The sequence below is a fragment of the Puma concolor genome, chromosome A1, assembly GCF_028749965.1.
Source record: "Puma concolor isolate L17-30 chromosome A1, mPumCon1.1.hap2, whole genome shotgun sequence".
Lineage (NCBI taxonomy): Eukaryota > Metazoa > Chordata > Mammalia > Carnivora > Felidae > Puma > Puma concolor.
In genome coordinates, this window is record NC_141667.1 from 3,762,609 (window position 1) to 4,013,090 (window position 250,482).

Genomic DNA, 250,482 nt, shown 5'->3' on the forward strand with positions numbered 1-250,482 from the left:
TTGGTGCACTCCTACTATTTCACTATTATCATTCACGCCAATATCCCTTTGGGTACTTTTTAATGAACGTAACGATCTGTTTGCATTTCTCTTTCAGCTTCCTTTCTCCTAGAACAGGGTCATCCGGTTTTATCATTTTGGTTTTTATAATTTATTTTCTTGGGCATCACTCTGTCTGAGGTTATTTGTGACTCTTGGATCTGAGCTCATCCTCCGGAAGACTTCTCTGATTCAAAAGAATTCAGCCTCGATGGGAATCTCTGAAGGTCTCCAATCGTCAGCACCTGGGGGTCCTTCCTCTCAGGTGAGGAGGAGGAGAAATGTCCCCGCATGTTGAAAGCCTCTCAAATCGAATTCAAAACTCGAGCACCACGGGCAGAGACGTGTTGTCACTCTGGTAAGCCAGCCTCCAGCACCAGGACAGATGCACAGCTGGCAGGTGGCAAGGATTTATCGGATGGACACCTAAGTGAGCACCCCAAATGCAATCTCCAGTTCCCCACGCTGGTAGACAAAGTGTTGTAACTTGCAACAATGGCAGCTTATCCAAATTAAAAATACAATATCAGTATGCGGCCCAGGGTCACCGCGTCTTTTCTATCAACTCTCCGCATCCACATCACGTCTGGACACTGTAACATGCCTGTGGCATCATGACCCACACGTCGTTTCCGCTCTGGGGGGACTTGAGAATGACAGTGAGGAAAGGCCATGTGGACTGAGCAACGGTCACCGTTCAACCTCCACGGGGCTGCTTCTGCCAGAGAAAGGTCACGTGAGCATCAGAGACCTGTTTGTCCTTGTTTCTAGGGGCGATGTTTTTCTTTAGCTCAAAATGAATGCATTGGGGTTTAACTATGTGTAACTTCGGTGGAATAAATACAGGAGCACTTGAACTTAAAAAGAAGAGCACGTATGGGCGCATGGGGGGCTCGGTCAGTAAAGCTCTGACTCTGGGTTCCAGCTCAGGTCATGATCTCACGGCTCATCGGGCCCCGTGCTCACAGGGCAGAGTTTGCTTGTGATTCTCTCTCTCCCTCTCTCTCAAAATAAATAAGTAAACTTCAAAAAAGGGAGAGAGAAGAAGAGCATGCATTGTACTCAGTCCTTTAAAAGACATTGTATAATGTCCTACCCCCTCGTCATCCCGTCTATACTGTGGCTCTGCTCACTGATACCAATTCTGGAGTGACCTTTGCCCCAAACCAGTAGTCTTCTCAGGTGGAGAGAAGAACCCACACCTTCTTAACCAAAGGTTTCTTTGGCTTTTGAGATGATTTAAGAATAAACAACGTGTTGACCAGGGGGAGCAAGTTATGGCTTAGACTCTCCGAAAATTCCAAAAGAATTTTATGAACTCTGTTTTGGGACCATCACCGGTGTTGGATTTTGCAGTTAGGGGAAAGAGAGCAATTGTCACTCAGGCTCCCAGGTGGGTAGAAAGGAGGGTTTTCTGGAGGTTCTGCCGCACCCTGGACTCCGCGAATCCCGTGAGACAACTAATGCTGTTGGGTCACACCCGCTTACATAAAAAAGCACAGACGTATTGACTTCGCAACATCTCCAGTGCGTGGTCTGAGCGACCGATGGGGGTTAACAGCAGAGGCTTTGAGAGACGTTGGCCACGTGTCTGACCTTCTGAATCCACTTAGGTCCTCCATGCTGCCCCTTCCCTAACTATGATCGACAGTGGGGCTCCCCTTCCACAAATACTTGGTGTCGCCCTCCAGGCTTCTCTCGAGGATTAATTTTTCCCTCAGATCAGATCCTGCGTTTGACTCAATAAAGCCCACAATGTGTCATCATTGGCCTGACACGTTGCATTTAGAAGACTCTTAGAGGCTTCTGCCTACCTATAAGTTTCTTTTTTTTTTTTTCTCTGTTTGCACGGATGTATTTATGTATTTGAGTGTGGTTGACACACAACAGTCCATTAGCTTCAGGTGTATAACTTAGTGATTTACAAGTTTATGGATTATGCGATGATCACCACAAGTATAGAGACGGTCTGTCCCATTACATCGCTATTACAGTGTCATCAACTGTATTCCTTATGCTCTGCTTTTTATTCCCCGAACTTACTCATTCCATAACTGGAGGACTGTACGTCCCCTTTCCCTTCACCCATTTTGCCCAACCCTCTCGTCCTCCTCTCTGGCAACCATCAGTTGGTCTCTGTATTTATAGTTCTGACTCTGATTTCTGTTTATGTATTCGTTTTTTTAGACTCCTTTTATGAGTGGACTCATGGCATTTTTCTTTCTCAGTCTGACTTATTTATATATATTTTTAAGCTTGTTTATTCATTTCGCGAGAGAGCGAGGGAAAGAAGGAATCCCAAACAGTTTCCGCGCTGTCAGCACAGAGACCGACACGGAGCTCAAACCCACAACCCAGAGCTCATGACCTGAGCCGAGATCAAGGGTTGGACGCTTAGCCGACAGAGCCACCCAGGCGCAACATCAGTCTGACTTCTTTCACTTAGCATAACACCCTCTAGGTCCGTCCATGTTGTCTTAAATGGCACAATGTCATCCTTTTTCATGGCTGAATAATACCGCCCAAAACAATCCACAGATTCAATACAATTCCCATCCAAAATACCAACAGCATTTGTCACAAAACTAGCACAAATAATACTAAAATGTGTATGGAACCACAGAAGGTCCCAAATAGTCAAAGCAATCCTGAGCAAGAAGAACAAAGCCAGAGGCATCACAATTCCAGATGCAGTACAAAGCTGTAGTCATTAAAACAGTATGGCACTGACACCAAAACAGATACATGGATAGTGACCCCAGAAATAAACCCGCGTTTATATGATCAATTAATTGATGACAAAGCAGGAAAGAAAGTCCAGTGGGAAAAAGACAGTCTCTTCAACAAATGGCGTTGGGAAAACTGGACAGTGACGTGCAGAAGATTGAAATTAGACACTTTCTGGGGCGCCTGGGTGGCGCAGTCGGTTAAGCGTCCGACTTCAGCCAGGTCACGATCTTGCAGTCCGTGAGTTCGAGCCCCGCGTCAGGCTCTGGGCTGATGGCTCAGAGCCTGGAGCCTGTTTCCGATTCCGTGTCTCCCTCTCTCTCTCTGCCCCTCCCCTGTTCATGCTCTGTCTCTTTCTGTCCCAAAAATAAATAAACGCTGAAAAAAAAAAAAAGAAATTAGACACTTTCTTATGCCACACACAAAAAATAAATCCAAAATGGATTAAAGACCAAAATGTGAGACCTGAAACCATAAGTCCTAGAAGAGAGCACAGACAGTAATTTCTCTGACATCAGCCAGAGCAGCATTTCTCTGGATACATCTAGTGAGGCAAGGGAAACAAAAGGCAAAATGAACTATCGGGACCTCATCAAGATAAAAAAACTTCTGCACAGCAAAGGAAACAATCAATACAATTAAAAGGTAACTGACAGAACAGGGGAAGATATTTGCAAATGACATATCAGATAAAGGGTTAGTCTCCAAAATCGATAAAGAACTCATACAACTCAACACCAGCAAACACAACAATCTGTTTAAAAAATTGGCGGAGGACCTGAATCGACATTTCTCCAAAGAAGGCATCCAGACGACCAACAGACACGTGAAAAGATGCTCAACATCACCCGCCATCAGGAAGATGTAAATCAAAACCACCATGAGATACTACCTCACACCCGTCAGAATGGCTGAAATCAAGAAGGCAAGAAACAACAGGTGTTGGCGAGGATGCGGAGAGAGAAAGAATCTTCGCGCACCGTGGGTGGGAATGTGAATTGGTGCGGCCGCTGTGGAAAACAGCGTGAGGTTTCCTCAAGACAATTAAAAATAGAACGACCGTATGATCCAATATTTCCACTAATGGGTTTTCACCCAAGGAAGACGAACACACTAATTCAGAAAGACACGCGCGCCCCTATGTTTGTTGTGGCGATATTTACGGCAGCCAAGTCATGGAAGCCGCCCAAGTCCATCGACAGATGACTGGATACGAAAAATGTGGTGCCTATACACAGGCACCTTAGCTTCATGATAATCCTAAAATTGCCCTCTAGGTATTCAGCCCAAGCCACGACAAAAGGAGACTGTTCGCCCCGTTACAGGAGTCACAGCTTTGGAAATTATTCCCGTGATCCCCTTACTTGTTACGAATACAGATGACGTTGTGAGGCCCCTCTACCTGGCGTGATCTCTGCCTAGGACTCACCCAGGGTGGACCCACTTTGGTTCCGTAGCAAAAGTTCTTCTCTCGCCTGCACCCCCAGCCCCCAGACTTCTGGAAACCGAGCTCAGCCCAGGTCGTGCAAAGTCCCTACTTGCCTGGGAGAGGAAAGTGGATTCAAAAGACACACAGAGGAGGGACATCACCAAGAAGAAGAGAGATCCAGAGCAGCCTAAAATTTCCTCAGTTCTGGAAGCAAAAAGCTCACACAGAAGAAGGAGCCGGGCTCTGAGGGCCACAGGCCAAGCCTCGGCTTTCATGGCTTAGTCCCCACATCACAGCTGCATTCAGGAAAGAGTCAATAACCTGAAACTCCTATTGAACAGTTAGAGCGCAGCCCGCCGATGCCAGCCGGGTTATTTCTGTGAGCCTAACAAACTGGGTTAAATAAACCCTCAGTCATTGCTACCCCCAGGTTTCTGGGTTGTTTGGGAAAACACGCACGTCGCAAGCCTGCTGTGAAGGCACACGCACGAGTTGGGTCCTTCCACAGCGCGAGCTTTACTTCGCCACAGAGCAAGGGTGACGTACTCGTGAAGCGGGTGCAATGACATCTCACCACGTGATTAACCTGGCTTCTGGCAGAGCACAAGGCAAGCCTCACAACCAACAGGCCTTGGCACACGGCCTCTGGCGCTGCTGGTCCTCAGGTCTGAGTGTGTCCTCAGCCGGTGCTGGGTTGGCGGTATCTGCTCTTAGCCTCACCGCCCTTAGCTGCTCGCGCGACTGCCTGACGTGAGTTACTGGCTAACGTGGGGGACTCCATCTTGCTCTCTACAGGGCCTCCTCCCTTCACGTCTGCTGCATCTTTTTAAATGTTTATTTATTTATTTTTGAGACAGAGAGAGAGAGAAAGTCGGGGAAGGGGAGAGAGAAAAGGGGACAGAGGATCTGAAGTGGTCTCCGTGCAGACAGCAGAGACCCCAATGTGGGACTCGAACCCATGAGCCATGAGATCGTGACCCAAGCTGAAGGCAGCCGCTTAACCAACCGAGTCACCCAAGCACCCCTGTTTTACTTTTTTACTTTTTATTTATTTTTTGAGAGAGAGAGAGAGTTAATTCAACTCTTTAAAATGGCGTCAAGGGGAGCCTGGGTGGCTCCATGGGCTAAGCGTCTGACTTTGGCTCAGGTCATGATCTCACGGTTTGTGAGATGGAGCCCCACGTTGGGATCCACACTGAGGGTGGGTCCTGCTTAGGATTCTTGCTCTCTCTCTCTCTTTCTCCCTCTGCTTCTCTCTCTCTCTCAAAAGAAGAAAATGGTGCCAAAAATTCTTTTTTTATTTTTATTGTTGGAAAAAAATTTTTAATGTCTCTTTATTTTTGAGAGAGAGAGTGACAGAGTGTGAGTGGGGGAGGGGCAGAGAGCGAGGGAGACACACAGAATCTGAAGCAGGCTCCGGGCTCCGAGCTGTCAACAGACCAGGAGATCGTGACCTGAGCCAAAGTTGGATGCTCAACCAACCGAGTCACCCAGGTGCCCCCAAACCTTTTTTTTTAATGGTCTCAGAGAAATCTGAAATTTATTGACCCATGGCACATAACTAAATTAAAGGCACTACATTAAAGCTTAAAGTCTACGGCAATTGTGTGATATTCCGATTTCGGAAACCAGTTTTCTACATATATTCACTGAGCAATGTGAAATCCATTGTGTTCCAGAACCACACACACGCACACAATTTTACGACAGATGGTGAGCTTATTAGAGAGAGAGAGGGAGAGAGAGAAAACAGTTGTTCAAAAGACAGAATAGGGACGACGTCTCCCCCATTAGACAGTTACCAACCCAGGGAAGCAGGTTACCCTGTGAACGTCGTGGGCACCACTGCGGAGGGCACAGGGATAGAGGACTGTCACGCTTTATACTTCACCCCTGTGGCAAGCTAGCCACGCTTTAGCGCAACGCTAGGAAAGGGGGGCTGAGAGGCCAAGTTCCTTCCCGCGGCTGGGCCCTCCGGCAGCTCAGGGAATGATAGAATTACATGCCGGCTGCCGGGGAGGCTGAGCTCCCTGGAGGGCCGGGCTCCTGAGCAGGAAGACATTTGCAGAGATCAGGCTTCGCGGCCTGTCTTTAACTGCACTGAAAATCACGTAATGCTCCGATGGGTGTTCTGGGGAACATTTCTTTTTCAGGTATGTGCTGTGGGAAATCAACAGGGATAAGAAATAGGACTAAGAATGAAAAGAAAAGAAAAGAAATGTCAGGGAGCAGCCAAACTGCACACAATACTCCACAGGTGCAGAAGAACATTCCAGAAAGGAAGTCCAGGGGGTCCACAGAGACAAGCTACCAAGTTTCCTTGTTGAGGCCCAACCCGCTTAAAGAAAAGGGCTCTCTCCCTCCTTGGCCCCCCTGCCCACTGCGTATCCCGGGCACTTCCAAGGGCATCCGGGAGCTGTGTCTCCCCCGCCCGCCTGCCGGCTGGACCTCTCCGGACCATGTTCCAAACCGACAGAAATAACCCAGATGCACAGAAGAAACGTGCGTTTCTCTTTTCTCGACGTCGCAGTTCACCTTGCGCTCGAGCCCTCGTTTTCTCTAGTTTATATCCGAGACAACAGAACACAAGCAAAACCAGAATGAACTCTAGACCCTGCGTGATGGGTTCGAGGGTTGTGTAAGTTTAAAATACACAGTCGGCCCCTCTGGGGTGACTGTCTCTTGGGGATTTCCCTCTCCTCCTCTGGAGGGCCTGTGCCCCAAGAGTAAGGCTGTCCTCACTCCCCCAGTCCCCAAGGGTCCGGCGGACAGCCGCCTCTGTTCCGGAAGCCTAGGGCCCCATTGGGCTCCCGTGTCTTCCTGTGACCCGTGCAGCTCTGACTGCAAGGTGCCACGTGGTACCAGCCCCTACCTGAGGTCAAGTTCCCTGCGGGCCGCCAGGCCCCTCCCACGTCCTTCGCCTCTGGGGCATCCCCCCAACCCAAGAAAAGTCTTTCTCTCCTTCCAGGGAATAGGAAGGGTTTTTTGCCTCAGACCCTGAATCCTCCCCGCCTGCGGCTTATGACGAAAGCCAGGCTGGACTCCGCCAGCACCTGTCAAATCCGCTGCTGGATGGTCCCGACCAATTAACTCAGAATTTGTGCATCTGCCCAGGGGTGCCTGGTGTGACCAGCAGGTGCTGACCAACCTCCCCCCCACCCCCCCGCCCCCGCCTCCACTCGCACACCAGTAGGGGTTTCAAGTCGCTGCAGGCAAACCCATGACCATTGCAGGGGCCGCCCCTTGCCACAAGTCACTGACACCACGGGGCTTCCTCGGGGGCAGAAGTCCAGACTTTGGGAGCACACCAGACCCTCCCCGGCTGGCTACTTCCTTTCCAGATCTCTCGCCTCCCAGACCCAACCTTCACTGCCCATTAATGAGGGCAACCCCGTTTTCCTGCAGCAGAAGGAACATCTGTCCCCAGGGTCCCCGCCTGCCCCCATACCTTCCCATCCCCAGGAAGCGGGGGTGACCTCATGGCTGACTGGCTACAGGGAACAACCTGGGGTTCTCTGTGCCCCTGTGGGGCCCCCTTTTCTCTAGCGGGCACATGTTCTCTGTTCCTTAGGGGGGTGGGCTCTGTCCCTGCCGGGAGGCCCGCGGTTTGCCGTTTTCCAGAACAACCTGTGAGCACGGGTGTGGGCGTACGTGTGTAAGTCAGTCCTTCCAGGTAGGTATGAATAAAGCCTGACTGCGGCCCCTCGTTTGCGCCCAGCCGGGCCAGGCGTGGCCTGTAACAGGACTAACTTTGGACCTCTGTCCGTCTAGCACCTTCTAAGACCTGAGTTTGGGAGGAGAAGGGAAGGCCCAGTGGATGTGTCCCCCTAACTCCAGGCTCTGTGCCTGGCCTGACAAACACAGATGGGAATACACTTTGGGAAGCAGCCGTGTTTGGGGTCACGGGTCTCGGCGAGCGCAGCCCAGCCGGCTGGTGACCTTGAGGGAGCCCTGCGGGGAGGTGTCCCTTGAGGCGCTGGCTTCACAGCCCGGCCCTTGGCCCGTAACCAGTGTGGGTCACATGCAGTCGTGTCAGATGGCCACACAGGCAGCTGACCTTGGCATGAACGAGGCAGGCACAGACCTACCGAAGCAGGTGCCGGGGTAAGAATTACATCGTGCGATAAATGTTTGTGCCCCAGTAAAAGCTCTCCTGGACACGGGAAACATTGGGATCACTCTCCGGGCTTTTAAGGACTGTGGGTGCACTTTTTTTCCAGCCAGGTCTACTAAAAGACAGGTAATACAAGGAATAGAAAACAATCAGTTAGCACTTTCTGTTTGCGGTAGGCTGGCCAGTGGCCCCAGAGACGTCAAGTCCTGGTTTCGCGGAACTTGTGCCTGTTACCTTTCATGACAAGGGGTCTTTGCGGGTGTAAGTGAAGGACTGTGAGATGGAAATTACTGGATTACTCAGAGGGGCCAGACCGCAGAATCAGGGAGCGTTGGTTCCGGGGCGGGGGGGGGTTGGGTAAAGGGGCAAGCAAGGGCTGCCAAGAGAGACGAGGGGGGCTGAGGCCAGCGCCCCCAGAGGCCAATGCTGATACTGCCTGAGGGTGCCTCCCCGGGTCAGAGCCAACTGGAGCATGATGAGGCCTGGTGAGTTAAAGCAAGGGACTAAGAAGCGAGCTGGGGGTGGGGGGGGGGGGGTCCTGCGAGGGTCAGAGGCTTGATCCTTTGGATGGTGCTGTGTGGGCGGGAAGGGGGGCGGGGGCGGGCAGCACAAGGCTCTGGTAAGACCAGAGCCTCCCTTAAGGCTCCAATCCTCTGTCTTCCTTCCTGAAAAGCTAGGAGCTGCCAGAATGTAGCCCGGTTGGTAGGTTTCTCTCTGGAACTGCAGACCTACCATACTGCAGGACTGTGAGCCCCAAGCATGCTGGCACTTGATCAAAGCCCAGGCGTGGTGCCCAGAACTGGGGGCTGACTACGGGACAGGTTGCTGACTGTGCAAGAGCAGCCCCGCACCGCTTCTTCCAAACTATGCGGCATCTCCAAGGGCAGAGACCGTCCCTTCCTGCTGTCACCTCTGCCGGGCCACCTGCCAGGGCTCTCATTCGTGGAACCCGCCCTTGGCTCTTATGGGCCTTCTCTCGAAGCATCTGTCTCTGTGCCTGAGTGCACCACCCCAGCCCTGCAGCCGTTTCTGTCCCTGGGTCGCCACCGCTCTGCGTTGACCTGATGTCTGCGTGGCCGGGCGTCCCCTTGCCTGGTGTCCACTGAGGTCCACCAGCCCCCCGGGCCTCCCTGGTTTAGACCCTTTCCTGGAGTCCCATCCACCTTTCCTCCTTTCTAGTCTGTCTGTGCCCTGGAAGCATGGCAGAGGAGAAGCCCAAATAATTTAAAACGTTCTTGAATCGAAAGACCGAAACCTGGCTTGTGTTCTAAAACACAAAGTTTCAAATTCTCTTCTCTGTGCTGAGTGTGGCGCAAGAGGCCAGGAAGAAGGACACGGGGCTGGGTGTCCGCTGTTAACAAGCTTTTCCCCTGGGAAGACACGTCTTCTCTGCTGGCCACTCCAGCTCTGGGCAGAGGAGGAATGTCATCCTTCCACCAATCTGCGGGCCAAATACAGGGTAAGGGTTCGTACTTTCCGCCTTGAAGTATGGAGTTTTCCAGGACAGGCTGGAAGGTGTCAGCTCCTCTGTAACTGCCCAGGAGACCGAGCATCACGGATTTCTCTTGAGAATCCTAAAAGGTGGACGAAACTTGAACGTGGGCCTGTTCCATCGTGCAGGCAGCTGATATATGGAAGCCTCCCGTGTGCGGGGCCCGTGAGCAGGAGAGACACAGAGTGAGCCGGAGGTGATGCTGTGAGGCGGGGTAGCAGGAAGAGAAGAAAGCTGGGTTAGTGGCTAGGACGCGATGACCTGTCCTCAAAAGGCGTTTGTGATGCCCTCACGATGTAAAAACACAGCAGGAAATGATGATGTCACCCCAAGACCATCTGGATGGCGCATTCTTCGGCAAAGTGACTTTTCGCTGTCCACATGAATGCTTCACGGCGTGTCTGTCCATGCCGGCAGGGGCCTCCAAGTGTTTGAGGCAGCTGGAATTCGCAAGATTTGATTTGTCTTGCTATATATTTAGTTGTTTGTTTTTTTCAAATTCCACATTGTGGTGACACTACCCAGGGCGCTACTCGGTAAAAATCGCGTATTCGGATTCCCCGAAAGAGATGATTGTTCAGTTATTAGGAATCAGTGGAAACATCTAGATTCTGATGACAAATAGTGGGCCTGGGAAACATTAAGAATGTGGTCATAAATACTCCGGTCTTACTCTGTAACACAGTTATCACGTGGTTACTGATTTGGAATTTCATAATATGGGAACTTGGGTTTTGTTCATCTCATGAAGACAGAGCGAGACAGCTGAACGAAAATTGCTCAGGAATGGAGTCGGGATGCTAATTAGCGGTACATGGCAGCGTTTTCCATCTGAATCTGTCCCAGGGCATCAAGCGCAGCACAAACTAGGGTGTTGGTGACAGTGTAGATGAGATTCTTTTTTTTTTCTGTTTTTAAATTTTATTTTTTTTAATATGAAATTTATCGTCAAATTGGTTTCCATACAACACCCAGTGCTTAGATGAGATTCTTTATCTCTGAAAATGATCCAGACTCTTCCCAGATTGTTTTGCAAAGAGAAAGACTGGTTCTCTTCTCCTACGAGTTTCGGGAGCCCGATGGGCGCTGTTTCCAGGTTATTGAAGTATTTACAAAGGAGACGTGACATGGGAGGAACAAACCAGATTGGTCACCACAGATTTGCTGTGCAGTTCTTGGTGTTCAGTCCGCAGACATGCTAAATTCTGTCCAAGAGATACCATTTTTATTCTGGAAGGATCACTAGAATTATTTCCCGTGTAAGTCAATGGGACTTGGAAGAAAATTTGGAGCAAGGGGAATGTTGATGCTCACGTTGGATATGGTCTTGGCTGATCGGATACTGCCACTATGTGTTTCCACTTTTTTCCAAAGGAATATGTATTATTTTTCATTTAAATGCATTAAATTTCATTTATATTGAATTTTTCCTGAACTTATACAGCTATTTCTATATTCCAGGCATTGTTCTAGATCTTTTATAAATGTTAACTTATCTTGTCTTCTTATCAACCTGAAGTAGGTGCTTCCTTTATTGTGTCCATTACAAAGACAGGAAAATGAAGGCTCCTGGAAGTTAGGCAACACGGCCACGGTCCCGTCCTGGCATTCTCCGTCTTACTATATTTACCTGACAAATATTTTAATTTTTTTAAAGTTTGTTTTTACTTGTTTTGAGATAGAGAGAGCATGAGTAGGAAAGAGGCAGAGAGAGAGAGAGAGAGAGAGAGAGAGAGAGAGAATCCCAAGGAGGCTCTGCACCATCAGTGTGAAGGCCGACATGGGGCTTGAGTTCATGAACTGTCAGATCATGACCTGAGCCAAAGTCAGATACTCAACCAACTGAGCCTCCCCGGCAACCCGCAAATATTTTAATTTGATATTAATTGAATAATTAATTTAATATTTCAGTTTTCCTTTGCAGTATAGGTGTTCTCTGAAAAGTGTGTGATGGAATTTTACTTCCATAACAAAATCTAAGACTTTGTTGTTTATTTGATTATAGTTGACACACCATGTTCCGTTAGTTTCAAGGGTTAATACTTTGTTTTCTAATAAGCAAATTTAACGTATTTTAGGTGTTCACGTACTTCTCTGTGTCTTCTCTTGTCACACCCATGCCTTCTGATTTTCATTTTTCTGTTGCTAACCCCCCTAGGTTTTTTTCTATATATTCAAAATCTTGTCACTTTTCTCTCCTCACCTATCCTTCTCATCTTTACTACGGTATTTACTTTCAACTTTTCAAAGGGATTTTGGCTTCAGTCTCTGATCTTCAAAGTTACAAATAAAATAGTACTAAATGTACATAAAGCAGAGTCCCTCATCCATAGGGTCAAATTTTAGGAGAATTTCACTTTGCTTTTCTGCTCCTTCTTCGCCTTCTGCTTCTTGAAAATATTACGAAAAATCGGAAACATGCTCGTTTTATTAACCTCATTTAGTTATACATACATATGTGTGCATGCTGCCTTCTTTAATAATCATAATCTTTGGTAACGTCAATAGTCGTCCAAACTCTGCGTACTTATTTTAGCGCTAAACACTGCTCGTGTAATACCGTATCTCCCAAATAATAAACCCATATGTATCTAGATCTTTCCAAAGCTGAAGAACAAGTCTATACTTAGGATATTCCAGGCAGAATTAGTGACAGAAGGCATAGCCAGACACATCCTGAAAAAACACCAAGACCTGTGCTTCTCCGAGGAGGGCGAAAAATAAAGAGAACTGGGGGGCAACGGAAGAAAGGACAAAGGAAGGAAAATGGAAAAGAAGAAAACGGATTTTTATAAAGGGAAACAAGAGGGAAAGCACTGGGGGTGGTGTATCAGCCACGGGCACCTCGCTCAGTGCCGCCACCCAGTGGACCCCAGGCCAGCCCACGGGTGGATCCGGGATCCCTTCCAGGATAGACTACACCTGCCATAGTGCTTTCCAGACCAGTCAGCAGGGGCGGGCTGATGCTTACCGCTCTTTGATGAGGAAAATGCAGGGACTCGCAGCTAGAAGCATTCTAAGCAGTTCGACAGAGGCACTTAATATCACCTGAATCGATGAATTTAAGAAATGAGAATTGTGTTGTATGTCTGCTTCATTTCATTGTTCTGGTAATTCATTCTTATTGCGCTAAAAAAAAAATGTGTCCGCTACAGTTTGGGAAGAAAAGAATGGCTCCTCACCACATGGCAGTGGAAAAGCAATGTTCTGGATATTTTCGCCTCTGTTGGTGCCTCCTCAAGGCTCACGTTGTTTTCGTCTTTCCTACGACCTTCTAGGAACAACTTCCCGGTCGCTGTGTCGAGAACAGCCTCACGTGACACGCACTCTCCCTGCACTGTTGGTACAAGGACACGTTCCAGGAATGAGGGCTACTTAACAAGAAACTCCACGAGAGAAGAGCAAGTTGGAACTCGCTTTTCCTTTCCACACTGTCCAAGGGCACGCCCCTTCCCCTCACTTCCTGTTTCCTCCCGCTCAACAAGTAGCACGCTCTGGGAAGCTCTAGGAAGTAGAACCCTTGGGCTCATCTCCACCCTGTCTGCCACTCGGTGTCCCCAAGAAGGGGGTCACTGACTCAGTTGGGGAGTTTGGAAGAAGACGCTGGGCCTGGTGACCCCTCCTATTCCTCCCCCCTCTTGGGAGCGTGTGCCCTTAATATTGTTGGTCCCTCTGGAAGTGCCTTCAAAACAGGGCGGGAATTGGCGGGAAGAGTAAATTCAATGTCTGAGAACCTTGCGGATGTAACATGGGGACAATAAGTACATGTGGAGGAGGCTCGGGTGGGCCTCGGGGTTTGTATTTTAGGGTTTGGGCGCCTTTCAGGCCGTGCAGGTGTTTGGTTAGGCCGCTCCATTTTCTTCGCCAACACAGCTGCCATTTTACTGCTAGAGCGAGAACCGGCTGCTTTGGGCTTCTAGACGCTCTGACGGTGGCAGGTGGCCCCAGCTCTGGGGACTCCGGGCCCTGGCGCACGGAGCCTGCAGAGGAAGGACAGAGTCCGGCGCAGAGGTAGGAGGCGCTCAGCCAAGGTGTGGCGTGTGGCCTCGTTCCTCTCACACATGGGGGCAGACATGCCATTTTCATCGTTTCCACTTCCAGAAGATTCCAGGATGTAGGCTGGGGAGGTTCCTTCAGAGGAAGCAGGATCCAGGGAAGCCATGGCAAGCACAGGGCACCTCCGGAACGCCTTCAGCAATGATGTCTCTTCCATGTGGGATTCCTTCCGCTCTCTTTTCTCACACACTTCCCAGATACTGCCTGAACGTTCTGGACTCTGTCAGATCACAGCACTGTGGAGAGTCATGCTGAGTACTGAGTACTGACTGAATACTTTCTGCCCATCATGAATTCGTTTTTCTAACTGTTTACAGACTGGGGATGGTTAATGGTGAATAAGAACACCCAGGTCAACATAATGAGCACCTCTTTGAGTTAAAGGCATTCAATTTAAAAAGCATTCTTAATTATGAGACAATGCACTGGCCATATGTATATATGTTACCTTCAAAAAATGGAAGCCTGGCAACTGGAAGTTGGTTTTCTTTTGGAGTTTTCATTTGGAAATTTTACTAGATCATAAAATCAGACCTCTGCTCTGCATTCGGTGTTCTCTGTCCTGGCAGTGAATTACTTATTTATAATGTCTTGAGATTACTCTTAAATTGCTTTCATTTGAGCCATTGCCTACCTACCGACTTCCGCCAATGCTATCTCTTAGATGAACTTAACATGGTCCATTTTTCCACAACCCCATTGTCACATGCTTGTGGGGGCCACCGTCATTTGACACGTGTTTCTTGATCAGTGAGCTCGTGTTCCTCTCTCCCTGTCTCGCCCGGCCATGTGCAGTCCCTCCCCAACTCTGATCCTATGACACCCTAAGTGACCTCTTGGAACCCTGTGCCATGGCCCTCCTCATCCGTTCGGAAAACTCAGATGAGCATCCCCCAGGAGGACGGGGCAAAGAAGGAGCTGGCCGGGAACAGGGCGTGTGAGGTGAGGTGAGCTCCCTGGAATCTGTTGGCAAAACCAGAGGCGGAAACGAGGAAAACATTAGCAGCGGTGGGCTTTGGGAAGGAACACTTGCATGTTCTAGAATGATTCGGAGCCCTGCAGGAGAGCAGACGGCTGCTTGGCGGAGGCCTCACGGAGAGCGGAGTGGACCCAGGAGAAGCAAGTGTCCCAGAAGGAGCCAGATCACATCCACCATGATGGCTGCTGAAGAGGACGCAGAGGATCCTATCAGCCGGCTGCCAGCAGCCGCCAGTGTGGACAGCTCCTGCCTGAGCTGAGACGGTGGTCTTGAATACGGCTGGGACCGAGCACAGGAAGTCCTGCACAACAGTGTAGGGGAAACAGCACCTAGGAGACTCGGGAGTAGTGTCTATGTGGACACTTGTCAAAAACCAACCTCTGTGCTTAGGAGCCAAAATATAACTGGAAGATCTCATTCGGGGTGAAGAGGAACAATAGCTTTATTGCCTTGCGGGGCAAAGGAGGCTGCTGCAGGCTGTGGCCTTCAAACACCTGCAGCTTGCCTGGAGGTAGGGGCTGGGCGTCTTTAAGGGGAGATGCTGATCTAACCCATTTGGATAGAACCCCTGTAGGTGCCTCCCTCAGGGTGCCGTCGGGTTCCAGAAACAAAGGGCCAGGGAGGGAGGGGAGGTGTGCAGAAGAGGAAAAAGGTTACTTAGTTTAAAATCCAACTCGCCGAAGCATTAGTGCCGCCATTTTGATTTTTGTTCAACTTTATGTTTTTAAGGGTTTTCAACATGACCTCCCTCAGGAGCCGGAAGAAAGGTTCTTGAAACTCTTGGCGCCTCTTCTCCAGGAAAGGACCTGCTTTCCCTGAAACATAAACATGGAATCTTGAAAAGAGAGGGGACAAATGGAAGTGAAAAATACAGAGAATAACCTACTCATTTGTCAAACACTCACTGGTCGTGACGACCGAATGCTCAGTAACAAACGATAAACTCACCCAGTGGAGCAGTTACGGGGAGAGTGGGCACTCTAAAACCATCAGAAAAGAAGCCCTCACCTGCCCCACGTGATACAGGCAACAAAACAGGAGACACTTCAGTGACGTCAGAAGTTGCTCAGAAAAGCATGTGGATAGCTGGTTTCCACATCAAACGGAGCAGAATCAGGACTGTCTGTGAGAAATGCCAGACACACTCTCCTCCAGGACACCGTCCGCGGGAGCCCAAGCACGACTGACCAGGGCTTTGTTCTAGTTCCTGGAGATGAAGGAGGACAGAGCAGAAGAACGGAGGAGGCCCGCCCTGGCCTGTGAAATATTCAGGGAGGCTGTAAGACACAAACCCGACTTAAGAAATGTTAACTTGGGAAAAATTCACTTCACAGTTGAGGAAATGCAGAGAGGAATGACAAGTTTACCCATCAAAACTAGGGGCGAGCGAGCTACAAACTTAAATAAGAAGGACCCACAGGTCCGCTGAGCGTCTGACTTCAGCTCAGGTCACCAGCTCCGGGTTCGAGTTTCCTGAGATCCAGCTCGGCCTCGATCAGGCTCTCTGCTGTCAGCACAGAGCCCTCTTCGGATCCTCTCACCACCCCCCACTCTCTCTCTCAAAAATAAATAAGACATTAAAAAAATTTTTTTTTAAATAAGAAAGACCCATATAATTACATTAAAAAGCGTTATCACGTATTGGCAAAATAATTCCAAAGCAGCCCGCATTAACTGACGTCTTCGCTCACACACAAGTGGGATGAGATGCAACCACTTGCTCCTTGTATTTCTTCATAAGACACAACTCTATTCTTTTTTTTTTTTTTTCAACGTTTTTTATTTATTTTTGGGACAGAGAGAGGCAGAGCATGAACGGGGGAGGGGCAGAGAGAGAGGGAGACACAGAATGGGAAGCAGGCTCCAGGCTCCGAGCCATCAGCCCAGAGCCTGACGCGGGGCTCGAACTCACGGACCGCGAGATCGTGACCTGGCTGAAGTCGGACGCTTAACCGACTGCGCCACCCAGGCGCCCCAAGACGCAACTCTATTCTTGAAAATACTTGTTCAATGTTTGTCTTTCCCACTGAGTTACAAGCTCAACGGAGAAAGGGCCGCCATGGTGGGTCCTTGGCGAGATGACAGACGGACACAACACACACGTGTGAGCACTCAAGCCGAACTCCTGTTGCACACCCGTCCACGTGCACGCACACTCTCTCACACACACGGATAAATCATTTCAAGGTGAGATCCCCTCACCAGCAGCAGGCCATCTCAGAGCCTGGGCCCCGCCTCGTTGTACAACTCTCCCCCTAACACTCAGGGAGGCCCCTGGCTGTCCCCTCCCGGCCCTCCATCCCGAGGGGCTGCCCGGTAGGTTCCACCTCAGCCTGGGCTGCTCATAGAGTCCTCTGAGGAGCTCTCCCAAATGCCGGTGCCCAGGTCCCACCCCACACCCTCGACGTCAGTCTCCAGCGACGGGGCCTGGGAATCTGGATGTTGGCAGCCTCTGGGAAATTGCTCAGGCAGAACAGGTGGAGGGCCGCCACCCCGGGAGCCTTCTCAAGGCCGTCACTGGGCCCCAACCTGGGGGTCCCTGCAGGAGGGGGCCACCTGCGGGTGTTGGGGGAGCAGCTGATTCCTTCCAGGCTGCATGACCTGGAAACGCTTCCTTGGGGAGGGCCTGCGCCTCTGAGGTCGTAGGCGGGATTCGGGGGTGGCCTGGTCAGTTAGGCCTCGGGATGAAGACGATCACGAAAGGATGTTCGTGTTATAATTCCTTCCTGGTCCACAGAAGCCTCACTGATGATGCTAGCTGGCTGGGGCTGCTGTTACCCAGCACCACAGACTGGTGGCTCAAACAGGCGTGTGTGGGCCCATGCTTCCGGAAGCCAGCAGTCCAAGCTCGGGCTGTGACCACGGCTGGTTCCCCCTGAGGCTGTGAAAGAGAATCCGCTCCGGCCGCTCCCCTCGCGTCTCAGGGATGTCTGGCCATCCTGGACGTTCCTCGGCATGTAGAGACACCGTCGAAACCTCCGCCTTCACGTCCCCGTGGCCTTCTCCCTGTTTGCAAAACCCATGACAGTGCGGACAAGGTCTGCGAGCCTGGTCCCCACCACTGGGTAACCAGCCAGGGTACAGGTCCGTGAGCAAACAGAAACCGGTCTCCTGTGACGTTGCGGGGTGTCGTCTTACGCATCTACAGCACCCCCCCCCCCAAAAACGTCCGTATTCGTTTTACCCTTGTATTCGTTAGAAGAAAACACGAGTAGCAGGAGCCAGGGTGAGTATGGGCCAGACGACCTGAGGGAACAGTGCTGAATCTTATTTCCTGAGGTTTCCAAGGACTCATCTTCCGACACCTGTTACCTTATGAGTAACTTTGGCAATGGTGATTGGGGACAGACTCATGGGGCCTGTATGTTAATTACTGATAATAATAACAACTAATCTATGTATAATAATGATTAAAATACCATATGACCTCACTCATATGAGGACTTTGAGACACAAAACAGATGAACATAAGGGAAGGGAAACAAAAATAATATAAAAGCAGGGAGGGGGACAAAACAGAAGAGACTCATAAACATGGAGAACAAACTGAGGGTCACGGGAGGGGGTGTGGGAGGGGGGATGGGCTAAATGGGGGAGGGGCACTAAGGAATCTACTCCTGAAATCATCGTTGCACTATATGCTAATATATAACTAATTTGGATGTAAATTTTAAAAAATACTGATTATCCGCCTGTCATCAAGAACAATTTAATACTAAGTAGTTATATTTTATATAACGATCTAATCTTTGAGCTAATTTCCGTGTGTTTACTAGTAAAGGGAAAGGAACTTATAAATGCCATGTTTTGAGTTTAGGAATCTCACCTTGTCTGTCTCATTGGCTCCCCATTTTCCTTCTGCTTTTTTCTAAGAGTAGAGTCTCAAAGCGAGAGAGGAGACCAGATTCTGGAGTGTAGCCAGTAACAGAATCCACTTTGGAATCAGATACTGAAGCGCTGAGACTTGTGAAGGACCCCTGGGCCCACCGACCAAGAGTGTGAAACCGTGTTGGCTCCAGCAGTCTGACTTGCTCGGGGCCAGCTAGGACTTGCTTGGGCCTCTGGAGGAAACACTGGGGCTACATTAGGCCTGGCCAACCGTTCTGCAAGAGTGGTTCCTCTGGTATCTCCTGATTTCCTAGATGGTGCAAAGTCAGACTCCAGGGTGAGCTCTAAACTTGAGACAATCCACAAGACACAGGCCCTGTCCTAATCTTTCACTTTGGGAATTTCAAGCATCTTACGTCAAAAATGTCCCTTTCCGGTTTCTGAATATGCTATTTTTTTTTTTTTTTTTTTTTTTTAGAGGTAATCTCTCTAGTCGTAGGCTGATAAACCATCTTTTAGAAAAGTGCTAGAGGGTCAGACCCAGCTGACCTAGCCAGTGATCTCCCTATTGGGAATCTGCTGGTCACCTGAGCTTCTGACCACGAGGCTATAGATTGGAGGGACCCGCTCCCTAGTTTCAATTAATTTGCTAGAGTGGCTCACCGAACTCAGAGACACATTTGACGTGCCAGGTCACTGGGTTATTCCAATAGGATGTAACTCAGAAACAGCCAGATGAAGAGATGCCCAGGTGAGGTCTGGGAAAAGGCACAGAGCTCCAGCCCTGTGTGGTACCACATTCCCCCGGCTCTCCACCAGTCCACCAGCCTGAGGCTCTCTGAACCCCGCCCCCTGAGGTTTCAACGGAGGTTTCATTACACAGGCTCGATGGATTAAATCATTGGCCATTGGTCCTTGTGCTCAACCTCCAGCTCCTTTCCCCTCCCTTGGGAGTGAGGGGATCTCCCAGAGGGACTGAAAGTTCCAACCTCCTAATGACAAGGGTGGCGCTCCTGGCAACCAGCCCCCTACAATGATGCAAAGTCACTTCATTAGCATCACAAAAGACACCTTTATGGCTCTATTTTCTTGGGAAATTCCAAGGGTTTTAGGAGCTCTGTGCCCAAAACAGAAAGACTAACAGGAATCTTGGCTCACCTCACTCCACCCTGGTCCTTTCTGATACCCAGTTCACCAGACTCCCTGCTCTGGGCTCCCAACTTGGCCCCAGGCTGGAGTTCACTTTCTGTATCATCTAGACACATTCCTGGTCTGGGATGAGCAGCTGAAAGAATTGGAAAACACTCATCATTGTAAAGGACATTGTTTCTTCACAATGGAAAGAGATTCATTTGGTATTACTCAAAAAGAAACAAAACAAAACAAAACAAAACAAAACAACTCCTAAAACTGAATCCTTTTATACCAGCCCCTCTTCTTTCAATCCATCTGTTTCAACAGAAAAAGAGCCCTTGGATGTCCCCACGTCTTAGCTAGACTTGGAAACTCTGATCCCCTTGCACACACATTCAACATAATTAGAAATAATCGGGGATCCATATTTATCAAGCGCACCATGGAGCCTCAGCCTCCTGCAGAGCCTTTCGCCAGACCCAGATGTGCTGCCCAACCAGCCTCAGCCCCCAGGTCTCCTCCGGCTGAGCTCCCTGCCCAGGGCACTGAGACAGACACTTGTCTAGAGCTGGAGGAAGGGGACCGGTGGTGGAAGATTGTTTTCATTATTTTACTTATTTATTTTTTTTAATGTGTATTTATTTTTGAGAGAGAGACAGAGTGGGAGAGGGAGAGACAGAATCGGAAGCAGGCTCCAGGCTCTGAGCTGTCAGCACAGAGCCCAGCGCAGCACTCAAACCCAGGAACCCTGAGATCATGACCTGGGCCGAAGTCGGTCGCATAACTGACTGAGCCACCCAGGCGCCCCTGGAAGATGTTTTTAAAATCACTGCCAGTACAGGCCATTCTGTAAAACTATTTTCATTTTGAAGAGTGTTTTCAAATAGATGAATATGGGGGGGGGGGGAGGGAGAGAGGGAGAGAGAGAGAGGAAACTAGAATCAGCCACTGCACAGCCAGGAGCTCTGCTCTCCCATTGTCAAGGCTGTGGGAGGTAACACACAGCTACGCCTCAAAGCTAGCCAGGCAAAGGAAGCCAGAGACCACAGTCACCGTTTGCTCCCCATCTTCCTCTCCAAAATATGCAAAATAGGCCAGTGTGGGATGCAATGAACGTGAGGGACACTGGAGCCACAGGCCTAGGGGCCCTGACCTCCAGCGTCTGCAAGAGGTTAAGTGGTCACGGAGGAGAGGAGCAACTAGCCGCGCAGAGCCGCCACCGGCGATCGGTGCGTGGGAGAACACGCGCTGGCACACGCATGCACTGACGCGCGAGCGCATCGACACGCACACGTGCGCGCACGCGAGAGAGTTCCGATGCCCGGAGGCGCCGCATTCAAACGCGCACACACGCGCTCGTAGAACACCGACCGGACTTGCTGCCGGGCCAGTGGTCGGCGGGGCACCTGCTGCCGCCTGGGCCTTCGGCAGCCCAGCCCCCCGCCCGGGCCCACACCAGTCGCAACCCCAGGGCCTCCCAATGGATTGGCCACACGCGGGCACCCGGCAGCCACGGCGACCCAGGCACGCGCGGCCAGACCGGTGGAGGGCGGGGGGGGGCCCCGGCGACGGGGGCGCCCCTACATCCTCCGGGACTTGGCGAGGAACTGGCGTTGCTTGCCCGACCCCGTCGTCCCTCATCGCGTCCGCAGCCGAGAGCGGCCGCGGTGCGCACTCAGATCCGCGCGGCTCTCAGAAGCTCAGGGCGCCGCGGTCCCGCCTTTGATCTCCCACCCGCGGCGCAGGGCGGACGCCGCGGGGCCCAGGCGCCGCCCAGCCTCCCTCGGCAGGTGTCGGCGCCCGCGGCGGCGCAGGTCGGGCCCGGGGGGTGGCGGGGCGCAACGGGCCTGCGGGTCCCGAGGGCGCCTGGAAAGTGACTCACGCCGCTCACCACTCGGAGCCCCCGAGCCACCTCTCCGCCCGCGCGCACACGGGGAGGCGGGCGAGGCGCCTAATCGGGCTGGGAGCGCGGGGATCCTCCCGGCCCTCCTCCCGTCCGCCCCGCCGCCCGCTTCCTCCGGCCTCTGCCCTCCCCCTCCTGTCTCCCCTCCGGCTCCCCACCCCGCCGCTCCGGCCAGCCCCTCCTGCTCCCCGCTCCCCTCCCCTCGCCGGTCCTCTCCGCCTCCCCTCCGCGGCCCGCCTCCTCCCGCCGCTCTCCCAGGGTGCGCGCTGGTGCCCCACCGCCCTCCCCGCCCCCCGCGCCGCGCGGAGCCGCCGTGATAACCCCGCGCGGGCGGCGGAGTCGCGGCGGGGAGGCTCCTGCGCGCCTCGGCTCCGCGGTGCCCACTTGCAGCCGCCCGGCTGGGGCCCCTCCGAGCGCCCCTGGATGGAGCCGCGCGCTCTCCCCGCGGGGGCGCAGCGCGGGCGGCGGGCGCGGGGCGCCGGGGACGGCGCGGCCATGCGGGGCCCCGGGCGCGCGGCGCTCTGTGCGCTGCTCCTGGCGCAGGTGGCTGTGCAGGTGAGTCCCCGGAGGTTGGGGGGCGGGTGCCCGCGGCTTCCCTCGCGCGGCCCGGGTCTCACCGAGGTGTCGCGGCTCTTTTCCAGCAGGCACCTGCTTGCTCCGTGGGACCCGCAGCGGCCTCGCCGGGGAGCCCGAGCGGCCGGCGACCTCCCGGGTCCGCGGAGTGGCCGGCCTGGATGGCACAGGGCGGTAAGTCTGCGGGGAAGGAGGGTCCCAGTCCTGACCAAGTAGCTGCCGGTGTTGCTGGTTTACCAGGCGCTGCGAATGCTCCTTAGTCTCCAAACTCACGCATAGTATGAGCCGCGCTTTCTCGCCTTGTGAGCGAGCACCTGGGAGTCGACTTTCACCAATATTTATATTGTATTCCCTTGTGGAACAGTAGCGCTTACCAGCGTAATTGCCATAAGCGATAGCAACAGAAGAAGGAATGCGCATTTAATAAGAAAATTTACAAAAGCAAGGAGTAATCTAAAGGTGTTTCTAATTGAGGCATCCAGGAAATTATAAAGCGCAGGGGACTCCTTTCTCCACGCCTCACCCCCTCCTGGTCCTCCTCTGGTTGTTTAGATTGAAGGCTCTCTGTGTGCCCTTGACTAAACGGCAGGAGACAAAAGAAAGCCATTTTTGCCCAGTACTCTTGTCAGGGTGAAAGTGGATGGTCTTCAAGGGTTGGGACATAATTGAAATACAGTGCCGGGAAGGGTAATTAGCGTTTGCGACCTCCTAAGCAATGCCGCGCCTTAAGCCATGAGTCTGGTTCATTTGCAGCCTGTGGTTTCACTGCTGCATTTGTAAATTTCTCGTGCTTTGCGTTAAGGTTAAAGGGGAAGGCAGGTGCGGGATGTCGGCCGCTAGGCGCTTTTTATCTGAACCCAATCCCTTGGCGTTTGTTTAATATCAGTGCTTTGCAACATTTCCAACAGTAAGTTGCCATATCAAATGTCAGTATTTTAGAGGAACCAGGTTTGATTATCCCAACATATTTTCAGAAAATCCAGAAGATTACAGTTAATAACTCAAAATATTTGAATATAGTTTTTAATCTTTGGTAAAGACAGGAGTTGGACACACGCATTACCTATTTGGATTCTCTCTTGCTGGGAGAGTTCATGAATAGTCCATAAATGAAGCGATAGGTTAGAGGAACAACGCTGGGAACAGAAGACTTTTCAGGACCACCAGAGGGCGCTAGATGTAAGTGATAGGAAATCCTTACAAATGACTTAGGGCTGTGTAATTGCTAGAGAAAGGTCATTATCTATTTAAAGGTCACCTTCTTGGTCTGGTCTGGCCCCTGCCTTCCTTCATGTTTCCCGTAGGATGTAATTGTCCATATTGTATTTGATTGTCCCTCCAGAGACACTTTTTAAAAGAAGACTTCTGTAAAAATTCTAGTTCTCCAAAATCATGAAAGTCTCAGGAGATTTTCAGATCACTGTACGGCATTTATAGAAAATAAGTGGTCTTTAGGTGAGAGCATCATAGGCAGAGAACCACGTCCAGAAGGAGAAGTCAAAGGCTCCCTTCCCGAGTGTGCGTCCGCTGCTCGTGGCCGAGGCCGGCTCCCGGGAGCTGGACGGCAGCCTGGCTGGCATGAGGCTCCAGTCACCTGGCATTATCAGCTGGTGTCACAGGCCTAGCATTTCCATGACAACCACATACCATGCTTGCTCAGAAACAGAAGGGGACGGTGTGAGCCGTCATCGGTGAAGTTCTAGCTTAGCGGATACACCCCCACCTCACACCCACCCTCTGCGTGTTTTAGGTCTTTAGTTGCAAACGGCTAAGTGGAGAGTTGTGCGTGTCACTGGAGGGCTCTCGTACCAGCAGGGAAAAGACGGTGCTGAGCAGGTCACCCGTGTCTGTTCAGAACAGGAGAGCCGGGGTGCACTTGGTGGGTGCTGCTCGGTCATCTAGGTATCGGTGACACACGTTGGCTTTGGACTCCCTCTTTCGGCCGTGAGGTTTGTTTAAAGCAACACGTCGTTCACACGGTGATTGCAAACTTTGCTCCGTGTCTGGAGCAGTTAAGCAGTAGGAAAGAGAAGCCCGTCTCTTCTGCGAGGCAGCCGTGCCCAACGAAACTATTTTCAGACGTTAAGTCCACCCGTTTCGTTTTGGCTGATTCAGAATGGTGTTTCCCTACTAGGACATTTTAATGCTTTGCCTACATATTGACCTTTGTGATAAAAATAGTGGCTCACGGTAAAGAGCTAAGACCATCACAGATTCGTTAGCTTTTTACTTCTCCAGTAAGTTACTCTCCCAGGGCAAGGTGTAGACGTTCTTTAGAAATTTGTTTCATTGTGCGTAATAGACCTGTTGTGTGCGTGTGTGCATTGGGAGATTATATCGATTTACATTCAAACATCCAGGTAACGTGAGACAGGGCAATGCCTTTCAGGTTCACCTGGGGTGTGCTTGTAAATCTTTTTTTTTTTTTTTTTTTAAATTTTTTTTTTTAACGTTTATTTATTTTTTTGGGACAGAGAGAGACAGAGCATGAACGGGGGAGGGGCAGAGAGAGAGGGAGACACAGAATCAGAAACAGGCTCCAGGCTCTGAGCCATCAGCCCAGAGCCCGACGCGGGGCTCGAACCCACGGACCGCGAGATCGTGACCTGGCTGAAGTCGGACGCTTAACCGACTGCGCCACCCAGGCGCCCCAACTTGTAAATCTTTAACAGCAGGCTCTGTGGCGCCCAGATCTGTAATATTTTCTGGTTCCCAAGGGGTAAATACTGGCTCCCTGGTGGCTTTCAAGCTACGGATGTGACGTCACTGAATCCTGGGGTAGGATTCAAGGTTCGGATCCGCTCTCGGCCGCTGGTACCAAGCAGCCCTGCATGCTCACAGGTGGTCCACACCTCCCGCACTGAGTTTGAAACCAGAGCGGTCTTAGACTTGATGCTGTGGTCAGAAAACCTCTTGAAACCAGGCAGTTCTGACCACTGACGGGAGCAGCCGTATGCGACGTTGTCCTCCTTTACCAAATGTGTAGGGGACACAGGTGTAATTTAAAGGATTCTCGGGATGTCAGGAATCACATTCATTTTTTCTTGAAATCGCGAGCCGACAGCCGAGGGGATTATCATCTTAAAACCTAAGTTCAGAAGTTAATTTTTTCAGATTACTGCAGTTATATATTGACTTTTTCCAGATAGTAATGCGTGTATGATGAGATACTGTGCTTGTTTTGTTCATTCACTGAATTCTTTAGCGATGACTTTTTCCGCGTTCATTTATATGTAACCGAGAGTACACATTTGATGGTAAGCAGGGCTTTCGGGCTCAATCAGGATTCCCCCACCTTGGCGGTATTGACATTTTGTAGCGGAGGTCCGGCCTGGGCATCGGAGAATACGAAGCTGCATCCCTGGATTCGGTGGTCAGATTCCAGGAGCGCCACTGCCCCCCTCCCCCTTCCTGACAAAGCAGAAACGTGTCCAGACGTTTGTCTCCTAGGGGAGGGGGAGGGGAATCACTCCGGCTGAGAATCAGCAGACTGAACGGGAAAACAAATCTTCTTCCATCGAACATTTTCTCCCTGCCTCTTGGGAACCGATCGTCATTAAATCCCAAAGAGTGGCTTTGCTGTTGGCACAGCTGGTGTCCTGAGGCCAACAGGTACCAGCCCTCTAGAGCGGATTGTTACTTTCTGTGAAATTTTGCCCAGCTGGTCATTGAAAATTAAAGTATATGGGGCACCCGGGGGGCTCAGTCAGTTAAGCGTCCGACTTCGGCTCAGGTCATGATCTCACAGTTCGTGGGTTCGAGCCCCGCATCGGGCTCTGGGCTGACCGCTCGGAACCTGGAACCTCCTTCGGATTCTGTGTCTCCCTCTCCCTCTGCCCCTCCCCCACTCACGCTCTGCCCCTCTCTGTCTCAAAAATAAAAATAAACACTAAATGTTTTCCAATAAAATTATAGTTACCACGAAATAAATCCTATTAAAGACAAAATGGAAAGACTCAACGTTCCTCCCTTATAATTGCTTTACTAGGTTTTACTGTTACCTGTGCTCTCGAGGTTATTTACATCAGTCGTATCTGTGTGGGGAGATGTGCGTAGGTACAGGTGCAGGTCCGGGGGCGCATCTTTCTACACTCCGTGTTGAGTGACGTCACGTGGAAATCAGCCACGGTGGGGGTATTACCCCAGGGGAACTGGCAGATGCCATCCACCAGGCCGTTCGTGTTTTCCCCTCAGATAGCTGGAGGTCCTGCATTTGTCAACAGGACCCTGGATGTGTTTATGTAAAAGAGGCTTATCAGTGATGCTATTTTGAGCGTAGATATCCAGTGTCCCCTCCAGATACAGGATGCATGTTACGTGACTTCCAAAACAAAGGTCAGAAGAACAGGGCTGATGGCATCTGGAAGCAGTTTGATTTTTTGAAAGTGGTAATCATCTTTTGTGCGCAGTAGTTGTGCTGATTAGCTAGTGTTCCCCAGCCTCTGTTGGGATGCACATAGGCTGGGGTGAGGTGGGGAGGGCTCCCTGAGAGCCCCGGGAGGCAGGGGGAAGAGTGCCAGGCCACACCGCTGCTTGGCACCGGCCTCTCCCCTCGGCCTGGAAAGCTGGGCAAGAGGCAGGTGGGTTGGGGCTTTGCGCTCTGCCCCTCGGAGCCACCCCGGATCGGCCGCCGTCGCATACACCGGCCAGTCCCTGACCTGTTTCCCCCTTTCTTCTGTCCTTGCCTGCAGTTCAACCAGATTTGTTTTATTGTCTCATTTCCCTGGTAAACTGTGAAACAATTCCAGGGTGTTTTGCCCGTTGGGACACAAACGCCCTGCCTTGACGTCGATGTTGACGGTTGGCTCAAGTCGTCCGCCAGACCCTGCTGCGTGCGGCCCAGCTCCCCACTTACCCTCAGGGCACCCGTTCTCACCTGCGTGGCAGGGCCAGGCCCGTGGGCCTAGCACTGGGCCCAGAAGAGTCGCCTGTCAAAGCTCTTGACCGGCGGGGCACCTGGGTGGCTCACTCGGTTAAGTGTCCCAGCTTTGGCCCAGGTCATGATCTCAAGGTCCGGGGGTTTGAGCCCTATGTTGGGCTGTCTCCTGTCAGCAGAGATCCTGATTCCGATCTTCTGTCGCCCTCTCTCTCTGCCCCTCCCCTGCTGTTGTCGCTCTCTCGAGATAAATAAATAAACTTGAAAAAAAAAAGGTCTTGACTGGAGGAGACCGCTTCCCTGGAGTCACAGAGGCCATTGTCCAGCCTTTGGTTAACCCGCCACTTGATGGGGCTGGCTGCCTAGCCCTGGACACTCACCTAGCCCCAGGCTTCAGCATGGGGGGCTCCAGGCAGGGCCTTCCCGTCCGTGGCCTCCCTTGCCCTCTCCAAACCCACAAACGGTCACTGGCTGCCTGCTCCTTCCAGAGTAACCTTTCTCTTACCTGCCGGACGGCACAGGGACACACGATCAGGCACCTGTGTAGAAAGAGATCGGTTGAGAACAAAACCTCACTTTTCTAGAAACAGTAATTACCCAATTACCCCTTACTTCTGACCAAGTGCCATTTCTGTGGGATTCTGTTTTATTGTATCTTATGACTCCAAGAAACATGTCCAACTCCTGCCAGGGCAGAAGAGGGCCCCACTTCTCGAACATCCATCACAGCAGTCTCCCGACGGCACATGCTGGTAACGAAAGGAGCTTGGAACCTTCCTTCTGTGCTTCCCACAGTGGGGAAACTGACTCAGATGTACAGAGAAGGCAAAACTGGGGGGTCGTCAGTGACTGAAACCCAGCAGACCTGTGAGGGGGCCCTGAGATCTGACAGCCCCTCAGGGGTTTCCGGACTTTTCCAAAAATTGTTTGTCCGAACGTGTTTTAGGCTCGAGTCTTGTGAATCAGAGTGGGCAGAGGATTGTGGTGAGTGTCTGGAAAGACCCTGGGCTGTGGACTCTGACGGTTGGCCAAGAACTCGGGCCAACGAGAGGGTCCACCACGCTTTTCCGTGGGAGCAACCACATAGGAGCATTTCCCAACGTTAGCATCTAGAAACCCGGAATATGTCTGCGTAGGGTTTACGGGATTCCTCGATTTAACAAGAAAATATTAAAATATTAAGCAGCAAGGAATGCCCATCAGATTTGCCTTTTTAATAACTGTTTTCTGAAGCTAAAATTTGTCAGCTCAATGGAGATGGTTGTAAAAAAACAAAAAGTGTGACTCAAAGAGTATTTAGAACCATAAATGATTACATATCATCATGAGCGTAAGGTGAAATTTATGAAATGGAACCCCACATGTCCCGTTTTTGAATTTCCTGGGTCTGTAATCTGTTTTTCCTTTGAAGTGTCATAGATTTTGCCGTACTGGGACTAGCCCGTGATGGGGCACCAGTGACTTCCCTACAGGCTGCTTTGAAGGTTTTCCCTTCTGACTCTGTTTGCGTCCCACGGCGGAGATCTGAGGTTGGCTCGACGCTGCAATTTTCCTTCATCGTATTTTACCGGGAGGGAGTGTCGTCTGGCAATAAATTACATTCTAAGACGGACTCCCAGGTTCTTTTTAGAACTCTGAAATTACTCAGCCAAGCCCCGTCTTTGTCTTTCAGAATACGAGCTGGTGTCCCCCTATGAGGTTGACCACAATGGAGACTACGTGTCGCATGACATCACGCACCCTCAGAGGAGGAAGAGGGCGCTGGCCCAGCACGGGGTTGAATCTCTTCACCTTCGGCTGAAGGGCTTCAGGCATGACTTCCACATGGAGCTGAAAGCGTCTAACCTGGTGGCTCCTGGGTTTATGGTGCAGACGCTGGGGAAGGGAGGCACCAAGTCCGTGCACGCCTTCCCGCCCGAGGATTTCTGTTTTTATCAAGGCTCCTTAAGATCCCACAAAAATTCCTCGGTGGCTCTTTCAACGTGCAAAGGTTTGGTGAGTACCCACCGCCGCTAGTGAGGTGACAGGGACAGTGGCGTGTGTGAAGGGGGAGGGCGATGAGATGTCCCTTGAGATCGTCTAGCTGACTCCTCCGTCATCGCAGGGCAGATTTCACTGATCTGTGAAAGCAGGAGAACGTTGTCAAGGAGCGCTGTCTACGAGGCGCAATGCCGTCGCCTTGGGCCCATTTGGCTGTGGCCCATTCTGGAGAAATGTCTTCATTCTGCAAAGAACAACACGAGTCCCCTGGTGGACCGGGTTGATTATTTGATCGGCTGCTTGAAAGCCCTTTACTCGTGTCGTTCTGTCCAGGATCGCATGCTTACAGGTTAGGGTGTAATTTCAAATGTGACAAAGCTGTGGCCGGGAAGCGCAGGTCTCACTGGACTGATGATTCTCTGGGCATGTTCCCCATCTTCTTAGCACGGTAGAGACTTGGATGGCGAGCAGCTCGTTCCGGGAGTATTCCGCAAGACGAGCAAGCGTTTCTAATAAATTCTAATTACTTTTTATTTTTATTTATTTATTTATTTTTTTTTCAACGTTTATTTATTTTTGGGACAGAGAGAGACAGAGCATGAACGGGGGAGGGGCAGAGAGAGAGGGAGACACAGAATCGGAAACAGGCTCCAGGCTCTGAGCCATCAGCCCAGAGCCCGACGCGGGGCTCGAACTCACGGACCGCGAGATCGTGACCTGGCTGAAGTCGGACGCTTAACCGACTGCGCCACCTAGGCGCCCCTCTAATTACTTTTTAAACACGTATTCATCTTTAAGAGACAGAGCACGAGCGGAGGAGGGGCAGAGGGAGAGGGAGACACAGACTCAGAAGCGGGCTCCGGGCTCTGAGTTGTCCGCACAGAGCCCGATGCGGGGCTCGAACTCACAGACCGTGAGATCATGACCTGAGCTGACGTCGACCCTTAACTGACTGAACCACCCAGGTGCCCCAAGAAATTTCCATTTGATAAATGAGCAACGTTTCACAGTATGAGTGGTATGGGATGCCAGATGTCACATGGTCACAACTGAGCCAATGGTTCTTCTCTGTCTGTCTGTGTCTGTCTCTGAGGGATTGTGGGTGATCATTTCCCATGCGCGGATGCTCAGTCTCTGGCCATGATGTGTGGCAGACGTTGGTGATTTTTCACAACGTTGGAAGGTGCCCCCAACTGGCAGTGGTGGATTTTTTGTCACTTCAGAGCACCTATGGACAGTCCTTTGCTTTTCCACACAACAGTGAGCTTAGGAATGCTTTGCTCCTTTCTAGGTCATTAGATAGGTTCCTTGTTAAAGTCACAGGAACAGAAAAAGATTCTATTGAGCCGATAGACAGCAGTGATTCCGTTAGTGATGGCGAATGTCGTCCGACACAATAACCCCTCCCACCCCCGTCTCTTGTCTCCCTCACACCGGCCACGAAGGTTTTCAAAGGTAAGTGCAGGTTAATTTGCTTATTTCTTTATATTTTGTATTTTATTTAATATTTTGTATTATGTTACAGGATTATAATCACTTTATATGAATGTTTTCTGGGTTGTGGAGTCATCTGAGCCTCCATTATTTCTTATGGGGAAATTCTCTTGGATGTATGAGAGCTTTGGATTACAAGCACGTTTCTGGAATGAATTCTGCTCACAAGCCAAGGTTTTACTCTATCGGACTTAGACATCGAACATCACTTAAATGCCTCTGGGGGTCCCCTTCGCTGGTCCCTTCATTAAGGAGCATCCAGCCAAGTTGAGAAGATACCGGCATCCCTCAGGCTGATCTAAGCCAAAATCTTAATGCCTCGTCATTTAATTTTCTTGAAATATTTCCATATTTTAAAGCAAGAAACGCTTAGTAGATACTTAGAGTCTTGAGTACATTAATCTGTCAGACACAGATGAGTGAGATGCGTCTTAGGTAGCTGAGTGAAGATGTGTGGTCACGTTTTAAGGTCTTGACCACATTTTGAACATTTATTACATTTCCAGAAAATGTTTTACATCTGTCTTAAGCTTCTTTCTCCCTTTGGAAAGAGGGAATTCAGACTCTGCATCTTAGAAGGATTTTGTGTATGGGAGTGCGAGTATCGGATGCCCAAGTATTTGAATCCCTTCAAATACTACACATGTGCAAATGCTAAATCCCGTTAAAAATTGCCAAACAATATTAACACTTGCTTTTCAGGGGAATGGGAAATGGGTTGATCCCGTGTCTACCCTAATTTGTGAAGGGCTTCTGGTTTGAGAGTGATCACAACCGGGATTTGCCAAGGATTTGGCGGTTATTTGGCATAATTTTTATGATTGAAGACGGTGTGGGTGATTTCTTCCATGTTCTCCCAAGAAAAACAGATCTCCCTTAATTAAAGGGCTAGAACTCTCATACAATGCATTAAAGGAAAAGATCTCCTCCTTGGCTTTTTTAATGAAAGCTCAGACCTGGAATGGAAGCCATCTGTGTGGAAGGGAGGCGCGCCGTGCCTTCAGAACTCATATCCTTGGATTTGTTTGTGGAGCTTGGGCGAGGTGCTTCCCATGACCCCGGCAGGGGTGCAGACTTAAAAAAGACTCCTCTGGATAACGAACACTGGAATTTAATATTTCAGTCACTGGAATAGGAATCTGTATGCCTTCACCATTCATCTTCCAAACCCATTAAATCCAGCTTCACTGATATTTTGTCTGTAGAGAATCATTACGAACATGACCTTCACTAGACTTATGAGTGTGAGGGGCAGGGGCATTTGCCATATGACAAATCAAAGGCATTTTAAAGAAGAAAAAGGGAGGATAAGAAGTCCTCTGTCGTTAGCCAGATAAGAAAAAATATTGAATGGGAACGTCCTTCAACTGGGTGCCAAGTCCGTTATTTCTTTCCTGATGGATGGCTACCCCATCTCTCATTCAGATCTCTTAAGGTATGAAGAAAAATGGTGTTACATTAGATGAGGGCTTCTTTAATTGGGGGGGGGGGGGGTGAGGATCTAATTAAAGTCCCAGGTAGATCTCAGTTAAGCTTTTTTTTTTTTTCCCCCAGTGTTTCTGGTCGACCCACCTATTGAGTGGCAGGCAGCTGCTTGTAGAATTCTCTTCTGTTTGCCCGTTGTCCCTCACACCCCTTTGCAGACTCTAGTGGAGAGCATGATGCAAACAAGATCCCTGGTGGTGGAGAAATCACCCATACGCCATTCTCCTGGTTCTCCCTACAGCGTGGGACTGTTACCTTGAAGTTAAACTATATCGCTTAACTAAGAGTTTAACGTCTTCAACTGGAGAACTTGGTTGACAATTGTGAGACGGTGCAATTTGCAAACCGATAAGCAGTTTTCTCCCAGGTTCTCAGAGTTTGAGGGTGGGGGCCCTTGGCTGTCGTTGTTCGGTAAACGGGTCTGAGGAACACTGTCAAAGTGAGTAGCTGATGGTGTGGTCCTATTTATATAAGCAACTGTTCTTGCAAGACTAAAATGAGTGTTTTCCCAAGGATCTTGGGAGACGCGGATGAGCTTCAGAACTGGGCGGCCCTGGAGCCTTCCAGGGCCGGGCAGGAGTTGCCGGTTGTCTGATGAGAGAGCCAGGACACAGGTGATGTCACCGCAGTGATGACGGGAGGGAAAATACAGGCGCCAGGAGATGCGGAGAGGGTGCATCTGGGAGGTGGCAGATTCAGCCTAGGTTCCTGGAGTAGTTTGTTCAAGCCGAATCTTCATAGGAGACTCGGGCGTGATGCCCGATGGAGGAGTCACAGGCTGCCCTGGGGAAGATTCCTAACATCGTTCACCATCACGGAGTTCTCCGCTGCCCCATCCGTAAACCCTAAAAAGACCTCTAAAATTGTCCCGGTACTTCCACCAAGAGTCTTGATTCAAAATATTTCTTATCTCACCGCACCAGGTTATTTTATTTTAAGTGCTTATTTATTTATTTTGAGACAGAGCGAGCGCACGTGTGGGGGAGGAGCAGAGAGATAAGGAGAAAGAATCCCAAGCAGGCTCCGCACTGTCAGCACAGAGCCAGGCGGAGGGCTCGATCTCATACACCGTGAGATCGTGACCTGAGCCGAAATCAGGAGTCGGACGCTCGGCTGACTGAGCCCTCCAGGCGGCCGAAGGTTATTTGTAAAAAAGGCAGTGTGTGTAATTGCCATGTCCCTACCTAACTGACATCACAGATCTGCTGTGGTGACCAGCATGGGTGTGTAAATGTGTGGGCACAGCAGGTGCCTTTCTTTTTTTTTTTTTTTTTTTTTTTTTTTTTTTTTAATTTTTTTTTTCAACGTTTTTATTTATTTATGGGACAGACAGAGACAGAGCATGAACGGGGGAGGGGCAGAGAGAGAGGGAGACACAGAATCGGAAACAGGCTCCAGGCTCCGAGCCATCAGCCCAGAGCCTGACGCGGGGCTCGAACTCACGGACCGCGAGATCGTGACCTGGCTGAAGTCGGACGCTTAACCGACTGCGCCACCCAGGCGCCCCAACAGCAGGTGCCTTTCAAGAATGACTGCACTAGTGAGCGCGGGAAACAGCCATGGCCAGGACAAGAGCGGAAGAACCCGGGCTAACTTACTGTGGATTTTGTGCCGGATGCTTGGCTAATAGCCTCACTGTTGTTATCTCACTTAGCCTAACGACCACACTAACATAGGTACTGTTTGTTTTGCTTTTTTTTAAGTTTATTTATTTTGCAAGAGACAGAGGCAGCAGAAGCAGGGCAGGGGCACAGAGAGAGAGGGAGAGAGCGAATCCCAAGCAGGCTCTGTGCTGTCAGCACAGAGCCCCACGTGGGGCTCGATCTCCAGAACTGTGAGATCGTGAGCTGAAATCAAGAGTGGGATGATTATCTGACTCAGCCACCCAGGCACCCCAGTACGATTTTTTTTTTAAAAAAACGGCTTTATCGACATGTAGTTTACACATCATTCCCCCCCTTGGAAACGTGTAATTCAGGGGTTTGTAGTAGGTTTCCAGATCACAACCACCTAATCTGAGACTCTGCATCCCCTCAGAAGGAAACCCCTGACAGTTCCCATTTCCCCAGGCCCCATCAGTCCTGGGCCCACGAATCTTACACTCAGTCTCTATAGATTTCTTTACCTCATCTGGCGATTTCCTGTAGAGGGAAGCATACATCATATGGTCTTTTGTGACCGGCTTCTTTTCCTTAGCATAATGTGTTCACGTTTCGTCCATGTTGTAACCTGCATCAGAACCTCATTATTTTTTTAAACGTTTACTTATTTTGAAAGAGAAAGCACAAGCAGGGAGGGGCCGAGAGAGGGGGAGAGAGAATCCCAAGCAGGCTCCACGCTGTCCGCAAGGAGCCGGACGCGGGGCTTCAGTTCACAAACCATGAGATCGTGACCTGAGCTGAACCAAGTGTCGGACACTTAACCACCCGAGCCACCCAGGCGCCCCCGTGCGTTATTTTTATGGCTAAATAATAATCCCGTGTACACGTATACCACATTTTTTATCCCCTCGGCAGTTGATGGATATTATTGTCTCTGCTCTTTCTGGCAATTGTGAATAACACTGCTATCCGTGTCCTGATTCTTGTGTGGCCGTACGTTTCTTTTCTCTTGGGTTTATACCTAGGAGCGTAACTGCTGCGTCCTATGGGAATCCTGTGTTTAACATTTTGAGGAAATTCCAAACTGTTTTCCACAGTAGCTCTCCCACCTTGCATCCCCCTAGCATCATATGAGGTTTCTGATTTCTCCACATTCTGGCCCCCACGTGTCCATCTTCTCGATTATAGCTCTCTTGACGACCATGGGGTATCCCACTGTGGCGTCGAGTGGCTGGATAGAGAGCATTGGTTGACAGTCTTGGTTGTTGTTATTCTTGTTACGGCTTAGTTACTGTGTTTTCCTTCCGGCGCTTTAAAGATGTCATCCTGCCTCTCGCCCCCTGTTGTTTCTCAAGAAGAAGTCTGCTGTTTATTTCATCGCAGTTTTATTGTTTTATTTTGTGGCTATTTCCCGATTTTCTTTCGGTCTTTGTCTTTCTACATTTTTACTGCGATGTGTGCGCGTGTGGCCATCTTTGTCCTCACCTTTTGGGGCTCCCATTATGCGTATGTTGCTGTGTTCCATGGTGTACTGCATTTCTCTGACGCCCCATTAATTTTCCTTCATTTGCTTTTTCCTCTGAGCCCTTCATCTTGCACAATCTTTATCGATCTGTCTTCAAATGCACTGATTCTCTGCTGGCAGTTCAAATCCACTACTCAGTTTCTATAGTAAAGTTTCCTTTGTGATACCGTAGTGTTTTTGGTTTTGGTTTTTTGAAAGAGAGAGAGAGAATGTGAGTGTGAGAGAGAAAGAGAGAGAGGGAGGGAGAGAGAGAGAATCCTAAGCAGGCTCCACGCTCAGGATATGCAGAGCCCGATGTGGGGCTCCATCCCACGACCCTGGGATCATGCCCTGAGCCTAAATCTTGAGTGAGACGCCTAACTGAATGAGCCACCCAGGCACCCCTGGGATATTGTACTTTTTAAACCAAAGAATTCCCATTTGGTTATTTTAATAATTTCTCTTAGTCCGTATCTTACACCTTTGTCGCCGGGCCTTGCTTTAATTCTTCAGACGTCGTTCCCTTTGGTTCCGTGAACGTGTTTACAACAGTTGCTTTGAAGCACGGGTCTCCTAAGCCCAGCATCTGGGACCCCTCACAGCAGTTTCTGTGCCTGTCTCTTTTCACGTTCGGGGCCACACTTTTCCGCTTCTTTGCATGTCTCATCGTTTTCTGCAAAAACCGAGCCTCGCGGAGAAGGGTGGCGACCCTGGACCCTACCCACGGTCTGCTGTCCAAGGCTTCCTGCTGCTGTTTCTTTTCCTCCTGTCGGTTTCGTGACTTGGCAGGACTGCTTCCGTACAGCCTCCGATGTCGCTTCTCACGAGTGCCACCTGGAGCTCGTGCGCCGCCTTCCAGAGAGCCCGGCGTGCTGCTCTGCGGCCGTTGGTGGCACCCCACCCGCTCACCTGCGCTAACTGCTAGCGGATTGTGTTGTTGTTGGGGTGTGTGTGTGTGTGTGTGTGTGTGTTCATGTTTTACGACGCCCTGGGGCATAAATCGCTCGGCGGTCTGACTCGACTAACGGTCTGACTCGACTAACGTAGAGCTCCTTTGGAGGGTTCCAGACAAGCTCTTGCAAAACTGCTCTTTAATCAAATCGGACTGTGAAGCAATTTGCGCTCCAGAGTGGTAGTGATAAAAAAAAAAAAAGAAAATGAGCCCCTTGAGGTGAGCCCCCCTTCTTAAAGCTGCCGCTCCTCCTGGGTAGGACACATGTGCCCCTGCGTGGAACGGGGGCCAGCATTGTCTGCTTCTCCCCGAGTGCCAGGCACCCCTACCCTATGAGTGGGGCTCCGGGTGAGGCTGTGGGTACCCAGTCCCCTCTGCTTCCCGGCCTGCAGCTGTACCTTGCAGATGAGCTGGTATGGGGACAGCCGGGGTTCCCTTATCCTCAGCCTGCTGAGTCCGGAGAGGAGCTTCTGTCCTGAGAGTTGTGGCCGCTTGTAGAAGGCAGATCGGTTCTCGTGGCTGCGCCTGCCCGGAGCACAAATGTTGCGATAGGGGGAGCAGAGGGGCAGGAGGCCTGGTAAGCAGGCCGCTTACCTGGAAGTGTAGCTCTAGAATGGGAGTCGGGGGAACGGGAGGCCCTTGTCTTCTTGGGAGCTCTGTCCCACCGACTGGGGGCAGCGTGAGGCTGTGACTGGCCCACGGCCCAGAAGCCACCAAATTTTCACCATTCTTTCCAAGATTTATGAAATTAGAGTCCGTAGATGTGTCTCCCCGTTTGAAGCCCTGAGGACAATTTACAGAGACTTTTAATGGTTCGGGTGTGTGTGTGTGTGTGTGTGTGTGTGTGTGTGTGTGTGTGTGTGTGTGTGTAATTTCTAGCAGTTAAATGATCGTTTCACTGGAGAGCAGATCTGCCCCACCCCGTACACTTCCGTTCTGGAAGTCAGTCTCCACTAGGTGCTGTCATCGACCCATTTTACAGATCATTGCCCAAGGCCACTCTACTGTCCCCTTGTTACAGACGACTCCCTTGGTCATTCTTAAAAGAGTGGGCTTGGCATCCCGGAAGCCTGACTTGAGAGCCAGCTCTTCAGACAATAGTGCACTCTTGCTTCCTGGGATCGCCAGGACAGAGAGAGACAGGGTATGGGTGGGGGAGGGGCAGAGAGAGAGGGAGACACAGAATCCGAAGCAGGCTCCGGGCTCCGAGCTGTCAGCACAGAGCCCGACGCGGGGCTCGAACCCACAAAGCGTGAGATCGTGACCTGAGCCGAAGTCGGACGCTCAACCGACTGAGCCACCCAGGTGCCCCTGAGTGATCGTATTTCACATTTACAGATAAAAATATTATATTTACCCAACTTCTGTTTTGAGGTATAAATAACTATACAATTAGTTTTAAAATTCATGTCATCTGATTTCTTTCCGTGACTGCTGAACACCCTAAATTTTCTGTCGGGGCATATAGTTTATTCAGAAAGGATTTATTCAGTAAGGTTTCTGACAAAACAATGTTTAAAAACTCCCATTAGTCAATACTGTTAATGAGGCTTCTGTAGATAAGGATTTTGTGGCATATGATGGGATTAGATTTTCTTAAAGTATTTCATGCAAGTTCTGTACTTAGATTGTCACCTTAGCTCCCTCCCCCCCAAAAAAAACAAGTCTGTCCACTGCCTTTGGCACAAAATCTGTGTGAAATTTAGCCCTTCTTATGTAAATCATTGTGTTTGTTAAAGCTTTTAATGCATAGGATACATATCCCTTCTCCTAAAATCCAACTATTCTCTTGTTTCCGGCAATGTTGGAAAACCGGTAAATCCCACAGTTTCCAGTGTGCTTAAGGATTCCTTCACATGGTGGGGGTGGGGGCGGGGGTGGTGGTACCTGGGTGGCCCAGTTGGTTAAGCATCCGACTTTGGCTCAGGTCATGATCTCAGGGTTCATGAGTTTGAGTCCCGCTTTGGGCTCTCTGCTGTCGGTGTAGAGCCTGCTTGGGGTCCTCCGTCTCCCTCTCTCTCTGCCACTCCCCAGCTCATGCTTGTTCTCCCCCCCCCCAATCAAAATAAATAAACATTAAAAGAAAGAAGAATTCCTTCACTTGGTTGGAGACTTACTCGGTGCGCTGGTCGGAGCGGTCCTAGGTTTTATTCCCAGCCTCAGACTCCGGGGATTCTCTGGAAATCCTAGTCATGGAGAGTTTTCCTGTAGCACCCAATAAATCCTCGGAAACTGTCTGAAATATTGCCAGACTTTTAACTGACTTTGAGGAATGTTCTGGAGCCAGTAAAATAAAGCGGGAGTGGAGGGAAGAAACAACAACAGAGCCGGTCAGAAGAGACAATCTGAGTTTTTAAGAGTTGTGCCGCAATCTGAGAAGGCCAGTGGTGGCACGACCAGGTTGAGAATATGTCAGGCTTGGGAGGCATGTAATAACGTTGTAGAGAACGTACTTTTTTTAGAGGAAGTAAGGCCAAAGTTGGTAGCTGTTAGGAAATGTAAACATGGGTGTGGGGAACCAAAGAGCATGCCGGATAATTCTGTTTCTGCCGATTCCTTAAGAATGAATGTAGTTAAGAATTTTGAAATTGACAGACATGAATGTGGTTCATCACCAAAAATAGATCCAGGTTCCCGGTTTGTAAGATGATCTTTTACGCTTGAGGTGGCCAGCGATTCTTCTGTTAGCTTCCCATTCGCTGTGAACAGACATGACCTGCCTAGAGAAATGTAATGACAAAACCTAGAGGTTTCTTCCACTTCCCTTATTTCTCAGATGACGAACCTGAGCTTCAGTGCGGTGCGGTGACGCGGCCGATATCGCAGAGCCAGCCGAGTTTAGACAGGTGTTGGATGTGCGCCTTCAGATTCTCTGTCCAGGGGTGTGTTCACCGAACACACTGGATGCTATTACTTTTTCATATACCGAGGAACCAACAGAAAGCGTTTAAGTGTTGGAATATGAGCCAGAGATTCTAAAAATAAAATAAATGTGTCTTCGGTCTGGGGATCTGGGCCAGGTAGCAGTGGGGGAGAGGAGAGACGGCCAGCTTCCCTTCCGGTTGGGGTGGGGTATTCCCAGTGTCCCTTATTAGAAGGCAGATGCTTCTCCCGCCACCACCAAGGACGGCGCTCAGAGGGACTCATCATGGTCGGTAGAATATTTGCTGGAAGGATCATCTTCAGGTGCTCATCTCTACAACAGTGTGACCAGCATGTTCTTCACGGGCAAGATTGGCCTGAGACAGCCAAATGGGTCTCTTTGGGGGAGCAGGAATGTGACCCCGCGGTCATTTCCTCTGGGGGATGATCCAAGTCTGGGATTCTCTGAAGGACAAGAATCCCTGAAGCCTGCTTATTAGGCAGTGGCTATTCAAGACAACGGCCAGCCCAGTCTAGAGATTAAAAGAAGGGACCGGAGGAAACCGTGCCTTTTAAAGCAGGCTCCTGATTGCCTGAGGTTCAAGCAGAGCAGGATGGCTGTTTTCTTCTTAAATGTCACTTTCCCTGACCCACACATCTAAAATCGCCCACTCTTCCCCCTCCAAACCTACTTCCCACCCTCTTCCCTGCTGTCTTTTTCTTGGTCTTTATTGTTACCTGTATCAGTCATAGTCCAGTTAGGACCTGGAAACCGCACAGCTTGGTAAGAGAGAATTAATGCCGAGCATGAAGGTATTCACTGAAACATTAAAAAGAGAATACTAAAGCTTTGCAAGATGGAAAATGCAATTAACAGGTACTGCCCCTGTGGCTGAGGGAACCCAGTGAAGGAGTTGTGGTTATCACAATCTAGATGCCTCAGGGAGGCTCAGACCCCCAAGCAGGAGGCGCTGGCCAGCTGGTGCTGGACTCTGAGGGGGCATGTTGCTGGTTCTTCAGGTAAACCCTAAACTAGAACAGACTGTCACTGCCAGGTGGAGCAACGCTGACAGGAACAGGAAGCAGACAGGAAGTCCGCAGGGGGCAGACAGGAAGTCTGCAGGGGGCAGACAGGAAGTCCACAGGGGACAGACAGGAAGGAACAAGTTCTTCCAGGTTCTTCAGTCTGTCCAACCCCTCACCGAATGGGCTGTGACGGTGATGAAGAGTGAGCAGCTGGCAGAGCAGAAGTGGGATTTGCAGAGTTCTGGCGTCAGCACCACACAGCACAGTTTAAAAGGGGAGCTGGGAGCTAAGGATGATGTCTTCACGGTAAGCAAGCTGGCCACTATGCTAAATGTTGAGAGGGTAGCAGGGATTCGTGTCTGACTTCTGCCTGGTTTATCCTCAGCGCTGTCAATAGTGTCTGACATACAGTAAAGCCCTCAAAACTGGATTCGATGAGTGAGTGATTTTTTTGGTGGCAAAATGGTCCTGGCGCTTTGCGGAAATCATCGCGCAGACACTGGTCCGGAGGCGGGAAGACACGGAGACCCCAAAGCCGAAACAGCAGGGACACCGCAGCCCTGTCTACGGAAAGACTGGACCGGCCGTAAGGACCAGAACTCAGCAGGCCTGAGAGCTGGAATATTCCCGGGTGGGGCTGGGGACGCTGGACCCAGTGCACGCACCCATTCCTTCCCTATCCGCTCATCGGGTTCAAATCAGATCTCTTACGGTGTTTGCCTGGTGGGAGAGGCAGCCGCGTCTTCAGTAGGCTTGAAAGTCGTATTTCGGGCCTTATTATATGGGAACAAGTTGGCGCTCGGGGCCTCGTGTGTTCTTGCAGCGTCCATGTCCGTGTAAATCCCTCCCGAAGGAGAGATTGGGGCGTCATCATCCACAGGCCCGAGGCCAGACTGTAACAAGGCGAGGCCCGTCCTTGCTCACTTCGGACAACAGGGGGCGTCTCAGGAGCCCCGACCGTGGTCTCAGGTTCCTGGAGTCTCAGAACTCCGCTGTTGCTGGCGTGACCACGCTCCGTGCCCCGCTTGTTCCAGGCATGTGTCACTTTTGCTGATTTTGATTCCTTTGTCTGAGGACGGCAGTCATCTTATTGCACATGTATCTCACCACTTGAAGAACTTGTTTTACTGATTCTTTAAAGGAAAAACAGCATGTGTTTTACAGACATTCAATCGAGTCAATTCAGTGTTTTAAAATAGTAGTGAAAGCAGTGTGCGTTTCATATTATCTTTTCTATAATTTCTGTGAAATTACAGGAGAACGAAATAAAAATATGTCATTTGCAAATTTACAGGCTAGAGAAATGTAGGCAATATTCCTATGTTTCCTTTTGGTCCATTGATAATAGAGGGACGTACCCAATAAGGTATATGCTGTCATTATATGTAAAAAGTTACCAGTTTCCGGGGCGCCTGGGTGGCTTAGCAGGCTAAGCGTCCAACTTTTTTTTTTTTTTTTTTTTTTTTGGAAGACAGAGAGACAGAGTGCAAGCAGGGGAGGGGCAGAGAGAGAGGGAGACACCGAATCCGAAGTAGGCTCCAGGCTCCGGGCTGTCAGCACAGAATCCGACGCGGGCTCCAACCCACGAAGCGTGGGATCGTGACCTGAGCTGAAGCCGGATGTTTAACCCACTGAGCCACCCAGGCGCCCCAAGCATCCAACTCTGGATCTTGACCTAGGTCATGATCTCATGATTTATGAGTTTGAGCCCTGCATCGGGCTCTGCACTGACAGTGTGGAGCCTGCTTGGAATTCTCTCCCTCCCGCTCTCTCTGTGCCTCCCCTGCTTGTGCATACACATTCTCTCTCTCTTTATTTAAAAAATGAAGTTACCAGTTTTAAAGCAAAAATTAAACTAGGATAAAAATAAATATATATATGTATGTATTATATTTATTTACGTGTGTGTGTGTGTGTGTATATATATATATATATATATATATATATATATATATATATATGTCTCCACATGCTGTTACCAGATTTACAGTGATGCTAAGATGTTTGGTTGCCTTTAGTTTAAAAATGTACTAAAATAATAGAAAACTTAAATAGGCAATGACATGATATATCCAGTCATCCCAGTTTTTTGTTATTGAATAATTGTATCTTCAACCGTTAGAAATTTGGAGCAAAACATGTAAAATGAAATGCAGTTGAAGCATTTGGTGACTTCATCCAGTATGCAACGTCTGTGAAAAAAAATATTTGCCTTGATGACGACCTTAAGGTCATTTCATTCTATCATAATTTATATTTCCATATGAGTACGTTGTATGAATGGTGAAAAAGCAGGTGCTGACCCTTAGCTGTGATAAGCCACGTTTAAGTTCATGGCTGTTGGGAATCCTTTCAGGACTGCCAGCACCCAGCAGTGTTCCTGGCCCATGTGAGCAATTGGATGGATGGATAGGGGGGTGGATGGGTGGGTGGATGGACAGACAGATAGTTAGATGGATGGATGGATGGATGGATGGATGGATGGATGGATGGATGAATGGATGAAAAGTCCTCGTGTTAGATACGAGTTCCATCTATGCTGGAGACAGTTCCTAAGAGAATCTCTAAACAAATTTTAAGTAAGAAACACTGCAATATACTTGGGTCATGGGATATGATATAACTTGTATAAAGTACCATTCAAAGAGCTAAATGGATTTGCCCACCTCTTAGCTTCTTATACCTTACTGCATGAGCATAGAGATGAAATTGTGTCTCTGCGTCTTGGACGGATGTCTTCTTTAGCTATTAAGCCTATGACGAGGGGGATTGCCTGTTGCGCACGAGGATTTCTGAAGAAGGGTATTCTTTTCTTTTTTTAATTTTTTTAATGTTTATTATTTTTGAGAGAGAGAGAGAGCAAGTGGGGGTGGGGTGGGCAGAGAGACAGAGGGAGACACAGAATCGGAAGCAGACTCCAGGCTCCAAGCTGCCAGCACAGAGCCCGACGCGGGGCTGGAACCCACAGACTGCGAGATCATGACCTGAGCTGAAGTCGGCTGCTCAACTGACTGAGCCACCCAGGCGCCCCTGAAGAAGGGTATTCTTAACCCACCTTGAATCCTTCACAAAGAGTGATGCAGTGCACTTTCAGGGACGAAAAGCTGGCACTCACCATAAAATAAGAAAAAAAAAATTTCCATTTCTACTCTGTTAAGTTAGCTGAGATAAATATTAAGCACTCTGTAAATCAAAATCCAGAACCAAGGTAGTCAACAAGCATTGGAGCCCCTACAATCGAAGGCCTGTGGTCGTTATCCTGGGAAGCAAATGAACAGAAAAACATGCACTGTCTACATTCTCCATGCAAGGAAAGATCTCTGTTTAGATGGACATATACACAAGAAACAGAGTCAAATGACTACTTGAGACAACAAAAAGGGAAACATAATGAGAAAACGTAGCCATTGGAGTCACACGGGGCTGTTCACAGGGAGTTTCTCTCATTTCCTAGCCCAATGGCTCTGTACTTGGCTCTTCCCGTTTCCTTAATTTGTAAATAACCCTGATGTCACCGGCTGGCGGGAGGATGGAGCGAGGCAGCGTATGCCGAGAGCCCGCAGCACAGAACTTAGCGCCCAGTAGGAGCTGAGCCCTCGCCCCCTCAGCCTCCCCCGTGTAACTGCGAAATGTGGGTACAAACCTAATGAGAAGCGAACTGCCCAAGTGCCAGCAGGCTCGCGTCAAGTGAGGGAACCAGGAGGTGACACTGACCTTCAGAGAAGCCCCACAGTTGAGATGGGAGTGGAATTAGGATCTATTGTATTCACACTGGAACCTTCTGGGTGGGTGATTTATTGAAAGCTCCCGCGATGAGAAAAAGACCGATCCTTTGAGCGAACGCTTGAAAACGCAAGAGTGTCATTTTTGCAGTTTGGGGAAGCCTTGCTTTGTGCCCACGCGGGTTAAGTTCTCCATTCTCGGCACCTGGGAGGTTGCTTTGTGCTTCATAAGGGATCGTAAGCGAGGAAAGTGCCCGAATCGCTCCCATTTTGACTCTGTGGTCCCCCTGCCGCAGCCACCGGGGCCATAAACCTTGTTTTACTTGTAGGGCTTCTCACTGAAGCTGGGGGAGTTTTGACTACGCCCTTTGCAGGCCATCATTAGGTAATCAAACTAGGAGTGATGGTTGCAGCACGATCAGCCAGAGGAGAAGCGAGGCTGTTTTATAGCACAAGCGCTGTGCCCAGCGGAAATGTGCAAGTACGTGTGTGCACGATCTGGGAAGGTAAATAGCGAATGCTTCAGCACAGAAGCGCTGGGCCGCGTGACCGTGTGCGCCACACGCAGAGACGGAACACGCGGTGCGTTCCTGGGGAGGAGTAGCCTTTCCTTCACCAGTCGGCATCGTCATTCTGAGTTTCTCATATCGCTTTGATACGTAACGGGATTATGTTCACCCCTTAAAACCTTTTTGGGGTCTACCGTCAATCGTAATTCCCAGCTCCGCCCCCAGGCATCCAGTATGTTGTGCACCGGGAGCAGCGTATGGGCTTACTCGTTCTAATAAAATTAAGCTGACTCTCCCCATCTGCGTTCAAGTTCCCTGTTGGGAACCCTCTGAAAAGAGGGCGAGCCATGCGTCACCAGAGCCAGTTGGTTTATGAGGTTTTTAGAAGATAGCTGATGCCCACGTATTTGAAATGGGCCCCCGTCTAAAGAAGAGTGGGAACCCCAGGCTGTAGTAGGCACGGGGACTTTACGGGACAACAGTTTTGTCTGAATTTGGGGTCTTTTTTCAAGTAGGCTCTATGCCCAGCGGGGAGCCCGTTGTAGGGCTTAAATTCGTGACCCTGAGCTCAAGACCTGAGCCGAGATCAAGAGTTGGACGTTTCCCAGCTGAGCCACTCAGGTGCCCCTGAATTTGAGTTGTAAATACAGGCTGGGTCGGGCCAAAGTTTACATTTACCTGGACTAATGAGAGCCCTTACATTTATTTCACTTTAAAAATGTAGGGGCGCCTGGGTGGCGCAGTCGGTTAAGCGTCCAACTTCAGCCAGGTCACGATCTCGCGGTCCGTGAGTTCGAGCCCCGCGTCAGGCTCTGGGCTGATGGCTCGGAGCCTGGAGCCTGTTTCCGATTCTGTGTCTCCCTCTCTCTCTGCCCCTCCCCCGTTCATGCTCTGTCTCTCTCTGTCCCAAAAATAAATAAAAACGTTGAAAAAAAAATTAAAAAAAAAAAAAATGGAAACAAACCCCCTGCTTCACCTCGGGATGGAGTCTCCAGATGTGCAGCCGGGGCTAAAAACTGGCAAGCCCAGCTTTCTGCCTCACTAGAAAGATGCAGCGTCCCAGGGACGTCTGTGCCTCTAGATGTACGACGGGACGCACAGGGTGTGGACTGATTTGGGCACTTATGTCTCACAATGTGAAGTGTGTTAGGAAGAATAATTTGACAGTCTCGCAGATTGCAATTTAAATGTAAAAATGTCTCAAGGCCCATAACCTAAAATTAAATTTTGGGGGTGGCAGGGGCGCCTGGGTGGCTCAGTCGGTTGAGCGTCCGACTTCGGCTCAGGTCATGATCTCGCGGTCCGTGAGTTCAAGCCCCGCGTCGGGCTCTGCTGACAGCTCGGAGCCTGGAGCCTGCTTCAGATTCTGCGTCCCCCTCTCTCTGCCCCTCCCCTACTCATGCTCTGTCTGTCTCTCAAAAATGAAGAAACGTTAAAAAAAATTGTTTTTAAATTAAAAAAATGGGGGGGTGGCAGTCTTCAGTTACATATAAACCAGTGAATCACATACATTGTTATATATGTATTCCAGTACAAAAAATGCGTCATGTGTGCAATGATACAAGAAGTATCTGTTCAATGCAATGTTCATATCAAACCAGGAGGGCCAAGCGTATTAGTTACGTTTGAGATGGTATCACGTTCTGTTGTATCCCTTGCAAATTAATCCTCTGATCTGGCAATTATTCACGGTTCAGATTTCGCTGTCTGCCCGTGCACTCTGAAATGGATTCGATTTAGAGACTTCCGAGAGGTCGTTTTCGTTTGATCTTGGTTTCAAAGTCAACCCCAACCAACTTTCCTTTCTCTGGCTGCAGCCCTTTTGTCTGCCCTTTGTCGAAGGTGTGGCCTAGGGGTTCTGCTGTGGGAGTGGAGGGGCCGTGACACGGCGGTTGGAGACCCAGGGCACGTGGGGGTCAACTTGTAGAGTCCACAGGCATGACCAACAGTTTACTCTTGTACTTGGGAGAACACGGAGACGTAGGGGCGTTCTGTGCCGTTGCCTTCATATTCAGTTGGATGTTGGTTGCAGAATTCCTTCTGTGATGTGCCAGATTACCAAACCCCCATGGTGCCATAATCCACCTTTCATCCACATGTTCCTTCCACTATGTTTTCATGTTAATAATCTCCGGACAGCCCAAATGTTCAGCTCTTGCCAGAGGGTAGACTCTCGTAGTATTTTTCCTCTCGTGGGAAAAGCAAACACCTCCTCGGGTTTGACCTGCTTTAGTTATGGTGGCTCTTTGCGCGTGGTGGGTCCTCTGTTCCTGGTAACCGGACAGGGCGGGGGGGCTGTGATGGTTTCATGGGAAAGTGGTGTCTCCCACATTTTGTTTTTTCTCCCACCCTACCCATCGCTCCTCTCCAACTCCTAAACCAGAGCTTGGGGGAAAATCTGAACCTGCAGTTCTGATTTGTGTGTGCCCTGGGACCGATGTGTCGTCATCCTGAAAAGGCCTGCTCATAGCCTACAGTCCGTGTTTGGTTGTTATGAGGCCAACGTATGGCGAAATCCGCTTTACCGTCGGAACACGTATGTTAAAGTATGTGTCCGGGATGCGGTTTCGTGGTTTTAAGTAAATATACGAAAACGGAGCCATTATAAACGGGGAACATATGCTGAGCGCCTACTGTGTGCCAGGGATTTTTGCACACAGATTCACCACGTGCATTACGCCTGCATTTCATTATATGAACATTTTGAAAAGAGTTTTTATTCCTATTTTGTGGAAGAGGAGTCTGAGGATCAGACAGATTATGTTTCCTGCCCAAAGCTGGTCTAACAAGGGTCCGAGCCTGGATTCTGAGCCATGCCCACTAGATCCCAGACGGGCTTTCCACCCAGCACCCCTGCCTCCACCCAGGCATGTCTATATCCTTGCAGTCCAACTGGTTGGGCAGCACGGGATCTTGGCAGTACAAGAACTTAGACGTGCAAAACCCGACTTTTAATCGCTCGGTGCCTGCGTGGGGACAGCCTGCAGTTCGGCACAACCTCACTCAGAGAGCTGTGATTTCTTCCAGAGAATTCTATAGGGCTTATGTGTCTGTTGCAGCTCCAGTGGTTATCAGCTCACGGGATCATATGATTCCTCAGTAAAAGACCAGAAAGAGACACAGAGAGACATGGAACATATATATGTTTGAAGCATTTTTTTCAATCCAAGATTAATCAAGGAAGGCTACAGAAACTTCGTGTCATGGCCCCCTTAATTCAGCCCAGTTCACAGCTGTTGAGCCCCAAGCATTTCTTGTGGCCATGACAGCAGGGTTTCTGACAGCATCATTTCCTTTTAACGACGTGCTTGACCCAAAGATGCGCGTGGAGAAGTGACAACTTCAGGAGCACTGTGATAAGAGCTCCTGCTGGTTGACCAAGAGAAATGAATGTCTCGCCTGGAAACAACCGAGAGAATCGGTCCTGGGACATTCTCTTTTTAAAATTTCTTTGGGGGCACCTGAGTGGCTCAGTCAGTTAAGAGTCTGACTCTTTATCTTCGGCTCAGGTCATGATCTCAGGGTTCATGTGTTCAAGCCCCACGTTGGGATCTGCACTGACAGCTCAGAGCCTGCTCAGGATTCTCTCTGTCCCCTCTCTCTGTGCCTCCCCTGCTTACGCACACGCTCTCTCTCTCTCTCTCAAAATAAACCGAAGAAACATTTTTAAAAAACCTTGTAAGATTTCCTTTGTGAAGAAAACATAACTTGTCAGAAACACGCACACGTACGTGCTCACATATAGTGATTTCAAAAAACCCTCTCCTCTTAGAAACTTTTCATTTTGCTGGATTTTGGGGGGGGGGGTGGGGAAGGGGGTGGCAACCTGAACTCCGATAACTCCGAGGGCCTAGGAGTTGCCCGTAATTATCAGGTCTGTGATCCGAGCCAGGGCATGGAGTTCTTGTTTACTGATCATCCACTGTGTTCAAGCTCTTACCTGTATTTTAATCACACGTAAGGAGTATCTAACCTTTACGCAGAGCTTGGCATGTGGAGTTTGAATGTTCACGTAGAGACCAGGCCTGAGAGGCTCGGCATGCAGGGGGTCGGTGGTCGGTATAAGAGCAGATGCGCCGAGGGTGGGGGGTGGGGGAGACACATGTCAGTCCTCAGCAATCATCGTTTTACACGTATGAGTTATGGTGAAAATGCCAGGGGTAAGCGAGTCGGCACGTATCACGGAGATCACCGGATTATGTAATGTTTGAGGTGGTCGGTTGGTCCCCATTCTCTATGATCTAAGGTTCAGTTTCCTTGCCCTTTTTTAGTAAGTTGTAAATCATCTATTCGAGAAACTCTTTGGGCATAAACCTGTTGTTAAAAGCATACAAACATCTTCCAAGTCTGTGAAGGCCACGTTGAACCCTGACTCCACTCTGCTGAGTCTTTTTTTTTTTTAAGTTTATTTGTTTATTTTGAGGGACGGAGAGAGCGAGAGAGTGAGCCAGCAGGTGGAGGGGCAGAGAGGGAGGGAGGGAGAGAGCAGAGCCCAGGGAGGGGCTCGATCCCACAAAGCGTGGGATCGCGACCTCAGCCGAAGTCAAGAGTCGGACGCTCGAATCCCCACTCTGCTGAGTTTTTACGGAAGGTACCGACTTCTGCAAAATTAGAATCAGAGTCCACAAGTACTTGTGAGCACAGGCAGTTATGGGAGAAATAACGTAGGTTAGCCTCCCCTGTCTTTTGGGATATTGGTGGTTGAGAGAATGGCAGTTGTTCAGAATGATACACAGGCTGAGTTAGAAGTAACAGCCACTCAGTTCAGCAAAACGTAGGGGCGTGATTCAGCGTAGCCGTTGGCCACTCTTAAGGCTACACACTTAGTCTGATTGTTCGGGCTGTTTCCGTGGCCACGGCAGGGGAGGGGAGAGTCGTTGCCCAGCTTTCGTGGACTTGCTGTCTCTGAGCCATTCTGGAGAGTGAGTCCTCTGCTCCCTGGCTGGCAAAGGTGACAGGGGACCGCCATGTGAGGTTTCGAGAAGCCCTCTGTGATCACACTACGGAACCCACCTAGGCCTGGTTTCTTTACATGATTGGTGGCTTTTTGTGCATTTTGGGTGTTTTGTTGTTGTTCCTCTGGAAGTGATGGACCTGCCCGAGCTGTCTAGTCGCGAGCGCCTTGTGACCGTGTGATCGCGGGTCGATGCGGTTTGAAGACCCATAGGGCAATGTCCTCGATTGTCATGACTGATTCTGCCATGATGTTACCACTGCTTTCTTTCTTAAAAGAAAAAAAAAATTGCCTCCTAGTAAGTTCCTGATAACAGCCCATAAAGAGGGCATCTACGGAAGACCGTCTGAACAGGCATGGCCACATTGTCTAACGATTCTACAGTTGGAGCTAATATTCTGGACATAGGGTCGCTCATGACTCTGTGGTCCCCTCACGGCTCTGACGTGTATCAGAGGACATCCAGTCACGGGATAACTGAGGCTAGAGTCCATGCACAGTCGGATTTGGTATCTGTTGTAATGGATGTTTAAAGAAACGGCCTGGAATGTTCTGTCTTAAAGGGGTCACGTCAGACATACAACGTTGGCACAGGTGACTGTCCCAGGCCTTATGTTACATTAGGCCGTGTTTTCGGTCTGGAGGTTGTTGTACGTGGTATTACTTTTGCTATTTATCAGTGTGTCACCAGAAGATAATGGTGTCCAATAGAACTTGCCTGAGAATAAGGAAACTTAGTTATACCAAATTCAACACAGGATCCGATGGTGTCCTAGCAGGTGGTTCATTTTACGAGCGACGTCCCGGCACCGTGTTATCTCACAGGCGTCCTGAGGGCAGGCCTGCAAGTCAGAGATGACAGATACGCACGGGGTGCGGGGCCCCCGGCCCTCATGTCACAAATGGTGTGCATGGATCTTACTGAACACGCACGTTGTCACAAAGCCCCCGTCCCCCAGTCCTGTGGCTCAGAGCCTGGGGAGGGGGCACGGGTTTCAGTGAGCTGCTCAGGGGGTTCTCAGGGACAGAAGGCTTTGAGGAGCAGACTGGATGCGCAGATAAGCCCTGCCGAGGGCCTTGTGAAACTGTTGCTCCTTCAGGGCCGGCCCCCACTGTGGCCCGGCCTCCTGTGCCCCCCCAGCCCGGCAGCCCAGCCCGGCCCTCACACAGGACAGGCTCATGGAGCTCGGTGGCCTGTTTTCTGAAAGCTCCACTGAGGTCCAGTTTACGTAACGGAACCGTAGCACGGTAAGCTCAGGGGCTGGTGAGTGTTGGGCGTGTGTACGGGGGTGTACACGTCCATGGCCCCACAGCGACCCTCCTGTCACTGCAGCCCGTCCCGTGCCCGCCCCAGCCCGCAGCCTGATCCTTTCCTACATCACAGCTCTGCTTTGTCTGCAAGCTTCTTAGAAACGGGGCTTTCTCTCTAGCTGCTTGAGCTCCGCATAAGGTGCTTGGACCCACCACGTTCAGCAGCCCCCTTGCCTGACATCATGAGCCTTACACAGAGAGACATTTGGGGTGTTCAAGCTCTGTTTCTTTACCCTCCCCCAAAATCCCTGCCTTACAAGTCTGGTCTGAGCGGTCTTGACAATGGCATCCAGTCCCTGGAGCCAAGGCGGGGCTGTGGCTGGAGATCACTAAATTAGTAAAACCAATTTAAAATATTTTTTTAGTGTTTATTTTTGAAGGAGAGAGAGTGTGAGTTGGGTGGGGGGGGGGGGGTGGCGAGCAGAGAGAGGGGGAGACACAGAATCCGAAGCAGGCTCCAGGCTCCGAGCCGTCAGCACGGAGCCCGACGCGGGGCTCGAACCCGCAAACCACGAGATCATGACCTGAGCCGAAGTCGGATGCTCAACCGACTGAGCCACCCAGGTGCCCCTTAATAAAAGTAATTTTAATGTGATTAACGGAAATAGAGTGTGACCGTCCTGGAACCCGGGGCTGACAGCGCACGTCGGGAGGCACTATACCCGCAGCAGAAACCAGCGGCGAAGAGAAACACCTCGTCGCAGCATCCAGTAGGGCAAAGAGCGGGTGGGGGTCCCGGTGGCAGCTTGCTGGGCTCACGGCAGGATTCACCCCAAGCCGGCAGCCCTGAGGGAAGGGCACCGTGGGGTCGCACCCTGGGAGGAACCGAGTGTGCGCGGAAAAGGCTTGTAGGTCCAGGCGGCAGCACCCTGGGGACCCGTGACCTCAAATGAGAAGCACATGTGGCCACCGCACCCCGTGCCTGTGGATTTCTCGGTCCGGAGGACCCAGGCAGTGGGTGCTCTGCCGTGATTTCCCCCCGCTGCCCTTGACCTTGGTCTTCCTCTCTCAGCAAGCTCAGAGGCTTGCAGGCCACCTCCTCTCTGCTGAGGCTTCCCACGTGCTGCCCCCCATTCCTTAGAAATCTGTCCTGCGGCTTTGACGTCAGTAAAATCTCTCTCCCCCTCCCTCTGTCTTTTTGCCACCTTGAAGTGTATGTACAATCCCTACTGTCGTCCTGGGAGATAGCTGTAGATCATCCACCCTTCGTTTGCAAAGATAGGAACTCGGTTTCAGGACCCACACGTAGTCACCCCCACACTCCGAGGAGAGGCCGACTCAGGACTTGAACCGGATCTTTGGCCTCCACAGCCACCACCAGTCATTGCCTTGTTGCTGCGGGTGCCACCAGGTTGGGGCTCATGTCCATCCCACCACGGAGAGCCATGAGATGGCAGGCAAGTCGCCACACCCCACCCTGTCGCCGCAGCCTTGAAGGGGAGCCAACCCCCGGCCAGGAGAGGGCTGGTGGAGTGGGTGGGGCTGCGGGGAACACCGTGCTCCTGGAACAGGAGCAGAGGCCGGCTCGGCGGCGGGGGTGTCCTGAGCGTCCGGCAAGGGGGCGGGAGCGCAGCCTGGGGGTGATGCTCCCCGGAGCCTGACCGTGGAGAGGACCGATCCTGTCTGCAAGTAAAGGATGTCACCGCAAGGCTGTGAGTAGGTAGGGACCGGCTTCATGCTTCCTGTCACCCCCCACTCCCCAAATAAAAGGTAGAGAAGGAAACCCGGAGGGGAGCAAGAGTGGAACTGGCAGATGGCGAGTGTAGCTCTCAGGTGTGGTGGTGGAGGGGGGTCCGGGGATGGCTCCAGAAGCCTCCAGTGTGCCACCTCTGGAGGGGAATTTGCAGGCAGGTCTGTCCAGTTGGAACAGGTCCTGCCGAGTGGTTGGTATTCCTGTTGCGATCGGCACCAGCAGCAGCAGCAGCCTTAGCTGGTGAATCTGTCACATGTGACTAGTTTGCAAAATCACACACATCAGCGACTGCCCTGTAGGGCCATTGGGCCATTGCAGTGGCTGTGGCTTCTGTGTGGCCCACAGCCTTCCCTCAGGGGACCTCCTTGTCTCATTTCACCAGAAATGCCACCTTCCCAGCGAGGCCGCCCTGACTGCCGTATTTGAAATTGAAACCTCCCTTGTCATGCTCCGCGTGTCCTCCTCATTCTGAGTTTCTTCTTCTTCTTTTCTTTTTTTTTTTTTTAATAGACATTTTTCAGAGCAGGCTTAGGCTCGCAGCAAAATGGATGAGTTTGCATTGACATGCCATTATCACACAAAGTCGATTCCCTTTGGGGTCACTCTTGACGTAGGTTCTGTAGGTGTGACAAGTGTTGGTGACGTGAAATCCACCATTAGACTGTCACCCGGAGTCATTTCACTGCACTAAAAGCCCTGCGCTCTGCCTTTTTATACCTCCCTTCACACTAACCCGTGGCAACCTCTGATCTGTTCTTTTCTTTTCTATTTATCTTATTTATTTATTTTTCTGACCATTCATTGTCACGTTAGCTAACATACAGTGCATCCAGTGTGCTCTTGGCTTCAGGAGTAGATTCCCATGAGTCATTGCTTCCATACAACACCCAGTGCTCATCCCAACAAGCGCCCTCCTCGATGCCCATCCCCCATTTTCCCCTCTCCCCACCCCCATCCACCCTCATTTTGTTCTCTGCATTTAAGAGTCTCCTATGGTTTGCCTCCTTCTCTGTTTGTAACTATTTTTCCCCCTTACTCTCCCCCATGGTTTTCTGTTAACTTTCTCAAATTCCATATATGAGTGAAAACATATGGTATCTGTCTTTCTCTGCCTGACTTATTTCACTCAGCATAATACCCTCCAGTTCCATCCACCTTGTTGCAAATGGCCAGATTTCATTCTTTTTCATCACCAAGTACTATTCTGTTGTATATATAAACCACATCTTCTGTATCCATTCATCAGTTGATGGACATTTGGGCTCTTTCCATAATTTGGCTATTGTTGAAAGTGCTGCTGTAAACATTGGGGTGCATGTGCCCCTAAGAATCAGCACTCCTGTATCCTTGGGATAAATTCCTAGGAGAGCTATTGCGGGGTCGACTGTAGTTTTGCCTTTTCCAGAATGTCATGGAATTGGAATCCTATGGGATGCAGCCTTTTCAGATTGGCCCCTTTCATTTAGCGATATGCTTTTAAGGTCCCTCCATGCTTTTTCATGGCTTGAGAGCTCATTTCTTGTTAGTGCTCACTAGTATTTCATGTCTGGATGGACCCCAGCTTACTTACCCATCCTCCTACTGACGGACATCTTGGCTGCTTATTAATAAAGCCATTATGAATATCTGTGGGCAGGTCTTTCGCGTGAACATAAAGTTTTCAACTCTTTGGGGTAAACACCAGAGAGAATGATTGCAGATCTTATAGCAAGGATGTGTTTGGTTTTGCAAGAAACTGCTACACTGTCTCCCAAAGCGGCCGCCCCATGTCACATTCCCACCAGCGATAAGGAGTGCCTCCACGGATCCACACCCTCATCTGCGCGTGGCGGTGTCAGGGTTCCGGATGGTGGTCGGTCTAACAGGTGTGCCGTCTTATGTCACTGTTGTTTTCCTTTGCAATTTCCCTTATGCCGTACGAAGTGGAGCATCTTTTCATACGCTTGTTTGCCATCTGCATGTTTGATTTAGTGAGGTCTTGGTTAAGGTCTTTGGCTTACTTGTTTAGCGTGTTGCTTGTTTTCTTACAGTTGAGTCCTTTGTCTAATAGGACTTTAGCGTTTATTTTCTCCCAGCCCGTGGCATGCCTTTTTGTTCTCTTTTCTTTTCATGTTTATTTGTTATTGAGAGAGAAAGACAGAGTGTGAACGGGGGAGGGGCAGAGAGAGAGGGAGACACAGAATCCGAAGCAGGCTCCAGGCTCCGAGCTGCCAGCACAGAGCCCGACGCAGGGCTCAAACTCAAACCGCGAGATCATGACTTGAGCCGAGGTCGGACGCTCAACTGACTGAGCCAGGCAGGTCCCCGTGTCTTTTTGTTCTCTTGACAAAGCGGAATTTTTAAATTTTAAAGAGCTCCGCTCATCTATTTCTTCCACGGATCCTGTCTTTGGTGTTGCATCTAAAAAAGTCACTGCATGCCCGGGGCCATCTCGATGTTCCCCTAGGTCATCTTCCAGCAGCTTTACAGTTTTGCATTTTACAAGGTCTTCAATCCATTTTGAGTGAATTTTCGTGAGAGGTTTATAGTCTGTGTCTGGATTCGTTTCTTTGCCTGTGGATGTCCAGTTATCCAATTAGCGTTTGTCGAAAGAACTGTCTTTTCTCCATCGTATTGCCTTTGCTTCTTTGTCAGAGATGAGTTAACCATACTTAGATGGGTCTGTCTCTGGGCTCTCTGTGCTGTTCCATTGATCTGTCCGTCTCTGCTTTCTCCAGTATCGCGCTGTCTCGATTACTGTAGCTTTACAGGAAGTTGTGAAGTTGGGTCAGTGTCAGACTTACGACTTTGTTCTTCTCCCTCAATATTTTCGAGGGTAGCCTGAGTCATTTACCATGCCATAGAAACTTTAGACTCAGTTTGTTGATATTAACAAAACAACATGCGAGAATTCTGATTGGAATTGGGTTGAATCGACAGATCAAGTTGGGAAGAACTGACGCGTTTTCTTTTAACCTCTTACCATTTGTTTTTACGTCTATCGTTATTCTCTTCCCTCACCCCCCGCCACCTCACACTGGAATATAAGTTCCAGGAAGGCAGCCGTATTTGTCTGTTTTGTTCATAGTTGCATCTGGATTTGCCTAGAAGAGCACCTGACTCACAATAGGCAGTTGCCAAATATTCACCGAATTCATCAAATGAGTGAATGAGTAAAGGAACACACTGCAGAGTCCTTGGATGAGAAGGACTGGGAACTTCTTCCACTGTGGAATTGAAGTCATGTCTAAATGTCATACAGCTCTGTAGGAATCTATTCTAATGTGCAACCCATGGTATTTTGGTTACATTAAGTAGAAGCAGTATGTTCCATGCCTTGACTCAATAACTTTGCTTAAACATTTCTTTGTGTCTTGGGAATGTACAGAAACAGGATCTGAGGATTTAAGTTTGAGCTGTTCTTGTTCAAATATTATTGTTGTCAGCCAAAAGTAATCTTACTGAGCAATCAATCTAAGATAATACGCTTTGAACATTTGGGCCAGGCCATTTTTATAAAGATGCTAATGGATGTGAATTGTAAGATTGTTTCTAACTGTATGATATATACGATGGTAGAGAAATGCTGTAGCAACCTCTCATATATCTAGCAAATCAGTCTTAAAAAGTAAGCTCCCAAAGATTTGCTTTTCACCATTTGCCTTAGAGTAGTACTTTCCAGTGAAACTTTATACCATGATAGAAATACCTGTGCTGTCCAGTATGGTAGCCATTAGGCACACGTGGCTACTGAGTCATTGCGACATTAAATTTATAACTACGACTTCACTTTATTTACATTTAAATTGGAATCAGGCTCTGGGCTGATGGCTCAGAGCCTGGAGCCTGCTTCCAATTCTGTGTCTCCCTCTCTCTCTGCCCCTCCCCGTTCATGCTCTGTCTCTGTCTCAAAAATAAATAAACGTTAAAAAAAAGAAAAATTTAAATTTAAATTGGAATAACCACATATGGCTCTTGAGCCATTGGAGAACTGGAATTTTAATTTTACTCTACATTAATTAAAATTTAGGGGCCACCATTGTGGACGGTGCATGTATAGACTTCCCCTCTAACAGAGACGTATACCCTTATAATAGATTGGTCTGAAAGGTCTCGTAAAATTGAACAGCACACACAAAAGCAGTAACAACAAATTCACTAATCTGGGAAGACATGCTACAATAACATTTCATCTCCAAAAGAAGTTTGATCCCCCATTATAAATACGTGCCACAGTCCATTTTATCATCTATATTCCTTACCTTTTGCATCTTCGTTGCATTTTCCTGAGGTGTGCTCATTTGGTTCTAAAAACCAGATCTTCGATTTACTAGACTTCTTTGGTTTGATCGTCACAATGTCGGTCTATTTACTAATTCATATACTCTGAATTTACTTACTTATTTTTAATTAGCCTTTCTGGTTTCCACATGGCCATTAATTGTGTTTTAAAACACTTTTTGAACGAATGCTTGGGTTGCTCAATCTTTATTTAGAAGAAGGAAAGCATTCAGAATGTGGAATTTCTCTAAGTGCCGCATGAGTGCATCTCACTATTTTTTACAGAACCAGGGTTTGGATTCTTTGATAATCTCTGTTGATTTCCAGTTTTCAATTTCATTGATTTCTGCTCTAATTCTTACTATTTATTTTCTTCTTCTTACTTTGGGTTTTATTTGGTTTTATTTTTCTTGTTTCCTAAGGTGAAAATTTAGGTCATTGATTTTAGATCTTTCGTCTTTTCTAATACATGCTTTCAAGACTAGAGATTTCCGTCTCAGCACTGCTTTCCTTGCATCTTATAAATTTGGATACATTGTGTTTTCATTTTAATTTAGTTCAGAAAGTTGTCTTGAATTTCCTCTTTGATCTGTGTGTTATTTACAAGTGTGTTGTTTCATCGTCACATAGTTTGAGATTTTCCACTTATCTTCTTGTTATTGATTTCTATGTTAATTCTCTTGTGGTCTGAGAGTGGACATTTTATGATTTTTAATCTTCTAAATATTTTAAAATATGTGTTATGGCTCAGAATGTGGTCGGTCTTGGCGAGTATTCCATGTGCGCTTGGAAACAGTGTATTTTCTGCTGTTGTTGGATGAAGTCGTCTAAGGAGGTCTTACATCCAGTTGATGGATGGTGTTGCAGAGTTCACTATGTCCTTACTGATTTTCTGCCCGCTGGGTCTCTCCATTTCTGGGAGAGGGTGCTGAAATCTCCAACCATGAGAGTGCATTCATCTGTTTCTCTCTGCAGTTCTATCAGTTTTTGTCCTATGTAGTTTGGTGCTCTGTTATCAGGTGCATACATGTTAAGAATTGTTAGGTCTTCTCAGAGAGCTGACCCCTTTATCATTATGTATGGTCCTATCCCTGATAAATTCACTTTGAAGTCTGTTCTGTCAGAAAGTAACATAGCTATTCCTGCTTCCTTTTGATTACTATTAGCATGGTATATTTTCCCATCTATTTAGTTTTAATCTATATGTGTGTTAGATGTAAAGTGGATTTCTTGTAGACAATGTACAGTTGACTCTTGTGTTTCGATGCATCCTGACAATCTCTGCCTTTTAATTAGTTTGTTTAGAGCATTGACACTCAAAGTGATTACTGATGTAGTTGGATTAATACCTACTCTATTTGTTACAGTTTTCTACTTGTTGCCCTTGTTCTTTGTTCCTATTTTTGTCTTCCACTCTTTTTCTGCCTCTTGTGGTTTTAAATGAGCATGCTATAGGATTCTGTTTTCTATCCTTTTTAGCATCGAACTTGTATTTCTAGGTTTTTTTTTTGCATGTTTTAGTTGTGGTTCTAGAGTTTGTAATATACATTTACAACGAATCCAAGTTCACTCTCAACTACCACCATCACTGGTGTTACTCTCCAGGGGCCATACTACGTACACCCCCCCCCCCCCTGAAGAATAGACCTAATGGTGGTGGTAGAGAGGAAGCCCTGATGTGCTGGTGAGGACATAGATATTGGAGTCATTTAGCCTGGATTTTAATCTTAGCTCGTCCATTTACTAGGTTTACAATGTTGAACAACTTTTTTTTAAATTTTAGTGTCCCTTTCCTTTAAATGGGAATATTAATTCTCATTTTATACATCAGCTACTGGAACAGGAATAATAAATAGAGCAAAACAGGGGCATCTGGATGGTTCAGTCACTTGAGCACCTGACTCTTGATTTTGGCTCAGATCATGATCCCAGGGTCATAGGATTGAGCCCCACGTCAGGCTCCATGCTGAGCATGGATCGTGCTTGGAATTCTCTCTCTGTCCCTCTGCTGCTCCCTCGCCCTTGCACTGTAAATACATACATACATATAGCACATTACTTACCACATAGGTGGAACCCAAGACAAAGTAATTATTATTTCATAGGTGTTTATGTGCATAATAGTATACCTAGTAAATGCTCTGCTAATTAATAAGCCACCTGTGAGCTAATAAAGTATATTGGGTTTTGAAGTGACCCAATACATGCCTCTCTGCTTCCTTACCTCTTCCTGTCACTTTTCCCTTTTCCCTATGTTCTGTATTCCGAATGCGTTGTAAGATACGAACAACAAGAATAACTCAAAAGAATAGACCTATGTATCCTTTTTAAAACCACTGATAACATCAGTTCTGGAGACAGGGGAAGATCTGTGCAGGTGAGTGGTTGTCCTAAAAGTGGACCCCAACTTGGACCCAGGCACTGCGTTGCAAGAGATGCTGGACCCCTGAGAGTCACCCACCAGGGGGGCCACCCACCTGGCAGCTAAGCACATGCTGTGACCAAGACCCACGAGGACAGGAGCTTCCAGGGGTGTTCGGCGTCCTGAGTGGGAGGGCTGTACCGTGCACGCCCGCTTCTGAGCCCAGACTCACAGACAAGTTATTCCCTCCCCGGAGGGGAGCAGGTGAGGGGCAGGATTCTGTGCTCCCGGGTCCCGCCCCACTGAAGAAACCATGACTGGGCGAGAAGCTTTTACCACCAACACTCCTGGTTCAGTCGTCAAGCAGGCGTCTCCTGGGAGAACAAATATCATTTCCATCTGGGCTCTGACCATACGTTATGTCACTACTAAGGTTCTGTTATGTAGCAGGGCAGGAAATATTGGTAACTTAATGTTTGAGTGAGTTAAAATCAGTATAAAAGATGAAAAATATGAGCATTCTTCAGATTTTAAGGACAAGGGCATTCACAGTGTTGACCCCTTAAAGCTTCAGTGAGGAAGTTTCAAAACAAAGACAGCTTCTGATGCTAGTAGTGGACAGGCAACAAGACTCGGGAAGGGCCTTAAATATATTCATTGTCCTTGATCATTTGGAACAGCCAGGATAATCACAGTGCATTCTTAAATCGCCCTCTGCAATCACAGCCCTGCTTCCTCCTGCTGTAAAATTCACCCAAAGCCTGATTGGCTAATGGCACAAGCTTGCGGTGGAGCGTGCCCTTTCCGTGTTGGTGTGTGGGGAGTGTAGATGGTTGGCACATTACCCAAGCTGCACTTGTTCTGCTCTGCTGGTTTTCACACTGCCCCAATTTGTCCGGGTCCCCAAATCCAAAGCGAATTCGACCAAGGATAAATGTGTTTGCATCATGCAAATGGGGGAAGGCATGGAAAAAGTCTCCTGCTTAGAAGACCACCCTTCTGTGCCTAATTCAGTCGTTCTCCAGTCAGCCTCCATCAGTCTCCAACCTTCAGTCCGCTTCCGGTCAACATCCAGTAAGCCTCCACCAGCCTTTCGACTGCCTTCACTTAGCCACCATCAGTCTCGTGTCAACCTTCAGTCAGCATCTGTCAGCCTCCTGTCAACCTCCAGTCAGCCCCCACTCAGCTTCCACTCAGCCTCCACAGCCTCCAGTCATTGTCCAGTCAGTGCCCAGTCCACCCCAGTCAGCCTGCAGCTGACGACTTCCACAGCCTCTCCCTTCTTCCCATGCACTGACAGCGAGTGCTCAGGGGACACGGATGTGATCTGATGGCACTGTGGTAGGAACTGGGGTTTAGGCTCAGGCCTCTTGGTGGATTATGATGACTGAATCACAGCAAAACTGACAAGATGCGGGCATCTAGCTTTAACCTTAGCGAACTGCCAGGGGTCAAAATGTTAGGCTTTTGAAACGACAGGTGAGCAATACGAAGGCCACCAGGGACCAGTTTTACAACCAAGCAAACAGCATGTTGAAGCCTGGACTTACGTGGGTTTAGGATGATGGGTGATTCCTATGACCAGCACGTCAACTCCATTGTCCTTGCAGGCAGGTGGGTTGAGGAGGCCCAGGGCCCGAGCCAGGTGTAGCGGCGATGGGGTAAAAAGAAGCAGATGGAAGATCTCCTGGAGAAAGAGCCTCTTGGTTTGTTTGGCCTTTTAGAAGATTCTGGGAGAATTTTGATTTTCACAGCATCACAAATAATCACGCAGCGAGACTTCCTGTGGGCTTGGGCATATGGCCAGGGGTGGACTGGGTTGGGGCAGGTTCTGCTTAGATCCTGAGGTTCCTAAGGGAATACAAAGCAGAATGCAACTTCTATGAAAGTTCTAGAAAAGTTGCAATTGTCGTGTGTTTCTGAAACATCACCGAGAAGACTAGAATGAGCAGAATATTCCTCGAGCAAATGACGCTTTTGGAAAAAAAAAAAAAAAACAGAGGAGGGTAAAATTAAATCAGTTGGGAAATGAAATGCCTGTTTCTCCTCATGAGCCAAATCACACATCTGCCTGTTGGTTGATAGCGAGCCCTCTTGCAAAGGGTCCTGGGTTCACCTGAGGCAAGTGTGGAACCAGTTCGGTGGGGATCCGTTACGCGGCAGGGGACACAGCCTCAGCGCTCGGACATTTGTACCTCTCTTCCTAATTTCCTTGTGATTTGTTTTTAATTTTTTAAGTTTCTTTATTTTATGTTGAGAGAGACAGAGACGGTGCAGGCAGGGGAGGGGCAGAGAGAGAGGGAGACAGAGAATCCCAAGCAGGCTCCCTGCTGCCAGTCCAGAGCCAGGTGCGGGGCTCGAACTCACGAACCGTGAGATCGTGACCTGAGCTGACACCAAGAGTTGGACGCTTAACCGACTGAGCCACCCGGGTGCCCTTCCGTTTGATTTTTTGATTCATGCAACTTTTCCGGGCAGCTTCTATTTCAAGTTTGATTTTCATCGAACTGAATTATTTACCGAAGTATGTCGACACACAATGTTATGTTAGTGTCAGCTGTACCGCGTAGTGATTTGACCTTACACCATGTTCACAAGTGACACCTGTCACCAGACACCGCTATTACATGACCATTGACCGTGTTCCCTATGCTGTGCCTTCCATCCCTGTGACTTATTCCTTCCATAACTGGAAGCCTCTGCCTCCCTCTCCCCTTCATCCACTCTGCCCATCCCCCAGTCCCTGCCCCTCGGGCAGCCATCCGCATGATGTGTGTATTTCTGGGTCTGTTTCTGCCTTTTCAATTGCTCGTTTTGTTTTTTAGATTCCACGTGAGTGAAGTCATATGGTGTTTGTTTTTCTACGTCTTACTCCTTTCATTCAGCATAATTTACTTCTGAATCCGTCCATGTTGCAAATGGCGAGATTTCATTCTTTTTTATAGCCAAGTAATATTCCATTTTGTGGACAGCTTTTATAACTATGTGCATTGATATACAAGTTTTTTATTCTTATTTAAAGCAAGTATATAGTAATATCACTACAGTTCTGCACTTTAGTTTTCTCACTAAGTAAATTTGGGTATAATTCTCTATCGGTAACTATCTAGTTCTTTCAAATGTTGACATTGTTCTCCAATACATACACGCTCATTTATATAACCTGTCATCGAGGGGCATTTCAAGTATCTCTCATTTCGGGGGCTGTCGTATTTATTTTTACTATGATCTACATCCTTTTACGCATCTTGCGATACGTGTGTTAGAATTTTCATAGGTAGCTGCAGATTTATTAGGTTGAAAGTACATGCATGTACATTTTTGAGACAATGTCAATTCTTTCCAAAAGTACTTTACCAATTTACTAATCTTCCTCACATCTTGACTATGACAGGGTATACGCTGACTTTCCACCTGCAGGTAGGACAGATAAGAAAGTGCACCTCGTTGTGATTTTCGTCTTCTTGCTAAAATTGGAAGGAAGTAGGATCAAACCCCTTTTTTTTTTAATAACTCTCTCCCTACCTGTGAATCTCCTTTTCTTCTTTTTTGTCTTATTTTGTTTCTTTTCCATTCCTTTTTTTAAGTTGTATTACTTCTTCATTGTTGGTGTTTATGGATTGTTTTTAAGGATCATAGTTTTTGTCATAGGCATTCAAGAATTCCCACTGAGTGGGGCGCCTGGGTGGCTCAGCTGGTTGAGCGTCCGGCTCTTGATTTCGGCTCAGGTCATGATCTCACGGTCTTGGAATCGGGCCCACGTCAGGCTCCCTGCTGAGCGTGGGGCCTGTTTGGGATCCTCTCTCTCTCTCTCTCTCTCTCTCTCTCTCTCTCTTTCTTTCTCTTTCTCTTTCTCTCTCCCTCTGCCCCTCTCCCCTGCTCGCATGCGCTCTCTCTCAAAATAAATGGAGAAACATAAAAAAAAAATTTCTGATAACTTGTCATTCGACTTGATGGTATTTTTCACCACACCCAAACATTGAATTTACCCAAATTTATCGATCCATTTCTCTGCGGCTTCCTGATTTTGTTTCCCAGTTACAAGTGTCTATACCAGAATTACAAATATATATATTTTATTTCATCTTTTTTACTTTTTATCATTCTTTGCTGCACCTGACCTGTATTTTGGTGAATAAGGGAGAAAGAAGAAATCTAGATTTATTTTTTCCAAAGAGCTGACCAGTTTTCTCAAGATTGTTTATTGAATGATTCCCTTTCTTCCTACTCTCTGAAAAACTTCCTCTAATGTCAGCTATGTTTTCATGTAATTATGGATGCGTATTCTGTTTAATTTATTTGTCTGCAGAGATCCAACAAGTTTCAGTTGTGGATACAACGGACTCACACAGGGGCGCCCGGGTGGCTCAGTCGGTTAAGCATCTGACTTCGGCTCAGGTCAGGATCTCCCGGTCCGTGAGTTCGAGCCCGGCGTCGGGCTCTGTGCTGACAGCCTGGAGCCTGCTCCGGATTCTGTCTCTTGTCGCTCTCTGCCCCTCCTCCACTTGCACTCTGTCTCTCTCTATCAAAAACAAATTATTAAAAAAGTTAAAAAAGCGACCCTCACACCATATCTGACTTTGGAACTTCAGCGTTTCCTTCACAGACAGTGCTGAGTGAGAAACAGCATTTTCTGAGTACCAACAGAGCACATGCTCTTTCTGTTTGTGCAAGTGCAGTGTGAGTGTTAGATGAACTTCCCAGCATAAAAGGATTTACGGAGCTGGCCAGGAGAGAGACGGGCCCCGGGAGAGCTCCTTGGCACAGCATGGAGCCCACTGGCCTCTTTCTGAAAGCTTGGTTCATAATCCACCCAGCTGACGTCCCGGTGGTTACTCTGGGCAGGTGTACCATAGACATCTGATGAGTTTCCAAATGAATATCCTTGGGTCAATAAAGAACAGCTTTCGCAAGAAAACATTCATCTTCCATGGCTTATCTAACCTCTTTGGTAAGCTTGCAAACTAATGCTGAAGCAAGACAAAGGGATTGGTTTTTCTGTGCGTTTCAGCGTCTGTGGATTATCAGGGACATCAAAACATCGGCCTTATCAGCCCTCATATTCTCTGTATTTAACGAAACTGGGGCTGACTACTTTGCTAATGAAAGTTAAGAAGACCCTCCGGCTGCAGGAGGTCACCGCTGCCCAAGGATCTGGTGCTCTCAGCCTCGGGCACCCAAGCAGCGTCTTGAACTGGGCGAGCAGGGGGAGCAGGAGTGGTTTTTGAGCCCGAACAGCTGTCAGAGAACACAGGGTTTAGATGCGGAAGCCAGAAGAATAAAAAGCAAGACAGCAGGCCAGAGCACAGATGTGTTTGGGGCCATGGTGGAGTTGGGGTGCAGGGGCATTTGGGTATCGGGGGGGGGTGTCTCATGCTGTACGGTGAAAATCCCCCCAGAGAACCCCCTGAGTCATCAGAAAAGAATTAGCATCAGAGGTGTAGCGTATTTTACATTCTTTGCTTCATTAACTCAGCACATCTTTTTTTTGCATCTTTTCTGTGCGTCATGTGTTTAAAAGAGATTAATTGGTGAGCTACGAAGTCCTGGCAGGCAGCTAGCCCGATCCCCACTTCCTAGACGACAATGCAGCACAGAGAGGCTGAGTAAACCATCGGAAGTCACACAGGTCGCATTATTGCCATGGATGGTGAATGCCAGGGTGTGGCACTCAGCTGGGGCTCCAGGGACACCTACTGCGCATTCTCCAGGAGCTGATGGTCTCTGAGGGGTGATTAGAAAGACAAGGAGGAGTTCACATATCAGAGAAGGTTTCTTTAAGATGAAAACTGCATTCTTTTTTTTTTTTTTTTTTTAAGTTTAATACATGAACTGGTTACCTTCTAAAGTGTGGAAGAACCGTTGGGTCGTGTTGAGCACATGCCGATTCCTCCTGCTGGTCAGGGTTTAATTTAAATGCAAACGCGATGTAAGCCCGCAGGCCTTGGCTGTTCTGCAGTTCCACATTTGTCTATTCCTTGATAGAACTGTGAACTTCAGCAGGTGGAGGTCTAGAGGACACACAGATTCCCAGGTCATTCCCAGAGAGCCCTGCGGGAGAGCTGCCTCCCCCTTGTGATGCAGGACAAAAATTCCAGGCATTTTACCTTTCCACTGCCAGGTGGTACCTGGACCCGGGGGTCTACCCCCTACGGTGCTGATGGCTTCCTTGATAATTCACCCAGTGTACCCTCTCCCCCACCAGCAGGGACTCTAGGGCCAGCGCTTAATCTCTGAATGTCCAATCAGCTGGTCTCCCCTTTCGTTTTTCTCTCCCACCCCCAACCCTACTGTTCCCTAGAGTCCCGTCTGTCCCTTTACCCAAGATCTAAGAAGTGCTCCTGCCCCCCACCCCCGCCTGTCATCCCACAGTCTGCAGACTTCCAGGCTCACACAGCAACCCCCCTAAAGGAGATTCAGCCTCGGGCTCCTAAATCAGAGGCACACTGAGAACAGGGACGCATGCATCAACCTCTTTGAGTACCTAATCAGCGTCCAGCTCGGTGTAGGAAATTATCAAAGTGACTTTGGGAAAAATCAGCCCGATTGTAAGGCTGGTGGTTTAGCATCAGAGAGTTCTAAGTGACAGTTGGACAGTTCTGCAGAGACAATTCATCGTCTTCTCAAATCAGGGCGAAATTGAATAACATTTATAAGGGGTGCAAAAAATTGTCTCTAACCCCATAATTCAGCAGTGCCACTGACATTACTTATGTAAGAAAACACACGGATTCTAAAAACTTGAGTGGTGCAGAAAGGTACGAAGATGCAAGCAGGGTCCCTCCTGCAGTCTTCTCCCCAAAGACAGCCGCCCACGGCCACCCGCGATGGCTCTCACTTCTTCCAGGGAGGTTCTCTACGTGCAGACCATGCTTTTTAAAATGGACATGCTTGGGATCGCAGCATCTATTATACACTGTATAAATTTAACCCTTTTTGGAAACCCTCGAAGTATAAACCGTCGAAGCGCAGGTTCTGAACTGACTGATTTTGCTCAAATCCCAACTCTATTTCCTAGCCGGGTTGCCTTGGAAACAGAAGTGAACCACTGTAGTTCTCTGTCCTCACCCTTGAGAAGAGAGTAATACGATACCCCTAAAACAGAATTGCAGTCAGTGATGTAAATAAGGCATCATAAGGGCGCCTGAGTGGCTCAGTCCTTTAAGTGTTCGACTCTTGATTTCGGCTCAGGTCATGATCTCACGGTTCATGGGATCGAGCCCCACATTGGGCTCTGTGCTGATAGCGTGGAGCCTGCTTCGGATTCTCTCCCTCCTTCTCCCTCTGTCCCTCCCCGGCTTTTGTGCACTCACTCTCTCTCTCTCAAAATAAATAAGTAAACTTAAAAAAATTTCAATAAGGTATTATACAGAAGATGTTATCCACGGTCTCAGGAACTTGAGAAAAAAATGTTTAATTACGTATAATAATTATGATTATCATCAGCACATAATTATCTGATCTTTTTTTAATCTTCTGTTCTCTTCAAATATACAAATATACTTTAAAACCATTACCCTGAGGGGCGCCTAGGTGGTTTGGTCGGTTAAGCGTCCGACTTCGGCTCAGGTCATGATCTGACGGGTCCGTGAGTTCGAGCCCCACGTCGGGCTCTGTGCTGACAGCTCAGAGCCTGGAGCCTGTTTCCGATTCTGTGTCTCCCTCTCTTTCTGCTCCTCCCCTGTTCATGCTCTGTCTCCCTCTGTCTCAAAAATAATAAATGTTAAAAAAATTTAAAAAAAATTTAAAAAAATTAAAAAAATTAAAAAAAAATAAAAGATAAAAACATTACCCTGAATTAATTGGTAAGCTTTTAAATGATTTATTTTTATTATTTTCTGTTTTGTGCTCTTACACACAATGCTGCACTTACACAATCATATATATTGGTCCGTGTTGGGGCGGTGCCTATACGAAGCATTGGGAAGAATTCCAAAAGGCTAACTCCTTAGACCTGATGGCACATTTTAAGTGCTGGTGGACGTGGCAGGAAACCATGGCAGCCGCCTCCCGGCTCTGCCCCAGTGACCACTTTTCCAGAACTACACTTTCCCATGGATTCTCCAGCACTTGTTACTATCAGGTTTTAAAAATATCTGTCACTCTAGGGGCACCTGGGTGGCTCAGTCGGTTAAGCGTCCGACTTCGGCTCAGGTCTGATCTCACTGTTTGTGATTTCAAGCCCCGCATCGGGCTCTGTGCTGACAGCTCGGACCCTGGAGCTTGCTTCAGATTCTGTGCTTCCCTCTCTCTCTCTCTGCCCCTCCCCTGCTTATGTTCTGTCTCTCTCCCTCCTTCAAAAATAAATAAAAACATTAAAAATTTTTTTAAAAATATTTGTCACTCTAAAAGGTAAAAAGCAGTCCCTCAATTTTGCCTCCTTTAGAATACTTTTAGTGTTTTTGAACACTACTTTTGCTCTACAGATGTCTCTTAGTGTTTTTTGAGTTAGATTTTTCCTATTTCCATAATACCTTGCTTAGAAAGGCCTTCCTGCTACCCTAAGTAAATTGTTTTGTGCTTTCCTCTGGATTAATTAAAAAAAAAATTCTTTATGTTTATTTGAGAGACAGAAAGAAGGCATGAGTGGGGGAGGGGGAGAGAGAGAGGGAGACCCAGAATCCGAAGCAGGATCCAGGCTCCGAGCCGTCAGCACAGAGCCCGATGCGGGGTTCGAACCCATGAACTGTGAGATCATGACCTGAGCTGATGTCCGATGCTTAACCGGCTGAGCCTCCCAGGTGCCCCTCTTCTGGATTAATTTTAAGTTGCACGCTTCCACACCCAGTGTTACACCACGGTCAAGTTTGAAAGGAGTTCTGCAAATGACTGTTAGGCTTGCAATTTGATCTTCTTGTGTGGGACCCTCCCCCTCCAGCACCCACACTCACATCTGAGTCTGTGTTGTGCACGTGAGCTCTCTCCTCCGTGATCTGGGTTAAAGGAACCCCCGTTCGTGCGCTGGGAGCCCCCTGTGTTCCTGGAGTCACGTCGTGGAGCTTGTAGAGGATGCAGATGGGAAGAGTTCAGGGTCTTTCCCGTCCTCGTCCTCAGCCACGGGGGAGGAACAGGTGCTTGGGAAGGAATGAGACAGAAGTGATGCTGGCATCCTGGACGTTGTCTGGTCAGGAGGTGTAACCGCCCTTTCTTTCTTCCTCTCTGTTTCCAGTCGGGCATGATAAGAACACAAGAAGCCGATTACTTCCTGAAGCCGCTTCCTTCCCAGCTGGCGGGGACACCCGGGGACGCCGCCGGGGCTGGGCCCCCCTCCCACATACTGTACAAGAGATCCGCAGACGAGCGGGCTCCGGGGGCTCCCCAGGCGGTCGTGACCCAGAGGGATCGGGAGCTGGGGACCCCGCACCTTCACGGCGGCTCGACCCTCCAGCACCCGCAAAAGCGGCATTTCTGTGGCAGACGCAAGAAATGTATGTAAGGGCGATTCTTTGTGTGCGTTTAACCTTTCGGGCATTTACGTGCGCCCACGAAATGTTCAAATGTTCTTGCAAGTCATCCGGCCGCGAGGTGGAATCAGTGGGCGGTCCTCGCCGGACTTACCTGTTGGTTCCATCGTCTGTGTGTTCCGTTTGCAAACGCCCCTTGTGGGGGACGGACAGATAGCGGTGGGTGTTTTTGTTCCCCAGACCTGTTCCCTGGGCAGGTGAGATGACGTACCGCCCAGAAATGCAGAATCCACTGGAAGTCTTCAAAGGGACCCCGGCATGTCTGCTCAGTAATTCTGTGGTTTGGAGGTCTAGATTTATGAGAGCCCACATAGTTTTCTGCGAGGTAATTTATCTCCGTACATGTTTATATATTTTACGCCACCGCATCAAAGGGACAGGCTCAACGTGCCGTAATTTAGCTGTCGTTTATCACCAGTGCTTTGTGGAATCCTTTGTTGTGTGGTGAACGCCTCAGAGGTGATGTGACATTTGCACTTCACGTGGGAGCCTCTCGCAATTCAGTGTTCTCTGGAATTGTCCTGGCTTCCCTCACCTTCCCCTCCAGCACCACTTTGTTAAACCTGCCCCCAGTGGGGCTCTGCGAAGCCCGCCTTCCCCTGCCGGTTTCTTTGGCTGCTGTGCCCGGCACCCTAAAACAGAGAAGGTCGCGCTGCAGGTGGAATAGAGTAGATGGCCCCAAATCACTTGGTTCTTACAGCGGCACAGAAAGTACCATTAAACTGTCAGCACCTGTGTATCATCTGGACCCCTATTATCCCGTGAAGAAAAGCCTGATGCTATGTTCAAGTGAGAAACTCAAGTCCAAATCGCCTAAGTCGGTGGGCTCGGTCCGCAGGAAGAGTGGGTCTGGGGACGGCGAGAGGTGAACAGAGTCTGAGGAAGTCGGGGAGACTGAGGTTGAGTGGTGTCAGAACAGGACGCACTTGTCAGCATCAGCTGCTCTGGCTGCGTAGACAGGGAGAAGCAGGGGGGGAAGGTGGCAGGGGATGGGACCGGGCAGGGTCGGGACCAAGAGGCGGGCCTCAGGCACGGACAAGGTCAGAGCCAGAATTCGTGCCGGCAGGGCTCGGTCCGGGACGGATCCCGTGTCAGGGACAAAAAGCCAAGCGCCTGGATCCTGGCAGGGCTGTCCTTTCCTCTTCGACGGGCCACACTAGGGTTCAGAACCGATGTTGTAGTGGGCCCTGAGAAAATCCAGCGGTGTGGACCCTGCTGAAATGAACGGGGGTCATCAGAGCCGTGCAGGCCAGTGATGCCTAGGGCACAGCTCGGCACACAGTGAAGTCATCCTGTTTGCCGTGGCTGTGCCTGTGTGCGTGTGTGTGTATGCGTGTGCACCTGTGTGCTGCCTGGACGGGCTCTTCAGAATCTCGGGGGCGGGGGGTGATTGGGACAGGGCAGTCAGTCGTTTGGAAACACTGCACAAGAAGTTTTTTATCTGAAAAATGGGAGGGGAAAGTGGCTCTTGGTTTTCGTAACAGAACTAGAGACGCAGAGTGCCACAAAATGCCTCTTAGAAGACACTAGTGACCCTTGTGGTGCAGTTCGGTTTGCCAGATATTTCCATCCCTTCCCTGCTGGGCGCATGGCAGTTCGGTGAGCGCTTGGTGGCCGAGTGGCGGGCGGGCACAGGTGACACGCACGGCTTCCGGGCTGAAGCATTTAATTCTCGGGACCTCCGCTGTCTGCGCCTGGATCTTTCCGTGTTGCTCGTGGGGCTCTGGATGTGCTTGGAGGAGTCCCAGCCTTCTGGCTCAGTGGGGTTCACGTTTAATGAAGATTTTTCCCATTAGAGTCTCCGGCTCAGAAAATGGGAATTTTTTTTGGTGCGCGTTTAGGCACCTGTGGGAAATGGCAGTCACAGGCAGGTTGATTTGCTTAAAATCAATGGTGAGGATTAACCTTGTGCTCTGGGACCATGCTGCCAGACGGGACACCCCGTTTCTGACACTTCGTAGGGAGGGGCTGCGAGCAGGTTGCTCCGTGCCTCCCCTGTGCCTCGGTGGCCCATCCCTACCCGGAGCCTATCTCTACGCCAGTAGAGAGAGCTCTGAGGGTGGAGTCAGGCCTCTCTAATTGCATCAGTGTCGGTGGCATGCGATTGGTGCTTTAAGAACTTTGCCAGAATCATTATTAGCTTCCACAGGGTTGATTTAGGTTTGAAAGTATCTTAGCACAGAGAAAATATGCGCCAGATGTGGGTACCAGCCAAAAAAAAATGGCGTCTTCTGGCGGTGCGGTCCATGAACAGAGTTGGCATGGCTTTGAATTAGTGCCACCCATACATGTGGGTGTTTTGAAGTCCACTTTCACATGAAACGACTCTAACCACATTTTCTGGGGCGTCCACAAAGCTGACTCATTTTTAACATAGTGTTAGCTCCCTGATTGTAAATGCCCAGACGATTTTTAAACGGTGCCAAAGGGACAGAGTGTATTTTGTCTTGTAATTAAGCGAGGTAAATATTTATAGTGCTTTCTAGGAAATTCGGCTCTGCAGTGGAGTAGATCTGTGTCACCAAGTTCGTAAACCCATTTGAAACACGACAGATAGACCAGTGACGCGTCCAGACTTGGGAATGTCCTTTAAAAAGAGGCCATTAACATTTTTCAAATATGACAACGATGCAAGGCACCGCGTGGTAGCCATCGTTCCGCTTTGTGGTCCGTAAGTCTCGTGCGGAGCCCGTCTGACACATCTTTACGCGAATGGTCTTTGAACATTGTGCTTCTAGAGATGAGCACGTGAAAGCCAAGGTGCCCTCTCTTTTTCTTTTAAGTTGGGGCAAAATTATAGAGAGGTAGACCTAGCAATGGTTTCGATCACACCTAGGTTGTATGAACTTCACTTTCATGCAAGTTTCGCGTTAATGCCGGTTTTGTGTCACAAAGTCGTAAGGGTGACGTGGCTCACGTCGTGAACTTTCGTTGTGAAAACCCAGGGTGGGCATACCCAGTTCCACCGCTGGTTTGGGGTGACGATTTTTGCTTTCGTTTCTTCCCGGAACATTCCCTCCGTAGACATGCCCCAGCCTCCCGAGGGAGACCTTTTCGTCTTGCCCGACGAGTATGCGTCTTGCTCCAGGCACAAGCGCTCTCTTCTCAAGTCCCATAGGAACGAGGAGCTGAATGTGGAGACGCTGGTGGTGGTCGACAGGAAGATGATGCAGACGCACGGCCACGAGAACATCACCACCTACGTGCTGACGATACTCAACATGGTAGGAAGCGCCTTCTTGTCGAAGTCGTGTGTGATCCCACCTAATGGGCGTGGGTCTGTGTCTCAGGCATAAGAGATGGGTTTTATCTGTGATGACCCCTTCACTCTTCACATGCTCCCGTCAAAGAGCCGTGTTCAGAACTCCAGAGAACAGACTGGCCCTCTCTGCGAGCGGGCAGCACGGTTTGAGGGGACCAAGGTCTTCATTTACCAGAAATCTGTACGAGGACCCCGAGACAGTTCAGCGCAGTAAACCTGCCTGTCAGCATTGCGTGTGATTTTAGATGCCGGTATAGAAATGCCCATCTCCTTAGGAGCATTAGTGTTTAAGTATTGAATATGCATTATGTCATCTAGAGGCAGAAAAGCATCCAACCCTGTAGACTGCCATCCCGGGTAAACAGTCCCGTGTCCCAGATCGGCAGCTTGTTGTAACGAGGAGCAGCGATGAGAGGCATAGGCATCTAAGCCCCACTTGGGTGGCGTAGACTCAGTGACACCTGGTTCACGGAAGACAAGATCTTGGGTCGCCTGAGTGTGTTTTGAAAATTAGTGGGGATGACAGTGTTTTGAAAACACGCCTTCTGTTCCAGCTCAGCACGTGGGTATTCCTGCTAGCATCCCTTCCGGCCACCCGCCCCACATGGTTTCTCATCCCCCAGGGGACGGAGGGGGCAGTGGCATCGAGACACCTGCCACTGTGTGTCCAGGGGCTGAGGACGTCAGGGCTCTGGTTTGTGCCAACGTTGCTTCTGTTCTGTTGAGCCGTTCCAGTATTCTGCACGTCGGTGCCGAGCCAGCTCGAGGGGCCCTCGCGCGTCACCCTGAACAGCCACCAACGTCTGCTGTTGTCATACCCCTTGTGGGCACCTTTCCTCGGCCATCTTCTTTCCATGCTTAGGCCTTCTCTTTCTTGGATCTTCTGGGTCTCTTCCCAATCATTTCTCTTGGGAGCTCCTCCGGAGGCCCTCCCTGGGAAAGCAAGGGGAACGCATGCCCCAGCCGTCATCGCTAGAACGCTCTGTTGTGTCCACCTGAGAGCTTTTATCACCTCGGAGGCTTGTAATACCCTCAGTGGTGTTCCATAAGAGGCAGAACCTGCCTCCCCAAACTTCAGCCCTTACTACCAGGCACTAATGATAAAGATTTAACGATTGGTCTGCCTGGCCATGAGAGATTTCTATACCTGTCTAGCAGTATAAGAAAGTCAGCTTTGACTTCGACTGTGACTGTGTCACAAGACCACAGGGACCGGCCTTCACCAGCAGGACTCTGGGGGCTGGGGGAACGTCACATGTGGGGACTGACGGGGAATGCCTGTCTTTTTCAGGTGTCTGCTTTGTTCAAAGATGGAACGATAGGAGGAAACATCAACATCGCAGTTGTAGGTCTGATTCTTCTAGAGGAAGACCAGGTATTCTGTCTTTGAAACCAGCTTCTTTTCTCCCAGAAAAATGAATGTAAAGCGATGCCCCGTTTTCCTTAATGGGATCATTCTGTGGATTCCTGACTTTCCTTTCCCTCGGGAACAAAAAGCGTTTAATGTTTTGTGTCTCACGCAGGGAGTTTCTTATCAGTTCCCTTCATGATGATTTGAATTTTGTGTGCGTGCGCACGTGTGTGTCTGTGCACGTGGGTGTGTGTGTGAGTGCAGAGGTGGTAAGGACTATTTTTAGGAGTCTTATTAGAAAAGTAGAACAGGAGAACTGCCTTAAATATATGGGTGGGAAACACTGGGGAGACAGTGGAAAGTGCGTCTTCAGCCACGTCCCCACCGTGAGCTTTTAGGGTCCCAGGTGGGACTGAGCCCTTTCTGCGTGTTGCTAGAACACCAAAACCGCCCTCCCACCTGGCAGTGAGATAGTACTGTCAGCATTGTTGTTTTACTCTGTCCCCTCCCAACTCCTGAGACTGACCGCGCTCACCCCCACTGCCTTGGGCCACAGGGTTGTATTTTCGTAGAGTCTGGATGTCAAGTGCATTTCTCTCATTGCATACAAACACCAAATTATGCCGGACCTTGGTCACAGTGGGTAAAAGCTTCTCCTTTGCCTGAGTTCCAGAGTCCCTGTGTAAATGCACGGGTGGGCCCTTCAGTTCTCAGGGACGTTGCATATGAACGTTTTGTGGCACAGCTAATGGGGGTGTCTCAGCCTTCCAAGGCTCTCCCTTCTCCTTTGCTTCATGCTGATGACGGACTCCGCCTAGGAGGAGAGAGCCCTGCACCTTGCTGCTATCTTAGCAGGGTCTCCTGGTAGCCCCAGTTTTCTTATTTATAAAACAAAGAATTTTTTTTAGATGAAACCTAAGACCATTCGTAAGACCTGAGATGCCTCCAGACTGTAAGCTTCTGGGGCATTTCTCCTGTTCTGGGCAGAGTGGGGGGCCTGCGTGGGCAAACCTGTTTCTAGCCGGAATGGTCAGAAAGATACAACTGCATTGTCTTTGTGTGAGTGAGCATCTGGGGAGGGGGTGCAGAACTGGCGGGGCTTCTCAGGTGACAGGTTAATTATTCCTTGTATTAAATCGTTTTCACCTTGGACTTCATCCAAGCTGCAAAGAATAAGCGAGGTTATCTTTTGATCGTACACCTGTGTTAACTTTGATGCATGCAGTGTTCCTGGAAATCAGCGGCTGAAGAATGTGAGGCATGTCCCAGTGCTGGGACACACACAGCATTTAGCTTAGCTGGTTTTGACTCTCCGGAAAGACAAAATAAGCAAGGAAGGAGAAAACCTATTCAGTGACTGAGAGACACAGAATTTAACCCAATATCTAGTCATGAATGCTTCTCCCGAGTTGTCCTGGAACCGAGCTGTTTAACCTGGCTTTCTGTGACCGAGCCACAGGAAAAAAAACAGCGTCACAGTAAATAGTTCAAATAACTCCATGCAGCCTTCTCTGGTGGTTCCTGCTCCACCCCTGCCCCCAACCCTGATTTCTGAATTTCCCAAGCGTTCGGGTGGCCTTCACTCTAATATTGCACTGTCGCTCTGTGAGAACGTGGTGTATATGCATAAGGTGGGATGTATCCTGCCCAGTTTCTTTCTAGTTCCAGTCTGTCTTCTAGAAATAGCGCTTTACCGATTGACCGGACCCTCCTCATAAGCATGTTGCTTTGGTAGGGAAGTGACTTGATTTAACGCTGTAATAATAAATGGCTAAGAGTGAGTTATCAGTTGGAAATCCCACTCGCCCAACTTGGTTGTGAAATCAGCTGTCTGGGTGTGTTTCCGTGCATGTTCAGAGTCGCAGAGAAATGATTCTCTTGCCTGAGATAATTTTACAAGGTGTTTTACAAAGACTTTGATGCAGACGTTCATGCACAAAAGTAGTCTTTCTTGGGGCATTGAAAATGCATTCAGGGTCAGCTCAGGTGCATCCCGGCCGGGTCTGTGCAGAACTACAGAAGGGAACGGAAGCGTCTGTCCAGAATCCGTGCAGGTTTTTTTTTTAATTTTTTTTTTTAACATTTATTTATTTTTGAGACAGAGAGAGAGACAGGGCACGAGCAGGGGAGGGTCAGAGAGAGAGGGAGACACAGAATCCGAAACAGGCTCCAGGCTCTGAGCCGTCAGCCCAGAGCCCGACGCGGGGCTCGAACTCACAGACCGCGAGATCATGACCTGAGCCGAGGTCGGATGCCCAACCGACGGAGCCCCCCAGGCGCCCCTCCGTGCAGGTTTTATACAAGCCACCGACCTTTGCATGTTAATCCATGAAACAGATGGATTAGCTTGGAGACCATCCCGATCCCTCTGTGTCTTTGAAATCTGAGTTAATGGTAGGCCGCTGTGATGGCGGAGGGGTAACAGGTGCATTGTAAGGCGTTTTCTCTCTCTCCTCATGGGGTCTTGGTCTGTCTCCCGCAGCCGGGGCTTGTGATAAGCCACCACGCGGACCACACCTTAAGCAGCTTCTGCCAGTGGCAGTCTGGCTTGATGGGCAAAGACGGGACGCGCCATGACCACGCCATCTTGCTGACCGGTCTGGACATATGTTCCTGGAAGAATGAGCCCTGCGACACCCTGGGTAAGACCCTCCTGTGGAGTCTGGAGGAACGCGCAGGTGCCATACTGAGCACGAGTGAAGAGAATAGATGTGCTGCCCTCTAGGCACTCTGGCCACACATCAAAGTGTACGTTTATTCGCCAAGTGATTACTTCCCAAGGAAAAGTCCCTTACAGATTCAAGAACTCCTGTCTTCTCTTTCTAATTCTTCATTTCTTCCCGGGATCTTATTGAGATAGAACTCAGCAGAAAGAGGTTCATCGTGACTTCTCGTTCCTGAAAAGGCCTGCTTACAAGGCTGGCCTCTGAGAACCAGGGTTCCCATCACCGTGCTTGATGAGCTGGCCTGCTGTGTCTACACTGCTTGTCCAGATAACGGGGCTTACACGGCATGTCTGCCTTCCTTCTGGGAGTCCGGAGTTTGGGTCCATGTGCCAGGCTGGGGTGCTATGTGATCAGCCCCGGATAAAACCCCTGGGCCCTGGTCTCTGATGAGACAGCCACAGGTTGCTGGGGGGAATTAGGTGTGTCCTCTGTGGATCCACCGGGAGAGGGCTCTGGCAGCTCGTGCCTGGTTTCTGCCACACCTCTCCCCATCCACCTGTTCTCTTGGATGATTTTGTTCTCATCCTTTGCTATCCGTATGAAACTATACCTGTGAGTTTGACAAAGCCTGAGTCCTGTGAATCCCCCTGGCGAGTCCTTGAACCTGGGCTGGTCTTGGGGACCTCCCGATGCACCTACACCATATGGCACTTTTTTATTTGGGCTTTCTAGAACACAGATGTTTATAGACAAATGTAGAAATTCTCCTTCACCTGCAGTGAATCCCCCTTTCTCCTTGGCCCCCATTATCATAACCTGTGATGTGAACACCACTTAGAGCCATGAATTGTTTTCCATGCCGAGAGAAGATCCCTCCCGCTCGCGTTGCAAAGAACCCTTAATGCACTTGTCCAGGAGTGTCCCAGATTTCACCACACGCAGGTGCAAACCACACTTCTGGAAAGGACAGAGGACTCATACACCTATACAATACACCCTCTTTATTTTACTGCAACAGTGCTGCTGTATATTCCTTTGATGTCTGTGTCCCGCAGGATTTGCGCCCATCAGTGGAATGTGCAGTAAATACCGCAGCTGTACTATTAATGAAGACACAGGGCTTGGACTGGCCTTCACCATTGCCCATGAGTCTGGACACAAGTAAGTGCACCCGTGTGGGAGACTGAAACCCAGGCTGTTTTCCCTAGTGGACAATTGCCACAGAAACACTGATCGTTGGGTCAGGTCTGTAGGGGCCTCACATATATCCGGTGAGAATGTCACCGACAGGTGAGACGTGCTGTCCCTTAGGTACTTGTTATGTTTCTGTTTTGGTGCCTGGCTGTGCACAGTCAAAAGCCGTGGAAATTCCCGCGTTCCGGCCGTCCTTTCTCTGCTCTTCTTTACGTCTCGTACGTGCGTGTACGATTGCACACACTTGTATCAGCCCCCTCTCCTCCGTCCCGTTCTGAACTTGAGTCCTGTGCGCGGCTCTCCTTCCCCGGTCGGTTCCTATTGGGGGCGATAGTGACAAGGCCTCGTATTATCAACTAGTTACCCTGGAGTTTTGCCTCCTTCCATCCCTTTTGTAACTTGCAGAGATGTTAGTTGATCAGTGCCCCAAGCAGAGTTTGGGGAGGGCAGCTCGGACCAGGCGTCGGACCTGGTAGGAGCTGGCCCTCTGCCCACATTCCCGTACGCCCAGCGTTGTCGGTTTTGAAATGGGACAGCGTCCGGAGTGAGTGGTGAGCCCGGGGCTTGGACAGACGGACGCCGCTGCTGGACGGCAGCACTTAGCAACAGCTGGCATCTTTCTGCACGAACATTTTACATTTGTTCCTGAACAACAGAACATTCCCATCAGTTAGTTACAGCAACTGTCATTCGTAACTAAGGTTTCTTGGGCTAGTGATTCTGTAAACTGCCTCAGGTCAAGGCATCCCTGTGAGGGTTTTGTTCCTTTACCGAGGCCCATGTGCTGCATCTGCTGACTTCCTGCCCTTGCCCCCATTAGCGTGAGCACCGGCAGTGGGAACACAGGTGTCTTTCTGCTGAACGACAGCTCTCCCGGAACTTTCTCCCAGAAAATGCACAACCAGGAATTGTCATTTTTCTATTTTTTTTTTTTACGTTCACCCTGATTTTACTTGCAAATCACAAGATCTGCAAAAGACAGTGTTTGTGATTCAGTTGTTGTAAAACTGACCCCTCTATCCCATTAGAGGCCATGCCCTCTCGACCTGTCCACAGCGTCTGTGTGTGTGTGTGTGTGTGTGCGCACGCGCGTGTGAATGCATGCACCTGTCTTTAGTGGACCCCCACAGAGCCCTGCACACTTGGCCATGTAAACTGATGACCTGAACATGAAGCTTATATCCTGCTTCTGATCCCTTCACCATTATAGGTAATGATTGACTTTTTCAGTACCTGGAAAATTGCCCCTATATTTTATGAACCTTTCAGTTAGGTCATAATTGTGTTTTTAATAGACTGCTAGAGTTAAAACTTCAAAACTCTCATTATTTTAACGAAATGAGGCTCTTGTTGTCCCCTGAACCATACCTGAATTTAATTAAACCATCCAGGTAAGAAATATTTAAGTCAGCGAGGGCTGAGCAGCTCAGTATTAGATGAGCAGCCGAAGCACGTGCACTGGCAATGCCCGTAGATGCCGGTGGTGGGTCTAACAAAAGGTAAACTGGGTCCGTCTGAGACTCATCTTCAGTGTCAGCAGGGATCAGCGTTTCCTTTTTTTTTTCCTTAGGAGTCAATTAATACCGCCTTTCATCACTAGCACCGGGTCAAGATGGAAAAAGTACTTTTTTTCCCAAAGAAGATAAAAGCTTTTTAATTGCAAGTGGGACTCTGGATGGGAGGAGGGAGATGGGCTGTAGGCTTGGATGAAAGGGAGTCCCGCTCCTAATAGAATTAACCTCCAGGAAACTGTCAGCCCCTTCTGGAGCACTGGACATTTAGAGGACGTCACGCAAGAGACAGGAAGCGGGCGCTCTGAACTTCTCGTGTGGCCGGTGAAGTGGCTTCTGATCACACTGAGGAAATAGGAAATACACCCAGGAGATGTGCAGAGGAGTTGTGTGTGCTGAGTGGCAAAACGAGGGACAGTGATAGGAACAGTGGTAACAATCACGTAGTGGTAATGGTAGCACCTGCTGTTTGTAACACTTTTTGTGAAATCTGCAGAGCGATTTCACATGCGGCTCCAACCGTGGAGACCACTGGGGACACTCCTGTCTCCGCTGCGCCAGCGTGGCAGATAGATGATGCTGCGTGTTCAGCAACTGTGAACGGATGAATGGGCAGAATGACTCAGGGAGGCGCAAATAGATGAACGAAGAGTATCTCAGATGAGTCATTTGCTGCGGTGACGACATCAAATGGGAAAGGGCACGGCAGGGCTCAGTGATCTGACTCCGTGGATTTTCGTTAAATTGAAAATGTACACATTTCTTCATTTCTTTATTAAGTATTACTCCATGGAGAAGAATTCCAGCTTTGGTACGTGGATCCAACATCATAACGTAAAAAGCACGCCGGGCAGCGAGCTCCGTGCAGAGTCAATTTTTTGAGTTCTGTAACCTTAAGAATTAAAAAGCAGTTTTATATCTGTTAGGACTTTTTAAAAATGTTTATTTATTTTTGAGAGAGAGGGAGAGAGAGAGAGAGTGCAAGCAGGGGACAGGCAGAGAGAGAGGGAGACACAGAACCTGAAGTAGGCTCCAGGCTCTGAGCTGTCATTACAGAGCCAGACGTGGGGCTCGAACCCATAGACCGTAAGATCATGACCTGAGCCGAATGAGCCTCCCGGGCCCTCCCCCACTTTTTTTAGGACTTTTTAAAACATCCTGTTTTTACTTCTTCAGGTTTGTTTATACGCAGAGGACATCGCTGAGGTTGGAGGAGTGCTGTTTTCCATGCCTTTCGGCCAGATGGTCTAACCTCTAACTCCAAGAAAGATCTCAGTCACTGTCCAGCCCATTTTTCCTACTAAGTTCAGTTATTTTCTTCTCAGGACATGTTCTGGATTATATCGAGGGATCTGTTCTATACACAGAAATGGCCAAGAACCTGTGTTTGGATTTGTGTTGGAAAGGGAGAGACAGACACAGCAACCAGAAGTGAGGGTGTGTGTTCTCCTTTAGGACGTGCGATTGAGTCGGGTTTGCTCCTAATCCATGGCGTAGAGTGAGTTTCCTGGTTAGATTCAATCACTTGGCATAGGACGTGTGGTTTGCTAGATGCAGGTGTCGAGAACTGGCACAGACACGTTGAGTGCTGAGCTACATGGTTTGGAGAATATGTCACCTGAATGGCATGAATCCATTTGGAAAATCCTCATGTACAAAGGAAGTCGTGCCATTTGAGGAGAAAGACCCTGGGCCTGGGATTCCGGATCCACTGGGCTTCTCCCACCTCCTGGCAGTGATCAGCGTACATCGCACGGTCTTCTCTTACCTAGGTTTCCATCTGCAAAACCGAGAGTCTGTGAGATCCTTGGCACGCGTGTGCAGGTGCAGCTGAAGGTGTATTACATGATCTGAGCATCCCTAGCCTACAACACAGGCTTAAATGCTTAACTTGTGTTATCATTTCAGACAATTGAGACGGTCCTCAAACATATTTGCTGTGCTTAGGAGTATTCGTGAGGGGCACCTGGGTGGCTCAGTCAGTTAAGCCTCTGACTCTTGGTTTTGGCTCAGGTCATGAGCTCCTGGTTTCGTGAGTTTGAGCCCTGCATCGGGCGCGGAGCCTGCTTGGGATTCTGTCTCTCTCTCTCTCTCTCTCTGTCTCTCTTCCCCTCTCCCACTCATGCTGTCTCTGTCTTTCTCAAAACTAAATGTTGAAAAATTAAAAAAAGAAGAAGTGTTCACGAGCTATCGTTCTGTCGCCCGTCTTCTCCCGCATGTACTGACTTTCACTGGTCACAACGTCCACTCTGCCAGCAGAGCCTTGTGTAGGATTCCACGAAAAGACTGGTAATCCACTGCCTCCAAGAGTCTTAACAGAAAGGCAAAATAGACAAGGCGTGCAAGGGTCTGGCCACATGGGCCGTAGGCGTGGCAAGAGACCAAGTCAGGGAAGACCGGGGGAGTCGAAAGAGGCAGAATCAGCTCGCTACCGCAATCCGCTCCAGCAGGCTTGGCTGGTGAGGTTAGATGCCCTTTCGAGCATTTGATGGTGAGGTTGAGACTGCCCCGAGTTGTGGCCGTGTGCTGTCATCAACCTGAGCCCCTACCGCTGGGTCAGGGAGGCCCCGAAGATTCTGAGGGTTTGTAGAACATCAAGGCAACAGCTCCTTTAAGACCTCATCTGACCCAGTGATTGTCAGACTGTCCCCCAGGGAGCCCAGGAAGGCCAGAGTCTCATTTCTTACCAATTTTATCTATTGTTCTTCCTGAGACTTTTTTTGTTTCTGTATCCAAAGGGTGTTTGAAACCTATTGACCTTTGGCTGAACATGCACACACGCGCGCGCACACACACACACACACACACATCATATGTATACAAGTAACATCTCGCTATTGAGCAATTTTACCAAGACCAACATTTGAATCCGGGAAGTGGGTCGAAGTTATGAGTTTTCCTTGTGGTATGTGTGGTACCAGATCTTCTGCGCAATTTAAGAGCCAGGTTTTATTACCCCCATTATATGGGTGAGGAAACTGAGGCTTGGTGACTTAAGTGATTTTTTGAAATCCCAACGCTTGTGAATGTCAGGGCACGACCCTGATGGAGGCCTCCACCTCCACAGCCCCACACTCTTCTGGTTGTTTGATGCACCCTGGCCCCTGAGACCCACCTGATGCCCCGTCCATGCCAACTCTTTCCATCTTGGGTTGTGCTTCTTGAAAAGTCCACATCAGAGCTCGAGACCCTGAGGTCCACCTGTGGCATATTGCACCAAGGGTGTGATCGAACCATCCAGATGACATTGGCCTGTGGCTACTTCGAGGGTTTCTTGTTGCCTTAGCTACTGCTGTCTGAACAGCCTGAAATAATGAGCACAACCTCTCACAATATTGGGCTTTTCATCATCCTGGGTGTAGCATCACTAATGAGGAACTGTGTGCTTGCTGATGTAATTGAATCACTCAGAACATACCGTAGGAGGCATTAAAAGCATCTCCCACCGGAATATAAGTCTCAAGTCCGTTTTAATCCAAAATTAGGTTTACATCTGGGTATTTGGGTTGGTGTTTGGGCTGGAAGGTTGGTCTTTGTTCATTCAACAGACATCAGTGGAGAACCTGTCATCAGCTAGTGAGTGCATTGGTCTGGGGCTAAGCATGGATAAGAAGAGTGGATGTCCTTTAGAAACTTAGAAGCTAGTCCGTAAGAAAGAAAAAATATGTTAATAGTTTTAACGTATGGGGTGAGAAAAACTTTGAATAAGATACTGTGGTTCACAGTAGCAAAAAAAATGTCTGGTATGTATAACTTAATAGTAATTATATTTCTTGGTTGCCAAATACCAATCTTATCTTCAAAATGCGTTCTGTGCATCCTTCCATGACTTCATTAATGTTCATATCAAATGCGATAACCGTGTGGTACTTTCATGCTAACGTGCTGGCATCCATCACAGTACAAGATATGGGCACTGCACTACTTGGAAAAATAACCCTCCAATAGTGGGGCTCGCAGTGGGGTTTGAGAATCCATTCTAGAAAGAGTCATTGAAAATACCTTAGATGAAAAAGTTGAAGACGCACGTGTCCCCAGACCTGGGATGTTGTGGCTTTTATTTCCTTAGAAATGTAGGCAGAGGGAAAGCAGATTTATCTGGGGTACCTACTGGACCACGACGCATGTGTCTGCTTCATATTCGGGTCAAGGGCCGGCCAGGGGAGGGCACTTCGATGGTTCGTTTTCATCACGTTCTCCCCAAGGCAGCCCCCCATATGTGATTACAGTCTGAATCTTTTTCGTAGCCATAACACATTTCCTCTGCTATATGGTTACCCTGGCCTTGATTGATTGCTTTTAATAGAACTTGAGAGGATGGGTGGAGGCTGAAATGACTCCCATCTGCATCACCCTTGGTACTGAGCAGGAATTTTGCAGAAATTCAACAATGTTTGCACGCCAGATTTCCTTGGCTACGCCCTTCAATCATGCTCGCGTTACACTCTTGCATGGGTCCCGCCTGGGCTCTGAGGTCAGGAATGTCAGAGAACGCATTTAATACCCTGTTTGAAAAATAGTGAGTGCTTACAAATATTAGTTGCTCTTTTTACTGTTAATATTAAATCTCTATCAGCAAACCAGTTAAGGGGGAAGATGGGTCTTCGGCCTCAGCAACAAGGGCAGATTCCCCGGCCCACTGTGGGAGCCCGCTTCCCCACGGTTCTGGGTCTTCTGTCCCTGCTGCCCTGCCTCCTCTCATCGTGGGATCCTTGGTGGCAGAATGTCCCCAGATTCAGCATCCATCTCACCCTCCTTTGCTTTGTCCCCTTCTTTTCCCCTTTGCCCTGTACCCCATTCATGCGGAACCCCATTATCTAAGAATCCGTACAATGATTTGGCAGGTCCCGGACATTAATAGCCAGCAGTGGCTTGATTCTCTAAGAATATGTTTGCCCTAATGGGAAGCCTTCGGGGTCATATGGAGCTCCAAGTCCCCCAGGCTTTCTTCCCAACACGATGAGTCGTGCTGTCCTGCAGTAGGTGAAGACGGCAATGTGAGACTCTTCCAAAGAGCCAAAGCTCTCGGAGGTTAAGAAGAAGAAGCTGACCTGGTGGAGAGAGGTTGCTTCGGTTAATGGCATGCTTAGAGGCACAGGGCTAGCGTTTGCACAAGTGACAGTCATGGGATGCCAGTTGGCATTGTGCAATTAGCGCATCCATAAAGGAGCCTATTAAGCGTTCCAAGAGCCAAGGTAGCTTGACAAGTCCCCCTGTATTAAGTTAGGACTGGAGCCCCAGAGTGATCTGGTTTTTAGTCAGGAGGAACAGGTACATTCAAACAATTCCCACAGGTAAAGGCAGCCAGAGCCACCCACTGGGGTTCCAAGGCCCTCCTTCCTCCAAAGGGATGTAGGGAGTGTGGTCGAACGCCGTCCAGCCGTGACAGCCCCCAGCAGTGGCCTGAGGCGGAGCAGCCCCGGATGGGAGCAAGGACGAAATGTCAGCACCACGGGCAGCTGCATCAGGCGGTCAGTTCTCTAACCGTGGGAAGCACCAAACTCACCCGGGCAGCCTGCGTTTGTATTTCCCGCAAACATCTGGGAGTTCTCAAAATCCCTGGTGAGCAGAAAAGAGTGCGGAGAGAAGAAAGCAGTCCAGGACGGTTATCAGCTTTATCAAGATCGAGTGACCTGCCCTCCATACCCTCCTTGAAATGCTTCCTCGTAATTAAGACCTCTGCCTTTAGCAGGCACATCCGTTTTGGTGCTTGGTGTGCACTTTCAGAACAACTCACCGAATGGCAGTCTTTCAGGAAAGGTCTGTGAATATGTGGGTAGTCTCCACAGCTTGGCTGCACAGACAGTTCATTTCGGCCCGACCGGCATGCAGAAGTGGAGGCGTCCACGGTGTTGACGTGTGTTTTTGTAGAATATAGTGGATCATCAGTACTATTCTGTGTTTTGAAGGAACCATTTCTCTCTCTCGTAGCTTTGGCATGGTCCACGACGGAGAAGGCAACATGTGCAAAAAGTCGGAGGGGAACATCATGTCCCCTACGCTGGCAGGACGCAACGGGGTCTTCTCCTGGTCACCCTGCAGCCGCCAGTATCTGCACAGATTTTTAAGGTAGGAACTCCGAGAGCTGGTCGTGTATCTCTGTGTGGCCTTTGGCGAGCCCTGCCCGGTCAGCCTCATTCTGTCCAAGCAGCCCAGGGGTGGCTGTGACTCCTGTAGACGGTTCCCATTTGAAGATGCCACTTGGGGGGCGCCTGGGTGGCGCAGTCGGTTGGCGTCCGACTTCAGCCAGGTCACGATCTCGCGGTCCGTGAGTTCGAGCCCCGCGTCGGGCTCTGGGCTGATGGCTCAGAGCCTGGAGCCTGTTTCCGATTCTGTGTCTCCCTCTCTCTCTGCCCCTTCCCCGTTCATGCTCTGTCTCTCTCTGTCCCAAAAATAAATAAACGTTGAAAAAAAAAAAAATTGAAGATGCCACTTGGCCAAGAAGTTTGCCAGACACTTCCTTAGAGCACCGAGTCTGGCAGGCTTAACCCAACGTCATTTGACCTTGAGGCTCAAAGGAAACCCAGGGTGCTTACCAAATCAAAGTATCTGTCACCAACGTTTGGTTTTTTTAACTTCTCACTTCTGTAACTAACCATTTTGTATTCGTGAACAGAAAGACCTGTGCGCACGATTATAAAGTACACGTAACTTGCGTGCGCACGTGTGTGTGTGTGTGTGTGTGTGTGTGTGTGTGTGTTTCTTTTTCCACAAACTACATTTCTTATTAGGAGGGGAAACTTGAGTATATATACCTTAGCTTGGCTCTAAATTCCTGTAATTTTAATAATTATTTTTGGAAAGTTTTACTATAGTGCTAATTCATCTAGGGTCTAGAATGTTGGGGAAGCAGGGTTTGACCCCCTGAAAGAGAGATAGTAGATCTTAAGCGTTTTAGAGAAAGAAGGGACTTTAAGAAGCAGCTTTAGTTGGCTAATAAGGCTGGATCTCCCCCCAGATCTCAAGACTTTGAGTTTGGAGTTTGGTTTTACCTGTTAACCCTGAGCGTGCTTCTGACTCAGAAGGTCGTGCGCAGATCAGCAAGTGTGCCGTGTGTGGTCATGCAGAGAATGGGTCCTCCCGCCCTGTGGTCTCCCCTTCTTGTGGGGCCTAGTTGTCACCGCAGCTGGTGGTGACCGGAGCAGGACAGGGCCGCATTCCTGGCAGCGAGAGTGCAGCTGATGGCCCCGATCGCACGGGGTGGGTAAGGAATGTCGTCTCCCCACGTGCTCTGAAGGAAGAGGGCATGACGGTGAAAGAGAGGGCCAGCTGAGCTCAGCAGCGGCCCCAGCTCCTGCCACAGGGGAAGTAATGTGGGGAAACAGAGTCGGGAATGGAGTCTAGGCATTGTGGCCCCTGGCCCTGGCCTCGCTCTACTGATCGCAAGAAGCCTGGAAGCAAATAGCCAAGGAGAAACAATTCTATTAAAATCATGGCTTCTCCTTTTGTTTTTATCTCAACAAAATTAGTTGGTTCAAATACTAAAAAGATGAGGGAGAGCCTTTGTTTGGAAAGTAGCTTCTGGGGCGCCTGGGTGTCTCCGTGGGTTAAGCGTCCAACTCTTGATCTCAGCTCGGGTCATGATCCCACGGTTCATGAGTTCAAGCCCTAGGTTGGGCTCTGCACTGACAACACGGAGCCTGCTTGGGACTCTCTCTCTCTCTCTCTCTCTCTCTCTCTCTCTCTCTCTCTCCCTCTTCCTCTCCCTCTCCCTCTCCCTCTCCCTCTCCCTCTCCCTCTCCCTCTCCCTCTCCCTCTCCCCCTTCCTTTGCACTCTCTTTCTCTCTCAAAAGTAAATAAACGTAAAAAAAAAGAAAGTAGCTCTTAACTCAGTGAAGACAACTCATCTCTGACCACCAGCACAGGCTGCTGGCACGCGGGCCGGAGAGTGGAGGTGCCGTGTCCATCTGAACCCCCAGCGTCCCTTGTCTTCCCTTGTGAACACACTCTCCTGGGACGCGGCAGTGGCCCCTGGAACAGACTGTAGTCAGATGTTTTTGTCCCTCCTAAAAGTTACCCCACTTTCCACCTTCATCATTTCTTTTTAAGTTGTTAATGTTTATTTATTTTTGAGAGGGAGAGAGAGCGTGGGAGCAGAGAAGGGGCAGCGAGAGAGGGGGACACAGGATCTGAAGCAGCCTCCAGACTCCGAGCTGTCAGCACAGAGCCTGATGTGGGGCTCGAACTCACGGGCTGTGAGATCATGACCTGAGCCGAAGTCGGACGCTCAACCAACTGAGCCGCCCAGGCGCCCCGACCTTTGTCATTTCAAGAACGTTATTTCCCTGGTTCTGGGAAAAATTGCTTTGGCTCAGCAGAGAGGGCACGCGTGTTCATTACACAGAAACATATTCTGTTTTTCCAGACACATGGAAGGCTCGCGCCCGCTCTCTGACAAACACACTGGCCCTCCACAACCCACTGATCCTCGTCAAGGAGATACGAAGCGTGTGCTTCTCGATTCCCAAAATGCATCTGTGCTGGCAGGAGGTGGGCTGCCGTGTTTAGTTCTCAATTAGATGCGTTCACATTTCTGAGATTCAGCATGGAAGGTATATTCTTGGCAGAAGGTAGCCGCCAAAACCACCTTCCCGTAAGACTTTGGAGCAGGTCATGACAAGAAAACAAACAAAAAAATAATTAGAATTGACAGTCGGCTGAAGAGGAAAAGCAGATGGAAATAAAAAATGAAGAGGCAACGCGAAAACACACAAATATGTCAGTCTTAAAATGCATGCTTAGGCTGCGCTATTGAAGCTTGAGATTGGGCAAATTTGGTCTTTCTAGAAACTAAAGCAAAAAAGGAGATCAAATCTATTTCCTATTAACAGAAAATAGGGCAAATGCTGATATTTCAAGGAAAGCAAAGCTTTTGCCAGTGCAGAATTCTTTAAAAAAGATGACACTGTGTGTATATATATGTACACACACACACACACACATATGTATATGTATATGCTATGTAAAATATATTACATACTCATGACTAATTATATGGCATACAGTGAGTGCTTATAAATGTTAATAGACACACATGATGAAGATGTGGATAGGAAGTGGTTACCTGTGCACGCGCTTCCCCACGTCACCTGATGACCTCCCCCTTTCTACCGTCCTCTGGAACCCCCGCTAGAGGGGGTCCATCCTGGGCCTGTCTCAGGCACCAAGACCACATGCTCTTACCTTTCCCGTTTCTGCCACACCATGATGCCAGCAGGTGAACAGGGGACACATAGCTGCAGGGTGCAGGACCCACATCGGCTCGACCAGAGTTTGTGGAAGAAAAACAGAATGGTGACACCCAAGAACCACCAAGTTAGCGGCCAGAGTTTGTAACTGATGCCCGTTCCTACAGTTGAAACTGAGAACTAGTTTTTCCGAGCCAGGGATTAAGGGCGAAAGTCCGGGGTTCCTGTTGTGCCCGATAGACCCCATTCAGGTTTCCCCCGGGCTGCTCTGGCTAGCTTCGATGAACTCCTTATCTTGGGCTCTAGGTTTTCTTTGTTGTTTTTTTTTTCCTCTTTCTCTCTTTTTCTTGTTATTTTTTTGGTCAAGCCCCTTTTCTTTCCTTTTTATTTTTCCGTTACATAAGTGACATCATCTAGTTTATATAAGCACACCATAGGGTGGGGTCACATGGGTATTTCTTTCTGTTGGTACCCCCAGTTTGCCCCTTATCTCAGACTGCCCCCCACACGCACGTGGAGCTGTGAGCCCACGGCTGGTTTCCCTTTCTTGCTGTCTGTTCGTTCAATTCTCCAGATGACCTTGCACGACTCTTCTGAGCCAGCATCCTGACTAACAGCCTTCAGCTTGGGGTCCTTCCCCCTATCAGTCAACGTACTTAATGCCTACCAGAATGATGGCCGCCTTCCGTATCTTATGGCCCCCACAAAGAGTGAGAATTTTGTGGAGAATATCCGTCTCCTGGTAATATAAATCTGCATTCTAGGAAGATACGCTTGATCATTTTTCTTTTATTTCTATTACCAAAAACAGTGTGGTCATTATTCTCCCATGGGGGTCGTTCTGACATTTGCTGTTCCCTGTGTGGGGTCCTCATGGGGTCGAGGTGGGGATTGTTAGCATGGTTTGTGGCTCTTTCTGACACCGGTTCAGATTTGCTTGAGGTGCGTGTGAGTGAGTGTGTGTGTGTGTGTGTGTGTGTGTGTGTGTGTGTGTGAAGAATTCTGCTTTCCGTCATAAAAAAAGGCATGAACTTAAGTTCACGATGCTCTTATTGGTATTAACAAGGGAAATTTGTAGTCTTCTGTATCACAAATCTTCCCTGTAATTTTCTAGATTATTTTTCAAAATGTTATAGCTTTTTCATTTTAACGGTGATGATGAAGATAAACATTTTTGATTTTTTTGAAACATTCTCGGACAAATATTGGAAAGCCAGGGATGCGAAGTTTGGGTGTGCAGTGAGAATCAGCATCGTAAAAGAGTCCAGATAAAGTTTTTAAGCTGCCAAGAAATATAGGAGATCTCGTGGAAGGGAAATTGTTATATGCTTAGGGAACAGTTGTTTTGATGACATTAGATATGGGCTGTGATCTTCGAATCAGACTGTGACCCTCGGAGGGGTTGCCAAGAGGCTGGTTCAAAGGCATGTTTGCTCTGGGATCCCAGGACGGTTCGATGTCTGCTCAAGTGTGCTCATTTGTTTTTGTGTCCATCAGTAAAACCCTTGTGGGGCAATTCCGTAATAAACCTTTATTTGCAAGAACTTTGCTAATTTCTCTGGGCCACGTGATTATAAACAGATATGCAAGATTACACATGTCACCCATTTGTTTTCTTGAAAAGTTACATTTTCCAAGAGAGCCTCCCATTGTCAGATTCACCCAAGCTTTCTTTTACTTGGGGTGACCAGTCGTAAATCAGACACGTCTACACTGTGTTAACAGTGGTGTCTTATTGGTTTAAGGAATCGGAGACTGACTTCTTTGACATGTTTGCTGACTTCCTGATTTCCACGTAATCACGATCCTGTTCTCTGCCAATTGGGCAGCTGTTTGGATCCGATCCCAGCAATGACTAAGGACAAGTGGCTAACTTATAAAGATGAATCCACTTGCCTTTATTAGCAGTCTAGCATTTGGTATGTGGAAAAAATATATAATAAAGGACCTCGGTTGGTCTGAAGTTGTCAGCACAGCATTTCTCCACAGTTGGTAGTCAAGAAGGACAGATATGTGTTTGGAGTAAATTCATCGACCTAGTCAGTGAAGTCATGCGTCATTTCCTGTGAACGGACACAGACCTCATCCCATGTACTCATGTCTGCGTCTGGGAGACCTAGGATTAGGGAAATTTTAGCTCATTAATTTAGTTTAATGACAACGGGGACTCATCTTCAATGTGCTTTTTAAAAATGTGAATCCTTTACTGCAGACCTGTGACTGTACCTCCCCTCTGACCCTATGAATCGAAGTTAGTCCATGGGAAAGGGGGCCGTCACTGGGAACCAGGAGTTTAAAGGATACATGGATCCCCTTCCATACCCCATACCCCCTCTGTCAATGAGAAGGTTTGATTTGACCTGAGAGCCCATTAAGCATACTTTTGGGTGTAATGGAAAGAATGCACTTCAGTTCACATCTTGCTCTGCTGTATAACGTTTGTCTTAAGAAAAACCAAGCCACAGCTGTCCTTAGTTTCTGCAGGAAGACGGGAGAGCAGGCACTGCCCTGTGACAGAAAGAGCAGCAGAGGGGATCAGAGCTCAAATGCTGATCGTGGCTTTACCAGTCGTGTCTGGGAAGGTCTCGACCTTGGCAAGTAATATAATCTGTTCCAAGGGCCCCTGTTCCCGACTTGGACAAGGAAGAGAGACGACTGTAAGATCTCTCAAGCTCGTTCACCTTTTATGGCTCATCAATTAGAGTGGGAAACGGACTTTGAAATACCACTGTGGTATCTGTGACCTTGCCTTGTTTTTTTACTAACATTATTTTTGTCGTGGTTAAACAGATATATAGAAAAGCACAAAATTATGAGGGTTCCGCTCAGTGAAATTTCACACAGTGAACGTGGCACTGTACCTTCTTCTCAGATCAATGTACAGAGCTCAATATAATAGCCAAGACAGGAAACAACCTGTCTGTCATCTGTCTACAGATGAATAGCTAAAGATGAGATATATGTATGATGGAATGTTATTCAGCCATGAGAAAGATGGAAATCCTGCCATTTTTGACAATGTGGTTGGACCTTGAGGGCATTATGCTAAGTGAGGGAAGTCAGAGAAAGACGAATACTGTATGATCTCATTCATCTGTGGAATCAAAAAAACCAAACTCATAGCAACAGAGAGTGGAGAGGTGACCGCCACGGTGGGGGTTTGGGGACATTGGTGAAGGTGATCACAGGTACAACTTTGCAGTAAGATGCATGGGCTCTGGGGGCTCTTGTGCGCGGCATGATGACTAGAGATTGATGTACTCTACGTTTCACAGCTGCTAGGAGAGTAGACCTTAAAAGTCCTCACGACACATGCTCACAACTCTAAATACGTGGGGTGATGGATGTGGTAACTAACCTTTATAAAAAGGCACAAGACACAGTGACTACCCCAGAGATAGCCCTTCCCCAGAGATGGTCATTCTCCCGATGCAGGACACCATAGACTGGTTTTGCCCATTTCTGAACTCCCTATGAATGGAATCATGAGCTATGTGCTACTCAGCGTCTGTTGCGATTGGCTAAATATCATGATTATGAGGCTCATCCTTGTTGCTACCATAAAAATATAGCATTGTTTACTTATTTTTAATTGCATGAGTATGCCACAGCTTACGAATCCATTCTGTTGGTGATAGACATTTGAGATTCGGATTTGGGGCTATTAGAAGAAATGCTACTCTGCATAGTCTGTGTGTTTGCCTATACATCCCTGATTTTACGTAGGACTGGAACTTCAGGGTCATAAATACACAGTCTGGAGTGTCCATAGACACTGCCAGACAGCTTCCCTAAGTGGTTGCACCAAGTCACACGTCTAGAGCCATTACGAGCGTTCACATGGCTCTAAATCCTGGCCGTCGCTTGGTCTGGTCGGTCTTTTCCATTTTAGCTCCGTCGATGGGGGTAGCGGCATTCCAACGTGCTAATTAAAGAGATCCTGGAGTGCCTTTTTCATGTTTAACGGACACTCGAGTAATCTTTAATGAAGTGCCTCTTCAAATCTCTTGTGAATTTGTAAAAATTAGGCTTTAGTGTTTCATCTTGTATCTCTTGATGGGAGTGCTTTATATATTCTGAGTAGGAACACTTTGTCCATTATGGAGAACATGTACTGCAAATATCATCTTTCACTCTGTGACTCAGTATTTACACTGTTAATGGTGTCTTTTGGTGAAAAGAAGTTTTTCTTTGTGTCACGGAGACCAGATTAATCCCTATTTTTCCTTTAGGGTTAACGCTTTTTTGTGTATTGTTGGGAAAAAAAAAAAAAAAAACTCTGCTTACCCCAAAGTCCTGAATATATTCTTCCATGTGATCTACAAGCCTTATCGTTTTGCTTATCACATGTAGGTCACCTGACTTTTGTCCAGCACATTCAAATGAGTCAAACACATTTTGTTCGTGTGGATGCTATGGGGGATTGTTCCTACAGTGACAGCGCTTTTCCTTCTTACGTCCACACCGTGGGGTTTTCTCACACCTGCCCCATTGGCCATGCGCTTAGCTGTGAGACCTGCTGGGGCCGAGGGTAGAAATCAGACGTGCTCCAGCGTGAGCCTAACCAGAAGGACCAGGGTACGATCAGCATGGGGAGTTGCAGCTCTTCAAAGGTGAAGCTAATTGGAACCGACTTTTACATCCCAGTAGTGGTATGTGTGTTCCCGAACCTTCTTCCAGGCTCCCAGTCCGTGAGCTTCATTTTTCTTGGCCAGGCGGGAACCTTGTCCTCAGGCCATGTGCTCATACATTTACACAAACTATAAAAATTCCTGAACCTGTGAACCTTTTTGAATTTTCAGCCTCTTGCTTGGGCCGGTCCGTTTGGCCGACATGTCCTAATTTCCTGTCCGTAGGGTAGGGATAAGATTGCCTCCCTGATGTAGCCTCTGGGAGATACTGGGGAACACTGAACTAGTGTATAGAAATCATTTGCGATCCATCAGAAAAAGGTTCTATGGAGTTCCAGAATTGCTAAGTCCCTCCTGTCTTGGAGTGTTAATTATGCTTTTATTCGTTTTTCTTCACTTCAAAATATCTTTTTGCACTATGATTGCCTTAATAGTGGTAGACAAGTCATTTATTGAACATGCACAATGAGCCGGCCACTACTCTGAACACTTTCCTATCATCTGATTTAATCTCTCTTTCTCGGTTTGCTCTCAGAAGGCTTCTGACCTCCTTGTATGTGGGATTAATGTCTTACCACGGTTAACTGGTACCACCCCTTGTGTTTTGTGTGTGGATATTAATTGAAGGTATGCATGCATGGACTCCAAGGCAGTGGGATCTGGGACTGGGCCATGGAGACTGAGGCCAAAATGATCTGGGTCAAGGTGGGTGACCACACAAAGGAAAGTGTAGGGATGCATGGGTGGGTCTGCTCTTGGTCAGTATGTTGAGAATATGCAGGGGTGGGGGATTTTTTTTCTTGTTGAAGTTTGTAAGTAAAGTTTAGTTGCTACGTGCAAACACTGTTTTCCCTTCCTCCAAACGCAAAAATTTTAACTATGCACGTAGGGAAGGGAATACCGTGTTTGTGTAGGAAAAAATCATTAGTTGGTCTTTAGCCATCTGCTAGTGAACTTAGGCAGAGTTAATTTCCTCCTTGACTTGGGAATCGAGTCAGAAATTAGCGTGAGTGTAGAGCATTACTGGTAGAAATTGCTGCTGTGTTCCATGGCAAACCTCCGGAGGCTGTGAGCTGTGGTGCAGGTGGTCCCTGGCCCCGGGGAAGGAAAGAAGGGAGGGAAGAGGGAGGGACTGACGAGAGGAAGGCGGGGAAGGAAAGGAAGGAAGAATGGAGGGAGGAAAAGAAAGAAAATTCTAGTCTTTGAGGTTGATTGTGTTTGCCTTGCCCAGTGCCCATTGCCCATTGCCATCTCTTGACCGTTCATGGCAAGAAGCATACATAAAAGGTGTCTGCCGTCGGAGCTTCTCACGTTGTCCATCTGGTTGTGCGATTCCGTTTCCCTCTGCCCCGTGATAAGCTGGAGAAATCTGATGAAGAACAAACTGCCCTCCTGGAAAAGATGAGATGCATTATGAGCAATTTGAGGACATGTGGCCCCCGCATCCAAAGATAATCGAGATTGATGTCAGACCCCCGGAGAAAAACGCCCCCTCCTCTCTGTTCGGGCTGTGTTGTCAGATTGCATGAGAATATCAAGGCGTAACTCAGTGCGTATCTCTGGTAAGTCTTCCGGAATCACGAGCAGCACCATCTCTCCTCTGCGTTTCAGCACTGCCCAAGCTCTGTGCCTTGCTGATCAGCCGAAGCCTGTGAAGGAGTACAAGTATCCTGAGAAGTTGCCGGGAGAGCTGTACGATGCAAACACTCAGTGCAAGTGGCAGTTTGGAGAGAAAGCCAAACTCTGCATGCTGGATTTCAAAAAGGCAAGTGATTATTGGCAAGTGCTCAGTGCAATGTGACTCATAAAACCGTTTTATTCAGTGTAACGGACATTGATGGATTCTGCATTTATTGGGTACCTACCAAATGTCAAATCCTGTATGTGAAAGCTGGTCTCCTATAACAGGAAACACATGTTTTACTGGCAAAGAAAGTGATGGTAGATACTGGTGTGGGTATCAGTTTTCACTGGAGAATGGACTTGGCCCATTAGTTCAGCTCTTTCTTTCTGATTTATCACGTGGGAGCTCGGCAGTAACCTTTGGTTGGTGTAAGTTGGCTAACTAATACTCTGCGTTTTTTTCAAACGCTGTTAAGCAAACAGCACCGCCCTGCTCTATCTTCCTTAGATGTAAGCGGAACTTACTATGGAGAAGCAGCCTATCTAGGGCTTCTGATTATTATATTTCCCAAATACGGGATCGCTAGAGAAGTTTCTCCTAGAAGCTGCTATCTCCTCCGCTGAGCCCGGGGCCATCACTGGCGTGGCTTCCTAACATAAACCCCACATGTGGCAGAGAGGTGTGCTTGTGCTGGACGGGCAGACCGATGGCGATCTAGGAACTTTCTGTACCGAGCCACAAGGGAAGGGACCCATACATTAAATGAAAGCCACTATTTTTGAGATTTCTCTTACTGTAGTTGATACGGAAATCGAGAGGAAAACAGACAAAAATACGATCCTCCAGAAACCTCCACCATTTCATAATGCGCCGGGAAAGTTTCCAATTGAAATCTAACGTGATAATCTCTTTTCTTCTAAACTCAAGGAGAGCTCCCCCTAAGATCAATTACAATCCATGTGCCAGAACTGGGTTCTCGTCCCCTCAGCTGGGTAATCTCAGCCTTAAAGAAGAGCGATAAGTCAGTCACCAGCAGCACGTATTCCTAACCTTGTCCTCTTTCATGGGCAGAACGTGTGACATCCCTAAGAATTTTGCGTGTTATTCTTCCGTTGGTTAAGGGAAAGGAGCATAACACTAATTGGTTTTTTGAAGGTGGGATTTCCTACAGCACGCTTCTGGTTTCCACATTATTTTTGCTCTGTGACCGTGGGCGGTGGCATCCAGGGTACCCTAGCACCACTTGGAAAGTCCCAGAAGTTAAATGCAGTACACCTTTCGTCATTGAGGAGATATTTACATGCAGTGAATCACCAATGTGTTTACCCACGTTTGTAACACAGTGTGTTACCAGCACACTGATCGGGATGTGGCTTACTTCTGTAAAGCCGAAAAGTTCCCTCATGCCCTCTCTTATTCAGTCCCTTCCCCACCCCGGTGAGCAACCGTTGCTCTGATTCCCAGCACCTTAGGTACACTTGGCCTATTCTGGAGCTTTGTAATTGCCAAGGAAAGCATTTGCAGTGACATGGATGGAGCTAGAGAATATAATGCTAAGTGTAATAAGTTAGAGAAAAACAAACACCGTGTAATTTCAATCACACGCAGAATTTAAGAAACAAAACCAAAGAGAGAGACAGAGAAGCTGACGCTTAACTCTAGAGAACAGGGAACCGGAGGGGAGCTGGGGGTAGGGGGTGAAACAGGTGAGGAGAGTTAGGGGCACACTCACTGGGATGAGCACTGAGTAATGTATAGAGCTGTTGAATCACTGTATTGTATACCTGAAACTAACACCGTGTGTTAACTACATTGCAATTACGATTAGAAACTTCAGTGACGAATAGAAAACGAATATGATGTTAGCTGTTGGTTTTACATAGTTACCCTTTATCAAACAGACGAAGTTCCTTTTTGGGCCTAGATCGTTGAGAGGTTTTATCACAAAAGTGTGTTGACTTTTGGGAAACGTCTTCTGCGTCTGTTGATGTAGTTATGTAGTTTCTCTTGTTTATTAAGTTAACATGAGGAATTGTATTGGTTGGTTTTAAATTTTGTCTCCTATTGGCCACGCTTCTTTTTTAAATTTTTTTAATGTTTTATTTATTTTCGAGCGAGAGAGAGAGAGAACGAGCAGGGGAGGGGCAGAGAGAGAGGGAGACACAGAATCCCAAGCAGGCTCCAGGCTCCAAGCTGTCAGCACAGAGCTCGATGTGGGGCTCAAACCCAGGAACCGTGAGATCATGACCTGAGCCGGAGTCAGATGCTTAACCAACCGAGCCACCCAGGCATCACACTCACGCTTCTTTTTTAGTTCCCTCTTTCCTTTCAGAGTAAACTTGCTTTTAAAAATTCTATTTTTTCCTCAATTTACATCTTAGCCATACTTTCTTACACTAGTTTTTAGTGGTCGTTCTAACGATTATAGCTGCATCTTTAATTTACAGTCTATGTAGAATTAACATTGTGCCACTCTATGTAAAATGCAAGATCCTTACAAGTCAGTCCATGTGGCCCTCCTTCACACTGTACTGTTGTCACGTATTTTATTCTGTGCATGTTACAAGCTACCGGACACAACATTCTAATGTTTGTTTTAAAATAGGGAGTTACGGGATGCCCGTGTGGCCCAGTCCGTTCAAGGGCCGAGCGACCGGCTCTTGATTTCGGCTCAGGTCATGATCTCGGAAACCGTGAGATCGAGCCCCACGTTGAGGCTCTGTGCTGACAGCCCAGAGCCTGCTTTGGATACTTTAATTTATTATTATTTTTTAAACGTTTATTTATTTATTTTGAGGGAGAAGGAGAGAGTGTGAGCAGGGGTGGGGCAGAGAGAGACTCCCAAGCAGGCTCTGCACTGTTAGCTCGGAGCCCGACGCGGGGACAGGTCTCACGGTTCCGGAGGTCGTGACCTGAGCCGAAATCAAGAGCCGGACGCTCAACCGCTCAACGGACTGCGCCACCCAGGTGCCCCAACAGGGAGTTACTTTTAAATAAAATTGGATCGTCTTTCACATTCACCCACCAATCCACCATGTAGTATTTATGCATTCTTATGGATCAGCTTCAAATCGTATCATTTGCTTTGGCCTGAAAGACCCAATTTAGCGTTCCTTATAGCTAGCATCGGCTAGCCACAGAGGATGTCAGCTTTTCTCTCTCTGAAAATGTCATTATTTCACCCACCACTTTGAAGAATAGTTTTTCTGAATATAGAATTCTCAACAGTTTTTTCTGTATTTTTACCCTTTAAAAATTTGAAGGGTATAATTCCACTTTCAACTGGACTCCGTTGTTTCTGATAAAAAGTTGGTCATCATCTGTAGCTTCTGCCCTCCCTCGTCACTTGTCTAGACAATTCAGCAAGCTCTACGTTTGGGTTATTTTAAGTTTCAGTTGCCAGAAATACCATCTAGTTCTTTGCAGTCTATATCTCTCTACTGGAATTTCCCATTTTTTTTTTCATTCATTCTGTCTACTTTTTCCTTTATAGCCTTGAGTATATTTATAACATAATACATGATCACTTTATGTTATATAAATTTATGTGAATAGGTGATCCCTTGCCCCTTTGAGGCTTTCTTTGGTTCTTCCCTAGGGCGCCTCTCTTTCAGTCTGTCCTTAGCCCAAGGGCAAAGCCTATGCTCTAGAGTGTGGTTCTCACTCAGCACACGTGGACTTCGGGCTCTCCCCTGAGGGCCCAGAATGCTCACTGAGGTCTCTCTACCACGGGCGGGCCCAAACTCCGGTGTCTCCCAGCACGGTGTGGCCTCTGTCCTCCAGCCTGTCAGCTCTTAGCCCAAAGCTGCTGCCTCGTGCTGGGCCACACGAAGCATCATGTAGCATATCAGCCATTCACCCCACGGATCAGGAGGGACCTCAGGAAATCCTCAGGCAGGCACCTGCAGCCCCCAGCTTAATGTGGCTTTTTTCTTTTCTGGTCCCACATATTCTCATGGATTCTGGCTCCTTCTGCAGGCCCAGCTCTGATCTCTGCACCGTCCATTTGGGGGGACTGCATTATCTGCCTGGGACCCACCTCTGCACCACGGTCAGCAAGGTGCTCCAGGCAGATTGACGGGGCCGCGGTGTCACTCAAATTACAAATTTCCCTTCTCTTGAGGGACACTACTGTGCTGCCTGTTGCAAAGTCCAGAACAATTGGCCCAAATATTTTGTCCAGTTTTACGTAGTTTTTGTGTGCAGAGAGGTAACCCTGGTACCAGTTAACGTCATCACGGACCGTGGAGGAAATATCTTCTCAAGTTAAACAGAAATACATCCATTAGAATCAGTGAGGTCAGCTCATTCCCTATGATGTAAAGTTGTTTTTCAGCATAAATAAACGTGACGTATTTTCTAAGTTAAGTACCATTTCTGTGGCCACAATCTCTAGGATCCTGAACCTCAAATTTAGTTATGGTGCAGCACTTAAAGTATCTTCCAAGTGAATTAAAACATCTCAAAATATTTTCACTAATAAAATTGAATTTTTTTTTATGAACTCCTTCCCGGAGCACCTGGGTGGTTCAGTTGGTTGGACATCCGACTTTGGCTCAGGTCACGATCTCACGGTCCGTGAGTTCAAGCCCTGAGTCAGGGCTCTGTGCTGACAGCTCAGAGCCTGGAGCCTGCTTCGGATTCTGGGTCTCCCTTTCTCTTTCTGCCCCTCTCCCACTCACTTTCTGTCTCTCTCTCTCTCTCTCTCTCTCTCTCTCAAAAATAAACATTTAAAAAAATGTAAGTGAACTCCTTCTGAAATTTTATGAAATGGGTCTGTTTTGTTAGGTTGAAGTATAAAGATCCAGAGTTTACTGATGGGAGAATATAAAATAATAACCAGCAAATTACCTGGTGCCTAATCCCGCAACTAACACGTAAGGGCTTCTCAATTGCACGTTTGCTGAGCAGGGGGATAGACAGAGGAATGCTATTTTAGAAAAGGGCTCTTTAAGTCCCTCTGCTATTTAGTTTGGGCAAGTTAATGAATAATGTGAACACATATGTATCTGTCTCTGGAATAAATAGATGTGTATATGGTGTATGTGTGTTTACATACTCATGTATGAATTCACGCACATATGTGGCCATGGCTTTCTCTGCCCTCTGAGGACTTGCATAGGGATCATTGGAATTAGTGATGAAAGAACCCTACTTCTTCAAAAACAAAAATAAATAATTGCAATAATTTATAGATCCCATTATAACATCATTTGTAATGGGATTTCAGTTTGTATTTTTGGAGAGTCTAATACAGACACTTTGAGGTATTGGATCTGGTGGTGCCAAACTCACAGTGTGGAAATCCCCAACACTGCCCTCTGAGAATGTTGGTTTTATTTGTGGTGTTAGATTGTGAGGTTGAACTTAACCAAGTCAGTAGGACTGAAACTGGTCTTCATAAACATAGCTCTTTTTTTTAAGTTTGTTTATTTTGAGGGTAGAGGGTGAAGGGACAGAAAGAGAGAGAGAGCAGCAGAGGGGGCGTGGGGTGGGGAGGGAGAGAGAATCCCAAGCTGGCCTCAAGCTGACAGCACACAGATCGACGTGGGGCTCGAACCCACGAACCATAAGATCACGGATCTAAGCCAAAACCAAGAGTTGGACGCTTAACCAACTGAGCCACTCAGATGCGCCATGAACGTAAGCTCTTAAACTGGAGGACAGACTCGCAAGTGAGTGCCCTCGTTAAAGACCATGCTCCTTAGCTGCAAAGATGCAAAAGCAAGTGTGGACTCTCCATGTGCCTTTAGCTTTGTCCTCCCTGAGTTAAGTGTTAGTTGTCACGTCTTCATCGCGTGTGTTAGCATAGTGTCTTCATCTAGCGTCTCTCTTGCCCCGTCAGCATCAACATCAGCGGTGCCTGGTGGCCTGACCCTGGTCTGAGATGCAGACTGCCAGAGTGACTTGGAAACCTGATCCCCTTTGTGTCCTGGGTACTGTAGTGAAACTGGGAGCTTCCCCCCACACCCAGCATGTCTTACATTCCAGCTCTTTGACCCTAGACGTATGATTTAATAGGGTCTTTGTTCCAAGAGGACCCTGAAATTTAATAAAGGATGTAATGACATATAACAATAATGGTTAATTTAATACAATCCTTGCACACTATGTCCAGAAGTTAGCAGTTAAGTCAAAGTATGATAAAAGTGGGAGGGTGTCATCAGTTTTTGGTTGTTCAGTTGTTTCGTGGTCATTTTATTACCTAATTCTTTGAGATGCTAGAAGTTTCATGTGTTTTCCAGGATAGAGTGTCACATTTTTGTGAAACGTCAGTTACATCTGTAGGGTACCAAGGTTTCAAATACATTTTGCTATGTTGGAAAACAGCATGGATTATATGATATTTCAAGGCTCTTCTCACTCTTGTGATTTGTTTTGGCCTGGAGTACTGTGCTGGGGATCAAGCCGGTTCCAGGATGGGCTGAAATACACAGGCGGCATAGGCCAGGCATAGACTGAGTTAGTGGGTCACGTGCCTTAGGGGCAAGCTAGCATCCACCTCCGGTATTTGAGAGCTTTGTCCTTAGTAAAGTCAAAAAAAAAAAAAAAAATCACCTTTAATGGTATTTTCCATTCATAGTTCTGTATTCTACAGAATGTTCCCGAAAACTACGATGTAAGAATATTGTGAGAATACTTTATTTATTTTTTTTTTCAACGTTTATTTATTTTTGGGACAGAGAGAGACAGAGCATGAACGGGGGAGGGGCAGAGAGAGAGGGAGACACAGAATCGGAAACAGGCTCCAGGCTCTGAGCCATCAGCCCAGAGCCCGACGCGGGGCTCGAACTCACGGACCGCGAGATCGTGACCTGGCTGAAGTCGGACGCTTAACCGACTGCGCCACCCAGGCGCCCCTAGAATATTGTGAGAATACTTTAAATAGTAGGGTCTAGATCTAGTATTTTCATACATAAGGTGCCCTGCCTATGTCTTCTTAGATGTTTTTACAATCGCATCTCATTGACCGTTATTAATTTCCTTCCATAGGAAGGAAATTTTTCCATAGGAAAAATGTTCCCACTCATTCCATCCAAGGTTTCCACAGGAATAAACTGACAGACGTTCAGCTCACTCAGAAAGCGTTTATTGAAAGCCAGCTAGGTATTGAGCTCTGTGTCAGACACAGGACATGTATGTCAAATACACAGGAATAATTTAACATTTAAAAAATTTTTAATGTTTATTTATTTTTGAGAGACAGAGCGTGCATGGGGGAGGGGCAGAGAGAGAGGGAGACGCAGAATCCGTAGCAGGCTCCAGGCCCTGAGCTGTCAGCATAGAGCCCGACACGGGGTTCGAACTCACGGACCGTGAGATCATGACCTGAGCCGAAGTCGGCGGCTCAACCGACTCAGCCACCCAGGCAGCCCTAATTTAACATTTTATTTTATTATTTTTTTTTTTTAATTTTTTTTTTCAACGTTTTTTATTTATTTTTGGGACAGAGAGAGACAGAGCATGAACGGGGGAGGGGCAGAGAGAGAGGGAGACACAGAATCGGAAACAGGCTGCAGGCTCCGAGCCATCAGCCCAGAGCCTGACGCGGGGCTCGAACTCACGGACCGCGAGATCGTGACCTGGCTGAAGTCGGACGCTTAACTGACTGCGCCACCCAGGTGCCCCATAATTTAACATTTTAAAACACCACTTATTTTGTATCGTCTTGGGTAGTCTTTGAAACTGCCCCATCCGTTGGTAGCACCTGCTCCCTGAGGCCACAGCCGTGAAGCCCGGCAGAACGGAATTTGGGCTGGAGTCACCTCCCACCCGTGGAGTGAGGGAAATGTGTGCTGCGCTTGGTCCCCCCGGGATAGTGGCCTGAGTTGGGTGTGTTAACGACAACCATTGCATTTAGCTCCCAGGACAGGCCGTGAGCGGAACGGTGCGGGGGGGGGGGGGGGGGGGGGCGGGGTTCCCATCCTCAAGCATACGAGGCGGACACCAGGTCCTGCCTGCCCAGATCTGCCCTTCCAGTCCACACCGATGTGCCTCCCTTGCCGGAAGCCCGGACTCTCTGCCCAACCACTGTGTCCATCTCCCATGTGACCTGACCACAGGAGCAGCTACCTCGTTCCCATCCACCCATTCATTTCTTCATCCATTCATCCACTTGTGCCTTCGTTGGCTTACGTGTCCACACCCAGCCTCCGGAATTCATAGTGAGCCACCGCTCCAGGGCAGGGACGCCTGCCTCCCACTGCGCTACCGACTCTGGTTCTGATCCACCACTTTCCCACCCAGACATCGAGCCTGCGTCCGTGAGCTCCGATTTCAAGGGAGCTTTATTTATATCCTGGTATCCTATCAAGTCGTCACCCTGCAAGCCAGCGCTTTGCAGTTGTCTCTTTGGAGAGTTGCAGACGCTCGGGCCCCTGCTCTTACGGATTCCTTGAGGTCTGCTTACGGCTCTGATCTGTAAACGCTGTTCTGGCCAAGAACAGAGGCCCCCAACTCAGCATGCCGATTTCGTGAGAGGCATTCGCCACCGACGTGACACATTTGCCCCAGTAACGCTTAGCGACTGAACGCCGGTTCACATCTCCAGAACAGTTGTGCAGATCATTTAAGAAACGTTAGCCTCCTGTGCGTTTGAAGCTACCACCAGCGTTCCTGAAGGTTCCATCCTTTTCTGAGTCTTACTCTCACCCCTCTCTAGGATGTTCCTTTGGGCGTAGAAAGCTATGAAAGGAAAACTGATTCCTTGAACTTGGAGAGACTTTCACTGTGTGTAAATCTCAGATCTTGTTTTATTTTACTGCCCTATCAGCCATGTGGGTCTTCCTTCCTCTGCCCAAACCCTTTGTTCTTTCTCCTTTGAATGTCATCCCCTCTTCCGTAACAAAGTCCGTAAGCTCAGGAATTGGCTGAGACATCATATCTTCCCGTGTGTCCTTTCCTGAGTCTTCCTGCTTGCATGCACGATATGGTGACTTACAGCAAATTTACCCCATTAGACCGTGCTTGAGAGGGTGGGTCTGGGTCATATTCCTTATGGAGTCTCCCTCCTAGCAAGGCAACTGGCATATTCTAGGCCTTCATGAAAGGTTGGGGATGGGGGTGCCTGGGTGGCTCAGTTGGTGAAGCGTCTAGGTCTTGATTTCAGCTCAGGTCGTGATCTCAGGTTCATGAGTTTGAACTCCACATTGGGCTCTGGGCTGACAGCTGAGAGCCTGCTTAGGATTCCCCCCCACCACGCTGTCTCTGTCTCTCTCCAAGTAAATAAATAAACTTGAATGATAATTAAGAAAAAGGATTGGGGATGGTGGGTGGGTGGGTGGATGGATGGGCAAGTCAGAAAATTTCATAATCAACTTTAATTTAGAAATGAGGATTCAGACTTGGAGAGGTGAAAGAATAAATTGTACAGTGTTAGGCTTTATCGAACCTTTTCAATTTCTGTAGTTTGCTCCAACCTCGGGATTCAGCCTATTTTACTTGTTAGTTTAGGAAAGATGATTTTCTGGGGCGCCCGGGGGGCTCAGTCAGTTGGGCGTCTGAGTCTTGATTTTGGCTCAGGTCATGATGCCATGGCTCGTGAGTTTGAGCCCCAGGTCAGGCTCTGCGCTGATGGCACACTGGATTCTGTGCTTGGAGTTCTCTCTCTCTGCCTCTCTCCCTGCTCACACATGCCCTTTGTGTGTGTGTCTCTCTCTCTCTCTCTCTCAAAATAAATAAGCTTAAAAAAATTTAAAAAGGACATCATTGTGTCAAATTGATGATAACTACATCTGAATAAATAAAAGCTTCAGGGACGGAATGAAGTCGGGCCGAGTCTAGAACAGGAGTCTCTGAGTCTTCTTTCTTCTTTACCGTTTTCATCTGCTGCTGCTAACCCGCTTTCAGTTTATATCCGCCGTTTTCCCCTTCAGTCATTCAGTGATATTTTATTGTAGATTTGTGGACCATTTGTAACACTAACGACCTTTTCTCCCCGGTAGGATATCTGCAAAGCCCTGTGGTGCCACCGAATTGGAAGGAAATGCGAGACTAAATTTATGCCCGCAGCAGAAGGCACCGTTTGTGGGCATGACATGGTAAGGACCTAATCTCGGGTCATGGGTCATGCTCGGATGTCACAGCCTCTCTACCCACACGTCTCTCCTCCTCCCGTGCTGGTATTTTGTCCGCCCGTCTTCCTCATTTCTATGTGCGAACCTACCCCTGGGTCAGAAGATGGGGTTTCATCTAGATTGGTACCGGGAGGGGGCTCCTTTCTCCTCTTCTTCCTTTCCCGATGATGTAATTGGTGGGCTGTCTGCCACTAATAGATGTGGATGCCAGGCGACAGGTGGCGACCGCATGTATTTAATGAGGGGAAACATTAAACCCTTGACCATATTTTAACCGTGGGCAGCACCCGCATTAGGTAGTGCTGTTAAAGGCACAGAGCATCAATTCGAAGACCCTGGAGCAGACCATTCTGACCTGTCGTACCCCTGGGAAAAAAAAAGAGAGGCGCTTCGGTAGAGAAAAGAACTACATAAAGCAGCACATTTATTACTCACTGGTAGAGAATGATGATTTTGTCATTGAATTGAAAGTATCTTAGGGGCGCCTGGGTGGCGCAGTCGGTTAGGCGTCCGACTTCAGCCAGGTCACGATCTCGTGGTCTGTGAGTTCGAGCCCCGCGTCGGGCTCTGGGCTGATGGCTCAGAGCCTGGAGCCTGTTTCCGATTCTGTGTCTCCCTCTCTCTCTCTGCCCCTCCCCCGTTCATGCTCTGTCTCTCTCTGTCCCAAAAATAAACGTTGAAAAAAAAAAAAAAAAATTTAAAAAAAAAAAAGAAAGTATCTTAATACCCAAGAGCGTTATTTTGACTCCTTTGATTAAACCTGTGATTTCACTGTTCTTTTTAATATATAAGACTGTTATTGAGGGGGTGCCTGGCTGGCTCAGTCGGTTAGGCGTCCAACTTCGGCCCCGGTCGTGATCTCGTGGTTTGTAGGTTCAAGCCCCACGTCAGGCTCTGTGCTGACAGCTCAGGGCCTGGAGCCTGCTTAGGATTCTCTCTCTCCCTCTCTCTCTTCGCCCCTCCCCCACTCATGCTCTCTCTCCCTCTCTCTCTCTCTCTCAAATAAATGAGCATAAAAAACACATCTAAAATATAAGACTGTTGATAAAGATGGAAATATACGGGACCCAAATTATTACATAACCATGTCTGCAAGGCTAGGCGTGTGACCTTTTCAGTGATGCTAATGAACGTGAAAGAGAAATTCATGCCTAAATGTCACTGGTTCGTACGTGTAGATTCCAAAGCAAATTTATCACACCCTGAACGTATTTTAATGGGAACATGGACACAAAGGGTTAAACATGTTAGCAGACAGTGCTGACATGTGCTCCCGGGATAAATTCTGGCGACACCAACAGAGGGAATGAAGAGCTAGGAGTGCCCCTACGGCAGGGACCCCTATGTTTAGTCCCTCAAACACGGGGGTACTCACAATTAAATCCTTCCAGAGATATAAGCAACAGGAGTTAAATAATTCATACCCATAAAACTCTGGGGCACCTGGGTGGCTCAGTCAGTTAAGCGCCCAACTCGAGATCTCAGCCCAGGTCTTGATCTCAGGGCTGTGCGTTCGAGCCCCGAGCTGGGCTCTGTGTTGGACTCCGCACTGGGCATGAAGCCTACTTACAAACGAAATGTAATCAATATGCTTTTAGAGTCTCGGAAGAGGAGAGGAACCCGCCGGCGTGCCACAACGTGGAAAACACACACGGTCGCGGCACGCCAGGGAATTGGCCTGAGCAGTAAGCCGCAGGTGATCATAACCTTCTGCACTTAGTTGGTTGACCTTTACTCTTCAGGTGACAGTTCGCAAAACGAGGCTGCTCTCCAGAACGATTGGCAGAAGCTGCAGCCCACGCAGGCCCCGGGGGTTCTCAGGTCGCCTGCTTCCTGTAGGACCAACTCCCTAGCTCTGGCGCTCCCTGAAAATCACCTATACATTCTCGTTATGTTTTATTTACCGCAAAAGCACAGTCAGATCGGTGGTTCTTGGTATTTTCAGTTCATTTCCCTTGTTGGGCCAGAATACACGCGGGACGGCGTCAGCGCTCCTGTGAAATCTCCCTTTGCTGTTAATTGCGTGCCTTCCTGTGTTACTGGCTGTCGTGTGTCCCTGAGCTTTATCGGTCTAGAAGCGTGTGTTCCCAGACGTCAGTGTCACAGTGCTTTGGCCGGTCCCGGTCGGTGCGTTCTGGGTGATTGGCTACAGCCATGCCGCTTCTGTGCCCTTTTCTCCTGGACGGGAGCCTGTTTCCTTCCATCTTGCGCTGCCTGTGAGGCTTGCGCGTGGTGGAAAATGGGGCTGATGTTGACTGCATTTTGTAGCATGAGGCTCTATCCTGAGTACCTCGAATACAGGCGGCCCTGACGACCACCGTGTGAGGGCGAGTCTGTCGCGGCCCCCCTCGGGCACTCAAGAACCTTTCCAGGGAAGGACGCTGGGTTCCTTTGTTCTCATGCCAGGGGAGTCCGGGGCAAGGGGCTGGGACCACAGCCCAAAGCGTAGGAAAGCAGATTCTAGCCCGCTAACAATCGTGGGCCTCTAATGTAGAATTAAAGCAGCTCTCACGTTACCCAGATCTGACACTCGGTGCTCGGTACTTGGCCCATGTGACCACATCAGATTTTTGGAGCAGCCCAGCCTGGTGGTACGTGTCATCGCTAAGGTTCTCGGTGGGGGGTGGGGGGGGGACACGCAGGCTCAGAGCACTGGAGTCACCTGCCCCAGGCCACACGGCAGCAGGACTAATACTGAGGTTCCTTTTCTCCCCGCTCCCCGAGTCAGCGGCTGCATCTTATCAGGGTGCTTCCCGTGTGGGCTGGGTTTGGAGGTGCCATGCAGACTCCGGGGACAGTATCAGAGCAGGAACGAGCACGCATTGTGACATCTCGCTTGCTAAGATGAAGCCTTCTCTCGAACGCCGCGTTGTCCATGAATAAAATACAAATGGTGAGAAACGTGGGGTGGTCCCGGAAACCGAACTGGTGTTTCGGTGGAAATGGCGTGTGCGTACTTAACACATGCCCTTCCCCGACCCGCTCACGGTGGGCTCCCCAGCTCTGTGACCTGCGTGGACTTGATACATAAAGTCGGTGTGCACGTGGATGCACATGTTTGGGCCCCTGCACCTTCATGCCCACGTGCATTCCCCCCCTCCAACCTCCTTCGGAGAAGTTACGGTGTTTTCTCCTCAGACCTCCAGAAAGTTTTTGTTTAATAATTTTTTTTTTGTAGTTTATTTTGAGAGAGACAGAGAGATCGAACAGGGGAGGGCAGAGAGAGAAGGGAGAGAGAGAATCCGAAGCCAGCTCCGCACTGTTAGCACAGAGCCCAACCCGGGGGTTTGAACCCACAAACTGTGAGATCGTGACCTGAGCCGAAACCAAGAGTCCGATGCTTCACCGACTGGGCCACCCAGGTGCCCCTAAAAGCAACTTGTAAAGGGACGGTCCTGTAAGGATATTCGGACGAAAGCAGCAGCATTTCACTGGCAAGAATACCAACGGCAGCAGCAATTTCGACAGCAGGAGACCGGAAACCACGCGGATGTGCGTGAAGAGGGCAGTGGCTGAAGAACCCCACCTGCAGAAGGAGAGCCCCGTCTGCACGCTGCAGCAGATGATCCGCAGACATCCCGTAGGCGGACAAGCAGAACGAATGGAGCATGTGCAGCGGGCCCTCACTGACCAAAAGAAAAGGGAGTCGTCATCTGCACATTTTCTTACCTTAAAAAAAAAATGAAAGGATAAACCCAAAATTTGGAAGCATAAACGTAAATATTTGCTGTACTTTTAAAACAGAGTGAAACCACATTTTCTTCAAGTAACCTTACATTCCAGAAGCAAAAGCAACTGGACCCAAACACCTGTCACCTTGTTGGCTCGACCAAAACTGTAACAGAAGCATTGTTTCGAGTGGCTTTAAAACCTGAAAATATTTTCTGAGCTTCAACTTGTTGGTTCTTGCTTCCACACTTTCTGAGTTGTGTGTTAGAAAGCTCTGACCGGGTGATTTTTTAAAATGGGACAAAACAACCACAGCAGACCCCTGACGTGTCCCTCCCGGTCCCTCCCGGTCCCTCCCGGTCTCTGCCAGCTGCAGGGCCCTGCCCAGAGCCCACAGGAGCCAGCCCTCTGCTTCTCTCAGCTCCTTCTCTCCTCTGACTCGAGGCCATTGAGGAGCAGGTGCCCTGCTGTCTCCTGTGCACCCCTCACCGGGCTGAGGGTGTCAGGGGGACTTCAGGACTTGTTCTAGCACCTGGGGGTGAGGGCAGGGAGGTAACAAAAGAGAGACTTATTTTTTGCTTGTGGGAAAGAATCGAAGAATTGAATGGATGAGGTTTCAGTGCTCAGAATTTCTTATGTTCAAGTTTCCCTCCTTGAATGGTGTTAAATCAAACCACTTGTAATTGCCAGCAAAGGTCAAGTGGCAGCCATCTGATACGTTTTCACCCGACACAACAATGAATAATTGAAGTGTTGTTATTTTCCTCTTGTAAAGTACCATTTTTTCTCTCGGAACAAATCCGGTGGCCCTAACCTTGGAGCCAGACGGGAGGGGACTTGACCCTGTCCCTCACCCCGCAGCCCTCAGGCCAGACTCTGCTTGGTCCCTGCGGGCCAGCAGCAAGGGACGAGCAATTTCCTTTTCTCCTCTCAGCAGATGGCCTGAAGATTGTCGAAGTCTACACCAAACCATGGGTGGAAAACCAACAGCATCGAACACCACGTGAGATGTGTAGCCTTGACGTGTGATGGAAGCAGAGACAACGCGTGGCTTTGGGCATGAACTGACATCGACGAGCGTCGCTCTTGAGAAGGGACAGCTGATGGCATCTCCAGCCGTGTGGGCACACGTGCAGCTCTGTGTGGGCTGTGTTATCTCCCCGGGAAGCAGTGTGACCCCCGACCCTCGTCCGCCGATAACCTCCGGGCTCCGGGCTTGGAGCCCAGGTGCTTGGGAGTGACGGCACAGAGCATCGGCCAGAAATGACAAGGTGTTGAGTCACATGGAACCTCCAGCTGGACGTTTCTACCCGAGGCCCCGTCTGCTCTCAAAGAACTATGAAAAGCACGTTGTTCTCGGAGAGACTGGAGTTCACTCACCTGAGAGCCGCACGATCAGGCCGAACGTTCGTGCAACACCACTTAATTACATGTGCTGAATTCCAGCAGCTCGGACGCTACAAAATGGTTCTTCTGTGTATCTTCCCTCTACGGGGATTTGTAAACCGTGCTAGGCTGGAAAAGGAAAAAGAAGCAACATCCACTCACTGTATTTGTATCATACCTTTACCTGAAGGTCAGATGTTGATATCTTGCACGTTCTACCAAACTCCCCACGGCTGACATCACAGCGGTGCTGGACCCGCCTATCCACCCATGAGTCACGTCAACCTTTTTCTCTTTTTTAATTTTTAGTGGTGCCGGGGAGGACAGTGTGTGAAATACGGTGACGAAGGCCCCAAGCCCACGCATGGCCATTGGTCAGACTGGTCTTCCTGGTCCCCTTGCTCCAGGACCTGTGGAGGAGGGGTGTCTCACAGAGACCGCCTGTGCGCAAATCCCAAGTAAGTACGTCCTCACTTCCCTCCTCACGAGCGATTTCTGTGCTGTGAACCTTCCAAGCCGCGTGTGTACCTAAATTCAGTAATATCGATCTGTACGTCACGTAGCTGTGTAGGGATCACTGAGTAGGTGGAACCACATGGATGGAGCTAGAGAGTTTTGTGCTAAGTGAAATAAGTCAGAGAAAAACAAATACTGTATGATTTCACTCCTACGTGGAATTTAAGAAGCAAGCAAAGGGGAAAAAGAAGAGGGAGAAAGTGAGAAACAGACTCTTAACTATAGAGCGCATGCTGATGGTCACCAGAGGGAAGGGGGGAGGGGGTATGGGTGAAACAGGTGATGGGGATTAAGGAGGGCGCTTGTGATGAGCATCGGGTGAGGCATGGAGGTGTCGAGTCACTCTGTCCTACACCTGAAACTAACGGAACCCTGTGTGTTGGCTATGCCGGAATTAAAAAGCATCACTGAGCAGGAAAGTCATTTTAGTCAAGTATTTCTCAAACAGCGATATCTCTTTGGTATAATTTAAGATGCTTCAAGCGACCTGACCATAGCACGTGATAACAGACCCAGCAGCGATACTCAGGAAGTGGATTTTAGCCACATTTCTACGAAATACCAAGGGTCTGCCTAAAATGAGTATGCAAATCATGAAGATATGGAGAACACAAATGAATAAGAATCAGGAAGAACCGTTTTTTCACGTGGGAAAAAAAAAGCCAGATGTTGGGTTCTTCATGAAATATATTTACCTTTGCAACATGTGGTTTCACTGTGACCTTCTGTGAGAAGACAGGGACACCAGAAGCGGTCCCCAGTGCGCTGGGGTAGAGGAGTTTCCAAATCCTCCCTTTGCACCTGACTTTGCTTAAAACATGACTCCTATCACGGCTCTTCAGTCCTGTCTTTATCATGTGACGCTCAGTGGGTCCGCCACATCGTATGGCTGCGTCCACGTGAATTCTAGGGGGTGAGCTGGGGGTGTTTCCCATCAGCACCGACCAGTGGAAGGTGACTTCAGCGAAGTCCCTGAATGGCAGTCTCAACTGTGCCGGCTGTCAACTGTGCGGTTCTGGGAGAGCCGCCCTCCCTTAGCGGTCCCTCCTCTATGAGTGCAGAGAACGGCAGGGTCACGCTGCCTTCTGCAAGGGTGCTGGGAGTCGGTGGCGGACAGATGCCGGCAGATCCATTTCCACACCCTAACTGGCTCTACTAACCTTGTGAATAACACTGCCCACGTCGTTAATGGGTGAGAAAGTGCCAGGGTCCCTTAGAAGTACACTTTTCTTACTTGGTCGCTGAAAACAACATAACAGGATCTGCTCATCTCTTCAATAAGCCTAATTTCCAGGGAGGGGAGAGTAGCTGTGAAATGTAGGGCTTCTTTTTGGTTTTAGCGTGCAGTCATTTCGGGGATAGCATGAGTGTGAGCGGGGGAGGGGCAGAGAGAGAGGGAGACCGAGGATCCAAAGCGGGCTCTGGGTTGACAGCAGCAAGCCTGACACGGGGCTCGAGCTCGCGAACCATGCGATTGTGATCTGAGCTGAAGCTGGACACTCAACCAGCCTAGCCACCCAGACGCCCCAAACGTAGGGTTTCTAATTGCGAAATGTATGTTCCAGACCATCGCACGGAGGGAAGTTTTGTGAGGGCTCAGCTCGGACTCTGAGGCTTTGCAACAGTCAGAAATGTCCCCACGATAGCGTTGACTTCCGTGCGGCACAGTGTGCCGAGTACAACAGCAAACGGTTCCGAGGATGGCACTACAAGTGGAAGCCATACACTCAAGTGCAAGGTAAATCTTAAATCCCCCCTTCTAGGAATAGCCTCGTGCTTTAAAGAATTACGTGACTGAAAACTCTTTAAAGAATTACATGGTTGAAAATGTGGCGTTCGGATAGACCACATCGCTATGTGAGGTCGTTGTCACAGGCTCTTCTGCCTAACCCCTTGGCCGCTGGCTTTGTACCTGAACTTGACCAGCGGTGTGGCCAGAAATTAACAAGCAGATAGAGAGTGTGTGCGTCATACCGTGAAATCTTCAAAGAAGTGATAAAACATTCAAAACGGATGGTTTATTAATAAGGGATCAGTGCTTTTTAATTACAAATCACAGTAGTTGAGGGCGATCTCACCCATCGAACACTTACAATTGCCAGAGAATGAAAGAAAAATTTTAGTATCTTTTGGAAAAGCAGTTGACTGTCAAGTATAGTATATTCAAAACTCTGGTTCTAAACCAAGAAGTTTATCTGCACCATATGTAAGATTTTATCCTCCAGTGTGAGAGAAGTACTTACTGTTCTTAAGACTGAAAGAACTTGAACCTGGTAGCTCCGCTGACATAATTTAAAGAGAAATCCAAAGAATACCTAGTCACCTCGCTCTTTGAAACTGGGAATACTGTCCAAGCAACGGTCAAGAAATACATAAATCTCATCTGACTTTATAAACATAATGTTTTCATGGTAAGAACTTTATGAAGTCAGTAAATTCTGGAAGGAGAAGTTTAAGCAGTTTCACACAAAGCATTTTTGGTTGTTTTTACTCCCAGACTCAGTAAAATGTAAGCCAGTGAGAATTAAGTAGGCAGGAGAAAAAGGAGAAAGAACTTTGAAATTGGGGCCAAAATATGTGTGCTCTTCTGGGCTTCCCTATCTCAGGACATAAACACATTAATCATGGAAGCACATACTTGCCTTGATTCTTAGGGTTGTTCAATGGAGTCTCCTCCTGTACAATAAAGAAAATATTTGTGGATGAGTCTTGAGCCCATGAAAATTCCTGAGGCGGACTATATTTTCGTCAACTCAGCCCTTCTTTACCAAGAAGAACGAAGGGAAAAAAGTTCATGTTAATTACATAAATCATAAAATCTTTGAAATAGATTATCAAAAGAAATCGACTGGCTCTGCCACTCTTAAGTATACGGTGATACCTACATTCCCCACGTATCAGTATTTTTTGACAATCATTGTGTTTATAGAAAACATCATTCTCTGAAGATTTCATCTAAAATTTATTCCTTTTATCAGTTTAAAAATATTATAAATTTCATCAAATGCATTAGCTTTTTAAAAATTTTTTTGCTTTAGTGTTGATTTATTTTTGAGAGAGAGAGAGACAGAGACAGAGACAGAGACAGAGTGTGAGTGGGGGGAGGGGCAGAGAGTGAGGGAGACCCAGAATCCCGCGCAGGCTCCAGGCTCCGAGCTGTCAGCGCAGAGCCCGACGTGGGGCTCAAACTTGCGAACCATGAGATCATGACCTGAGCAGAATGCTTAACCCACTGAGCCACCCAGGCACCCCAAATGCACTAGCTTTTAATAAATTTCGTGATTATTTGAATTCTTTTATTACATTTTTCCTGTGAGAATTGTGTATATTGCTACAAAATAGTAATGACCTTTTGCATTTCTGCAAGAGAATAGTTCATCAAACTAGTAAAATAGTCGAACAGTGATGTTGTCGTTCCAGTCAACAAATATTTATTGAATGCCTACTATGTGCCAACCACTGAGTAAAGAACAAGGACAGTAAAGGACACCGTCGAGTAAGAATGGTGAAGGCTTATACAAATTAAAAATTAAAAGGAAAAACCAAGCCTCATGAGACAACCATAAAAGAAATGTCTTTGCAATGAATATTGTGTGGGAGTTATTTTATGGGCAAAAGAAAAAAAAAAAAGAAAGAAAGAAAAAACTTTAAAAAAAGTCTATCTAAAATTTAGAACAAAAGTGATCAGAGCTTAAGTATCTTTCTTATTTGTGTTTGTGTGTGTATTTCTTTTTAAGATCAGCACTTATGCAAACTCTACTGTATCGCAGAAGGATTTGATTTCTTCTTTTCTTTGTCAAATAAAGTCAAAGATGGGACTCCATGCTCGGAGGATAGCCGTAATGTTTGTATAGATGGGATATGTGAGGTAATAATGATCGTTCATTCATTCAACACACGTCTCCAGACAGTCTGCTTTGTGTCAGGCATTCCTCTAAGGGGCTAAAGACACCAGACATTTAAATCCCGCCTTTCCCTCCCGCTCACAGCCCGGTGGGGGGGGGAAAGCCGGATGAACACACAAAGAGACACAGGTGGTTTGTCCCAGTGGAGGTGCCCACGGAGGATGGGGAGCAGAGGAGAGAGCTGATTTTCTCCCCGATGTGGATCTGGGGGATTTGCGGGGTTCCTTGGAGAAGGGCGCTTCCGAGCTAGATCGGGAAGGGTGAGTTGGCCTGGAGGTGTGGGAGAGCCGACTGGGAACACGGTCGTGCTAGAAGGTGTGGGTTGATAGGACCCGACTCAGGCATCGAGCACCCGGAGGGCAGGCAGGGCAGGGGTGCCGAGGGAGGTGAGGGAGCGAGAAGGGGCGCACGGAGGATTTTTATCCTCCTGTCCTGGCGGAACAGACCCTGGGACCTGGATGGAGCTGAGCGGCAGGGTCAGCCGGCAGTAGCTTGGGCAGCGGAGGAACCAGGGGCAGTTTTGAGCCAAGAGATCACTTGGCATCCTGCAGGGACTTGGGAGACAGACGGGGAAAGATTTGTTGGCTAAGTGGCCATAGAGCTGCCTTGGGCAGGGGTGAGACGGGGAAGGAATTCCATTATTACACCAAGTGGAAGCGTGACCAGATCACATACGTTGCACACAATCGATGGGTTTTTCATTGAAGTTGCTCAGTATGCACACTCACAGAGTCTAAGCACCTCGGTCATCGTTCTGGTCTTCTCTAAGTGAGATGACCATGGTCAGGTTGAGTCGTGCACTGGGACACGCACAGTGTAATCCTTTTTCGTAGGTGAAGATCACACTCGGTTCTGTCGAGATCTCTTTCAGATTTCAAATGGCCGAGTCTCCATTTTGTCTAATTATTAGTGGGCTTGTTAAATATGTTATTGTTTTCAGGTATTCGTCACGACACAGTGTCACAGTCCCTTAGATGTAGTTCTGAAATCCCAAAAGCCGTCACACAGAAGGTTTATTGGGCTGCACAATACAGGATGCCCTGAATTTGTTTGCTGGCGAAACCTGCCCTCGACGGGTGTGAGGCTATGTGTCAGTTTTATTGATCTCGCTTCGTGTGAAGATGTACGTGATTTGCCATAGAAACATCCTTTACGCGTTTCATTGAGTGCTACCCTGGGCCCTGCTGGGACTCTCACATGATGTGCATAATATGTTAATTCCCTTCCTAAAATCCAAAAAAAAAAAAAAAACCCTCTGAATTCTGAAATGCATTTGACCATAAGAATTTCCAGCAAGGAATTATGGAGGAATTGTGATTCATTTCTGAATGGGTTTTTTACAAGTATATACTAAACTCTTTGTTAGTAAATATAAAGCTAGTAAGCATCATAGAAATTATAAAGGCCCCTAAAATTCTAAGACAATGAACAAAGATGCCCTTTAAATGATTTACTGCTGGGAATAATTCCCAGGCAGCCTGTGTTCCTTCTCTCCTTTGCACACGGCCACTCAGAGGCACAGTGGCACATTCCAGGGGACCCTCACGTGGACACATTGCTCATCAATTTGTGCTTTGCGTCCATCTGAAATTTACCATTAATCTCCAATATGAAAATCTGATAGATTTAATTTAGGGCTCAGGGTTTTTTAAAAATTTTTTAATGTTTATTTATTTTGAGAGAAAGAGAATGAGCAGGGAAGGGGCAGAGAGAGAGAGAGAGAGAGAGAGAGAGAGAGAGAGGGAGAATCCCAAGCAGGCTTCATATTCAGTGCACAGCTCAATGCGGGGCTCAAACTCACAAAACTGTGAGATTGTGACCTGAGCAGAAACCACAAGTCAGACGCTTAACCAACTGAGCCACCCAGGCGCCCCTTAATTTAGGGCTCGAGATTCTAAGATTGTGTAGCAACGCCAAAGACAACAGCTCTCAGGGTTTCCTCCTTTGGATTTGAGAGTAGAGTTTCAGTCTTGCTGTGCACATACTTGGTATCCAATAAATATTTGTTAACTACTCTGTGTTGGTGAAATGTTCTACTGGAGCGGGGAGGTTTCTCGCTGGAGCTCTGTGACTTCACTCTTGTCGTCTTTTCTTTCACGAATGACGTGTGGCCCCGGTCCCCCAGAGAGTGGGATGTGACAACGTCCTTGGATCCGATGCCGTGGAAGACTCCTGTGGTGTGTGCAGGGGGAATAACTCAGATTGCACGACACACAAGGGGCTCTACACCAAGCACCACGGCGCCAACCGTGAGTACAAGGAATACGAGGGAGATGTAAACCAGAACCTCCTGGAGGGGACACCTGGGGTTTCCGTGGCAACAGCAGGCATCAAGGGTCCTGAAAAGACCGACAGTCTCCTTCCCTACTCCGCCTGTCAAGCCTTTCCTTAATTGTTTAAAAAAAAAAATTTAAGTTTATTTATTTTGAGAGAGAGAGAGAGCAGGCGAGGGGCAGAGAGAGAGGAAGAGAGAGAATCAATTCCAAGCAGGCTCCATGCTGTTAGCCCAGAGCCCGACGCGGGGCTCGAACCCACAAACCGTGAGATCGTGACCTGAGCCAAAGTCAGATGCTTGACCGACTGAGCCACCCAGGTGCCCCAACTTACTTTCTTTTTTTTTTTTTTTAACCTTTATTTATTTTTGAGACAGAGACAGAGCATGAACGGGGGAAGGTCAGAGAGAGGGAGACACAGAATCTGAAACAGGCTCCAGGCTCTGAGCCATCAGCACAGAGCCTGACGCAGGGCTTGAACTCACGAACCGCGAGATCATGACCTGAGCCGAAGTCGGACGCTTAACCGACTGAGCCACCCAGGCGCCCCCCAACTTACTTTCTTAAAATAAAGATTATTTATTTTGAGAAAGAGGGAGAGAGAGCATGAGTGGGGGAGGGGCAGCGAAAGGGGGAGAGAGAGAATCCCAAGCAGGCTCCTCACTGACAGTGTGGAGCTTGACGTGGGACTCAGTCCCACGAACTGTGAGATCATGAACTGAGCCAAAGTCAAGAGTCGGACACTCAACCGACTGAGCCACCCAGGTGCCCCCCAAGCCTTTCCTTTTGATGGAAAGTGGTTGCAGGTTACTTGAATTAAAGTGGTTCTTAGGAACAATGAAATTTATAATAGCTCTGCTTCAATTAAAAGAAAAGAAAAACACAAGTTACTTCAAGGCCTCATGGCACCGATTGCCAAAATTCTCCTGGTTCCCAACGTGGATTCTCAGGTTTGAGTTGTGGGGAACCCCAGCGTAGGGATTTTGCGTCGGCATTCTTGAACGAAAATACCACATTCTTCCCACTCCTGTTTCCTTTAACGTAGAGTATTATCAGATGGTCACCATTCCTTCTGGAGCCCGGAGTATTCACATCCGTGAAATGAACGTGTCGACGTCCTACATCTCTGTGCGCAATGCCCTCCGAAAATACTACCTGAACGGGCACTGGACGGTGGACTGGCCGGGTCGATACAAGTTCGCAGGCACCATGTTTGATTATAGACGGACCTCCCATGAGCCGGAGAGTTTGACCTCTTCTGGGCCAACCAACGAAACACTGGTTGTGGAGGTAGGTGCCAGCCTTCTGATTTTCGGCCTGGGATCTGGGATTGTTGCAGATTGACGGCCATTGGCATAACTTCAAGAACACAGAATAATGATTACAGTTTGAGAATGTGTCCGAAGCAAGACTCATCTAAGCATTGAAGGGGGCGGTGGGCTTGTTACCTTTCATCCCCTGGCACCTAATCTGATTTGTATTTACGCACATCACGCGGTTCCTGTTTTGGGTCTTTATCAGCTGGTGTTTACGAAAGTCGGCCCCTCTCCTGTACGCCGTGTGGCTGTGAGAAGCGGGCACACTCGGGGGACTCTGCCGAGTCCTGTGGAATGGGAGGGGGATGAGAGCCCGAAGCAAAGCCTCAGCAGTGACGTCATATGGGCCCCCATGTGCAGGGAAGAGGCTCACAGGCTGCCATTAGGCTCTTCCTGCGACGTTATCTGCCCCCATGAGACTGGGCAGATGGAGGTGACAGGCACAGGCTAATGCCCCACCTTTTTGTCTTTCTGTGCACAGTTAAAGTACTTGGTTCAAATGTTGTCCCGTCAGCCTACAACCAGTATGCAGATGTGAGCCACCCAGACTCCCCCCACCTGCTCTCAGGGCCAGGCAGCCCCCTCCTGTCCTCTTGTATCTTCCTGGGAGATGCTTCCCCGGGGCTCTCCACACACATCCCCCATCTGCCTCCCCTCCTGACCCTGAGCTGTTCTCATCACTTATTTCTCCCTGATGATTTCTCTCCCACCAGCGCAGGCTTTAGCTCGAATAATGGCACAGAACAGAGATAAGTCAAGGGCGAAGGTGAGTGTGGCTTATTAGGAACTATTCTGGATGGAAGAAGATTTGCAAAGGCTCAGGATGTCAGACAGGAGAGCATCTCAGGGGCCTCACCATGCAGCCACCTATACCTGTCCTACAACACCTTCCTCAACTAAGACCCAAGAGCTGTGTTGTCAGGGGTGGGGAATGCGGTGCCGGGTGGTCAGAGAATATCTGACCCCCCTGGAATATCACATCAGGACCAATAAAGGCTCCCAGATTCAGAGATGGGATTTCTGTCCACTGATCAATGGTGAGGCTTCCAAAGTAAAAAGCTTTCTCTCTGAGATCAGCGATCTGACACATTCACGAGTGCAAAGGTAACTGGTCCATACGGTTGCGTTTTAAACTAGGAGGTGAAGAGTCCAAATTCAAGGTGCTGAGATAGGCTCAACCTGAGAGATCTTTAGGGATAGGTGTTTTTCTCCTGGAATGTGCCAGTCGTCCAAAGACCCCTGCATCCGGTCACACTGGAAAGTACGCTGCCGTAACTTTGATGGGTGGCATGGGTAATATCCACTCATGAGTCCTGACTGCTTAGAACGCACCAGGAAGCGTGAGAGTGCTTTATAGGCATTGCTTTCTGATGGCCTCAGATGGACGGGATTTGCAGGGGATCCCAAGGAAACGCTGGGGGAAATAACCAGATACCCGAGTTAGGTTGCAGAGGTGTTTGAAGCCTTGAAGAGAGGAACACACGAAACGTAAGGCAGACGAGTCGAATGTCTACATTTTTCTAGATGCGCTTGCTTCTTCTTGAGCGTTCGCTTCCGTCTAGAAAGTTCGTATACGTTTTAGAGGATGGACGGTGTTTATCACGTAACCAACTTCCTGTTGATGTTGTCGCTTCAGTACTATTTAAAAACTAGCTTATATTTATCAGTTCCATTTTAACTTGTTTTCTCTGCCCCCTTTTCATTTTCTAGATTCTGTTTCAGGGAAGGAACCCGGGTGTCGCCTGGGAGTACTCGGTGCCCCGGTTGCGGGGTGAGAAGAAGCCCAGTGGCCAGCCTCGTTACACATGGGCCATCATTCGCTCCGAGTGTTCAGTCTCCTGCGGAGGGGGTAGGTCACCTCTCACACCTCTCCGGTGGGGGAGCGCTGAGGGGCCACGGGCACACTGCACTCACAGGTCCACACCACGTCCTGGCAGGGGGCCCCATTCCCAGAGGGAGAGCAGAGGCCATTGGCCCTGCGTGTCACCGGAAGGCCGGGCCTGCCTTCTCTCGTCCATCTATGTCAGCATGTTGCTCTGAGGGAGTCGTTTGGTGAACCGGTTTCTGCTTTGCACCCAAGTGAAGATTTGATAAAGAGTAGTTTCGTGAGTTGAGATTATTCAAATAAAAGTCACTCAAATTCTACGTATCATGTTGGTGATGAGAAGTAGAAGTTTTACCTTGAAAATATCGTGATGCAGACTGAGGTTTGGGTCCAATGGTCTTGCTCAAATTTACTGCGAAGTCCTATATTGAAATTCACCCAGAAACTACAGGAACGTTATGCAAATCGTGGTGGAAATGACTAGAAACAGCATGTCAGGAAGAAGAATTTCACATGACAGTCAATGGCTTGGTCATCCTGATGCCATAAAAATTGGACCGTCAAAGAAAGTCTAAAATTGAAAACGTTGGCTGACGACAGGAACATTTTCAGCCAGAGCCAGACATATGCTCTGGCAAAGGGTGGCGAGTCAATTTTTCAAATTTGGGAGCAAAATACTAAATTCTAGATTTAGAAAACAGACAAGTTTTGATATGGGCAAATGGATTTCAGCTTTGCGAATTCCAGCTTTTAATGATTAATTAATTTAGACAGCTGTGTCTTTAAGTTCTAGAAAAAGGTACACAAAATGGGAACTTGCATAAATTAAGAATCTAATGAATGAATGAAGAAAAAATAACGGGCTGCCTGGGTGGCTCAGTCAGGTAAGTATCTGACTCTCGATATCGGCTCAGGTTGTGATCTCAAGATTGTGAGATTGAGCCCTGTGTCAGACTCTGCGCTGAAAGAATAGATCTTGCTAGGGATTCTCTTTCTCCTCCTCTCTGCCCCTCCCCTGCTCATGCGCACATGCACTTTCTCAAAATAAATAAACTTTAAAAAGGAATTTAAAACAAAAAAGGAAAATGAATTCATACACTGAGAGGATTATAGAGTTCTTACCCTTTCTTTATTAATGTGATGTATCACGTTGATTGATTTGCAGATACTGAATCAGCTCTGTAGCCCAGGAATAAATTTTGATCGTGGTGAATCATTCTTTGAACGTGCTCTTGGATTCGGTTTGCTAGTATCTTGTTGAGAAGTTTTGCATCCATGTTCATGAGAGAAATTGGTTTGTAATTCTCCTTTTTAGTGGGGTCTGTGTCTGGTTTTGGAATCAAGGTAATTCTGGCCTCATAGAATGAGTTTGGAAGTTTTCTATTTCCATTTTTTTTGGAACAACTTCAAAAGAATAGATATTAATTCCTTTTTAAATGTCTGGTAGGGGGCGCCTGGGTGGCGCAGTCGGTCAAGCGTCCGACTTCAGCCAGGTCACGATCTCGCGGTCCGGGAGTTCGAGCCCCGCGTCAGGCTCTGAGCCATGTCAGGCTCTGGGCTGATGGCTCAGAGCCTGGAGCCTGTTTCCGATTCTGTGTCTCCCTCTCTCTCTGCCCCTCCCCCGTTCATGCTCTGTCTCTCTCTGTCCCAAAAATAAATAAACGTTGAAAAAAAAAAAAAAATTTTAAATGTCTGGTAGAATTCCCCTGGGAAGCCATCCAGCCCCGAACTCTTGTTCCTTGGGAAAGTGTTGATTACTGACTCCATTTCTTTATTGGTTATGGGTCTGTTCAAATTTGCTATTTCCTCCCGTCTCACTTTTGGTAGTTTATGTTTCTAGGAATTTATCCATTTCTTCCAGATTGCCCAATTTGTTGGCATATAATTGCTCACAATATTCTCCTGTAATTGTTTGTATTTCTAAAGTGTTGGTTGTGACCTCTCCTCTTTCGTTCGTGATTTTATTTACTTGGGTCCCTTCCTTTTTCTTTTTGATAAGTCTGGCTGGGGGTTATCAGTTTTATTCTTTCAAAGAACCAGCTCCTAGTTTCATTGATCTGTTCTACTGGTTTTTGTGGGTTTTGTTTTTTTTTTCTATATCATTGATTTCTGCTCTAATCTTTATTATTTCCTTTCTTCTGCTGGTTTTGGTCTTTATTTGCTGTTCTTTTTCCAGGTCCTTCAGGTAGAAGGTTAAGTTGTGTATCTGAGACCTTTTTTCCTTCCATAGGAAGGCCTGGATTGCTAAATCCTTCCCACTTACGACCGTCAGCCAAACCAATGCAACACTATGTTAACTAATTTGAGTTTAAATTAAAAAAAAAAAATGAAGGGGCGCCTGGGTGGCGCAGTCGGTTAAGCGTCCGACTTCAACCGGGTCACGATCTCATGGTCCGTGGGTTCGAGCCCCGCGTCGGGCTCTGGGCTGATGGCTCGGAGCCTGGAGCCTGTTTCTGATTCTGTGTCTCCCTCTCTCTCTGCCCCTCGCCCGTTCATGCTCTGTCTCTCTCTGTCCCAAAAATAAATAAACGTTGGAAAAAAAAAAATTAAAAAAAAAAAAAAATGAATTCATACATTCTTAATAGTTGGTCTAAACGAAAGGCCTGAAGTAAATAGAGGAAAACAAAGATTAATGAAAAAACATAACCGTCTGGACAGTTAGCAGCAATGTGCTTGGCGTGTGCTAACCCTTCCCATTATAAACTAAGAATGAAATATTTCAATCATATTTAAATTCTGACATGAAGAGCTTTTTTTTAATTTTTTTTTTTTTTCAACGTTTATTTATTTTTGGGACAGAGAGAGACAGAGCCTGAACGGGGGAGGGGCAGAGAGAGAGGGGGACACAGAATCGGAAACAGGCTCCAGGCTCTGAGCCATCAGCCCAGAGCCTGACGCGGGGCTCGAACTCACGGACCGCGAGATCGTGACCTGGCTGAAGTCGGACGTTTAACCGACTGCGCCACCCAGGCGCCCCATGAAGAGCTTTTTAAGGAAAAATACTGCTGTGGAGAATTACGTGGGCCCCCCCCCCCCTCGCTGGGGATGGGGCCAGACAAGCTGCCGTGTTATGCCATTCAGGAAATGGTGGAAGCAGACTGTGTTCGTGGGCATCCCCTGTGTGTGATGTGGGAAAATTGATGTCCAATCATACTTACTTCTCCTCCATTTCTCTTCCAATCTGACAACATCCCTCATGCTTCTGCAGATTATACACCAACCCAGAACTTATTCCATAATCATTTGCTCGAAGAATTGCATGGTAGAGTCAGCAAATGTGTTGTTTGTTTTCAGTTTGGATGGAAAGTTGGTGGGAAATTAGGGTTTCTCTCTCTCTGTTTTTTTTTTTACATGTAATTTATTGTCATATTGGTTTCCATACAACGCCCAGTGCTCATCCCAACAGGTGCCCTCCTCGATGCCCATCACCCACTTTCCCCTCTTCCCCACCCCCCCATCAATCCTCAGTTTGTTCTCGTTATTTAAGAGGCTCTTATGGTTTGCCTCCTTCCCTCTCTCTAACTTTCCCCCCCTCCCCCTCCCCCATGGTCTTCTGTTAAGTTTCTCAGGATCCACGTAAGAGTGACAACATACGGTATCTGTCTTCCTCTGCCTGACTTATTTCACTTGGCGTAACACTCTCCAGTTCCACCCCCGTCGTTACTCCCTTCGGCAAGCAGATGGGGCACAGGATGCATGTCCTTTACCACCTCATATAGGATGTGGCTCCTCTGAGAGTCTTCCTGCCAGAAACCAGGCCTGCCTGCGTTCCAAATGGAGGGGTACTTCGACAGAAGTCTCGGGAATCGGCCCAGATCACCCAGCAGGCAGCAGGGGTTCAAGCAGCTCCACTGACCCCATTTTATTCCCACCACTGCCAGACTCCAGCGGTACCCGTGTCTCGCTGGCTGGCGTCCGTTCACATTCTTTAACAGAGATTATTCTACCAGCGAAGCACAGTGTGTTTTCAAATTGCCATCTTCCTTTCGTAATAGAGCACCTAATGACTGACGGGGACTGCAGTCCCCTGAACACAAGACCGAAATGTAGTGAGATGAGGCCCCTCGCGGAGTGGCCACCTCTTAGTTTCATGACCACTTGACGGTCAAGATTCCTCTTGTTCGGTCTTAACGCCCGCTATGTTTTGATCCACATTTAGTAGACTTGTCAGACGTCTCCCAGTAGTCTGTAATCACATGGTTATTTGCCAGAGGTTAATGACAGTGATTTATTTGGAGGCAGGGGCTTTTCGTTTCCCAGACTTGATTATAAGTGGATGTCTTCATTAAACAGTTGACCAGAATTCACTGTCTAAACCTTTCTGAACTTTGGCCCTTCAGGATCTGCTGATACCTGATGACACAGGCCTTCTGCCGATAAATCCTTAGTTACTTAAAGTTTATCAACTGCTTCGTTGATTCTGTGCTATGGGAGTCTCTCACTTCTACAAGGTAGGCCAGGATATTTCAATTCTGCATTATAACTGTCTACACAATGAACGTTGGAGGCTGACGACTCAGAAAGAATCCAGTATCGCTTTTTCAGTTGTATGAGAGAACAACCAAATTCGCCAGCAGATCTGATAGAGCACTTGTCTACTGTCTTGGTTTCTTGGTGGCTTCTGTCAGTGCATCGCCCACATTCTCAACCCGATCCCCCGGGGAAAGGGGAAGGTATAGGCACCATTTTCATTTTTTCCTGCACGTGTTCTATTTTTAAGATCTCTAGCTGCATAGACCTTCCAACATCCTGGGTTGCGAAACCTTTAAAGCATTCTTTTCTTAGCCTGTCTCCCCGTGAACGTGATGTCTACAAGGAGGTATTTAAATGACCCAGTTAGGGAATTCATGAATGGGAAGAGAGACACTTGGAAAACTCCCCCACCTCTGGTTTCATTCAAGAAATATTACCTGGCTTCCGTGGAGGAAAGATGATGATGATGATGATGATGATGGTGGTGGTGGTGGTGGTGGTGGTCGTCGTCGTCGTCGTCGTCGTGGTGGTGATGATTTTAAAAAGATCCCATTTCCTTATCTATTCTAATGGGCCCATCTCTCTGTAGAAGATAAGATTTCCTGAAAGACACTGGGCAGATCCGGCCTTTCATCTTTTCTGACAAGCTTTCTCTGCTCCTTTTTTTTTTTTCCTTTCCACTCACTTTTATGATGCAACCACATTTTTTACTTCTGTAATCCTGCTTAGTTGTGCCTTCCCTGGGCTCTCGGTTGGTGTCTCGACATAGGTGAGGGGATAAGGACTTAACACAGAGAGACAGGAAGCCAAGAGTACTGTTAGCACAGGAACTGGCTTTGCTGATTACATCTGAGTCTGAGGCGGTGACTTTTTTCATATGGTGATGTCGTCACTAGACTTTTGTTTCTAATGTAAAGACAGCAGCCAGTTCTCAAAATTACTTATGCTGTAATTTAATTTTTTTTTAATGTTTATTTATTTTTGGGAGAGAGAGAGAGAGAGGGCATGAGTACAGGAGGGGCAGAGAGAGAGAGGAAGACACAGAATCCGAAGCAGGCTCTGGGCTCTGAGCTGTCAGCACGGAGCCTGACACAGGGCTCAAACTCACAAATCATGAGATCATGACCTGAACCGAAGTCGGACACTCAACCTACTGAGCCACCCAGGCACCCCCTCATATGCTGTAATTTAAGAAAAAATCAGCATCCGATTCAGTTGGTTCAGTGCATTTCAAATAACCTCAAACCACTGATGTACTTCCAAGTGAAATGCTTATTAAAGTTTGGCTTATAGTTATGTTTTAAACTCTCCAAAATGCACGATGCAATACCTGGGGATAATGCTTTTCTTTCAAGTGAAACTATTTATCTGATTCACAATTAAAATTTCTCGGACGAATCTTAAAAGTAGCTTGTAAACCAGCCTCTCTTATACTTTTCCAAGAATATTCTCTTCACCATCTACCAGTAGTACAAGTAAGCTTCATTAGTTTAGTGATTACAGCTAGAAAATGGAATGGGATCATTGGCAACCTTGCCCGCGTCTTATTGATGTCAAAGCATTCGTTTACTCCTTCACTTGTGGAGTCAACAAACATTTGTGGGCACAGATCTGAGCCTCAAACATCTTGAAGCCAGGGGGGAAAGGTGCAGAGACTTACTTAATTCCCCTGGTCTGTGAGTTGAACAGGGAAACAGTAACATCATCGTTAGCTCACATGAAAAGTTAGCGTTGCAGCTGATGAACCGTGGTGCATCCGCACACTCCAGCCACGGAAGGAGGACTTCAATCCAGCCCTTCCTCCTTAAATGTGTGAGGTGTTATGCTAAGATAGAGGTCTGTAAAGAAAAATTATATACGCTGGCTCTGTCCTCAAAAACACAAACAATCTGGAGAGAGGAGGGACTCAGGTGTGCGCAGGTCTGAATGCGCAGAGGACCGGAGAGCGAGGCACAGGGAGTGAGGGTCCAGCTGACCTTGAACGTCTCAGTCGCAGAGGGGCAGCCTGGGTCGCCCCGAGATGGCCCCCATGCTGTCAACCCAGTTACTCTGCCAATTGGCTGACATCACCCTCTCTTGTCACAGCGGCCGCTTCAGATGACATCGTCCCCATCCTTACTTTGCTAGAATGCTCTGAATCTTAGAAAAGCGTATATATGTATTTTTAAACTATAACTAAAGGCTGAGCTTGGCCTTCTAGGTCCCAGAGACCAATGTGAGATGGTTTCCGTTCTTTCCTCCCTGCATTGGGTTACCTTTGAACCGAGTTCATAAAAATGCCTCCGTGTCTTTATCCAACACCCTGATTAATTTCCTGGAGAGAGAGCACCTTCCTCGGGGGGTTGGGCTGTGATGTCCACCCCCGCTCATGTCTCCAAGTGTGCTCAAAGGGCCCAGGTGAAATGGGGTAGCTTATCCCTTGCCCGGAAGCAGGGATCCTTACTTGTTGCTAGAGGCTCCCCAGTTTGGGCACACCTCCCAGATCAGGGGCGGTGGGTTCAAGTGTCCGTCCGAGGTCACGTTCCCGTCACATGGTCACGCCTGGCTCTGCCCACCCTGCTCCTGCTGTGGGGCTTCAAGTCCTGCTGCCCTGGAACCGGAAAGATGGTCCTGACTGCCAACAGCAAGAGGAGCAGCATGTCCCTATGCCGTTTAGGACAGGTCAGTGCATCAGGGAAATCGGAGATTCTGGCCAGTTCCTTGTGAAGCAGAATAGATGCATGAGGACGTCAAAGGGCCATCCGTAAATGACCATGACTGCCACCCTTGGGGCTCAGGGGCGCATTAGGACACGGTACGCTCAGTGTGACCATGCCAGGCACAGCTGTCACCTACGCACACCTGGGAATCATCTAGACCCTGAGCAGATCCCAGGAATTCACCCACTCTGGTTTCCTTCTCCCTCCTCTGATTTCAAGGACCTTCAGTGCTCATTCGTGACACATCCATGAATCTCTAGCACAAGCGGCAGATATGATGCATGCTTCCCCAGAGACCCAGAGACTGCGTGCGTTCATTTGTGGAATCTCTTCTCGTTTTCCTTAGGTTTCCTACAGTTTTACTTAGATGATCGGTTTCTGTTTCCTCATAAAAGAAGGATAGGGCTTTTGACCACAGCTGGAATTCACTGTACACTTGGAATTAGTGAAAACTTGGAGATAGCCTGATCAAATCATAGTCTTTCCAGACACTTTGGCAAAATGTGAAGATTTAAAAATGATTTCCCGAGAGCTGGCCAGAGCCGGTTTCCATGTAAAGGTAGAGGTAAAGCCTGAGTGCAGTGCTCATAAAAGTCACCCCCTTCCCTGGGCAGGAGGTAGCTTTGGGCTCTCCGCAGTTAGAGGCTGCTTCTCTTCGACTTCCTTACTGTATCCTTTAAACACTATGCTCCTCCTCTCTTACCTGTTCATATGGATCATTTAAAAATATTGACCAGTTTGATCCTGGCATTCCTGTGTACTACGTGATTTTTCTTTCTGACAAGTAGTTGAGCGATTGTAAGCACTGTTGAGAAATTGCTTAGCAGATGTGCCCTCCATCAGAGAACCAATGCCTGAGTCTTAATAAATACTCAGCTACAGGGGCGCCTGGGTGGCTCAGTCGGTTAAGCATCTGACTTCAGCTCAGGCCACGATCTCGTGGTTTGTGAGTTTGAGCCCCTCATTGGGCTCTGTGCTGACCGCTCAGAGCCTGGAGCCTGCTTCCGATTGTGTGTCTCCCTCTCTCTCTGCCCCTCCCCACTCATACTCTGTCTCTCTCTCTCAAGAACAAATAAACATTAAAAGAAATAAAAATAAAAAAGTAAGCGTTCAGCTACATGGTTGAGGAGACCCCTTTCTACAGGAAGCTCTCCTGAAACACAATTATCTATAACCTGCTGTAAAAACAGAACCCAGAAACCCTAAATGCTATTGGGCATATGGCTGTCTGCGTATATTTTTATTTTCTCAGAATATTCAGAAATTTGAAAACACTCAAAGAAAGAAATATTTAAATTCGCTTTTATGTCTATTCTCGTTTATACGGGCTGGGGAAATACATTTCACATTAAGAGCTGGAGCGTTCCTGCCACCTGCAAGTGCGTTTGATGTGTGGCTGAGTCGTGCCGTTTCCATTTTAATAGTCTAGGATTTGTGCATCCCTGAGCTGTCCGATAGGCACCTGGCCCGTAATGTTTTATGTTGCCCCTGGGGATGGTGAGCCCCCGCAGCCTGTAGGCTGGGACGTGCGGATACCATCGACGGCCTACCAGCAGCCCCCTCAACCTGCCTTTTCTTTGCTCCTTTACTCATGATCTGATTTAATCATGGGGGAAAAGCAGCCAGACATCAGGTGGAGGCAGACGTGGAAGTGAATGGCCATAGCGGATTGATCGGATAATTTCACCTAAGCTCTCGAGTTAATCTGCGCGGAATGCCCAGGGTCTGGGCGCCTCGGCCGCGTGGAAAGGGGCAAGTGGCCTGAAGCGGAAAGACGTCTACATTCCCCCGTGTCATCCTTCCAACATTCCTCCTGAATCGACCATCGCCTTGGTTTGTTTCTCATCGGTCTCGATTCTCTTCCGCACCGGTTTCTTCCCTGTGAGTTTTCTCATGTTCTGAGCTCTTCCTTGGGCCTGAGAAAGGGACTGCGTCCCCTGGTTTTCCCGGCCGGAGTCCTGAGCGTGTGTCTGCCGTGTTCACTCACCAGTGAGGAGCCCCAAGACGCCCCCGGGCAGCTGGTGGTGGTCCCCACCGCCCCAGACCAGCGCCACCCTCCCTCCAGGCTGTTCGTGGCCCTGTAACACCTGACCTGGGCGTATGTCTGATTTTGTTCTCTGCTGCCTTCTCTGTGTTTGGCTTCTGTGACAGCGCTGGCACAGTCTTGGGTGGTGGTCAATTAGTGGCCTTTGCTGCCTCTTATTAGCCGTCGTGTCCAGGGGTCGAACATTGTACCATAGCAGCCACCGCGGGCATATTTGTCACGGGGACAAATGCAGGATCTCGACACCGTTCTGATTTATATGTGAGGGCCGTGTTTGGAAAGGGTGGTACGGGGTCACCCGCTGTTACCCAGAGACAGGTGCCCTCCACGCCTCCACGGCCAGAAGCTTCCCCGGGGCTCCCGTCCCCTCCCTCTTGCTTCTGGACACAAAGAAGGAAGCAGTACCCGGATGTGAGTTTCATCGTTCAGAATCCGAGTTCCCCTGCTCCAGGCCTTTACTCGGCGGGCCGTGAAATATAGTTTAGAAAATTGTTCTCCGTGTATGAAGCGTTCTAAAACAGAAAATGTTATGAATCTCTTTCTGCCTCAAACAAAAACCAAAGCAGAGGTTAAAATATCTCCGTGCGTATCTTACAGTGGAGGAAAGGACCGTGTCAGTAGGTGACCCGTGGTGCCTAGATGAGCTGTAACACACAGCGTGATGCTTTTGACCGGACCGCCAGGAGTGGAGAGGAGGCCGTGCCTCTTAGAAACCTGCGATCTTACGAGCCACTTAAGCCTTTTACGCCTTGGGGAGCCCATCTATAAAACGAGGATAATGACGTAATCTACCGTCCAGGGTTCCTTTAAGGATTAAATGAGATAATACCTGTAAAGCTCTTAACACCTCGGCCAGCCAACTAAATGTCAGGTCCTATTCTTTTCTGTTAACGTTACGGTCCGCCTCAGAAACGGGACAGTGCGGGTTAGAAAACTCTTGAAGTAAGAGGGAGTTACTTAATGATCTTGTTACCCATGTGGCCCCAGGGCAGGGATGCTGAACACATTCCTCCCTATTTTGCATGATGGTACCATCTTCAAAGTTTCTGGACACATGTTGCGGGGGGGGCTGCGTGAGGCCTCGCGGAACCTTGGAGAAGTGTGTGCGCGGGCGTGTATGCTTATAAGTGCTACAGCTGAGGGGTCAAAGCACCGCTCACCATTTTCCAGCTGTGGTGTGACAAAGGCCAAGGGGCAGGACGTTGAGGCAGCGTAGGGGCAAGTGGTGTGAACGGAGAGCACGAGGTACCGCCCGGAAGCTTCAGTTTGGGTAACAGATGGCTTAGTTTGTTGGATGCGGCATTTTAAGGAAGATGCAGAGAGGCATCCTGTAAATGTCTTCTGATTTCTCAGCCTCCCCGCTGCTGACTCAGGTCGCTGGGCCGGGCTCTGTCGCAGCGCCCAGGATCGTGGAGCAGCACATCACCCTGTGGTCATGGGAAGCCTGGGCCTCCCGACGTGACGCCGCTCGCCCCACGCTAATGCCCAAACTGTCATTGTGTTTGGTAGTCCGAAATCTCTTCCGTGTGGGAGGTCTGTCTTCCCTTTGTCCCCCCGGCTGGCATCTTGGCATCTGTCCTTGGCCGTGTCCCATTCCGTGACACCGGCCTTTACCCGAAGAACGCACTGCCCGAGGTCTTGAGTCCGCCAATCATCCACTTAAGGTGAGCACAAGTCTCTGATTACGAACCCAAGAAAGCCTTTTGAGAAAACACATAGACGCAGTACACAGACATGGGGCTCTTCTATTTTGCTGAATATGTAGGTCTTGCCGTGTTTCCTGTGGGTGAGATTACCGATGGGGACACACCGGTGACTTCAGTGGGTTGACACCAGAGGGGCGGGCAGGACTTTGAGAGCGCGCTGGGGGGAAGTGCTGAAGGATCTGCTAGGCTCCATACAGAAATTAAGGCAAATAGTCAGGGTCGAGAGAGGAAATGGGACTGTTCTTAGCCAAGCCTGTGGGCACAGACTTTCAGGTCTTTGGGCAGAACAAAAACCTCATCTCCTGTGATTCTCTGTAGGTCTGGCTTAACTGTGAAAAGCAGTTTCTTAGAACATAACCTAAGCCTGTTCCCAAGCAGCCAGGCCACGGGCCCTGTGACGCCTGGCCGCTCCCTAGGGGTTCAGGTGTGGTGTCTGGGCCCAGCCGGGGGGCGGAGCCCCGGTGTGGAGGGGGGCGGACTGGGAGTCTGCCCTCCTCTCTCTCCTCTGCTGGGGCGGGAATTTCCGTGTGTGCGTGGGTGTGTGCACGTGTGCACAAGTACACAGGTGTGTGTTTTATGGGGCCCCTGTTCTGCTTTCTGGTTCGGTTTTCTGGGTCACTGTGTCAGTCAACAATTGTAGGACGGATCAAAGACAAACCAGACAGTCGGCTCTTTGCTTGGCCTGTGTCCTCCCGCCCTCGGGCACCCCTTTAGGCTTTCGATGCCGAGCCTTGCAGTGGAGAGTGAGCAGGAGAGGGAGGGAGAAGCAGGGCAGGTGGGGGGACAGGCTGTGGGCTAATAGGAGGTCAGGTGATGTCGCCCGGGAGGTCGGGGCCCTCCGGCCCCCACCTCCCGCTTCCCAGTGTCCGTGATGTCAGCAAGACAGATGTCTGTTTTCCTGAAGGCCCAAATTTGTAGATGTTGTGATTAGTTTTCGCTACAAATGTTGCAAACAGACCACTCTCTGACCCAAGGTCATTGCGAGCATTTTCGTGCATCCCATCCCATGTCTTTCCCACGTGCCCCCTCCCTGCGTGCACCCTTCTCCAGACTTAATGGTGACCTCCTCCCAGGTCCACGCTGTTCATATCCATCATCTTGCAGAGGCCTTTCCTAGGTATGGAGTGAACAGCCCATTTTTAACGTGGCCGTTCAGTTCTGGAGCCAGTTCACTCAAGCATCGTTGGTGATGCTTGTAACAATGAATGTAAACACACTGTAACAACGAATCCTTCCAGACCCCCCAGATTCCTTAGTGATTACAAAGTTAGGCTCCATGTTTTGGTGGGTATCCTGAAGGCATAGTTCCTAAAGTCTGAGACGCTTTGATTTGGGCAGAGAACACACACACACACACACGCACACACACACGGAGTCTTTTTTGCTTGTGGGCACCGATATGGAGCAGGGAGGTGATTTCACCCTCGGATCCGGCTGCCTACCAGAGTAAGACGACAGTAGGGGAGATCTTCTGGAAGAGTATCTGAGGTGCTGTGGGCATTGCGGGGCCCCAGGCCAGCAGCCTCAGCTTCACTGGAGAACTTGTTCAATGCAGATCCTTGGGCCCACCCCACACCTGCTGGAACCGGAGCCCTAGGGCACAGAGGGACCGCAGACGGCTTCTGCGACGCCCCCAGTGTTCTTGAAGCACGCGACAGTTCAGAACCCATGCAGGGAGTCCCTGCTGTTGTGTCTCTGTGAGGGAACTTCTCTCCTAACGTTGTATGGAAAGCCCAGTCGCCAGGCCCCTGCCCGGAGCCCCAGGCAGCCATCAGAGGCACGGCCGGAACCGCTCGCGCTCAGGAGTCGCAGGGGAATCCCCTTCCCTGGGCAGAGCCGGCTCTGAAAGAACAGGGACTTCAGTGAACGCTGCAGCGATCAAGTAAGTGGCAGCAGAAGGTTGCCCACCAGGGACTGTGATGGCCAGAGGTCAGCTTGATGCTCTCTGGGAGGGGACTTAAGACGGGTTGAGTGGATGTTGAGGGGGGAGGATTACAGGCAAGAACTTTCCTGGACAACGTCCAGAGTCGGGCTGTTAGCATCTCTGCCCATGTGCTTTCCGTGTCCGGAGAGCTGAGTCCCTGCTCCCTCGGTCCGAGACCTCCTGGTCTTTGTGGCTGCACTTCACCTGCCCTCGGAAGCAAGCTGGAAGCCGGGCCCGGGGTGGCGGATGGTGTGATGGGCTCTGTGGTTTCTCTGTGCGCCCCTGTCCCCGTGCAGCTCGGGTCCCCTCCGCAGGGAGGCTGAATGTCAGCCCCGCTTGTCCCCACCAGGCCACGGGTCCCCCTTGCTCAGTCCTGTCTTTGATCCAGAGGACGTGCTCCTCCTTCCAAAGCTGATGCTCCGCCGACAGCCTGCACCTTGTCACCCGCATTCCTCCCCGCCACCAGACAGGCCCTTCCTCTCCTTCTGTGTCTCCCCCCTTCTGGTCCCTAAACGTGCTCAGGCGTCCTCAGCCTTCAGACAACTCCTCCTTCCTTCTCCCACGCCCTCCCTGTCTCTCCTGCCCTCCCTGCGCACCTGTTCATGAGGACGACATTCCTTTCCTTCCGTCCTGCCCACCAGCCACCGACTGGCACCCTCCTGCCCCTCACCTTTGACACGGCTTCCAGTCCCGACACCACGGCCCCTCTCTGTGCCCCACAGCCCACGGGACTTCCCCGGCCATCTTCGGTCCCTCTCCGGCCTCCCCCCTACCCCCACAACCACCCCCCAGGGCCTTGGGCCTCCTGCCTCTGCAAACACATTCCTTCCTGACACCTGCTCACCGTCCTGTAAGCAGCAGATCCCTTCTCCCCCAGGTTCCCTCTTGCCTTTCACCACGGGGGCCTTGCCGTCTTCCGCTGCGCAGCTCTGCGCCCCCGTGGGTCTGGTCCTGGGAACATCCTGCTGGACGGTCCCCGGGATGGCCCCCGCCCCCCCCCCCGGAACAGATTCAGGCCATCTCAGCGGTGGTGCCTATTCCTCCCACGGGCGGCTCTGCCCTATCTCAGCTCAGCCTGGGTCCCTCGCTGTATCTTCCCTGGTTACCCACCAACCCGCGGTCACCCCCTCTCTCTCTCTGTCTCCGTCAGTTCTCTAGATACATAATCATACCTCCTGAAGCTGCTCCCCTGATGTAATGTTCATATCCCGTCTGCTGGTCTAACTGTATGAGCCAGCGTCTCCAAAATCATCTTAACTCCAGGGATCATGAGTAAAGTTCTTTTTTATTCCATCCCTTAACGGGAAATTTTCCACTGTTTCCCATAATGTTGGCTTCTCGGCTTGAATAGACATACAAACATCTCTATCCATATCTATCTAGAAACATAGATATACACAGAAACTCGTACAAATACACAAAATATTGATGAGAATAAATATTCACCTGCTGCCTATTTTATTAACCTTTTTTTCCAAAATGGAGGGTAAGTTTGTCACGTGCTAAACATTATTACACATATGGGGCAGTTTATGTTTGTTCTCAATCTGTTAAAATTAAGAAATTAAAGGGGCGCCTGGGTGGCTCAGTAGGTTGAGCATCTGACTTCGGCTCAGGTCACGATCTCACAGTTCATGGGTTCGAGCCCCGCGTCGGGCTCTGTGCTGACACCTCAGAGCCTGGAGCCTGCTTCGGATTCTGTGTCTCCCTCTCTCTCTCTGCCCCTCCCCACCCCTCTCTCTTACGTAAATAATAAAAATAAAAAACTGCTTTTCCTCATGTTGAACCATCCTGACATTCCTACTATGAAACAACAGCTGGTGACGTAGCTTCTATTTTTTTCAGTGTGCTACTTGATTCTGTCCTCCCGACTGATTTTCCTTTTTTGCATTAATATCACTAAGTATCATGGGGCTGCAATTTTCTTTTGTGTGCTAAAAGGCACTTTTTTAATGTTGGAAACCTTTCTTATTTTTTTATGCTCTGGCATGATTTAGCTGGCATTGAAATTCTCTCTTCTTTTACTTTTGGTAGAATCTATTTGAAGCGTCTGAGTCTGTTATATTTTCAGGAATGAGGTCTTCAATACAGTTTTGTACTGTGTATGGTAATTAGACTGCATAGACTATTTCTCTCTTCTGGAGTTAGTTTTGCTCATTAAGAAAACCAGCTTTTTCTGCAATATTGTAAATGCTGTGTTTACAAATTGGACCAAAATGCCCTCCTTAAGTTGCCTTCCTTTCTTCTAAGTGTGCATATTTTCTTATTCTCATTTCGTGTCTTGCATATTTGTGCTTGTTCCTTATTTTTTCATTAGGCCGGCGTATCAGTGACAGGTGAGCCAGGAAAACAGAAACTTCTAGGCATGTTACACAGGAAGGTATTTAATATAAAAGATCGTTTGCTTACAAAATAGCTGGAAAGGGTGGAGGAGTAAAGGTCAGAGAGAAAGACACCATTAGTTCTCACTCTGGCTATTAAAGAATCAGGAGGTTGTGGAACATTCCAGAAATCACCCACGATGATCAGAGCCAAGCCAGCCTCGGCGCAGATGATTCCCAGGAAAGTGCCTGCGTTGCTGCAAACCTCGTGACTGCCAGGGCCCGTACCTGTGCCTGTGCTGCCAGGGAGTAGGGACAAGCCATAACTCTCTTCTGCTTCCTGCATCGGTGGGAATCTAACCCAGAGTCTCACGGACAAGCAAGTACCACCCGCCCCCCAAGTCAGCTCTTGGATTTTCCATTTTCCCTTTTATAACTTGTTTGCCCATGTTTGCATCACGTATTTTGACATCTGTTCATTTTCTAATACATTGATTTCCATTTCAGTCTAGATCAACTCTTTCCACTTGCTCGGGCTATCCTCTTTTTCTCACATCCTCATTCGACATTACCTTCTTGTGTTTCTGGTCTTGGTTATTGGTGTGAGCATTTAAGGCTACGAATGGTCCTCGGAGTATTACTTTTAGCCGCATCCCATGAATTCTGCTTTATAGCCTGTTCCTCATTGTTCTTTTCTTAAATGAATTGTTTTGAGCCTACGTCATTCACCCTCCCATTTTGATCTATTTCTATGAACTGCTAAAATGGTCAAGGCAATGGGTTGCATTCCCCCTTTCTTTTCCTAATCATAGACTTTTCTTCCTTATCCGCTTATGTTCTACAGGGTCGTCAATGCAAACGTGCGCTCCCCCTCGTAAGGGGCACTTGGAAATGTGTGCAGGCATGATCGCCACGATGTTAGAGAGTGAGCGCTCCTGGCACTTAGTGGGCAGGATCCGGGGTCTTGCCGCGAGTCTTACGATGGGTGCCGCTATGCTTCCCAGCAGATAATGCTGTTGTCCTACAGGCCAGCAGTGCCCCGCTAAGACAAAGGAAAGCCTCCAAAATCACTAGCTAAGAAAATAACTGGCAGAGTTGGAATGTGCACATGCATCAGACTTTCCTTTGGGTTACAGATATACATATATTGAGTGCATTCCTAAATTATTTCAGAATTCCTAGCTCCAGATTTCCCCCTTACCCAGTTCACAGGTAAGAGCCTTGGGACTTGGCAGACATGAGGCGGTCCGGGGTGAAGCCAAACAAATGTGTGCAATAAAAAAGAAAAAGAAGCACTTTAATCAAGTAAACTTCTTTTTCTGTTTCAAAGCAGAACCAAATTTCGTATTTGCTTGATCAAGAGCCCATAACTTGCCCGGAACCAACAGTGGCCATTAAGGCCTGATGGTTTGTTGAGACTTGAGCAGAAGCGGGATTTCATATCTTTAATTTCAAAACAGGAAATGAAACTGAAGCTGTTATTTATAGAGCCACACCTCCTCAAAAGTCATAGGAGCTTGGTTAAAGAATAAAACAGTACCCTTTCAAATCGACACATAAATGGAGAGAAAAGATTAGTTTTTCTTCTCTTTTCTTTAGGGCACAAACTCTTAGCAGTTTCAGGAAATTGTACTGTTGCTCAGTGTGGCCTCGTACAAATTGGATCATTATGATAAACGGGCTTAATTTCGGGAGTCCCCAAGATTCTTTGCAGAACAGCTTAAACACACGTTTGTTTCTTTTTTCTAATTGTATAGTTTCTTATTCCTTGTTAGCAAGTGGAAAAGCAGGCTCATAAAACATTGACTCATATTTCGTCTCTGCATCGGTATGCAGGTGAGTCATCCACACGGTGCCCAGCTCATCCTAAGTCATGTATAAAGAAGGGAAAACACCTGTACTTTGATGATGTTTTGGCCAAGCATTAGCTCCCCCACTATTAACATGTCTGATCTTAGAAGCTACCAAATGTAATGAAATTGGCCCGTCCTAGTAGCGCAGGGACAGACTGACCCATACACGCTACAGGGATTAGAGAGCCAGGCGGCCCATGCTCTCTGCCCTCCAGAAAGATGCCCCAAGGGATGACACGTACATCCTAACTGAACTTGTCCTTGGACGCACCGTTGTGTCTTGCCCACACCTGCGTGCTTTGAGAGCGAGAGGGTCACTGTGACCGTTCGCCAGGACAGATGAGCGCAAGCCTGAGCTAGCCTCGTCTGGACTGTCTTTACTCACTCTTCTGACACCAAGTGGGTGGCCAAGTCTTTGTTACGAACAACCACCAACTCTCCAGCAGCCAACGGGATGCCTACAGTTCAGTTCTGACACCACCTACCTGGAGTCACTCAGATTCTAGAGGGTTAAGGGCTCAGTCCCAGGAGGCTGTTTCCCCTTCAAACACCAGTCGCAAGTACTGGGTGCCCGGGGTACCCCCACTTCTGTGTTGCGTGGCTACAAAGTTGGGGGTTCCCATGATCCCTCCTTTCCGGGTTCATCTGTCCTCATGAGCACTGATTTATTAGAAGGGAAAGGAATGAAGGACCAGAGGACAGGGTAGAGGGAGACTTCTCTAAGGGTCTCTCGTGGTGCAGCTTCTGTCCCTGTGGACTCGGGGTGTGCTACCCTCTCAGAATGCTGATGTGCTCACCACCCAGAAGCTCTCTGAGCCCCGTGGTTTAGGGTTTCCATGGAGATTTTGTAACATAGCCCCAGTTGATTAAATCAATCGCTGGCTGTGGCTGATGAACTCAGTCTCCAGCCCCTCTCCCTTCCCTGGAGGGTAGAGGTGGGGTTGGAAGTTCTAATCCTTTATTCCTCCCTGGATCTTTCAGGAGACCTGCCCCATCCTGAGCTCCCCAGGGCCCCAGCCTCCAGTCACTCATTAGCATACAAAAGATACTCTTATAGCTCAGGAGTTCTTAAGGGTTTTAGGAGCCTTATGCCAGGAGGAGACAAAAACCCAAGGCTGACTTCTTACTCTCTCGCACCCCTGTAGCCCCAGACCCAAAGGTCCTGGCTTCTGATTTTGCCTAGAGCAGTGGTTCTCAAAGTGTGGTCCCCGTTACCAGCAGCAGCAAAACACCTGAGTGTTGGCGAGAAACGTAATCCTCAGTCCCCACCCCAGACCCGCTGAATCATGAATTCTGGGGTGGGCGCCGCATTCTGTGTGTCAAGTCCAAGAGGGTTCTGATGCCCACTCAAGCCCAGGAGCCGCTGACCAAAGGACTCCAGAGGAGCGGGTATTTGGGTCTCATTTAAGGGGAGAAGAAATCTGCCAGGTGTGCCGAGGGGATGGCAGTGGAGGACGAATTCCAGGGAGAGAGGAGACAGCCTGTGGACCAGCTTTGTAATCAGAGGAGCAGGGAGGTCACCACCGAAGGACACAGAGCGGCTGGGAGGGCAGGGCTAGGAAGCCTCGAGTTTAAAACAAGAAAATCTGCTAGCGGCATAAGAGTGTGTGTGTTTAAAAGGAAAGGTCCTTGGGATCCGTTTGACATTGGACTTGGAGGAGGAATCCTGGAGGAAGGCGTCGAGTCGGGGGCTACGAGGCTGACCCCACTGACCACACGGGAGACCCCGGGCCCCGGGCAGGTGGAGTTTCAGGAAGCCTGCTTTGCAAGGATGGGTCTGTGTTTGTGTATTTGTTCAACAGCCTGGTCCATGTGTCCAGCAGGCAGCCGGGGGACCTTAGGCCAGAGCTGACAGGGGGCACAACCCTCCCCCGGGAACACTCACAGGGAAACAGAAGTGGATCCTGGGCAGAGCCTGCTTTTCCCTCCTGAGAGGATGGACACACCCCTGCAAGGTCTTGAGAAGACATGCCAGTGTCTGTGTGTCTGTGTCTGGGCCATGTGTGACACAGTGACGGCTGCCTGTCACTGTCTCAAGGACGCTGTGGGACAGCGTGGGACACACTTCCTTCTGAGGTGGAGTCCAACGCCAAGTTCGCGTTTTGGAGCGCTGCGTCTGTAATCTGCAGGTGCCCGTGATGGGGTCAGGTGTTGGGTTCGGAGCCATGGCCAAGGTACAATTCTTGAGACGTCTTTGGTACCAACAGTTATTTTTATTAAAGTACATGGACAGGACGTGTGGGCAGAAAGAGCTGGCTTAGATGTGTGAGGAGCGACTGATATATTATATAAGATTTTTCTGTCAGGGGCCGCCTGGGTGGCTCAGTCGGTTGAGCGTCTGACTTTGGCTCTGGTCAGGATCTCATGGTCCGTGAGTTCAAGCCCCGCGTCGGTTCTGTGCTGACAGCTCGGAGCCTGGAGCCTGCTTCGGATTCTGTGTGTCCCTCTCTGCCCCTCCTCTGCTCTCTCTCTCTCTCAAATATAAATAGACATTTTAAAAAATAGGAATAATTGCAAAATTTACATCAGGGAGCACCAAATAGAAACTACATAGCTTGATTAGAAATATGATTGTGAAAAGTTAGCAGAGAACTGAGAACTTTTATAAAACTGCATGGGTCCTGTGAAACCACCTGTGGTCTTACAGCAGCACCTTCCGGGCTTTGGCCCCAGGAAGTGGGTAGTTTGGGGCTCAGACACACGAGCTTGCGTGGTGGTTCCCTGTTAGACCCAGGGACTCCTCTCCTCCCCTGGCTACTGAAGAAAACCAGTTCCCCAGAGAGTGTACCTTTCTGCATTGAAGACATTGACTTGTCTCACTCCTTCTTTCAAAGCGAAGCCAAAATGTCAAGTGTGTATTTTAGAGACGTTTAGTTTTCCTTGAGTAAAGAAGAATTCGTCTTCCCACGGCCCCTAGCCTGAGCGATGGCTGTGCCTGGGTCCGTAACCTGCTGTTTCCTCCCTGACACCACTTCTTTGGTCTTTTCCTTGCCTGGCGGGGGGATCAAGTTGGGTACAGGAGGGCACTCTGAGTTGTGCCGGGGCGGCGGACCAGGGGGCCAGAGGGGCCACATCATTTCTAGAACTTAATAGATTGCATTGCGTTAATTTTTCATCAGTACTAGTGTGGTTCTTTCTCTTTATTTTTCTCTCCGTTGGATGAACTCTTTAATATCCTCCTTCAAAATGGGTCTCTAGTTAGAGTTCTCTTCGTGTGGTGGTAAAATAGACTCATGGAAAATTCGTGTGACCATTGTTGAGCGCACATCTCCGTGGCGTTAAGTACGTTCACAGTGCTGCCCAGACATCACCTCTGTCCGTGTCCATATCTTTTTCATCTTCCCAAATAGACAACGTGCCCGTTAAACGCTGACCCTCCGTTTTCTTCTCTACCCAACATTCTTCTTGTTGGCAAACCAACATTCTGCGTTTGACTCTCCTAGGTACATCATGTAAAGAATAGCACTTTTTTGGTAAATTTAATGAATTGAGATACTGAACAAATTTGGGCATGTCTTCAAAGCCACAATCGGCCCTGGGGATGTAAGTGGGGGCTGAGAATTAAACGAGCTTTTGTTTCAGTCATTTCCATTAACCTCATTCGATACAACACATCAGTCAGGATTGTGAAAACGTGGCTAGTCAGCTTACCACCATGGAAATATTTAACTCTGAGTTCTCTGGCGATAAACAGCTTTGTGTGTTGTTTTGTCTACGTTTCTGGTTTCTTACCGATTGCTTCTCGAGTGGAAACACAAGCCAGGCATACTGCTTCTTTGGAGAAGTGGGCGGTGTTCCCAACTCTGGAAACAACAGAAAAGAACTGGTGTGTTTCATCCAATGTCTGTTGGCACCAATTACACGACACATGTGGCCTTTAACGATGTTCAGAGCTAGGAGGGAAATCTGCACGGCTTGGAACTGACGGAATTTACTAATAAAAATGACAAAGACAGGTCAGGAAAGTCCTAGTAGGTCAGTAGTTGGCTAACTGGTTATGAACTTAAAGACATGCCCATATGGTAGATGCTTTTTCAAAAGAGCTTTCATTAGCTCTGTCTGTGTTTTACCACGGGGCACGTGTCTCAGTCTTTGTTCTGCGCTGCGCTCTTTCCCACAGGACACATGACCACCAGAGAAGGCTGCTACAGAGACCTGAGGTTTCCAGTGAATACGTCTTTCTGCAATCCGCACACCCGACCCGTCACAGGGGTGGTCTCCTGCAAAGTTTCCGCCTGTCCTCCCAGGTAAGAACAGCTGTGGTCGCCCAGACAGGTCTCGCAGGTTTGCGAATATACTTGGCGAGCCTCTGGTGCGCCTGAGTCTAGAGAACGGAAGTGCCACGTGCTGTCACGGCATCTGGAACGGCGAAGAGGCAAAAGCACCCAGATCTTCCTGAACGGGTATGTTTGGCGGGAAGTGGTCCCGAGGCTCTTGGGAATGGAAGTGGGAGTTCTCGCGACAGCATCCCGTTGGCTTGACTTTTACCGCAATCACTGCGGGACGGCAGGAGCGATCGTGTACCGTGGCGACGGCAGCGTTTTCCCTCTCCGCCTCCGGGCCTTTTGCTCTGGTCTGCTTTGCCCTACCGCGTGAGACGTGTCGGAGGGACCCGTTCACAGGCCTGCCAGGTGGTGCGGGGCAGTGTGGATGGCTGCAGGGCGCACGTGTACATGCGTGTGTTTGCACAGACACACATGCACACGTGCGAGACTGAGCTGAGAAAGCCAGGGGGCACTCTGGCTCCCTGTCCCTCCCCAGCACCGTTGCCCCGAGACAGGACCCCCACGAGTGGCAGGACCCCCGCGAGTGGCCATGGCCCGGCCCTGCCACCAGCCGTCACACCCTGGGCGCACCCTTCACCTCTCTGGTGCTCGGTCCCCTCAGCTTTACGGGGGGCACGTCCCAGAGGGGCTGTGACAATCTTCTGAGTAACACAACGGGCGTCTGACCCCAGCTGGGTTCTCCGTGCAGCCGACAGCCCTAAAATCGGCCCAAGATCATGTCAAACACCTCGATCTTAAAGATGTCCAGCCACTGGCGAACTGATTGCAGGTTTGCTGAGAGGTGTCTCAGAAGCACGATGCTTTTCCGGGAGACAGGGACACGCAAGAGGGAGACAGGCGTCACCTCCCTCTGTCTCTGAGCTGTCCGGGTCCCCGGTCACTGGCTCCGGATGGAGACGGGGTTGGCTTATCCGCATCTGAGAGGTCGGCAGCTTTTCTCCCACCACGGCGAGGGGGGGAACCCCTGGGGCTGGGGACCCACTGCTTCACAAAGCCTCCCGGCTGCCTCAGCTCCACACCCCACGGCCTGCGGTGGGGAGACATGCTGGTCGAAACGGACACGAGGACTCTGGCGCCTGGGACCCGTCACCCCCAGTGCACCGGGCGCCCACCCGGGGATCCCTCCTGGGACCGCGCAGGCTTTTGGGATGGCCACACACCTTGGTACCCGCTTCATATCCCTCAGCCGGCCCGTGCACCCCATGCATGTGCTGAGCTGGACACTCACTGCGGGCTCTGTGTCCGAGGTGACGTACCAAGTGCACAAAGTCCTGGATAGTCTCGGAGAAGAGTCTTGAGGTTGGCAGAGGGAGGCTGGCACCTGCTGGGCACCATTGGCTGCAGAAACAGCCATATAGGATACAGGGGCACCTGGGGGGCTCAGTGGGTGGAGCGTCCAACTCTTGGTTTCAGCTCAGGCCGTGATCTCGTGGTTTGTGAGTTCGAACCTCGTGCTGGGCTCTGCGCTGACAGCACAGAGCCTGCTTGGGATTCTCTCTCTCCCCTCTCTGTCTCTCTCTCTCTGCCCCTCCCCTGCTCATGCACACACACTCTCTCTCTTTCTCCCTCTCTCTCCAAATAAATAAATAAACTTAGAAAACATGATCATCCTGTCCAAAGGAAACAGAGGGCTGGATAGCCAGGGTTCCTGCAGCCTCCTGTCGAGTTGGTGCGCAAACTTGACTCCTTCTTCCTTCCCGGACAGCCAGTTCTGCACCTGTGTTGCAAGTGACCCAGCGTTGACATCACTGTGACCTTAGATCCTGGATCAACACTTTGTTGTGTGCAGATATGGATGTTTGGAGGTGTTGCCGTGTGCACTGAGGGTCTCTTACTGAGTTCTTATCGTGCTGAGTTCTTGCTGATGTGGGGCGCCCAAAGCACATCAAAGAACTGATGTGGGGCGCCCAAAAGCAGCTGGTTAGCTGCTAGGAGGTTAGCCGTAGAGGAATCTCCTTCACGTAGACCAAGAGAAGTGTGCGCGTGTCATTTTCAGGTGCAGGAGAAACCAGCCTTCGTAGTTACCTGTGGAGGCAGACTCGTCCGAGTCTAGAGCCCCAGAGAACTGGGGATGGTTAGTGCACGTGTGCCATCGCCCCGCACGTCCGCGAGCGGTTCACCCTCCTGCTGTCCAGCCTGCCTGCCTGTCTGTCCGGTGAGGCTTGTCTAGAAGCGACGTCGAGAAAACACCCAGCCCGGGACTAAGTCACCAGCACCCGGCTGCCAGCTTGGTGATTTTAAGCAGCACCTAACTCAGATGTGAACTGATAGTGGGGACCCCAGAACAGACCTCTCTGCGTCTGTAACCCATGCAGGGCTCAGACCCGGAAGCAGGAGAGGCTGGAGCGTCTACACGGGTTAGAAGGTCCCTCGTTTTTCCTGTAAGTCACCTGTGCAGCCCGCTGGTTTTCTCGCTGGGCCTCCTGTGCTTCCCTGTGGTTTGTCTTTCTGGTTTTGAGGGATTTGCATTCAAACCGTCTCTATATTCTCTGATGTCTTCTGTGCTTAACTTAGGTAAAATCTATTAAGTAAGTTCTGTCAAGGACCTTGTGTGCTGACAGAGAAGGCAAAGTTCTGAGCAAATGGACCAGTCGAGGGAAAGTTAGAACCGGGGTGTGGAAACAGCAGGTAGAAACATGGTGAGGTCCCCCCAGAGTCATCTACCCAATATCCAAAGGCCCCCCATCCGTCTGGCTCTTGGGTTTACGTCTCATGTGTTCGAGTATGTGTAGTTTTCTCCAAAGGAGAAGGCTTTTGGAGACAGGCCTGAGCTTGGCTGTAAGACGAATGCCATGCTTTCCTGCTGGGAGATTCCTAACATCCCCCGCAGATAACCGAGGCCCGATGTCACGCGGGGTCCCGCAGCTTGTACTACCCGGCCCCAGCTGTGTGCGTCACTTCGACGGAGTGGACGGGGTCGGCCAGGATTAGAAGTGCACTCGGCAGCTTGCGGAAAGGCGTGGGCCGTGCAGCCAGCAAGCTGGTTCAGATCTCCCACGCGGCTGGCGCTGGCACACTGAGGCCGGCCCTGCCGCGGCCCACGGAGCAGGAGAGGAAGAGGAGGGGACCCCAGGAGGCACCCGCATCACTGATGCTCCCGTGGGACGGGCTGGGAGGGGGACGCGGAACATCCCGCTGGGCATCCATGTGGTTATTTGGGGGTAAACAGAGAGCGAGCGTGTGTCGAGGGAATGCACGTAAAAGCTCTTAGCGCAGTACGTGTGCTAAGCGCTCAGTAACCCCTGGCCGTTTTTATCTGTGCTGTAAAAGGAGAAACAAATTCACGTCAGCTATTTATTTAGTCTGTGAAGCAAGACTGTCTATGACAAAACACAGAGGAATCAACTTATCTTACAGACGGTAGTGCTTGTGGATCGTTACTTTAACAGTTGACTTGGGGAAGTAGATCTTAATGTAAAAAGTTGTTTTGTCTTCCTCCATGATGTGAGGTGCATTTGTCTCCTGCCCGGAATACTGGCAACTTCTTGTTCCTGGTTACATGGGCAGAGAAGCCAAGTTTCATTTCTGCAACAGCGAGGACGTTTGCCTTTCTTATTAGAGTCTGTCTGCTGTGAGTGCAGGCGTTCCCCTGTGCCTGTCCCAGGGCGGGTGTTCCCCTGTGCCTGTCCCAGGGCGGGTGTTCCCCTGTGCCTGTCCCGGGGCTGGTGTTCCCCTGTGCCTGTCCCGGGGCGGGTGTTCCCCTGTGACTGTCAGAGCCACGGCAGGTGCACCCAGTGCCTCCGAGAGCTGAGCCCCGCCCTCCCGGTCTAACTAAATGCAAGACACAGCAGGTGCAATCCGGTGTTTCGTGTTGTGCCGGAGGCAGAGTCCCCAAAGGACCGGGAGTAGAGTCTAAAACATCTTAATGCACAGCCTACTTGTCTTTAACTGAAATGAGAAGCTGCTACCGCGTGGGTTGTAGCTCCTGACCTCCCTGTCGGCATCCACATGCACACCTGCATCTCGGGCACACAGCTGGAGGGCTGTCAAGGCCAGGGCCCTTCCCCGGATGGGCTCTCCCAGCTCGTAAATTTCTGCGGGGAGCGGTGGGCTAGGCATCCAGCAGTGTCCTCACTGGAGGAAGCTCATCTTAAAATGTCTGCGAGGCTCCAGCCGGCAGGAGCATCGTGGCCAGATGAGCGGGGTCCGTGGTCCCCAGCTGTTCCCTGGGCCTGGGCTCCGCACTGGGGGCCGACCCCCCGCTGGCCCCGGAACGGCTGACAGCCTGGGCTCCCAGGGCCTAGCCACCTCTGTCTTCATCTGAGCGTGAATCGGGCTCTTGTCTCGCTTGCCTTTGAAACACAAGCCAGCAACCACAGATACTTACTCCCTTTTACATTTCTCAGTTTACCTAAACGGAGTGGCTCTTTGTGTCATTTATCTCAACTCGTGTCTGGTGTTGGAAGCACGAACACCGCAGCACGGCTTCCCCGACAGTGTACGGGAGGTGCAAGAGGAAATACTTCCCAGATGGGAAGCGGGTCCTTCTTCTCCGTCTCCGCGATTCCCCCAGGAATGCAGCCTACGCGTTTAAAGCAGATTGTGACCAAGTATACTTTGTTCTCTCGTGTTATTGAGTCATGCCGAGGCAGCTCTGTAGTCCTCTCCACCAGGCAGACTGTTTCTGCCTACGCTTTGGTGACTCCTTACAAACCCGTTGCTAGAACCGTTCCCTTGGAACCAAAGTGCCTCGGTCGGGGACTACATTCCTTCGGTTGCACACCAGAAACGCAGGTGAGGGTTAGCAGATGGACTTTATTCCCGGTTGTCTCCCACGGCAACATTTGCAGGGACAGGACAGGGGCAGTGACTCCGTCTTTCACCTCTTTAGCTACACGCCGTACAAACATTAAGTGCCCAGTAGTGCACAGGTTACCCAGGAAGGGAAAGAACCCTCATCCCTGGGGTGGTTCCCGCCTGCAAAAGGGTTCCACTCGCAGGGATGCCAAGGAAGTGAGCAGCTGAGTTCTTTCGCGTGTCTGAGACACCGAGGATAAATCAGCCGTGGGCGTGTGGCTCCCCACTTGCTTTCATTCTCCACCATTCCAACTTGAAATTCCTAACCATTCCGCGGGAGTGTTCACAAACGATGTAGCCAGTCCTGCCCGCTAGCCCCGCTTCTGTTGGAGCACTGAAGCGGGGAAACGTTTGGAAAATGATTCACCAGTGACTGAATCACAGATGTCTCTTGTGACACCACAGCGGGAGGTGTGGGGGGTGCAGGCTCCTTGGTGCTGTTTCCCTGTGTTGTCTGCCCGTCGCTTACTGGGTGCGAACCAGTGTGGCCTCACAGAACAGCCCTCCCAGGTTCAGAGTTGTCTCCCCCTCGCTTAGGGGGTGCAAACCAATGTGGCCACACGGAACAGCCCTCCCAGGTTCAGAGTCTGGCAAGATGCCTTCTCTGGGCCCCGTGCTTCCTGCCCTCCGGCCACGAGCCCGGCGCTCTCAGGGAGCCTGACGCTGTGGCTCACGCCCAGACATGTCACCTCCCAGCGAGTGGGGGACCCTGCTCACCTTCCGGGGTCTTGACCCACTCCAGGGGCCTGCAGTGAGAAGGCATCTAACCTCTGTCTGATCAGGGACACCAGGAGTGTCTGAAATTGCCACTCCCTTCAGAGGGATATGGCGTCCACTCGGGTGTGAGCACTGTGACTGAGTCACCCGCGTGTGACAGTCTTCCTACCGAAGATGATGTCTTACTTCCTCCTCACCCCTCCCCAAGAAAGATGTCACTTAGCACCAAAACAATGAATTTCAAACGCATTCAAGGAGCGCCTGGATGGCTCATTTGGTAGAGAGTGTGACTCCTGATCTCAGGATTGTGGGTTCAAGCCCCATGTCGGGTGTAGAGATGACTTAAAAATAAAATCTTGGGCGAATACCAAATACCCAATATTTCTGGGGCACCTGGGTGGCTCAGTTGGTTAAGCGTCTGACTTCGGCTCAGGTCGTGCTCTCACCGTTTGTGAGGTCGGGCTCTGTGCTGGCAGCATGCAGTGGCTTTGGATTCTCTGTCCCCTTCTCTCTCTCTCTGCCCCTCTTTCTCTCTCAAAAATGAATCACCATGTTTAAAAAAGTAAATAAGTGAAATCTATAAAATGCATTCAAGTTGGCACAGACATTGGTTACAATGTATCTTTTAGGAAAGTCAGGTTATAAGTGTGGACAAACAGAATCTGTCATAGAGCAAGACTGATTTAACTTACTGCTTCAGTCACTTAAATGTTAACACAGGAGCTGAGGGAATACAAAAATTAGCTAGCTTTCTAGATTTGAACTAAAAATCTGCCTTAGGTAGTTCTGTAAAATATTTTGGATTTTAGGAGGTTTTGTCCAATTGTTTTTGCTTTATTCAGTTTAGTTTGATGTGTGTATGGTTGTTTTATATTTATATGCATATATATTTATTTATCCATATGAATAAGGTGGAAAGTCACCTTGAGAATACTTTTATTTTTCAGGGAACTTAGCTGGTTATATACATTCAATAATACCTAAATTTTTCATAATATTTTTATTATTTTGGTCTCCAGGCCTTAGTATGATTGACTCTAAAATTCACCAACCCCACCATGTTCAACAATAACTATTCCCTAAATAATACACACTATGACATACACTCCCATTCTTTTGGAATAAAAATGAAAAACTAACTTACAGATAGATGATAGATAGATACATAGATACATAGATGAATGTTGGACAGATGATAGATGATAGATGATGGAAAGGAAAGGAAAGGAAAGGAAAGGAAAGGAAGAAAGAAAGAGAAGGAAGGAAAGAAGGAAGGAAGGAAGAAAGGAAGGAAAAAGGGAGGGAGGGAGGAAGGAAGGAAGGAAGAAAGAAAAAGAGGGAAAGGAAAGAGAAAAAAAGAGAAAGAAAAGGGAGGAAGAAAGAAAGAAGGAAGGAAGGGGAAGAAAGGAATAAGGGAAGGAAGGGAGTGGAGAAGGGAGGGAGGGAGGGAGGAAGGAAGAGAGGAAAGAAAAAGAGAAAGAAAGAAAGAAAAGAAAGAAAAAGAAAGAAAGAAAGAAAGAAAAGAGAAAAGGAAGGAAGGAAGAGAAAGAAAAGCTCTTACTACAAATCTTTACCCATATATTCACTGTCCATATACCAATTGGTGCTTCTGGAAATATTTGTTGAAAACTGGAAACTTCACTCAGAATCACAGCGTTTTGCGGGGAGCACATAGGAAACTGTTTTTAGGGGCGCCTGGGTGGCGCAGTCGGTTAAGCGTCCGACTTCAACCAGGTCACGATCTCACGGTCCGTGAGTTCGAGCCCCGTGTCGGGCTCTGGGCTGATGGCTCAGAGCCTGGAGCCTGTTTCCGATTCTGTGTCTCCCTCTCTCTCTGCCCCTCGCCCGTTCATGCTCTGTCTCTCTCTGTCCCAAAAATAAATAAACGTTGAAAAAAAAAATTTAAAAAAAAGGAAACTTTTTAGGTACAACTAGGCAACACTGCTTTACTCTTAAAGCCACGAATTATTTAGAATTATTGTGGTTTAATATTTCCAAACTTGTGGAGGCTCTGCGGTAATTTGTTGTTGTTGTTATTTCAGATGTTGTTACATTGAGATCAAAGAAAGAGTTAAAACTGTATCATTTTTTTGCATGTTTGAGACTTCCTTTATGGCTTAGGCATGGGAGTGTTTATAACTGTTCCTGTGGGAACGAAGGAGCGTGTGCTGTGTGTTGGAGTAGGGTTATTCATACGGCAATTCGATCACGGTCCTTATATATTCCAATATGTTCTTTTTGTCTATCTTGTCTATCTGTTTCTGAGAGAAGTATTTTAAAATCTCACTTGATGATTGCTTATTTTTCGATTTCTCCCGTTACTTTTATTTCATAGTTAATATTAAAATTCCACATTGTGTCGATGGGGTTATAGTTTCTGTGCGAATTGTTCTCTGTTGCTAAATAATGACCATGTTTACCCCAATACTGCTCTCTAACTTAAGCTATTTTTTTCCTCAAGTTAACAATATGGGTTTTGTTTCCATTCCCTTATTTTCGCCGTGCCCGACCCTTCTCCGTTCTCTGTGGTTTTAAATGTCAGCGTTACACGTTCACACACACAGTCTGTCTACCAGCATGAGAGGTGACTGCTCTTGTATTTGGGCCCGAGTCTAATTTCTTGTGTGTCTTCTATTTACTGTGCATTTTCTTTGTGCCGTATCGTTTCCCGTCTCCACTGTGTTCTTACGAACTTGTGGGATTGTGTTTATTCTCTCTTATTCCCACGACTGCGAGAAGGTCCGTATTCTCCTTTTTTCACGTCCTGTGCTTCTGATAAAAATAAATAGCTGTATAAATTAGCGTAACTTAAAAAACACCCAGGACACCTCACACGTGAGCAATGTAAAACCCTTAGAAATAAATGATGTGGCACCTGTCGGGAGGAGCACTGGGTGTTGTATGGAAACCAATTTGACAATAAATTTCATTTAAAAAAAAGACAAGAAAAGCTAAATGAAATATGACAGAGCTTAAACTGGAGCGAATCTTACCGATGGACGGCTCAGTATTTTAGAGTGTGAGCGATGTGTCTCTTGGGGGGGGGGGGGGCGTTAGAAATCCCTGCGTCGGACGCCGGACTGGACAGATCCCCCCACCCACAGAGTGGGGTCTCACAAGCAGGGCCCCAGGCTCAGTGAAGGCTTCCCTGACAGCAGCGTGGGCTGTCCACACCCAGAGTGAGGTCAGCTGGCAGAGCGGAGCCCCCAAGACAGGACCAGCATGCTGGCCCCAGAAAGACAACACTTCCCCTCCCTAGAAAGACCACTAGCCTGGTTCTGTTCTTCTTGTTGCCAGAAAACAAAACACAATAGAGACTATGACAATAAGAAATTGTCCCGTTAACCGTGTTCGTTAACAACAAGTGTTTCAGTGTCACTTATTTTTTTCAAAATACAGAGGCCTTGTTTTAAAGCGCTTTGCCCTCTGTGGAGAGAACCTCACTGACGTTCAGGACCTGTGAAAGGTGCTCTGGTTCTGACTCCGGACTGGTGCACCGAGCGCGTCAGACGCGCTTTCACGTACGGTGACGGGACATTTATTAAGACGCCACTTATCTGGATCCTGTGACCTTCTAGCACTGCGTTGGACTGAATCCTGCCTTTCTACTGTCTCCAAACATGAGGTTCACTCCTGTCATTGCAAAGGACGATCAAGTGGCCACGGAAGGGTTAGGGCTTGCACGGCATCACGGCAGAAAATCATTTCTTCACTATTCACGGCGCAGTGTGTTGTTTATTCGTCAGATATTTGAGTGACGACCTGGCACGTGCCACCATTCTGGAAGGTTTGCTACCGAGCCCTGACACATGGGACTCACAGGGCCAGGCCACCGAAAGGCAGACAGATACGGACGTGTGCGTGTCCAGGGGTGCCCGGTGATTCGGAGGGTGATCCTGGCAGGTCCGGGAGGGAGCGCTTTTTTTCCCTTAGATGATCACAGTAGACTTCTCTGAGCTCTTAGAGACAGTGCCTCATGGGAAGAGAGGGTGGGAATGCTCCAGCCGAGATGGGTAGCAAGTGCAAAGGCCCTGAGGCAGAGGCGGGCCGGAAGTGGGCAGAGAGCAGGGAAGCCTTGGCCTCTGTGGTCAGAGGGAGCCCGTGGCCATGACCCACAGGGGAGTGGCGGGTGATCCAAGTGTGCACGGCCTTGGAAGCCAAGCCCGGCAGTTTGCCTTGCGTTCTGCTCCTCGAGTGTTGGTAACGCTTGGGAAGGTTGTGAGCACTCATAGCATGGGGCTGGGGACAAAGGTATGAGAGGGAGGTGGAGGGGAGAGGGACAAGGGAGGAAGCAGAGCTGTGGGCACCGCATTTCTTTCGAGGAGTCTTGCCTCTGAGAGCACAGAGGGCAGGGCACGGCGGTAAATGGCCGCGAGGCCCCGGGAAGGTTCGCTGCTGTGTCTCTGGCTTTCACGCCGGAGCTCGTTGTGTGCCTGTGTGCTTTGGGGGATGATCGGGAGGGCAGATGGAGAGAGCAGACGTGCCAGGTGACTTTGAGGGCCACCCTGGGCAGGCAGGCAGAGGGACACGGCTGGGGCGGTGGTGGCCCCCGGGGATAAAGTTCCCCCCTCCTTGGTTTTGTTTTCACAGCAGAAGAGGCTAAGTCATAGGAGCGTGAGGGGAGGTACAGGCGTGGGACGGGAACTGTGAGGCGGGCAGTGTTCCCACTGGGGATGTGTGCGTCCGGGCACCTGGCCGAGGGCCCTAAACGGTGCGAATCGCCCTGGACACGGGTGCAGACATGGTGGGCAGAGTTGGCTTAACCAGAATTAGGATGAAAAGAATAAAACCAAAACAGATTATACTTCATCTCATTTCAGTGACTCACCAGTAAAAATACGTCTCTCCAGTCCTGCCCGTGGTCTGGTCCCTTGTGTCTCTCAGCTACTGATTGGCGATCTACGAAAAGAGGGGGGAAAAGGCCAATTCAGTTTTAGAAAGGGGGCCTCCCAGACCCTCTGCTGTTCTCTGGGTGCCTTCAGTGACAGTCCTTGGCTTTTGTCTAGTGTTTGAAGATGTGCATTTTGTTCCCAGTCTGGACACCCAGTGTGAGCCCCCCAGGGCTTGGTTTGCGGCTCCACTCACGGGGAGTCCCGGGGGCCTCCGGCATCGGGCACCGTGGTGTCCCAGAAGCTGCTGGGAGCATGTGGCTGTGCCCCACACGAAGTCTCCCTGCCCATTTCTGTGCTGAAGGACTTGAGATAAACGTACCCCCAGGACCACTGGATGAGGTGTGAAAGCCAAACCATCCAAAGAGCTGTGTTCCGAGAGACCCAACCCGAAAGGCCTCAGAAGCAGGGGTCTGCTCAGTGGACGGATGCTGAGGACAGTTTTTCATCTCAGGCTGGGCTGCTTTCCCGGGCTGTGGGTTCAGGGCGGTGGGGCCCAGGGACCAACGGTTGTGAGGTTCAGAGTCAGTCATGTAAAGTTCTTGAAGCACCACCTTGAGGGAGACGCAGGTTCTCAGACTTGTCTCCTGGGCAACCCCTGCGTGGTGAGCGTCCACACCCACGGGGCCCCACATGTGGATGCCCACAGGGCCACGGGGCCCACGCCGCCCAGGGCCCTTTGTCATTTGCCCTGAGCCGGGCACAGGGAGTCACCTAGTCTGCACACGAGTCCCCGGCAAATTCACATGTTCAGCCAACGAAATAGAAACCATGTGACATAGCAAATATTGAACAAGCAAGAAAGAAGCCCTTCACACCTGCTAACAATCCGTGAGTCACAATGAATTCCTGCCCCGAACACTGTTGAACATGACACTCTCTGGGTTTGGGTTTCTCTGTAAATCATCCGATCCTACTTACCAAGACCCAGTGACTCGGCCTCCTTAGCGCGTGATGTTTTCAGACAGTGTGTGCAGCCGACGAGAAAATTAACCAACTCTTCTGCATTTCGTGTGATCAGCCTGAACTGATGATCAGGCATCAGACATTTTCCTTTCATGTTGGAAAGCGGTTGAAAAGCCTGGCTCCTGGTATTTGACATGATACGACATTGTTACGTATTAGGTTTTTAAAAAGGAGACTCTGGGACTGTCTTCTTTAAAAAAAAAAAAAAAAAAAAAAATGTACGAGAGGTCCAAGGCCATCACATTAGACAGAACTCCTGGACTTTCTCTTCAAAGGAAGTGCGGTCCGACCCCTGCTTTCTCAGACTCCGAAGCCAGCCTGAGTGTGGGAAGGCCAGGAGGGGACCCACCTGTGTCCCCCCCAAGGGTAAGCACACACTCGCCTGTAGTGGAGGGGGGAGCAGGTGGGAGGGGGGGTGTCTGTTCCTTTTCTGCATCACTGCATTACAGCGTAGCTCTTGTAAGGCCTGCATTGCTCAGGCATCACGGAAATTCTGCACCCTTGGCTCCCCGGGGCTGCTCAGCTGGACACTTGTCCCCATGGCAACTGCTGGAGAGGTTGGCCTTCCAGCTGGTGGAGCCTTCAAGAGGGTTCTCAAAGGTCTTAGTTTTTAAAAAGTTATTTTTCCCACCATAATCCTCTGTTTAGCCTCCCCCCCACCCCCAATGCCACCACTATAGAAAGCATTTCACTGGGGAAAAAAAGAAAGAAAAGAAAAAGAAATCGCAGACATTCTAGGGCAAGGAAAATTGAGCAAATGAGCCCAGTGAACTCCTGTAACCTTCAAAGAGCTTTAGCGAAGAGGGAAACCAAACCACAGTTGATCCTTAAACGGCACGGGGTTAGGGGTGCCAAACTCTCCCACACATGGTGGAAAATCCACGTACAGCTTTGGACTCCTCCAAAACTTGACTACTAACAGCCCCCTGCCGACTGGAAGCCTCACCCCTGACATAAACAGTTGATTAGCACACACTTTGTATCTCCTACGTATTGTGTGCTGTGTTCTTACAATAAAGTAAGAGAAAAAATGGAAAGAAAACCATAAAAGAAAACACACTCACAGTACTGTGCTGTATTTGTCAAAATAAATAAATAAAAGGAGGGGGGCACCTGGGGGGCTCAGGTGGTTAAGCGCCCGACTTTGGCTCAGGTCATGATCTCACGGTTCGTGGGTTCAAGCCCCGCGTCGGGCCTTGACATCTCGGGGCCTGGAGCCCGCTTCGGATTCTGTGTCTCCTTCTCTCTCTGCCTCTCCCCCGCTCACACTCTGTCTCTGTTTCTCAAAAAAATAAATAAACGTAAAATAAATGTTTTTTAAATCCCCGTATAGGGGTGCCTGGTGGCTCAGTCAGTTAAGCGTCCAACTCTTGGTTTCGGCTCAGTTCATGGTCTCGCGATTCGTGGGTTCAAGCCCTGCATTGGTCTCTGCACTGACAGCGTGGAGCCTGCTTGGGATTCTCTCTCTCTCCCTTTGTCTCTGGCCTTCCCCTGCCTGCTATCTCTCTCAAAATAAATAAAATTTTTAAAAATCCACATGTAAGTGGCCCCACGCAATTCAAACCTGTGTTGCTCAAGGTTCAACTGTAATTGACTTTAGAATTTGATACAGAAACTTATTTTGCAATTCACATTAACATGCTTAAGAAGTCAGGTTAGTTTTGGTTGACTCGTTGATGTGTTGTCCTTCCAAAGTGACCTGTAAACCCATGGTTTTGCCAGGCCTATTTCCAGTTGTAAAGACCTTATAGAGTTTTCAGGTCTAGAAGGAAGATAAGACTTATGCATCAGTTTTGTCATGTGGCTACAAGATTTTCTGACATATTAACACAGTTACAGAATGTCCAATTTTTCCCATCCTTCTTCTTTCTCTTGGGTTTCTGCTTAAGCAGTCTTATTTTATTTATAAAGTTTTTTTTTTAATTTTTTTTTAACGTTTATTTATTTTTGAGACGGAGAGAGACACAGCATGAACGGGGGAGGGGCAGAGAGAGAGGGAAACACAGAATCGGAAGCAGGCTCCAGGCTCTGAGCCATCAGCCCAGAGCCCGATGCGGGGCTCGAACTCGCGGAACGCGAGATCGTGACCTGAGCCGAAGTCGGACGCTCAACCGACTGCGCCACCCAGGCGCCCCTAAAGTTTTCAGTAAGTATTACCTATTGCACATTTAAAGGCATGCATAGATTTTTAAACAGTTTTCCCACAACCATAGAGATCCTCAAATTCATGTTCCGTGAATTTATAGACAAATTACATTTTCAGTTGAAATACCGCCTTCGGGACAAGCCCTCGTCCCACTGAAGAAATAGGTTTGCAGGGTGAAAAATAGGACCACATGACAGCTGAAGACATTTTAATGTGGCTTTTTTTTCCTACGGGTTCCATTCAGGTCAAAGAGAGCTGAAACAGGAAATAAAATTTTAATGTGCTTCTGACTGTGGTGGCCAGGAATGCAATCACCAGAGAGGAAGACCACAGTCTCCCAGAATGTTTAGATTTGTCTGCATCGAATGCAAGACAAGAGCCCGCTCAAACCGTCCGCTTCCTCTGCCAGCTGCCACATGGCTGCAGTCAAACAAAATTCTAACAAGGGTTTCTTAATTGTTTTAATGCATTTATTACGTGTTTCCTCAATAAAAAAGAAGACGAAAGAGGAGAATTCATTTCAATTCTCTAGGATTTTGTTTCTTACACTACTATTTTAGTTGATTTTTGTTCTATTTAGTAACTACATGCAGCTGACTTAAAAAGTCCTATCGTACTTTGAAGCTTGCCGTGAGAAATCACAGTCCTGCCCACCCACCACTCGAGCCCCAGCCCCAGGGACCAGCCCCATGCGTATTCCCAAATAATACGCATGATCCCCGTGGGTATCTTTCCCCATATTCCCAAATAATACACATGATCCCCGTGGGTATCTTTCCCCATGTTCCCAAATAATACGCATGATCCCCGTGGGTATCTTTCCCCATGTTCCCAAATAATACGCATGATCCCCGTGGGTATCTTTCCCCATATTCCCAAATAATACACATGATCCCTGTGGGTATCTTTTCCATATTCCCAAATAATACGCATGATCCCCGTGGGTATCTTTCCCCATGTTCCCAAATAATACGCATGATCCCTGTGGGTATCTTTTCCATATTCCTAAATAATACGCATGATCCCTGTGTCCCGTGGATTGGTTCTCAATGTTCCCCTCCTCACCATCACAGCGGGGAGGGTACGGTCCTTTACACCCACTCTGTCCCCCTAACGTGGTGGGGCATCATGGGCACCACCGTCCTAGCCCTGCATCCTTCAGTGTGACTATACCCCCTTGGTAGTAACTGTTCACATTGTTTTCTCTTGGTCCTTGATGGCTAAGTAGGATACCCTGATTCTGGGTCCTTTGTATCCGAAAATTTTATTTTTCTAAGAGTTAATAATTGCCTGAATTTTGCCTACTTAGGTTTCTTTACATAAACCCCAAGAGGTATATTAAGTTCATCGATTCATTCCACCATTTTAATAGTTGGAATGTCTGCTACATGCCAGGCACTGGGGATACATTCACGAGTTGAAAAAGGTCCCTATTGGGGGGAGCTTATCTGAGGAGAGACAGTCCACAATAAACGTAGGACTTTTTTAATGATGGAATATTCTAGAAGGTGATAGGAATGAAGGATAAAGAGCAAGTTGGAGGACACGGGAGTAGGGAGAGCAGGAGGCGTGGGGTGTCGGGCGCACCTCACGGAGCAGGTGCTGTTTGGACATCGTCCTCATTTCTGTCTGTCTCTTCCTCTTTGTTTGTTTCTTTTATGTTTCCTTTGTTGCTCTCTCTTTCTCCTCTCCTCTCCTCCCCGCAGATTATTCCCGCCATATTCCTTTTTCCTCGCAGCTGGGCGGTGGGTTTCCTCTTTCCTGCGGGGGTCTTCCCCGGCTCCTCCTGGTGCTCGTCTGTCTGTCCGGGTGCGTCGAGACAGGGGCAGGAAGACGTGCGGTGAACATTGTCTGCACTGAGACAGGCCTCTCGGCTGCTTTCTGCCACCTGCAGCGTCTTTCCCCCGGGTCCTCTGTGTCCCCGGGGAAGGGTTCTGTCATCAGATGTGCGCCTCTCTGGGGGAGGGGCAGCAGGTGCACCCAGCCCTCCAGCACAGCGGGGCCTCGGAGCCTGCAGTCCTGATCCCGGTTTTGCTGAGCCACAGCTCCAGTGGGAAGCCTCCTTCCTGGCCTCTGTTAGAACCAGGGAACACGGGGAGATCAGCAAAGGTGCTCGGTCCACTGTGTCTCAAGAAAGGCCTCTACTGCTGCTGCTTGGCGTGTCAGTGGAATAGTCCTAAGATCCTGAACACGTGGGTGCCGCTGGGACATTCACTGAAATAACTAGAAGCAATAAGTTGAAGCTCAGGCAATTGAAATAACGGAGAAAAATTACTGGAAATCTTTCCACAAGTCTAGGGTTAAATCCATTTTGTATGGAGGAGAAAAGAAAGCAAGTAACCGCTAGGGTGATCAACACGCCCCAAGTGACCTAGGATTGTCCTGGGTCTGGGGAGCCTCCTCAGTCCCAGGCCACCAGAGGGGTGGTCACCCTGTCCTCACTCCCCACGTGTGATGTGAAAACAAATTGCATTATGATAGAAAATGCTCGTTTGGCGGTTAGCGACAGTCACCACTGGACCCTAAGCAGTGACTCTGCGAAGGGAGGTAGAAATGTCCAGAGATGCGTGGGCAGGATCTGTGCAGGAATGTTCGTAATCAGGGGGTGACATGGGGCCACTGAACCTAACGCTGTAAGGCTCCTCCAGTTTCAAACCCCCAATTTTGCCTTCACTCTTCTTAGAGGAAGGTGTTCTAAATGCGATAAGCCCCAGGCCCTACAAAGCCTGGATCGACCCCAACCATGGTGGCAGTGACAGTGACCAAAGGATAGGGCCCATCATTAATCTAGAATTGACTCATTTCATGCTCCCAAGAACACCAGTCAGTCAGTGCTATTCCCATCCCACGGTAGAGATGCAGAGACTGACCCAGATGGGCACGGGAGATTGTAGAGCGAGGAAATTAGCCAGGGCACGTAAGCCAGCTGTCCAAGAGCTGTGCAAGTATTGAATGTGAGTGAATCAATGTGAACATAGAGTTTACACTTTGTGCCTTTTCCACGTGTGTGTCTGTTAGGAAACTATATGTGTAATCGAAGTAAATAGCACGTGAATATGTGTTAGCTAGTATATGTTTATACATAGGTATCCGTGTGTGTGTATATATAAAACAAAAGTCCTGTAATAAGGACGATCGTACATTCGAGTTTGCTCCGGACAGTTCCAGGTTATGCGCTGTGCCTCTGAAATCAATAGTGTCCTTCCAGCCTCCAACAAAGTGACCTTGTTTGGGTGGTACACTATTGGATCACTCAGCACATAAGTCTTGCTCCCCGGAGAATCACTCGTGGAATTTTGCCGAGCGCCTTGTCCTACGCATTTCTGTTACTATTACACAATGTTTAAATTAGTATGCACTGAAGTTTATATTAACTTTTAATAGAGCCTTGTTGACGTAAGGTAATTCGAAAGTGTTTTCCTCCTCTAATATTCTGAAATATGCACTCACACTCTCTTCAGACATTTTGGTTACATGAAATATTTGACTTTGATGGAAATGGCATGCATTTTGATATGAAGAATGAGGTCTAGGGTTCCGCGGTTTTCTTCCACCGTCCAGCGATCTGCTCCAATGGCACTTAGTGAAAATTCATGTTCTGCCCGCTGATCGGGAAGGCCAGCCCCATCACAGCTTAAGTCCACGTATGTCATTGCTTGACTGGCCCCAGTGCCCTTCCCAGTTCATTTTTCCATGCCAGAATCTCACTGTTGGATGACCAGCATCTTATGAATCATGTCTCTTTTTTAGAAATTTTCTGGATCGTCTAGGGTGTTTTTTTTTGCCCATATGAACTTTATGTTGTCAAGTTAAAAACATTTAAAAAAGGACCCTTCTGAGGTTTTGCTTGGGATTACAGTGCCTTGTAGACTAATTTAGACAAAATTGAACTCTTAAAAATATGGAAGCTACCTACCAGGAACCAAGTTTTTCTTTATCACTCCATTTGGCCATTGGGTTCTTTGGGAAGAGGTCATAGATTTACTTACTTAAGTGAATGTGAGCATTTATGTTTTCCTGAATATGTCATACTTTTATTAACATTATATTAATTTATAGTATACAAATTTTATACCATTATACTTTAGTTATGATTTTTTAATGGTTTTTTTTTTTTTTAATTTATTTTTGAGACAGAGAGAGACAGAGCATGAGCAGGGGAGGGGCAGAGAGGGAGGGAGACACAGAATCCGAAGCAGGCTCCAGGCTCCAAGCTGTCAGCACAGAGCCCGACGCGGGGCTCAAACTCACGGACTGTGAGATCATGACCTGAACTGAAGTTGGTCACTTACCCAACGGAGCCACCCAGACACCCCAATTAGTTATGGTTGTATAGAGTCAAATTAATTTTGTAACCAGACACTAAAATTTTATGTTTTCCAATTTTTTTCAGTCAGTAATCAAATATATTTTTAAAATATAAATATATATAATATATATATTTAAGAATATATCTTCTATAGGGGCACCTGGGTGGCTCAGTCCGACTTCAGCTCGGGTCATGATCTCACAGTCTGTGAGTTTGAGCCCCACGTCGGGCTCTGTACTGACAGCTCGGAGCCTGGAGCCTGCTTTGGATTCTGTGTCTTCCTCTCTCTCTGTCCCTCCCCTCCTCATACTCTGTCTCTCTCTGTCTCAAAAATAAATAAAAACATTTTTAAAAATTTTTAAAAAGGAATATATCATATATTTATTTGGAGAGAGTGTGTGCACGTGCACACGAGCAGGGGAGGGGCAGAGAGAGAGGCAGAGAGAGAATCCCAAGCAGGCTCTGCACTGTCAGCACAGAGCCTGACATGGGGCTTAATCCCAAGAACCGTGAGATCATGACCTGAGCTGAAATCAAAAGCCAGATGCTTAACCGACCAAGCCACTCAGGTGCCCCAGTAATCTTATGTTTTTATTTTTAAATTCATTTTTATTTATTATTATTTTTTTAGAGAGTGAGTGGGAGAGGGCAGAGGGAGAGAGAGTCAAAGAATCCCAAGAAGTCTCCACACTCAGCATGGAGCCCAGCGCAGGGCTTGATCCCACGACCCTGGGATCATGACCTGAGCCAAAACCAAGAGTTGGACCCTCAACCAACTGAGCCACCCAGGCTCCCAGTAATCTTATAGTTTTAATATCCTAAACCAATAATGATAATTTGGCTTTCCTTTCTAATGTCTATACCTCTTGTCCACCCTACCCTAGTTTAATTACAAAAGCATATGCTTCTAGAATAAAAATAAAATGTGTCTGTCCTATTTCCTGATCCTTATTGGAATGTATCAACATTTTCAGTCCCTTATTGAATAAAAGTTGCCCCTTACATTTTGATTTGTTTATCTCATTTTAAATTTTTTTTGTAACATTTATTCATTTTTGAGAGTGAGAGAGACAGAGCATGAGTGGGGGATGGGCAGAGAGAGGGAGACACAGAATCAGAAGCAGGTTCCAGGCTCTGAGCTGTCAGCCCAGAGCCCAACGCGGGGCTCGAACTCATGGACTGCGAGATCATGACCTGAGCCGAAGTCTATAAATGGAGCCAGTCTCCTTCCTCCTGCCTTGGTCCTAGTGTGTGTTTTTTCCAAGTGCCTTCTGGAACAAGTACAGATAGCTTGTAACGTGACCAGGCCTTTTGTTTTGGTTCTTTCAATGTGTTCACAGCTTCTCAGCCATTTATTTGTTTTTGGTAAAAGAATCTCTTGTACTGTGTCACTTGTACCTACTTTCCCAAAATCTCCGCCATGATTTTTAAATTAAAAAACAAAAATGTCAGAGGTACGTGCTTTGTTTAGAAAGCCGTTGAAGAGTGATCCACACCCATCAAATGGTTATGTGACCTATCTGTGGTTACTCAAGACATCAAGTCAGAATCCGTTCTATCGATGGACAACAGCATTGTTTACTTCTACCAACAGTGCCGCCATCTTGCCTGCGGAGGGGGATGCTTGTGGGGGGTTCCTCCAGGATTGGCGGTTAGCCACACAGCCCCGGTGGCTACTGTGACCCACATCTGTGACATACCTCCAGCCGGCCTCTGAGTGGTGGGCCTCATGTGGTCCAGAGCACAGACGTCAGGGCCAGGCTCCCTGCACCAAAATCCTGGCTCCCCCCACATGCACCTGCATGTCGGTGAGCGTGTATCTTAGCATTCTGCACTCCACTACTGTCCCGTCTCGGATGGGTGTCATCACTGTACCTGCCACGTGGATTTGCTGTGAGATTTAAGTAGTTAAAGTATGTCAGTGATGCTAGCTATCCTTACTAGTATTAGAACTCAACATACCTGATTTGGGCATCAGATTCATCAGCCCAGATTGTCTGGCTGATTCCTCGGGACTCGGGACGTATACTGGTTTTTCTAGCACAGTTGGACTTTGCAGACTGTCCAGTGTCGTTTCCTGCTACCCGGTGAGCCATGCGTGAGACATCTGCCTTCAGTCCTCCTCTGGGCTCAGATTTTCTGACACCTTCACTTGTTCTTCTGTTAGAGATCTTTTCCTTTAGTTCAAGGAACTGAATTCCCCACAGATTTCTCTCCCGTGTCTGTGAATGCGAATGCAGTTCTCTCGTGGCTGCTTGTTTGTGCATATGTAGACCTTATGTCATACGGGAAGTTAGAGAAAGACATCACAGGACTGCCTAAACTACCAGACCTGGTTTCTATGCTCTGCATATGATATTTTGGGATAAATTATCAGAAATGCTACACTGGCTGGCTGCTGGTCCAGTTTAAGTCACTTAAACCAGCTGAGCTAGAAAATGAGGTCTTTAAATATGGGGCTTCTCTCTGCCCTGACTCATTGGAAGAATAGTGAGCATATGTGAAACCATTTAAATATACAGCAGAGTATTCTCTTATGTCTGTATGAATAATGTAAGTACCATTGGGTCATTAGGCCCCTTTTCAATGCAGGTTAATAAAATATACCAATTATAATACGGTAAATGTCATGAATGAAATACCGGTCAAGTACAGTCCTGCTCACATCCTCTTTGTCTTCTAGAAGCAATGTTTTTAAGAGCAGTGGATAAATAGGACATTTACACGATTCATCTGATAAGTTATGCGAGGTAATGTCTGAAGCTTTCCGTTAGGATGTCGATTGCAGCAGTATCTGCCTAAATAGTTATTTAGTCAGCTAACTAGACTGACAGCTAGCAATATTATTTAATTAAATAACGTGCGGTAATTTTTCCGTATTTGGTGTGTGTAAGATCTACCTGATGGGGACAGAATTCAACCCATGGGCACCCAAGACTTAGTAAGAAAATAAGACTAATCTGCAAACGTCTCGAAGAAAAACGGAGGCCACTGGCAAAGGTAGTTTCACAGGGATGGGAGCCATGAGGTTACATACACATTGTGCCACACACTCTGTGTTTCCTGGATCTGATTAAGCTTAATGTGCCACCGTGAGAAATCCTTCCTGCGGAGAATGGAATCCTTCCAGCCTTGTCGGGAGAGAGATGCTTCTGCCATCGAAAGTTAACCACGTTATTTTTGGCAGGCAGCTGGCCTTGTGGCATCTCATGGCCAGGAACCTCGTCCACGTCACGTGGTGCCTTCACACCTGGACCTCAGTGTGGAAGCTGTTTGACAGCTTCAGAGATAAAACTTGGAGATTCTTAGATCTGTCGTTGTAAAAAAAAATCCTGTCGTGCTGTCATTTTGTGGAAACTAGAGTTGAGTATTTGTGTCCGCCCTCTTTTCTGTCCTTCACTATTGGATTCTGGCCTGGACCCCTCTGTGTAGGTTTATGGCTCCTGTTCCCATCATTCCATTGTCATTACTGCTTTCATGAATTAAACCAAAAAAAAAAAAAAAAAAAAAAAGGCAGGGAAATGCGGTTACGAGTTTTGTTTAGATTTCACATGCTAATCACTCGGAAAGTGAGGAGGACAGCTGGTGGGCTCGACGTGGCCATGCAACCTGGACATGCTTCCTGTCCCTACTACCTGACGGCAAAGAATGTGGTGGAAACTCTGTGCTGGATTTGACATTGACTTCGTGCCAGTCTGCTTCTTTGGTGTCTCTCCTAAAGCCCCCTGGATGTATGACAGCCCCTGGTAACCCTGGCACACAAGCCCCCTGTCGCCGGCCCCAGCTGACCGACCCCGGGCCCAGACCCTCGCGGCGCCCCCACCGGCCGAGCGCATCAGCCCCGGGAACTTGGTGGCTGTGGTCCAGACCCGGTCTCTGGATGCGGCCACCTGGAAAGCATTCTTAGAAAATTGACTTGTGAGTCTGGAGAAGATCATTTCAAAGTATTTGTCTAGGAGTGAACATCCCAGAAACCCTGAAGCAAACATACCAGAAAAGCCTGAAACCGTAGGAGGAGTGAGGCCATCATTTTACACGCTTCTCATAAAAGGAAGAAAGACGCCACAGCGGGGAGAGTTCACCCTCTATAATAGAACAGAGGACTGACATTCTTTCCCCGGAAGACGAGGATCCAAAGAAAGTGAGTTGGAACACAGTTGTCGGTGAATATTCCATGATTTAAGCTCTCCTTTGCACCTCGAGACGTGAATTAAACCACCTACGGGAAGGTCATTCTTTTTAAAAGAAAGAAAAACAAGCATAAGTCAGTTGTTGGATACGTAAGTGCATGTGAGATCCGTCGATAGGCTTCCCCCACAGCACCACTAAATAGGCTCCTGAGAGGCAGGGAAAACTATTTCAGATGTTCTAGGCCATCTGATGTCCTGACGGCCCAGGGGAAACCAGTTTGGAGAGAGCAGAGCCCTAAGTGTTTTGACGCTGATTTGATACCGAACCGTTGCGGATTTTTCAAAACAGGCCGCCATGTGCGTAATTGGCCCTAAGTAGAAGTCCGCCTCTTCCTGAAATAGCTCACTTCTGTGACCAGGAAATGAACGTGCGTAACAAAATTTGCAACTGTCCAATCAAGATATGCCGTGGCCCCAGAATTCCTAAATGCGTGCACTAATTTGTTTTAGAGCTAAGCCTCTAAAACTGCCTCCTTTGGATAACTGCCTCCCCTTAGATGTCAGAATAGGTAAGAACGCGGGCTCGCGGGGTTTTCTCCCTGGTCCTGACGCTTCCTAGCTGTGTGACCTTGGCCATCAAGGGCCTGAGCGGCTGCAGCAAAGCCTCTCCCATCCCTGGGCCTCCGTGTCCTCACGTGTAAAGTGAGGATTTGGCTGGGACGTTAACGGTCTGTGGGGCTAGATGGATTCACAGGGCTGCGTGCCAAGCAGGGGGCGCCTTGGGACCCGAACCGTGAGTGAGGACCCAGGCCCCAGAGCTGGACTCACTGGTCCCAGGCGCGACCCACGCTGCTTGCGGGACCTTTCTGCGCGAACTTCGCGATGTAACGTGTGGGGCGTGTTGCTTTTGTTGCTGTTTTCTTGCCGACATCTGCCTCCCACGATGGGGCGGCGTGCCCTGCCCCTGCGGGCCATGTGCTCTGGCCACAGCATAGGTAGACCTCGCCGAAGCCTCACCTTGTGGAAGTGTCCTGGCTTCCGTAGAAATAGCCGTTGCTTCCTCGTGTGTGCGATGTGCTCCCTCCTGGTGGTCACAAGTGCGTGTAACTGCCTGGGGCCGGGCACAGCGGTAAGTGAGGCTTTGCTGGGGCGCAGGCCCTTTTCTCTGGGTTGTCTCCGGCTGCTTTCTCACCGTCTTGGCACGCTTCCGTCGTGGCCACGGGGACCGCGTGGCCCACCAGCCGAAAACGTTTACTATCGGGCCCTTTGGCAAAGTGCTTGCCAACTCCCGGGCTAGGTAAAAGTGCCTTCCTGGCAAAATGAGTGTCCCCGTCACCCTCGTCCGTTTTCAGGGCAGAACCACAGTGTTCACGTCATTGAGGCAACGTATTCCGGAAAGCCTGAAGCTGGCTGAAGTCCGCAGTCCCTCTGCCCTCAGCGTGGAGGAATCGTGCAGGGGGAATCTTGTAAGTTTGGACATACATCTCTGTTCTCAGCAACCTGGATGACGTGTTTCATTATCCTTTCTCAGGAAAACGGAGCATCCGCAGGGAAAGAAATGTTCTCTAACTAAACGAGTCAATTCGATTTGGGGTCAATAAACACACATGTTCCTACAGCTGGCTTTTGCCTAACTTGTGTGATGCCCCAGCCCGCTCTCCAGACGTCTGCAAGATGTGTGTGGCCTCACGGTCGCATTCTCTGAACAAAGTGGGGGAAGGACCACTTCCCTCTGGCGTTTCTCAGAAGCAGCTTACGAGGCCCCGAGATTCTCCTTACCTCCACGACTCGAGGAGCGTCAGCAGTGTCTCTCGGGACTTCAAGTATCCACGTCCCTCTCTCTCTGAAAGACCAGGTTTGGGAAATGGACTAGCAGTGGCCTCTCTTCCCTCCAGCCTTCCCCCAGAGATCCTGACGCCCACGGTCTTCCATCAAGGATCCTGGCTTTTGTTCTGTTCCCGAGAGAGACAAGGAACACCTGTCCAGGGCCATCTCTGATTTAGTTTAGTGTCACCGAGAGAGCATCTGCTTTCCCTTCTTTAGATTGTGCGTAAATTCATTCACTCCCCTTTCCTGGGGCAGTGGGTGGGCATGGTGTTCCATATTCCTTCAGCCCCAATCCCCCTTCTGTAGAATGTAATTCACAACTATCTCAATGAATTCCCCTAAGTGTGAATATCCTAAATTTGCATACTTCCAACATCATCATCCCTTCAGTGCATTATTTTTGCCCATGTCAGAGAATCACTCAGAGATACTCAAGATAAATGTGTGTGTCTTCAACGGATTGGACGAGCCCCGCCCCCCCCCCCCCCCCACATTGTAGGGGGCAATCTACTACCGATCAAAAGTCTACTGACTTCAACGTTAACCTCATCCAAAACCGACCTTCACAGAATCCTCTAGAATAGTGCTCGGCCAAATATCTGGGTTGCACGGCCCAGCCAAGTGGCACAGAAGATGAACCAGCACCGACCTGGATTCAGCCAGATGTCCAGGAGACAGCAGCTTTGCTGGAGAATCAGCAGATTTGGTGGGACGTGGACGGGGCCAGGGGAAGGAAGCCGAAGGGTTCCACTCCCTGAGATGCGCACACGGGACAGCAGGGGCAGAGGTAGGGGCCGCTGCTCTTGGCTCCCGTCTCCTGTCACATGGATATGCTCTGTGAGCAGGGGTTCGTAGGGGCAAGGAGCTCCCCCAGCAAGATTCAGGGCTTCTCACCAGATAGAAGAGAGGTTTGCATTCGACCCACTGATGGAAAAAGTGGAGTCAGGGAAAAATCACTTAAAAACATGCACACACACTGAAGCTTTATTTTCACTTAAAACCCGTAAGTGTGCATCCGCATTCTGATTCTTTTAGTTATGGCCAAAAGCTCACTGGGAGGAGGGCCTGCTTATTAAAGATCTGAACGGATTATTTGCAATCAAACGCCCATTACTTACGGTGCCCTGTTTGAGGGTTCTTTTCTTTTTTTTTTTTTTTTTAAGAGAAAGTTGAAACTTGTCCCCTCGTGTGAATGCACAATCATTTTACATTTTTAATTTTTCTCCGTGTTTTAGTTTGTCCTCAGCCTCGCCCTAAGCGGACAGCAGTTCTGCTTAATGACTGGTCTGCACTGAGTCACTCCGGAGATTCGCCTTCGTTTTCATAGAAACGGGCTTCTCGGTTTTCGTGTTCGTGTCTCATCGAGCTACACCAAACTTAATTATGTTACGTAATTCCAATACCAAGTTCAGCTGGCAGAGGCCGACCCGAGGGTGGGCTCGGCTGCGTCCGCCTCTGCTCCCATGTCGCCGGGTGGTGGCGGAGGGACGCTGACCATCCCGGGCGGCCCACTCACCCGGCACTCAGCGTGGTGTGGGCGGTGGCTGGGGTGTTTCTCCTAGAGAGTGGAAAGACCTGATGAGTCTGGCGGGCCAGTTCAGAGTAAGTGCAGAAGGGAGCTGTCGTGAGGCTGGCAGTGAACCAGTGGCAGGGAGGAGCCCGTTGCGGGCAGTGTGTCTGGCGTCCAGAGAAAGCAGACTCGCCAGGAGTGTGTGTGCGACTGCTTTGTCCTCCTGAGGGCGGAACTGAGCCGTCTCAGGTAGGAGGTTATATCGGCCCTGCCCGGCCAAGAGCCAGCCATCTGCTTGGGGGGCAGGTGCACAGGAGAGATCTTTGTAAGCCATGTGGTGTCCCCCGTCATGAACACATCCCTCATCACAGCCTGCCACGGCCGAGTATAAAATGTACGTCTGCAAGACTTTGCACCATGGAGCGATGCTTGGACGGGGATGTGTCCACATTTCTCCAGATGGGTTGTTTGGGAAGTTGGAAAAGTATCAGTTCTGGGCATGGTTACCTTCTCTTGTCAGAGATCTTTATTTCAAGGTTGGAAGCGTCCACGTACAAGCAAGCAGGTCTGGTGCTGCCCAGCTCCTCGGCTGCTTGGGTTCCGGGATGGTCCTCCTGGGAAGGAGCCTAAGCTTAGGCGACTTTGCACTCCCATCACCCAGCTGCCGGGTCTGGGGCCAGGACCCGGCTCCAGGGCCCGGTCTTAACAACCAGGAGCGCTACACAGAGCCGGGGCGCCGGTCCACAGGGGAACCTGGGTGGGCTCTCCTAACTCGTCAGCGATCGGGAATGAAGGTACCTGCCTTCCTCCAGAAGAATCTGTTCACCAGGCTTCTCAGCCCCGGGTTTTACCCGCCCGTCCTAATTCTCTTAATAGTTCAAAAATAACATCACTTCGACACTAATGCAGGGGAAGGAGGGCAGTTACGAACTGCAGGGGCAGGTGCCCTGAACCCTTCCAAAGAGTGGGGGCCGCCTGCCTTTCTTCGAGTCCGTGTTTCTGGCGCTGCTCGCCATCCAGGCCACCAGGCCGGGGAAGGGAGGGATTTGTAAAAGTCCACACTCCCGACGCCCACCCCTGAGGTCTGGCTCCTGTGAAGGGAGGAGAGACCAGGAACGCAGCGGTGTTGGAGAACCCCGCCAGCCAGCTGCAGTTTGGGAACCGGTGCCTTCGCACAGGCTGGGCCACAGGCAGAGGCCAAGGTCCCGTCGGCCCCTCTGCGCGCTCCCCGGGCATGACAAGTGGGGCTGGTGAACCCGGCTGAGTGGAGGGCGGACCTCCCACACCCGCAGCGCCCAGCTCCGTGTGCAGCCTGGCGGGGATTGCCGGCTTGTCGGCTCTGTGTAGTCACCACCCAGATTTGCTCACTCTTCGCACAAGTGTGTGTCATGTAGGCAGCTGGCTCGGCGGCCGGGTGCCGAACGGGTGTGGACAGCAGCGGGAGGGAGGTGCCCCCACGGAAAGGGCGTTCGTCCTCCAAGCAGAGAGCAGCCCTGGCGTCCCACCCATCCCTGTCGCCTTTGCAACCACGCGAGCGGCCATCCTCGCTTCCCGGGACTCAGTTTCCCCCTATGTAAGGCAGGCTGGTGAAGTCAGTCCTTCCCAGCTCTGACGCTCAGCCTCTTGTTCCCGGTTTCCCGTGCGGGAGTGGCGGCACAGGGGACCAGCACGTCGTCGTCACACAGACTCGAACGATCGCCCTGTGACCTTTCATGAGTTTCGCATTTGAGTTAACAGCACGCAGACCCTCTCCGTGGTGCGCAGAGAGAGCACCTTCAGGGGAAGGATTTTTGCTGGCGCAGAATTAGAAAGGGTGGGGGGGAGGGCGGGCTCAGGTTCTCCAGCCTGTGTGTGCCTCAGATTCCACGGTCCCTGATTTTCCCACGTACGCGGGAGCTCCACAGATCTTCCTAATTCTTCTTTAGACAACACCTGACGGCAGGATGGCGAGACAGGAAAATCTGGTACAAATAGCATGTCGGCCCCCGGATAATAAAAACTCACATACCCTTGGCTTCTCACAGTCCATAAAATTAACGCCCCTTCTGGAGTGAGCCTTTGATGTCCTTCAGCTTGGCCCTGTGGGGCTGGGCGAAGACACCGTGAGTGCGGTTAGGGGTGAACACAGTTCCCTGCCAATGTCTGGCTCGTCGTAAATCTCTCCATCGGGGACACAGGTCGGACAGAGCGGTTTGACTTCTGAGGCTGAACAAAACAAAGTAGCCTCCCGGTCACACGCCGCCCAGTGCCCGTGGCCAGGGCCTGTCCAGGCCTCCTGGCTTCTGAAGTCTGGCCCCTGACCTTGCCAACGGGTGTCCGTGAAGGGTCTGCAGTTCTGCGGTGGCATGGGGGGGCCAACCCCCGGCGCCGCCTCTAGAAGGACGCGTGCAGGACGTCCAGGCAAAAAGACCGTGGCGGAGGGTGCGGACGGCCGGGCGTCTTGCCGCCATTTCTGATGTGCCTGAGCCTCAAGTCTGGAAGCATCTGGGGACTGAGGGCAGCGCCCCGGCAGCCCGAGCGCGAGTTCGGCACAATCTGTTTGTCGGGCGATTCTGGCTACCTGGGCACCGTTCGCTTTCACACCTGGGCACCAAGGTCATGGGCCCCTTCAGAGCCGGGCTCCTGGTTCCCAGCGTGCCTGGAAAGTGGCTGGCACCATCGGGTTCTGGTGAATCGTTCCCGACACAGGCCGGTGGTGAATTCCCAGAGCAGCAGATGGGGCAGGGGTGCCCAGGGCCTGAGGTATCCTGCCAGGTGACCTCAGGGGTCATTTCTCCCTGGCCTCCACCCCTGTGCCTTCAGCATACGGCTGGCCCATGCTCCTTAAGTGAACTCGTGACTGGTTTTTCTTTTCCTATGAGAAAGACAGATTCTTCCAGCTGGCGTCTGTTTGTTGGTGGACGTGCATTGTTACCTTGAAAGCATTCCCTTTAGGGGGCGCCTGGGTGGCCCCGTCGGTGAAGCGTCCAACTCCTGATTTCAGCTCAAGTCGTGATCTCACGGTTTGGGACTTCAAACCCTGAGTCGGGCTCTGCACGGACACCTCGGAACGTGCTTGGGAGTCTCTGTCTCCCTCTCTCTCTGCCCCTCCCCGGCTCGCTCGTGCTCTCTTGATCCGTCTCTCAAAATCAATAAAGGACAGCCCGCTGGGGCGTGGCGGGTACCCGGTGGGACCGAGCGGAGCGGCGGCCCCGTGGTTAAAGCTGCAGTTCAGTGGCGGCCTTCCCCGGGCCCGGCACTCACCCCGGGACCAAATGCAGCCGTGGGTGCCTATCATTTATCACGCCTTCCCGCGGCTTCTGCCGGCCACTATCCCGAGCGTTTACGTTTTCGAAAGATGCTCCCTAGAAGGTCAAGACTTCTCCCTGAAAATGGAACAACGGGCAGGTGCTCAGTCTTGAAATTTCAAAGAGAATAAACAGAAAAAAGAAACGGAATCTTGCTCCTGAAACGAAGCTAGCAGTTGTCTGCTGTCTGCGAGCCTTCCTGATGCGAAGTCGGTGACAGCCCCGGGGTGGCCCTGGCTGGGGCCCGGCCGTGAACAGTGGGCCCTGTGGTCCCTGTTGCCGCGGCCTCCGAGTCCCAGGGGCCGTTAAGACCCCGTGGCCGCCCGGGAGCTGCCTCAAATACCGTTGCTGGGAATTTGCATTTTCAAAGGAAAGATTAAATTACCGAAACCAAAATGTCGTGATTATTTTTTTAATGGAGACAAGAAAGTCATGTTATTCTGAAACGGGTCATGGCTGTTGATAGTTAGGGGGGCCGACCGTTGAACAGATGGTTCCAGGGGTCCCAGCCTGAACTGCTGAGCAGCAGCTGTAAATTGTATCACTTCCTCCAGCGGCAGGGGGAGCCGGGAAGGTGTGCCTTGCCGGGGAGCCCTCGGCGGGGAGGTACCGTGGCAGCTGGGCACCGGCGTCCACCGGGTCCTGCCTGGGAAGGCCGCCTGATTCGGGGAATACCGGCTACCTGCTTTGTTCTGGTTGGTGGACTTGGGAAGAACAGAACAAAGCCGGCCGGGCACGGCCACTGGTTAGCGACCAGGCATACCTTCGCCTCTGGTCGCGGAACCCACAGACAGCACAGAAGCTTGCATGGATTCTGACTCTTTCATGAGCTGAAATCAAGACACCTCCCCAGAGCTCTGCCTGTGAAACAAAACAGGCACCTGACGTTTCCAGACGCTGCGTGAGTTGATCTTTGTTCGGGAGGATTTCTTAATGACGTGTAGTGAAGAGAAGGGCAGAGGATGGATGAACCCAGTTGGAACGACTTAAGATGGCCGAGACAGAAGACTTAACGAGCTGGTGTGAAAAGCCTGAGAGCGGCCAAGACATCTTGGCGGCCCCAGTGTGGATACACCAATTACAATTTATAAGGCCTGCAGGGTTGGGAGAGCGCATGGAGGAAATGGGGGGAGGCGACGGAGAAGCAGCTGGAGGCTCCCAATGCAAACCCATCACAGCCATGGGGCTGGAAATGGAATTTTCACAACGAGGATGCTGAGCTTACGTGGCTTAACATGAAATGAAACACAGTTATCTCGTTGACACTGAAGAATGAAAACATTCCCACAGCTGATATAGAACAATTCCCACAGACCCAGCCGTTTCTTTTTAGGTGACTCCAACTTTGCATTGCAGTTCTTTGTAATTTTCTTAGCAACACAGTAGAAGACGCTGAGGAGAAACACTTGGTATAAAATAGTTCAGGCCTTCTCCAGGCGAAGGTAGGTAAAACCGGGATAGTAGGAGCCGGCCACAGGCGCCAGCCCCAGGGTGGGACCCCTTCCGCGTCCCATCAGCCTAACGCCTAATCTGTCCTGACAACTTTCCCAAGAGTCCGGGCATTGGCTCGAAGAGTGTTTGGGTCATGGCCCCTCTGAGAGCGTGAGGAAAAGTCCTGGTCGTTCTGCTCAGACGTGTTGACAGGCACGGCGCCCCAGAACTGGTAAGGCTTCTTGGTGCCCATGGGCGTCCTGGAGCAGGGAGCCTTTGTTACCTTCCTTAGATGGGCCTGCACCTCGGTCCACAGAGTGAAACATGAGAGACTGAAAATACGCTCACAGAGGCTTTGCAGTGTAAGCAAAATGCTTGTTTTGGACATTGAATTTTTAAAACGCCGAATTTAAAAGTTGCATATGGGGCGCCTGGGTCTCTCGGTCGGTTAAGCGTCCAACTTTGGCTCAAGTCATGATCTCACGGTTCATGGGTTCAAGCCCCGTGACGGGCTCTGTGCTGACAGCTGAGAGCCTGGATCCTGCTTCGGATCCTGTGTTTTCCTCTCTCTCTCTCTGCCCCTCCCCTGCGCGCTCTCTGTTTGTCTCTCTCAAAAATAAATAAACATCAAAAAAAAATTTTTAAGTTGCATATATTGCCTGCCCTTACCTATGCTTTAAAAAAATGGGGCACCTGGGTGGCTCAGTCTGTTAAGCATCTGACTTCAACTCAGGTCATGATCTCACAGTTCATAGGTTCAAGCCCTGCATCAGGCTCTGCATTCACAGCTCGGACCCTGGAGCCTGCTTCAGATTCTGTGTCTCCCCTCCCCTGCTTTCGCTCCTTCTCTCAAAATAAATAAACCAAAAACATAGAATTGTTTAAATGTACGCCGTACTCGAAGAGAGAGGGAGCGACCCTGAAGAAGTGAGTGTGAGGGATAATCCCAGGGGTCCGCTCTGGACAGTCCCCATCTTCCACGCTGTGTGTCTGTCTGCATCGGCTGGGTCCCCGGCTGGAGTCCTCACAGAGCCTCTCGCATTGATACGGGGTGTTTCTGAGAGGCGTCTCACGAGCTCTCCCCCAAACGTTCTTGGCTTCTGCTGGACTCACGTGTGACTGTTGGGGTACAGTCTGTGGGAGGAGGCTCATAGAGCCAATGTGGAGCCCGCCAGGCCTCAGAGTTACCTGCAGAATTTCCAAGTTTTGCCTGAACACCCTGAACGGAAGAAACTAGGAGTGAGAGTCGTCGTGTCCTCTCAGAGGCCAGATGGCTGCCTTCTCGCCACACGAACCCTTGTCTCTGAGCCGCATTTCCTCTCCTGCCCCTCCTGCCTCAGATGACCCACCACCCGGAGCGTGCATCTTAGGCCCTCCTGCAGATGGGCTGGTTCAAAGCCAGTGGGTGGCTTCGTAGACATTTGCGGGATTATCTGAGACCCAATAGCGGTGCCCCGGCTGAGCCTGGACCCAACGCCATCCCCCCTCCATCACCCACCAACATACACATCAACAAGAAATACTTCTAGAATCAGAAAAGAAAAAAAAAAAACTTGCTTTCAGGGAGAACATTCTCGACAGCTTCTATCAAATTGAAAGAAAGATGACCAGGCCTTATGGGCCTCCTACTGGGAAGTTCTCACGTCTGAAGTCTTCTCACAAAAAATGCATACATAAATAAATAGAACCTAAGTCCAATCAAGCCTTTGGATCCAGCTGCTAAGTTACAGGAAGGACAGAGACGGAAGAACATGTTAAGTGAAACCACAGAGATGTAATTTGGGGACTCCTGCGATCATCAGAAGCCACTATGGAGACTCAGCAAGGCGAGCGATATCGTGTCTAAAACCAATCAATCCAATAGAAAAATACATTAAGAAAGAACCGATAGACTAAAAGAGAAGAAAGACATACCAGCCAGTTGCAAAGTGCCGACCGACTCTGTCTGGATTCCACCAAGCAGATTAACAAGTTAGGACATTTATGACACGGTTGGCAAGGAAACACTGAATATTTAATGATAGTAAGGGATCACATTAATGTTTTATGTGCCACGAAGATATTATGGTTATGTTTTCAAAACCAAAGAGGGGTGCCTGGGTGGCTCAGTCGGTTAAGCGTCCGACTTTGGCTCAGGTCATGATCTCACAGCTGGTGAGTTCGAGCCCCGCGTCGGGCTCTGTGCTGGCAGCTCAGAGCCTGGAGCCTGCTTCGAATTCTATGTCTCCCTCTCTCTCTGCTTCTCCCCGGCTCATGCTCTGTCTCTCTCTCCTTCAAAAATAAATAAAAACATTTTAAAAAGTTAAAAAAAAATAAAAACCAAAGAATCCTTGGGGTGCCTGGGTCGCTCAGTCGGTTGGGCCTCCGACTCTTGATTTCAGCTCAGGTCATGCTCTCACGGTTTGTGAGTTTGAGCCCCACATTGAACTCTGCACTGAGTGTGAAACCTGCTTGGGATTCTGTCTCTCCCTCCCTCTCTCCCCTATCCCACTTGTGCTCTCTCTCTCTGTCTCTGTCTCTCTCTGTCTCTCTCTCTCTCTCTATCAAAATAAAGTTAAAAAAAATTAGAAACAACAACAACAAAGAGTCTGCATCTTGCAGAGATGCAATTGAAATCCACATGCATCTGGAATTTTCGTCAACGTGCTGCAGGGTTTGGAGGTATAAGTTGATGATCGTTGAAGGCGGGTAGATGGGGACACAGAGGGCCTTCCTTTTGCACGTGCGTGAAGTGTCCCACCCAAAAGCCAGTGAGAGGGGAGGAGAGAGCACTGTGCCGGTGAACTGAAAGCAGGGGAGGAGAGAAACACGGGCAGGAGGGCTAATCGGGAAGGTGAGAGGCAGCAGGGACCGGAGAGGCTGCCGAGCTGCCGACTGGAAACAATGGTGTGCCTGTGGGCTGTGGGTGGGATTGGCGCGGCCGTGTCTCCAGCACGGGCGGCGCCCCTCACCGAGGTGCCGTTGTCCCCTCCCAGCTGGTCCGTGGGGAACTGGAGCACGTGCAGCCAGCCTTGCGGTGGGGGCACCCAGAGCCGCCTCGTCCAGTGCACGCGACGGGCACGCTTCGCGTCCGAGCAGGTGGCGGCCGGCCTGTGTCCACAGCCCATGCCGTCCAGCAGACAGGCCTGCCAGCCTCGGAGCTGCCCGCCCGCTTGGAGCGCGGGGCCCTGGGCGGAGGTAACTGGGGCCGGGCTGGTGTGGGGGGCGGCAGCTGGGTCCCGTCCTGCCGATCGCAGAGCTGGGTTGGACCTTGCGGGGGGTTGGGGGGGGGGGGTCAGGGTGGGTCCGACGGACGCCTCGCTGGGACTCGGCCCCTTTTCTTCCCACAGTGCTCCCGGACCTGCGGGAAGGGGTGGAGGAAGAGGTCCGTGGCCTGTAAGAGCACCAGCCCCGTGGCCAGGCCGCAGCTGCTGCCGGACGCGGTCTGCAGCTCCGAGCCCAAGCCTGGGACTCACGAAGTCTGTCTGCTTAAGCGCTGCCACAAACACAAGAAGCTGCAGTGGCTGGTGTCCGCCTGGTCCCAGGTGGGTGCTCCTGGAGCCGGTGCGTTCGGCACCGGGTCGACCAGCTGTCCCCTCCCCTGCTCTCACTGCTTCCCGCTCCTCTTCCTCCGAGTCTGGGTTCTCCAGCTCAGGCCACCCTTTTGGGCTCCGGTCTCCCCTCCTTGGCATGTTGGGGACTTTCTGATCACGTCCTTCGAACCACTCGCCCAGCGGCATCCACGGGGCCATCACCCACCCCGTCTCGAGGCCAGGACGGGTTGGGGACGCTCGTCACGCTGACGGGGTCCTGGGGACCCACCGAGCCCCAGGGCAGCCGTAGCCATTCCTGGGGCCGTGTCCCTGTAGTGCAGAGCGGGAAGAAGGCGACTGCCCTGGGAAGAGACGAGGACCATTTCCTGAGCCGTTTCCGTGAGCAGTTGCCGCACTTGGGGAAGAAACTGCTCATGTTGGTTTTGCACGAATTGATGTGTTGTTAGTGTGCCGAACGCTAACAGGTGGGAACATGAGGGTTGACGGTGGCGTGACCCCACGTGAGGGTGCCCGACGCAGCCTCCGACCCTGGGGAGGGGGTGTGGGAAGGGCCCCCTGCCAGGCCCCTACACCTGTGCCGCGGGCACCCAGGGGCTCCCTGAGGGTGGTGGCAGCTCCTTAATCTCCCTGTGCCTCAACCCAGACGTGTAGGTGTCACTAGGGTCAAAAAGGACACCAGAAAGAGAGCAGCCCACGGAATTGCAGCGTCACCCCCGCGCAGGGTACTGAGAGACTAATCCCGGAGCAGCTCCCGTGTCCCGGCCTCCTCGGGCCAGCTGGGCTCATTCCCACCCACACCTCGAATGACCTTGCTCAGGAGGACAGAGAATGGATCCAGCCGGGCCTGGAATCTCACTGAGGCCCTGTTTCCATCTGTGCCCCCCCCCCCCGACCGGGAGAGAACGCATTTGTGCCCCGAGCAGACTTGCCGCCTTCTCTTGGCTTTCTGAGGCACACTCGTGAGCCCCGGGGGTCCCCTGCGGGTCCCTGCTTTGGGGGCGGGCGCTGTATTACGTTTCCACACATTCCAGTATTGGATGCAACCCAACGTGTTATCTTCTCATGAAACGATAGCTTCAGAATTCCTCCCTTCATGGTTTCTGTCTGCCCTGCCCCTCCTTCGGCCCCAGAACGCTGTGCCTTCACATCCTCCTCTCCACGTGATACGCCGTAATGCCTTTTTAAAATGCCAAGGTCCAATAAATCTCATTCAGTTTTCACAGTTACATAAATGCTCAAGCGGATATAATCCGAAGACAGTTTGACTCACCGATCGTAGTGAAAAGCCGCCACCAAAGAAGTATTGTTCGCTCACGGGTTTTGCTTTATTTTTAGTGCTCTGTTACGTGTGAACGAGGAACACAGAGAAGATTCTTGAAATGTGCTGAAAAGCATGTGTCTGGGAAGTACCGAGAGCTGGCCTCAAAGAAGTGCTTGCACTTGCCGCGGCCGAGTGTGGAGCTAGAGCGAGCCTGCGCCCCGTTTCCCTGTCCCAGGCACCCCCCGCATGCAGCCGCGGGCCCGCCTCGGGCCAGCTGGTTTGCCTCGCCCTGGTCTCAGGTAGGGCGACACTACGTGACCACGCCTCCCGCCCTGGGGGTGGGCCGCTGGCGTAGGCGGGCGCACATCTGCAAAGGGTGCCCCCCAACCCCCAGAGCCGGGCCCCGACCCTTCTCTCCAGAGCAGGTGCGACGCCCAGGTTCCTGGGTGCGGGCACAGCTTTCCGAGGCTGGGCTCCAAATGTCACTGACCCTTTTAGGGCACGTGGGCCTTGTTCGAAGTCGTCGCCCACTTAAGTGTAGGCAAACATCATGCTTTCGTTTTATGCAAAAGCTGGGCAGACTTCCCCAGAGGTGAGTGTGAACGGGGACCGAGGACGAGCTCTGGAGGAAGTCGGTGACTGCGGGTTCTACCCGGGTAACCCCGAGGCCGTGCACGTGGGAAGGGGGTCCGGCACGCTGCACTGTCCTGGCCTGCCTGGACCCTCAGGCGAGGCCAGCCCAGGCCGACGGAGCTCCTCGTGCTGGCACCCCCCCCCCCTTACTCCTTCCACACTGCCTTTGACTTTAGGGAAGAATCCTGCCGTTACCGTGGTCATCCCCTCTTTATTCTCCCTGTTTCCCACTCTGGGTTCCCGGTAACCCTCACCTTGGGGCTCGGCTCCCCTTTCTGCGTGCGGTTCTGCCCGCCAGCCTTTATCTCGGATCCCTGCCTGTCCCAGGTCCCCTCATCCTTCTTCTCCTGCTGGTATTTCTGCTCTTGGCTCAGGGGGCACCCAGGCCCGAGGGGTGTGTGGGGCTGAGACATCCTGAGCCACTCCCACTGGCCAAACCCCGAGGACTCTGTTCTCTGCTGCTCTGCCCGGGAGAGAGGGGCTCTCGCTCAGTCCGTCGTCCCCATGAGCAGGTGCAGGGAGTGTTTTCTGACTCATCTTTTGGCCTGGCCAGAGGAGTGAGCTCTTTCTAATTTGCACATGGCGGCCCGTCTTGGCCTCCCTCCTCTTTCTGAAGAGATAAAAAGGTAGAGGAGACAGAGGGAAGGAGGGTGAAGGATGTGGGGTGGCCACCAGCCTCTGGGTGCCCCCCACGCAGAACCCCTGACGCGTGGTCCAGCGTCTGGTTCTGTGGGTCTTCAAACCTGAAATAGCTCTTGCGTTTAGAAATCTATGAACCCCCCTCCTAAAAGTATTTAAATGAGAAATGATTTAGTTGAAATTATTGGAGCAGGCGACATTGAGAATGCTATCCTTCTCAAGCATTTTCTATTTTAAATGGACAAAAAGTACCAATGACTACAGCGTTTTCCCAGGCGGCCCCCATTGATTTTCTTGTGGGTGCGTGGTCTTTCCACTTCGATCAAGCAAGAGCCGAGCGGACAAGCTGAGTGAAGTTGCTTCTGGGGCAGAGGCCTCACTTTCTCTGTCCCTTGAGGGTATGGGTCAGAGACACACAGAGGTGGTCCCCGAGACCACTGTCCTTCTGTCAACAGGGACCCCGAGTCTCCTTCCTGTGGCTCCAGTGGCTCCTAGCCTCCAGCCACGCCAGCATTCACCCCGCTGTCTCAATTCGGAGACCGTGGGAAAATTCAGAAAACTAAGATTCCTCATCATTTCATTTACCCCAAAACCTAAAGCCGAAAATACATCCTGCTTAGCTTTTTCCAGTCTGAAATGTTCGGTGTGTTTGTCTAATAAGTCATTTTTATCATAAGCTGCCTGAAGTCTTTATCCAGGGTGATTCATCTATTATGTTCTGAGAATGTTCCTTCTTGGGAGTAATAACTCAAGGGGTTTTATGTGTTGTAAGCACTGGCACTCAAGACTGTGCCCTCAAATGGTGGGGAATCGTCGGCCGTGATGGATGGCCAGTGCTTGGCTGAACGCTGCCCCCGACAGGCTCGTTCTTGTAACCCTTGCAAGCTCGTGGTTTCTATCACGTGATCTTCAGGGTTTCTGTTGATTTAAATGGCTTTGCTTATCATCACATTTCATGGAAGGTTACCTAGTAGGACCGGCTTCAGTCATTTTGGTCATTTGGGCTTTGGGGTCAGGCGGCTCCCATGCTGATTTGGTCTGGGAATGGCTTACGTGTGAACACCTGTTGGACTGTCTGATGCTATATGACAGAGATGGGAGTGTGTCCTCTGGGATGGAGTGGGGGGCCTGGCTCGTTCCAGGGATGCACAATTGACCTGGAAACCCATAGGCTCTGGGGGGCAAGGGGCCATGTCACTGATGATCAATATGGTTTTCCATCATGGCGGTTATTAGGGCAGGAATATTAAAGTTGTATCAGGGTTGGGGCACCTGGGTGGCGCAGTCGGTTAAGCGTCCGGCTTCAGCCAGGTCACGATCTCGCGGTCCGTGAGTTCGAGCCCCGCGTCAGGCTCTGGGCTGATGGCTCAGAGCCTGGAGCCTGTTTCCGATTCTATGTCTCCCTCTCTCTGCCCCTCCCCTGTTCATGCTCTGTCTCTCTCTGTCCCAAAAATAAATAAACGTTGAAAAAAAAAATTAAAAAAAAAAAAAAATAAATAATAAAGTTGTATCAGGGGCGCCTGGGTGGCTCAGTCGGTTGAGCGTCCCACTTCGGCTCAGGTCATGATCTCAAGGTTCGTGAGTTCGAGCCCCGTGTCGGGCTCTGTGCTGACAGCTCAGACCCTGGAGCCTGCTTCTGATTCTGTGTCTCCCTCTCTCTCTGCCCCTCCCTTGCTCGCACTCTGTCTCTCTCTCTCAAAAATAAATGTTAAAAATGTTTTTAAATTTTTTAAATAAAAAAAAAGTTGTAGCAAACACACATACATGCACGTGGGCGTGCACGTGTACACAAGCAACAGGCACACACACACAGGTACACACACAGGCACGCAGACACGGACATGTACACACACAGACTCATACCCACACAGACAGGCATGCACACACACAGGTACACACACAGGCATGCACACACACAGATACACAGGCATGCACACACACAGGTACACACAGAATGCACAGGCTCCTTGCACCCCGACATCCAGTCGCCTGCCCACCTCTAAGAATTCACTGCTCCTCTGCTCTCTTCGTCTTTCAGTCCTGGGTGGTGCACAGGGATCAGGGACCTTCTTGCTGACATTACCGGATAGGGCCACAGTATGCACTGCCTGAGTCGGAGGGAGTCTGTATTTGCAAGCCACTAGATTTGTACGAAAATTCCCTGCTCCGTTTGTGTTCAGAGCAGAGGTTGTGGTGACGAGGCCGTTGAGGCTGCGCTAGCCCGTCTTGACCCGAGTAGACCCGCTCTCTGGGACAGTGGTGAGTGATCGGGGGGGCGGGGCTGCAGGCTCGGAGAGGGAGCGCCCAGCCAGGAGGGGGACACGGGAGGAGCGTCTCCCAGGAGGGGTGTCACTATGGGAAAAGGAAGGTGTGAGATCTCAGGCATTATGGTGGATTTGTTCACTTGCTGTCCCTGACTCTGGACCTGAGCCCTGGCCAGCGGGACGCCCTGTGGTGCTCGTGGTTCTCGTGAACGTGGGGGCAGGAATGTGCCTTGGGATAAAGCCAGCCAGAGTATCCGCCTCGAGCTACCAAAGTATCCGCCGTGAGCTGCCGGTCGGCAGGCGTCACCAGCCTTTTTCCATCGAGGCCAATGGCACAAAGGAAGAGTGATCCTTGTAATTTAAAACACACCCAGAGCCAGACGTTATTGTGAAAATGCATCTGTCTGGACTTTTTGATAATGACCAGGGGTCCGGATCAGTTTGCCCCAGTCGTCTGTCAGGGCATATGCTGTGTGTCTGGTACAGGATGTCCCTGAAAACTCAGGGGCTGTTGCCGAAACAGAAGAAACCCAAAAGGGAGAGGCTTTCCAGGATTACGGTGCTTTGGAAACATGTGCTTAGCGGGTCCTGCAGTCAGACCCCTGGAAGCAGGAGACTGACACACGGGAAGAGGCCCCCACTTTCGGGGAGGTTGTTTCATCCTGGAGTGACAAGAAGACCCAGCCTGCTGACCTCGCGGTGGGGGGACCGTCACCCTGGACCCGGCATTGACTTCCCCACAGCCGAGTCCCCTAGTCTAGTTGGGGGGTCTTGGAAAGAGTTCTGGCGCACCTGTGAGTGGCCACTGGCCCCAGGGGAGGGAGGCAGGTGTACAGAGCTGAGGGACGGAGTCCAGGGACCGGGAAGAGCTGGGGACAGTGGAGCGACCAGCCCAGGGACGCCCCACAGAGGGCGATGTGCCTGCTTCCCATTCTGTGCCCACCCGCACTGGAAGCAGGAGCTGTCTCAGTGTCCCCTCAGCAGATGGACACAGAACGGCCCACGTGCCAGGCGCCCTGGTCCCTGCGGAGTTTTGGCATCGGTAAGAGGCGCGACCTTGAAGAAACACCTCTGCGAACATTGCAGAGCCACAAGGGCTCTGCCCCACAAGGGCTCTAAGCCCACCTGAGGCTTCTCTGGAGTCAGGGCACCGGGCCCTCCAAGAGTCTGCAGCAGGGACCCTGTAAGGGGGGCAGAAGTAAGCCGGGCAGGCCGGGCTGGGTGGGGAGCAGGGCATGTGGCTCTTGGTGACCACAGAGGCCCCTTTATGAGCCTGCAGCTCCCCTGGTCACGTCGGGCCGCACACCAGCTCTGCACACGCTCTCATCAGACTTGGACGTGACTTGAGTCGGCTCTGAAATGGAAAAACAAGAGGAAAGGGCCTTGGCCAACAGGGTCCTGATCACCTAGAGCGGTGGCTCTCCAAACGTGACCCAGCCCGCACTGCAGCACCGTGGCTAGAAATGCAGGTGCTCGGGCCGCCTGGGCGGCTCAGTCAGTTAAGCGTCAGGACTTCGGTTCAGGTCGTGATCTCACAGTTCATGAGTTCGAGCCCTGCCTCAGACTCTGTGCTGACAGCTTGGAGTCTAAAGTCTGCTTTGGATTCTGTGTCTCCCTCTGTGTCTCTCTCTCTAAAACATAAATAAACATTAAAAAAATTAAAAAACAAAAAAGAAATGCAGGTTCTCATTCCCCCCAGGCCGTTGACGTTCGAGATTGGGGGTGGGGCCAGCAGGTGACTTACATGCAGACTCAAGTTTGAGAACCGTTGCTGGGGGGTTGGAGCCAGCAGCCGGGGGTCTGGACAGATGTCTACCGCAGTTGTGGTCACGTGTAGGTTGACAGACAAGCGCAGGTCGCCTGCAGCACGGCGTCCCGCCGTCAGCGGGAAGAATCGCCTCAAATGCGCAAGCTAAACCTCATGGGGCTGAGGAAGACACCACCAGCGTTGACTTTGCCGTCCAGGTTCCAGGGTCTGTTTCCCTGAGTGTGAAGGACCTCGGCTCGAGTCGGGACGTTACATCCTGAGACTCACCTGTGTCCACCGCTCGGTCCCTGGCACCTAGATCAGCGCCTGGCACCTGGGAGCTGAGAGACCCCTATTTGTGAACGCAGGAGTCAATGACAAAGCATCCACTCCCTTCCTAACGATTTCAGCACCGTTTCCGTGACAAAGACGATGGCCAGATCTCTCGCTTCTCGGTTTAGACGCGTCATTAGCGGGACCAGAGGGAGCCCCGCGCCGTGCTGACGATGACAAGAACTCCGCTCTCGGCAGAGAGGTAGTGGACGCGCACAGACGCGGACACACGGGGCCAGCGTGAACCCTGCGGCACAGCCGGGAGGGGCTCCGAAGGCCCTAGAGTGTGAAGCGCAAAGACCAGAGGTGTGGCGGTGCTGAACGCTCAGACGGACGTCACAGGCAGCGAGGAACATCTGTCTCCGTCGTGGATGAGCCTGATAATTCGGAAACCGGACACGAACCCGCCCGTGACGTTTTATTCCGGTTGCTGTAGTAATGTATTGAGTCTGAGCTGTTGACGGCTATCGCTGAGGTTGGTTTTTGAAGAGAAGGGGGTGAACCTCACCGAAATGTTCCAGCCCCGCGTGCTTATCGGCTGGAGCCCGGCTGTTCCCCGCCAGGGGCCCGGCCAGCCTTTACCTAAACAGGGGAACAGAAGAGAAAGAACGAGCCCCCCAGCGTCAGACTTTGCAGGACTCTGGATCCCCAAAGATGTTGACCCCCGCCATCAGAGCGCCTGCCCCAGGGGGTTTGAAAAAAGCCACCTCGACGTTGCCTCTGCTCACGTCCCCGGAAGGAAGCAGGAGACCGCTGGCTTCTCACTTGCAAGCTGACCTCAGCTCTGGAAAACCAGCCCCGGGGCTCGCTGACTTGAACGGCTCCTGGCTTGCAGTCTCGTGCGTTTCGGCCAGCAGCCCGTGTCGTGCGCGCCCCGGTGCTGCACGGATCTGTCCTTGCATTTCACAGCAACCGTCTGGCTCGCCCACCCCAGGCATCCCCGGTGTCATCTGACCCCGTCTTCTTGTAGGTGCTCCTTCGTCGGCTACGTTCTGGACACTTTTGAACCAGGAGCCTTGTTTGAGCACAATCTACATAATTCAGGCGAGACATCAGACAGCTCTCCTTTTGGACGGACGTGCTGCTGCTGGCGTTGGTTGCTCTGTCCCCCTGGTCGCCCATCCCCTGATTTCTTGCGCCCAGTTGAGCTCAGATGGACCCGCTCTCGTAGTCGGTGGGGTGTGCGTCCGGCCGGCTGGTGAAGGGCGAGCCAAACACGAGGCTCCTCCTGGCTCTGCTGTGCTCGGTTGCCTTCGGGTAGCAGGGCCTACGTGTTTCAGAACAACGCCCTCAGGAGGATGCCCTTGAATCCGGGCTACTGGTCCACCGCTTCCAAGCAGGCATCCAGAGTCCGGGGATTTGGGCTTGGTTTTCTCGAGCCTCTGGGGTAGTTGGCTTGTCAAGTTTTTCCCAGGAAAGAGCCCCAGAAAAGGTGCCTTGGTGATTGCAGTCCGTGTAGGGCAACTGTTTCTTATGCCTGACCCGTCGCCTGGGCAGGCCCCGGGGACCTCCTGGTACCCCCAGATAGGCACCAGTTTCCTTGTGTTCTAAGACCATGCACAGCTCAAGGCCGTTTTAGAGCTCCAGATCCTTGTCCCCTGTGTCCACACCTGGGGTTAATCCAGAATCTGGTCAGCCCCCCACAGTCGCCGGGGATCTGGGTGCAGGGGGAAGCCTGGAAGGGAGGGTGGCCCGGCACCACGGCCGTGGGTGACTGCTGTGCACCTGTTTCCAACAGTGCACGGCCAGCTGTGGGGGTGGCGTGCAGACGAGGGCCGTGCAGTGCCTGGCGGGCGGCCGGCCGGCCCCAGGCTGCTTCGTGCACCAGAAACCCGCAGCCTCCCTGGCCTGCAACACCCACTTCTGCCCCATCGTAGAGAAAAAAGGTGAGTGTCCGGGCCCCTCGGCTTGGCCCTGGCTTTTCGGGGGTGGCACTGTCAGGTTTCCGGAGCGGTTCCTAGTGGGCCTGAGACGTGGGGTACCTGCTACGCCATTCCCTGCTTCCCATGCCCGCCTCCCATCTGCCCCAAAACGGCTCACGGTGAGTGTCCCCTGCAGGGATGCCCTCAGCAGCTTCAGCGCCCGTGGGACCCCCCCCTCCCCTCCCCCTGCCCCGGGACACCAGCTAACGCGGCATCCGCTGCTTTTCAGACCGCGCCTGCCGAGACCACTTCCCCTGGTGCCCCCTGGCCCCCCGGCAGGGGATGTGCAGCCACCAGTTCTATGGGGAGCGGTGCTGCAAGACCTGCTCTGCGTCCAACCTGTGAGGCCCGGGGGGCCCCTTCCAGGGCGGAGAACGCGAGGGGTGCTGCGTCTTCAGCCCCCGTCAGCTGTGCGGTGTGCATCGGAACTCGGCCAGAGGAGATCGAAGCTGGGAGAACTGTGTTCAGCCATCTGTCGGGACAGAGAGTGTGCACGCGCACGTGTGTGTGTGTGTGTGCACATTGTGGGTCTGAATGCATGCATGGGCACACGTGCACACAAGTTTTCAGTTGAAGCATGGAGGCAGGCAGGAGGCCCACGCTGCAGACCCACAGTGATGCCCACTCCCCCTTGTGCTCCAGCTGAATCAGGTCAAAAAGACGGAAGGAGCTGAACTTGGTAAACGCTAAATGTGTGGTGCTTTGGAAAAAGAAGGAAAGGCCATGGAATTAGGAATACGTGAAGAAATTCTGCCCCTAGGTATGCCGGCCTCCCTCCGGCCGAGGAGGCCCCTTCCCAAGGTCTGGAACAACCGACCTCCCTCTGGAGAAGCAGCTGGCGGGGACAGCTCCCGGGCGGTGTCCCCAGGGCCGCGTCCCCAGGGCCGCCTTGGCCTGCCCCAGCAGCGAGCTTCTCTTTGCTGGGAACTGCTGCTGGGACGAGAGCTGGGAGTCACCTCTGAGGGGTGCTGCCCTGCTGGGGAGAGGCCAGGCTCCTGACTGTGTGTCCCCATCACAGACTTTGCCCTGGAAACAGGAGACATGAAATCGTGCTAAGGTGCTTCCCTCCCTTTCAGACTCCTGAGCTGGAGGAGAGGACTTCTGTATCCTCTGTTCTGTCCTTCCCAGGTATTTACAAGTGAGTGTTTCTGTTCAATTCATTCCTTCCTGCGTCTCTCTCCCAAAACAATAGAATTAATTCCAGGTTCTACCAGAGCCGCCTGGTGACCCGTGACACCCGAACCCCGCTGTCCCGATGAGGTTGTGGTCGGTCCTGCCCGGACAGACGTCAGCTGACGTGCACACCTCAGAACCCCAGGTCTCGTTTCTGTGTGTCGTGCTGTTCTTAAACTTCTTTCCGTGAGTTGCGGTGGCTTTGCAAGACCGGTTGGAGAGAAGGCCAGCATTTCTGGTTGAAAGCTGCACAGCAGGCCCCCGACACCCTGCCCGCTGCTGGTGCTGCTTTCTGTCCTGTTTTCCTAGGCTGTAGCTCCATTCGGAATGGGCACCGAGATATTTATATTTGCTGAAGTTTTATAATAAATTTTATATTGTACCGCTTGCTTCCGACCTGCTCACGATTCCTCACGAGTTTTGCACCTGAGATCCCCGGGCTGGCACGGAGGCGGGGAACTGGTCCAGGGACAGAGAGCGGGGGCCCTGGAATCCAACAGAACGTGCTGAAGCTGGTCTCATAGTGCCCCTCACCGAGGAGGCTCTGGGGAAGACGGCAGGTGACTGGTGATGGAGGTGGCCAGTGTGGGGTGGGCGGTGCCCCAGTCCGTTCAAGGGTAACCCTTGACCCTGTGTTCCCTGCTTTATGAGGCAGCGGTCGCTAGGGAAACAGAAACGACAGGTGTTATACAGGAAGAGAAGAGAGCTTTATGTTAGGGAATTGGCTCTGGCAATTATGGGGGGCGCTGGCAAAGCCAAAGTTTGCAGGGCAGAAGGCGGGAACACAGGCAGAGTCGCAGTCTTGAGGCCGAATTCCTTCCTCAGGGAAACCCCCCTCTTTGTTCTTATGCCCTTCAACTGATTGGGTGAGGCCCACCTACGTTATGGAGGCTCCATCTGGACCACTCAGAGCCTACTGATTTCGCCGTTACATGTTAATCGCCTGTGAAATCTATCTTCGTCGCAACACCAAGTCTCGCGTTTGACCAAACGGGTGGGAACCGTAGCTCAGTCGAGTCGCTGTGTGAAATTAACCAGCACACCACTCCCCCCCGGGCCTGGGATAGACCAGCCCTGATGGGGCACCAGGGAACGTCCGCTGTCAGAAGCGCATTTCCTGGCGTGGCTGGCCCCGCTCGCTCCCGGAACCGGCCCCACTCGCAGACAGCCCCAGCTGCCGATGTAACACAGCAAACCTATACCGTCTCGGCTGGCACAGGAGCCCACCCGTGCGGGAAGTAATTGTAAACCCGTTTTACACACAGGAAGTCGGGATTGCAAATGTGTATGGTTTTGGCTGGTGCCACAGCCAGAGGACGCCGAGCTGGGATCCTGCGGGCCTCGGGCAGCTTATTCGAACGTCAGGAATCTCCCTGAGCCACCAAGGCAATGGGGCCGCTCCCCGGCCCTGTGTCCTTCGAACGGATTCCTAGTGATGCTTCTACTGTTTTCAGTGACCCTTCACTGGACAGGTGCAGGGTGCGAAAATGGGTGGACGTGGCTTCGCCTTCCAGGACTTCACGTCCCATCGGGAGATACCAAAGCGATGTGTCACAAGGACAGGGACGGGCAGGGGAGGGGGAGGTCGGCGCCGGGGAGCAAGCAAAGAGGTAGGACTGACCAGAGAGGGGCAGCCATCAACCTGGGCATGTCCTGCTCTGGGTCTGTCCCCCAGCCTGGCCTCACACATGCCCTGGAAGGGGTTAGGGCGCTTCCCAGCTTCGCCTGTGTTAGTCCCTGACCAGAACCTTCATCGGCACCATTTTAGCAACGAAATGGCACAGGGGGTATGTGCCTTGACATTTATTTAGCATTGCTCATGCCAAGCAGAGAGGTGGGCGCTGTGTGTGTGAAACCCCACTTGGCCCCCCACCGTGGGGGGATACGCCGACTTCCCCGTCACACACAGCCTGCCCCCTGTGAAGCCCCCCACCCGTCCCGTGCCGGCCATGGCGGGCTGTAGGTCAATGCACCTATGTCTGCCGCTGGGAGCTCTGGGAGCCTCCCAGACTCAGGAGACGCAGACAGGGACTGGAATCTTCAACTCCGTGTCTGGAACCCTGCTCTACCCACCCCCCACCCCAGTGCCCTGGAAAATTCCAGCCGATGGACAGTCTCTCCTTAGGAGTGACGGGCGTGGGATTTTTCTCAGCAACCTGACTTAGCTCCTCCTGAAAATGTCTGTTCCCAATATAATCTCCGTACTTGGAGCTGGAAGAGAGTTCTCGGTGCAGAGTTCACAGTTCCCGTGGGGATGAAGTCAGAATCCGTGCAGAGGGAAAGATCCCCCCCCCCCAAAGAGCCCTCATAAGAAATGTCCAAATTCTAGGCATGAGTGGGTCCCCAGATGCCCATCACTCACTGCCACCCTTTCTAGGGGCCACACGGAGGGCTGAGTGAGGAAGAGCTGATCCTGGAAAACCACAGCTGAGGGGCCTCCTCACTCTGGGTTCTGGACCCTGGAGGTCTCGTTGACCCAGCTGCTGATGAATCCCTGGGGCGAGAGTGGATGTGACCAAAGATTGGGCTGACGGGAGTCACAGGGACCTCGCGATAAGCTGGGGAACGCACCAGCCAGCTAGATGCTGACATGCAGCTGTGTCGTCTGCTTTGAGGACACCGGGAGTCCCCTCTCCCAGTGGCTGTGGTGGCCTTTCTCTTGCTTGTACCCCAGCTCACAGCAGAGGTCATGATGGAGACACAGAGAACCTTTTCTGCACTGGGCTCACCTCTCAGGAGCTGAACCAGAGGCTGAACCACACCTAGGGGTGACCCCGTCACCATGCCCCGGGAGCCACACGCCTGGGACTGAACGCCACCCCAGGAATTCCAGGGGGAGCAAGGCCGCCATGCTGGGAGCGCCCCAGGCAGATAAGCCAGGTGCACAGCGGTCACCCAGGCCGTGTCCTCCCCGCCTGTCACCACCTGACTCTCCCAGCACTCCTGCAGATGAAGACACTCCCCCACCCAGCTCGGCAGCCCCAGCTAGGAGAGTCTGCAGGGAGGCTGCACAGTGAAGGGAGCCTCCCCAGCACCCCGGCCCTGTGCCTGCACCTTCCGGGGACGCTCCCCGAATAGTCTGCGTGTTGCTCACCTTTGCAGACGACAGTCTCTCGTGGTCACGAGGCTGCCCCTCCACGGACCAACGCGGAGGCCTCGCCGAATCTGCTCTCCTCGGGCGAAGGAGGCCAGCCTGGCCCCCACCTCACCGACCCAGGCCCCGTCCGCCAACCCCCGCCCTCTGGGGTTCCGTGTGCTCCCTCCTGGCTTCCCGCCCACGGCCTTCACCGATGCCAGCGTGGGGCTTGGCCCTCCCGACGCAGAGCCTCTCGCCCCTTCCCTCGCGTGCCGGAGTGCTGTGTCAAGGTCACTGGGTTCGCTGTGCCGTGGGCTGGGTCCCCAGGACTTCATCATCTCCCGGTTGCCAGTGTGTGCCCTCAAACATGTCCCTCTTCCCCCACCCCCGGGATCCGGCAACCACTGTTGTCTCAAAATAGATCCACCACACGACCCAGTCTCTCCACTTCTGGGTGTTTGTTTGCCCAAGGAAAATGCGGACAGGATCTCGGAAAGATACCTGCACCCCCGTGTTCATTGCAACACCATCCCCGGCAGCCGGGCCGTGTGAACAACCTAAGCGCCCACGGATGGGTGAGCGAGCGGACAAAGACGAGGTGTCTACACGCACGAGGGAATACTCTGAGCCATGAGAAAGAAGGGAATCCCACTATTTGGAACCATGTGGATCAGCTGGAGGGCGTTAGGCTACGTGCCACGAGTCAGAGAAAGACAGATGCTGTGCAATCTCGCTTGTAGGCGGAATCTAGAATAGCATGGGCTGCCGCCTTAAGGCTGGTGGTGACCAGGAATGGTGTCCAACCCTAAGTCCGGGAGGGAGCACCCGCCCGGCCGCTGAGCCCCTCGGGGCCACAGGACAGACTCCCGGCCCCTCGAGAGCCCTCTCCTTCCGTCCTGGCTTTTCAGACTTTTATCTCGGGAAGGAAGGCAGCTGTCACGTAGACATAAGAGAAGGCACCTCATTCGGCAATGTTTGCAAAATCCTTTACAAGAAAACATCGTAGGAAGAGACTGAGGTTGAAGGTCAAATAGAAAGCAGCCCCGACATCGAATCTCATTAATGTCAGCAAATTACGTTTGAAACATGAAAAGTAATCAGTCTGTTTTCCACATGTATTTTTTATCCGTAGAAGTTAAAGAGCATTCTTTTTCTTTTAAGTTTATGTATTCATTTTGAGAGAAAGAGTGTGGGCACGTAGGAGGGGCAGAGACAGAGGGAGTCAGAGAACCCCAAGCAACGTGGGGCTCGAACTCACCAACTTCAAGATCATGACCTGAGCTGAAACCAAGAGCCAGACACTTACTAGACTGAGCCACCCGGGTGGTCCTTAGAGAGTGTTCTTAGAGGCTCTCATTCCCTCTGCCGGGTCCCAGATGTCACTGTCACCCACGGAATTCACCAGCCCCTTCCCCCGTACAGGATCCTGCCCTTTAAAAGGGCATCTTCCCGAAGACACGAGCAATTTGCAGCGTAGTAAAACCTGCCTTGTCAGGGGTGGCCTCCCCCGGTGCCAGACGCTCAGATGCGTCAACGCTGGTTCCCTTGGGCGTGGGCAGCCTGGGTGCCTGGTGGGGGGAGAGGCAGCCGTTCTGGAACGTGGTCTTACCGCGAGCCGAAAGCCGGGTCGGCGCCGACAGCCTCACCTGAGCGGCAGGCGGGCGGGCAGGTCCCGGAAGGCCGGTGCCCGAGCCGACTGGCGGGTCAGCATCCCCTGCCCTTTTCCTCTGTTGCTCTGCGATCGTCCACCTGCCCCCGAGTCTGGACACCTGTCTTAAAGCCGAAGAGGGAAGCCTGCGGCTCGCGGCGGGGACAGCGGCCTCGACCTGCCCAGCCTGAAGCTTCTCTCAGGTGAGCAGACACACAGGATGGAGCGGAGTTGCCCTCAGGGGTGACTCTTTGCCCTAGAAGCAAAGACCCCCAGTGTGACCTTGGGCAAGCCATTTCACCTCTCTGGCGGTTGGGTTTATTATCCATAAAAAAAAAAAAAAAAAAGTCATTCGATTTTTCAGGTTTCTCAGAAATTCTAAGGCGCTGGCCTTTCCACTTCACTTACGGTTAAACCGATCCTTCAGTGGAGGGCGTGGGTCAGCCCTGAGAACAGGACCCAGGCCCGTGTCATCTGGCTGGAAGGGAGGGAAGTGCTCCTGCATTAGAAAAGGGCCCTGGGGGGTTTGGAAGGATCATCGTGGCGATGCCTGGCGAAACCCCTACACATACGCTCAGACACTCCCAGACTCCAAGTGGGGGGCAGAGCAGGGCCCCCTGGAGTTCTCCCGGGGGCCGGGCGGGGACCCCAGAGCTGGGTGTCCAGGGCTACCTGCTCACCTCCTAAGGGAGGAGCCCAGAGGCAGCACTGAGGGTCCTTCTGTCCCAGGTCCTCAGCAGGAGCCATATCCCAGCCCACGTGCCTGCCACACTCACCCTACGGCCACCCGTGGTCACTGGCCTGGGCAGAGCTCCTGGGGTCCCGCCTGCGTCAGCTTCCGGCCTGTGACTCACCGTGACTGCGATTTCTTCTGGCCTCGGGGGTTTGGATGGCTGGTCCAGGCGGCTGACTCCCCAGCTGGGGGCTGAAAACCCCAGAGGGTTCCTGCTGAGTCTGCAGATTGTGAGTTTTCATCTGCGGTCTGGACGGAGACTCAACAGCACCCATGCGTCCTGTGGCTACGAGGCGAGTGGGTGCCGGGCCCTGGCGGGAGCTCAGGCCCCTGTGGATGCCACACCGTGTCCATGATCTCCCCGGAGCGCCACATGCCCTGACTCATTTCGTGCCCCCAGCCCCTGAGTTACTTCACGCAGAAATGCCTTCCCGTCGGGGCTCCGGGGGCCACAGAGCTGCCTGCCCTGGAGGGCGCCTCCTACAGGTACGGATGTGGGCAGATAGGTCTCTGTCTTCCGGAGCCGGGGCACCTAAATATCCCGTCGTTATGCTTAGGCTCGAGCGTGAGGGGAAACGGACCAAATACTTGTTCAGCTTTAACTGTCTCTCATTTTCAGGTGAGCTCAGCAGCTGTGGAACGTGCTGTACTGTGTCATTCTTCGTCCCCTTCAAGGCCACTCCCAGGACCCTGGACAACTCTCTCCCCCAGCACGCTGCAAGCTGTGGACGGAACCGTGTCCCCCCAGATTCATATGTTAAAGTCCTAACCACCCCCCCATGTGGCCGCGTTTGGAAATGGGCCCCGTGAGGAGGGGATTCAGGTTAAATGAGATCCTAGGATGAGGCCTTGATCCCGTAAGACTGAGGTCCTCATCAGAAGAGGAAGAGAAGGTCAGGCCGTGGCAGCTTCTTGCTCCCACACGGAGGCAGGACCCTGAGTGGTGGCCCCGGCCGGAGCTGAGGCCAGCATCCACCTCACCGCCACGGCGCTCTCAGCCTGCCCCTCCGTCATGAGATCGAGCCTGACATCAGGCTCTGGGTGGACAGTGTGGAACCTGCTTGGGATTCTGTCTTCCTCTCACTCTGCCCCTCCCTTCACTCACACCCTCCCCCCTGCAAAAGAAAGAAAGACGAAAGAAAGAAAGAAAGAAAGAAAGAAAGAAAGAAAGAAAGAAAGAAAGAAACTTAAAAAACAAATACAAGTGGCTAACAAATACTGAGTATTTAATAAAGATTATTTGAAATCAAGTGGAACTGCCCAGGTTATAGATCTGTGAGCAGACCCATGGAAGGGGAACGGAGCAGGAAGGGCATGAATGGGGGAAGCCAGGGGCAGGGTCTGGCTTCCTCCTGTAAAGTAAATATGTGAAAAATATGAAACGCTTTGTAACATGAAGCCCTACAAAGGGCGGGACATGGCTCTGACAGAGTGGCCACGGCTCAGTGGTGGTGACTCATCACTTGGAAAAGTCATCTTTGTCCACATATCACAGATCTCTCTTTTTTTTTTTAATGTTTATTTATTTTGACAGAGAGAGAGGCAGAGCGTGAGTGGGGAAGGGGCAGAGAGAGAGGGAGATCCAGGATCTGAAGCAGGCTCCAGGCTCCGAGTGGTCAGCACAGAGCCCGACGTGGGGCTCGAACTCACAGACCATGAGATATGACCTGAGCCAAAGTCAGACACTGAACCGACAGAGCCCTCCAGGAGCCCCTACATATCACTGATCTCTTTGAGTCGCCTCTCAGTTGCTATCTTCTGACAAAGGAAAACACAACTAACCACTGGAGACACCTTCCTTCTCTCCTGCTCAACCATCATGTCTTCCTAACTGGGGCTCCGTGAGGGGCAGGCGTGGCAAAGAGACACCAGATATGCACCTTTCCTGACGTGGAGCTCTACGTAAAGAAAACCCACTTCCCTGGCTTTGCCAGGATCCCCCATCCTGGTTCAGATCACAGGAGATGTTCTTTGTGGATGTTCTCAGATCACAGACCTCAGGGGCCAGTGGTGAGCGCGCATGCATCACTCTGGGGATCAGCAGTCTGTCCTCCATGCCAGGACCACAAAGCCTCCGGCTTCTAGGCTCACAAAGCCCAAGAGACTTTTCACCCCAGGAATAGCCTCAGTTCCTCCTTCTCTCTGATTTCCTCTCTCACCCGGTTCTACTCATCCTAGGACAGTTGAGATAGTTGAGCCTCAGATATCCCGTAACACCATGCGATTAGACAAGGTTGTCCCCAGAATCACAAAGGATAAAGATACCAGACATTGAGTAAGCATGTAGATCCGTTCTTTCAATCCCGTTCATCCCTAGCCGTCTGTGTGTAGTGCACGGGCTGCTGTTTGAGGAACTAGTGTAAGCGTGTGATCCACCCCTGTCCTGAGCCGCTTTCCAATTATTAGGGAAAGAAGTTTCTCAGGTGTGAAGCAGTGAGCATCTCACATGAAAGGGTATATGAATGACACTGTGGTGCAGGCATTGGGTTTGGGTGAAGGCAACAAGAGGAGCCACTTGGCACCGTAGGTGGAACATTCCGGGCTCTGGGAGGAAGGGACAAAGGCTGAGGCCACAAGAGGAGCAAAGGAACCAACATGTCAGAAGTGCGTGTCACCATGTGAAGCATGCACTTGGGCCGGGTGCATGGCTGGAACGGGGGAGGAGGGGGCGGTGGGAAGGCACCTGTCTCACAAGTCCGGTGTGGCTGGAGGCAGGGCTGGAAGTGGCTCCAGGACAAGCTGAGACGTCAGCAGCCACTGAGGGAAGGCTGCCCAGTCAGGAAGCTGAGTTGTGGGGCTTGGGAAGGACATGAGGGCAAAACCAGAGGTCCATCCTCAAAGGAAGCCCTCCTTCCAACGTGCAAAGGACCAAGGAAAGAGTGAGGAGCACCAGCGAGAAAGCTGGAGAGGAAATTTCTGGAAGCAGAGAAACTACTGAGGACGGAATGAGCCACCAACTGCCCCGAGCATCTGGAAAATACGTCCGAAAAGCGACTGCACCTCACAGAGGACGGAGGGCCTCGCTGCACTGATGGCAGTGTGACCCTTTTTCTCCTGGAATCCTAATTCTCCTGCGTTGATTACATGGTTTCTCAAGAAGTAGTAAAGGAAATTCCCAGGAATTTTTTGTTAAGTTGATGATGAGTTTTCCCTGAGAAGTTGGGTTTTCCCCAAGAAGGCACCACTACATCAGGGGAGGAGAATTCTGGCCCACGGATGGTGGTCCTGCTCATTGGGGAACGGTGAGTGCCCTTATCCCAAACTGAATGCCGGCCATGGCCTCCATCAGCTGTGACACACGAGGACATGCCACACACTCCCAGGGCTCTCAGGGGGTAGGGGTGTTTTCCCAGGGAGAGCCATGTTGGGCCATGCTAAGAGAACATCGCCAGCGTAAGTTTGGTCTAAGCTCAGGTGCCCATTTCCAGCCTGAGGGCTTAGCTGATGCCTGTTCAGAGGCAAAGGGCAGCAAAGAACAAGAATATAAACAAGTAATTACACTTTGGTAATAGAAGCATGAAAAACATCAAGTCCAGAAGCCGGTGGGTGTACAGAGAGGGCCTGGGAGGGCTTCCCCCTAACAGGAGAGATGGGGATGGAGTCTTAAACAGGAGGCCAGAGCACTTCGGGATTGGTACCACATGCAGAAAGACACAGGGTCGTGAAATATGTTTTCTTACATCAGACACACAATTTTTAAACACTCAGCAGTTCTATCTATTGTCAAATAATTTTGAACGTGACAATTAAAATCAATGAAAATTTTAAGAGAGGAAGGTTCAGGGAAAACCACCCAGAAATGAGTTTACAAAACTCTGACTTTAGAAAGAAAAATAATTCAGATAATAGATCTCAATTTTTTTATTTACAAGAAAATTTCAACCAAGACAATTCAATGGGGGAAGGAACAGTCTTCTGGACAAATGGCCCCGGGATGGTGGATACGCATGTGAGAACAAATGACGATGGACCCCACCCTCACACCATGTGCAAAAATGGACTCAAACACCTAAATACAAGAGCTAAAACTACAAAACTCTTAGAAGATGTAAATCTGCATTATCTAATATTCAGAATAAAGAACACTTAACTAGTTAACAATAAAAACACAAATCACCCAAGTTAAAAATCGGCAAAGGAATTGAGCAGAGTCCAAAGAAAGTATACCAACGGCCAATAGGCACATGAAAAGATGTTAATCCTCAGTGGTCTTTAGGAAAATGAAAATCAACGCTCAATGTTGCAGAGATAGTGCTTCAGACTCTCTAGGTTGGCTGCGATAAAACACACACACAAAATAACACCTGTTGGTGAGGATGTGCAAAAATTAGTACCCTTGCCGGTGGGAAAGTCAATTGTTGTAGCCGCTGTGAAAAACAGTTTGGAGATTCTTCAACGAGTTAAACATAGAATTACCATAGAATTTAGCAACTCCACTTCTAGGCATATATTCAAGAGGAGTGAAAACTTGTTCACACAAAAACACGCCCACCAATTCATGGCGACGTTGTTCACGACGGCCGAGCCCAGCCTGGAGGGTCACCTACACAACAGACTTACGTTGGGAGTAAATGTTACTTCTCTCTCCTCATGGAAACATCTATTAAGAGCCTAATAATAGGGGCACCTGGGTGACTCAGTTGGTTAGGCATCTGAGTCTTGATTTTGGCTCAGGTCCTGATCTCGTGGTTTTGTGGGTTTGAGCCCCACGTTGGGCTCTGCACCGATGGCATGGATCCTGCTTGGGATTCTCTCTGCCCCTCTTCTCTGCTCGTGCACGCTCTCTCTTTCTCTGTCTCTGTCTCTCAGAAAATGGCCTAATAGTCCTCACCCTTTTATAAGAAGTCAAGCACCAAGTTTGCCCCGGGCCCGCCTGGCACCACCTGCCACAGCCACTGGCCACCGTGTTTGCGACTGCCAATTTCTGCGCCACTGCCCTCGTCCCCTGCCCGGGTTTCTGCGTGCTGCAGCTCCCACCGACATAGATCTCAGCTGCAGGAGAAGTTCTCACACAGCCTGGGGTGTGGCCATGCACCCACAGTCCCTGCTGGATTTGGCAAACCCAGGACCTGGGAGAAACTGGCCCAACTTACCCTTCCCTTGTCCCAGGCACCTCTGTAAGCCACTTCCCGCAGTTGAGTTCAGAGCTCAAAGGCAAACTGCTACCCCTTGGATTTCCTTTCTTCTCAAAGATAGTGAACCATTTCCAGGGCGGGGCCTCCTTTTTTAATTCCTGTACTTTATGATTGATCCCGAATTGTCCACCCGGAGCCTTGAAACCGTCCAAATTTACGAAACCATCTTCATTTGGCCTCTTCGGTTTGTATTCACATGATTCGTGGTAGAGTTGATTAGGCTTGACAGCTCTGTCTCGGGGCCCCCCTCTCTCCTGAAGATTTGCGGCTGGAAGAAAACTGCGTGGGTCCCCAGAGAGCCAGATCCTTGGCTAGGGAGGCGAGGAGCTCAAAGGCAAATAACCGAGGAAAGCCATTAACCGGCCAATCCGTTTCTGGAAGATGTATCGTGATGTGCCATGGCAAGGTGCTAGTCGTTAGTGATGAGGGGATCCGGGGAAAGCTGAGCCCGAACACGAGCGCACTTTTCCCAGGCCCCCCACCACCTCCTGCCCACCCCCCCTCCCCAGGGCCAGTGGGCCTCCCTGTTTGTGGAAGCCTCCAGATCTTTGTTTCCTCTTCGTATTAGTCATCCTACCTCCACTCAGCTCTCACACGCCAGGGCCCTCCCTCATGTCCCCAGACGGCTGCAAGGACATCCTCGCCTCTCTTTTTTCTCTTCATGGATTCGGATGGATTTGTCTCCAAGCATCTGCAGAATCGGTTGCAGATGGAACCGTGTCGCTCTGGGCCGCTTCCCCGGGCGTCTTTCCTGGGGTCTGCGTGGAGGTTCGTCAGACGCGGACGCCCACCAGGGGGGTCTGGCACTGTGCTCCCAGACACCTCAATCCCCCATCAGGCATCTTCAGCCCTTCAAGCCAACTGGGGAGTTTGTTTCGAGGAAAGCCAGCCTTCCTGCAGAACTGAAAACTGAATTCGACGTCTCCGAGCATCATTAAGGATGGATGGACCACAGAGTCACTCTGCCACGGAGTACCTGGCCAGTGAGAGGAATATGGCACAGGGACCCGGACACCTGCCCACAATCCCCGCATTAACAGGAAGAACCGATCGCGAAAATACAGACCGGCTCGTGGAAGTGATTTGTAGTGGGGAAGGGTGCTGGGGGAGGGAGGAGCCTCCCCTGCTCAGTCTAAATACATACATACATACATACATACATAAGATATAATTCACATACCATAAAATTCATCCTTTTATTTTGTTTTGAATTTTTTTAACATTTATTTATTGTTGAGAGACAGAGAGAGACAGAGCATGAGCGGGGGAGGGGCAGAGAGAGAGGGAGACACAGAATCCGAAACAGGCTCCAGGCTCTGAGCTGTCAGCACAGAGCCCGACACGGGGCTCGAACTCACAGACCTCGAGATAGCGACCTGAGCCGAAGTCGGACGCTTCACCCGCCGAGCCACCCAGGCGCCCCAGATTTCATCCTTTTAGAGTATACTCTTTGGTAGTTTTTAGCGTATTCACAGATCCGTGCAACCATCCCCACCCCCAGACCCACCCGTGCAACCCGTGCAACCACGACCCACCCCCGGAACATTCTCACTGTCTCCAGAAGAAACTCCCCAATATCAGCAGGTGCTTGGGCCCCTGGCAACGCCCAATTGCCATTCTGTCTTGATGACTAGGGCTGCTCTGGGCTTTTCCTACCCAAGGACTCACACAGTGCATGGCCCTGCGGCTGGCTTCCTTCACGGAGCATGCTTTCGGGTTTCAGCCGTGCTCTCACCTGTATCGGGGCCTCATTCCTTGTTACTGCGGGTCATAGAACGCCCACATTTTGTTGATCCATGCTTCAGTAGGTGGAGGCCTGAGTTCCTTCTAATTTTTTGTTACTATGAACAAGTCTGCGTAGTTTTTGGATGGACATATGTTTTCCTTTCTCTTGCGTTTTTACCCAGGATTAGAATAACTGGGTCCTATGGAGATTCCTTATTTAACATAGAGGAGCTGACGAACTGTTTTCCGAAGAAGCTGTACCATTTTGTGTGCCCACCAGCGAGTTGGGAGGGCTCCACTTCTGTTTTTTTAAGTGTATGTGTTTATTTTGAGAGAGGGGGAGAGAGAGAGAGAGAGAGAGAGAGAGAGAGAATCCCAAGCAGGCTCCACACTGTCAGCGCAGAGCCTGATGCGGGGTTTGAACTCCTGAAGCCTGAGATTGTGACCTGAGCCAAAACCAGACGTTTGACTCTCCACCAACTGAGCCACCCAGGAGCCCCTCCACATCGTTATTATTGAAGTTACTTATCTTTATGTGTTGTGGGTGTCGGTATATGATTTGCAAATACGTTCTGCTCTGTGGGTTGTCTTATCACTTTCTTGAGAGTGGGGTTTTTTTTGAGAACAAGTTTATTTTTATAAAGTCCAGTGAGTATCTTTTTTTTTTTCTTTTGTTTTTGCGTTTGGCCTCATGTCTCAGAAACAGATGTCTAATCCAAGGTCATAGAGATTTATGTGTATGTTTTCTTCCAGGAGTTTAATCTTTCTTTTTTTTTTTTTTTTTTTTTTTTTGATGATCTACACTTTTCAAGGAGGACCAGTAAAGGGGGAAAAGAATTACCGAAAACATGAGTCAGTTCATTTTATTATGTTCTAAGCAACCCTAAGAGATTAGCGCCTGGCGTGATAGGACCGGTGCTTACGGCCACAAGGAAATAGTTCCACCGTGTGTTTTAGGGAGACTCCCGCTCACGCCTCCCGTGTCTCGTCCTGACCCATCACTGATGCTCTTGCCCTCTTCGTCTCGCGGGCTGTTCCGCCTAGCTGGTTCCAGCCAGGCCTTCTGCCGACCTCTGCCTTCCTCTGTTCCGCAGACCAACGTCCTCCTCGTCCCCTTCTTTCCAACAGCACCACCCGCGGCTGTGTGCACCACGACATGACCCTGGTGACTGGCCCTCTCCCAGCGTGTGGCTGGACTGCGACCTCCAGCGTGCTTCTCAGGCTCAGAGTCGAGCACAGGTGTCATTTTTATGCCGCGCGTAACACTAGAAACTTGAAACCCCTTAGAAGGACCAGTCGGCCTTTGGTCGGGTCCTCCTTGAATCACCACGTGTGCACCTCTCGGCCCCTCAAGGCCCTTTCTTCCGATGCAAGCTGCACACATCGGCAGACTGCTTTGTCTTCCTGCGACGAGGAGCTCACGGAGACGGTCCAGCCCCCTGTACATAATGTGTCAAATGTCCTAGGCCCTCAGCCCTCAGCGTGGAATTTCGACCTGTTCTTCCCTCTCTCCCAGACACAGAGCACAGCCCAATTCCACAAAGTGGCCTCCCCGAAACCGCCCGCATTGCCACCTGTGAGCCCTGAGTGGGCGGGGGAAGGCCGGACCCTGCTCCCATCGCTCTCCTCCGGGGCCCACAGCTGATACCGATGTACTCAGGAAATTAAGAAAAAAGAAAACAAAAAAAACCCCATGCAACCCACACATCCCACCCCTGGAAAAACCCAAGCACAGCCCTTTCCCAGGCAGCATCCTTAAAGCCCCACATTCTCACAGATTTTATCACATGCCCCTCACGGCTGGCATTTCTCATTACTGCGCAGGGATTCCTGGAGCGTGTTCACTTCGGTCTTCTGTGGCCGTGCTGGGGGGCGGGGGCAGTTGAAGCCAGATTCTGCCATCTTCCACACACTGCGACCCACCCATCCATTCTCCCCACCACTGTTACCAAGTAATTTTTTAAATTATTTATTTGTTTTGAGAGAGAGAGAGGGAGAGGGACAGAGAGAGAGAGACCTTGCAAGTAGGGGAAGAACAGAGAGAGAATCTTAAGCAGTCTCCACGCCCAGCATGGAAGCCAACATGGGATTTGATCCCATGACCTCGGGATCATGACCTGAGCCGAATCAAGAGTCAGACGCTTCACAGACTGAGCCACCCGGGCGTCCCAATTTACAAACACCTTAGCAAATGACAAGAAAAAGGCAATGCTATCAATAGCCGGATCTCCAGAAACCTCTAAACTCAGTTTCTTGGAGCCCCAACATCACCCTCCCCGCCATAGTGATGTGGCAACAAAGGCCAGAAGGAAGTGGCAGGTAAGATTAAATTCCCGTATCACCTGCAGCCCATTGGCAAATACTTGAGGCAAATCCAGAGGAGAACGTTTCTCTAGGAACCCCCTACCGTCCGATGTCCTGATGTTAATGCCTCACTAGAGGGCAAACGGCCTCAGCTTGACAAGAGCTGGGCCTCAGGGGTCCCAGGAGCCCTCTGTAGCATAGGAGACTCCTTCTGGAGGCCTCCCTTTGGGCTTCAGCTCCCCAGTGAATAACCAGCCACTGTTCACACCCCCACGGCAGCTTTTCCTGGCCCCGCTTTCATCAAATCACCTTTTTTGCGCCAAAGACATCTTCAAGGATTCTTTCTTGGCGGTCGGCTCCAAACCCCTACCACTCCAAAACCCCATCAGGTGTGTGTGAGTGAGTATGTGTTGTGTATGGTGTGTGTGTGAGTGTGCAATGCCTAGTACGTGAAGGATGCCAAGGGGTTGTCGCTGTCCCTGGAGGCTAAGGGAACGGTGAAGGGCAGTTCCCGCACTTTGGGCAGATAACTCCATGCAGCTTAAATCTTCTCCGGGAAGGATTTATTCACATATCACGTATATCACTTTTCAGAACCAGAAACCTAAAAATGAGTGGCCAACGGCCACAGCGTGCCGTCTGTGAGGGCTGGTCCCAGGAGGGAGAGAGAGAGCAGGGGCCACGAGGCTCGGGCCTCGGGTCCCCCGTGCCCTGGGCGTCGCCAGCCTCTGGGGTTCCGCTGTCCCCTGGGGGGGTCTTCTGCTCAGGCCCACCACCTGCACAGGGCCAGCCTGAGTCTGACCTTCATGAAATAGAGGGGCCACACCCCAGCTATCTTTCAAGGGTAACTTTGAGCTCTCTGCCACTCAGGGGCTCCTTCCACTCAAGGGCTCAGCTGACAGAAGAAGTATTTCTGGAAGGTTCCCTTCAGTGGAGTGGCCCCTCCGTCCTAAGGGTCCCCTCCCGTCCCGCCTGGCTTCAGCGGTGTCAGGCAGGAAAGGCCAAGGCCCAGGGCCTGCGTGGTGTACCCGGGCCTCCTGCGTTTCCTCGGGGGATGTTCTGGGGCCTACGTTCTCAGGGCACAGCGGGGCGTCCCATGGTGTCTCCTCCACGGGGCTCCGGGGACGTTTCCTCGTGTTTCAATCACTGGCACATCCTCTCGCTGAACATCTCGCCTCCTTTTTATTTTATGGGTACCGCAAGCAGTAAATCCTCATGTTTCCGTCCCCGGAATTTGGTTACAAAACGAAAATTCGGGTCCTGTGTTCGGCAGACCCCGGCCCGCTGTGCCCATCACAGCCTCGTTTCCCTGCTTTTCTGTGCTCACTGTCTTTTTCCCAGATGCCCGTGGCTGTTCATCGTGTCAGATGCCCGTGGCTGTTCATCGTGTCAGCCTGTGTTTATTCAGTTAAGAGTCCCCAAGTCTTTGCCGATCTAAGTTGGCTGACGTAAAAACACCATTCTTTACTTCAGAAAATGATAGATTATTAAAATTTGCAGGGCCTCTTACGGGACAGCACGCATCCTGGAAGCCCTCTAGAACATTTCGAGCAGTGCATGGGCATTTTGCTTTTATTTCGACTTTCAGACACTTACTTTACTGTAGTGTAGGACACGTGTGTTCACATGAACACACGCATTTCATTAGACCTATGATCCCACAGAGAGTATTAATTAATATTATTAATAAGGACAAGGACAAAGTATGTAGCACCTATTTAAATGGGGCGCCTGAGTGGCTCAGTCAGTTGAGCATCCGACTTCGGCTCAGGTCATGATCTCGCGGTTTGTGAGTTTGAGCCCCGCATCAGGCTCTGTGTGGACAGCTCGGAGCCCGGAGCTGCTTCGGATTCTGTGTCTCCCTCTCTCTCTCCCCTTTCCCCGCTCACGCTCTGTCTCTCTCTCTCTCTCTCTCTGTCAAAAATAAAGAAAAAATATAACAGGGACACTTGGGTGGCCCAGTTGGTTAAGCGTCTGACTTCAGCTCAGGTCATGATCCCATACTCCGTGAGTTCAAGCCCCGCGTGGGGCTCTGCGCTGACAGCCCGGAGCCTGGAGCCTGTTTCAGATTCTGTGTCTCCCTCTCTCTCTGCCCTGCTTGTTCTCTCTCTCTCTCTCTCTCAAAAATAAGTAAACATTAAAAATTGTTTTTTAATTTTTAAAAATGGAATCAACTTAAAGGCCTATGTATATGACGCATAATATCAAATGGGCTGCAAGGGATATAACACCTAATATCAAATAGGCTGGAAGTAAATCATGAAGGACTCACTTGAATGACATAGTTTAAGAAACATGAACACCTAACACACGCAGAAAGCTTCTATACCTAGACAGAAGCTGCCTGAGATAAAATAATGTAACAATAAAATAATATAAGCCCTGGCTGTATCCTGTTAACACGTGATACACTTACAACAGAAAGTTGCATAGAAGTTGCGAGTCGAAAAGCGGAAGGAAGCCGTGCCAGGAACATACCAGGGCATCATCCCCAGCCAGGCAGCTGCTGACGTCAGAGCGGGCTCCCAGGCTGAAAGCATCAGGGATGGAGAAGGTTGGCCCCAAGGGCAAACGGAAAGCTGGAAAGGTCTATGACTCTACATTCTTATATACGTGATCACAGAGCCTCAAAAGCGGGTGAAGAAACACCGCGCCCGGCACAGGGTGGACGTCCACGCCGCGGTGGGAGGGAGACAGCGGGGAGAGGGAAGGTGCAGGCAGGGGTGCGGTGGGATCGGACGGTCTTGGGACGACTGGTCGGAAGCGTGTGACTAGTACACGCCCGGCTGCCCGGTCAGAGCCGCTGCAGCCCAAAGTGGCGTGGGCAGGGACACAGGTCATCACCAAAGGCCATCCCTCTCTCTGAGGCCATGATTCTCACTCTAGGCGGAGCTGAGTTTCCTTTCATAGCTCAAGCATCCTCCGGCTGCTGTGCTCAGCAGTTCCGCCTCTGTCCGCTTGTTTCTTCACGAGTGATGGATGCACATCCCCGGCGTCCGATGTCTTCCTGTTTGGACGGGGCGGGCGGGGGAGGGGGGGGCGGGGCAGGCTGGGTGATGGACGCCGTCAGGCCCCGATCCCCGGGACCTGTGAGCATCACCTTCTACGGGGCAGGAGACCACAGATGCGCCCGCCTGGGGATCTCGAGAAGGGGAGGCGAGGCTGGCTTGCGTGCACGTGTGTGATCAGTCTCATGTGTCCTCCCTGGAGGGAAGTGAGGGAGGTTGGCCCCAGAAGGAGGCCGTGGTGAGCACAGAGATTTGTAAGGCTGGACTGGGCGGTTCGGGTGATGCAGCCACACGCCAGGGAGCGCCTGCTGCCACCAGAAGCTGGAAGAGGCAGGGGACAGACCCTTCCCTAAAGTCCTGCCCAAGCCGGCCGTTCAGCCCGTGACGCTGGCTTCAGACTTGTGCCTCCAGAACCGTGAGGGAATACACACGCGTGTGGCTTCCAGCCGTGGAGTCGAGGCTGTCGCCACTTGGCATAACAGCCCAGGGAAGCCGTCACGGAGGGCTCTCAGCTCAGGGCATCGGCACGGGGGTGGGGGACGAGCCCCAGGAGACAGGTGACCAGACTCACCAGCACGTACTTAGCGGCTACCGTGAGCCTGGCCTGCCGGGTGTGGTGTTTGCACAGATGGCCGGTGCTCAGGCCGAGTGATCTTGGCCCAAAGCACTCTGCTTGATATTTTGAGGGGGTCCATTTCTGTGAATCCCACTAAGGAGACAGCGTGGGGGAAGTGACGGGAGCAGATGTGGGAACGTGGGGAAAATCTTAGAAGATTCTTGGTAAGATGCTCAGTGCTAGAGAAAAGTTCATCTCTCCAAAGTCATTCTTCTAGGGGCTGCTTTTCTAGAAGCAGCCCCTCCCCTGTGCCGCCTCGCCTTGCACAACAGAGGAGTGTGAGCCTCCCTGGTGATCTCCTGCAGAGGGCTCCACTGGTTTGTGCCCCAGAAGGGCCCCCGTGGGTGATAAAACGGGGTGACTTCAGGGATCTTTCTGGCCCGTGGCCTCTGAACCGCCTGCCCCAGTATGGGTTCCAGGAGAGGCGGGGACACTTAATAGAAGCGCAGAGACCCGGGGCCGCTGAAGGAAACAGGTGTCATCCTGTTTCCAAGGCAGCATCACCATCCCGAGCCACCGAAAGACTTCATCCCTTTAGCCAAAGAGGAGAGAACACCTTTCCCTTGGTTAGCTCACGTGACCTGCAAAGGGTCGTTCTGCACGTATTCCTGTAAGAGAGTGACCCCCATTGACAACTGACACGAAATCTTACATCTATTTATTGATCAGTATCCACAAGTGATATACGAATGGTTGGTTTGCCTGCACATGTCAGACGTCACCGGCTGCTGGCTCCAGGACCGCGTTTCATGCACAGAGAACTTTTGTTTGGCCCACGTAGTTTTCATTTTTTAGAAAACATTCACGAAAGCCTCTTGGTCAACCATGCCCGCTCTCATTTGCCAGTCTCTCTAGGAGCTCGTTCGTTTACGCTTGCCTCTGTGCAGACTGATGATTTACCCAGAGCCTACAAGTGGTTAAGGGTGAAACCCTTGTTTTGCCGATGCCTGCTCACATCAGAATGATCAGTTTTCTGCTAAGGAAGTCTGGGAGCGAGAATGGAGTTACAGTTTATAAACTGCCTCTACAGAATCAACTGTGTCAAAGAAATTCATCACTTGCTGATCTTTGGTGACCTGGCGATGACTATCGAACTTGATGGAGTTTGCGAAGTGTGAAGACACACGTTTATTTTTGTTGGGTTTGGAAATTTGTTTACGTTTGCCAAAAAGAAAAACCCTCAACCTGTCTGGAACGTCTTCTGCCTGATAATGACTGTTTACAGAGTAATCTAAGATGAAGAATGAAACCAGATTGGATTAAGGTTCTTGTTGTTTGTAGCTGGAAGAGAATTCAGTCTGCACCTGAGCCCCCGAAGTCCTTTTGAAAGAACTGAGGGTTAGGAGTTTTAACACAACTGATACGACTGACTTCTGAGTTGTTTTATAATTTTTACTTTTCTGGTTTTTTGGTAATCTCTCTCTTTGAATGTACGCTAAGAAACAGCACATCCCCTATCAGGTTTCCGGTCTCACCTCCACCTCCCGAGAAGGTACTTTCTGGAATGCCTTATGGTACTGCAGCCTGATTGGATGCTCCAGCACTGTATGCAAATGATGCAAGTATATTGGTTTGTGATTGGATGAAGCTGCTTGTATGCAGATGTGCAGGTGCCATCATTTAAGATGCTGGGGGGAAGGAAGATGCACCACCTGGGCTCCAGCACTGCAATTCAGCTCAGGAACGGATGGGGGCGCCTGGGTGGCTCAGCTGGTTGAGCATCTGGCTTTTGGTTTCGGCTCAGGTCGTGATCTCACAGTTCATGGGTTCGAGCCCCGAGTCCAGCTCTGTGCTGACGGTGTAGAGTCTGCTTGGGATTCTCTCTCTTTCCTGCTCTCATGCTTGCTCTCTCTCTCTCTCTCTCCCTCCCCTGCCCTAAAATAAATAAACTTAAAAAAAAAAAAAAGAATGGCTAATGAGACCAAGAGAGCCTGAGATTCATTGAGACTCTGCTGTTGGAATCATCAAGAAACGGAGTCAATACAAGGTAGCCAATCATGGCCACACAGATTCTGGGATTATAAAATGCTCACTTGTGAAACTCGCTGTCCAATCGGCAGCAGCCCTGCCGCGGAGATTCCCGGGGTGGCGCCAGGAAGGAGAAACCAAAATGTATACGTTAATAGTCATAAAAAATGAGAGTAGTGCTCGTTCAACCTCCTTCTTCACGATCACAGTGTCTGGGTCTAAATCTTCTTACGTGTGGCCCAGAGAGTCCCCTGGAGCGTTGGTGGCTGTCCCGGCAGAAATGGCCGGATGATGGTCTTTTACCCGCTGAGATTCAGGGCTGTGTAGTGTGCACCACCATGACGTCGCTTCTGTTCCAGGGCGGAATGCGTAGCGGTTGACAGACTCCTCTCCTTCCTGGGGCTTCTGTTGCCCTTGCGCAGTGGTGGGGCGTGGGGGTGGGGTGCAGATTGTAACCTGACAACTATAAACACGTTCCGTTATGGGTTGAGTTGTGTCTCCCCAAGTTCCTACGTTGAAGCCCTCACCCCCGGACCTCAGAATGTGACCTTATGTGGATATAGGGTCTCTACAGAGTCACTAAATTAAAACGAGGTCATTAAGATGGGCTGGATAAAAAAGACGTGCTCCTAAAAAGGAGAGTTTTGGACACAGACACATGCTCAGGGGGAACGCCACGTGAACGTGTAGGCAAAGATAGGAGTGATTCTTCTAGAAGCCACAAGCACCAGAGATTGCCAGCAAAGCACCAGAAGCCGGGAGGGAGGCCTGAAGCGGACCAGACCTCACAGCCCCTGAAGGAACCAGCCCTGATCAAGCCCACACCTTGATCTCAGACTTCCAGCCTCCGGAAGCGAGAGATGATAAACTTCTGTAGTTTAAGTCACTTATTGGTGATGTGTTGTCACAGAAGCCCGAGCAAACTAATACACACACACACACACACACACAGAATGCCAAGTCTAAGTGTTATGGAGAAAAATGAACAGCAAATACAGAGGGAGGCTGGGTGCAGGCCGGGAGGAGGGAGGAAGGTCGGTGGCCGTATGGGAGAGCCTCCCCGTTTAGGGACATTTGAGATCTGACAGAAAGGAGGGAGGGAGCTGGCCAGGCACCCAGAGAGGAGCACAGCGGCCGGAGAGGACAGCAGGGTCCTGCTTGGAGGGTGAGACATGTCAGGGAGGCGGGGAGGCAGGCATGGTGGGAGCTGGGTCAGTTGGGTACGCCATATTGGGGGCCTCATGGGCCTGTGTGGTCACATCTGAACAAGAGGGGGAGGAGGGCAGGACCAGGAGTGAGAAGGGCTGCAGCTGGTAAGACACTCCGGGCTGCTCTGAGCAGGAGTGATAAAGGAGGCAGGCAAGGGAAGGTGGAGGCTCTCGTAGGAGGAGTAGAGGTGGACGTTCTGAGAGAGAGGCCATCCCTGGATACATTCTGGAGGCGTGAACAAGGAGACCTGCGGAGGTACGGGATGTGGGTGGGAGCTGAGACAGGGGCCGAGGATGACGCCAGCGTTTGGGGCCAGCACACTGGAAGGCTGGGCCTGGCCTCCCTACGCGACTGAACAGGATTAAAGGCGGAACCGACCGGCCCAGCACGCGGTGTGGCAGCCGGACAGCACGGCTTTGGAAGAACACCAAGTTTTCATCTCATTTCTCATTTGGTCATTTTCCTCCTTAAACTCTTGTTGGAAGTTAAATAGCGGCTCTTGTGTGCCAGCTAGGAGGTTCTGACCACCGGTCCCTGAGCCTCCCCACATGTCCCGAGAGCCTAGGTGCCTCCCACTGCCTGTGTAGACAGCCTACCCTCTCGGGGCACACGACTCTTCCTTCTGGTGCCTAAGCAGCGATCAGGCATTCAAACGTCTACAGTAAAATCCTGCGGTGCAAGTCGCTGCCAGTGGGATCGGGGTGAAAACAGGATGAATAGACGTATTCCCTGTACACAAATGTACACACACATACACATATACACAAACAGATGCATCCCTGACACACACACACACACAAATACATACACACAGACACATTCACGTGCACACACACACACACACAAATTATATGTTTAGAAAATGAGAATTAACAGCTCGGTGTAAACGATTTGACTTTGTAAAGAGCAATTGACTTTATTTAAAGTTAAAATAAACCATTGTGTTTGGAAAACAAGCAGTGCATCTTAAAAAGGAGAGTGCTAGGGCACCTGGGTGGCTCAGTCGGTTGAACGTCCGACTTTGGCTCAGATGGTGATCTCACGGTTCCTGGGTTCGAGCCCCGCATCAGGCTCTCGGCTGTCAGCACCGACCCTGCTTGGGGTTCTCTGTCCCCCCTTGCTCTCTGCCCCACCCCTGCTCACATTCTCTGTCTCTCTCTCTCTCTCTCAAAAATACAATAAAAGCATTAATAAAAAGGAGAGTGTGTGCAAGTCACCCCACTTATTCTGTCTGTGGGCACCTGAGACCCAAGGAGCTGAGGTGACTCCTCCTGGATCCCGCCATGGGGAGCAGCAAAGCAGGTGGGCTCCCTGCAGTCCTGGCTCTCTATCCATGGTCCCAGAAAGCAGCCCGTGTCTTCTCTCCAAGATGCTCTGCCCATCCCTCCTACAAAATTTTAGGGACTCGGGTCCTTTCTTTTCAAACGTCTATGGACACCCGAGTTGCCCAAAGATCTGTCAAGAACCTCGTAGAGGGGCGCCTGGGTGGCGCAGTCGGTTAAGCGTCCGACTTCAGCCAGGTCACGATCTCGCGGTCCGTGAGTTCGAGCCCCGCGTCGGGCTCTGGGCTGATGGCTCGGAGCCTGGAGCCTGTTTCCGATTCTGTGTCTCCCTCCTCTCTCTCTGCCCCTCCCCCGTTCATGCTCTGTCTCTCTATCTGTCCCAAAAAAAAAAAAAAAAAAAAAAAAACCTCGTAGAAGAGAAAAGCTGATACAACGAGATAATTTGGAGCACGGGCTCCAGGATGGAAGGAACCTTCCCATCAGCCGCGCCTGAGGGCTGACTCTCCTGTGTTGATGGCCCCTTACCCACAGGGGTGCACACGCGCTCCCCTGGTCACCCTGGTGAGCTGGCTTGCAGCCTCCGAAGGGGCAGCTGGAGAAAACGGACCGTGAGATGATTAGGAAGGGACCGCTGCCCAGGGCAGTTCTGGACTCGGCAGGAATTGGAAAGAGGAACGCATCACACAGAAAGCAGGGGAGTGAGGAACACCACGTTTCAACCTGGAGTCTCTCCTGCGGCCGCTGGGTGTCCTAAGCGGGTGAACGCTAGGGTTTGGGGGGAGGGTGACAGATGGGGGGGGTCGGTGAGGATGAAGAGAAGGACATGCTAGCGGACTCCCGTGCATCCGTGAGCGAGAGAGTCTTCGAGGTGTCCTGGCATCTTCGAGGAATAATCAAGTTTTCCCAGGCTTTCCTTGGCGGTGGCCTTTCGAGTTGCCAGGGGACATGCTCCGCCCACATGACCGGTCCAGAGCACCCCACAGCCCTCCAAGGGTTTGTTGGTTTTCTTTCTTTCTATTTGTGCCCACCATTCAATTCCCTGATCTTGTAAACTTTCTCAGGCACTTTGTTCTAAGATCCTAGCGACAAGCCATGGCAATTGTCAGGACGAGTGATGAATGGACTCACCAGGCTGACGCGATATTTATAAATCAGCACTAAATATGTCTGTCTGGGCTATAAACGTCTTAGTCTCTTTCATCCCACCGAGGAGTCATGTAAATAGTATCTGTGTGCTGGCCTGACCCCCTGCCCTGCCTGCTGGTTGCCGAAGGGAGGGACGGGCGACGGAGCCTTGAATGCCTTGGTCACCCTTCTCCTCTGGGGTCCCTGAGCATCCTTCAGTGACTCACCTCAAACTGGGGCCCAGGGGGATCTTTCAGCCTGGAGGGCCTGCTGCCATTCCCCTGGGGATCGTTCCCTCCATTCCTGCAGACCAACAGAGGAGAGCTCACTGCCCAGGGCTCCCCAGCTGCTGTGGCACCACACGGTTTTGGCCACGCGTTTGCAAATCGCCCCGTCTTGCTGCCCATTTCTCTCCATGCTCTCCAGATGGAATCACTGACTAGCCCACTGTTTTTCTCCCCAAAGGAATTCAGATTCCTTTCCTTCCTATGATCATGACGACCCACCCAGTGGGGCCCACCTGGTCAAGCTGCCCGACATCCACAGTGGGTCCAGCGGCCCTTCCCCTCCCCTGTGGCAATTTCCCCCTCATGTCTGCAACCAGTGCTGTTCTGGGGAATGACGGTGGGACCTACAGTGACACCTTTCTTTTTTGCTAATTTTTAAAAATGTTTTATTATTTATTTTTGAGAGAGAGAGAGAAAGACAGAGCATGAGTTGTGGAGGGGCAGAGAGAGAGGGGGACGCACAGAATCTGAAGCAGGATCCAGGGTCCGAGCTGTCTGCGCAGAACCCGATGCACGGCTTGAACCCATGGACTGCGAGATCATGACCTGAGCTGAAACCGGCTGCTTAACCCACTGAGCCACCCAGGCGCCCCTCCAGTGACAACTTTGAAGTGTGGACTTGGCCACAAACACTCACTTGTCCTTGCACAACCTTGGCACCTGGCAAGGGGGATGCTCTTTGTCTATAAGGTTCTGTCCAAGCATGGATGCCACACCAGGACAAAGGAAGGAGCTCCCCAAACAAAAATCAGTTCATCTGGTGGCGCGAGCAGAAAGGAAACGCCGACGATAGAGGAGACACGGAAAAATGACTTACGCGTTCACCTTCGCAAATCCCTACTTCCGGGGAAGCTACGATGTGAACACCTTGCAGAATCTGCTCCCACTTAGCTTTCCCTTCCAGCTGCCCCCTGGCCACCGATCGCCCCCGAGATGTTCCTTTGACATCTTTGCGACTCTCCTGCTCTCCTGTGACGCCTCCTCTGCTGATACAACGTTATTCCATTCGTCTTCTATCCATGCTTAGAAAAGGACTCTTCTCTTCATTCTCTCGAAATCCGAACCCCAGTCTGAATCAATCGCCTTAATATAAATCATCGTTCCCAATGTCAGCCCTTGGTGGGTCTAAGAAATTGATGTCATTTCAAAATTTCCTCTGATTCTTGCTTTGTTTTATCTGAGACTAAATTTTAAAATACTGGGACAACCAGGGTGCCTGGGTGGCGCAGTCGGTTGAGCGTCCGACTTCGGCCAGGTCACGATCTCGCGGTCCGTGAGTTCGAGCCCCGCGTCGGGCTCTGGGCTGATAGCTCAGAGCCTGGAGCCTGTTTCCGATTCTGTGTCTCCCTCTCTCTCTGCCCCTCCCCCGTTCATGTTCTGTCTGTCTGTCCCATGAATAAATAAACGTTGAAAAAAAAATTCTTTAAAAAATAAAAAATACTGGGACAACCGAACTTTCAAGTAGAACCGTGACGTTGTGATTTATAATAAGAAACGCACGTCCCATTCTGGCACAGGGCTCCTAAAACCCTTGGAATTTCCCAAGCGTTGAGAGTGATAAAGGTGCCCTTTATACGTCAATGAGCTGACTTTCGGAGAGCCCTCAGGAAGCCCAAGGATACGGCTGTTGCTTGAGAACCAACCGTGTGATTAGATGCTTGGAACTTGCAGCCACATCCCCAGACCTCGGGGAAGACAGAGGGGCTGGAGATTGAGTTCAGTCACCAACGGCCAATGACTCAATCAATTGTGGCTGCATTATGAAACCTATGCCAAAGCCCCGGAGGATGGAGTTCAGAGAGCTTCCGGCTTGCTGAATGTGTCCAGGTGCTGGGACGTGGCCTCCTGGGAGAAGGCGCGGAAGAACGGGGCCCCTCCCACACACCTGGCCCTGCGCATCCCTTCCGTAGGCCTGGCCCTGAGCTGTATCCTTCGCTGCTAGTCTGGGGATCTAGTAAGTAGATTGTTTCTCTGAGTTTTTTGAGCTGCTCTAGCAGATGAATTGAACCCAAGGAGGAGGTCCCGGGAACCCCTGATCTCTAGCGGTTGGTCGGAAGCCCGGGTACCGCCTGGACTTGGCACGGGTGTCTGAAGTCGGGGGAGGGGTGTGCAGGACTGTCGGACTGCGTCCGTCACCCGTGGGACCTGGCGCTTTCTCCAGGTACTGTCAGAATGGAGGCGAACCGTAGGAGGCCCAGCTGGTGTTGCATAATTGCTTGGTGCGGATAAACCCCCCACCCCCCCGCCCCACTCCTGCCCCATCGGAACTAGATGCAGGGTGGTAAGAGCACTCAACCCAACGCCAACAACGCCGTGTGTGTGCTACGGGGATTTGTTACCTCAATACCCGGGGTTCGTTGTCTCGCAGCTTCGAAGAAGGAAGAGGCGGACACAAAGTGAGCAGCAGGAAACAGTTTATTAATTAAAGAGTAAGATTAGAAAGGAAAAATGGTAGGGAAGCTCTCTTTGCAGAGAGGGGGCTTTCAAAAGTGGATGCCCACGGACCAGAGGCAAGCGTCCTGGTTTTAGAAGGTCTTGGTCAGCCCCCCGTCCCTTGCCCCTGGTTCTTCTCAGGTCCCCCCCCTTACTGGCTGGATCACTCTAGGCGCTGGGTTGTCCGTTCCTGACTGGCTGGACTCCACTGTGTGAGGAATCAGATTGGTCATACTGTCCCTGGTCTCACAGAAGTTGTATGGTTCACCGGTTTTAGTTGGGCATCTTGATTGTCACATACCTAAGGGGAAACTGAGGGGGAGTAGGTGGGGTCTGTTGCATTCTTAAGAGGGACCTTATGCCCGAGGGGTTTGCTGTGGTCCAACACTCCCAGCATTGTTCCAGAATATGTGTTTTTCCCCACCCTGGGGCCACAGGTCCTTTCCTTTCCCTCTCTGCCTGCTGAATCCCATCTTTCCTATCACATGAGGATACCTCCTGCTATGGCGTAATTGGTGACATATGCAGATTTGGCTGTAGGATTTAACCCCTTCTCCTCAAATCATGCAGGTCCTCGTGCTCTCTTACGAGATATTCCGAACTGTTAAAGGATCCTGACTACCCAGGATGCCACAGTGGCCACCAGCAAGGATCAGGCTGCCGCCACCATGGCGGTCTTCTCACCAGAGCTACCTACTTACCCACGGTCCAGCAGGTACAGTGGGGGCAGCTGAGAAAAAGAACGAGGGGCCATGAGCCCTGACACTGAGGGAACATACCGTCCAATATCCTCTGACCACAGTGAATCTACTAATTGTTTTATTTGGGTCGGTTTGGACAGAATTGGGAACTGGGTATTTAATTTTTTTTTTTTTGATGTGTATTTATTTTTGAAGGAGAGGGAGACACAAAGTGTGAGCGGGAGAGAGTCAGAGAGAGAGGGAGACACAGAATCCGAAGCAGGCCGCAGGCTCCGAGCTGTCAGCACAGAGCCCGATACGGGGCTCGAACTCACAAACGGTGAGATCAGACCTGAGCCGAAGTCGGATGCTTAACCGACTGAGCCGCCCAGGTGCCCCTTGGGAACTGGCTATTTAAAGTGGCCCTAGCCACCTTTTGGGATGAGCACTGGGTGCTCTATGGAAACCAATTGGACAATAAATTTCATATATTGGAAAAAAAAATAAAAAAATAAAACATCGAATGCAAAATACATATAATAAAAAATAAAGTGGCCCTAGCTTCGACTTCATGATCAGTCTCGGCGCGTGATACATGTGTCCTCGAGTTTCTGGCAAGAAATGGGGAGGTGGTGAAGTGGTCACTGATGGGACCATGAGGAGTCTGGTGTCAGTCCCCACCATGGCTGCGTCGATCATGTCACACAGCAGAAGGCAGACGAGATGTGAGCTGGTGTGAGCTGCCCCTCGCTGCCCTTCCTCTCACACAGAGGCTCTGCGTGGGGAACAAGGACCATGTCTCTCGCTGAAAAGGCAGAGTGGACGGGCCACGTGAAGCGTGGATGTGTGCAGTTTTGTGTATGCAAATGTGGACGTGTGTGTGTGTGTGTGTGTGTGTGTGTGTGTGCTTGAAAGTATATATGGTCAGTTCTGTTACAATATGACGTGGCTGTTGCTAAAAATCACCAAGCTGGGTAAGATCACGCAGTGACGACGACAGGGCTTATGGGGCCATGGGGGCAGTGGTAAGGGACTAAACACCCTCATCAGTAACACACCAATATGGACAGTGGAAACCCAGCAAAACCAGGGGGACCATTTTATACGTGTTACATGGCTACGAAACACGTAAGTACGCAGACTTCACCTTGGGAAAGACCTGAACAAAGTCTGATGTGCACAGGCAGCCCCACTGCCCCTGTTCCCGCTGCCCCCCACCCCCATGCCAGCAGCCCCGGTGAGAGGAGAACCAGAGAGGGAGCAGAGGGCCCAGGTGGAAAGCACACCTGGCTGAGGGGTGACAGGAAGGGGGAGCCCCGCCCCGCAGGGCAGGTGTGGCCATGGCAGCCGACAGCCGACAGCTTCGGGTGACAGTGAGGGCTGGGAGCGGGGTGCCTGAGGCGGGGCTGGAGCTCTCACAGCAGCTGCAGTGGGGTTCTCACCGTCCTACGCAAGCATTTTGTGAACACAACACGGCCGTGGTCCCCCGGGTTCCTTTCTCTATGTTCACCTGATGTTTGTCTCCGACAGTCCCCCGTGAGCAAACAGAATCCCTGCCACCTAGGACCCGGAGCTGCCTCTTTGGTTTAGGTCCCAGATCTGCTGCGTACTAGCTGTGTGACCTCGGGCAAGTTACTTAACCTCTCCGTGCCTACGTTTCTTCTGTGGATCAGGCAGGGTGCAACCAGGACAATGAAAACCATGGTGAGTGTTTAAATTTTTTTTTTAATTTTATTTTCAGAGACAGAGAGAGAGAGAGAGAGAGAGACAGTGTACATGCAGGGAGGGGGACCAGAGGGAGAGGGAGAGAATGTGAAGCAGGCTCTGTGTTGAGTGTGAACACGGGGCTCCATCCCATGACTGTGACACCACAACCTGAGCCGAAATCAAGAGCTGGACACTCAACCCACTAAGCCATCCAGGTGCCCTTTTTTTATATATATATAATTCTTTTTTTTTTTTTTTTTTTTTTTTAACATGCTGAGTGTTTAAAGACAGAGAGGACATAATGCAAGGGTTTCGTTGATCAGGTAAGGGAGAGGATGAAAAGTCAACCGACCAGGGGGTGGGAAGGCAGCCCAGGGAACAGCCACAGGAACCTGGGCCATCCTGAGGTTTGGCAGATGACAAGGGGAGAGGTGATTACAGGACGCATAAGCTGGGCCCATGGAGGGAATGTTCCGGCAGGGTCCAACTGGGCATTCAGCCTTTGATTCAGCCCCCACCAGATGGGAAGGATCGGGACAAACACGAGGACACGCGCCATGGTCTGGAAGGCGGGCATCGCGACAGCACCTCCCCCCAGGGCTTCCTGAGAGTCATGAGCCAAACCCTGGGGACCCCAAGCCCGCCACAGACACCACCCTGGGGACGGTTTCCGCCCACGAGGCCAAGGCCCTGCGCGCACGTTGCCTGGCGATGGCCGGGGTGCGATGTGCTGACGCAGACTTTCGTGTGTTACTGTTTTGATATAAAACTTCCTTGCTGGCTGCAGCGGCACATCCTTACTGCTCGAGTTTAAATCAGGATACTTTGGGTCTCGCAAATGCCAAGAAAATTAGTTTCTACTGATATCTAGTGGTTTGGGCATTAGGGAGATACAGTCACAGAAACATTAGATGTGCTGGCCCGGGTTCCATCTCGTTCACTCGAGACACTCCCACCACCGCGATTCTAAGGAAATCAAGACCCTGTCCTGGCGTAAGAGGGGTCAGCTTGCTGTCCACAGTCACAGCAACGTCCTCTGCGAGAGGGCCCCCGAGAACCGAGAGCACTCGGGCTGGGATCACCACCATTACACGCCGCGGGGTCCCTCCTAGTGCATTAAAGATCAACCCCTCGGGTAACGAAGCAGAAAGAGATGCGGTGTTTCGTGAGTTCCAACTCTGTCTCACACTTTTGCCATTGCCAGCACATTTATGTTCCATAACATAGAAGAATTATTTTGCCCACGTGGGCTCGTTCGATCCTCAGAGGAAGCCGGTGACGTGGGCAGGACAGAGTGCCTCTCCCCTTCGGGCAGATGAGAAGATTGAGGCTGGGGTGCTCCCCGCCCCCACCCGTGGGACTAGGCCGTGGGGGGCAGGGAGCTGAGCGCTTCCGACTCTACTCCAGCCGAGGGCTGTCCCTGCTCCAGCCTTTTCGCAGAAAGGAGGCGAAACACCCTGCCGTAGTGAGCATTAAACTCCACTGCACACGCACACAGAGTCACGCATACACATGTGCACACAACCACGACGACACGTATGAAGACGAGGTCTCCCCAAGGCCCGACTGTTACCCAAACATCTCAATCATGTTCCTGGGACGCGAGCAGGGATCTGTGGGGGTGCAGGACTCACGCTGGCCCGAAGCAGAAAAATGAAGGCGATAGAAAAACTGTTTTTCCCGAAGACAGTTTCATTGGTTACCAATTAGGAAAACGGCTCCTTGGAGGATCTTTAATGCGAAATCTCCATCTGCTTGGAGCAAAGCTGAGCCATCGTTGTCAGCCACAACCCCTCGGGAGCCCTCCCTCTCCGGCAGCACCAGCCCGCCGTGGCCGGGCCTCCCTTCTGGCGGTGGCCTCTGCGGAGGACAGCTTGCCAAAGAGGAGAGCCCACTCCACTTTCCCCCTCATTACGGAGTGATTGCATACTCACTGTAGGTGAATTTGCAAAGCACTGAGCAAAACAAAAGGAAAAAAAAAGACCCTCACTAGCCCATCAGCTGGAAATAATCACTCCTAAGCATTTTGTATATTTCTTCCCAGCCTTTGGAAAAGGACTTGGTGATTACAAACTCGTGGATGTGAAAAGCCCTACTCCATTCAAGAAGTGAACTCACCCACCGGTAGTGGATGCAGGGAACCTCCCCGGGAGAAAGTGAGGGTGGCGACTGGCTTCGGGAAGCTGCTCCCAGACCCAGCAGCCCCCCCTGAGGGGGCTTGGGAATCGGGATTGTATGTCAACTGGAGGCTTGCTGGTCTCAGCAGCCTCTATCGGGCTTCTGCGTATGCCTACGCCTGGAAAAAAGGATTTTAATTAATCAATGGATTTATTGATGTATTTTTAATGTTTATTTTGAGAGAGAGAGAGAGACTATGAATGAGCATGACTGACGTGGGGCTCGAACTCCCCAACTGTGAGATCGTGACCGGAGCCGAAATCAAGACTCACGCGCTTAACCGCATGAGCCGCCCAGGCGCCCCTGGAAGAAAGGATTTTAGTGCTTAATTTTTTTTTAAAGCCCATTACAGTAGAGTCCTGTGAAATGCTACCTGCTTTTTGTGAAGGAGAGACTCACTCTTTGTCCCGATATCTTCACGGTGTACCTGTCATTGTCGAGTCCAGCCCCTTTCCACTCTAGGGACACGCCTGCCGCGTGCCTGTGAGCTGGGTCTCGAGGTCGAGCATTCAGCAGCAGGAGAGAAAGAGACTTCCAGCTTCCTGGAAAGTTAGTTTTGTGGGGAGAATTTGGGGGTGAATTTCAGATGCACGCAAGTGTGCTGAGGAAGCACGGAGAGTGTGCAGAAGGTGTGAGACGCACACAGGGCAACTCAGACTTTTACAAGGATGTGGGACCCCTGGCTAAGAGAGCAGATCTTCAAGATTGTCATCACACGGAAAAACGTGTCACTGTGTGTGGTGACGGATCCTAAGTCGAAGCACTGTGGTGAGCGTTTCGTGATCTACACAAATACCAAATCATCATGTTGTGCATGTGACCCTAATGCCACCTTACATGTCAATTATGTTTCACCACAATAGATGTGGCCACTTTACTTCTTTGTAGCCGACCTGCACTCCTCTAATGCCCATCACGTTGGTGACAGCAGAGGACACTTAAGCTGGCCACCTAACCGTCGCTCAGACTTTTCTTGCCGCCACTTTCTGGAGGGGTGTATTCAGTCGTCTTAGGGATCAGACTCTCTGCCCCACTTCCTGTCCTTGCAAAGATGCCACCTGGCACCTGGGACTCTGCTCCCTGCACTGCGTTCTCCTTGCTGGTTCCCACTGCCTGGCCCTTCCCTGTGCCGTCCTGGGGGAATCGGAGCTGGAGGACGTCAGGGCCCAAGGGTGTCCAACCAGGGATGAGTCAGTACCTCATCACAGGCTCAGAATTGGCGTTTTCCTCATGTGGGACGGTGCGGAGCCCTTTCAGGCCACGTACTTACTGGCCATTGGCACATCTTTCTGGCGAAACATCTTCTCAAATCTGTTGCCCACTTTTATTGGATTGCTTGTTCTCTTGTTTTCGAGTTTTGGTTGTTTTGTACAAGAGCCCCTTATCAGACATGGGTTTGGCAAACATTTTCAATCTGCGGCCTGGGTTTTTTGTTTTTCCATTTTCGCAACAGCATCTTCCACAGACCAGAACCTTGCCATTCGATGAAGTCCAATTAATTCATTTTCCAGCTTATGAATTGTGCTTTCGGTGTCGGACCTGAGCGGTCTTTGCCTCATCCAAGGCAAGAGATAGTCATTCTCTCGTATGCTTTCTTCCCGAAGTTTTACAGCCCTAGGTTTTCTCCTTCGGTCTGTGATCCACGCCGGGATGGTGTTTGTGGGAGACGCGAGGGTCAGTTGTGGTCGTGGGGACGCCCAGTGGTTCCTGCATCACTTGTTGAAAGAGCTTTTATTTTTCATATTACATATGGCAGCGAGGCTGCCGTGGATGATAGGTCTCTGTAAGCTTCCTCAGTTAGTCTTCAAACCAGTCCCACGACCAAGGGTGGGGGTGGGGGTGATCAGTCACCTCCATCTGTGACGGACGGTGGGGGGTGGGGGGGGAAACGAGGCAGAGAGTGTGTGAGCGTTGACTCAGGATCAGCCAGCCGTTAAGAAGTCCACCTGGGATCTAAGCAGCCCTAACTGACCCCCAGTCCATTTCCTGCCCCACCTTGGGTGGCAGGGAGGAATGTGGTCAGACCGAGGCAGTCTCTTTGGCCTCTGGGCAGCAGACCCTTCTGCGCACCTCAAGGCGTCGGCGGGGCTGGGGTACGCCCCTCAAGTCTCATCACGATGCCAACTCATTATGGGGCTAAACGTGACAACCTATACACCCCACGGCCACCAGGACTGGCATTGGCTATGTTTCCTCCGTGCAGAGAGGGAGGCGAGGAAGGGGCAGGAGCCGGAGCTCCCCCTAGAGGCCAACCAACATCTCAAATGAAGAAAAGGCCTCGCTCTGGACCAAGAGAGGAGGGGGGGCTCCTCTGTGCCAAGGCTTTACTCTCAGAAGAAAGGAAACACGATCCCACCCGGGATAAACATCTTAATGAAAAAGCCCAGGGACTTGTATTCTGTTGCATTTCTGGGCTTCCTTTATCCTATTCTAAACATTGGTTTTGGACAGTGCGCTAAAGCCCCACTGCTATTTGATTTTCTTTGTAAAATCATCCCGATGGTCTTGTACTTCTTTTAAGTTTTCAATAAATAAACACCGTCAGGCACTGTTGCCCCCCTGTGGAGTGACACATCAGTGCCCCAAACACGTCTCCTCAATCATAGGATGGTGAAACCCCACTGATGTTGTTTAAAAAAAAAAAATCTTGTAATTGTACATGTTTCTGATATTTCTTCATTTAAGAAAATCACGGAGTCAGCCTTTTCAAAAGTTACTTTTCATCTTAAATTACTCAAGAGAAAAGCTTGCCCAGTGGAGCCCGGAAATATGTGATCCCTCTCATCTTAGATGATTCATTGAAAAGCGCCCTGGCCTAACATTAACCACTAATATCACTCCCTGTAGGACCGAAGTGTGAGTTTAATGCTGGACTCAGCCCATGGACTGATTTGTTCTTTTTCCTCGAGAAAATAAATCGCTTCATCTGATGGTTACAGTTTGGTGGTCATGTTGGTGCTAATTGGGCCAGTCAGCCTGCTTGTTATGCTATTGGTATCCTCGCCGATTCTGCCCTGACCAGCAGTGTCTGCTTATGGACAACTTTCTCAGATGCCCTTGGTTCCCCGAGGCTGGTCCACGACACTCGCCCCGGCCCCGCTTCCAGCCCTGCCACAGGTCCCAGCGATGGTGAGAGGGTCCTCAGCATCCCGGGCGCCCCCCCGGGGTTCCCACCACACGTGCACCTGCTCCCCAGTTTGTGCCAACAGTCGGACCGCTAAGAAGCTCTGTCTGACAGCCTGCTTGGAGACTGCCTGCCTCAGTGGCTCAGGCTGCTCTAACAGGTTATTACCGACTGGATGGCTTAAACAACCAACAGTCGCTCATAGCTCTGGAGGCTGGCAATCCGAGAGCAGGGTGCCCGCAGTGTCGGGTTCTGGGGAAGGCTGGCTTCCTGGGTTATGGAGGGCCATCCTCTTGCTGTGTCCTCGCATGACACAGAGAGAGCTAGCACCCTTTCCCCTTCTGAGGGCACCAATCCCTTCGTGGGAGCCCCACCTGCACAACCCCTATCACCTCCCAAGGGCTCCCCTCCCAGATACCGTCACAGTGAGAGCAGGACTCCAATGCATGCATTGAGGGGGGACACAAGCATGCGGTCCCTGGTACCGTCACTTCCACGTCAGTCCTCAAGGCTCCACCCACGCACACACTGGTGGCCTCGGACCATCTCCGAGATCCCCGCCATTCTTCTGATTCTGCATCTGCCTCTACCTCTTGAAATGGAATTAATTTGCACCTGAGAGAAGGAATGAAAGAATGAGCCATGGCTCACGATACACACCTCCCCACACTGTTCACATCAGGAGAACCCAACGTACTACGTGTTGAGAACGAACACGTGATCGAATGGCGGGTAAAAGAAGGGTGGATGGATGGTTGCATCCACAGAGCTTGACACCACTAGCCAATCAACTTTATTTTGTTTAATGGGGCCAAAATATTTGGAAGTTAAGGTCACGGAGGTTCAAGTTACTCAATTATCAGAAATTTGAGGACAAAAATCATATTTCGCTTTTCTGTGAAAATCGTCTCGGCAAATTCCACAGTCATTCCTGCAAGGATAAATTAAAGTTCAGTGTTGCAAAATTCTGGAGAACGTGCCATTCCTTACGCAAGCCTTGCAAATTATTTGTAAAGCCTCTGAATTAGATGCTCGCTGTAAAAATAAAAGCCCGTTTTTCAACCGCGAAGAGTCATAGGTCGGACTATACTTGCCTATGTTTGTGTGTGCATTTCTATAGTCTTCACAGAAATAACTTACGACCGTAACATCTAATATTTAGTCCTCAGAGAAGACAAAATCCAATCAGTCCACACACTTGAAACATCTACCTTCAGAACGATGTGACAACCGTCGAGGTTGTCACTTCCTGGGAGTGCCTACCAAAGAACACTGTGGTCTTTTCTCAAACTGGAGGCCATTGATATTACGGAGGGCAAAGAGGGCAGCATTCCCGAGAAACTGGGAGTGAGCTCTACTCAGTGAAATGCTTTCAAACGTAAATAGCCTGTGATCATGAAACAGAGACTCCCGTTTGGACACGGAATGTTCCCACACCTAAAAGCAAAATAAGCCAGCCCCAAATCTACAAACAAAGCACGACGTCACCACGGAGGCGCTAAGAGACTTCTTACCTTGCTGCATGCAGGTCATGGAAAAAAAGGACATGTGGATGCAACCTTGTCTGCAGTGAGGGCATCTCCGCACAGCCCTCCTCAACCCCGTTTGTCCCTGTTCATCCCCGCGCAGCCTGCGGAACCGAAGGACCTTGCGAGACAGGAGACACGGCGTCCCTGATCCAACGAAGAGAGGCAGCTCAGAGAATCCATCTGCCCTGTCAATACAAAACACCTTGACCACCCTGACTCACGCAATAATTCCTTTCAGGTCACATCCGGAAGAAGTGTCCACATTCTCTGACATTCCAAGGGGAAATTTGTCAAAAGGACGTATGAGGAATGAATATCGCAGGTTTTTAATATTTTAGGCTGCCTTTTATTTTTTATTTATTTTTTTTTTTAAATTTTTTTTTCAACGTTTATTTATTTTTGGGACAGAGAGAGACAGAGCATGAACGGGGGAGGGGCAGAGAGAGAGGGAGACACAGAATCGGAAACAGGCTCCAGGCTCTGAGCCATCAGCCCAGAGCCCGACGCGGGGCTCGAACTCACGGACCGCGAGATCGTGACCTGGCTGAAGTCGGACGCTTAACCGACTGCGCCACCCAGGCGCCCCTAGGCTGCCTTTTAAAAAAAACATTGATTTGGCTCATCAGGTCAGTTATAGCAGTGAAGTCACGTTGTGATTAGACAGCCTGGCTGCTGTCCTTAGACTAACCACAGGCAGGTTCAAGCCCGCACTAACGAGGGGGATTAAACTCATCGGTGGGGGGAAACTTCGGCAGGCTACTTAATTCCATGGCCAAAGGGGACAGGGAGCGCACTGGGGTCTCTTGTATAAGGACACTAACCCCATTCATGAGGCTCCACCCTCGTGACCTAATTACCTCCCAGGGGCACGATGGGATTCGGATTTCAACATATGACTTTGAAGAGTCAAAGACATCCAGTCCACAGCCCCGTGGGATTTCCCTCCCATACGCTTCGTTCTCGATGGGGAAAAACCAAGGTTATGTGGTGAGTGGTAAGGACTAGGATTCAAGGATGTGAGCCTACTCGGGCGGGCTGGTAGAGGCGCCCCTCTCACTGCACCTCTGTTCTCCTCCCTGCCCTCAGGTTTGGGTGCAGGATCCAGGACCCCAGTGTTCTGGCCTTGCCAGGGCAACACAACGTCCCAGCACGTGTCTCTCCTGGCGTCGATCAGACCCTTGTGCCCTGCCTGGCCAAGATCTCATCCAACACCTGGGGGAAACCACAGGCGCCGCTCTCATGCTCGAGAACCAGAACCTCGAGCCAATACTTGGAATAAAAAACCCAAATGTAAGTCTTTCCTCTCCCCCGTCACGCAGCGCGTGCTTCTTATGGAGTTGATTCCCCTCCTGCGGTCGAAGGGATGGACAGCGGTGAAGAAAGCAGAGAGCCTGGGAAGAGAAGGGACCCCTCACAGGGTCCAGGCCAGGAGGGTTCCCATCTCAGTGGCCCCGGAGACAGGGCGCATCGTCCCTGTGCAGCCGCGTCCCGACACCTCGCTCTCCGACACTGTTAGGGAGGCTTTCTGCTTTGCTGTGTCTTCTCTGTCTAGTACAAAAATGGTTTTTGAGAGCGGTGGGCGGATTTTGCTCTGAAAACTGTTACGGCTGTTTCCATTGTTGCTTTGCTTTTGTCATTTTAAGAAAGAGTTATTCTCCGGGAGACTCCACAGAGAACCTTGTGCCTGGAGACATCTGCCTAAATGTTGCCGTAATCGAACGGATTACCAATAGTCAACCATTGATCGGGCGTGATTACGTGCACGATCTCTCCACAAACGTAGGCATAGATGCTCTTGCCCCCAGTTTACACGTGAGGAAAGCCCAGAGTGGAAAAACCTCTCCCAAGATGTCCAGTGACCAAGTAGAGAATGGGGCCAGGATTCCACTCAGGGGTTTCTGGTCAACCTGGCAGAACACCCCCCCCCCCCCCCCCCCGCTGGGTGGCTCCAGAGGGCGATCTTCCGTGAGGCTGAGATAACTTTGCTCGAAGGGTTTCCAGGGCTGCTCTGGGTAGGAGGGAGCCAGGCTGCAGCCCAGAAGCAGAACCCAGGGGGCATTTCTGATAAATGCCACAACCACATCTCGGAAGGCAGCGGCCTGAGCTGTCAAGGCTCTCTGGTCCTCAGCTTGGCTTTCTTTCCTCAGTCTGAATAAACGCTACTTTCGTACCTCATTTTGTGTGCTTTTCCCCACAGAGGGCCCCACAAAACCTGGATCTGCCTCTGTCGGCCACAGTATTATCATCTTACTGTGGATTCCTGTAGTAGATTCTTTCGTGCAGGGCAATGTCCTAAAGCACTGGGATGTGGGACAGCGAGCTTGGGTGCAAGGATGTAAGTTTCAGCCCTCGGAGGACACTTTCTGGGCCTGGGAGAGGAGCCCGTGGGCAGGTATGTCAGTGGGAGACGGACGGAGAAAGCCAAGCGAGAGGGAGGCAGAGCAAAGGAAGGGGTAGGAAGGCCCACCCCAGGGGTGATCTCCTGCCCCCCTCCCCAGGGCGCCTCCACTGGAGAGGGAGAAGGCTGGATTTTATTACAGTAGCAGCTACACCCCCAGATCAACAGTGGAAAGTCAGGGGCGTGCAGGAGAGGGGCTGTGGGTGGCCTGAGGGCCACCTGAGCGGAGAGAGATCGTTGCAGTTGGGGGACAGAGGCCAGCGGCGTGTCATGGGAACATTTCAAGTGCACCTGTTCAAGTCACCAGAAACAATGAATTCCTGCTGTGCTGTGCTGTGGTATGGTAGGTTGACTGATACAATTGCACTGAGAACTTTAAATCTCCAGATTCCACATATTCTTGCCTACTGAATCCTGCTTTCGTGAGCGTGACTTGCTGGCACGCCTCTCCGCAGGGGCTGCACCCCAATGAAGAGAAGTGGGGTCGGTGGGCTTGCAGAGGCCTCTTTCCCCACGTGTGGACTGTTCTGGACTTTCAAGATCGGGCTGAAACCAGCCGTCCCATTTGGTGGAAAACAACCAACAAAATAAGGGATCGTCTGACTGCCGCCCCCGGGCCTCCAAAATCTTTGTAAGACGTCTCTACAAAACATAACGTCCAGGTTTAGACGTTTAAAACACAACCTCTTAAACGAACGGTTCTTGTAATTTCGCCTAAATAAAAGGGTACGTATTCAAGCAGAGTCAGAGAGTTAAACACGATAACGAAAACAAGTTTTCTAATCGACACTGAAGAAATGTGAGGTGTCTGCGAGAATGTGTCGGGCTCAGTGAGGTTTGAATGTACGAGGCTCAGAGCCTGGGAACTTGAGACGCCCCGTAGCTCGGGTCGTCTCTACCCTTGTCGACGCCTGGTTTCTGCCTCTAAAAGCTCGTTCTGTCCGTGCAGGAGACCAAAGCATCGCTCGGGGCCCCAGATGAGACTGGCAGATAGACCTGGCTGCACATAGAAGGTGTGGTCCCACAAATCTGAATTTCTCTTCTTGTGACCGGCGAGGCTGGGATAAATGTCTGTGTCAAGGGCGCTCACCTGGAAAACGGGGAAGGAGGCAGGGCTGGGAAACCGAGGGCTGCGGTCAGGGCAGTGCAGGGTGTTGGCAGCTAGCCAGGGGCTCAGTGATGCTCAGTCCTTCTGTTCTCTCCATGCCCGGCACGGACAGATGTGGATCCCTGACTCTTAGTGATTCGAGGGTCTCTGTCAAGGGGGATTCGTTTGCCATATAAGAAATTGAACGCAAAATAGGGAGAGTTATTTATTTATTCTTTTAATATAATGTATTGTCAAGTTGGCTAACATACAGCGTAACCAGGGTGCTCTTGGTTTCAGGGTAGATTCCCGTGATTCGTCGCCTCCATACAACACCCAGTGCTCATCCCAACAAGTGCTCATCGGGGCCCTCCCTGATGCCCATCCCCCACTTCCCCTCTCCCCCACCTCCCCATCCACCCTCGATTTGTTTCTGTATTTAAGAGTCTCTTATGGTTTACCTCCCTCCCTCTCTGTAATGTTTTTTTCCCCCTCATCTCCCCCACGGTCTTCTGTTAAGTTTCTCAGGATCCACATAAGAGTGAAAACATATGGTACCTGTCTTTCTCTGCCTGACTTACTCCATTCAGTATAATACCCTCCAGTTCCATCCACGTTGCTTCAAAAGGCCATATTTCATTCTTTCTCATTGCCACGTAGTATTCCGTTGTGTATATAAACCACAATTTCTTTATCCATCCATCAGTTGATAGACATTTAGGTTCTTTCCATAATTTGGCTACTGTTGAAAGTGCTTCTATAAACATTGGGGTACAAGTGCCCCTGTGCATCAGCACTCCTGGATCCCTTGGGTAAATTCCTAGCAGTGTTATTGCTGGGTCATAGGGTAGGTCTATTTTCAATTTTTTGAGGAACCTCCACACTGTTTTCCAGAGCGGCTGCACCAGTTGGCATTCCCACCAGCAGTGCAAGAGGGTTCCCGTTTCTCCACACTCTGGCCAGCATCTGTTGTTTCCTGAGTTGTTCATTTTAGCCACTCTGACCGGTGTGAGGTAAAATAGTGAGATTTATCAGAGGCGCTCAACAAATGTGAAGCAGTGAGGCTAGGGGATTCCACGTCCATAACTTTATTTAAGAAATGATATGGGGCACTTGGGTGGCTCAGTCAGTTAAGCACCGGACTCTTGGTTTCAGCTCAGGTCATGATCTCGCAGTTTCGTGAGTTCGAGCCCCACGTCGGGCTCTGCACTGACATCACACAGCCTGTTCGGGCTGTCTCTTTCTCAACAATAAATGAATAAAGTTTTAAAAAAGAAGGAAAAAAAAAGAAATGATAAGTAACCCCATTCTAACTGAATGGGGAACCGGCTTCTTGTTAGGGTCTTATGGGTTAGGTCTGCCCTAAAACCATTGTTCTTCTGGATTGTTATGGTGGTTATTTGTAGCCATAAAGAAAAAAAAATCTTAAAATCTCCTTCAAGTAAAATAAATAAAGAAATAACTACATAAAAGATCCAAATGCCCACCCCACCAGAGCGCACTTTATAACCAGGTTAGTAAGGTTTTGCCTGAAAGGGATGTGTAATTTACATTCAGTCTATACAGACAAGCCACGAGGTTTATTTAAAGAAGTTTGTAAATAAAACTAAGTAAAGGGACTGAAGTCTAGTTACCCGAATCCAGACACAGACTCGGGACTTGTTCTGTTTTGCTTTTCCTCGTTACAAGTTCTTTCTGAGGCGTTAAGGACAACAGCCAATTAACATTCCCTGAATGATTAAAAAGTTTCATTTGCAAACTGGGTTCATAGATTTATTAGGTGCTTTGTTCTGGGGGAAAGCTGAGCCATTGCAATTCTCTTGCCTCATGCAAGTACTTCCCATCTGGGGCAGAAGCTGGGAGTCAGGTTTTTGCCCGTTGCAAACAAATTTGTTTTATCTGACACATTCCGTCTGAATACAGTCACATTTCTGGGCTCGTCTTTTGTGGTTTCTCCTTACATCATGCCCCGAGGAGTCCTGATTACAGAGGTGAGGGGGGTGAGTGATAAGACAGGGGTGAGTGACAAGAGCCTCTGGGTCAGAGTTGACTGGGGGACGTTAACTGCGCCTCTGCCTCGCTTCTCTGTTTGATATCAGCAACAGGCTTTCCATTTTCTCATGAGGAAAAAGAAGGGGTTTGGGATCGCTGCTGCCTGGGGTCCCCTCCAGCTCGAACTGACCTGAGTGTTTGATGCTAACCTCTTCAGGGTCTTGTCCATGGGCACCTGCAGGCTTTACATGATCCCCATACAGTCATCCAGAGGGTCCATTCCTCATTCCTCTTGTCCACGGACTTCTGGTTATGGACCCAGAGTTGGAGGTGAGTCTGGGGGCCTGTGACTTCCCAGAAGGCTACCCGGCCGGAGGCATGGGCACACCCATGTGCTGGGCTGCCTCAGTGCCCGCCCCGGTGGGTCATTTAGGGTCCCAAGTCCCCCCATCCTGATGCAAGGCTGATCCTGGGCGCCCCCTCCCTCTGGGGCTGGGTCCAGCGGTCACCTCCCCACTCTAGTGGCCGCACCGCTTAGTTTCCTCAAAGTCAGCCAGCCCCGGGCCGGAAGGCCACCTGCGGGACACATCCCAGCCTCTCAGTGGGGGGACTGTGGGGACGTGGTAGCCTTTCTGAGATGTGACGTGGGCATTTCACTGAGGCGGCCTCTGCTTGACATCCAGTGAAAACTAACCCGGACTTTATTCAAGAGGATTATTGCAGTGTGGGGAACGTTCTGACAGTCAGATCTGCAAACTTCTCAAGAGTTAGGGAAAGGGAGTTTCCTTTCGTAAGGAGATGTCACAGGACTCAGAAGATCCCGCTGCGGGGCAGTGAGAGGACACGGTGACCTGAATGGATAGTGGGTCAGAGGAGGTCCCAGCCCCCAGGACGGGCGGGGGAGGCTTCTTGTGGGTGGCAGGGACCTACCTGTACCTGCCGACTTCGAGCTGGGGAAGCCCCATGAACTGGCCACAGACATAGGGCCATACAGAGAGATCTGGGTGCATAGAGGGCTCCACCCCCTCTACCACGGGCACCCCAACACCCACACGCAAACCTGATCACCCAGGACACAAGTTTTGCTACAAAAGTAGCACATATTTAAAAACTGTGGTTAAGGGTGCTGGATATGAACTCCAAGAAAAGGCTTCCAGGAGCCCAGGCAGCTGCCAAAGGTCTGTGAGGAGGGGGGGGGGGGGGGGGGGGGCGGGGACTTAGGTCGGGGTCTGGGTTTCTGGGACAGGAACCTGGCAGTGGTGTTCTTTTCTGAAACGCCAATGCTGAAGCATTGGCATGGATCCCGGGGCTGGTGGGTCTAAGGAGCTAGGGCAAAGGAGAAAGAGCCCCACACAGAGGAAACGATTTGAGGGAAAAGATCGAGGTCGAGACCGGTTTCCAGGAACCAGAGAATATTCTGTGGACCGGACTCAGCTTGGCCGGGGCAAGAGTGGAGCCTGCAGGGAGGGTTCTAACAGCCTCCAAAGAGCAAGGGACTGCCTCTCCCAGCCAGCGCGGAGCCTGCCGCATCCACTGGGGCCGGGGCCTCCGTTGTATTTTGTGTTATTAACTTTTCTTTGGGTAAAATCCATAGAGGAAAGCATTCACCGTTTTAATCGTTTTCAATGTGCAAGTTAGCAGCGTGAAGAACCACATTTTATTTTAGGGTATGAGCCTGTTCCTATGTAATAATTTGCCGTTTTACTTTTTTTAATGTTTATTTAGGTTTGAGAGAGAGACAGAATGTGAGTGCATGAGTGGGGGAGGGGCAGAGGGAGAAGGAGAGGGAGAATCGCACGCAGGCTCTGTGATGTCACCGTGGAGCCCGACTCCAGGCTCCATCCCACGAACGGAGAGATCGTGACCTGAGCCAATATCAAGAGTTGGACGCATGGGGCACCTGGGTGGCTCAGCCGGTTGAGCATCTGACTTTGGCTCAGGTCATGATCTCACGGTTCATGGTTTCGAGCCCTACGTCGGGCTCTGTGCTGACAGCTCGGAGCCTGGAGCCTGCTTCTGATTCTGTGTCTCCCCCTCTCCCTGCCCCTCCCCCGCTCATGCCCTGTCTCTGTCTCTGTCTGTCTCTCGCTCCCTCAAAAATAAATAAGCGTTAAAAAAAAAAAGAGAGGTGGATGCTTAACCAACTGAGCCACCCAGGCACCCCTGCTGTCTTGTTTTTAACACAACTATTGAATCTGAAGGTCAGCACCACGTTTAATTTCATACTCAGATCAGAAGGGATATGAAAGCAAGTACTTTCCAGGTACTTGCGCTTAGAACTTTCTGTACGAGGGTTTTGTGAGCGAAGAAACACAGCATCACGTCATATATGTGTGTGTGTCGTGATATATAACAATATAGCATCTTATTAATAGCCACACTGACTGATCAAGAACTGACCAAGAGAGGTGATGTCATGGGCCAGGGTGTGCTGCTGGCTCCTGGCAAGACTGGGTTCGAATTCAGGGTCCCACCTGTCTCCACTGGCCTTCCTGACAAGCATAAATAAATGCTTTCTTTCTTCCCTGACGTCTGACAAACTAAGGTGTCAGTTCTCCACAAAAGCAGAACAGAACAAAGTGCAGAAGACACAGGCGAACATGCCACCCTCCGCCCTGGGCAGCCTTCCCCGCAATCCCACAGGAGCCTGGGCCCTGTCCACCTTCTCTCCCTCCTGGCCCTGCCCACCTCCCCTCCTGGCCCCGCCCCATCTCCCTCCTGCCCTGCCTTGTCTCCCTCCTGGCCCCGCCCATTTCCCCCCAGCCCCGCCCCATCTCCCTCCTGCCCCACCCCATCTCCCTCCTGCCCTACCTTGTCTCCCTCCTGGCCCCGCCCATTTCCCCCCCTCCAGCCCCGCCCCGCCCCATCTCCCTCCTGCTCCGCCCCATCTCCCTCCTGCTCCACCCCATCTCCCTCCTGCCCTGCCTTGTCTCCCTCCTGGCCCCTCCCCATCTTCCTCCTGCCCTGCCCTGTCTCCCTCCTGGCCCCTCCCCTTCCCCTCTCTTCCCTTCCACCCCAAGGTGGCCACTAAGACTCTGTGGGCATTTGAAGGTTACAAGGATAGCACACACACACACACACACACACTCACACATGTACACCTGCACATACACACTGACATGCACTCACACACACCACACACACTTCTACACATACACACTTGCACATACCTCATGTACCCGTGTATGCACTCACACACATGCACACACCATGCACACACACACATCACATCACAGGCACACACACAGACCCACATGTGCTGCACACACTCTCACGGGCACACACACACACACACACACACACACACACACACATGAAATCTCTCACACACACAACTGGCTCCCAACCCCACTTATTTCAGAACCAGGTAAGGTCCAAGATTCCTGTTTTCCAAGCTCACCTCCATTCCCCCCACTTCCTTTTTCTATGAATACACATTTTCCCTCAGTAATCTTGTTATTTATATGTTGAAGCTTATTAATTAATGTTGAGAGAGTGAGAGCAGGGGAGGGGAGAGAGACAAGGAGAGAGAATCCCCAGCAGGCTCAGTGTTATCAGTCCAGAGCCCCACGTGGGGCTTGAACTGACAAGCCGTGAGATCACGACCTGAGCCGAAATCAAGAGTCGGACGCTCAACCGACTGAGCCCCCCAGGCACCCCGTCAACCGGTTGGTTTTGAGAGATGGAGCACAGCCTGGGGTTGACTCTAGTTGGAGAAAAATCTCACATTTTCTTGTGTGTCTCCGGAGCCACGCTTGCAGGTTACCAGAGGACGCATTTCCCTTCTCCTGTGCGAACCGCTTCCGAAGCCCGGATCCCGCCTGCTCGCTTCCTTGGAACTTCTGTGGGCTGGCCAGTCTCCACTGCGGACGTGTTCTCCCATCACCCCTGCTTGGAAGCCATCGAGGGAGCCACCATGTACGTACACTTAGGACAGAAGAAAACCAATGGTGACAACTGACTGGGGGGCAAATGAACACGTGTTTTATAAGGAGCCAGTGACTTCCATTTCACCTCCCGCCAACCAGAGTAGAGATCTGTATAAACTCCCGGCTTTCTACTTCCTGACCTTTGGCTCTTGCTCCGTAGACCTTGCAAAGCCGTTCCCACGTCTGCCGCCATGTTCTGTCGGTGCATGTGTCTGACGGCCAGTATGGCTGCGTCCTGAGCCACCGCATGTGCGTTTCTGAAGGGTGTATCTGCTGCCCCCTCCATGGCTCTACTGTCCCCTTCTCATTCCCTGCCTGCTGTGACTTTGGAGAGGGGGTGGGGTGTCCACAGAAGGGCCAAGAGTTCTGAAAATGCCTATGGAGACATTTCTGGTTTATAGCTTACGTTTTACCTCATTTCACACTTAAACGTTGCTTTTCCCACGGAAGTGACAGAATGACACCTTACCTCTAGTGCAGTGGTCCATTCATTAGGAGCATTTATTGAGCCCCTACTGTGTGCCCTGAGATGAAGGCACTGGGGTACAAAACAGGACGGCAAGATGGCCGCGTGTGGGAGCCCACCATCCAGGAGAGAGGGACATGCGGGCAGGGGAGCCGCCGGGAAGGACTCTGATGCATCTCCCGTAAAGAGCTTTCTATTCCCATCGCAGGCTGAACAGGTGTACTGCTCCTGGGGAGAGGTCAGGGGAGTGGAGGGGGTACCGTGGGGAGAGGACGAGCGAGTTCCCTTGCCCCGTGCCTTTCCTCTCAGTCAAGTGAGGAAGGAAGCCTCCGCCTCCCCAGATGGGCCACACTGGACTCTGTCGTGGGTCCCTGCGGCACGTGCGATCCCACAGGTAGCCAAAGACGAAGGCAAGGTGGACCCCGATCCCACATTCCCCAGTGTCCCTGTAGCTTCCCAAAGGGCACCCTTTAAGAAGGGAAGCGTGTCCCTGTGCTGGAGAGCACAGGGCTATGCCCACCTGCCCTCACCAAGCCCCCACGTTTGCAGAGCTCACGCCCAGTGCTGTCCGCGGGTGGGCGCCCCGCTTCAGTCCTGCCGCTCTCCTGGTGCCTATGTGCACCCTGAAATGTGTGTAGATTCCCCCACTCGGGGCTGAGGCGTGACCCCAGCTCTGAGCCAGACAGCCCCCTGGCCAAGGACGGTCCCCGCCAGACCCTGGGGACGCAGGGGAGTCTGGGGCTTCCACTTTTGCCGGTCTCCGCACGTGTCCTTCGAAGGGAAATCCGACGCGCTCCGTGGCTCCTGCTCTGCCGAGAGGTCGAGATAGGACCAAATTCTGGCGTGTCATTTTGCAGCAGGGTTGAAAACGCCTTTGAAGCAGACAAATCCAGCGTGATGTGATTCCGAGTAAACCAAATAAGAGAAAGGAGGTGAGAAATGAGAAGGCATCTGGTCCGATTCCCCGGCTTTACCGTAAGCCAGATGATTTGACTTGATCTACCCAGGGCTACAGGGAGTGATGGGAGATCCGTTAAAACCTATCTCCTTGAGAGGTTGGTACTTCGACGAAAGTAAACACTGGGAAAAAGAGAGCTGGCCCAGTGATTCTTAAACCCTAGTGGACGTGGAAATCATCCAAGGGCTTGTTAAATCCCACCCTGAAAATGAGAATCACCGAAGCATTGGGGTCTAACACTGGATTTTTAAAATTCTTCCTCTCACATTTGGGATTTTAGTTTTTAGCCATAGTTTACTTTCAACTGACATCAGCCAATATTGGGCAGAACGACACCCTCTAAATTACGCTTGGACGCCCTGTGGTATTTAAAATATCTTTTGTTTCCAACATCCTGGAGTATTTAGCTAACCCTTTTCCAGATCAAATGACATCCCCTGCGTTTTGATTTATTTACAGTTTTTCTGAGGCCGCAGGAAAGCCAAGTCTCATTGTTGGCACACAGCTGGGTTTTTTCCGCCCTCTGCTACCTGGAGGTTAATTGAAGCCAACATCCTAGAAAGGAGAAAGTCACCAAACACGTGGCGGAAAAGCGAGCAGCCTCACACCCCACCTGCTGCCCCATTACCGAGTTCAAACAGCAGAAAGCCCGAGCCAAGGATGCCCCCGAGTGCGAGTGACCCCCGGCGGGGCTGGGTTTCCAGGAATACATCGCACTGCTTTCCCTGCTGTTTTTAACACGTTATGGCGAAATAAAGTGTTAGAAAATTAGAGAGAAAGTTGTAAAACAGAACAAGAACACCTGTGTAGCCTGTATTGAGAATCAACTACTGTTTCCTTTTGACCCGTCGGCTTCTTCATTGTGTCTCTCTGTATAGAATATTTTCTGAACCCTTTGAGAATAGCCTGCATACATCATGTCTCTTTACTCCCAGACGGATGATATGTCCTGACCTAGCCACCGTCCAATCGACACCTACGGTGAGTCTCGCATTGACACAACCCTCTGATCTGGCCCACCATCTATACTCCATGTGCGGCCACGGGCGCAAAGATGTCCTTTAGGACACTTCCCCGCTAGGACTAGCGCCGTCTAGGGTCACTTTCTGCGCTCAGCTGTCACTTCAAATCTCCTTTCCCCCAAAACATTTCAGAATCCGGCCCTTCTCGCTTTCTCAGAGCGTGTTCTCAGCAAGCATTTGCTCGCGTGGGTCTGGTCTCTGCACTGTGTCATGTGCACTATGCAAGCTGTGCTTGGCACTAAAGGCCCAGCCTCCCCGTGGTCCGATTTCTCTGCTCTGCACTTGCCAGTTCTACCCTTGCCTCTAATAAGAAATCTGTGGAGGGGCGCCTGGGTGGCTCAGAAGGTTAAGCATCCGACTACGACTCAGGTCACGATCTCGCGGTCCGTGAGTTCAAGCCCCGCCTCAGGCTCCGGGCTGACGGCTCGGAGCCCGGAGCCTGCTTCTGATTCTGTGTCTCCCTCTCTCTCTGCCCCTCCCCCGTTCATGCTCTGTCTCTCTCTGTCTCAAAAAGAAATAAACGTTAAAAAAACTAAAAAAAAAAAAAAGAAATCTGGGGAGAGGCCCTTTAAGATTTGACAATATCCTGCTCCTCCTCAAAATCCAGCCTGTCCCCGAAAAGACCGAGCGGTCATTGATGATTCCTGCCGGAAGGACACCATTCGGCAACATTCTACCCAGCGCACCTGCCGCATTTATCGGCCTGACTCGTCAACACCACCGCAACACCACTAAAATGCCACCACAATGCCGCTACAATACTATTCTAATACTACCACAAGCGAGAGCCCTCCCTTCTCCCCCTGTTAGCTTGTGTATCTATTTATTTATTGCATGGACTCCTGGATATTTTGCAATAATTCATTGTCATCCTTGAATACATTGGAATGCAAATACTCCCGGATTTGGCCAGTGGGAGCTCCTTCTGGCGGCTCCTGTGTCCTTGTGACAAGCCCCCATCTCTCTCTCTCTCTCTCTCTCTCTCTCTCTCCCTCTCCCTCTCTGTTTAGTATTTCCTTACTTTCTGACACAATAAGACATTCCTTGATCATCTACTTTCTCCACCGCAATCCGGGATCTGCCATTTTTATGCCCAAAATAAAGTGTTTGATATTTGTATAGTATACTTCAATGCTGTGTACAGAGTTTTCTTTACTAAGGAATTAGGCTCTAGGATGGAAAGCCACTAGTCCGATAGGACCCCTTTGGTGGCAAGAAATAGAAAACCTGAGGTGAATGAGCACGAGGAAAGCGTCAGTTAATCGGGTCGGCAGAATCCAAGGAAGGGGATAGACGGCCAAGCCCTGGCCGTGAGCAGCGTTTCTGAACCCCAGCGGCTGCTGACCGCTGGATGTAGGCTCAGGCTTTCTCAGTGTCAGGACCTCAGCTCCTCTCGGTGGGCCACCGTGAGCCCAGCGCCCTCCGTCTAAATAGCAGGGGACCTGGTGCCCAGGGTGTCGTTGGCTTACGTTGTTCGGCTTCCGCCCCTGAGGAATTTCCATTCAAAGCCCTGCGGAAGAGACTCAGCGTTTCCCGGCGAGGATTGGGTGTCCCTCGCTGGATCCGTTGAGAGGCCCTGGAGATAGCCTCGTAAAACCACAGGACAGCCTCTGAGCTGGTGAGTGGTGGCCCAGGAGGAGGAGCTGAGGGAGCATCGGGCGTGCACGAAGATGGTTGCTTGGATTCCTGCTCACTCCTCTCAGGTGCTGCAGAGGAGTTATCGTCTCTCTTGTACGCGATGCTGGAATGTGAAGTTTCCAACAGCTACAAAACCGTATGGCGTCCCTGACAGCTCGTGGGTCACGGCAGCCAGGTATCAGCGTAGCGGCGGGCATCGCTTCCTAGTGTTGCGTGCCCCTGCCCACGCGGCGGTGGCGTTTCAATACATGGTGGAGAGGTCACTGGGTGGGAGGGAATTTGGTGACTCGGGCAACTGGCCTGACCTTGCGGATCATCAACTAGCCTGAAAGGCACTCCTCCTCTGGCACCCCGTGGCTGTGTGGTCTGTGTTTGGCCGAGTCATTGTTTTGATGACTTATAGCCTTGCCTTCACATAGACCTTGGCCAACCATGACTGTTGGTGGCCACAGATGGACGGAGAGTCCAGGCGTGGGCTAGCCCCTTTCTCTCCGTATTACTTAATTCCCGACTCCCTTCCGGCATGCCTTTGGCATTCTTCTGGTTTGGACCCAATCTACAGGTCCCGTCTCACCCGTCAAATTCCAGATTAGGTGTGTCCAGGACCTTCGCAAGGAGTGGCCAGGGTGAGGCCAGCATGCCGGTCCCCTCTACACGGAATGGCAGCCACCGCCCCTGTCAACCCAGGGACCACCCACCACGCACAGCCCACGTGCTCAGACCTCATGATCAACAGCCGTGGTGGTCCTAACAGCAGTCACTCCGCCATCAGCTGGGAGGGTCTCCATGAGTCCAGAGCTCCCACCAAGGTTAGGGAAGCTGCAGGGAGACGTTTGGAAGTGAAGCTGGGCTCCGGGGCTAGGGGACTCATGTTTTGACTTTATTATGAATGTGTCATGTTTCCAGGAGCATGGGCATGCCTGAGACTAAACCATCGGCTCCACCGTGAGGGACGGGATTAGCGGTTCCGGGGCCCTGACAGAAACACAGCTGTGTAGACAAGCCACAGTGACCTAATCTCCCAAACTATGAGCTGGCCCCGTCCAGCTGCAATGGGGATATGAGAGGGAGCCGGAACAGAGTGGAAAGGTATGCCCGTGTTTGTGGATACAGGATGGGGAGGGAAATGGCTAGGTCAGACAGAGAGAGAGCACGAGAGAGAAATATACTTTATGATTCCAGGGAAAGGCTATGTGAGCAGATGGCGAGCCCCTGTGCCCGGGGGAAGAGAGAAACCGCAGTGAAGGGGACGGACTGCTTTTGTCCAAAGGAAGTGAGTTATACTTCACTTCTGGGAAAGTGACTAATAAAATGAAAAGTACTTGGTTGTTTTAAAGAAGGGATTAGTTCGATGTGGAGTCCTCATCTTGATAAGGGTTTTCCCCCTTCTGGGGACAAGCTCACATCTCTGCTCTATCACCTGAAACTTAATGAGTAGGCAGTCTGGTGTGCATTTCTTCCACTCATTTAGTTGACATTTGCTGAACACCTACTCTACGCTAAACTCTGTGGTGGATGCAGGAGACACAACAGCGGGGAAGGCATCGAAACCCAACACGAGAAAATAGAGGTGTGCACAGATGGCAGGGTGGCAGGGCTCGTGCTGCGTATAGTACATGGTGAGCGTGGGGTGTGACAGTGGGTGATGGGGGTGGGGGGGACCCTGGAGATAATGAGGGACAGCCGCATCACATGGGGAGATTAGGGAGTATGTGGAATTAACCTGGCCCAGGGCATCATCGTAGCGTGTTTACAGGGTGGTGGCGTGTGGGGCTTAAGGAGCTGGGTGGGTCCCAGTCATTTCCTAGATGGAGGGTTATGGTCATTGGGTCCAAGGCAAAATGAATCCAAACACAAATGCTGTCTCCCAGGCTGGGATGCTCCCCTCAACTCCCTTCCCCTGATTCTTCTCTTACCCCTGCTGTCAGCCCCCACATCCCCCCTCAGAAAAGAGGGACCTGCCCTGCTCCAGCCCCAGCCCTGTGGGCACAGTCCAAGAACACAGAGCACTTCTCAGTTATTCCAGTGGTCGCTCCCTCCGTCATCGTGCAATTGTTGGGGGCCCAGTGTTCTCTCCTCCCCACCCTTCCCCAGCCTCCCGACAGCCTCCTCTCCCCCGCACGCATTTTCAGAACAAACCACAACTGATGGCAAAGGAGCCTCTTCAACCCTTCGATCGCTTTTACTGATCTTTTCTGGTTATTTTTGGACACTCACAAAATCATTAAGGTATTACTGAAAACAGGTTTGTCCTGTCCCTTTGAGTCAAAAATTCAGAGTGGTATCCCAAGAAAAAGAAAGAACAGAAACCTTTGGACAACAAGCTTCAAAGATTCATTTTTTTCACCGATTTCCTTATCTCAGAACAAAATACTTGAACTAGAAAGAGAGCACACGTACATTCAGTAGCTGGTCGGTCAATCGTTCTAACAATACATGTAACTGGATCGATGAAAAGGGGACATTTGGGGAGGAAATGGAGCCAATTATGATAATTTCTGAATGGCTCCAATTAACCAGTTCAAAATGTCCAAAATTTAGTCCAAAGCCCGGAAACCAACTCTTGTAAAATTGGAATCTTTTACGCGAATGAATAAGTTCAATAAATAGTACGAGGCCTCCCCCCTTTATCTGTGTGCCAGTACCTCATCCGTAGTGATGGTGGGTGGGACACAGAAGACCCACGGTGACCTTGGCTGGATGTGTGGTCTCGTCTTCCCCTGCCCCGGGGCTTCCTCCGGGGGTTCCCGTAGAGGTGAGCAGCGTGTCGGGAGGTGGGGGCCTGGCTTAGATTTGACTCAAAAGCAACTTGTTTCACAAAGAAGGTGCCAAAGTGAGCTGTTCAGCCTTCTGAAGACTGGATCAATAAGAAGGTCACTGATCAAATCTGTTGGCAATAAATGGTATTTTCTAAACCAAGGATTTCGGAAGTAGTGGTACTCTAAATGGACAGAGGGATGCGGGTACCTGAGGTCCCGATCTTCTGAGAGATCAAGGAAGGGATTGGGGAGGGGGGCGGGATGGGTGGATTTAGATCATGGCACAACTCAACAATCATTCCTGTCCTTAAACACATCCCCTAGGGAGGCTGTCATCCTATGAAGAGACCCAGCTACCATCCAGTGAAGTCACACATATGCCTGAGGGGAGGAGATCGGCAGATCTGGGTGATGACGATAAACTTGCTGGAAAAACAGGAAAGACTTCCATCCCAGTGAAATTCATTTGAGCACCTGAACATTCTCTCCAGCTACGTTTTTGCCCCTTGACGATTTGGTGCTGACACATAAATCTGCTTCCATGAAGACGTATTGAACGAGGTCCTGCTCAGCACGTGAATTCCGAGGCAGGGGTGCAGGGCTCAGAGGCGCCCTTCATGTTCTGGATGGCCATCGGACCGGAGGTTGCGTTTCCTCAACCTTGAAACACTGTCTCCTGGCCTCCCGAATGGCCATCTTCGAAGTGAAATAAAACCCAAATTTCTCTTCTGTCAGCTTTCGGCTCTGTGGTGAAGGTTGGCCGATGGTTTTCCCGGTCAAATTTTCAACAACCATAACAACGTAAGGGTTTGTAATGACCCCAAGTGGGGAAAACGCAGAAGGCCAGACTAAAGCTCTACGATGGTGAGGTAGCTGATTGCAAACCCACCTGGAAATACGATGACTTTGGTCCACAGCCAGAATTTTCTCGAGTAAGCCAGAGCACTCTGGAAAGAGACGTGCAACCCTTACCAAGTTCACGTAGGTATGTTTGGGCCAATTTTCCCAGTCGTGCTGCATGGTAACTTGCCTCCCAGGTCAACTCTATGAAACAAAAAGGCAGGCTTCGGGAAACAAAAAGATAATACTGCTTTTCAGAGTGAGATCAAACCTGAAATTGGATTCCATCCAACTGACGTGATTAATTCAAAGAATCCACCGCAATTAGAGACTGAAATATCTTAGACTGTTCTATTTCCATCACTCGCCCCTCCATGCTACAGGGGCTTAAGAAGGAGCCAAATTCAACAGGGACAGACATTTAAGGAAGGAAAAAAAAAAACCACCTCATTTTATTTAAAACCTCATTTTATTAAACTCAAGGAATTTGTCTCTAGGTTTAGAGAGTTGATCCCGTGACTCAAAGGTTTCACGCTGGCCTCCTCTGAGGCCTTGAGAAAGCCTCGGGTGCCCACAGAAGACACAGCTGATTAAACAGAGACACTGCTTACCCCCCACATCAATGGGCACTTTCGGATGATTCCGATGGGATAGAAATGCGCCAGATACACAGAGTTCTCCAGTGCAGGGAAACAGAGAAGCATCAGCCTTGCCCCGGGCTAGGAACGCCGTTCTGCTTTCCTGGTTTTTCATCAGCTACATCTATCTCTTCCTAGACTGAGAAGCTGGTCCGGCTGCCACATGTGTGCAGATCTCGTTTCATTACCGCGTTCCTTCCTGCGATGTCTGCTCTGCAGAAGGATGACACAAACGGATGTCACGAAGGAACAGAAGAGTTCATCAGCAGGGCGCAACCTGTCCCTGGAGGGGAAGCTTTAGCACAGGACAGAAGACGTTCCTTGCCCACGGTGTGGCCCACACCATCCTCCCTAGCCCTCCAAAGCGGCAGATACGTGCTCTCGGGGGCGGCTTCGTCTCGCAGCTGTGTGTTTGTGGTCACCGGGAGAAATACGTTCTCCGCCACAAACACTGAGGACTGCCCTGTGTGTGGACAACTGGGTACGGATGTTGTCTCTTGGAGGAGATGTTTGACAATGGATTCAACTATTGACATTTTTTTTTGTCCTTAATCACATAAACCATCCTTGACGAGCCTATATGCCTCTTCTGTTTCAACCCAGAAAATGCTGAGTGATGCCTGGATTAGAGGGGTAGGTGAGACCATATGCCTCTGTGTAATGGGGAAAAGAAAATGATTTTCTTCCTAAAATGACTCCAGGGGATGACGGGAGGTCACTTTATTAGAAAGTTTAGTTTGAAACCACATGCAATCCACACACGTGCAATCCTTGCAAGTATCTGTGCCTTTAATTATTGCAATTAATTAGGAGAGTCGATTATACTCGGAAGAGCTTAGCTGAGACATTTGTTTGCGATGAGCATTTCCCCTCTGTGGAAGTAGAAATATCGTAAATGTGGCGACGAACATCTCTCTCTCCAGCTCAGAAAGTGTTGACACAGATGTTTGGCTAATCATTCCGAGCAAATCACTATTCCCATAAAGGCTAAGATTAGTCGGAATTGGCATACATTTCTTTCTTCTGTGAGCCTCGTTTGATTATAGATGATGTTTTGTTAGAGTGTATCCATGCAACCTCATAAATGATGTAAAACCCAAGAAAAACAGAGATTCTGTGCCAAAACCAAATTAAATACACATCAGAAAAATGCGGGCTCGATTCGGGTTCAGGTACCGTGCGGCTTGCCTTGGTCTATCGTTGCTAAAGCCTTCAGGAAGACTATAAAAAGCAACCGTGACATTCATATCAATTTAAAGTTAGTGTGGCCGCCAGCATTTACTCACCACGAGGCTCAGCTGGCTGTATCCTCTCGAACTCAGCGTCTAGTGGCGGCAATCACAGCCTCCAGAAACCGTGAGAAACGGCCCGCGCGGACCAGGCAGGCAGGGAAAAGCGTTCTTATCTGTTGAACGTATTGCAGTCGCCGTCCTCTTTCCCGCGAGCGGCACAGACACGTCGGGAAGGTGGATGGAGAGCTTGCTCTCTGGGTGAGCAGCTACAGAGTCAGTGGCCCGTGTGCCGGGTCCCCTTCCCCTTCTGCCAACCAACCCCAAGAGACACGTTCAGATCGCCGCCCCCTTCCCTCCTTGGCCGGCTCCTCACCCAGGTCCCCGGAGCTGCTTGTTCAGTTACCACCGGCTCCCTCTGGAGCTTCTCAGGAAACCTGAAGTCCCCAGTCTCGTCTCCCTGCTCCCCGCCGTCCCGGTGGAGGGGGTTCAGGGCGACCAGAGCAAGGCCAGCCCCCAGCTGAGAACCGGCACAGAAGCAGCAAGGCTGGGGTCCACTTAGCCACTCACAGGTTTCAGAGGCAGTCGGGTGCCTGCTCCCTGGGCGGGGGCATCCCGCCAGGCGCTGGGGACAAAGGAAGACCGATGCTTGTGCACACTTTGCCCGAACTTGGCCACCAGGAGGCAAAGTCACAGCGGGAAGGCAGATGAGTACTTGAGGTTCCCGGATATCAGGCGAGCTTGTAACCAGTTACCCTGGCAAGAAAGTGACATCGGGTGAGCGGAGAGAAGGCTGAATTACTTGTCTCCAGTGGGGGGAGGGAGGGGGGCGATGCCAGCACCACCGCGGGGACCCGCCTGTGTGGATGGAGCCCTTTCTACAGGTGCCATCGGCCGCTCACCGCAAGGTGCTTGGTCTGCAGGAGGCGTGGGCTCCAAGTGACCCTCAGGGTCTTGCCGAAGAGCCTTTTGTCCCCGTGACGATACGTTTCCTCCCCCAATCCCACGCCACCTCTGCTCCATCTCACGGACACTAGTTAAGCGGCCTCCCCTCCGAGTAACGTGGCTCCGTCCCCCCAGCACTCATGCTGCGCGAACGCTCTCTCTGTATTAATCTTGCCAAGCTTGGGGTTTTACACCTGGGTGCGTTTCTATTTATTTTCAGGGCCCTGGGTAGGGTCAGCCGCTCACCTGTCACGGTCTGCTTCACCTGGTGGCTCCCGCTCATCCTTGGAAACCTGGCTCAAAGTCAGCATCTCCGTGCTAAGCGCTCCGCACCTGTGCGCTCGCCTGCCGGGACTCATCGGGCACCGTTCTCCCTTCCATCCTTCGGCAGCCGACTCCGGACGCCTCCGGAGAGGGCGACTGGGTCTTTTCTACCACGCGGCACACAGCTCTGAGCGCTCGGACTTCCAGCAATGACGCGGGAGCGGGTGCCGGAGGGGTGATGTGTCGTCGGCTCAGGCTGCCATGAGCAAGCGTCACAGGCTGGGCTGCCCAACACACAGACGTGTTTTCACGGTTCTGGAGGCCGGAGGTCTAACATGAAGGTGCCGTCCGATTTAGCGTCTGCTGAGAACCCACTTGCCGGTTGGCAGATGGCCGCTGCCTGGCTGTGTCCCCACACGGCATGGACGAGAGGGGTCCGGTCTCTCCCTCGTCTTGTAAGGGCCCCAGTCCTATCACGGGGACCCCACCCTCAGGACTTCAGCTAACCCTAGTCCCTAGTCGCCTCCCAAAGGCCCTGCCTCCAGAGGCCGTCTCGCTGGGGGTGAGGGCCTCAGCATGAATTGGCGGGGGTGGAGGGGACACAAATATTTAGTCCCTAACAGGCAGCCACTAGCTACGTGTGACTGCAGGGTTCTTAAGTGCGCACCGTGTGACTAAGGAACTGAGTTAACTGTGGTTTGCCTCAAGGAGTTTACATTTCTATTTCCACGGCCACATGTGGCCAGTGGCCACCAGATTGGACAACACAGCTCCAGAAGCTGCCATACTGCTTGGAATAGAGCATTCAGCCCTGCAATGAACTGAACTTAGGAGGAAAATCTATGTCGGTCCTTAGTTTAAATAGTTAAATCTTCCGAGATCTCAGGGAAGCTACACGTCTTTGTCTTCTCTTGTTACCCAAACGTCTGTGGGACTGGCCCGTGCGAGCCAGATGCCCTCTTGCCTTGGGGACACCTGTCCCACTGGGCCCCATCCTGTGGGGGAGGGAAGCTCTCTGGAACCGGGACATCTGCCCAGAGAACTACGCACGTGGGACCATCTGGCGGGAGTGGGTTCCGGGGGGAGGGGCCGGGACCTGAACGGGCCCCGAGGTGGGAAGGGACCTGGCGAGGACAGTGGACAGAAAGGCGAGGAGGCTCTCGGAGGCCAGGGGGTCGAGGAGGCCGCATCAGAGAAAGCAGGCTGCGGGCCGCTGTCATATCTGAACTTTATTTTAAGCCAAACGGGAAGCTGTTGGAAGGCCTTGAGCGAGGGCACAGAGTGACGTCATGTGGGTTTGAAACCCGTTCCCTTGGCACCTGGGTGGAGGGGGACACTGGGTACTGGGGTGGGATTCTTTCCAGCGGCCTGGCTGGAGGAGGGAGGCGGAGGGACACGGGGCCAGGAGGACATCCCGTCATGGGATCTGAGCTCCGAGAACATGAGAGAAACCCAGGGGCACGTCCCGAGTGAGGTGTGAGAGGTAGCTGGGCTGCAGACCGAGAAGGGTGAGATGTGGGGCACACGGGTGCGGGGCGACCGCCACCCACACCCACGGGGCATCTCTGTGGGCATGTGGAAGGGAGGGAGGCGTCCGGAATGACTGATCTCAGAGCCACCACCCTGTTCTCAGAGAGGACAGGGCATGGCCCAGGGGGCGGGGCCTCAGCGTCTCTGTGCTCTCTGCCCCGGAGGTGGGGGACTCCGCGGGCCCTGGTTGGGGGTGGGGGGTGGCCAGCTCCGCCCGGAACAGCGCGATAGCTGCGGGCTGAGCACCGCGGAAGGCCCCGAGGCCTCCCCCACTCCCCTGCCCACACGCTGAACTGCTAGATAAAGTTGTTGAGAAATTCTGGAACACCCCCCCCCCCAGATTTCTGTACAGTTTTATTTCTCACAGTGGACTATCAGCAGTGAGATAAATTTAGACTCCCTGCTAAGTGTGACACACAGCGGTAATTGTGCAAGTATGATGTCTTAAATTACACTTTTATTATCTTGCGTTTCTCTTCCAGCTTATAATTCTTCTTTCTCATCACTCTCTGACCTGTGTCCCACCCCCGCCTCACAAGACAATCATTAAACTTCTCCGATCACCAGTAAATGGTGGAAAGAATGAAAGAGCTTGGCTTTAAACACTTCTAAGTAGACAGCTGGGAAGTGCTTGCAAATTAAAACCAGGCAGCTTAATGATATTAGCGTGGCCTGCTTGGGACACGGAGCCCGGCCCCAGGCTCTGGGCCCGTGGTCCCCATGACATCAGAGCTCGGAGGGGATAGCAGTGCGGGGGACGCAGGGACCGGCCCTGGAGCGGGGGGCCCGTGCGGTGGGGCCTGTCCACTCAGCCCCCAGAGGAGGCTTGTTTCATGTTGTAATAGGAAATCACTTCCCGGCCGGTGGGAAGGCTGACGGTTCCTGCAGGGGGCAACAGAAGGGCGGGGGGCGGGGGGCGCTGTTCCTTTATCATCTCCCCAGTTCAACCCACCCCGCAATGGTGGCTGAAAGCGGGGACCTGCGACCCACCGATCAGTGGGCCCAGGGAGTCTGGTTTGGCTAAGTGTTTTCCTGCTAGATTTCACTAAAAACGTAGGGTGACATTTACAAACTCGCGATTAGGAACTCGGATGGTGAGGTGAGCGGTAGCTGGGGATGTGACATTCATGTGACAAAGGGTCAGTTGGGGGAGGGGCGGGTTGGGAACCGTAGTCTCTAGCCATTGATCATCGACGACAAACAAAACGTGAATGATGTTAACATCCCGTAAAGAACAGCCGGGCCACGGTGGCTAAGGATGTCATTGCCCCAGTACATTGAGCATTATTTCAGCCACAGACAACAAGTGGAGTTTCAAACAGAATCTTCTTAAAATAGTCACTAAAAGGCAACCATTGAACGCTGCACAGATTCTTTCCAACCCCAGGACAGCACGGACAGGCAGCAGCGAGGAACGCGGTTTTGCCGGACGTGGAAAGAACGTGGCCCGGTTGTCACCATCAGCTTCTGGGGAGCCTCTCTGGTGTCCTCGTGTGTTCTACGAATTCTAACTGAGATCAAATCTCTTGTGACTCATTTTTTATGTCCCCAAACACACATGGACCACCTTAGCAGCACACAGAGTTTCTAAAGCAAGCCCGATCCTAGAGCCCCACCCAGTAAGAGGTGAATGTGGCTGGCAGAACGCCCCGGATCCCCACTGCTTCCCCCCAACCCCATCCGGTACACAAACTGTCTCCCAGATGTTCGATCCACACGAACCGCCGTGACTGGATCTTACAGGGACCAGTAAGGGTCTTAAGGGACCGCCGTGACTGGATCTTACAGATGGGATTGAGGTGCAAGTAAATTGACTTCTAGGCAGGGAGACTATCCTGGGTGAGCCTGACCTAATCAGGTGAGCCCATACAAGGGACAGAGCTCCTCCTGAAGAAAGAGACCTGGACTCCCTGTTGCTGGCTTGGAAGATGAGGGTTCACATGGCAAAGAGCGTGCACGGCCCCCGGACCCGGAATCCGCAGTCCTACAACCGTGAGGAAATGAATTCTGCCAACAACCCACATGAGCTGGAAGCCGAATCTTCCCCTGAGTCTCCAGAAAGGAAGGAAGCCCGGCCAACCCTGATTTCACTGTGTGAGACCCTGAGCGGAGAACCCGGCTTCACTCTGCCGTGTTTCTGGCCTGGAGGACTGTCAGCTAATAAATGGCTGTTGGTTTCTGCCATTGAGTCCTGTCGCTTGACACAGCAAAGGAAAGCTAACAAAATGTGTCGTGCAATCCACGGGCGCCATGCTCGTGCGGGCTCCGGCATCCCACGGCCGGAGGACGTCGGCCTTCTCAGCAAAGAGGGATGATAATGCCTCGCCTGCACTCTGCACTGGGGAGGAGGGAGGGCCGCCAAGAAAATGTACAGAACTCACTTGGGAAAGCTGAAACCGCCACCAGAGATAGAGTGGATCGCCGCCTCCTTGTCGGTGATGATCATTAATTACGGCTGTTTTCTTTTTCTCTGTTGGCGACATTTTGTCTTTTTCAGTTTTGTGTGAAAAAATCATAGTATCGGAGAAATAGTCTTTCCCAGGCTTCAGAGCTTAGACAGCCTAGTGTTGACTGCGATGTTGACTATTGTTTCTAGGAGAAGGGTGCCAGGGTGTAATAACCAGCGTTTCTGGGAGAAGGGTGCCAGGGTCTAATAACACTCTTGGAGAGTCACAGGATACGAACAGATTAAAGGCCCTGAGAAGTCCCGCTGCAGAGAACCTTGTTCGATATGGTACAACAGGGTATTTTCTAACTTTATTTTGAAAGAACTTTTCTCCAGCTACTCTGATAAATCTCATGGAACTTGAGGAGCCCAGTGTGAGAAAACAGGTTCAGAAGTTAATAAAAACAAACAGGGCCACCTGGGTGGCTCGGTTGGCTAAGCGTCCAACCTCGGCTCAGGTCATGATCTCATGGTTGGGGAGTTCAAGCCCTGCATTGTACTATCAGTGCAGAGCCTGCTCTGGATCTTGTCGCCTTCTCTCTCTGCACCCTTGTCTCGTTCTCTCCCTCTCCCTCTCTCTCTCTCTCTCTCTCTCTCTCGAAATAAATAAATATTTTAAAAAATTAAAACAAATACATAAAGATCAGCTGACTCTTCATTGCAAGCACTCTGATCAAGCTGTGTCATGAGCATGTGAGAGTCTGCACCCTCTCCAGTGCCCATTTCCCCCCCTCCCTCAGCCAGTTTCTGGACACCCCCCCCCCCATGACTCTGGGCCTAAGCATTCCCAGACACTCAAGCAGAGGAAAAGGGCACCTGGTGAGAATATTTAAGGTCAGTGACAGGGCCTTTCATTCCACAGAGGGAAATGCCATGCCCGCAAAGGATTCACTAAGAAGTGAAAATACCTTTTTAATAGGAAAATAGCTGGCTTGATAAGATGATGGAACACCACTGTCCACCGAAAAAGAGAGAACACCCTTTTACTCATGTAAATTCGATACAAATCGTCACTCTCCCATTTGCAAGTAAAAGCTGTGATATTTAAAATCAGACCTGCTCTGCCAGATAAAGAAGTATGGTACGTGATCACTAGCAATTTACATTTTGTGGCCTGGGGCCACGACCGCAGGTCGATCAAGGGAAGAGAACAGACAGTCCAGAAGCAGGCTCTTCTGTACAGAGACTTCACATCTGAACAGTATGGCTTAAAAACATGAATTATTCAACAAAGCCAAGAAAACTGGATAATTCTTTGGGGGAAAAATAGTTGTATCTCCAACTCTCATCTTCTTTTAGAAATGGGCTTCGAATGGAGCACAAACTTAAGTATAAAATAACCACTTCTAAATATAGTTGGAGGAAGCATAGGTGAAGATTTAATCCCGGGATTGAGAAAGGACTTTTATTTTTTGTTGTTGCTCAATTACTTATTTTGAGAGAGAGGAGGTGAGAGAGAGAGAATCCCAAGGAGGCCCCCTGTTGTCAGTGCAGAGCCCGACGTGGGGATTGATCCCACGAACCGTGAGATCATGATCCGAGCCGAAACCAGGAGTTGGATGCTTAACAGAATGAGCCACTCAGGTGCCCTGAGAAAGGACTTTTCAACATAAAATCTCAGATGTGAGCCCATGAAGACAGATGCTGGTGAACTGGATTCTGTATCGATTTCTCTGTTAGAGAAAAACTAAATGAAAAGGCAAAGGGAAATTTAGAAAGACATTTCTAACATTTGTAAGAGACAAATGACACATAGACAGATGGGTTGCAAATGAATGAGGAAACGCAGAACTCTCTAAAAGGAAAATCGACAAAGGAGAGGAAGGCAAAATAAATTAGAGCTGAAATGGCCAATAAATGTGTGGAAACATACTGGCCATCCCAGCAGTGACAGAAAGGGAAGTGAGACACGAGATACCTGTCTGGTGGGCGGGAAGAGAAAGGAATGTTCATGCCACGTGGATGGTGGTTATGGGAGCCGGGGCAACTGAAGGAGACAACTCTGTGCGCAATGTCAGGATGGCAACGTTAAGAGAGAAAACATCAAAGCTCAGGAATGGGCAACAGGATGACTGTGTCTTTTCAAGGATACACGGGGGTGAATGCAAGGACCACCTAAGACCTCTCTCACTCATGACTTACTAGTTTCCACTGACTAGTGTATCTCACAACCCTGTATGAGTCCACACTGACACACAGAGAACTGACCGCAACGCAAGTGACCAATGCTATGGAGCCTCACGGAGGACGCTGTGCATAGTCAGAGCTTCCTTGTGAGTGTGATCGTGAAACCCCCTTTTGGGCACTGTGTCCCCTCTTCCTCCTGAACCAGCCTCCCAGCCCTCCAGCTGTCTCTCTAAATGAGACAAAGAAATCTTGGACATGGGCTCCCTATATGTTTGTGTCAGAGCTGTGCTTTTAACTTTCTAAAAATGATACTTGGATAGAAATTTGGCAAAAATATATCAGAGTTCTCAATGGATGCCGCTTCTCTGCAATAGTAATTTAGCAGCTGGGAATGTACCTTCTGGGTGTACTTGGATGGAGGCAGAAAGCAGGCTGTGGGGAGGTTCAGGCAGCTTTGTTTAATGATCAGCAAAGCAAGTAAGCGAACACACCTACAAAATAAAACCACTTAAATCCACGGTTCTCAACTTTGGGTGAGCCTGCCCCTGGTGGACAGTTGGCCCCATCTGGAGACAACGTGGGTCGTCACCACTGGAAAGGGCTGCTGTGGGCATCCGGGGGGCAGAGGCCAGGTATTTTCAGTGCCCAGATCCTCTGAGGTCTTCATCATGTAGCCGTCCCTGCAATTTCACAATGAATGAACGGTTAGCAACCTTACCGTTGACGGCCCCGTTGAGATCATTCCCTTGGCCTGACCACTTTTTCCTGTTACTTTCAAATGATCGCAGACTCCAGGGAGGAGAACTGAGGTAAACTTCTCTCCAAGTGTTAGGCCCCAAGTGTCCCAAAGAAATGTCTCCCTACAAGACATTCTAGAATGTGGCCGTAGAAATCCAGGTTGACCAGCCCCGCTGCTCCCATGGGCAGAAGGCGGAGGAGGAGGCTGGCTCTGTCTCTAGTCTTTGGTGTGTCCTGATCTGTCACTTGATAACATGATTTTCCTTTAATTCCTTGACGCCCAATAAATCTTCTCCCGCTCTGCAGCACTTACAATTGTTGCCTCATCTGTTAATGCATGTGAATGTCTCCCCAAGGTTGCTATGGGATTTTAAAGGTGCTGACTTCAGTAGGTGCTTTGTGACTAGGTCACTTTTACTCTTCACTTCCATTGGGCGGAGCCATGAGCTATGACCGAGAGAGAAAGGAACACCTTTGTGAATACTGTCCTCCACCCCACAGCCCCTTCAGCTTCACACTCTCACGTGAGGATTGAGACCAGGCTCTCAGCCTCGGCACCATGGATGTGTGAGCCGGGACGATTCTGCGTGTCGTGGGATTTTTCTCGGTATCCCTAGGCTCCACCTACTAAATTCCAGTAGCACTTTCTCCACCCCGAACGGTGTAATAATCAAAAATTCAAAAATGTCACATCACCGGGGGCTCTACTGGCCCAGTTGACCAATGGCCTCCACTAGCAGGGGAAGAAGGAGCTCCAGAAGCTTCTCTCTCACCAGTCAAGATGGAGCCTCCTCTCTGTGCCCTACAAGAACCTGTTTGGTCCCAGACTATTTCTGAAGAGTCCTCAGTCTGCGACATTCAAGTGTTGTAAGTGATCATCTCTTCATGGTAGAAATAGTAATAGCCAGGAATGATTTTATTTTCTTCTTTGGATTTATTCATGTCATCTGCATTTTCTATGTTTATTCCTTTTGCGATTTCTAAATGCTTAAGAAATGGAAGGATTCATACACGTTTAATATAGTCTTAGATAATGTAGCAGACATACCAGGGTGATCCCCTGTCCAATGATTGATGTCCTATATAATCTCCACCTTTTGTTTTTTTGTTTTTTTTTTTTTTTTCAACGTTTTTTATTTATTTTTGGGACAGAGAGAGACAGAGCATGAACGGGGGAGGGGCAGAGAGAGAGGGAGACACAGAATCGGAAACAGGCTCCAGGCTCCGAGCCATCAGCCCAGAGCCTGACGTGGGGCTCGAACTCACGGACCGCGAGATCGTGACCTGGCTGAAGTCGGACGCTTAACCGACTGCGCCACCCAGGCGCCCCAATCTCCACCTTTTGAATGTGAGCGGGGTTTGTGACTTACTTTTGGATGACAGAATATGGCAGAGGTGATGGGCTGTCATATCCAAGGTTATAGGTGATGTAAGAGTTTGAGGAAGAGAGACTCTCCCTTGCTGCCTTGAAGAAGTGAGCTGCCGTTTTGTGGGACCTCCTGCAGAAAGGCCATGGGACAGGGAACTGTGCAGCCTCTAGGAGCTGAGAGTGGTCCCAGGTGACAAACAGCAGCAAGGTAGGGACTTCCATCCTGTAAGCCCGGCCAAACAAAATGAGAAGGCTTGGAAGGTGATCTTTCCCCACTTGGGCCTCTGATGAGACCACGACCCCACCTGATGCTTGACTATAGTGTGGTGAGACCCAAAGCAGAGGACCCAGCTGGGCTGTGCCAGGATGTCTGACCTGCATAGAGTGTGAGATAATTAATGCGTGTTGCTTTAAGTCACTAAATTTGTGGCAATTCATGACGAATCAACAGATAAAACATGTGGGAGTCTTCCCTGTCCTTTGAGAACACATGAGCCAAATAACTTCTGTAAGTATTGCGGCTGTGTCTATATTGAGGGACTAGTGAGCCCTTAATTACCCAAGAACTGATGGATCAGAACCTATGAATCTTTCAGAAGAGGAAAGCAGCCTCCAGGTGCTGCCAGACCCCGGCACCCTCGGCCATGCTCCTGCCCCTGTGGGGGTTAAACGGTGTCGCAGAGCACCAGCACTACAGAAGGCCACTCTGGGGACATGGTGGAGCCGGGCAGAATGAAGATCCCTCCCAAATCATCCCGCATACAAAGACAAGTGCCTCATGAAAACCACAAACGTGACTGAACATCCCTCTCCTCTAGCTCATGTGGGTGACTGCTGCTTTTTAACCAGACAGCATTAGCCTCACTCTGCTTTTTTCACCTTCTGGTTGAGAGTTATTATGACATCCAGTCCTGGAATCATGTGAGCCAACTCCTCAAAATCTCTCTCCTCCTGCCCTCCATCCGGAGAGTACGTATGTATCAGTGTATGTAGGTGCATACATATCATCCATCTATGTATTTGTCTATTATCTACTATCTATCTATCTATCTATCTATCTATCTATCTATCTATCTAATCTCCTCTTGGTCCTGTTTTCCTGGAGGACCCTCTATCATATAGAGTTTCTTTTTTTTAATGTTTATTTATTTTTGAGAGAGACAGAGAGACAGAGCATGAGTGGGGGAAGGACAGAGAGAGAGGGAGACACAGAATCCGAAGCAGCTCCAGGCTCTGAGCTGTCGGCACAGAGCCCGATGCAGGGGCCCGAACTCATGAACCGTGAGATCATGCCCTGAGCCGAAGTTGGAAGCTTAACCGACTGAGCCGCCCAGGTGCCCCTGTCACACGGTTTCATGATCGTACTCTTTGGAAGCATGTGTGTGATTGCCTTCTTTCACTAACAAAACACTTTAAGGGGTGAACACCTTGTGTGCTGGAGAAAGCTGTATATCATCAGGACCTGATGGTCAACAAGTAATTATAGAGGCTCTTCCGTGTACTTGGCACTCTGCCAGCCTGGAGCGTCTTGGAGGTGGAACCTACAGATCGTCTGCCCACACGCAGCTTTGCGGATCTGATATGAAACTTTGTTTATTTTTATTTTTATTTTTTTATATTTATTTTTATTTTATTTTTTATTTGAGAGAGAGAGAGCGCGTGTGAGCAGGGGAGAGGGGCAGAAGGAGAGAGAGAGAGAGAAAGAGAGAGAGAGAGAGAGAGAGAGAGAGAGAATCTTAAGCAGGCTCCTCGCTCAGCAAAGAACCCGACATGGGGTTCCAACTCACGACTGTGAGATCATGACCCGAGCCGAAATCGAGAGCCGGACACTCCATTGCCTGAGCCACCCAGGTGCCCCGAAACTTGGTTTTTTTTTTAATTTTTTTTTTTTAACGTTTATTTATTTTTGAGACAGAGAGAGACAGAGCATGAACGGGGGAGGGGCCGAGAGAGAGGGAGACACAGAATCGGAAACAGGCTCCAGGCTCTGAGCCATCAGCCCAGAGCCCGACGCGGGGCTCGAACTCACAGACCGCGAGATCGTGACCTGAGCTGAAGTCGGACGCTTAACCGACTGAGCCACCCAGGCGCCCCGAAACTTGGTTTTAAACAGAGACATACTAGTTACAGTAATGACGTTGAGTGTTTACTGTCTGACTCTGCCCCCAGTGCTTTATGTGAGTCGCCTCACTGAACCCTTGCAAAAGCCCCTGGCTCCTATTTCTGCGCCGTGCACTCCAAACACGAGAAAACCGCATTTATTTGTGTCCTGTTGCCGCTGTGACATATCACCACAGACTTGGTGGCTTGAAACCACACGAATTTACTCTCTTGCAGCCTGGAGGGCACAAGTGCACAAGCAGGCTAAATCGAGGCGTGGGCAGGATGGGTTCCTTCGGGAGGCACCAGAGATTTTGTGGCCTAGACCTCCCCAGATTTCATCGGCCACCTGAAGGGCTTGTGGCTCCTTCCACTGACTTCCAAGTGCCTCTCTCCCTTCACGTGGCCTTCTCCTCTTTCCCAAGCCTCCCTCCACATCCCTGTTAAAAGGATACCTGTGTTTACATTTAGGGTCCCCCCCGGGGAATCAAGGGAAACCCCCCCCCCCCATCTCAAGACCCTCCTATCACATCTGCAAAGTCCCTTCCACACACCAGCTGATGGGGAGGGGAAGTTGTGACTTCTCAGCTCACCAGTAGAGCAGGTGTTGGTAAGGGGGGAGTCTGGACCCACAGCCGATGCTTTAAAACAAAAAATGTTTATTTATTTATATTTGACAGAGAGAGAAAGAGAAAGA

At 50.5% G+C, this 250,482-nt stretch overlaps 1 protein-coding gene across 1 annotated transcript; it reads left to right on the top strand.

Moving 5' to 3' along the window:
* Nucleotides 1–21,884: 21,884 nt before the first annotated feature.
* ADAMTS16 (ADAM metallopeptidase with thrombospondin type 1 motif 16) lies at nt 21,885–183,932 on the top strand. Its single transcript, XM_086675632.1, has 23 exons — nt 21,885–22,256; nt 22,343–22,448; nt 28,823–29,145; nt 68,035–68,293; nt 71,354–71,553; nt 72,883–72,966; nt 75,425–75,584; nt 76,664–76,769; nt 84,245–84,382; nt 93,744–93,897; nt 103,701–103,796; nt 109,197–109,345; nt 110,969–111,141; nt 113,141–113,271; nt 115,434–115,557; nt 116,627–116,871; nt 118,608–118,746; nt 139,863–139,989; nt 173,013–173,214; nt 173,367–173,561; nt 174,906–175,130; nt 182,186–182,333; nt 182,599–183,932. Exons 1-23 carry the CDS (start codon nt 22,125–22,127, stop codon nt 182,712–182,714), a joined length of 3,732 nt encoding a protein of 1,243 aa, XP_086531758.1. The 5' UTR covers nt 21,885–22,124; the 3' UTR covers nt 182,715–183,932.
* Nucleotides 183,933–250,482: the final 66,550 nt, after the last annotated feature.

What these genes read in the sequence shown, in the direction of transcription:
- ADAMTS16 (XM_086675632.1), top strand. Translation starts at nt 22,125, where the DNA reads ATGGAGCCGCGCGCTCTCCCCGCGGGGGCGCAGCGCGGGCGGCGGGCG. An exon ending in CTGTGGCAGACGCAAGAAAT is followed by an intron (nt 68,294 to 71,353) that starts GTATGTAAGGGC and finishes TTCCCTCCGTAG; the next exon opens with ACATGCCCCAGCCTCCCGAG. An exon ending in GCCCATGAGTCTGGACACAA is followed by an intron (nt 76,770 to 84,244) that starts GTAAGTGCACCC and finishes TCTCTCTCGTAG; the next exon opens with CTTTGGCATGGTCCACGACG.